This window comes from Haliotis rufescens, unplaced genomic scaffold, assembly GCF_023055435.1.
Source record: "Haliotis rufescens isolate VD_foot unplaced genomic scaffold, xgHalRufe1.0.p SCAF_1, whole genome shotgun sequence".
NCBI classification, from domain to species: Eukaryota; Metazoa; Mollusca; class Gastropoda; order Lepetellida; family Haliotidae; genus Haliotis; species Haliotis rufescens.
The window spans coordinates 75,416,462-75,704,819 of record NW_025963779.1 but is presented as its reverse complement, the minus strand read 5'-3'; the positions used below and the strand labels follow the sequence as shown (position 1 = coordinate 75,704,819).

General features: G+C 40.8%; 5 protein-coding genes across 12 annotated transcripts in view; 1 reads left to right on the top strand and 4 right to left on the bottom strand.

Moving 5' to 3' along the window:
- Positions 1-24,103: 24,103 nt before the first annotated feature.
- On the bottom strand, positions 24,104-66,833 carry LOC124146822 (transducin-like enhancer protein 4). Of its 8 annotated transcripts, none has more exons than XM_046517287.2 (22): positions 66,412-66,833; positions 66,062-66,159; positions 57,929-57,992; positions 53,356-53,400; positions 49,057-49,119; positions 48,769-48,843; positions 46,696-46,864; positions 42,238-42,251; positions 34,915-35,022; positions 33,944-33,994; positions 33,559-33,702; positions 33,193-33,313; positions 31,217-31,365; positions 30,481-30,551; positions 29,014-29,194; positions 28,381-28,449; positions 28,169-28,270; positions 27,638-27,783; positions 26,967-27,078; positions 26,198-26,280; positions 25,725-25,905; positions 24,104-25,378 (listed from the first exon to the last, which is right to left on the bottom strand). In XM_046517287.2, exons 1-22 carry the CDS (start codon positions 66,430-66,432, stop codon positions 25,271-25,273), a joined length of 2,175 nt encoding a protein of 724 aa, XP_046373243.1. In that variant the 5' UTR covers positions 66,433-66,833; the 3' UTR covers positions 24,104-25,270. The 8 variants fall into 8 exon arrangements, with proteins under 8 accessions (XP_046373243.1, XP_046373248.1, XP_046373251.1 ...); XM_046517292.2 differs by having other exon boundaries at positions 31,217-31,338; XM_046517295.2 differs by having other exon boundaries at positions 31,217-31,338; positions 33,214-33,313.
- A 70,998-nt stretch (positions 66,834-137,831) lies between these two features.
- Positions 137,832-217,182, bottom strand: LOC124146821 (nonsense-mediated mRNA decay factor SMG5-like). Its single transcript, XM_046517286.2, has 26 exons — positions 216,983-217,182; positions 214,546-214,644; positions 211,874-211,997; positions 210,740-210,896; positions 208,013-208,132; positions 207,560-207,649; positions 206,698-206,776; positions 206,172-206,303; positions 205,259-205,330; positions 203,678-203,880; positions 201,539-201,682; positions 200,066-200,205; positions 199,630-199,735; positions 198,255-198,656; positions 196,293-196,400; positions 195,838-195,907; positions 194,516-194,645; positions 193,991-194,066; positions 192,263-192,441; positions 190,756-190,908; positions 154,800-154,859; positions 151,699-151,855; positions 149,869-149,959; positions 144,635-144,715; positions 144,180-144,337; positions 137,832-143,305 (listed from the first exon to the last, which is right to left on the bottom strand). The coding sequence occupies exons 1-26, from the start codon at positions 217,048-217,050 to the stop codon at positions 143,238-143,240; spliced, it is 3,267 nt and encodes a 1,088-aa protein (XP_046373242.1). The 5' UTR covers positions 217,051-217,182; the 3' UTR covers positions 137,832-143,237.
- A 16,013-nt stretch (positions 217,183-233,195) lies between these two features.
- LOC124146820 (cholesterol 25-hydroxylase-like protein 1, member 2) lies at positions 233,196-245,905 on the top strand. Its single transcript, XM_046517285.2, has 2 exons — positions 233,196-233,906; positions 243,387-245,905. The coding sequence occupies exons 1-2, from the start codon at positions 233,481-233,483 to the stop codon at positions 243,819-243,821; spliced, it is 861 nt and encodes a 286-aa protein (XP_046373241.1). The 5' UTR covers positions 233,196-233,480; the 3' UTR covers positions 243,822-245,905.
- A 23,460-nt stretch (positions 245,906-269,365) lies between these two features.
- On the bottom strand, positions 269,366-280,285 carry LOC124146817 (protein C1orf43 homolog). The gene is made up of 8 exons (XM_046517284.2): positions 280,230-280,285; positions 278,856-279,004; positions 278,371-278,472; positions 277,082-277,181; positions 276,120-276,173; positions 275,638-275,807; positions 272,234-272,292; positions 269,366-271,036 (listed from the first exon to the last, which is right to left on the bottom strand). Exons 2-8 carry the CDS (start codon positions 278,907-278,909, stop codon positions 270,718-270,720), a joined length of 858 nt encoding a protein of 285 aa, XP_046373240.1. The 5' UTR covers positions 278,910-279,004; positions 280,230-280,285; the 3' UTR covers positions 269,366-270,717.
- Positions 280,286-285,247: 4,962 nt separating this feature from the next.
- LOC124146773 (neuronal acetylcholine receptor subunit alpha-10-like) overlaps positions 285,248-288,358 on the bottom strand; it is an 11,418-nt gene continuing 8,307 nt past the window's right edge. Inside the window, exons 5-7 of the mRNA XM_046517228.2 lie at positions 288,163-288,358; positions 287,395-287,654; positions 285,248-286,277 (exon numbers count right to left, since the gene is read on the bottom strand). The exon at positions 288,163-288,358 is cut by the window's right edge and continues 340 nt beyond it. Coding sequence (XP_046373184.2) covers positions 285,990-286,277; positions 287,395-287,654; positions 288,163-288,358 — 744 coding nt within the window. The 3' untranslated portion in view covers positions 285,248-285,989. The remainder of the gene's footprint in view (positions 286,278-287,394; positions 287,655-288,162) is intronic.

Genomic DNA, 288,358 nt, shown 5'->3' with positions numbered 1-288,358 from the left:
CTCGTACATGTGTCAACTAATCCATGACGTTGTGACGTCAGAAGCACATGAGCGCGTAACAACAGTGCCGTAAGCACATCATGGAACGCTGTCCTTCCTGCTTATTATGTAGACAGTGTTCTTAAAAGGGTTTTAGTTTATATTTCATGTTTTTGTTGTAAGATTATAAATGATTAGTCACTTGATACACAACCGTCTTGAAAATCAACCATAGTTGAACTGTTGTCTTACTATATTACATCTTTATATGAATATTAAAATTATTTGTATGGTTATATTGAAATGCCTTCATCGTTTGAATAATATAAAATACAGAAACAGCTGTATAAGCAAGAATCTGCCTTGATGAGGACGAACACATAGTACCTGATGTACTATACTGTCGGGGGAAGGGGGAGGGGGCGGTCGGGTAGCCTAGTGGTTAAAGCGTTCGCTCGTCACACCGAAGACCCGGGTTCGATTCCCGACATGGGTACAATTACAATGTGTGAAGCCAATTTTGGTGTCCCCCGCCGTGCTGTTGCTGGAATATTGCTAAAGGCGGCGTAAAACCATACTCACTCGCACACTATACTGCAAAAGAAAGAATAAACTTGAAAATGGATTTGACTTATACATTACAAACTTATCAAAGCGTTACTAGGCTGAAACAATCACTGAAACACAACTATGATACCCGTATCAAATACATCTCCATCGGATAACCATTTCTTGTTTGTTTCATTTCTAGTCACCATCAGACAAAGGTGTAAACTTTCTTTTGCCCGGCAGTGTAGATGAATACTGGACATTGGAATCATGCTATTTTCTGTCAGCGGTAAAGGTATTTTGAATGTGTTATCCTTACAGGAAATGTTGTCTCACTCTTATAAAATCAACATGCTAGTCTTTTTATTTTGAATGACTTTTACAAAATAACTGGTCTGGCACATCCCCACCCTTCAAATGTTATATCACCAAATAAAGGTGAGCTTCTGTACCCGCGGTACTCTGGTTGAATATGTCGCATCTGAAAGTACACGCAAAATACTAACAAGGGCCCCGTTCCACAAAGCGATATCATCACTAAGGCGATCGTAACTCCCATACTTTAACACAGACTTACGACAACCGTAGCGCTAAGTTGGCTTTGTGGAACGGGACCCAGAACTCTTATCGGTTGGGTGTCTAAAAGTACTATCCTCAATGAGAATTCGTGAAGAAGTTGTGACTCAAAAGGAACCTTTCGCAAGTCTATCTGTATCTTCCACCAACATTGCACCAACGTAAGTGGATTTCGATACAGCTGACCTTACGAAAAGCTTTTTTTCGATTGTTTTGATCTCTTTTAAACCCGGCGCCCGTGGTTTACTATAATTGCTTGTTGCGGCGACTACGACTGCATCTACCTCGTGGGAATCACGGATAACGACGATGTTGTATGGCTGATCATATCTCCCCGATGACCAAAGGAGGCCTTTATATAAGCGGTAATACCTCCTCGACGGAGGCTAAATTATAGACAATATTGTCCTTGTCATCTCTGGGCTGTTCAATAGGGGTATATTTCACGGCACTTGCTCGCGGTAATGTACCGAGGATATAGATGAAACTGTTATTATCAAAGGGAGATATGTTCTTAACAAGAGCCGTTGTGTGTGTTTTTCATAAGTTGAATAAGATTCATTTACGTCCACTAGATCGGCTTTGATAGTGTCAGTCAGCACCGTGATCACAGCCTCTGCTGAAGCATCTCAACCATACAGCCTGGCACAATTAGACTCTTCACACCAACCCATCTTAGACCCTTCATCCTCAGTGAAAAAAAGGCCTATTGAATCCTACTAACTTAATAAGTAACAATGGCCATAAGGTTAGTAAGCTGCGAATGTACTATCTAGACTAACACTTAGTCAATAAAACCATTTCTTTAAAATAATTATATTATGCTGAAAATGAGTAAATATCACTTATTAAATTAATAAAATTCACTATTACAACCACACTGTAAAACATGTATTAAGAATGTAAACACATACAAGACATGTTTAGGAATGTGTTTCAACGTTATGCACATTTGGTCTGTTCTATCTGAACACGTTTAGGGTCTAAAGACTTGAAATGAGCTCTCGCTTCAGTCTAAGCAGCACCTAAACACCACATCCCCATAATACAAACACGTTTAGAATTTAAACACCTTTAAGCATGTTTAGAAATTAAACGCCGTAAAACGTGTTTTGAATTTGAACTCTCCCGTGCACAGAACAAGTCAGTCTCCTGATGACGTCACGTGGGAAACGTCCCCATTATTTTTCGGGGGCCTGGATCAGTTCTTGATGGTTGACTGGAGGATGTAGTCGCTGTCGAATACGACGACCCATCACATCCCATGGGTGTTGTATGTTGGACATGTCTGGAGAGCGTGCAAGCCCAGGCAAGACGTTGTCGTTGTTGACTGCAAGGAAGTCCTGTACTATTCAGACTGTATGGGGTCTGGCGTTGTCATGCTGATAAACGGCACTGTGTGACAGCTGTTGTAGAAGTGGTAGGACAATCGAACGAAGAATGTCATCCATGTAACGCTGAGCTGTCAAATTTCCGTTGACGTCTCTGTCAGAAATCGATTTCGGAGATGCAAAGTACGCAAGTACCGGTCTTCATTGTGCGTAGTTACCCTGGGTCTGCCTGATATCTGCCCAGTCTGTCTGAAACGTTGCCTCTGGTTAGTTAAAGCAACCAAACCTTCTAGCAATATGGGCATGGGGGGCTTCCATCTGTATCATACCCAGGGCCTGCTCGAATTGTTCGGGTTTCAGTCGTTGCATTTCTGTGGTGTTTATTTTTTTATCAGTGTGATTGTCTGACATGCCTTCCATAATCACGTATATACCCGTATTGCACGTGTCGTTTCGGCGTTCTAAGCGGCTGATCAAGACCCTTAGTCTTGCGGATCTAGGCCTTAATCATGGCTGATCCTGGCTGAGCTTATCTAGGCTCTTACCCCTGGCTATTCTAGACCCTCAATCCTGGCTCATCGCCTTCACTTTTACCCTCCACCCTTGCCTGTCTACGGGGCGGTCGGGTAGCCTAGTGGTTAAAGCGTTCGCTCGTCACGCCGAAGACCCGGGTTCGATTCCCGACATGGGTACAATGTGTGAAGACCATTTCTGGTGTCCCCCGCCGTGATATTGCTGGAATATTGCTTAAAGCGGCGTAAAACAATACTCACTCACTCACTCACTTGCCTGTCTACACTCTCCAGCCACAAGAACAGCTACAGTGTTGTCAAATGAACCTTCGAAAGTAGAACCAAATGTACCTTGCAAGAGAAACTGCATTCATATACACTGCCGTGCAAAATAAAGTATACGCTGCAAACTTATGGTCCAAAACACAACTATGATACACGTATCAAATACATCACCATCGAATAACCAAGTCGCTTTAGCCACCATCAAACTTTGGTGTATACTTTCTTTTGCCCGGCAGTTTAGTCTGATCAAATTTTCAAATCAAGATACAAAGTTGTCTATAAACTCTATCCTCATCTATGAAGACAGGCTATAACTTCCCTAAACCCATCCCCTAAACACTCTCCATGATTACAATGGACAACGGTAATCTATATCATTGATGGTACGATGTAGATTTCTCAGCACAGACAATCAGCGGTCGGTCCATTCCTGCCACCATTAACTCCAGACATCAACCAAATGCTGTTTCAAATCGTTTACTGTCCGGCTCATTGTCCAGAAGTCGATGGCCAGACAACTCGCTACCATGACCAACACAGTGGCCGGTGGCGTCGGTTCACGTCCCTGAAACATTGATGAGTATTTGATTGGCTTGTGACGAGATCATAGACACATGACAAGGCACTGTGATTGCTCAAATGCCATTGACCAATAAATGACAAGATAACACCGCAAACTGACCAATCACTGATAAGGCCGTGTTTATTGACCAATCATTTAGCAGGATATCGATCGCGGGTGACGTAGGGCGTTGATTACAAGGGTGCTGTATTCATTTCGAAATCAAATAAAATTTTAACTAAGTGTGCACCCTCAGGCAATCTTTTTCTGCTTCAAAGAGATGGATCATGGAGTATTTCATTTTCATGTCTGGGCGAGGCAGGTTAATGATACTATTACATGATCAAAGACCGGGGACTAGCACGCGACTTAACGCGCCGAAACCCCATATACTAATGAAAGGGCTTTTAATTATGGGGCTTTGTCTGGGACGACCTCTGCCTTGGCGTGAAAGTCCCTCGTTTCTTCACATCTTCCAAGTTAAGGTGACATCTAAAACAAAGCTTACCAAGAAAGTGGAGCTAAACGCGGGGAGACGGACATCGATTAGTCAGAGTGTTGTATGTTTCTAATTACATATTGAGGAGAAATGCATGTGCGATTAGTCATAAGAGCGATCAGGCTTGATGACATTGTGTACAATGTGCTTTTTGGAAAAAAATAAAACCATTAATTTTCTCTTTTAAAAAAAAAAAGGTGACTGAGCCGTGAAATATTTATTCATGTTTGTCATTACAAGTTGTGTCAAACATTCCTTCAGCCTTTTTTATCAGCTTAGTAATAATGTGATGAATTGTATGCTTCTATTCGCTGAGATATATATATATACAGTTGGTATAAGCCGGTCCAACTAGTCCTGTATTCTTGTAGGGGGCGGTCGGGTAGCCTAGTCGTTAAAGCGTTCGCTCGTCACGCCGAAGACCCGGGTTCGATTCCCGACATGGGTACAATGTGTGAAGCCCATTTCTGGTTTCCCCCGCCGTGATATTGCTGGAATATTGCTAAAAGCGGCGTAAAACCATACTCACTCACTCACTGTATTCTTGTAAGTAAGTAATCAATACACATCTACTATATGATGTCTTCAGGGCATTGTGCGTAGAAGCATGCGTATATGTACTTTGTATAAGATGCAGAGCATTGATACTGTCAGTTTGTGTATACCCCATTGGGAGTCCGGGTTAGAGTTGATCCGCAACATCCTATGCTATACGTAAGAGGCGACCAAATGGGTCAGGTGGCTGTCATGTCGGGTGGTAGTCAGGATCATTGAATTGCTTGGTTCATTGCGCGTCATTGAACCCGACGGCGTAGATCGTTGCCCACAATATCAATCACTGGATTGTCTGGGCCAGACTAGATTATTTACAAGCCGCCGCCGTACTTTTTGTGTACAGACGGGGACAACAGCAAACTTGTAAAACGTTAAAGAAAAATTATCAACTGCGTTATCTTTAAATTTGTCGACCTGTGAAGATCCGGGGTAGAATAGGTCTTCAGCAACCCATGGTTGTCGTAAGAGGCGACTGTGCTTGATGTAAAATGCGACTAACGGGATCGGGTGGTCAGGCTCGCTGGCTTGGTTAATGCATGTCATCGTATCCCAATTACGTGGATCGATGCTCATGATGACAATCGCTGGATTGTCTGGGCCAGACTCGATTATTTAAAGACCGCTGTCATAGAGCTGGAATATTGCTGAGAGTGGCGTTAAGCAACAAACAAACAAAATTAAATCTATCAACGACAGGGTTCACTGAAGTGTAATCATGTTTTCAAGGTGAACCCGTACATTCACTTTCATCACAAACTTTACAATTTGAAATAAACTATGCGTTCATTGTACGAAAGACCAGGGCATGTTGCCTACTGTAGACATTTTAGGATTCTCTGGAGTAAGAAATATACCAATGCTGTCTCCATGATGATACTCAATCGTTAAGACTTCCAATTTTAAACATGGCAGATCTAGACACTTTTAAACATGGCAGATCTAGACCCTCCATGATGGCTGATATTCATCGAGCCTCTATCATGGCTGACCTTCACCTAGCCTCAATCATGGGTGACCTTCACCAAGCCTCAATCATGGCTGATCTCGTCCCTCAATCATGGCTGACCTTCACCTAGCCTCAATCATAGGTGACCTTCACTTAGCCTCAATCATGGGTGACCTTCACCTAGCCTCAATCAGGGCTGACCTTCACCTAGCCTCAATCATGGGTGACCTTCACCTAGCCTCAATCATGGGTGACCTTCACCTAGCCTCAATCAGGGCTGACCTTCACCTAGCCTCAATCATGGGTGACCTTCACCTAGCCTCAATCATGGGTTAACCTTCACCTAGCCTCAATCATGGCTGATCTTCACCTAGCCTCAATCATGGCTGATCTTCACCTAGCCTCAATCATGGCTGATCTTAACCTAGCCACAATCATGGCTGATCTTCACCTAGCCTCAATCATGGCTGATCTTCACCTAGCCTCAATCATGGCTGACTTTCACCTAGCCTCAATCATGGCTGATCTTCACCTAGCCTCAATCATGGCTGACCTTCACCTAGCCTCAATCATGGCTGACCTTCACCTAGCCTCAATCATGGGTGACCTTCAACGAGCCTCAATCATGGCTAATCTCGTCCCTCCATCATGGCTGATCTTCATCGAGCCTAAATAATGGCTGACCTTCACTTAGCCTCAGTCATGGCTGACCTTCACCTAGCCTCAATCATGGCTGATCTAAGATCTCCATCATGGCTGGCTATCACCAGGTCTCAACCATGCTCGATTATCCGTGGAAACAGCTTACGTTTGGCGGAAAAGGCAAAAGAGTGGTGAAAACCACATGAACGGATCACTGAAAATCACTGAAGACACTGCCGAGACACCACACACACGTGCAATGTTGTATACGAGCAGTGAGTGAGTTAAACGGCGCTTTGAACAGTATTTCAGGTTTATTCCGGATGTCAGCTTCATGTGGGAGGAGAGCGCGAACATGCATAGCTCAGGCATTTCCACTTTGGTGAAACCACAAGCACTGGTTTAGTGCTGACCAAACATAGTCAGGGCGAACCGAGACTCGAACCCACGACCACAAGTTTTCAAAACGATATATCACGTTCTCTACAATGATATACTGATTACATTCAACAACACATCATAAAGTACAAAACGTCACTGAAAAGCTAGACGAGAGATCGAACGCGTATTTACATCTGTTATTTAAAGTTTCTAGGCGTCGTTGGATTTCATTGCCGTTATTAAATAGAAACATCATATATAACTATAAGAGCCGTTATAAGCGCCAATATGTCACACGGTAAAACCAAAAAAGTTATTTGTCTCTTGGCAACTGCAAACTTGTGTACATGTAACTGTATGACGAGTACACAGTCTCTACTTGCATCAAAGGTGACAAATGCGTTTTTCTTCACCTTTACCGGAGACCGCTGTGTCCAGTCATGCCGCCAAACTAGAAGCCGAGCCTAACGGTGTCCATACGGCGAACACAGCTAGTGTTTGACAAACATCAAACTAGCTCTATGTCAACTGATGTGATGTTTGAATTGTTCATCCTAAACAGGCGTTAGGTAAACCGAATCTGTTTTTTTCTCAACTTCCTGGTAAATGATAGCTAAGGACAATGATAAATCCGCAAACGTTGTATTCGCGATGGGCGATTCCAAAAGTGCTTCGAGTTCTATGCATAACAGAGGCTTGAAGGGAATCCATCTGTTGGTTTGCCTAATATTTATACTAAGTGTGTGTCTATTAGACTTTCTTGTTAGCCTTGAAGTAGAATCACTCTTGTAGGTTTTGAAATGTTGACTAGGCTACCCAAACCAGGAACGCGTTTTGTTTGTCAGCTTAACTGCAGCGATAGATTGGGCATTCCAAACACTGCTCGTACTTAGCAAGCTCAAACTTTGGCAGCCTTCAAGACAAGTACAAAATGGCGATCAGATTTCAACTGTTTGGCGGGTAAATATAAACACCAAAAGATCTCCTCTGTTTAATCGGCAAATATAAACAGTGAAAGGTTTAAGACCAGACCATCTCTGCGTATAAGGGTTGAGGAGGCTATATGGACATGGCGATTTCTTCCTTTGATAGTTCCCTCGTATTTTTATGCATTGAGTCACGTACGCATTTCTGTCAATTATGAAATAAGAGCTGCTATTTGTACGCTTCTAGTTATCTCCCCTTTGAACCCTTTCTCCGTATTACTTTCGGATTATGGTAATCGGGCCAATAGCCTGTAAAGACATGCACGATGACATACAAAGTGTATTCTCGTTTTCCATTTGCAAACCACCTCTGAAATGTGATGTAGGGACTATATTACATCTCGTCTTTCAGCGAACCTTGCTCGGAAAGTAAATGTTTGCTTTGGATATTTACTTTATGAGTTTAAACATCAAAACATATTGACTGCTTGCCACGACAATGTGATAGAGGTATGATAAAACTACCAGGTAGGTGTCGGGGCTTGGTACGGCGCTGCGCGACCAGCTGGATGTTTATCAATAATTAGACTTTGTTTAATTTGCTACACGGCGTGGGGTTATATTGATCAGCTCAATATTGTGTAAATGTAATAAAAATAATCTATATCTAATCTAAACCTTCGTTTGAGCAATTGTCGATAAAATGTCTGCTTGGACATTCATGCCATGATGGTCAACGTTCATATTTCAGCTTCATTGATAAATCGGTTTGTAAACCTTGATAAAGGTATATAGTCACAGACTTAATTGTACTCTTGTATATATCCATTCTTAACACAAATGACAAATTGATGAGACGGGGATATATACTTGGCGCCATCTATTCAAACACGGTTCTGGTGTGAGCTCCAGACCAAAGTATCTGTATTTGTAATGGTCGTTTACTTTAAACTCATACACCGTGCTTCCTATCAAATACTTTCTATTTAATCGGCGTTCTATAAACACAGGTTGCTCTATAATTGACTTTTTGTTTATTTCACGGTGTAATGTACGACGTTGTGTCAACTGCAGGGTTCGGGGGGCCGCGAACCTTTCCAAGGGAAAAATCGTTAGGAACTTATTGTCCAATAACTCAGCTTCGTCCAAGCGTAAAGAATACCCAAATGCTGTTTTATTTGAGGTTGTTGTCCTTTTGAGTGGATGAGTGGATGAGTGAATGCGGTTTAACAGCCGCCAGTTCATGGTTATTTCGCGGCGACATGCAATGCTAAATACACAAGTGAAGATTGAACCTTGAACCACACTTCTGTGAGCGATGCTACACCAGTGCAGACTTAACCTTGAACCACACTTCTGGGAGCGATGCTACAATAATTCAGATTGAATCTTGAACCACACTGCCGGGTGCGTTGCTACACTAATTCAGATTGAACCTTGAACAACACTGTCGGGTGCAATGCTACACTGGTGCAGAATGAACTTTGAACCACACTGCCGGATACGATGCTACACTAATTCAGATTGAACCTTGAACAACACTGCCGGGTGCAATGCTACGCTGGTGCAGACTGAACCTTGAACCACACTGCCGGGTGCAATGCTACACCAGTGCAGACTGAACCTTGAACCACACTGCCGGTCGTGATGCTACACCAGTGCAGATTGAACTTTGAACCACACTGCCGGTGCGATGGTACACTAATGCAGAGTGAACCTTGACCCACACTACCGAGTGCGTGCGATGCTACACTAATTCAGATTGAACCTTGAACCACACTGCCGGGTGCGATGGTACACTAATGCAGAGTGAACATTGACCCACACTACTGGGTACGATGCTACACAATGTGGATGGAAAGACCGAAGTGATGCAGGTCTCAGACGTTTACCACTTCCGTGAAACCCACGAGTACGGGTATGGTGTTGACAAACCTAGAATTGCGGCGCCCGAGACGACTAGGCCACCCGTGCGGCTTTTGTTCGCCAAGCAATGTTCTACAAAGCATTAAGTCTGCATGGCAGATCTACATGTATAAATCGTAATATCTCCGACATCCCCAGTGCAATATTCACCGTTCGTAAATCTCATCTGTGGCAGAGCATCAAGACCACAAAACACTTTCAGATGCATCGATTCTATTCATCCTCCAATGTCAAAATGTGAGAAATTATTTGACCCGCATGGCCCTCCATATTTTCTGTCAATACCTCCTTGGCTGTCATATCAATCGCTGATTATGGGAGATCACATTGGTCAAAATTCTTCCCGATTTATATCGATTTGCTGCTCCCTTTTTGACGTTTATGCGTGAGAAACGATATGACCCGAACGGTGTGCCATACTTTGTCACACCATTCATGATGTCAACTTCCTCCAGCCCTTGATGAGGCACTTTGAGATTATGAAGTTACCCCCACGTGTTTGTTTGATGTCAAGACTGTTATCTTGATATTTTAGGAGAAGATAAACCCAATGATAGTGAGAATTCAAAATAGCAAAGAGTTTACGGAGAGCCTTGAAATTTGTTTGCCGACACATCAGCTTAAATCAAATAATCTACTTTGCCGATGCTCTGCACGCTTTTTTTGCATAGATACACAACCACGTGGTTTTCCCTTATCTTTTATTTGTGTGTTTTATCAGGGTTAAACCACTTTGTGGTGATTAATAATGTCAATTTAAGAGGACTGTTTTGTCAACAGGGTTAGTAAAAGGTATTTAGAAACACCCTGGAAGGGAGATTTTGTTGGCAATATTAGGAGATTAATTCTGGATCTTGTAGTGGCATTTCTCCATCTGTTGTCACAGGACACAGATTCCAACGAGGAATTCTCTGGATTGGATCTATTTATCATGCTACATTTATTTTCCAGAATAAATTATGTCATGACACGTATCTCCGATAAAGGACGAATGAATAAAATATTTGATCGTCGACATAAAGTATGAATCACGTTCTCACACTGGATAAAGATCAAGGCGGTTGACTCATACTCCATTGTTAAAAGTCGCGTGAATCGTGAACATACCTCATAAAGATTATGAATAGCCATCTCCCACTAACTGTTTTATAGCTTCAAGGAGTAGGTTCGAGAACGTCTATTGTAATTTGCCCTGTTACTCATCACCCTCGAGTTTGATTCTCAACACGTGAAGGACAAGATGCATCTTGGTGGATGCAGTATTGTTTAAAGACTGAAAGCGATGCCGTATTATCGTTTAGTCCTGCGCCATGACTGTATATATTACTTAAAGCCTAGGCAAGTCTAGATCAAACTAAACCAAGTCTAGTGTCCATGGTATGAGTGAGTGAGTGAGTATGGTTTTACGCCGCTTTTAGCAATATTCCAGCAATATCACGGCGGGGGACACCAGAAATGGGCTTCACACATTGTACCCATGTCCGGAATCGAACCCGGGTCTTCGGCGTGACGAGCGAACGCTTTAACCACTAGGCTACCCGACCGCCCCCCATGGTATGAAAACAGCAGAAGAGGAAAGTTCTTTCGAACAAAAAAAATATAATTATTTTAAAGAAATATTTTCATTGACTGTTAGTCTACTTATAGCCGATTCAAATATGAAACTAATCGTAATCTCTGGTAATTTGTGATAAATCTTTCATATAAATTACTTATTCATAACACGTCTTCTTTGAATTTTAATACACTCTTATATAACGAGTCCTTATTCGAAAAAAATGTTCATATCCAGTCGGGAAAACTATTATAATATGTTTTTAACATTCCTTTAATCTGGACTATGTTTAAAAGATGTTGGTCTGGAATATATCAGGTATCTCCGTATGACTGCACATATTTCACAAACCCACGCCCCTCCCCACCCATTCCCCCCGACCCCCATCTGGTCTTCCATGACACAGCACTCGCATCCACCCACTCCCTCCTCCACAAGTGCCCCGTGGTGTGGCGGGTTGTCCCTCTATTGTATCAAGGGTCAGCCACAATCACCAACACTGCAAGTGATAAAGCGAATCGTTAACGACCCTTCAGTAACAATTGACAACGTCGACTTCAAGCTGAGGCCTAGCTGACTTGTCGACTTCAGGCTGTCACGTGGCATAGTTAGACAAATTTAAATTTAAAGGCATCCTCCTGATTTAATTTATTTTAAAGTGAGTGAGTGAGTGAGTGAGTACGGTTTTACGCCGCTTTTAGCAATATTCCAGCAATATCACGGCGGGGGACACCAGAAATGGGCTTCACACATTGTACCCATGTCGGGAATCGAACCCGGGTCTTCGGCGTGACGAGCGAACGCTTTGACCACTAGGCTACCCGACCGCCCCTTATTTTATTTTATAGATACATGTATTAAGACATGGAGATACTATACATACGTGATTGCTTGGGATTTTTGGAATAGAATAACTTGTTTGGTGTTCATTCTATAATTAACCATTATGATGTCATTGATTCTGAGCCAAGAATTCACTGACCATTCGTAGCGTGCAGTTTGTGCAAATCAAATAGGTCATTATGCAAAATTACAGAGAAAATAAATATCAACCATAACGTAGTTAAAGTCGGAGAAATATTGAAGTCAGATTCGAGTGATTTTTCCATGACAACATATACAGGGAAATTATGAATTATCGGTATGTCCGAAGACGTTCCTTACAATGTCCATACGGATAGTTGAGTGTCCGGGCTAGCGAGGTTTCACGTTGACGTATCTTAGCACGGGGGCTTGTAACGCAAAAACAAGCAGCTACAAGACACTTGGTTTTAATCATGTCGACGATGCCATGGCAGTACTAGGTGGGACATAATGTATGGTTAATATTTCTAAGCTGAATAGTTCCATTAAAACGAGAATTTAATTGTTTATGACCCGACTTATTAACTATGCGTACAAACCTTTTGATAAATATATCTCACTTATGTGTTCACACACGTTAACATCGTATGTAGTTTAAATACTTTGAGCTAATGTTTCGATGCATCAGTTTGAAATAATTTCCCAAACATCTCAGTGTTATGTAAATGTTACATGGTATACCTGCTGTTTTTATAAACACGTCATTCAGTATGCACCCATATTCAGTCAGTTTCAATACAGACGCCGGCATTATATGACATATACTAGGGACGGTACCTATGTGCTTGTAAGGCACGGAATTAGCAGCCTACACGATATCAATGCCCGCACTTATCACTTTAGACCCGGGAAGATCCGGGTTATAATTTGTCTTCAGCAACCCATGCTTGCCTACCCTCGTGAAGATCCGGGTTAGAATTTGTCTTCAGCAACCTATGCTTGTCTCCCCTCGTGAAGATCCGGCCAAGAATTGGTCTTCAGCAACCCATGCCCGTCTCCCCTCGTGAAGATCCGGCCAAGAATTGGTCTTCAGCAACCCATGCTTGTCGAAAGAGGCGACAAATGTTAAATGGTTAACGTCAAATGTTGAATGGTTGACGTCAAATGCTGAATGGATAACGTCAAATGTTGAATGGTTAACGTCAAATGTTAAATGCTTGACGTCAAATGTTGAATTTGTTGACGTCAAATGTTGAATGGTTAACGTCAAATGTTGAATTGATGAAATAAAATCGTTGTTTAAAAATATGACGGCATGGACCACCACAGTGACCAAAGAGAAAGGTTTGACCCACTGTTCTGGTTCCACGTAGATACACTTATTAGGCCCTCTGGTGGTGACTTAATGGTGAGATGTCCATGCTAGAACGTGTCCAAATACCACCTTCGCTTACCCGAGCAACTTGAAACCACTGCTGAAAAAGTGCATTAACCTTACTATTAAGAGAGTGTTCTACGCCAGTTTTAAGACTTTCTTTACAAGATCGATACTCGTGGTATCAACATTACTTCAGAGAATTGTGTTATATGGACCTTTGTATGGTTTTAAAAAGATGGTAACCATATATGTTTGTACCAGCAGAAACCAAGTTAAGTCGAAAAAAACAAACATTATTTTACCAACCGGAATCCGCTGCAGGCGACTCTCTTCGACTCTGTGTAAGCCGGATCACACGCTGAAAGTTCGGAAACCTCTTACGCTTCGTTTTTTAATGAAGAGATGAATCGATCAAAGAGTTCTAAAGACCCACTGTATAGTCAATAAAAAAACTAAACCTTGCAAGTGTATTTCATACATGGAAATGATAGCATCAAGCCGAATCCACTTATTGCTTTTAGACACTCGAGATGAAATATTGTTGAAATGCAGTAATGTGGTCACTTTCACCTTGGTCTCTCACGAGATCTGGTTATTGTGAACGGCGTTAGGTTCCAGATGACTCGCCCATACCATACGTTTGACGGAGCGTGCCACGGCAATATATGTTCAATAACTACTATATAATAACTAGTATATAAAACTCACTGGAATATTATTGAATCATTAAAACGTCTTCTCTTTTTTGCAACGGGTGCAAAATAAGGATGTTCCACATTTTAATGACGTGATTTCCTTTGCCGGTTTTCCTAAGCTACGTATAACATTCAGGTCCACTCGGTTCATTCCGTTACCTACATAATCCCGAGATGACATGTGGTATTGGAGAGAGCCGAGTGTTTGACACAAGTGGTTCACTACGAATTATTTGCGAATAGTTTTATAGTGCACCGCAGTGGCGGTGGGGCAGCCTCGTGGTTAAAGCGTTCGCCGAAAGCCCATTGCTGGCGTCCCCCCGCCGTGATATTGTAGAATATTGCTAAAAGCGGCGTAAAACCATACTCACTCACTCATAGCACCACGTGCCGGCGTAATGAAGTAGGTGTCACGCCTTTCGTGGACGTTCATCACTCTGCATGGTGTGACAGACGCCGGTCATGATCAGAGTGAATCTTGGACTTCAGCCAAGTTACAAGCAGTGCGACTTGTTCGACCTACCCAGTAGAGAAATTAAACACAACTGGGACTACTGAACCCTTGCGGAGGCAACCAGAAAAGAGCGAATGCATCTTTTAATGCTAGTCTCTAAAAAATATATAATGTTGATAGAAACACATAAAAATTGAAACTGAAACCCCAGTGGAGAAAGCAGATTCAGAACCTGTGGGATACCTAGACTTGATTCATTAATAACATTACAATAAGACCTGGGCACAACGGAAAATACTATGGTTCAGGGAATATGAGACAGGCTATGTTTTACGCTGCAGTCACAAATATTACAGCTATATTACAGGGTGCATTGCAGATAATCAGTACCATGGAATTTATTGAACACAGCACACGTCTACTTAAAGCAGAAAAAGAAATAAGGTTTTGCCGATCAATTAAGAAGGTACTTGTGGATAATTTGCTCTAGTCTATATCCAAGTAAGTGATAACATATTTGGCAAAAAAAATTGCAACCTGTAAATAATGAAACAAATGTGATTGTCACGGTAATCTTGCGTTTACTAACAAATATTTGTTAGAATAATGTGGCCGTCTCCGTGGTCTAGTGGTAGAGCGTCCGTCCGGAGAGCGGAAGGTCCGGGGTTCGATCCCCGACAGCGTCATACCAAAAGACGTTAAAAGATGGTACTTGTTGTTACCCTGTCTGGCGCTCGGCATTAAGGGGCTAAAACAAGGACTGGTCGGCTCGGAGTCAGTACACTGTGTCTGAATGGGGTATTCATGTTAAACTGCGGCATGGTATCTCAGTGAGCTAGCACTATAAATCGGCATCAGTCCGGACTAGTACAAGCAGCCACACAAACACACACGTACATGCACGTCGCTATATAAGTGCAATAATCTTGGACGCGACGTTAAACCCCATTTCACCTCACCTTAGAATAATGTCTGTGACTGTGACAAAATAAATGTTTGGTGTTGTAGGATGATGCAGAGTCATATTTGACATGAAGCTTCCTGAAGCTTTCAATGGTCATGTCGCTGTTACGAAAATCGTCCCTGGGGATATTTGCCAACGTGAAACATCTGCGCAGTACATGAACTTCATAAAAGACTTGAGACTTAAGTTATCTCAAGTATTGAAGTATGCTTCAATTTGCTACACGACAGTTTGTAATGTTTCCTGAATAAGACTGACTCACATGTTTAAGTGACTTGAATATCCACGTGATCATGACAAATAAAGAAAATAAAGAATTCATGGTTACAGCTCAGAATTTCGTCCTTGTGATTTAATGCCAGAGAATATGCATGGGTGTGTGTGTGTGGCTATTGTTTAAATCCTTACACCTTGAAAACCATCGGGTAAATTGTATTCGACACGCACGATGATTTGTCATTTCGTTACTGTGGAAGCACGCGTCTGAGAACGTGTAGTGTTCTGAATCTAGGTCGAGAACACTTTACAGACGTTCTAAAAGTGTAACATCGTCAGAACACGTTGTAACGTTCTAAATATGTTTGTAGAACACTCGAGAACATCAACGTTCAGAATATTTTCAGAAAACATGGACGCGTTCTAAAAGTGTTACATTCATGTGTTTAGGGTTTAGGGTGTATATCACAGCAGCCTGCAACAAAATCGTGTCTGAATCAGACCCACGATGTCGGGGTACGGTGACACACGTTCCCCATTAGTCTGTCTTACAGACCCTGATACAAATATATATCAAATACAGCCAATGCAAGTCTATAATGTTTGGCAAGTCTAGATTACTGCAGTATCAGTATCTGAAAATGAAGAGAGTCACTGGGCTCCCTTTTACTATATTTTTATTAAGATAACTGAACAACTGTTTTTTCTGTACGATATGTTCATTTCAGAGACTAGATGTAAGTCTAATTCCCCATGTACAGTCACTATAATACACACATATATGGAATTGAGATTATAGACAGATATTAATATATCACACATAGAGTCTGTATCAAATCGTTTCATCTGAAAGCTACAACCAAAGACGTATATTGTATGTACGTCCGTGCTACAACCAACGTCTCTATTTGTCTGTGAGGTTTGTTTTTTTGTTGTTTAACGCAGCAATAAGCAATGTTCCAGCTATATGACAACGGTCTGTAAATAATCGAGTCTGGACCAGACAATCCGGTGATTGACATAGTGAGCATCGATCTACGCAATTGGGTTACGATGACATGCATCAACAAAGTCAGTGAGCCTGACCACCCGATCCCGTTAGTCGTCTCTTACGACAAGCATAGTCGCCTATACGGCAAGAATGTGTTGCTGAAGACCTATTCTTCTCCGGATCTTCACGGGTCTTGTCTGTGAGGTAAGGACACCGTATGCATACGAAGCTTGCTGTTGTTACAACGTTTTCTGTAAGAGGCAGCCATATACAAATAGGGTTAGAAATTAACACTCAGTTCCTCAAATGCCATATCTATGTTTTCCTCCATACAACCAGTGTATAATCTTTTTTCTATAGGGACACGGATAGCCAGTCGTCAAAGGCGCATAGAGGTACGTCCCTAGGGCACGCCAGAAACCTATGGTCGTGGGTTCGAATCCCAAATTATGTCACTAGGTTTGTCAGCACCATACCCGTTCTCCTTGGTTTCACCAAGTGGTAAACGTCAGACACTTGCGTCAATTTGGGCTTTCCTCAAACATCAAGCTAACGCGCCGTAAAATAACTGAAATACTGCTCAAAGCGGCGTTAAACCCAATTCACTCACTCACTCTTTCTTATTGTATGATATTTGACGTAATAGAACGGTAATAATACACTGGATAATCGAGGATTCCTTACACTGCAGGGTACACTGTTCTAATTTACTTGTCTAAGATCAGGAAGCTCACCTTACGAGCTTCCGCCGCGTCATCTACAATGTATGAGGACTCGTGACATGGAGCAGCCTAGTGGTTAAAGCATTGGCTCTTCACGCCGATAACCTGGATTATATTCCCCACATGTAGATTGACATTTAGCGATGAAACTATTTTCAACATCATATCCCAATGGCGTAGATCGATGCTCATGATGTCAATCACTGTTGTCTTGTCCAGATTAATACACGTTCCTAATAACGTTTTTTTAATTTTAACAGTAGCGATAAGGCTACGACATTAGAAAAACATATTGATAATTTATGTAATAATAATTTACTGTGATATTGTATAAAAACTTATTAATATTCGTATATGGCTTATTTGAAACAAGTGTAAACTATAGTGTAACACCTTGGCCTTGGTACAAGTATGTTGGATCACAGTATCACCGATGTGTACTCTAGCCTTAGCCAAGCTTATACTTATAGCCGGTGTACGACCCCGCGATAGTTCGTATCATATAGATTGAATATAAAGTCCTTGAAGTATACTTTGTTCCCGCGACTGACTAGACATTGGCCAAGTCGGACACCAATTCACCGGGATTATATAATGACCTACCACAAACAACTGATTTCGGCAACAGATAGTACCATAATCTGGAGTGAGTCACCGGTTAGAGAGATATGATTGGTATTATTAAGAGAAACCTCGCCCCAAAGGTCGAGGAGGGTTGACGGTACAGGAGGGAGTGAAGATGTTTTCCGGGTCTCCTACCTGAAATGACACCTGTCAACACCTGTGCAAGCGGCTCTTTGATATGATATCATGTTACAGGCCACGTAGGTTATCGGGCGTGTGTCACGTGATATATCGCGGTTCACCTGGGAGAGAGGACCCGAAGCGGTCCTTGATACCCATCAATTACTCTGATAACCCAGGTCACTTAAAACACGGTACTTGAGATTCTTAGCCCATGATGTTTATAGGCAATGGTGTTTGGAATGGCACTCAAATCACACTCCTTGACTTACATATCAATACAAACCTACTTTTATGATCAAATATTGATATGTGTTTATGGTTTTGTAACGGCCATTGGGGGATATTTACACAGCCGTGTCAATATTTGGAAGTAATTGTGGTTCTCCTTGTCTGTGGGAATGGCCGTATGTGTCAGATGGTTTATTTAATTAGGATTTAATTTAGTGAGAATCACGTAAAGAAGAGTTTAATATTGACCGATACCAATGATGGGTGTCTTGGATAAACGACTACAAACATAAATTTAAAGATCTGGCCATAACACGTTGATTGTATGCTTTGGGAGTAAAGGTCATGTGTGAAGTAGTATTATATTTATCGGGGTTGAAATTGTCTTTGTTTCTCGTTACAGGTCTCGTGCACAATTAAGATCTATTTATTGTCTTTGGTGGTAATTTATACAGAAATAAAGATTTTTTTCGAAATAAAAAGGGGGGGGGGGGGGGGGGGGGGGGGCTTCCAGTACATCACGACCAACCAATCCACAGGATGGAACATAAGCCAGAACGTGCTTTGGACATGTGAGTGGGGTTTTACGCCGCTTTGACCAATATTCCAGCAATATCACGGTGGGGAACACCAGAAGTGGGCTTCACACATTGTACCCATGTAGGGAATCGAACCCGGGTCTTCGGCGAGACGAGCGAACGCTTTGACCACTAGGCTACTGTTTTGTACAAGCTGCAGTATAAAAGCATGCCAATCATATCTGGCATGAGAGAGCGCGATGTAACGTGAATCAGGTCGTTGTTTAAAATTGTCTAGAGGTTACGCAGAGAACAAGCATAATCTACCCATTAGAGTTTGAAGAGTTACTGAAAAGGGTTTTACGCGGTTCTGTCGATATAATAACGAGGCACACCAAGAAAGACTCCATGGGGAAGGGAACTCGGCCCTTCGTCGTTCCGTGCACAAAACAATGTCAGTGCAAATTTAACACATTGAGAACGGGTGTCTATTTTTTGCAATTAACAACGATTCCTCGGAGTGAATGTCTGTACAAATGTTTTTTTCTTGACTGGTAGGTTCTCTAACTAGCCGATGTGAGACACAATGATCCAGGTCAGAGTACGCAGGAGCCCTTACACGTCAAGGTGTACACATCTTCAGCGGACAAAGAGTTAAATATCACGACTTCTTGTCAATTCGCGTCAGGTTCCATTTTTCCCTTCATAAGACCCATGGGCCCGCCACCACTTGAGGAGCAGCTTTCCACGCGGAAATATCCCCATGTTTGACGTATGCAAGACTTGGCGCTCCTTTGTTCAACAATGAAGAGCTAGAGCGCCAAAATGTCAGCGAGCAGTTGTCGTCTGCTCCACAACCTATCTCTACAACAGCCCTAATGACGTGCTAACAAAGATGGGATTAAGAAAAAGTACGAGGAAAGAAAATACCGGCTTTTCTTTCTTCATCCTTAAAAGTAAATTTGTTTTTTCTTGTTTTCATGATCTTCTATGTGAACTCAGGATTACCGGGAAGCAGCCATGGCGCGGGCCAGGCTATATTGGACACCATCTTGGATTGGCTGCCAAGGGCCACATATAAAAGATGGAACTTGATTGAGACATGTTGAGAATTAGAAAAGAGATTGTAATCCGTTTTTTATCTAGCTCCAGGGGCATTTGAATGATTGCGTCTTCTATGACAGTGCTAGATGAAAGCGGTCGTAATAGGGACACATGATATTACAACATGTCTTTGTAGTGCCATTTCAGCATTTGACTGGGAATTGAATTTTTTCAAAAGTGTGCTCTTCGCTTACACTGTCCTGACTACACAAATATTGAAAGTAGTACTTTTGCTTTATGTCTTACCGTCTTGTTTGATTTTTTTTGTCCAGTGTACTCTAAAATGTGATTGATGCTTGTGATACCCCAGCCAACATCACCCAAGAAGCTGCTCAACACCAAAGATAGAAATCTGATTACCTGACGTCAGAGGTTCTGTGAAACTAAGAACTCTGTACTTTAAGCCGACTTAAGAAGTAGGTTGGTAATATCTAGGTATGTTATCATCTAGGAAAGGACAACAGAATCACTACTAGTTCCTATTTCCTGGAACGCCTGGCTTTGCACAAGAACCAAACGTCACATGAAGCAGATCTATAGAGTGAGTGGGTGGGGTTGGGGGTAACCTGTGCTTACGCAGGCACACACGCACAGACGCACGCACACACACGCACACACACGTGAAGATTCACTAGGTCCTCGGTAGCCATGCTTGTCGTAAAATGCGACTGTGCTTGTGCGTAAGAGGCGACTTACGGGGTCGGATGGTCGGGCTCGCTGACTTGGTCGATTCATGTCATCGTATCCCAATTGCGTGGGTCGATGCTCATCATGTCAATCACTGGATTGTCTGGTCAAGAAGATTATTTACAGACCGCTGTCATATAGCTGCAATATTGCGTTAAACAACAAACAAGCAAACATACATACATATAAGTATTTGCAATGACAATATTCTTATGCCAAACATCAGTGGCACAGATATTGACGACGTGCAAAGACTGGTGACTGTTCGGCCCAGATTTCCTTTAATGTCTAATGTGGGTTTGGAACGGCTGCTTTGGACAGCCATTGGTCGTTGGCGCTAGTACCGAACTCACGGTGGTCGAGGCTTCATTCAAAAGCACGTACTTCGATTTTAGTAAAGCTGTTCCCTGTTTCACATATTTCACATAGAAACATTATTGTTCTAATGGTTTACTGGCTCGCGGCAATTGCTTAAAGGCGCCAGAACTTTACACTGAACTAATCATTGTCATGTTATCTGAGGATGTGATCTGAGAGACCTACATAACTACACTGCATACCCTCAAGTCTCTAAGGGGCGGTGGACAACACACAGACACCTTAGACACACACACAGACACACACACACACACACATACAGATGCAGACGCACGGACACACACCTACATAACTACACTGCATATCCTCAAGTCTCTTAGGGGCGGTGGACAACACACACACACACACACACAGACACACACGCACACACACACAGACACACACCTACATGACTACACTGCATACCCTCAAGTCTCTTAGGGGCGGTGGATAACACACACACACACACACACACACCTACATGACTACACTGCATACCCTCAAGTCTCTTAGGGGCGGTGGATAACACACACACACACACAGACACACACACACACACACACACACACAGAACCACACCTACATGACTACACTGCATACCCTCAAGTCTCTTAGGGGCGGTGGATAACACACACACATAGACATACAGATGCAGACGCACGGACACACACCTACATAACTATACTGATTATCCTCAAGTCTCTAAGGGGCGGTGGATAACACACAGACACACACACACACACAGACACACACACACACACACAGACACACACCTACATGACTACACTGCATACCCTCAAGTCTCTAAGGGGAGGTGGATTACACACACACACCACACCACACGCACGCTCATACCCTCAAGTCTCAAAATGCTTGTTTTAACCCCTTTTATGCCGAGCGCCAGGCAGGGTAACAACAAGTACCATTGTTTAACGTCTTTTGGTATGACGCAGCCGGGGATCGAACCCCGGACCTTCCGCTCTCCGGGAGGACGCTCTACCACTAGACCACGGAGGCGGTTCGTTCGTGTTGACAGAGACATTGGTTCGGTCATTCAAGAGACACATCATTGTCAAAACAAAATTTATTGTTGCGGGTTTATGTCGCTCCAATGATAATTGTGTTGGAATTGATGCAACCATGGCCAAACATGGATCTTAACAAATAAAATGTATCTATAACACAACATAACTGTTCACTCAGACAGTTTGTTTCAATAAGAGTAAGTTTTTTAAATTGATTGTATCGCGCAAGATATAACAGCGTCTAAATCAACTAAGTAACGGACGTAAATCCATATACCGCTTTAGTATCGACCACAGGAGACAATACCACGTCCTGTGTCAAGAAAACATGCCTCATTTCACAACTTGGTGACACGTCCTGCTTCCCCACATAATGTCACATGTCGATTCAGAGTGATCATTTGTCTTCTGTATTCGACATAAAATTAAAAAAACAAAAACATACTGCACTTTGTGACAGCAGCCATATAGGATTCATGTTCAACTTCAAATATCAATATTCCCTGGTGAAAACAATAAGCTTAATTAAAAGAGGGCTTTTACGGATCTTTGTCGGCCTTCAGAAATATCCATTGGCCATTGTCTCCATTGGTGTAGATAGATCTCACGATGGACTCTTGCCTTTCAGAAGGACTCGCTTCAAGTGGGCGGTAACATGAGTTCGGGAAAGTGCACTTAAAACACTAGGAAGTACAACTAGCTAACAGAAAGTCAACACCACTCGCACACTACACCCTCACACAAGCATGTGTACTCGAGTGTTTCAGGTCTCCTAATGTCTACAAATATAGATATTATGGCAAAGGGTTTATCGTTTTGTTGGAAGATTTCCTACAATTGTGCTGTGCAAGGAGGAAAGGCGTTGTCACTCGAGTTACTGAGTGCTCAAACAAGGCGATGCAATTAGCAGGAAAAAGCATACTACTCGACGTTGATAGGGACACTGAGCTAGTTCATACCGTTACGTAATACAGAGGAAACATTTGAATTTATTAACAATTGTCTTTTTAATCTGCGATAAAGTTTGATATGGCCTTAATCCATGACAATATGAACAACTCCCTTAACAAGAAGACACGTTAACACGGGGAATACCCCTATTAAAAGTTGAGCAGTGAACTTGACACACAAACCTCCCCTTTCGCTACACCCAGAGGATAGGTTTTCTGTGGTTATGGTGTGTATAGGTATAGGCCGAATTTATTTAGCATGACATAACTGATAGTTTTTACAATTGTGAATGTGTGAACTTATAGCCTGGATATAGACTAGTAATCCTGTTTTGAAACAATAAAGTGCAACACCCCAACATCTGTTTTGTTTGTGGTAAGGGAGTTTTAGGTAGCACTGTAGTCCCTGGACCGTTTATTTTCCCTTTCGCCAATCCTGTTATGCTATAACCATAAATGAAGCAGGTCTAGATTGTCCACAGAAACGCCCATCTCTCTGGGGTCCCTTTTCAATTTTATAATTGCTTGTTTCCGTCCAAATTAAATATTTTCAGAGACTAAAGTCAGTCTAGGTAGCTCTTCATCCTACCAGCTGGGGTTTGATTCCAGTGTGATACTAGCTCCAGATGTCACCTGTGGTGATATTGCTGCAACAAGCCATATTCAATAGTCAGTATTCGCCTCAACATCTGGTATGTTGGAAATACTTGTGTGTAGGAATACATAAATATACTACTCAACATTTGCTAAGGATTAAAATAGCCATCTTTAGTAAAAATGGTTGAGTTCCAAGCAAAGTAATCACTAATTCCATGTGTATTTGATTATTGTCAGTAAAGTTGTCAGTATTGAATGGAGGTCTATAATATCTGGATCTTGAGTATGGTCACAGCAGAGGTCATATCGTAATTGTCTTGTTTCCTAACAACCATTGACATCTGGTTATCGTTTTATTGGTAATGATTTCAGACTTAAGTCCCATGTCCGCTATTATGGAATCTTGAACAGTAAGCAATTCCAAATAAAACAGAAGTGTTTGTAAGATGTGCTGGAAACATTTATTCATGATGTCTATAATCTTCACAAACAGTTTCCTCATTCAAACGACAGTAAATAGCAACATTCAACACTCTCCCATCCATTTTAGCGATCAAATATGGCTACCATCCACACAGTGTCACCATGGTAACAGACATCACAAGATAGAGCTCAAGTGCCACTTTATTCAAAATGGCTGCCAGTGAGTCTGTCACCAGTGACAGTGAAGGCGACCAGCTCATAAATGACCAAGTTCAGCACTTGACCAACTATTGTACACTCAAACCTAGTCTTTACAGGTAATTCACATCTTTACTGAAAACAATATTTTTTCTTTAATTTTACTGCAAATTTACAATGACCAGTATAAAAGAAATATGAATATACAATGCACTTTGGAAAACGTATCTGATCCTCTGGAAATTTCGTGTAAGATTTACTCATTTTTGAGATGCAGTTTCATGATCAGGAAATGAAGTGATTGGGTATTTCTTTGTTCCCAGTTCACCGCGGTGCCAACAGACATGTCCATAAAGTATCCACAAAAGTTTATCCATAAGAACATAGCACGGACACAGGAAAAGGACAGTCCCCTCGTCTGAGGTAAACACAGCAAGTAGTCCTTGCTGCAAACATGGCAGAAAGTGATTCAACATCAACGACCGACATATCTTCAGTCTTTGAGAGCTCAAAATCCAAAAGTCCTTGAGATACCAAACATCAATTCAAAGATTTGCTATCTCCTTGAGATACGAAACACAAAAATAATGCTAGCTCTCCTTGATCGTGAGATCACATGATCAGTCACATGATCTCAAATCACATGATCAGTCACATGACACACAAGTCCAGGAATGATTCACTGAGGTACACAAAATAAAATGCATGTATTATGCTGCTTTGAGATTAGGGAGGGGGAAGGGGGGAGGGATGAGGGAAAATACACATTATCTCCGAGGACTGCTCTCTGTACGTTCCCAGCAGACAACTGGGGTTCGAGGGTGAGTCGAGGAGGCCATTCAGTGGAAATAACCGAAGACGAGCCAGCATGCGCCTGGAAAAATCAGGCATGATCTCTGGTCCAGTAACTCCGATATATCCGCAAGACTATGTTAATACTGAGGCTGAAAATCCAAATATATCTCTCCAAGTTGTGTCCCTGGTACCCTCAGAATATGACTTCATATAGCGTGGCTTTCTTGTCACCGGAGCCAGTAACGATGTACTTGTCATCAGCTGATATGTCACAACTCAACACAGAGGAAGACTCCTTGGACTGAAACAAAAAAAATTACCTTTATTATTTCCATCCATAAATGCCACTAAATCAACAAATGTATCTTTGATTTTTTTCAAAATAATAAACTAAACAAAAATACTGAACAAAAAAAAGTTGACATGATATCGTAAAATATATGCCCTGAAAATATTCATGATCCCTAACTTTTTTTGTTCAGTATAGATCTCAAAATGCAGTTCATTAGCAACAGCAGAAATCATGAAAAAAACGGTTCTTAAAATGTATGAAATTAACAGCAGCTTTACTTGTCACCATAGTAAATTCTCAAATGTCATGTTAACTTCAACTGTGTTTCAATTTGTGATTTGAATGTCTCGCATACCTGGAAAATACTTGCTCCATATGGCGTTCTCCATGCGTTGAGGAGATTGTCTTTACCCGTGCTAACGAACCACTTGCCACAGTAAGCAAACTTGAGAGAGAGGACACAGCTCTCGTGGAGATGAAGCTGGTACTTGTCTGGCTTGCTATGATGCAACACCTCCACGTTGCTGCTCTCCATGCTGGGAGGAAGAAACGTTCCAGAGTGAGACATACTGAGACATACTTGGAGAGACTGGGAGATGCTGAGAGATAATTGGACATACTGGGATTTAACCATCCAGTCACTCTTTTACAGGAGTTAGCTCTGTATTTTCAGTCAGGTTAAAGAGGCTTCCGTAAAGCTTCAGTAATTGGTAGCGTTGCAATAAGGATAATACATGTATTACTCTATTGTTGGAACTAGCATCTTGACACAGTCATGCAAACAAGCAGACATCGATCAAGATTCAGTAAATACCAACTGTTACCTACCCGACAGCGAGCCACTCCCCTGTAGGGCAGTACCCCAGGGAGAAGATCTGTGATGTGAAGTCGTGCTGCTGTAACTGACGGCCCTGGGGACAAAAACAATGTGAATTTTCAAACTCTCATATATCATGATGTATTCCAGTTAACATTTTACAATTAAGAAAACACACATTAACTTTCAACCACTGAGTCATGTTAGCCTTGTCAAGTCTTTCAGTTGTAATTAATACATTAAACTTATTGGTCTTGAGTTGCTGCGTGCTCGTCAGCCACATGCCAGCAGACCGGTGGTTGATAGTATAAGCAACGATCAGGATACGATGACACATTCTCAGGCAGGGTCCAAACCCACAAAGCGTTTGTAGGGTTACATTTTTGTGTGTTTGTTGTCTAACGCTGCACTCAGCAATATTCCATCTGTGTGATGGCAGTCTATAAATAATCGAGTCTGGACAGACAATCCAGTGATTCTAGCAATTGAGATACGATAACATGCATCAACCAAGTCAGCGAGCCTGACCACATGATCCCGTTAGTGACCTCTTACGATAAGCACGAGTTGCTGAAGACCAATTCTAACCCGGATCGTCATGGGTCCTTGTTGTGTTACAAGCTATCATAACTCTATAGTTTATTGTAGGCCTACGAAAGTTGTAGTGCTACGAAAGGTTTGTGGATCGGGCACAGGTCACACATTGTGACCAACCAATCCTCATGTTGGTTGACTCCTCTGCCCATGAATCCCCAATGGCTGACTTGTTGTGGTAGTTACCTCTCTGAGATCCCAGGATCGAACCGTGTTGTCTAGACCTCCTGTCCACAGTTTGGTACCATCAGGAGAAATATCGATACAGCTAGCGCCATCTGTGTGACCTTGGAATTGCCTGAAGCCATATGAAAGATATAAATGAAGCAGATGAAATATAAATTTTAAAATTTACAACGTACCAAATATTTTTTTACAATCTGAACAGCATTGTAATTGATATGTTTGTTGTTGAATAAATAAACACTAGTTTGGTTGTGTGTGTGTGTGTGTGTGTGTGTGTGTGTGTGTGTGTGTGTGTGTGTGTGTGTGTGTGTGTGTGTGTGTGTGTGTGTGTGTGTGTGTGTGTGTGTGTGTGTGTGTGTGTGTGTGTGTGTGTGTGTGAGACTGCTAACACGCGTTATCTCACGAACATCTAGATGGGGTGTGGTAGTTAATGACTAGTGTCTGGTTAAGGGTGTATTTGTTTCTGACTCTTCTAACTAGTGCCTCCAAATTGGCTGTGTGTTTGTTTGTGGCTCCAAAAAACAGTGTCTGGCTATGGCTGTGTTTGTTTGTGACCTACCAAACCACTGTCTGTGTGACCTACCTAACCAGTGTCTGGTTATGGCTGTGTGTGTTTGTGACCTAGCTACCTAACCAGTGTGTGGTTATGGCTGTGTTTGTTTGTGACTCACCTAACCAGTGTCTGGTTATGGAGATCCCAGACCGCGATGTTGCCATCACTACAACAGCTGAAGCAGACTTTGCCATCGGGACTGATGGCAAGGGCATAACATGCGGGGGCACTTGATGTCAATTCCGCCTTGATTCTCGGGGTGGGCTGAAAAACAGGAAATAACTTCATGAACCCATTCTACAAGAGAAAGTCTACACTGTACCAAACATTTGTTTGATCTTTTACGCGCAGTCAATATATATTCCTGCTATGTCATGGCAGCCTGTAAATGATCAGTCTAGGTCCGACAAATCAGCAGACTATTAGGAGCAATGTCCCATGCCTCAATGATGACAAACAATCAACGAAATCACTGAGCCTGACCAATCCAGTTTAGCAATAGCTAGGGAATCTGTTCTAACCCACGTCCCAACAAGATTGCACTGAAGTGAATGAAATGGTCATAAAATAGTTCTTCACATCAACTTCAACAACATAATCTCATTCAAAATCTAATTAATATTGTAATAATGGTGTGCAATATACTCACTGCTGCCAGATCCCATATTGATAACGTGCTGGCCTCGCCTCCCACTATCAGTGTGCGGCCATCTTGCAATAACTTGATAGATCTAATGTAGTTATCTCTTTGCTGGAAAAAAAGGCATAATATGGATAAAATATGAAAGTTCCAAAACATTTTATATTGCTCAATCTTTGACATGTATCGTTATTTATCAAAGAATATTTTGTAGAACTCACCAAACAGTCAAGCTGGGAGACGGGAGACTTGTTCCCTGGTTGACTGATATCCCAGACCTTCACACAGCCCTGAAACAAGCAATATATTTCAGATCAGAAAGTAGCCTTACAATTTGTTCCAACATGCCTGCAGTTGGCACAAAAATTCATATCTAGCTGTTAGCAAACAGGTCATATCCAGCAGATAGCAAACAGGTCACATTGAGCAGTTAGCAAACAGGTCATATCTAGCAGATAGCAAACAGGTCATATGTAGCAGTTAGCAATAAGTCACATTGAGCAGTTAGCAAACAGGTCATATCTAGCAGTTAGCAAATAGGTCACATTGAGCAGTTAGCAAATAGTTCATAACTAGCAGTTAGCAAACAGGTCATATCTAGCAGTTAGTAAACAGGTCCCATCAAGCAGTTAGCAAATTGGTCATATCTAGCAGTTAGCAAATAGGTCATATCTAGCAGTTAGCAAATAGGTCATATCTAGCAAATAGGTCACATTGAACAGTTAGCAAATAGGTCATATCTAGCAGTTAGCAAATCGGTCACACCTATTGCTACATCATAATGTGCACCTTCATGCCTTTTTTCTGAAAGTCACTTCTATTCAAATTTTCTACAACCAGTTACCATTCCTTACCTTGCCCCCTGTATACACGTGTCTGGTCGGGTTGCTAACGGTAACTGCACACACAACCTCCCCATGATTCAATGTGTTGATCTGCCGAGCATGACGCGGAATGCCTGGACCAATCAGAGCGTCTGGAGGAAAGGGCACCGGCTGCATCTGACCGTCTGCGCTCACGTGGAACGAATATGCTCTGGAATCAAGAAAATATTATTGTAATAATTGATGCTATGAATAAGAGCCTCTGTATGCAAAAACAATATGTGAATTGAAACAATAGTTACGAAATTTCTTGTTGAGAACTACCACTGACAGCACAGTAACTGTACAACTAACCACCACTGACAGCACAGTAACTATACAACTAACAGCCATTGATGGCACAGTAACTATACAACTAACAGCCACTGACAGCACAGTAACTATACAACTAACAGCCACTGACGGCACAGTAACTATACAACTAACAGCCACTGACGGCACAGTAACTATACAACTAACAGCCACTGACGGCACAGTAACTATACAACTAACAGCCACTGACAGCACAGTAACTATACAACTAACAGCCACTGACAGCACAGTAACTATACAACTAACAGCCACTGACAGCACAGTAACTATACAACTAACAGCCACAGACAGCACAGTAACTATACAACTAACAGCCACTGACAGCACAGTAACTATACAACTAACAGCCACTGATAGCACAGTAACTATACAACTAACCACGACTGATAAAAGGAACTACTGAAACAATTTATCAAAACCAAATAATATTTCAAGAAGGCTGCAAAGAAAAATCACCAATAGGAAAAAAAGCATATTTGTCATTTAATGTTGACTAAGGGAAATATGAACTTGGTGTTTAATTCAGAATGTATGAGTACCAACAAGCAAAATATAAGACACAAACCGTAATCACTATACAACACAAGACTACACAACACCACATGATGTACACCTTGAACAAATGAGACTGCAAGTCTGTTTAAAAAGTTGAGCATTTGGTCAAAAAACAAGTTACACCATGTTCACTCTTGCTTGTTATTCAAATCAAGACGCCATTGTTGTAGAGCAGTGGGAAACCTTAACAAGAGTTACCTCCCTTGCAATGCCCTTGGTATCTGCCCACACACGACATTTACAAAGATACACATCCCAACTACACACAGTTCAACTTAATATTTAAAATTAATCCATCGTTTCTTGAAATACCATGTACAAATTACCATAGAAACTGTAAATCTTATAAGACCTTATTCAATATTTTTTTACCCAAACAGAAACAACCAATTCATGAGTACACAGGGAAAAAGTGAGATTGTAAATGCATAGTGTTTCATTAAAATTAGAAACGGGATGTCAGATTTGAGCTTCATGCGTTGTACCATGGGTCCTGAGTGACAAGACATCTACTTTAGACACTGAGCTCTCCACACCCAACACAGACAGATAGAGTAAGGCGGTACTTACGGTTTACCCCCTGGAATGCTGCCGAGCGCCGGCCTCATGGGACCCACACTGTGAGAAGTGGGTTCAAACCCCTGCAACATCACGAGCAACACTGTCAGATATCGTTTAAACACAAGCACAAACACAACTGTAACTCTGTTCATGGTATAATTTCTAGTACTGGGATCATAGATAAATATACAAGTTACTCGTATTTATGAATAGACAATGCCTCTTAGAAAGAAATGTGCTGGAGATTAGGTGCCTCACTATGAGAATTTGGGTTCGAATCACTCTGCCCCAAAATGCAGTAGAATTAATATTTTACTAAGAAAGTGTAATCCCAAATATAACATGTTACTTCTGTGTAATTGGAAACAAGATTTTGTAATCTTCATCTTGTAAAAAACAGTTCTTCACACAAATTAGAATGAAATGTCCAGTTATTTCCATTCTTTCCAGATCATAAAATTATCATCCTAATCAACACATGTCAAATAAATGAAGATGTAATAGTGAGTGAGTGAGTATGGTTTTACGCTTTTAGCAATATTCCAGCAATATCAAGGCGGAGGACACCAGAAATGGGCTTCACACATTGTACCCATGTGGGGAATCAATCCCATCTCTTTGGCTTGACGAGCAAACACTTAGACCACTGGACTACCCCACCACCCGCTGAAGATGTAATAAATTATCATAATCTGCAAGCCACTGACACATCTGTAACAAAGCAGCAACATGTACTGTGTCTTACCATTGGAGCTCTGGAGTAGTTGTTGAGGGGGCTCCCCCCGATGCCGTTAGGCATGACAGCGCCGTTGTTGAAGGCCCCGGGGCTCAGGTCTCCGGGCAGCCCTCCATGAGCTGCAGCAGCGGCTGAATGCGGCATTAAAGGAAAACCACCTATACAATTAAAAGACATACACAATGTACCATGTGAACAAGAAGTTTGGCAACCCTGGGCTTACTCTCCAGGACACAATTTTTATAATTTTCAATATTTGTGGAAATAACTGGCAGTTGCTTAATAGTTTGTTGTTTAACACTGCACTCAGCAATATTCAAGCTATATGACAGCGGTCTGTAAATAATCAAGTCTGGACTATACAATCCAGTGATTGACATGAGCATCTACACAGTTGGGATACGGTGACATCATCAACCAAGTTAGCAAGTCTGACCACCTGAGTCCCGTTAGTTGTCTCTTACGACAAGCATGGGTTGCTGAAGACCAATTCTATCACGGACTTAATACACACAATTGATGTACCGGTAAAAGTATTGAATGGGTCTGTTTTCTGTGGAGATTCATATTATTTATATGTTTGAAAGAATTACAATGTAGTGTAACTGTGTTGGGTTTGCTTAGGTTTGAGTAAGTAAGGTTAAGACATATGGATGAACAACTTCTTTATTACAATTAGGAGCAAGGTTTTGCTGTAGGTTCTAACAAGCAAGTAATGAGTGTAAGAACCTCAACCGAAACGTCCCTCCTAAGTTGCTCATCCATATATCTTGTCCTTACTTTCCATATATCCATATCCATATATCTAATGCCTCTCAAAGAAGTCATTCGGTTTCAGTGTTTAATGCAATGAACTTTGAATAGCTAACCAATGTAATCTACAAGTATTTAGTTCCGAGACATTCCAGCCAACTGAGGACTACATGCTACCACTTTCCGGTACTCTAACTCTACCCTGTCTTGTTCTGAGCGACATGACTAGCCCTACATTACTAGCCACCAGACTTTACGTCTACCCATCTATTTCTGAGCGACACGACTAGCCCTACATTACTAGCCACTAGACTCTACATCTATCCTATCTAGTTCTGAACGACACGACTAGCCCTACATTACTAGCCACCAGACTTTACGTCTACCCATCTATTTCTGAGTGACACGACTAGCCCTACATTACTAGCCACCAGACTTTACGTCTACCCATCTATTTCTGAGTGACACGACTAGCCCTACATTACTAGCCACCAGACTTTACGTCTACCCATCTATTTCTGAGTGACACGACTAGCCCTACATTACTAGCCACCAGACTTTACGTCTACCCATCTATTTCTGAGTGACATGACTAGCCCTACATTACTAGCCACCAGACTTTACGTCTACCCATCTATTTCTGAGTGACACGACTAGCCCTACATTACTAGCCACCAGACTTTATGTTTACCCTTTCTAGTTCTGAGCGACACGACTAGCCCTACATTACTAGCCACCAGACTTTACGTCTACCCTTTCTAGTTCTGAACGACACGACTAGCCCTACATTACTAGCCACCAGACTTTATGTCTACCCTTTCTAGTTCTGAACGACACGACTAGCCCTACATTACTAGCCACCAGACTTTATGTCTACCCTTTCTAGTTCTGAACGACACGACTAGCCCTACATTACTAGCCACCAGACTTTACATCTACCCTTTCTAGTTCTGAACGACACGACTAGCCCTACATTACTAGCCACCAGACTTTACATCTACCCTTTCTAGTTCTGAACGACAGGACTAGCCCTACATTACTAGCCACTAGACTTTACATCTTCCCTATCTGGTTCTGAGCGACATGACTAGCCCTACATTACTAGCCACCAGACTTTACGTCTACCCTATCTTGTTTTGAGCAACAGGAATAGCCCTACATTACTAGCCACTAGACTTTACGTCTACCCTATCTAGTTCTGAGGTGCTAGCTAGCCTCACAACTCCCCATACCAAGAGGATGGACTTTGGCACCTGGTTTCCCGGCAACAGAAGGGCCTGATGGTCCGGGGGTAGCACTTCCTGAACTTGTAGGGGTGGCAGATTTTGAGACGGGCGTAGCAGCCTTGTCATTCTGGAATGAAACATGATTCATAAACAAATACAAACATTTTCAAACATCTTTCAATATGTATGTATGTATGTATGTATGTATGTATGTATGTATGTATGTATGTATGTATGTATGTATGTATGTATGTATGTATGTATGAATGAAAGTGAGAATATATTTCTCAGTTTAACAACATTAGCAACGTTTCCATAACTTAGCTGAGTCAGCATTTCATAGGCAGGTCATTGCAGGTGTAGTATACGTACCTCTTTGTTTTTCAAAGATGAAGAGCTTGCATGTGAAGAAGTGTCACTCCGAGGGCTGCTACGGTCGTCTACCTTCTTGTTGTTAAGAAGGTCCTTATTCTTTTCCCGAGGTGACATTTCTCCGTTTAAAGGAGATGCCGTATCCTGGGGACAGGGGGGATAACTCACATGAGTTCAATGTTACATGGAATCATTGCCCAAGGTGATAGTAGTTGACACAGTGTTCACAACATACATTTTGATGTAGCATTTACAGTGACACCAAAGTCAAAATCAGTTCATCAACTTGAATTATTGTAATAATTAATCATTTTACTTGACTGATTCTCATTTCCTTTTAAAGTTTATTTATTCTTTTAGACATAAACAACATGTTACAACTTACGTCTCCAACATCAACAACTAAATCTTGATCACTCTTCTCCCCATCACTGTCCTAGAAAACAACAAACAGCAGGTTATAACGGCTATAGTTACCGGGTTTTATCACTCGGACATTACCTTCCATATGACTACTCCCATTCAACACCCTATCACGTACTCAAGATGGCGTCTAGGCATCCCTGTTCTACATCACCAGGTCACATTGACTAACTAGGGTGTATAGCATAGCATTGTGAACATGGCATCAAGGCTGCATTGTGAAACAAGCCCTTTGTACTCGAACATTGTCTCTTAAGCCTGTAAGACATTAGTCAGTGTAAGGTTAAAAATAAGAAGATATCAAAGGATCATTTTAAAGGTGCAAGACCATGTTTGATTGTGTTGGATATTTCCTACGTGTTTTTACCATTTTCTAAGAAATATTTTATCTAAAAACTCAGTTTCAAAGATTTTTTTTTACAACCACAAAGAATGATTGATTTAATTTTAAACACATCTGCTCTCGTTCATTGGTACAAGTAACAGAATGTGACACCATGGTATACAGAGTCTTCCTCAAACTCCATACAGCAATATCTGACTCTATACTGAGGGTTAAATATATGTGCCAAGCAGTGCAGTGGAGCTCTTGCAGACTGGTTCATTGCAGAATGGGCACTGGATCACAATTATAAGGTAAAGAGATTTATTCTGATGATTGTTTTTTTAGCTAACAGACATGTTGTGATTTCTCTTTTATGTCTCAGGCAGTCCTTTTTTATTTAACCTTTAATACATGAAGCAAGACCAATCCCTATTTACTTTCTCTGCTTAACAGCACCAAATATCAAAGACAATGCATATTTTTAACTGATGCTGAAAGAATATAAAGGATAGTGCCATCGAAGGAACGCAGATTATAACTCATTTGAGGAATAATCCATAGTGACTATGAACAAACAAAATTCGGCGGACAAAATAAAATATGCTTACTACTACTCTCTCTTCAGGTCTTCTCTTCTTCGCCGAATCATTCATATCAGGCGATCGACTCCGATGCCGATATTTGTTTTCATGTACTGGGGGCGAGGCAGACCTTCTCTGTTAAAACAAATTCCAACCATTGATAAAACATTGTAAAAATTATAATCAACATTGAAACAAAAAAGAAACTCCAAATGCACATTCTCAAAATATTATCTTTAAATCCTGTAAACTGTAAGCAACAAATGTATTCACCATACCCATTTTAAAGAAGAAAAAATAAATCGGCACCTATAATAATTTCTGTAATGTAACAAAATCTGGAATTCCATCGGTGCCAATGACCATATAAACAAAGAGCAAATTGCGCTACATTCCGACATGGGATGGGGGTGACTTCGTGGTCCCGGGTTACTGATATCAAAGGCAGGAGAAAATGAACTTAAAAAGCAAAACCTTGACCAAGTTTACACTCAAAGCTATGGGCGTGGTATTAATAACACAAGCATTCACAATGACTCTACTGAAATCTTTTTCAAAAAGTGAACACACATCATTCAAAAATGTATCTAGAGATTTAATTTCAATACGCCTTCATATGTATTTACAAATTCAAGAACACTTTACATTTTGTAATTCTCAGGGGTGTCCTTAGTAGCCCTGGGTATGTATACACTGAACCAGATGCATCTCATAGTCTCAGTTGATTTCAGGAGCCGTAATATTATATTTGACATGTTGTTTGACAAAGCACAAGGTTGTATTTACCCTGTGGGTAATATCATTACGCAAACAGCAAGGCTCTTATCTGAATTCATAACATAAAGTGCTCCTTGAAACTTGGTGTTTTTGTCAGTCAATCAATGAAGAATTTTTCATTTGCTTATGCCATTGCTTCAAGTGGTTTATTAGATTTAACTTGGATCCAAATGTGTAAGCCCTGTTTATTTCCAGTGTACGGTGTATTAACCATATTCAGTATGCATTGCTCTTAATAAAGAGGAACATTAGCTTCACAAGCCTGGCAGGTTCAAGTAGCGTTGTAAGCTCACAACACACTTAACACGGCACTCTAACGCGTCTGTTCACCTTTAATATCTTAATATATCACATTCCGTAGTTAGTTTTCTTTAATACGCTCAACAATGAACCTTGCTGTCAAAGGGCATTTGATATATGACATTATAATTCTTTTTGAAAACTAAAGCCGTAATAACAGTTGTTTATCATACAAGTCCCCTTAGGAGACTAGGAGGGCTCCGTGGGAGAGCTCCTTAGTACTGGAGGTGCAAAAAAAGATTATCTCTAAGGAAGCAAAGGATTTTCTACAATCTGATTGGTGCATACAAGTATTTGACTTCTATGATTGGTCAATATTAATTCCTCCACACTGAGTTTGTTAGAATAAAGTGAGTCATTTTTGAAGTCCAAAGCGACTAGAGATGAAGTCTCCATGAGGTAAACAAAGGGAATACTTGAGTTGTATTTGACTTGGCTGGGCCTAGGCTCTTGCTAAGCGATGGTATTTGCACATTACTGGTTCTCTAGCCTCTTGGCAATGTACAGTGCTCGTTAAGAAGCAACGAGTGCAAGTCAAGCACTTCGTCAGATGGCGAGGATAAGGGATTATAGCAAATGAAATATTACAGTGTTTGGATAAATTTTCAATAGAGGTGCCAGGCTTGCTAATATTTGATGTACTATGTTGAGATATGGTTCTCCCGAGCCTGGGAAATCCATTACACGTTGTGTGAATACTATCAGATGATCAATGCAATTTAAACTGGCGAGAGTTATGGCAATACTGATAAGTTCTGCAAATGTTTTACCTCCGTCTCGAACCCGGTAAATAATACCAGTTTGGTTATTGTGGGTTTAAAAGTGGCCACCAGTGTTGACATAGTACCTAATGCCATTGCTGAAGGAGGTGACCTCGGATATGAGATAATGTCTGCTCACACACATGTGACCTCACAAGGATCTAGCAGTAATGGCATCTGACCTCATGTTTGTAGGAGGCGGCAGACATTAAGTATGTTCACTCTAAACACTACCAAAGGTTTGAAGACTTAACACAATCCTGTAGATTATCCAATACTTGTGCTTATATAGTTAGAAGTAGTTTCGGCAGGAATAGCAATTGAGATTTATATCTGGTTCATCATATTTCAAGGCTTTTTAAAATGGTTACAATTTCAGGATAATATTACAATACGAAACAGTCATTAATCAAGTGCTATGTCTTAAGTCTGGCTAGCATACACAGCCACCAAATGGTGATTTGTCGACATAATGCTGTAGAGAACTTCAAGTGCTGGCTGAGTACTTCCAGTGTTAAAATATCTTCTTCAGGAAACGTTTTGCATGGTGATGGCTGATTGTAAGTCACGTTTTAACATGATTTGAACAGCATTTCAGTTACGTCATGGTGTGTCAGCTTAATGTGGGAGGAAAACCCCAAATGACTCAGTTTGTAGACATGTACCACTTTGGTGAAAACCCACATACATTGTACGGTGCCAGCAGACCAAGAATCATTATCTCATCAAATGTGGGATTCAAACCTATAACTAACAGATCCCATACTGTCAAGGGGACTCAACACTGCATTGTGAGTTGCAGCACCTGAGGTCACTAGGTAATCCATCCTCGCTAATGTCAGGCATACAGTGCCAGATTACTTTCACTGCGTAGTGATTACGCAGGATGATATTCATTTACAAAAGCAAGAGCTTATTTCAGGCTTGATGCTTCTCATCCCCAACACGATGCGACATCCACGAAGCACATGCTGTTATCACTTCCTCTCAGTACTGATGATGAAAGCAGAGCGTTTCCACGAGATACGATTGTGACACTTGAAAATCTACCAAATTATACACGGATTTCCTGTGGGCGGGGCTGGCAAGTCTGCACTGTCACCATGGTGAAGCCACTCTGCAGCAACTTCCATAAGATGGGGTCATTGTAAACACCATATGGAAACTCATTAGACAAACTTTGGAAATAAAATCAAATACGACGTGAATAAACCCAAAATGTAACTCATCACCATGATGTCTTCCAATTCTTAAAATAACCAGCCACATGTCAGCAGTCTTTATTAAATATGTCTAAGCAAGGTCGACATAAATGTGTCACTTCACCAAATGCCCTCTTAACTGAACTCTGTACTATTCACCAAGCAGGGAAGTCAATTACAATATTTAAATATGAGCTATACCATAGAGAGTTCTGGATAGATGATCTCTTTATTTAATAAGATGTGTAGGTTCCAATTCATATTTTCAAAACAATCTTGTGACATCACGTAATGTAGGGTGAATAATCACAAATAGGGAGGGATAGTTACAGTAGGAACAACATAATTTTACGTGTCCAAAAGTGTGCTACCCATTGCTCAGAACCCTTATTTTATTTCCAGAAAAAAACCCACCTTCCATGAAGAGATGTTTTGCTTGATACCCCATGTTCAATCAGCTAATGTTCACACATGAAATTGCAATCTGGTAAATATCAACCTAATCAAAATATCAGAATCACAAATTTAATTCCAATTGTTCCTGCTTTCCTGGCGCCATGTCATGTAGGCCTCTTCCAACTAACCTGCTCTATCCATTATCTAATGTCATGCTATTGTATAACTCTCCACTTCTGCCCAATGGCAAGATATTTACACAAACTGTAATATTCTTCTGTAAGTATTGATCACAACCGCTTAATTATTCCATGGGTCAAAAAATATTTACAGTCCGAATCATTACCACCCATTAAAAAGGACTCGCACAATCAATATGTTCAAACAGAACGACACTCACCCCACACTGCTTCAACAACTTCCTCGGAAAACATTACATGAATAACTCCCCGATATGAAATAAATACCTAACACAATAATCAAAACTGCCAAGCATTAAACCGAAATCTTCTTATTTTTAATCGCAGGGTCGCCAATCATGAGCAAACAACAAGTCTACCACCACTGATCCATCTAATTGATGGGTTAAGAAAAATATCTAATTTGTACAGCGAGGAAAAGCACTCCCTGAGGGAAAACAAATAAACGGCTGCTAGGTAAATACCACCATAGGCTAGAGTCAACACTCACAGGCAGGATTATTGTAATTCCACCATTTTCATCGTCACAAAGTAAACTCAGACATTCTTGAATATTTGCCCTTGGATCCAGTTGAACCAACATCCCTTACAAACTGTCTCAAAAGGATGAATTTATTTTCTGTCAAATCCTGAAATTTTATTCATGAGGGCTCCCACACACAATACTGTGTGTTTGGCTGACAAGTATTTGAGAATTTGAATTGGCTCTCAGCTGGTGATTTTAGTTTAATCTTTTCAAAGATAAAAGCGCCAACCAACCACTGTCACATTATCGCCACCAACACCTTGAGACGGAATTTCTAATCTTGAGCGCTAGGAGTGAAGTGTGTTCAGGGATTAGGGACAAAAAGCACCCAATTAACAAATAGCAATGAAAGTACTCGGTGGCCTGTCAAAATGGGCAGCTTCTATGGCACAAATTCCTATTCAAAACAGTGTGAGCATGTCTTATATCTGCTGAAGTAAATATTTACTGCCAATCTTTCGGACTTAAGCGGTTAAGAATCAGGAAACTGGGACACACAATGAGATGGAATTGATGAGATGACATGGTATTGATCGTTTCTCATGGCAAGTCCAAGAAGCAAAGGATCACTCTTTAGATTTGCCATTACAAGTTGGAAAATAAAACAAAGTTTATTTATTGGAGAAATTCTTTCTCTTAATAACAGTTTTGGAGCAAAACAATTCTTCAACCATATCAGCATTTAAAACTAATATAAATACTTCTTTGTAAAATATTGAAATCATGGGTCCTTAAAGTTTTGATATTGCAAATCCAATTAAGCAAATCCCCAAAATATCAGGGGAGGCAATACTGACTAAACATGCAATACATCTGAGATACATGTATTACATATTAAAAGTTCAACACTTATCAATTAAGACTCGACTAATTCAACATCCAAAAAGGCAATTATATCCAAATCAGAAACAAATATTTTCTAATCGGCAAATGGCTACTATTGCAAACCTTCTCATAACATCTCTTGACAATTCATATCTTATGCATTTTTCCAATGTGATTTGTTTATCTTTGTTGCACATAATGATATACGAGAAGACGAAACCTGATCCATACGGAAATATGTTGTTGAAATCAAACTGACATTTCCGATACCAGAGAGGAGGGATAATATACACTTCAACCATTTCAGAATGTATTTGAGCAAATATTCAAAGCTGTTGTAATCTCATTTTACATAAAAATTATCTATTGATTTCATGAAAATAAGGAATTTATTACATTTAATATTGACGAAATGTCAAGGAATACATGAAAATGTTCCTAATCTAATACACGATAATAATATAATAGTAATTCTGGCATCATTCCCTGGTGAAAATAGCTCATCACAGATCAGTGATAAAAAAAAATACAGTTTATATAATCCACATAATAGGATCGTGGATACCACATGTTTTAAACACTATCATCAGGAGTAGCGATGTTAAGCTCCACAGTCAAGGGGCCTTGAAAGGTTGTCTATTTTTCTCTGAAATGGGGCCCTATTTGGGGAGTTAAACTCAAAAATCAGTCGAGGCCCTATTAGGGTAGTGCAAGTGCAGTAAACATTGAGGAATCAATAGAACCAAACTCATTTCAGCTGGGCTGAAGATAATCCTTTGTCACTTGTGTGAACAAATACCCCCTGTATGCAGAGGAAGACCTGGTGTTTAAACAGCGCCCTCTATATTCGGGTTCAGATGAAAGATGTCGCGGGATGAGAATCGTAACCCACAGACTGCAAATATTGTCAGAGTCGCGGAAGAGCAAACAGTTAATATCTTATGACAACACTTGCTGCTGGCCGTTGTTTGAATTTCACACTCCAAGCATGCACTACACATCAAACCAACAAAGGCTTTCCTGACAAATTGGACAAGTTTTATTTAAAACTTTTTCTGACATTTGTTTTGTTTCGTAGTTAATATTTTCAAAGCGACAAATATTCTCGGCTGTTTTCGTTTGATCTACGTCCGAGAGACTAATGAATCTTCTATTGATATAGCAAAGATTTGTGAACATATTTAGAAATGTGTTAAGAGTACTACGCTAAACTTAGATAGGCGAGTTTTCTGTAACAAAGGTAAATATTACTGTGAAAACGGCTTTGTGAAAGCCCCGAGGCTACAGCAAATAATATAGCGGCATGTAATTTACTTTGAGGGATGTACAGCAAGTTTCAAGGAGGGATGGGGCAAGCAAATGTTGTGGTAAGAGTAAGGGAACAGGATGAATATTCAAAAGCATTTCACCTTCGTTGTAAAAGGATTAAAGCGAACAGGTCAACAACTTATCAAATATTGAAATAAAATCTACTTAGGGTTATTTACACAGACCGACAGTACATTGGTGCCAGAACATGGCAAATATTAGAACTTTGTAATTTCATTATATATAGTTCTCAAAATGGAATTGGGTTGTGATTGTGAAGTAGCTAAAATATTACATCCAGCATCCTGCTAACTTCTGTCAAATGCATCTTTTAGGAATCAATCTCTAACAAATTTCAATCATATGTAGTCAAATAGTTACATTTTTTCTTACATGTTTTGAAAATCGCTGCTTTACAAAAATTTGACAAACACTCTTCATCTTTGCTTAACAGAAACATATTTTTGAAGTTTCTGAAAACAAAGAGATTTTTAAAATAAAAGGTATTAGCTTTCAACAGAGACATTTTCCTTTGTAAGATGCGTTTGTTTAGATAAAGAAAATCCAAGCTTCAGTTGATAATACTGGTGTCACAATCACAAGAATGGGGTTGAAATTTGCCGACCCAATCCAACAAACACTGTATAGCGTTGACGCCAAACGACCAAGTAAGAACAAACATTGCAGGGACACTGGACACAGTGATTCTGTCAACATTGTCAGACTGATTCCTTTAACAAAATAGAGGATTCATTTCAGACTGTTTGAAAGTGTGTATTTAGAACTCAAACTTTACTCTTGCCACCTCTGTCTGATTTGTCATTCAAAAATAAACGAACATTTCCTCACTTGTCGTCATTAGCTGCATGACAGCCTCGCTTGTTGGGATAGAACACCGACAAATAAAACAGTTAATGACGTTTCCCTAAAACCTTCAGGCTTCTCATGGTGTGTCATGTAAGAATTACTTCTGTTCATGTTGACCACAGTTAACCAAATGCTGTGTTTTGTTGAAATGTCATTTTGATTTGCGGAGAAAACAAAAATATACTTACATGCTTATCTTCTGCTGAAAGAAATGAAAAATGTGTAATTAAAAATGAAGTGACTTGGAATCATGTATGCGACTTATCCAAAACAATAAGTATCAATTGATACTTCTCAAGATATGTTACAAAACATACAATGTCATTTTTTTCATATACCTGTAGTTTATGGTCATGGCCATGACAGGATTACTATAATTACATGAAAAAATCAGGTGTTCTTTAACTTCTTTTGAGTAGTATACATTTACTATTTAAGCTATTTAAATTAAATTTATTCACCCACATACATTCACCCTCACTACCAAACATCCCACCTCACTACCAAACACCCCACCTCACTACCAAACATCCTGCCTCACTACCAAACACCCCACATCACTACCAAACACCCCGCCTCACAGGTCTTTATCACGAAGTACCTTCTCATTGAAATCACCTGCGTTGTTCAGTTATTTCACTTGACGAAATACACCATGTAGTCCTACCCAACTTTCAGATGGATCACATCCACTGACAATTAATGTACACTAACACCTTGCATATTGTTTTAGAAAATATAATGTCTCGACTTACATGTTTGAAAATTTTTGATGAAAATCTAATAAATAATTTATTGTGGCCTTATGAATGTTGGACTTGTGTGTCAACACCAGCGTTATCCTGTGGGTGGACGAGGGGGGTGACAAGCATCATGAGTCCAGGACTATGGTGTATCAACTTACTATAATACATAAAGCTTAAAGCTCTTCACATTGAGACCCGATCACACATGGTACAAAGTGTGAAGCCTACTCATTAGGGTAAAACCAAACACAGTTCCTCACTGTATAAAGAATAGAGTCAATATTAAGTAGGAGGCCCCCCCTAATACACCCCTCCCTGGTCTTGACACTCCCTATCCTGGATACACCCCCATCCCTCCCTGGTCTTGACACTCCCTATCCTGGATACACCCCTCCCTGGTCTTGACGCTCCCTATCCTGGATACACCCCTCCCTGGTCTTGACACTCCCTATCCTGGATACCCCCCCATCCCTCCCTGGTCTTGACACTCCATATCCCGGATACACCCCTCCTTGGTCTTGACACTCCATATCCCGGATACACCCCTCCTTGGTCTTGACGCTCCCTATCCTGGATACCCCCCCATCCCTCCCTGGTCTTGACACTCCCTATCCTGGATACACCCCTCCCTGGTCTTGACACTCCCTATCCTGGATACACCCCTCCCTGGTCTTGACGCTCCCTATCCTGGATACCCCCAACCCCTCCCTGGTCTTGACACTCCCTATCCTGGATACCCCCCACCCCTCCCTGGTCTTGACGCTCCCTATCCTGGATACCCCCCCATCCCTCCCTGGTCTTGACACTCCCTATCCTGGATACACCCCTCCTTGGTCTTGACACTCCCTATCCTGGATACCCCCCCATCCCTCCCTGGTCTTGACACTCCCTATCCTGGATACACCCCTCCCTGGTCTTGACACTCCCTATCCTGGATACACCCCTCCCTGGTCTTGACGCTCCCTATCCTGGATACCCCCAACCCCTCCCTGGTCTTGACACTCCCTATCCTGGATACACCCCTCCTTGGTCTTGACACTCCCTATCCTGGATACACCCCTCCCTGGTCTTGACACTCCGTATCCCGGATACACCCCTCCCTGGTCTTGACACTCCCTATCCTGGATACACCCCTCCCTGTTCTTGACACTCCATATCCCGGATACACCCCTCCTTGGTCTTGACACTCCCTATCCTGGATACCCCCCCATCCCTCCCTGGTCTTGACACTCCCTATCCTGGATACACCCCTCCCTGGTCTTGACACACCCTATCCTGGATACACCCCTCCCTGGTCTTGACGCTCCCTATCCAGGATACCCCCCACCCCTCCCTGGTCTTGACACTCCCTATCCTGGATACACCCCTCCCTGGTCTTGACACTCCCTATCCCGGATACACCCCTCTATGGTCTTGACACTCCCTATCCTGGATACACCCCTCCCTGGTCTTGACACTCCCTATCCTGGATACACCCCTCCCTGGTCTTGACACTCCATATCCTGGATACACCCCTCCCTGGTCTTGACACTCTCTATCCTGGATACACCCCTCCCTGGTCTTGACACTCCCTATCCTGGATACACCCCTCCCTGGTCTTGACACTCTATTCCGGATACACCCCTCCCTGGTCTTGACACTTTATTCCGGATACACCCCTTCCTGGTCTTGACACTCCCTATCCTGGATACAACCCTCCCTGGTCTTGACACTCTCTATCCTGGATACAACCCTCCTTGGTCTTGACACTCCCTATCCTGGATACACCCCTCCCTGGTCTTGACACTCTATTCCGGATACACCCCTTCCTGGTCTTGACACTCTCTATCCTGGATACAACCCTCCCTGGTCTTGACACTCCCTATCCTGGATACACCCCTCCCTGGTCTTGACACTCCCTATCCTGGATACACCCCTCCCTGGTCTTGACACTCCCTATCCTGGATACACCCCTCCCTGGTCTTGACACTCTCTATCCTGGATACACCCCTCCCTGGTCTTGACACTCCCTATCCTGGATACACCCCTCCCTGGTCTTGACACTCCCTATCCTGGATACACCCCTCCCTGGTCTTGACACTCTCTATCCTGGATACAACCCTCCCTGGTCTTGACACTCCCTATCCTGGATACACCCCTCCCTGGTCTTGACACTCCCTATCCTGAATACAACCCTCCCTGGTTTTGACACTCCCTATCCTGGTCTTGACGCTCCCTATCCTGGATACACCCCTCCCTGGTCTTGACACTCCCTATCCTGGATACGGTACGGAGGCAGGTGCAGCCGCTAGGTGTGACAGACTTCACAGCTTGTCAGGCAATCACTACCTATTTGTGTCATCTCTGAATGTTAATCAAATGTTAACAATGCAAACTGACAAAAAACACTCTGACAACAGGCCAAATTGACAATCATCACCCTTCCTCACTGCTCCTACAACCTATTGTCTCTATTTAGATCTATGTAAGAAAAGAGATCTTTCTGGGCAAGTGCATAAATTGGGTTGAAGTTTAAAACACACAGACACAGTTTATCCGAAGAGGCCACTTACACAACACATATAGTTAGTCGAGTCCAAATAACAGCCCTAAAATGGCCAATTACTTAACAATATTTCAAAATCAATATATATTTCAAATGCAAACCTAAAGGTATTGAACCCTTAGGGAACTGATGCTCTGTAGAGATAATTTTGAATAAAAGCAATATAACAGCTGAGTAAGTGGCACTTACTTCTGTGCCATTAGTTCAACATGCAGCAAGCATCAACATTTCCAGAGACGGGTTCCCCTAAAAACCGTGGAGTTCTAGTTATCAGTTAATGTGGTGTTATTGATGCACCAGACCAATAGAAACATGGTATCCCGACCCGATAATTATGCAAATAAGATCACCTAGCAAGACGTACGTTCAATAAGTTCCATACTTCGATGCAATGACTGTTTGCTCAATAAACTGTTGCCAAACATTTCTGATACATTTAGATTGGGTTTTCCCGATGTGTGGGTGTTCCGGTAATCAAGCATGGCTACAAATCATTGGCACTGTTTGATAAACAACGAGGTTCACTGTAGTGAGATGGGGAAAGGTAACCTTGACCTCAACCAAACCTAACATTGTATTGATACAGTTTCTAAAGTTCTGCATGAAATTAATGACTAACTTTTATGACGTTAAGAAAGACATTTTATGATAGGGACTATTAACCTTGTGTGTTTCTGTATTCAGAACATCATATACCATATTTCCTCTTTTAGACCCTGAGGCATTTTTAAGTTTGTCCAAACTGTTCACCCGTGTCGATAACAGGCGTATATTGTGTTTAATGCTGGCACAGTGGCAATTCACAACCTTACCTAATCCAAAATTCTGCTGTCACACAATGGGTACATTTGCAGGAAACGGTCATTATTAATCACCACCATACTACAGTATAACAGACCCAGGCTCCTATTTTTTGGACAGAGCATTTTATCTGGTGTCAATTAGAGGCTGGCCTGTATGGATATCTGGTTGGTTAGTTGGTTGGTTTGTTGTTTAATGCCACACTCAGTAATATTCCAGCTATATGACAGCGGTCTGTAAATAATCAAGTCTGGACCATACAATCCAGTGATTAGTATCATGAGCATCGATCCTCGCAATGTAGGATCCATGACATGCATCAACCAAGTCAGCGAGCCTGACCACCCAATCCCGTTAGTCACCTTTTACGACAAGCATAGTCGCGTTTTATGGCAAGCATGGGTTGCTGAAGATGTAATCTACCCAGGATCTTCACAGGTCTGGTGTCTAATAGAGCAAATACAGTATTAGGAATACAAAATATGCATTACATTCATCAACGGCTTGTACAGTTCATTCCCTCCCCTCCCAACACAAGTAAAAGTTGTACTTACCCTTGTCTTCCTTGAGGAGGTGATGGTGGGGGAAAGCACTCTGTGGGAGCCCGAGGAGACTGGAGCCGCTCGACACTGGGGGGATTGGGGGCTGGAGCCCGGACGGGTGGGGCGTCATCGGGATGGGCGGGGCATGGGCGTGGGGGAGGTGCTGGGCCTGCATTTGCTGCTGAACAACAGAGGCATGACGATTACTTGAACTAACAACTGGCATGGCAAGGATATCATGAGGCAAATAATAACAGAAAGGTCAAATCATCTTTTCATAGTTATGTGTGTGATATAATCCACTCCTCGCAATAAGTCCCCCTTGCACAAACCAACCCTAGCCTAAGATGATCATGCTAATTTTACACTGGTCCTTACAGGATTATTGTCTTAAAGACTCAGTCATTTACAAAATTCACCATCATCATGTTTATTACCGCTAAGTTAAGGCAAGAAAATCTCAAAACTTGTGATATTAGTTCGAAAAACAATTTGGGAAATCCAACTCAAGAGGGTACCAGTGGATTTGGAGGCAGAATACTGAACAAAAAGTGGGAGCATGATTGTTTTGGGGCATGATTGTTTTGGGGCATGTTTTTTGTAGTGATGACTGAGCACACAATTTCATGAAAATATCCCCAAAAGAAGTCATGATCCCTCATTTCTTTTGTTCAGTATATATATGAATGCACTTAATATTGTCCAATGAACATTGTATTGATTTGTTTCGATCAAGGCGGGTGCTTATACATACCTGTTGAATTAGAAAGAATGGTGAATGTGTTATCAAAATGAATACCAGTAAAAGCGTCGTAAAAGAATTGTGTCTGAGGAAAATTACAAACTCTGTAAACTATAAGTAGAAGGATGGGCAAGTTTTTAGTTAATGTACGTTTTTTAAAAGGTGTGTACAAACAGGTGCAACTTTTGACCAAGGTAACCTTAATTCTAACCTTAGTCGTTGAGCACGTTACCACGACCTTAGTTAAGGTTGCTTTGTGCAAGGGGGCTTTGTGTCCCGTTTCACAAAGTGATCTTAGCGCTAAGACTGTCGTAAGTGTATGATAAAATATGGGTGTTACGATCGTCTTAGCGCTAAGATCGCTTTGTGGAAGGGGCACCAGGTCTTTGCCCCCCAAGTTGAGCATGTGGCAAGGGTGGGTAACTCTAAGTTGTATCATCACATCAAAGTTGCTAAAAACCAAAGAGAGAAACAATATTTTACTTTTTTTTCGCAGTTGCCGAATCTTTATATTTATGATAACAATGATAGTTACAAGATGACTTCAAAGATGACTTTATGTATAAAATTAATCTTTCAATAATTATCAAAAACATTTTTCATGATAACGTAAGTGATAGAAACCTTACACTGAAGAGCATAAATGTTAGTCATGAAAAATAATTACTCAAATATTTCAGTCCTTGATATCAACTTCTACAAACGTGATAATAACATATATTTAAACCAAATGCAAGCTCATGTCGAGAAACTGCTCCCAAAACAACAATGCTTATTTTTAGAAAATAATTACATTACATTACAATACCGATAGTTACACTAATACAATTTTTCGTTTGTTTGGAAATATCTCAGATTTCCTATTCCAATAACCTGTCATAATACAGTTTATTCTGATACACGAACTTGTTGAACAATTAACTATTTATTACATAGCTGGGCAATGTTCACAAATAGCACCAATAACTATGTTAGCGACTGCAGCTGTCAACTACAATTTAATAAACCTCACCACTCAAAGGAAGGGGATATTCTAGTTATAAAAAGATAACAAGTGCTCGATATCAACTGACTGAAAAAACATATTTGAACACTTCCATAACTAAATTGTCAAAGGATGCATATTAAGCTGATTCAAGCCAGGGGTTGCTAGCTTTGGTAATAGACTAACAGTGGTATATGCCTGCAAAATTATTGAAGTCCCAGATTTTATAACGTTTTAAATATATATTTCTAATTTATTGATCAGTAGCTGTGCAGAAAATTTATAGCACAATTGTATGATTTTAGATAGATATTTCTTTGTGATTATTTGAAAGCTTAAAAAAAACTCTAGTACCCACCCCAATAATTGCGTTAAGTTCCTGCATTGTCACCTGTTTGGCTCTCTCAACTGCTGCTGCCACCTGCTGCTGATGCTGAAAACAAACATCCACCAATCAGAGACCAGCTTACAACATCACTTACCAATAAGAAACAATCTTACAACATAAGGGATCAGATATCAACACGACTCTTAATATGAAATAATTAATTATCAGTGTTTCTAAAAAGGTGATAAATATAAGAAAAACAAATGATAAACATGAACTTCAAAATAATTAAATCCAGGAATTTTCCTCCATACTCACCTCTTGTGACAAAAATGGAATAACTTGAGCGCAGATTGCATTCAATCTCTTTGCTATTTCAGTCTGAAAAAAAAAATAGTTACCATTAGGTAGTTTATTTATTTTCTAAATACACACAAATATACACTTGTACAATCTAGAAGATCCCCTAAAGACAGTTCAGTACAAAGCGCACGCTTATTATGACAAACCAACAGGCATTGGGTTAGTGACTAAAGGGAGGTAACTCCATTCTCAGTTACTGAGATAGTGAAAATTACAGTATTGAACCTATGACCAAGATGTCAACAAATCACCAAGTGACTGTTAGTAAATGTGAATGCATACATTATTCATCGTCTTGCTTCTTTAATTCAAATCATGTCGCAACAATTTGAAGTATATTCCACGGATATGTCTCCACAGAACATGCCCTTTGAAATATGCATGTACCTACATCATCTCAAGAATATATGAAATTCAATTATTTGGCTCCATTTTCCAAGCAATTTCTTCACTTCCTAGTGTACCCAATTGCTGTTCTCACTTTTCTGACATTAGCCTACAGTTAAGCCTGATGCAGGCCATTGTGCCTCGGCTTTGTTGGCTGACAGTACACTCCAACATATGCTTACAACAGCAGCTAGGCAAAATGTCACAATCCCTCAAGGGAAATAAGACTGTTTGTGGATTTGCAGTGAGTTAATGCCACAACCATGTTTCTCGTTAGAAGCTCAAACATGTTCCATGTTTTAAGCAGTGAGTGATGGATGATTATATTCTTGTCTCCTGAGCAATGAATACCTCAGGGTAATCCAAACTCTGTTATTGCGGTAATCACCAAGTAATCAGATAACACATTTAACACGGACTCTTTGAAGTAGGAATATTTTGCAAAATGTATAATATGGCTAAAGCTTCTGTTTGACATGTTGGAAGAATACAAAAAAATATTTGCAACATCAGTATTTTTTTTTTAAAAGCGCAAAACCAAAATAAATATCCTTTTCAAGCTTTCTTCAAAAATATATCAATACATGAGAATGTGATTTTGTAGAAATAAAACCTCTACTGAATTATTTTCTATAATCATGTGTAAAACTTTCTACATGCCCAAATAATTTATGTATCAATGACGTCAGTCAAATCAAAAAGATATGTTCTTTCTCAAGTAACTTTTATCGCCAACAAAAAGTAAACATGCATCATGCGTTAGTGTTCATTGCAAGACATTGTTTTGAATGGTTACACTTCCATTAAAATGTCGATGGGTAAGAAAAGATTACTTAAACAGTTGACATAGTCTCTTCTTCAGTATTATGAAAACAATAATAACAAAGCTACGAAAAAAATCACAATCTCAACCAGAAAGGTTGGTTTTAGTCAGGTGCCATGTTCAAAAGCGTAGCCTGCGGGATAGGTTGAAAACATGTTTTTGCCCCAGCAGGCAAAACATTGGGAAATCTTCTACAGCCTGCTTCTCTATGCAATTCTTTTATTAAATGCCAGTCTAAATCAATACCACTCTCATTGCTACAGCTTATAAAAATTTGAAGTGGTCTTCTGATGCACTTGAAGACATCCATGATGCTTTCAGCTCATTTAAAGTCTGTTTTTTACCAAAGCTATCCAAAACGGTTGCTTAAAATGCATTAACGAGCCTCAAAATGTTGAATGATGACTAACTTTTCTTTTCCAATGCACAAAGTTCTTTTTTAATTTGGAAAATGTGTTCCTAACAACAAAGCGGATATCTAATTAAGGTGTTCTATTGGAAACCTAAAACCTATTGTTAATAGTGCGATGATCATTTATACGGAATATCTCTGCGAGATGAAAGCCTTGATGATGGGTATGAACAAAAGATTTTTACTTAAGGAATTTGAAAAAAATCAATTTATATTCTGTTCAAACAAATTCTCATCCAAAAGAGACCGTCAAACTAGGAAAGTGGCATTTTTACAGATTTTAATAAAAGATATTCCATCATAAATGCCAATTTCTATTTTATACATTAACTACATAACATTAAATGGTCTGACATTTGGTAGAGAAATAGGAGGTTGAAGTGTTGTCCAACATTTACAAAAAAATAAATAATTATCTTCAAATGAGCCTATTAGCATTGTTAGAAGTGCCATTTGCAATTGTAGTTGTATAGAGCTGTTCAGTGCAACCGTTAATGCCTCAGTGGAACATCATCAATTTTATATTTACACTATACCAGTTCTATCACCAAGACATGTGTTTAAGCTGCATCTGGGGAATTTCTCTTGTAATGTTTATCCCATTATAACACCTTTTCATTTAGCATTTTCACGTATATGGAGCTCCATAATTCTTGTCTAAATATTTGCATCCATCGTCTCTATTACACCATGCATCTAGACAATAAATACTGTCAACGTTAGGACATATATTATCCCAACATAGATGCATTTACGAGGTGTTAACAATCATATTAGTTCAAGCAAGTAAGGTCAAATAGCTGAATGGCTTTTAGACAAACAAAGCCAAATATTAGCAGAAGACATCATTAGGTAGAGTAACTTTCCCTCGGACACCGTGTTTCCCAATCATTTGTCTCTTATTGTTTTATGGCCATTTCCCCATCAGAGCTAGAATCAACACAACCTCGATCATCATAACCTGTATCAACAACAGTGTCACTGCCCGGTGATCAAACCTTTCAATCCTGCGTAACATGTTATGCTTAATTACAAACTTTGACAAATATTTTAATTGACGAAAAACTAATATTCCTCCATAGAAATGCATCATGGGAAGTGATGTTTAAGCGGCAATTACTGCTGTTGATGTGTTTACATGGCAAACACTGCAGCAGCTACTGAATACTGAATATTGATTACGTAGCACCATAATACAATCCTGTTGTCTACTCCATGCCAGCTGGAGCGTTATGGCAATGATATGAATTACAAAGTGTATGTGGGCTCCATACCCATAGACACCCAACATGTGCAGAGGCCAGGAACACTGACAGGCATTGTTCTGTGTATTTGTATGTTTCAAGAATCAATCTCGGACCGTTAGATTTTCAAGAGTGCTTCAACACTGGAGTCTATTATACAAGGAAGTCTGTACCTGTATGACAACATTCACAGTATCTACTGATGTTTTATATAGCTATGCGACATAATTTCTCAGGGCCACTTGTACTCTAGGGGTTGCCTTTGGATGGAGGGGGACTGTCAGTGAGTGAGGGGGAAGGTCACGCCATGAAGAAATATCAATGTTGCATCACTCTGGCCTGCTATGCAGGCTGTCCCCGAGCAAGCAAACTGGTGGGTGAAAGAGTGAGCATCAACCCCTGGCCTTGGTATGATGAAATCGTAACTTTGTCAGGAACAGATGACAGCTGTTTTAAGCATGGCCACATATCCAAGAATTATTCAAATATTACCACTGTGGCACCCAATAACATTCAAATGTCCGTGACAGAAGACCACTTTTAAAGCATGGATATGTCTCCATGAACAAATCATCTAAATATTATCTGAAAAATAATTAAAACCACCGCAACATTTCTTTTCAAGTGCAAATATCTAGTTTGCTTTTGCAATTAAGTTACTATTTTACTTCCTTACATGATTTTTTAAAGGAATAAGTTCTGATTTTATGATAAAAATAAAGAAGAAGCTTTCTTGATTCAAAATGGGAAAATCAGTCATAAATTCCATGGATCTTTGTTGGGCTGAAGCAAAGAGAAGGATCTTACAGTGGAGCTCTTGGGTTGTCAGAAGAACATTTCCAAACCCAATGTCCTTGTCAGCTGTCACAGAATCTGAACAAACCAAACTTCAGGACACCAAGAAAATCTCGACCAGCGTCACATAGTTAGTAACCATTGTCTTTGTCCAATTTAGCCATCATAAATGACAGGCCTCCCTAGTGATTATCTCACCGAGCACATGTGCAGTCATCCTCAATCAGAAGAGTTATCTCCCCTAGCCTAATGACCCAGAAACTGCTTTGCATGCTCAAAAGAAAATCTGTCATTATTTAACCAAGAACAATGAACACAACTAGCTTCCTGCGCCGTCATGCAGGAAAATGGCCACACAAAAATTATCACTTTGAAGCAGGACATGTAATATCAATGAAAATCATTCGATTCCTTTGGTTTCTGCCCAGACTCATAAACAACATTAGCAAGTCATGATTTGGTTAACTTCAATCATCAATGTTGGATTTTTTTGTCGCTAAGTGCTTTCAAAACATGCAAGTAATAATAGCTTTCAGATTACATGGTCACAAACAGTACCAGATATTTGACAAAAAAGGTTCAGATTTTTTTACCTGTTTATGCATTTCAACGTTCAGCCCATATGACATCTCATAGTACTGAAAAGAGAAAGGTACATTAAAAACATGGCAACTTGTTTTGTTGTCTCAGGCTCTGTAATTCAACTCGAAACAATCAATACAAAACAAATCTGGCTGCTTCAATATTTCTTGCACTCGCCTGTAGTTTTTTCTCTTCAATGCAGACTCATTTTATTGTAATTAAATCCCAAAAATAGAAAATGCACAAAGTAAACTCCCTGCAAAAGTCCAATGAAATGATTCTCATAGGAAAGTCATTAATCATTAGTTAATTATAATGATTATCAAGTTGGATAAAGTCAACCAAATGAGGGAGACGTTGGGGCTGTAGGATACCTGCGCTAATTGGGCATTTGGAAAATTAACTGTTATTACCATGGATACGAAACCATTCTGGCATTCGTTTCAAGATTATACAAAATCAATGAACATTTCAGTGACAGCGATAAGCAGTTATTCAGAAGCTTCGGCAATGCGACTCCATTTCAATACTTACACAAGCAGTATGTGCATTGCAATATTACCCCTGTGTACCGATATCGTCGGACCAGCATAGTAATCAAATGTTGGCTTGAAGGCTCAGAATAATATTTACATAACCTTGCTGATCATTTTTTACTGTTCTTCTTCCTATGATTGAATGTGTAACAAAAAGAAGCGTGAGGACGACTCTAAAGCTATGCTGCAAAACAAATACTATCCAACAACGTTCTGAATGTTTTATTCAAAATGCATCCTCAACTTTATTCCTATGTGGGTCTAGTTTTGCCCCATAAATGATTATACACTATTTCAAAATAATTTCAGGCCTGCGCTGTTAAATATCAAGATGGTAATAGGGTTATTATATGTTAATATTAAAAAAATATTTATTCATGAAGCAACAGCAACCTTTTTAGTTTAAAAAAGCCAAGGTTGCATTCATGAAATAATTAAAGAGGCCTTTGTACATTCCATAATTGTATTTTTACAAGCTATACGGTAAGTTTAAAACAGGTCCGAAAAAAGACATTGGTAAAAACATTTAATTCTTCATCTGAATTAACAGGTTGTTTTTATTCTTTATATATGCCCGGAACATATTGCATGAACTGCATATACCCCAAAGCTTCACTTTGCAAATTCTTGTCAGAATAATATTTGTTAAGATCCAGAAGTCTCACATGGAAGCTCTACAGCATCTCAGTAATTAGACATTCTTCGACGCATCAGTTTCAAAAGAAGTAATTGATTTCAAATTGAACTTCATTTGAAATATTTTGCCTCAAGATTTTACAGCATCAATTTGAGGAGAAAATATTAAAATGAAACCCGTTATGAATGGGAGTGATTTTCATGCTCTCTTAACATTAGTTTGGGACCGATATGAGAGTTATGGACGAATATTTCAAATCAATCCAAGACATAATAGTAATAAAAAATATAATTTTCCGCCTGGTGGGTGATTGGCAGGGAAAAAGACAAGACTGGAGTGGAGGCCTGCAGGAAAATGGCGACATGAAAGAAAATGACCCAAACCTATTCATTATTCAAAGCACTTGGCGGCTAAAACTATTTTCGGAAGCCAATTTCTCTAGTTTACCATCGTCATTCGGCTTGCATAATCCTGGGCATAGGATGAAATTCTGACAAGTGCAGAGAAAATCAATGAACATCGGGCCATTTTAACACGAGACAAGTGAGGAAAGAGAACGCCAAATGCTAAAAAAGCGATATTAGCTTTCGGGCTACGAGTTGTCGTCTATTGACGATTAGGTAGGCTGCAGTGCGAGGATTTTCAGACCCAGTCAAGATCTGCGATAAGAGACTCTCTCTAAGGAAATTATCCCATCTCAACGTGGGTCTGTACCTAAATTATTCATTCCTCCCAAGGCAAGTTCCAGCAATCCTCGACAGCGGATATTGGGGCCGGAGTGTTTAGCACATGGGCAATAATATACTGAACATTGCAAACGTACTCCACGACATGGCGTTGTCACTTTGTAATGAAATGAGAGGGTCTACATGTAGATACAGACAACCCAGCAAAGCAGTCATCCAATTCTGCCCTGTCTGTTGATAACAAATATGGAGATCTGATTTATCAAGCTATCATTAGATGGAACGATTGAAGCTGCGTCAACACGGCTGTCTTGATATCGGAGATTGGGCTCCATTGTAGAGAAATCACTAGGGCCACGTTGCCAATATCAATATTAGTTTGGGCAATATTTTCATACTTTCGGTCTGATTACAACATTCGTCCCCCTAGTGGTTCTAAAGCAAATTAGGAAACCTTACACATTTAATTTCATCGGAAGGGTTACAAGGAAAACAAGGTGAATGTTTGACCCACAATCTTTATTAGAATCTGGATCCTCTTATTTTTCATAGTTTGATATTTAACAATCTTTACTTTACATAAACATGTTGAGTTCAATCCTATTCCCCATTGGGTTAGAACTAGGCATTGTATATTATCTTGATAATGGAGATGTCTGCAATTTCCCCTTGAAGGGGGACTAGGCTCTGACAATACTCCAGTAAACATGATTCAAGCCATTCCAACAGAACTGTCAACTCTAACTATTTCTGTCCCATGACAACATGTCGCAGAATTTGATTGTTTGTTGTTTAATGCCACACTTTGCAGTTTTCCTGCTATATGAGAGTGGTCTGTAAATAATCATGTCGGGACCAGACAATCCAGTGATTCATATCATGAGCATCGATCAACACAAATGGGCTACGATGACATGCATCAACCAAGTCAGCGAGCCTGACCACCTGATCCTGTAAGTCACCTCGTGAGTGAGTGAGACTTAACGTCACATCAGCAATATTTCAGCCATACCATGACGAGATATCACCTCTTACGACATGCATGGGTTGCTGAAGACCTATTCTAACCCTCATCTTCACAGGTCTGTGAACACAGGCTGTAGGCAGTTACCACTGTGGCCACATTCAAACTTGAAAAGTCTTCATGATTCTGTTTGCATTCATTTTCCAACCCTGACTCGTGTATCTTTCACCTTGACTTTAAATTAGCAGAGACAGATACAACTACATGGTATGCCAAAATTTAATTTAGAACAGATGTAATTTCAGTTTGCTTTGTGTGTACCATTTCAAGCCAAAAGAAAGAAAATTTAAATAGAAGAAAAAAAACATGGCATTGATTTTGTTCAATCTTTGCCTGAACGTACATATAACTCGCTCCCAAATCTAATTGGACCACAGATCTCTCCAATGAAATCGGATCAATGAAAATGATATATATACATCACAAACTGTTCATATGATACAAAATGTTTGATGAAAGAACACAAGTGTTATCGACACATTGTCTCCCAGTTAAGCATAGGACCATATGTTGTATGCTACTGGCGCACAACAGCAACCGTCATTATTTGTTTGCCGACGGCTTACATTGATTACGACTTGACCCTCCAGTAATCATGTTAGATGCATTACAATGAACATCAGTGTGCTGGTGAATAGTATCTTGCGATGGGATTAGTTTCAGTTCAAAATACTGCCTAAAAATTTCCAATTATTTATTCTCTGCCCGATTGAAATTATCATCATCCGTGTTGACTTCAGGAACAACATGATTAATTTATGACTAATACTGACCCATATTGACAGAAGGCAAGACCTTTTCTTAAGCCTCAAAGATACATCAAATCAAAACACCACTCTAATCAGTAGCATATCTTGAAAAACATCCATTAGCGGCTAATTATTTAACAAGATGTTTGTAGTACATAAATCATTGTCATCATTAAATTCAGATCATATACTATAACACAACATAATAGCTTGTACTTGGCAGTTAAAAAAACAGCAACATTTAGCAAAAATAGATCATTGATTGAACTTGACAACTCAGGGTTAGGAATTCAGTGAAACTATCAACTGCTGGAACCATAAAAAATTCATAGTTATCCATTTTTGGAGTCTCACAGTGTGACCAGAGTGCTGATAATGATTCCACCCTCATCAATTCATTGTTTTAAACAATATATCAAGTGAACTACATCAGTAGTGTTTACTGCATATCAATTAACAGTATCAAATTACCAATATACAATACATGCCATACCTCAGTATAAGATCAATATGTTTAAACCAATACATATCCCATTTGCACCAGCTTAACTCAAGCACAGATGTTATTGAAGACCTTGCACATTTAACATATTTTTAGTTCATTGTTGATATATAAAAAGATTTAAGGACTCAAGGATAGAAAATCCATTGCGTCTGAATCATACCGTCTGAATCATACCATATCTGACGTATCCTACATGACAAGTCATGTGACCCGTAATTTAATTGATTTACATTTTTTTTAATAAGGTGGAAATTAAAACCTGGTATTTATGCATACTCAAGGGCAAATAACTATTACTGCTCCCAGTGAGTGGATCGAAGCGTGTGACACTTGTATTGTTACAATATCTGTGGCATACATTTCACTAACAACTATTTCCTGGTAGCCATGGTAACGAGAGCAATTTCAAGTTGAAATATTCACCGAGAATATGATTCACATACTTACCATTACATAGTGTCGCTGCATTTCAGTCTTCTCTTGGGCGAGTTTTTCACATTCCATCTTCAAACTGAAACACACACAATTAGTGGATGAGTAATATTTACCAACCACGTGAGTGGTTATGGTTTAACACTGCTTTTAGCAATATTCCAGCAATATTACGGCGGGGGAACAAGACATGGGCTTCTCACATTTTACCCATGTTGGGAATCGAACATGGGTCTTTGGCATGATGAGTAAACGCTTTAACCACTGGGCTACCCCCATCATGATCATGAAGTGTGTGTTTGTTGTTTAACGCCGCACTCGATCAGCAATATTCCAGCTACACAATGGCGGTCTGTAAATAATCCAGTGATTGACATCATGAGTATCGATCAATGCAATTGGGATATGATGATGCGAGTCTGATCACCCGATCCCTTCAGTCGCCTTTTTTTTAAGTATGGGTAGCTAAAGACCTATTCCACCCCGGATCTTCACGAGTCTTATCATGAAGTATTATCAACTTGAACATAATCTACTGGGATTCACAGGTCTTGAGAATTAACCTGAAAAAAATATCTAAAAAGATACTAAGATTGGGGCTTCTGTCCGAAAAAAACCAAACTATATCAATTCAGGGAAATCAATTTTCAATTTTATGATTGACTGAGAGTGAATCGGTTTGAGAGTGTCATGAACATAAAGACAAAGTCAATATTCACCTGTGCAACCAAGGGCATGCATGTGTGAAATATAACTGCTAGAAGCAAATTAAAAGCCAATCCCAAATATCCATTTAAATAATTATAGGTCACAGTGACCCATTTCTAAGTAACCATCTTCTTGGGTATAAATCCTCAGGATTAATCAAATCTGTTTGCAGGATCTATTTGAGGGTGAGCAACCAACGTTTTTAAATTATCATTGATCAAATTGTGGTACATAAGTGGGTACCACGATACAGTGGCAGGACCAGTCAGGAGCAATGTTCTTCTGAGATTCTTTCAATAAAAGCACAGTTTCTTCCAACCCTGAGATTAAAGGGACATACGAAGGTACATTAATTCCCATCCTGTCAATTGGGTATGTTAAACTTATCTGAATCTAAATCCAAGCTTAACCACTGTTAACAGTGGTGTTATTTCCTTTTGGGTGACACAGTTAACCACCACAAGGCAGAGGGATTAACCAATACATCCATCAACATGATTTGTTTGTTGTTTAACACCGCACTCAGCAATATTTCATCTCTAACGGCAACCTATAAAAAAAATAGAGTCTGGACCAGACAGTCCAGTGACTGACAGCATGAACATAAATCTATGCAACTGTGATACACTTGGCTTCAACCAAGTCAGCAAATGTGACATCCAATTTAATTAGTTGCCTCTAATGACAAACACGGGTTGGTGAAGGCCAATTCTAACCCCAGACCTTCACAGGGGAGCACTGACTTGTAAAACACTAATTTTACAACATCTAACACTCACATTTTCAGGCAGCAGTCTATGCATCTTCCTTAGGCAAGGGAGTAAACTGACTATAAAAGTCCAGTTTCCACCCTTTCCGAGCTAGGCTGGAATTTCTAGGCTCGCTCATACCGCCACCAGTGGCTATTACGAGTTATGTCCCTTCCACGTCCCTCCTATTGACCAATCAGAATCCACCTCTCATATCACTTGCATTTGCTTCAGTGAGTGAGTGAGTTAAAATTTAACGTCACATTGGCATTAGCATTTACTTCAAACAAAATGGTCCAGCCAAAGTTTAACTCCAGAATTCCGACCTAGTTCGGCAAGGGTGGAAACTGGACTAGTTAGTTAAAGCCCTTGCGTCAGGAAGATGCAGTCTATGCAATTTGTTAACCTGTTTGGTCATCACATTTAGTTCCATGTCCTTGTAGATAGCACATTGTGGATCAGAGATGATATGTGTATCATTCAGTGAGGCTGCCATGTCAGTTATGACAATGACCTAATTTCTTGGAGCTGCGTTTTTCCCTTTACTAAATGAGCAAATCTTCTTCATGCAATTCATATCTTATGACCTAATGAACAGCTTAATAAAGGCATAATTAACTAATTTGATTTATAACTTCATCAACAAATCAAAATACTCCGAACATTGTCTGCACACCAATGTGAACTTTCCACACAACATCTCCAGACTGGCAACACATGCAGCGTCACAAGCCTTGGTATAATGCCTAGCAATAGAATTCTTCCAAATTAGACTTTCTCATAATGTTATTCTATGCACGAACGATAATTTATCATATGTAATAACTCCCTACATATCTACTCACAAAGCATATGCACTTCAGTCATATTTATTATTAATATGAGGACTCTTTGTATTCAAATGTGTGCATCATACCATGACAATTTTATTATTTTTCTTGCATTTGTTTATTTTACCTTTCCTTCTGATGAGTGGTTGAATGGAGTGAGACACTAATCAAAGACTGCATACTATCAAAATAATCTGAAGATCGCTGTCTTAGGGTTGTTCTCATATTTATTCCCTTAATCAATAAGCCTTATTCCTTGGTCTAATGCAAACTTAATAACTTTGCCATATGTCCATAAATTATTAGATTACCTGTCACTTTCTGATCAACAATACAAATGTTATATTAGTAAGAATTAATGCAAAATATCACAAAGCAACCTTTCCGTTGCCATGACAACTGATTGGTAACCCTAGCTGGCTGTGACATGCCTAATGGATTGCAAATTTCAACATTAACAAAGCGCTGAGAATGGCAACAGTGTGGAGTGGTATCATGTTGCAATATGCTTCATTATGTAGCCTGAACTACAAAGGCAGCAGTGTCCTCTGTACATCACTGCTATGCTCATCCTAGTCTGTCCATACACAGCATGGAGAGGAGCAGCTAGTAGTATTCTAGGCAATGTCCGGTGTAGTATCACAGACGGAATGGTGAAACAGACACAGGGTGTGGCTGCCTTTTGGTCGGGAAGGATACTAGGTGGTTAGTATCAGCGACATCCAGGTTTGGACAAGGCCACTAGTTTCTTAATCGGACCAGTCTCCCATATTTTACATAAACCACAAGACCAAATGAGCTGCTGACAGTTGATAAGACCAATGGTGTCTATCCCTGACATCAATTAAATGTCTTGGGAGTTCATGAGGTGTAGGGAGGGCTGCCATTTTATATCCTGCAATGTTTTTTGAAAATATAATTTGTTCAGAAAAAAAATAGAAAAATATAATTTGACCTCATGTTTTACATCCCCCCCCCAAAAAAAATCTGGACATGGTGGATGTCCTAAAAAATAGGTTCGCTCCTCCTTTCAAAGAAAATAATTTGGCTGTTTTGACGCAGTGACCCAAAATATGTGTTTCGGATACAAAGCCAGCCCCACAACCCTAGAATATTAATGTAGTCAGTCCCAACAAATAAGCAGTGGTGTTCACACAAGGGAGACAACTTTGTTCACATTTGACTGACAGTTTGGAGCAGACACTTGCTGGTTGTTTTTTTTATCAAAGCAATTTGTGCCGGAAAAATAATGTGTCTACTATAAATCCAGACTTGGCCATAGCAAGGTTTAACATAGATTTTAGTGTTATTAGATTCACTATTAGATGCTAAGCTTACAGGAAAAAAACATTTACTAGATTCGGGCTTAAGGACTAGTGGCTAAAGTTGCAGACTGATAACTCCGGATAATTTGGTGCTGTCTGCATCGAAAATGTTGCTTATGGGTAAGTGAAGTTGCTATTCATATCAGTGCTTCTTTTTTCTATCACTTGTGAGCGAGTGATTTTATGCAACTTTTAGCAATATTCCAGCTTAAAACAGCTGGGGACATCACATGTTATACCCATGGTGGGATTCGAACCAGGTCCATGTGTGTGGTGAGCAACCACCTGGCTACTTACAGAGTCTGGACCAGACAATCCAGTGAATGACATCATGAGCTTCGATCAACGCAATTGGGATACAATAGTGCATGATCCAAGTCAGTGAGCCCGACCACCCGATCCCGTTCGTTGCCCCTTATGACAAGCATGGGTTCCTGAAGAGCTATTCTACCCCAGATCTTCATGAGTTTAGAACATATTACAAACTTTAACAATTATCTTTGGACGCCTAAGCTTCTGAATAACTCTGTTTGGAACTAGTGTCAGTTCCTCCCCAGAAGGGGGCACGGGTGGCCCAGTCGTTGCGATACGCTGTGCAGACTTGCGTCCCTTGGGCACGCCAGAAACCTATGATTGTGGGTTCGAATCCCGGTTCGCCCCGATTATGTTTCTAGGTTTGTCAGCAAACGTGGGTTTCACCGAAGTGGTAAATGTCTGAGACCTGCATCACTTCGGGCTTTCCTCCCACATTAAGCTGACACACCACGATATAACTCGAATACTGTTAAAAGCGGCGTAAAACCCAACTCACTCACTCACTCCTACCCAGAAACATGTCATCACATACACACACAAATCAGTGACCACATGTGGGTTTACCATGTGTGGAATATATATTTTTTCAAATGAAAAAAAAAGACCTCTGTGGTAATTAAAGCCAACATGTTGAGTACTAACCAGTACATGTTTTTAAGTCTCACTGATGCACAAATGTATTGATCGTAGTCTCAGTTCATCAATTACTTCATCATTAATGCATCACATTGCTAATGGTTGCAGCAGCTCCAGAAATAAAGGATATCAATCTCATAGCACATTGTTGGCAGTAAATACAGACTCCCAGATGTGCCTCGGGGCCATATGCTGAGTCCTCTAACATCCAAGCCCTCTCACAAAGTCTCAAATTAAAGGCGGACTTGCATCAGAACGTGTTAACACTTCACTGAGCTTATGACAGTAAATGTCAGCCTGTCAGACAGCGAAGAGTGGGGGTGTATGGTTTTACACAGCTGTTAATCAAACTCCAGCCATAGCACATGAATGGGTTAATGTATTGTAAGCATACGGGAATCGAACCAGGCCCTCAGAGTGATGGGCTAACACTTAATCAACCGTCTGCCCCTTCACTCAACCAAATATGAAAGTGGACTGATATAGTCTTCAAGCTATCTTGAAATATTAGACTACTATTGGATGTTGAAGCCCTTAAACACACCTCAGTTAAACACACATTAACATTTCTGGTGATATATACACAGAAATAGTCTTGTGGTGAAGGTGTTTGACGATCACACTGTAGTCCGGGGTTCAAGTCCAAACACAGGTACAATGGTTTGTTGTTTACCACTGCACTCAGTAATATTCCAGTGGCCTGTAAATAATTGATTCCTGGCCAGACAGTGATTGACATTGTGAGCAACGATTCACACCATCAGGGTACAAGGACCTGACCTTCAATCCATGTGGTCGCCTTTATGACCAACAGAGTTTGCTGGAGATCTATTCTAACCCAGAATCCCAAGGGGGTCAAACATAGTATTCACTACCTTGATATGGCTGTCATGTTGCTAAAAGCAGTGTAAAACCAACCCACACACATTGTATTTAATTATTGATCACAACAACTTAAATATCAGCACACCTTGTCATCTAGTGGGAGAAAAGGATTATGAGAACTTACCATGGTTACACATGATTCAAGAAGTGTTGCACTGATATTAAACCAAAATGCACTTGGGAGTTAAATCTACATAGGTTTTGAGTCTAAATTTAACATAATACAATTACCAACTAATTCCCATAACCAACCTCGTTTCATATGCCATGCACGCTGACACTAATACTCTCAATGACATTTTCATGAAATATGCTCTCAGCATAACTTTATCTAGTACTTCAGCAATATGGGGCATAAAAAATTAAATAAACCACGCTGACAATAGGAAGTATGAGCAATCAGAACCTCCATATAAAAATTTCAAAAGTAAATTAGAATAAAAATAGTTTCACAAAACTGAGGCAGTGCACCTTTAACAAGCCAAAGGTCTCACTGCACTGGTTCGTCCTCTTCAAGTGACTTTTGTGTGATTATCTTGGCCTAAACAGTGCCATGTGATCTCACAATGCAAACCTTCTGATAAACATAAAATACCTTCAATGTGAGTCATTTGTGTACCTGCATTGTGCTCTGCTATCAGATCTATCACAGTAACAGTCCTCACTCCAGCGTGTTGACTGTGACTGACTGATATATCACCACCACTATGCATACTAAGCACCTGTGTTCCAACTACTTAAGGCTCTCCACGGCTTCAAGTACTAGTGCACATGACCAGCACTGTTATCCAGACATATTTGAATAATGATTACATGACTTCAGTCATCGGTCAGATATGTGGTGATTCGGAACAATAGCAAGATAATACTTATATTAATCGGAGTAATTCCCTAAAGATATGATAATGATGTAATTTACAATACTGACAAAATCATCTTTAAAATTGACACATGTTCATATCAAATTGCATAAATACCTTTACCCTTCACTTAAATATACTACTCAAAACAAGTTAAAGAACACCCAAAATTGGAAGGCTGTGTTGCAATACCCACAGCCATGACAGATAAACTTGTCATATGAAAAAATTGGGTGTTCTTCAACTTCATTTGAATAGTAAACCTTGAGGTTTGAAAACAATCACCTAAAAAAAACAATCCTAGAGTTATGTTTTCTACCTGAGCTAAAGTATTCACTATCTCTAAAATATATGGCATTTAAGAAGGCAGAATGTCTAAAACCCCTTGATGAGGCATAGTGTTGAATTATGACAGCAGCCAGTCAAACAGCTTTGTAATGATATCTGACAGCCCAACCCTTTGATCTTGGGAAACAACCTTTCCATTTGGCAATGTGACCTATATTTGGATCCTGAACAAGGCACAGCCGTCAATGGCAATAATTACCTTGTTTCATTACAGCCATTGTTTATTCAACCTTTGCTAACAATTTAACTTATAAAACTATTGAGCGAATGTATTTCCCTATATGAATACAGCTAATTACATGGCAGTGTTTAATCACAGCATACACTGAATATGCATAAGTGTTTAAAGTGGTTAGCCCAATTGGAAAAAGATTTTTACGATTATCACTGATGCGACTGATGATTTCATGGATGGACCACCCAAGTTAAAAAAACCCAGACCTATCACCAATTTCGAGTATGTTCAGAAATAAGTTCTGTTTTTAGGGATATACTCCTAACATGTGGTTTAAGTCAATTAACTTGTAAAATAATTTGTTTACTTGTGATGGTAATGAAAATGAAACAAGTCCACATATAATATCAAGTGTATGACAAAATTGTAAACAATGTGTAATTAACCCAAAGCCATCCTGATGACTACTCCGTTCTACCATGCTAAACAAACAGTGATGTATATTTGAAATACAGGGCATGTTGCACCCAAAAGTTCTCCTCAAATGCTATCAAGATATAAATACACCCATTCCTATACGCCATATGGTGGAGGCAAATTACACAGATAGCTTTCAGCCCTTGCTAACACGGCTTTCATTGACTTTTGTATGAGAATTGATTTCTTCAATATGTTGTATCACGTCTAGACCAACCAAATAGAAGCTTCTCTGATTAAATTAAAAATAATTCAACTCGAATGTCGAGTGTACTTCATTATGTTGAAAAAAACACCATGTCGTGCATTTCATTAATAATTAATTTACCTTTTTGTTCTTTAAATTTATATCACATAGGCTTTATGATAGTATTGTCCAATATTACAATGGGCGTGCCTTGTCTGTCTGTGGTTTATAGCCTTGGAATTCACAATGTTGAACAAAACACTACTTATGTACATTGTTCTAGTTTATAGTGTATATAGCTTTCATAAAACACACATCCCGCTCATATAGCTTGATTTATAAAGCTTCAAGCTGTCTGTAAAACACATATTCGGCTGTCAAACAAGCAAAGCATTTGACTTGACAAGTGGATGTTTATTTTGCCTACATCGATCACATTAGAAGTGACGATATTGACAAGAAGGCACGCCAGTACCTTGAAATGTCAGCAGCGGTTGTGACCCGGACTCGAGGGGCTTGAACAGTCGAGTGAACATGGCGCTTACACGAGCCCATGTAAACAGTGGAAGCGGGAGGGAAATAAAAACAGCGATGAGCTGGGAGTGGGTGCTCGCGTTCTGCTTGGCTGGGTTGAAATTTGGGCTGTTTCTTACCTGTGATACTGGGCTTGCAGGAAACTGAATTCTTCTTTCACACGATCACACGATTCTGATACCGTGAACTTGAAAGGTTGTCCTGGTTGGGGCGGACCCTGAAATCAAACGCACAAAAATACGATAACCTCACTCCTTTCACAAACTACATCCCGAATCCAGAAATCCCCAAAATCGGAACCATTTAGTATGATTCCAGGTTCAATTCACTTTTGTGATTCTGCATTAACTCATCACTAGGCAAGATAGTAGGCCACGTGACGTGATGGAGGGCCCAACGGCCACGACTGGGAACAAAGAGAGTAGACCGACGCTCCTCGAATCTCGTCTCCACGGCGCTCTAGACTTACCGGGTGTCGATTTGGATACATTTTGTTGACTTGTCCGTCCTTCCACGATGTGTACGTTCGTTATGTAGGTAATGTTGGTTCCTGGGATGAAGAAATAGCCTCCGAAACGAGGCGAAGTCCGCGAGGGCTGCGGGTCGCACTCGCCAGCCACACAATGAGGGCCAGATAGCGGAGTTGCCGGGCTAACCGCCGCGAACAAGCACTTCAACGGGGAACATATCACAATGTCCGTAGTCTACACCTCCATCCGCATGTAAATTGATTATGAACACATCGCAATCCACTCGCACAGAATCTAGGTTAAATATATCCGCAGTTTATGGTACGAACTGCAAGCGCTGAAGGGACGTCTTCTAGTGCCTCGCCGATACCACACACACATACAGATAATTGAGCTGAGCGCTAACTCTCTGGTAACAATGGCAGTGGGAAAATACGCCAGTCATGTCAGCTTCTCACTGATTGGCCCTATCCTCAACTAATCCAGAGGATTCATAATCCACGTGAGCTAATTTCGTATTCACAACTTCACGACCCTCTCAACCAATCGCAGCGCAGGGACTGCAAGTCACCTGAGCTCTTTAACATAAATTGGCATAATGTGTGAATAATCTAGCGAATCACGTGGAGTAAAGAAGCCGCCTTCTTTATTTAGCAGGATTTTCACTGAAAACACAAGGTTTTTAGGAACTGTTTTCTGTCGCCGAGTACATATGCATGATTGTTGGCGTCTTGGCGATATTTGGGAGAAGCCAACAAGCTGCCTTCACCTGAAAGTAATCAACGGCTATATAATGTGATGCTAGACGTTTTATTAATTAAGCATTCAAACTAATATATTATATGCATCGTCTAAGCAAACGTCCAGCATTGATAAGACATGTTCAGAAGCTTGTATTACGTAATCCATGCATAATTTTGGTCTAAATGGAAGATCAACATGGTGGACAACCTCTGATTGGTCTGTCAAGGCGAGAAGAGTCTTGTACTCCACGTGATTTTGATAAGTGGGAGGAGCCATTGTCAGATTTTGACAGGTGAGTACTAAAAGTCTTCTCGGAACTACGTGTGGATCAAGGATTCATTATTACAATTCAGACTTATTTTATGCGGACATAAATATAAATTTAACTATTAAAACATAAGCATACATAATTATACAAAATGTTGGGGTTTATTTAATTTTTTAAACCCTGAGAAATAACAGATGCATTTTCTTAGAGTACTTCCAACGCTAATTATCCCCCTTCCCCTAATCCAACTGTCAACAGATAAAGACACGTTTGGCGTCATCTTAATCTATTGTTTACATAATCCATTGACAATTTTGGAAGACACACAATATTAGCAAAACGTGACATCTGTTTAATTTACAATAACCCCATTACTTCCCTGTGCGCGTTTCTTACCATGATAACAACACTTAACACGGTTTAAAGTGGATTATGGAATATAAGTAAATTCAGTCATGACGCCCAACACACATGTGCTCAAACTGTTCAAATCGTCATAATACGGATAATATTAGGTAAGCGTATGTTTATCCTCTTGATTTTTTTAACAACTGTATTTTAAACTTGTCAGGAAATCAGAGATATATTTTGCTTATAGTCTAATCATTTTTTTTAATTGTCTGTCGCACATGTTTTCAAATGGGACAATTTGTTCAACATTCATCTCGAATACCTTACGACAAAAACAATGAAGTAATACATTTAATAAGTACAATATATTTATGTTTGTGCGCTTAATTAAATGTATGTGACATTCTAGTCTGTTTTACAGACCCTGATACAAAAATATATCAAATACATCCCATGCAAGTCTATAATGTTTGGCAAGTCTAGATTACTGCAACGAAGAGAGTCTCTGGGTTCCCTTTTATTATATTTTTATTATGATCATTGAACAACTGTTTTTATCTGTACGATATGTTCATTTCAGGGACTAGATGTGAGTCTAGTGCCATTCGTCATTTGTGTCATGTTAACTTAAACTATTATATATTACCGGGCAAGAGAAAGTACTCTCTTGGAAATTAGATTTGAAAATAAAATACCAACGTTATGTAAACGTTACTAGGTTGAAAACAGTCAACTAAATACAGCAAATGTAAGGCCAAAAAAACCAAGATACCCTTATCAAATACCTGACCGTCGAATAACATTACCTTTCTTGTTTGTTTTATTTTTAGACACCATCAAACATGGGTGTAAACGGTTTTTTCCTGGAAGTTTATCATCCTTTCATTTTTTTTAAAAATGTTCTTTCACTCTGCCATATTGATTGATGTGTGTTAAAAACACGGTGGCAATAGTTATATATGAACGGTTATATATAGGTGTATTTCAATATAAAAATGTAAAAAATAGTCCCTTTTTTTCGCTTTGGGTAATACATAGTCAACGAGGATAATATATAAAGGTAAAAAGAAAGGTAAAATATGGAATGAAAATTGTCATAAGCATGAAACCTATTATCGTGGGTTCGAATCTCCAATGAACCCCTGCTCGTGGGTTTACTAATGTGGTAAGTGTCTAAGCCCTGCATAACTTCGAGCTTTTCTCTCACACGACTGAAATACTGTTTCTTCACTCATTAAATTCATAATGTATAGCTAATAGTGTATTCATAAGTGTTGTCCACGCGTTAAGTCATAAGCAAGTAGAAAGTTATCAGTGTAAACGGACCAGTGAAGATCCGGGGTAGAATAGGTCTTCAGCAACCCATGCTTGTCATAAGAGGCAAATAACGGGATCGGGTGGTCAGGCTCGCTGACTTGGTTCGTGCTTGTCAATGTATCCCAATTGCGTGGATCGATGCTCATGATGCCAATCACTGGATTGTCTTGTCCAGACTCGATTATTTGCAGACCGCCGTCATATAGCTGGAATATTGCTTATAGCGGCGTTAAACAACAAACAAACAAATATCAGTGTAAATCCATGAAAGTCGTAAGTCGTTGTCTATACTCATAGCCGATTGCCATAAGTGTAAAGTTATAAGCCTAGTCATATCCCATGCACGTATTATATAAGTGTAGCCTGGAGAATTCCTTCATACTGTACAGTGGTAAGCATATACACGTACATGTGTACAGTCATATAGACAAACAGCCGTGAGTGTAATCATTAGCGTACAGAACTTTGGCAGACCAAGACAAGGGGCATCGCATCACAATCAATACATTGACGTATATACCCTGCCCCTCGCGGCCAATTATGTACTAAAACTTACCTGACGCAACAATCACGCGTTTTTTTCGAGAAACGTGGACGTTCCTTATTTTTTCGTATTTGTGGTCAGTTTGTCATTACAGAAGTTTTACGTTTTCTTTCATCCACATCAATCTGTTTGAGTCTTCCTGATTTGTGGTCTGCACGCTTGCAGTTTGACGCCTTTTTTGTGTGTGTTCACACCATGTATCTGGTTGCATTTTGAAAATATTTTGCAAAGAAGAAAGTTTAACAAATGGAGATTGAGATCTTTGGTGGAAATTTTATAACTGCCTTCTAGACGATCTGTGTTTTTTACAATTGTTAATCCCAGCATTAAGTTATACCATTGTTGACATTGTTAACGACCAGTATGGAAAGTTATAATTTCTGTACATCCACGTCACAACGCTACATGCAGGCATTAAACGTGTAAATCAAGTGCAGCTGAACGGTAAGATGTTAAGGACCGCTTCTACACTATACCCGTGAGCTAATCCTTTATATAGAATATTCCCCGTAATGCATTACCAGTTAGCTAAACCTTTATACAGAGTATACCCCGTAATGCACAACTCGTCAGCTGAACCTTTGTACAGGATATTCCCCATAATGCCCTTCCAGTTAGCTAAGCCTTTATACAGAGTATACCCCGTAATGCACAACTCGTCAGCTAAACCTTTGTACAGGATATTCCCCGTAATGCATTACCAGGTAGCTAAACCTTTATACAGAGTATACCCCGTAATGCACAACTCGTCAGCTAAACCTTTGTACAGGATTCCCCATAATGCCCTTCCAGTTAGCTAAGCCTTTATACAGAGTATACCCCGTAATGCAAAACTCGTCAGCTAAACCTTTGGACAGGATATTCCCCATAATGCCCTTCCAGTTAGCTAAACCTTTATACAGAGTATACCCCGTAATGCACAACTCGTCAGCTAAACCTTTGTACAGGATATTCCCCGTAATGCATTACCAGGTAGCTAAACCTTTATACAGAGTATACCCCGTAATCCACAACTCGTCAGCTAACCTTTGTACAGGATATTCCCTATAATGACCTTCCAGTTAGTTAAACCTTTATACAGAGTATACCACGTAATGCACAACTCGTCAGCTAAACCTTTGAACAGGATATTCCCCATAATGCCTTTCCAGTTAGCTAATACTTTATACAGAGTATACCACGTAATGCACAACTCGTGAGCTAAACCTTTGTACAGGATAATCCCCATAATGTCCCACCAGTTATATAGCTAAACATATATACAGGACATTCCCCGCAATGCAAAACCCGTGAGCTAAATCTTTGTCAGGATATTCCCGTTAACCAGTTGGCCAAACATTTATACAAGAATTCCCCGTAATGCACAACCCGTGAGCTAAAACTTTATACAGGATATTCCCCGTAATGCACAACCCTCGAGCTAAACCTTTATTCAGGACATTCCCCGTAATGCACAACCCGTGAGCTAATCCTTTATATAGGATATTCCCCGTAATGCATTACCAGGTAGCTAAACCTTTATACAGAGTATACCCAATAATGCACAACTCGTCAGCTAAATCTTTGTACAGGATATTCCCCGTAATGCATTACCAGGTAGCTAAACCTTTATACAGAGTATACCCAGTAATGCACAACTCGTGAGCTAAACCTTTGTACAGGATAATCCCCATAATGTCCCACCAGTTATATAGCTAAACATATATACAGGACATTCCCCGCAATGCAAAACCCGTGAGCTAAAACTTTATACAGGATATTCCCCGTAATGCACAACTCGTAAGCTAAATCTTTGTCAGGATATTCCCGATAACCAGTTGGCTAAACATTTATACAGGAATTCCCCGTAATGCACAACCCGTGAGCTAAAACTTTATACAGGATATTCCCCGTAATGCACAACCCGTGAGCTAATCCTTTATATAGGATATTACCCGTAATGCATTACCAGGTAGCTAAACCTTTATACAGAGTATACCAAATAATGCACAACTCGTCAGCTAAACCTTTGTACAGGATATTCCCCATAATGCCCTTCCAGTTAGCTAAGCCTTTATACAGAGTATACCCCGTAATGCACAACTCGTCAGCTAAACCTTTGTACAGGATATTCCCCGTAATGCATTACCAGGTAGCTAAACCCTTATACAGAGTATACCCCGTAATGCACAACTCGTCAGCTAACCTTTGTACAGGATATTCCCCATAATGACCTTCCAGTTAGTTAAACCTTTATAAAGTGTATACCCCGTAATGCACAACTCGTCAGCTAAACCTTTGTACAGGATATTCCCCATAATGCCTTTCCAGTTAGCTAAACCTTTATACGAGTAAAACCACGTAATGCACAACTCGTCAGCTAAACCTTTGTACAGGATAATCCCCATAATGTCCCACCAGTTATATAGCTAAACATATATACAGGACATTCCCCGCAATGCAAAACCCGTGAGCTAAAACTTTATACAGGATATTCCCCGTAATGCACAACTCGTAAGCTAAATCTTTGTCAGGATATTCCCGATAACAAGTTGGCTAAACATTTATACAGGAAATTCCCAGTAATGGCCAACCCGTCAGCTAAACCTTTGTTCAGGGTATTCCCCATAATGCACAGCCCGTGAGCTAAACCTTTATACAGTATATTCCCTGTAATGCACAACCCGTGAGCTAAAACTTTATACAGGAATTCCCCGTAATGCACAACCCGTGAGCTAAAACTTTATACAGGAATTCCCCGTAATGCACAACCCGTCAGCTAAACCATTTTGTTACTCACGTAGTGAAGGGACAGGTGGTGAGGTACTAAATCCGTACGTCACACGTGTGTCATACAAGGTTGACCTCGTTTTATTCGTTTTAATTGGATAACCGTGACCTGTCACACCGGAACTACTTTTTTCATTCATATAAAATCGCGAGACGTCATTGGGATTCCGTGGCGACCTTATATATACATTATATACCCGTTAACTAAAGCTTATATACTTAGTACTCTAGTCTGTCTTACAGACCCTGATACAAATATATATCAAATACAGCCCATGCAAGTCTATAATGTTTGGCAAGTCTAGATCACTTCAGTATCAGGAATGAAGAGAGTCACTGGGCTCCTTTTTATTATATTTTTATTAAGATAACTGAACAACTGTTTTTTTTATGTACGATATGTTCATTTCAGAGACAAGATTTTAGTCTATTAGTACTCCCGTACATTGGGATCCCGGGGCAGCACACGCCGCTGGTATACCGCACGATGGTTGTAAATGCACTGGCTAAAATTACAATAATATCGTTATTCAGTGTGTGTATGGCCTTGCCTGGCAGATTGTGTGTGTTCGTACCCCGACGGCTGGGATTCCTTCCCATGTTACATGTGTTTGCTTGGTCGGGGCCTGGTTACTTACAGGTCGCCGTGAAATAGCGGAAATGTTGCCGATAACGACCGAAGATGAAACACACACCCACTCATTCACTACAAAGGATGCTCCTGGGAATTGTTTAAATACCACGTCTGAGATATTCTCCTTGTTATTTCAGTTCAGTGAGTCAGCTGAATCAGGGTTTTAGAAAAGCCATACATGTTAATTGTGTCTCTCAAATGTCACGCCTACATGCTGTAAGCTTCAACCATTTGTCCATATATGGTGAGTGGCGGCAGAACAGAATTTATACTTACCTCGGTGAAATACAAATGCCGTATGTGTAGCAATACTTCTTCGCAACTTTTAGATATCCACTGCCTACACAATCCCTTTGCGGATTCGACCCGTGAAGATTCCGGGGTAGAATAGGTCTTCAGCAACCCATACTTGCCGTTAAAGGCGACTATGCTTGTCGTAAAAGGCGACTATATAACGGGATCGGGTGGTCAGGCTCGCTGACTTGGTTGATACACGTCATCGATCCCAATTGCGTGGATCGATGCTCATGATGTCAATCACTGGATTGTCTGGTCCAGACTCGATTATTTTACAGACCGCCGTCATATAGCTGGAATATTGCTGAGTGCGGCGTTAAACAACAAACAAACAAACAAACAAACATTTGCGGATTCCGAGGCAGTCTTCAGGAAAGACTAACGCTTAGTCTCTGAAAATGTATAATTTTGATAGAAACAAAATTAATAACTCCATTTATATGGAGCCCCAGTGAGATGGCAGATCTAGACTTGCTTCCTTTAGAGCTGTTGCATTACAGGAAGGGAAAATGATATGGTTCAGGGAGTGGGAGACTCTCCCCAGGACACAACCAGTGGCCGCTGAGGTTTGCTGGCATACTGGCATATGCATGATCGAGCATGGGTAACCTTATGTAGCACCCCGCAAGACACACACACACAAACACACACACACACACACTCTCTCTCTCTCTCACACACACACACACACACACACACACACACACTCTCTCTCTCTCTCTCTCTCACACACACACACTCTCTCTCTCTCACACACACACACTCTCTCTCTCACACACACACACACACACACACACACTCTCTCTCTCTCTCTCTCACACACACACACACACACACACACACACACACACACACACACGATCTCTATATAACGCACCAGGAACGATGCGCCATCTCAAGCTCCTCTCCATAAAGACAGGGGTGTTTGATAGTTAAAAACATATAATTTGGTTATTTTAATCTAAACGCTACGTTCCTGGGCGAACACTTATGCATTGGAACCACATCATTCCCTTTTGACCTTGATCATCCCAAAGACCAGTGATCCAGTCGCAATTATCTAAGGTTTGCATGGCATAAACTCTAAGCATGAAATATCGTAAAAATCAAGGACTGGCCCATGGTAATTAGCGACTGATAAGCAAGGTAAAAACCGTTTTCTTTCAGGTTTTACGAACATTAACTGACCAAGGACTTTTGCCTATTTCGTGTTTTGCATTGATAAGCAGCATGTAGTCTGCTTTTACCTTAATGTTTATCCAGCAGTGAATGGGTATCCGGTAGGATGAGATGGTAATGTGACTGTTAATCTTCTAGCGTCTCACAGGCAACATGGGTTGTATACTCTCTAGGGAGCTGGGAATGACAATGGAGTCACGCTATTCCATTGTGGTTTTGGCACGTCATAAATATGCATAATTGACTCGCTAGTGCAGAGGGCACAGGTGGCCCAGTCGTCTAAGGCGCTACAATTCGCTGTGCAAAGCTGCGCCCTCTAGGCATGCCAGAAACCTTTGATTGTGGGTTCGAATCCCGTCTCACCCTGATTTTGATTATCACGCCGTGATAGAACTTGACTAAAAAAACCTCACTCACTGACGTTATTCTACACATGCTCTCGTCACTGATATGCTAAAAATGCCGATGCGACGTCAACTTTACCTCACTCGCTCTACACATGTGAACCCGTATAAAGCATTTTACTAGGTTCACCGACCCGTGAAGATCCGGGGGTAGAATAGGCCTTCAGCAACCCATGCTTGTCGTAAAAGGCGACTATGCTTGTCGTAAGAGGCGAAGAACGGGATCGGGTGGTCAGGCTCGCTGACTTGGTTTGAGGCATGTCATCGTATCCCAATTGCGTGGATTGATGCTCATGATGTCAATCACTGGATTGTTTTGCCCAGACTCGATTATTTACAGGCCGCCGTCATATAGCTGGAATATTGCCGAGTGCGGCGTTAAACAACAAACAAACAAACTCTACACATGTGCTGACTGTCGGCCATACGGTTCGGACCTGAATCTGTAACATGCAATGCATCACTTTCACAACACTAACTACTCTTAGGTCTACTGGACTAGAACTAGACAAACGCTAAGCCTTTGAAAATATATAAGTAGAGAAGTGATAGCAACAAGCAACTACATTAAAATTGAAAAGACGCCCCAGTAGGATTGGGGATTCAGAACCTGAACTTGTGGAAAATCTAGACTTGCTTCATTTGGAGATATAACATACAGTAAGGGCTGGACGGAAGGGGAAAGACAGGCTGAAAGCGGCCCAGCGCATTCTTTGCACTACAACTAAATTTGTTTTCAGGATCAGAACAGCGCTAAGACAGGGTCCTTCATGGGGATCGCTCTTCAAAGAACGTCAATGCAAGTATGACGTCCGTTACTCTTAAATTAGACTATTTTTTGCACGGAATAGACATGTCATTTGTGAAAACATATCCCAGTTGTGTAGAGAGTGTGAATTTGTCCACCAGACGTATTGACCAGTTGCACAACGAAACGGTTGTAGCCTCCGATCAGGCAGATCCCATTCTGTTACCGGCAATGACAGCGCGGAGAAGAGTCGGTAGGCTTTATGACCTCGTAATTTCTATAGAAAAAAAAGTTCTAATAAAGGAAAGTATCCATTAAACTCCCTGTAAGTACACACAGATGTAATAAAAAAACAAAGGCATTTCAGGTCGCAGGTGACAAGATCGAACCGCGAGATACGTTTAAGTGGCCTCGTTGTGCTCACGTGGAATCGTGGATCTTGTTCAAGTGGGAATTGTTGTGGACGCAACGTCTTGTAATCTACATTTGTCGATGTCGTTTGTCGAAGCAATGGAGTTCATAGGGGGTAGGGGGAGGGGTGGGGGTGGGTGGGGCTGTTTAGGCCCGGGCCCCCTGCACACCCATCCCCCCTCTGGACAAAAATAATAATAATAATTCAGATTCATAGTGGTTTTTTATCGTATAGGAGTAAAGTCTGATTGTAATTATACTACTCAACATTTGATAAGGGTGTTCTGACAATGCTTGTCGTAACAGGCGACTAACGGGATCGGGTGGTCAGGCTCGCTGACCTGGTTGATGCATGTCATCGTATCCTAATTGCGTAGGGGGCGGTCGGGTAGCCTAGTGGTTAAAGCGTTAAAATTCGCTCGTCACGCCGAAGACCCGGGTTCGATTCCCGACATGGGTACAATGTGTGAAGCCCATTTCTGGTGTCCCCCGCCGCGATATTGCTGGAATAGTGCTAAAAGCGGCGTAAAACCATACTCATTCACTCACCCAATTGCGTGGATCGATGCTTATGATGTCAATCACTGGATTGTCTGGTCCGAGTCGATTATGTACAGACTGCCGTCATATAGCTGGAATGTTGCTGAGTGCGGCGTTATACAACAAACAAACAAACACCATAAGGCCAGAGATCCTTAGCAAAAACTATTGGCTCTGTGCGTGTCATTGTTTGCTGTCTGAATGTAAGCCAATAAAACAGAAATAAGAAAAGTGGATTCTTTTTTACTTCGACAGTCCGTGTTGGACTACAACTTTCCAGATCAATGAAGTGTTAAACTAACGAACCGCGTTACTTTACGTGCATGAGGGATATTTCCGAAGAACAATTCACCAATAATTAATAATGAGATTATGATATATAACATAGTTTTCTTGTCAATATTAATGCAGTGTTAGTGTTAAAATGTGTACAAATTTCAGTGTGATTGATTAAAATGTACTTCAGCTAATGCCAGCTTTTGGTTTTATCTATATTTACAATCGCCCCTTATAATATGGCTGTTTTCTATCATAGCTTGTTCGCTGAAGCAATCAATGACGAGAAAACATATTCACCGTAAGTATCTAAAATCGAGAACGTTTTTCTGCGGTAGTCTGTATTATTATTTCATTACGACATGCACGTTCATCACAAAAAATGTTCGATATATTGAATAAATGCATCGAGAGAGAATCTGTGGTGGACGAAATATCACAGCTCAGAACGACGTCATTTAGAAAATGACATTTCATCAATAACCACGTAATGAGATATTTTCTAACATTCTCGACAAATATTCACGTCGCCTGAAATTAAAACTTTTTCTCACATTGATGAAGTATTGGAAACTCGTTTGCGTCAAACTCGGAACACAATAGTTAAGGAAGCATATTTGACGTCATCAGCACGTGCAACACACAATCACACGTGTATCTCGTGCAACGTGCCATGTTTGTTTTGACTGCTTTTGGTGAGGCAGCCAAAACAAAACCTGTGACGAAGGGGGCATATACCAAATAAATTGCCTTTGTCACGCTACTCCATTCACAGTTCATATAATAATAAAAATAATAATGATTATGAAAAAATGAATTCACACAACGCGAGAGTAAGAAAAGTGATCAATGTCTTATTGTCTATGGCTTTTTGACGCGAGAAAGTTGAGACATCCGTGGGTAACCGAAATAGAATAGCGAACAAATTATGCAACATCATTACTTGATAAGCGCATCGAACAAAAACGACCGTGTGGTGCGTACTTAATGAAAATATGACTCTTAATCTGCGCTCTGAATGAGTGCAGAATATTTTAACAACTCGTAATTTGTAGGACAACGGGATGTGCGAATTCTTCCGACATACGTTTCATGATATAATTCGTATGAATCTTCCAAAAGTGAGTGTATCGTGGTAACAATCCTGAAAAGATGCTGCCTTCTTTCAGCGAGGACAAGCCGAATTACAAAGTACATGAAAACATGCAACACGTGGCGCAGCCTAGTAGATAATGTTCTTAACATCAGCAGATCGAAAATCCTGCCATTCCCGGTTCGAATCCCCACATGTATGACGCACCCTTCACCTGATCCTGGTCATGATTCATGATCACGATATTGCATCCATGAACGACGATTGTAAATAATGTCTCACCTTACCTTGAACAAACCAGCTATCCAATGATACAAAAATTTGAAATATTCTTCAACAAAGGTTTCAATATTTGTGTTTGTTTATCTATTTGTAGTTTTACACTGCACTCAGCAATATTCCAGCCATAAGACGGCTGCCTGTAAATAGTCGAGTCTGGAACACGCAATCCAGTGATCGATATTGTGAGCAACGATCCGCGCCGTCGGGGTACGATGACATGCAATCAACCAGGTCACCGAGTCTGACCACTCGATCCATTTGGTCGTCTTCTTACGACCAGCAAGATGGAAATATATCTCGGAATTTTAAATTAATTATAAGTGAACGTTCAGTAACATTTCTAACTATGGGTACAGCAGTGAAGGACTTGGGATATTCTACGTTCTGAATGAGTGAATGCTATATCAAGTTACACAAAGCGATCTCAGGGCTAAGACGATCCTGCGTACTTCAACATTGACTTGCGACAGTCGTAGCGCTATATAATCGCTTCTTTATAATCGGGTCTTTAAGCAAACCATGCAGTGATTGAACGCATGAGCAATGATCCATACCATTGGTGTACAAGGACACGCAATCAGCCAAGTCAACGACTTAAGTCGACTCTCCTGAGTAGTCGCGACAGTGATTTAGTGCAATAGGGCGTAGACAGCTCAGCTGCGGCCTCTATAATTAAGCCTCAGTTTCTACGCGTAATCATTTTACCCATCGATGCACACAAGGCACGTGGGTAAGTGAATGTTTTTTTCACGCACCATTCTGTATTAAATACAGCATTAAACATATGAACATTATCCAGCACCAAATACTTCATTAAGTATATGAATATTAATCAGTACTCTACGAACAAAGACAAAAGCTCATGTATTTTCATGAGGCCAGAGGACCCGTGAAGATCCGGGGTAGAATAGGTCTTCAGTAACCCATGCTTGCCCTAAAAGGCGACTATGCTTGTCGTAAGAGGCGACTAACGGGATCGGGTGGTCAGACTCGCGGACTTGATTGATACAAGTCATCGTATCCCAATTGCATAGAATCACTGTTCATGATGTCAATTACTGGATTATCTGGTCAAGACTCGATTTCTTACAGACGGATGTCTCATCTCTCATCTCTCTCTCTCTCTCTCTAGTACTCGATACTACATTAAGCATTCAGTATTTATTTCTAGTGTATGTCTGTTAGGAGTCCTAACATCGGAGTTCTGATGCACATACGGTAATAATGTTATGCAGTTGATCAATATACTATGTATTTATAGACTCTTGCTATGTTTGCAAGAGACACTATAAATCGTTTCATTTGACTCCAGGGCCCACTTGCACAAAACGATTAGAGCGCTAAGATGATCGTAACTCCCATACTATAACATAGGCTTACGATAGTCGTAGCGCGAAGATCGCTTTGTGCAAGTGGGCCCAGGTGGACTTGGTGCGACTGTAGCAGCAATCGGAACATGATGACCTTGTCGGGCTGCCATAGAGTTCGCTCGTACCAGCAAATAAAACCTCTGTAATTACAATGTAAAAAACAGCCCTGAAACCAGTTGGAAACGTAATTCGGAAACAGTGGGCTTAACAGGAGTAATCGAAGTCGGGAAATCAGCCGGTTAATTATTGATAAATAATTTCACCTCTCGCCCTTGCTGCATATCCAGTTGTTGCGGAGACGCCAAATCCCTTGGTATTTGCAATACAATTTGCCTCAATCACATTTGGACCAGGCCTTTGAATTACAGCGGATATACATCTAAGAGGATCTGGGAAATGTAGGCAGAACCGTCATGTCTCACGGTTTAGTCCGGTTCTCGGCCAACGTGCTTCTAAACCATAACTAAATTGATTTCCCTCAGACACGCTAGAGAAGTAATGCATTTACAGATTCCAGAGGGAGCCCAGTCTGTCGCTATAACACAATGAAAGCCTGATCTGATATTTTATAAACTAGACTAGCCTCACACCCAGTGGGAGTAAGTTGAGGGGTGATTGGCACTCGGTTCTGAGTGGCGGGTCACTGTCGTGTAGTGCCTGACCACCGCTCTGATTAGAGTTAGGGCACAGTTCAATCCGAACTTGGGTCAATGATGGGTATGACGTCGGGGAGGCTTGGCGGGAAGTTTCAAATGTGTTCTTTTAACGTTTACGTGGCGTTCATGGTTAGGTTTGTTGTTTAACGCCGCACTCAGCAATATTCCAGCTATATGACGGCTGTCTGTGAATAATCGAGTCTGGACCAGACAATCCAGTGATTAATATCATGCGCATCGATCCACGCAATTGGGATCGATGACATGCATCAACCAAGTCAGCAGCCTGACCACCCGATCCCGTTAGTCGCCTCTTACGACAAGCATAGTCGCCTTTTACGGCAAGTATGGGTTGCTGAAGACCTATTCTACCCCGGGTCTTCACGGGAACTAGGCTTTCCTGATTCATGTTATTGTCTGTGTGTGTTTAACATGGATACCCTGACTCCGATCCGACCAGTCCTTGTTATTATCCCCTTTGTGCCGAGTGCCAGGCAGGGTAACAACAAGTACCATGCTTTAACATGTTTTTGGTATAACTCGGCCTAGGATCCGACCATCGACCTTCTGCTCCCCGGGGAGTGGGGTATCCGTGTTAATGGTCTTAAAATGTGGCACTGTTCCTCGATGAGCTAGCACTATAAAACCGTCATAAGTCCAGACTTGTACAAGCAGCCACACGCACGTGTGTATGCACGTCGCTATATAAGTGCAATAATCCTGAACGCGACGGTAATCCCATTTCACCCCACCTCACATATCTGGATCCGAACTCCGGATACGGGAAGATCATTACAGTTTACCTTGCCGGAATGTAACATTTCCAGATTCCGTGATTTGGGTCAATGACAGACTTCTGTAGCGTTACGATTGTGATGTGGGTCAACGACAGACTTATGTAGCGTTACGATTGTGATGTGGGTCAACGACAGACGTATGTAGAGCTACGATCGTGATGTGGGTCAACGACAGACCTACGTACTGCTACGATCGTGATGTGGGTCAACGACAGACCTACGTACTGCTACGATCGTGGTGTGGGTCAACGACAGACCTAGGTACTGCTACGATCGTGATGTGGGTCAACGACAGACTTATGTAGCGCTACGATCGTGGTGTTGGTCAACGACAGACCTAGGTACTGCTACGATCGTGGTGTGGGTCAACGACAGACTTATGTAGCGCTACGATCGTGATGTGGGTCAACGACAGACTTATGTAGCGTTACGATCGTGGTGTGGGTCAACGACAGACTTATGTAGCGCTACGATCGTGGTGTGGGTCAACGACAGACTTATGTAGCGTTACGATTGTGATGTGGGTCAACGACAGACTTATATAGCGCTACGATCGTGTTGTGGGTCAACGACAGTCTTATGTAGCGCTACGATCGTGATGTTGGTCAACGACAGACTTGGGTAGCGCTACGATCGTGTTGTGGGTCAACGACAGACTTATGTAGCGCTACGATCGTGATGTGGGTCAACGACAGGCCTATGTTGGGCTACAATCGTGATGTGGGTCAACGACAGACTTATATAGCGCTACGATCGTGGTGTGGGTCTATGACAGACTTATGTAGCGCTACGATCGTGATGTGGGTCAACGACAGACCTATGTAGGGCTACAATCGTGGTGTGGGTCTATGACAGACCTATGAAGCGCTACGATCGTGTGACTTGGCTACTATAACGACGTTTCTTACGACATAAACGAATAATATGTACGATCCAGAACGCAGGGGTATATCTGTTTATTCGTGATTGCGGCGTAAAACACCATTCATTTGTATCGCAAAGAACAAAGTCCCGGGTCGTGAATCAATACATACAATAACCCAAACTCATTGTGTGAAGACCATATACCTTCTGGTTTAATTAAGTTCAAGAGTATTCAGAACATCGTCTGAAAGATATCGATCACCAACGTAAGCTATCACTGACCTGTTTGTATAAAGGGTATGTTTACAGGCCCCCTTGTAGGATTGTCATTCCAGAAAATCATTGACAGTTAACTGACAATATAGCTGAATGGTTGTGTGTATTTACAACGCCTAGCAATATACAACCCGGTTCCTCGTGAAGAGTCCTGAACGATCTATAACACGAGCTGTCAAGATATCTTCTCATTAGTCACCTCAACGTATGGGTCGTCGATATTCTTATTGAATTCACCCGCGTGTTCGGGAGACGCTGTATTGGGCCGAGTAGGATGTGGGAGGTCACTCAAAGATTGAAAGTAGCAAACGAAATAAACGGGTAATAAGTTGAGGCCGTATTTATTATTCTGAGAGGATACCCTGTAAATTCATGAAACTAAGTTAATGTGAAGAAACCATTTGGGATCTCCTTCAGTTCTGTATGACATGACCATTCATCAAAAGGCCGAAGTGATGCTCACGGGTTTTTCACTGCTATTACCTTTCTTTAATCAATGGGATAAGATTAACCAATGTTTGTCAAACTGCGCGTGCTATCTGCCTCATAATAGAAGCATTTACTGGAGATATTGATCATATTTCTAGTCCTGTTTGTCAGGATCGACCAATCTTTGATACGTTTGTATTTGCCCAATCCACTCAACAGCCTTCCAAATATTGACACTGCAAGGCAAAGCACACACTATTGCGCATGGTGTTTATACTTTGCCGCTAGAATTACACTCGAGGGGCCACGAATTAATGTAAATCTGTCTGTTGTCAATTTTTAACCTTTTCAACTAACTTGCCACGAGAGAGCCAGCGTATTTGCTTATCGGGATCGATTTGAATGCAAATACAGTCGGCTGAAACGACATAAGTTGTTTATAGTTGTCATACAAACACTATTGGCAGGGAGATAAGACCATCACTGTGTACACATTGACAAAGCTGTACCTGTGACGTCACTTCCGACATATCGGATGTAAAACCTAATTGCGTGTTTGCATATATCAGGTAACTTTTACAAACATAACACAATTTTCGTGTGCATACACGAGCGGGGAGATAATATTTGAGTTGATAGATTGGCCAGCATAAAAGTAGCGGTCAATGCTATTTATCATCTCATTCAGTTAAAATAATTAGCGTTGAATATTTCATAGGTATATATCATTATGATTGATTTTACTTTCTCCAACATGGCGTACAGATTGATGTTAAAAGGAAAAAAATCATGTAGTCTTTTGTAGATTCGATGGTACGCGTAAGTATTATGAAAATATCAACGAATATCGGTAGCTAACAGGTTTTCGCTTTGCCGGGAACGGAAAAATGAATCTGTACACATATTGTTGGCGCGTGACTCCTTGCTTTCACCTTACTTGGTCGACACTTATTTTCTATGGGTATTTTTAAATTACCATGTAAATTAAATCAAAACAGTTTTGTATGCAAATGTGAAGATCTAAGGGCAGAGGAAACTTTCAAATTAGTAAGTCAATAAGTTTCTGTTCAATAATGATTGTCTCGACAGTGTGCATATCGCTTTCATACGATTGGTTATCACCATAAATGTCATTGAACTGGGTCATCGCTTCTGCGCCCCTATTGCGTTTTATTGCGTCATGGAATTGGCCTACGCATTGCGTGTTTAGTAAGCACATTTCCAGTGTGGCAATCATCAGAAATTCAAATGAGTTTCAATGGTAGTGATAATCCTGTGCAAAACGCTACCAGCCGATTTCGGCCCTTTTCCCAATATAATTGTAATTAGCCCCCAAGGGTTAATGACATTCGGTTATTGTTGGGCAGACGGAGAGTTAGCCGTTGTGTGATCCTCTCGCGAGATTGTCACTGGACGGGAACATCTGGGGGCAACTCGTAACGGCATTCACTGTCGGCCAGGGATACATTAAAGCACATTCTTTTTTTAGAGCTTGCCCATAAAATAGCACTTGGTAATGAGACAAGCCGAGAGAATCATCATTCTCTAATTATTGTTCTCATCGGTTTGAGATCCCAGCTTTAATTTGATTGGTTCTTGGGGCAAAAGAGATCAGCCACAGCGTTTTCAATACAAAGGTGGGTAACTCTTCTTTACCATGTTATCATTGGACGTAATGTAATCAAATCTGTGCCGTGTTTTTTTTCTAATTCATTGCGCTGTTTTGGCAGATTTTTTTTTGCAGCATTTAACGATTGTACATTTTTAATGGTTTAATTTCATCTATAACATGTTGCGAATTTAAATATGTAGACATGAAATGGCATAATGAAAAATATAGTGGCAGATGTCAGGTTAATGTTGTTTGATGTAGGACAAACTGCTTTAATGTGATTGAATGCTGTTAGTAGAAACGTGCGCCAAGGATTGGAATTGTGTTTTTATTAATAGTCATTCACGTATTTTGCAAATTATAAATATACATAACCTATAAGCAGGTTATTTTTTCACTATGGGTGATGTGTTCACCTGATATTTTATTTCATAGACAAATAGATTTCATTTACATAATCGTTTATTCCTTGGTTGTTGCTGCAAACAAAATATCGCACCCACCAAAGCGAGTAGCTCTCAATTTCATTAAGATGTTCACCGATTCAGCTACCAGATATTAATATTAATCAAGTATTGTTCGAGGCGATGTGCATGGGATGCACGGGTGGACAATCTCCGAATGAAAACAGAACAATTCCATGCGAATAAAGGAATCAGCCAGCTGTAAAGTATTCCTGTTTTTGTGCGGGATGAATAATTCAGCACGTGTCACGCCATCTTGTCACGTGACATGCACACCGCCAGACGGCGCTATGGAAGGAGAGAATGCAGTGCCCGGATGCCTGCATTTACGGAAATTTGATGGCAAATTATTCTGGATAGTTTTAAGATAATGTAATGAACCGATGCAACTAGTGACGAATGTGAACAACAGCACAACAGGGCTTCTTAGCCGACGTCCGGACACGTGACTAACGCGTGACATGCGCAGTAACAGCATGCACCGTCCAAGTCACGTGTACCAACGTCTGCACCTCCGAGATGACACTTTCCGTCGGGATTTGCTCATTGTTAGAGCTTCCGGGTTTGGAGAAGTTGGCTCGGAGGAAAATGTAAACACAAAGATACCTACATGGCCGCAGTCCATTTATTCTCCTTGTCGATAGGCGATAGAGCAAAGCGCCTGGCGTCCTTTGTGTTGACTCTTCGACTAATTACAATGACGCCAATGTGTTGTCGTTCGGCTCTCGTCAACCAGGTCCTTAACTAATGGTGCTAATTCATTAGGAAGCTATACTATCGAAATTCGGCTGTCATTTTAAGGGTCATAATTGACCAAAATGTCCCTGTGTTCATTCGAGCATTGAATTTCATTAAAATCACAAGTAACTGAGTTCGGGTGTACTTATTTCCCGCTGTAGTTATGATGGACTTTGTAAATAATTGCCATAACAACTTCAGCACAAGAAATATGATCATCGAAAATATGACAGGACCATAAAGCGATGTTAGTGCTACGTCTGACGGGAGTCCATTTTATATTAAACGTAGAGGACTTACAATAATCGTATAGAGCTAAGACCGGTCTGTGGAACCGGGCCCAGATTCGTATTAAATGATGACCATATGTTTTGTGTTTAACATGACAGTGCCCAGTTTCCTTGAAATGAGACATCAACCGTGTTCACGTTGCGCATTAAATTTGATTAAGCTTGTGTGAAGATTAGTCTAGTTCTATATAATGTATATCAGGACCTGACTAATACCAGGACCAGGCTCCGTGATGGCATTTCGTAATTGACCAGATTGTATAAAGTACTTAGGAAATAATTAGGATTCAAATGTCGTTCGTATTTTTTAGACTGATGATCATTTGGATGTCAGAAGGCATCAAAATAACCCTGAGAGCTTATTAATCCTGAAACCTTAGACATTATGCTTTGAATAAATTAAATAAATGTAGTTGATTATATTGAATAGGCATATCCACTTCCATTTTCATGTTATTACCTTGTCGTTGTCGTATTATCTTTCGAAATAATAGATATGTTAAGGTTTCGAGTAATAATAACTCCAATAGTTGAACCAGTGAAATACGTCATCTATGATTAATACGCTTCGAACTTCGCATAACGTCTGTCAATTAACTTTCTTGACGGAAATGGGAGTTATTTATATCACAAATTAGTTTTAAAGTTTGAAATTGACACATGTTAACAGATGCATGCTGAAGAAAGGACTGTCAAGCGAAATCTCTCAAGCGCGTAATTATGATTGAGAGCGATATGTGAACATTGCTTAGATTATACACAAGGACTTTCGTATTGATTTTTCTGCCATTCAGTAGCTCTTTACTTCCGCTTTCGTTTTTGTCTTCGGTCTAGCAGACGACAGGTCGTTACAAAGAAAATGGATAATAATTCAATATTTATTTTGTCCAAACTGACGTGTATTCGTTTTTAGTCCAAACAAGCTGTTCTTTGAGATCATTCTTAGGGTGAAGAAATATTAATCGAGTTTATTGAATCCGTCGGCGGAATTCTTTGAGGGTCGTTTATTGTTTTGGATCGATACTTCAGATTCATTTCATACAATATTCATGCATTCGTCCTTTCACGTGCGCGTTAGATCCGACAACTCAGTCCAAACGTTTCTGATTTCTTGTTAATAGAGCTTTGGATCATATCGCGATTTCAGAATTTAGACAATGGCAATTCAACGTATATAATGCATGTTATCAGAAACATAAAATACCATTCCATACCAGTGAATATGTCCGATATGACATGAGGAAGCAATATTTGCTTTAGTAAGGATTTGGAGTTGTTGAATTGATTAAATCGGTCCAATAGATCGTGTATATTTTCCAGCAATGGCGCAGTTGTTCGTTGGAACCGGATGAAGTAATACTTGGGAAACCCATTGAGGGGTTCTTATACAGGAACAGAAGGTCCATCAGCTGATATTCATATCAGTGTTATGCTATAATGTCTTATATACCCGTACTTCCAGATACCGGAGACTGCCTCCTTGGTCTAGTGGTAGAGCGTCCGCCCGGAGAGCTGAAGGTCCGGGGTTTGACCCCGGCCGCGTCATATCAAAAGACGTTAAAAGATGGTTCTTGTTGTTACCCTGTCTGGCGCTCGGTAGTAGGGGCTAAAACAAGGACTGATCGGCGTGGAGTCAGTATAACTGTGTCTGAGAGGGGTATTCATGTTAAACTGTGGCATGGTATCTCAGCGGGCTAAGCACTATAAACTGGCATCAGTCCGAACTAGTAGACCTGTGAAGATTCAGGGGTAGAATAGGTCTTCAGCAACCCATGCTTGCCGTAAAAGGTGACTATGCTTGTCGTAAGAGGCGACTAACGGGATCGGGTGGTCAGGCTGCTGACTTGGTTGATGCATGTCATCGATCCCAATTGCGTGGATCGATGCGCATGATATTAATCACTGGATTGTCTGGTCCAGACTCGATTATTCACAGACAGCCGTCATATAGCTGGAATATTGCTGAGTGCGGCGTTAAACAACAAACCAAACCAAAAAAAACCGAACTAGTACAAGCAGCAACACACACACACACACGTGCATGCACGTCGTTATATAAGTGCAATAACCTTGGACGCGACGTTAAACCCCATTTCACCTTCACCCTCCAGGTTCCGGAACCATAAACCAAGCGCTACCTACAGATGGGATTTTGGCTGACGTTTGATGTGAATGGGATCGCGTCCTTATGGACGAGCTATCAATAAATCCTATAAATCAGAGATCAAAACAGTGATTCTATTATTTATCACGGCAGGTAATGTTGCCTCACAAGGTTGTAGTGTATAAGCAGTATTTCAAAAACTCTGACGTAATGCATTTGGGAGTCACGTTTTGTTCCTCCTAAATCCCGTCACAGTAATTCAGTAAATGGTCAATGGTCGACTGACAAGCCTACTTACGGTAATGGAGGCACAGTAATCTCCAAGCCATCACGCTCCCTCGGTGACCAGCGTACATATCCTGAATTGCCCATTGTTGGGGCTTAACGCCACCGTGGCCATTAGAATGACAGATGGACTTGCAGTAAAGATCCTGTATTTATTTGTCGTAAATAACCCCAACAATCAGGTAGATATTGTAATTAATAAGTGGTCACTAGAAACACGATACTGACTGTCCAACGTACTTCTTTGCCGCCAAAACTATCAATAGCAGACGACACCCAATCCGTCCGAAAGGGCGGATCTAATGACATCCCGAAATTCGCTACGGCCATATCTTTCCTTCATCTGTTCTCAAATACCCCCTGATTTGACGATATTGTAGATTGGATATAAAGGCTCGTAAAATTCACTCCAGTTTGTTTGTGCCCGCATGCTGGGCCAGTCGGTTCTGTGTGTCGCGAGCGTGTGAAGGGAGACAACTCTCGCCTCAATGGTTTACGAAGGCCGCCTGTTATCAAGACTTGACCATGACAGGCCAGGCCTTTGTCTGGACATCATAAACAACGGCATCTAAGAAGAGCGATAAATTAATTATGGATTAGTGTCATGACCTTTGGATTAGAATAGTCCACTACGAATCACCATCCCAATTACTTCGTTTGATTTCGCTTGTAGTTAATTTCGCCAGATGATGCAGATTAGTTTGATTGAGGGTTGACTAAATTATTAAAACTTGTAATGAATCTTTCACTTACGAATGAAGAAAATATAAGTTATCAAGTGAACATATTAATTTTATACTGCGTGACTTACATGATAACACTATTGGCATCGTTAGAACCTTTTCCCTTCTAAATTATTCAGAAATGGGACGAAAAGGCAAACTGGCTCGTTGAAATGCAATCATTTGTTGCCAGCTCATCCGTGACGCTATAATTAAAATCACAGACGCAGTTTTAAGTCATTATCGATATGTCCTGTCAAAGAGGTTGTATGTATTGACTGATGGCATGATGGTAAATACAATGTTGATTCGATAGTTAAATAAGTTGTGGGTCTGTGAAGAATAGTGTTATTGCATTAACTTCTTTGGCGTTGTCAGTTTATTGATATCTCACACAACATACGGGCGTTAAAAGACTTCAATCCGAGATTAAACGTGCCGTTCTTGCAACGTAAAGAACACACCGAGGTAACGTCAAACACCAAGGTGAAGTCTCACAAACCAAGGTTACGCGAAACACACCAAGGTAACGTCAAACACCAATGTGACGTCGAACACAACAATGTGATATCGCACACACGAATCTGACGTCACACACACCAACATTACCTCACATACACGAATCTGACGTAAACATGACGTAGCGCACGCGAAGGCGATGTCAAACACAAAGATGACGTCGAACACATAAAGGTGACGTCGCATACAGCACAGCATCTTACGTACCAATCCAACTCAGCAAGAGCCTATCAAAGACCTAACGTCAACCAGCCATACCATACTTGACGTCAAAAACGCCATAAGACGTTGACCTTGCTTACCTGATAACATATTCATTTTCCTTTGTCCAAATATCCCGGTGAGATACTGGAATTCTCTGTTATTAAAGCCGAAAGTAATCTTAGTATAATGACTCTCTATAAAGTCTAATCGGGGATAGAGTACACCGTATGGGTAACTCCCATAATAATGGCCATCATTTCGAGTTCGCGTCGTCCCGCGCCGTGTAGTGTTGCCGTGACCACAACACGTCAAATCTCTTCACGTTCAGTAAATCGCAAGACCTTTTATGCAGCAACGGAAATAAATAAGAAAAGACGTTGTCTGCCTGATTATGTTAATAGTTTCTAGTGTCTGTTCAACCAAGGCGACGACAATCGCCGAGCCAACGTTCATTATTCACTTGCACTAACATATGTACCTTCGACAGCTCGGTATGAAAGACCTCAGCCGAACACCCATGACCAATCTGTAAATTGCTTTTCAAGTCAGATAAGGGTTAAGAATGACTTATTTACCTTCTTCCTTTGGCCCTTCGTGTATGAAAACATGGGGATTTTTCATTTTCTCTTTTTATTTGGAATACTTCGTAAATTAGAATCGAGTATTATTTGTACTTGATTTAACTGGGTTTCTTAAAAAAGATGCCGACAAATTGGTTTCAAATTACCCCATGGCCCTGGTGATATTTGATGCCGGGAAAACGTGTTTCGAATCATAAGCCACAGCGTTAAGAAGAAGCTTAGATGATTTCAACACTCGGATAGCTCCCTCATGTAAAATGCATAAGACCTTTCCCAACACGCAGACTCTAAACAAATGTTTTAGCCAGATTGGCAAACATAATAAGCTATAGAAAGTTCCCGTGGCCAAATACCCCAGTGTAAATCACCACACAAAAGGGATTAGCCCCAACAAAGAAGACACCAAAGCCACTCTGGATCACAACACCACTCGAGCTTGAAATTGTTTCCTTCAGAAAAATCTCATTAATATGACGAGTCGAGCTACAATTATCATACACTCTTATTGTGTTCATCCTTAGCCAATCCGTCCTTAGCTTGCGTCCGCGGCTGCGATTGGTCAGTGTGAAGACAATGGCTGTCTGTGACCAACCTATCAGTGGATTGGTCAGTGGAACTGTCGAGGGGGTGTCTGTTTGACTTATCGTGTATCCTTTCCTCATAGTATTTGCGTTGTAAACTGGTCGAAACCCAAGACGTAACCATATATGCTAATTATCATCATACGGGCGTTTACTATAGAAGTGAATACATCCATGGACAAGTTTGGATGCGGCATACAGTTGTACATCTATATAATTTGGACCCTGAGATAATGATGGGTAGAATGACATGTCCTCCTTACCAGGACATTAAGACGACATCTGTTCTGGGATCGATTTAAATACCTAATCAGAAAGACGTGCATGCTGTCGTACATCACCTGCATCCCCGATTCTCACACTCTGTATCTGGGAGGGGCAGGGATACAGAGGCTAGGGAGACGGGTAGGAGTGACCTCATACCGACTAGGATGGACGTACATTTCTCTCAACTTGATTTTGTGTAGCTATCTGCAGATTGTCCGGTATATCACGGCTTGTCAAGCGTGGTAGAAACCAACTGTGACACGTTACGTAGAAATTCGAATTTTGTTAAATCCACATTCAAGGATGTGATGCCGATGAAACAAAGATGCTTCTCCCCCCCCCCCCCCCCCCCCCCCATCACAGACAGGCACCACTGAGATGCTCCATTTTTGGAATCGGTGATTCTGAGATATAACGATTTATTTCTTTAAAAAAATGCAATTTGAACAAATGTTGTTAATTGACATGTACAGTGATCATATATAATAACGACAGGCCGACCATCTTAATTCATTCAGTAGAAGAGAAGAATTTTAATTGAAGTCTGTGCGTAATAAAACACCCTTTCACGCATCAAATCTCAAAATGCTTTTAATGTCAAACTCCACAACAGATGGTTTGTCGGAGGATTTGATTGAAGCATCTTTAACATCCGGGTCATTTTGCCTCGACCTCGGCTGTCTCCGCGATTTCACGGACAAGCGACCACCATTGACAGTAACAAGCGGAGCAAGTAAATTAGGCTCATTTTCGATTTTATGGCATTTCTTTCTCACTTACTATTGAGAAATGATATTTCAATACACGCAGCCAAATGACTATTAAATGAATCGGCTATTCGTTTGAAGTTCAAATGACAGAGCTGTAAAAAATGAACTAACCATGTCAAGCATTTGTAAATGTATTCAGTCAAGCCCAATCAAATACTTTTTAGACAGATTCGATAATTAGGGATGCTAACATCACATGCTGATGAAAATTCATTCAATTCATTACAGCTTCTGTAATTCTTTTTGTCCTCTTCATCAGCGGCAATCATCTAGAAACGTTAGAAAATAGGTATTTACGCCTGGTTTTGTTCGGTATAATGGAACGTCATAAAAAGGAACGGAAAACTTGGGAGCCATTTCCCATCACGGAACCGTGCATATTTCCATGCGATACTCCAATATTGAATCGGTGGTCGCGAAATATGACATGTACATCGACGCATACACTTGGCTCTCATTCACTTAGACGATCTTGGTGATGTTAGCTTTGATCCCGGGCCTCGCTCTCAATCAAACATTCTTCGTTTGTATTCGCGCACTTTACGTTGACTTTTAGTCTGGGGTGTACTTCCACCGTACAGCATTATGACCCGTCGTTAAATGAAACTAAATAAACGATTTTAAGAGCAAACAATGTATCATTTGAATAGCCCATTATCAGACAGTGGTAACTTTCCTCAAAACATTCAAGACGATCAATTTTGCGCGTGCATCACGTGCTATCGGCCGCTGATATCATTAGGGATAGAGACGCTAAAAGCCTTCATTATATTTAATTAGGAGTTGATAATTGCCGAACGTCGTTGAAAACACAGGAAAGGGCTCAGCGCTACCGTGTGACGTGTAGGGATGCTCGGAAAGGGAGTTTTGTCATTTGTCTGTTTTAAAACGCGGAGTTATTTTGCTGGTAATGGCACCGTAACGAGGTCGTGTTACGTCAGGACACGTGAGGCGCGTGCAATGATTTTCAGTCAGGCGATTTCGGTTTTTGCCGTCCTGTGTATTGATGTAATCACGAATAGACTGTAAGACTGGCAGAATTGGGTTCACATAAGACAATTAGGAGTCAGTAGATACATTGGCTTATGACCGTCAAGAAGGGCACGGTGAGGTGTAAACTGATAAAGGTTAAACTGATGTATCTATTCCAACACTATTCAAGATGAATGTGTCATGAATAAACTGTCAGTGAATATGGTTTTACGCCGCTTTTAGCAAAAAATTCAGCAATATCACGACAGGGAACACAAGAAATGAACACACGTAGTGTCCATGCGGGTAATAGAACGCGGGCTTTCGAGGTGACGAGCAAGCGCTTTAACCACTAAGCTACCCCACCGCCCCTCACGTGTATGACAACATACTGCCGGTACTGTTGTCTATTTGATTCATTTCGCTTAGCAGTAAATCAACATATAATGTATTAAGTGTCTCACAAGTCTGTACGGATGGGCACATGCTTGATTTATTGGTTTGCGCACTACTAGCTTGTTGTTGTTGTTGTTCTTCTTCTTCTTCTTCTTCTCGGGGCATTACCCCAGGATTGTTTAAAGTGAATGAGTAAGTTTGAATTTAAAGATGCCATTACTATGACTGAGGGATAAGGTTTGAGAATAGTGGTGCAAATTGCCTTGGGAGTTCTGCGTTATGGAGGGGGCACGTGTGGCCCAGTCGTCTAAGGCGCCGCGATTCGCTGTGCAGAGTTGCGTCCCTTGGGCACGCCAGAAACCTATGATCGTGGGTTCGAATCCCGGTTCGCCCCGATTATGTTTCTAGGTTTGTCAGCACCATACCCGTGCTCGTGGGTTTCACCAAAGTGGTAAACGTCTGAGACCTGCATCACTTCGGGCTTTCCTCCCACATTAAGCTGACACGCCGCGATATAACTGGAATACTGTTAAAAAGCGGCGTTAAACCCAACTCACTCACTCACTCACTCTGCGTTATGGGGGCCGGGATACCGTGATAATAGCGTCGTACTCAGCACCACAAGGTTGTAGAAGGTGCATATATTCATTTATATACGTCATGACTAACCTGTAAATATGATTTACGCAAAACGTTAACGCCCGCCCTGTTTTTCACAGGTCACTGAATATGTTCAAAAAGCAAATGATATAAGTGTAAAATATCTCAGATCGCCGGTGTATGACGCGCTTTGCATCAAGCGGGCAACTCAGAATGTTCACCATTTCTTTTCGGGGTCTACAGATGTTCCCTTTCCAAATGAAATTCACCATTGCATGAAATTGTCTTTATCTTTAAAATCGCACGTTGTCTGTAAAGAGGAGTCGGGTTCCGGGGAGTTGAAGCGGAGACGACCTATTTGAATATATGTCAGATTTGACATATGTCCTCGTGATGTCATATGTATCCATTAGCAACGTACTGTGTCAACTGTGTCAAGGAAACCTGAAATTTTGTTCAATTGAAACGTATTTTCAAAAGGTTCATTCGCCAAGCGAAGTGGCACAGTTATTATTGACAACCACTTCATTTTAGAGACATAAACAGTGATACAATAGCAAATCAGACCTACAATGAAACCTTTGAAACTATCTGACCCGGAACTACACGGGTACAATGTGTGAAGCCTGCAGTGATATTGCTGGAATATTGCTGTGGTTTTACGCCGCTGTTAGCAATATTGTAGGAACATCACGGCGGGGGACTCCAGAAATCGGCCTTAAACATTGTCTCCATGTGGGAACCCAACCCGGGCCGACGACCGAACGCTTTAACCACTTGCCTACCCAACCGCCCCATAAGGGCGGCAACGGAAGAAGCAGTCAATGGAAAGCCAGTCAGCAACATTCCAACAGAAAACGGCGGCCCTTCAATACTGATTGACAACATAAGGAGGGTCATTCAGTCAACCAAGCCCCCATGGTTAGAATTGGTCTTCAGCAAGCCATGCTGGTCGTAAGAGGTGACTGACGGGACCAGGTGGTCAGGGTCGCTGACTTGGTTGGTGCATGTCGTGTAAGTGTAGATCGAAGCTCAAAATGTCTATCACCGGATTTCCTGGGCCAGAGCCGAATATTTACAGACTGCCGTCCAATAGCTGGAATATTGCTGAGTCACCCAGTCCTCACGAGTCGAGACTGCTTGGGATCTATTCTGAACCGAAAACCATAAGGGGTATCGAGCAACCCTGTCCATTGGCTTAACATCAGTCTTAAAGAAGGTCAATGACGCGTGAATGTTATTCCTGTACTTCAGTTACATCACGGGCGGGGAGGGGGATCGCCTGGTATTTAAAGAGTTCGCTCCTCAAATCGAAAACCCGGTTCGATTCTCCACATGGGAAAATGTGTGATGCCAATATCTGGGGTAGGCCTACTACCCGGGAACAGAAGAAGAAGAAGACGGTGTACATTGTAGTGTGAAGACAATAAAACAAGCATGTGCCCATCCGTGCAGACTTAAGATACACGTCATACATTATATGTTGATTTACTGCTAAATGGAGTGAATCAAATAGACAACAGTACCGCGCAGTATGTTTTCATGCACGTGAGGGGGCGGTGGGGTAGCCTAGTGGTTAAAGCGCTCGCTCATCAAGTCGGAGTAACGGGTTCTATTCCCAGCATGAACACAATGTATGAAGTTCATTTCTTGTGTTCCGCGCCTCGATATCGCTGGAATATGTGCTACAGACGGCATAAAATTATACTCACTCGCCCAGTTACATCACAGTGGTCTGTAGGACATGACTGGACCAGACAAACTGGTTGAATCAGATGTAACGGTCGACGTCAGCAGTGGTAAAAGACGCAGGCAGCCGGATCACCAGTACAGTATCGTAACCACCCACGCGTTAACGCCTGTTGAGACATCTGGGAAACTAGGGACCTTTACCCCACGGATAGATTCCCTAAATAGATATACTGTATACAACTTTTTAAATGCAAACGGTAACTTACCATACAAAGGTTGATCGTTTTTTACACTTGCCAAATGGCACAACAACAACTTACGTGCCACTTATAGTCCGTATGAGAACTCAGAATACAATACACTTCTTCTGACATTAATCGTATAGCGAAGTAAATATAGATTACGCATAGCACATGGGGGGGGGGGGGGGAGGCAAATGCACTTGAACGAAATTAAATAGACATTTCGTACGTAGGCAGTTACAGATTGTATTTACTGAATTGCACATTATTGAAAGAAATGGTTGACAATGGTATAAGAACCTATACCGAAACGTCGCTCTTCACCGTATTAAAGAAGTTGTTATCCATAAAATTGTATCTACCTTGTCAATAAATACATATATACATAAAACATAAGAAGGATACTGTTCGTATTCTGTACAAACCAGTATTATACATGGTAATGTACACAGTTAATGTTCACGTATTAGATAATACATTTATTTAATAAATTGATTTCGTTTATACATTTTATAAAGTTTGCTTGCTAATGAGACTTGTATATTTTCTTACTTTAAAATAAATATGTTTGTTTAAATCAGTCCGATTAAATTTTGTAAAGGTGGTGGGATTTAATAACATACAAGATCTAAAAATATTAATCTTGTACTTTGTCGACACATGCCACAACAGCATTCCTCGTGACTGTTGTTTAAAGAGGACATGTGTCGCCATTACAAGATTGTCTGGTTTGACAAGATCCGCGTTTGTTTAGAAGCGGTGTGTATTATGTATGGGAAATCTCCCAGGCGTGACGGGTCACTGGGGCGTGTAACAGCAAGACTCCTCAAGTGCACGGTCACTGACCCATGAAAACCGCCGAGTCGATAGCATACTATTTTTGTTGACTATTAACCAACAGTTTGGAGATGCTTAGAGCCGAAGCTCAAATCAGCATTACCTCGGGGCTTCGCACCTGCATAGCGTGAAAAAGGTACCACTGGGCTTGTCAATTGTCGCTCGTTTCTGATTGGTTGGTTGATAATATAGTGGGCGTGGTCCTGGGTAGATGATTGACACTTAAATGTAAACATACCTGGCATTTCGTGTCTGAAGGTTTTAGGTTTTGGGGCAATGAATTTGTCAAGATTCAGTTTGTGCTAAAGAGATAACAATGCTCATAGAATAGAAAATACACACTTCATAATCCAAATACATAATTCATTTTTTTTTATCAGAATTTAAAAATGTTCACTTAGCGTTTCCATATCTTATTAATAACAAAGATGAAAAAAAGAAAAATTATTATCAAAAGATTTCTGATTAAATGATACGCATATTTCTATATTAGGATAAAAAATACTTTCAAGAAAAGACATGTCGTGTCATTAGGAAATTTATCGTTTAAATAATTGGAATAGGTATATAGGAGCAGGTGCAAATTGACACGAAACTACCTGGGCATAAATATGAACATGTATATACTTACTCTTGATATGATTGATGCACGCAGAACAATCGTCTGTCCTGTATGCATTGAAAAGACCATATGATGTAACGCAAATAAACTGATGAGTATATACACAAATCACATAAGCAAGTTAACTTATATTGCGTTGTTAGCTTAAATATACACTTAACCGTGTCTGATCTTCGTTGATTCTGCTTTTTCTTTTTGACCATCGCGATAAGCTCACTATTTCTTGAAATGCTATACATGTATATATCGCCTCGAATCAGAACAAATGAGTATATCGTACCAATCTGGGTATGCGAGATGATCCCGAGCAAATGTATTCTCCGGGTAGATTTCCCATGTAGCCAGAAGGGTTATCGATATGGCAGGATTCCAGTGTATGTTATCAGGGTCGCTGCTGTGAATGCAGCAACCGACAAGAGCGAGTAATTCAAGCTTTACGTCAGGTTCATGTGATCTCGGGCACCCGATGAACTCGGGTGGAATGTTCCACCAGACAATGGTGTGACAAGGCGACATGCAATTGAACAGTTGACATTTGTTTAGATATCGGCCGCGTGTTATCTCCGATTTATCGCAGTACATTATTTATGTAGTATGGGGGCAAGTTGGGTATTTGCATTGTTGGATTGGGGGCATTTTCTTACCGTTGGTATAGCTCTTTAGTAGACGTGCTCGTGCCTAGTGTGTCTCCTTGTGTACAGGGTAGGAAAGATAAACCTGCTGCTGCTGATGTTACAACGGTACTCTAGCGTGTCTTGTCTTGTTTCGATATTCTTCTTCTGCTGTTGCTGGGCATCGTCTTTATGCGGCTGTTGCTTTTGATGCTGTTGTTGCTGTTGCTGGGATGCCGTTGTTGCTGACGACATTCTTCTTCTGCTACGACTGTTGCTGAAGATATACGGAGTACTTCTGTTGCGGTTGCCGAGGAGTGTCCTGCTGCTGTTGCTGGTAATGCTGTTGTTGCTGCTACTGCTGTTGACGATAATATCCTGCTGCTGCCGAGGAGTGTCTTTCTGTTGCTGATGATGCTGTTATTGCTGCTACTGTTGCTGACGATAAATCAGCTGCTGAGGAGTACCAGTATTGCCAATGAGTTGTTGCCAGTGTTGTTGCTGTTGCTGTGGAGTGTTCATCTGCTTCTGTTGCCGAGAAGCGCCCTTCTGTTTTTGTTGCCGGTTGTGCTTCGACTACTGCTGACCATATTCTTGATGCTCCCGATGCAGATTAGTTTCCTTTTGTTGCCCCTGCGGTTGCTGCTGGTACTCATGTTTGCTGCTGTTGATAGTCGTGTTGCTGCTGTTGATAGTCGTGTTGCTGCTGTTGATAGTCTTGTTGATGCTGCTGTTGATAGTCGTGTTGCTGCTGTTGATACTCATGTTTGCTGCTGTTGATAGTCTTGTTGCTGCTGCTGTTGATAGTCGTACTCCCAGCTAGCACACCTACATCGGGCCGACGTTGGCTTTGCATCGGCAACCGCCGGCAATATCGGCATCGGCAAACTGCAGCGGTCCGCTGTCAGGCCAATGCTGGTGATTGGCACTGACACTATTGAACCTGATATATGATTTGATCTTGTTATGATAACATAAAAGAAAAAAAACATTTGTCGATTACAATGGGACAAATAATAGATCAAGTATATTTACGAATAATACAATAATTCTTTTCGAACTCAAAATATAAACTTTATTTTTAATTTTTAAATTGAATAGATCAAGCACATTCACTGACCATTTTGGCTGCACATATACAACAGACAGAGAAGATACAGACGGGATTCGTCACATCTTACAATTCATTCAGCAAATTACATGATGTTGGCAAAAGTTTGGAATATCGCGAGCGGTTATGTTACGTTGGTCCAACGTTTTCACAACATGTTTCAAGGGAAGCTACTCTTGTAATAGAGGGCGCTGTTACTCACGCGCGTCTTTTCAAGCAGACGACGAAAGGATGATGCGTGGAGGGCTGAGGGAAAACCTATTTTGCGGTAAGTGTTTACTTCATTACTGTATTTACGAGGTGTTTATTTCATTTTCAAACCTTAAAATTGAAACGAGAAACAGTGTTTATTCATAAGTGTCAACGTGAGTAAAGAAATCTAGGCCTATGTGTTTTGAAAGTTCGAGAAACACACTCCTGTCAATTCTACGCCAGTGACAAAATCCGTGGAATATGTCGTGAGACTGCATCCCGACTAGATTCTCTATTTATATTTTTTAAACACCATATACATATTTCTAGCTAAACGCGGGGACAAGGGCAAATACAAAACATGACAAGATATGTTTTATTTCCATGTAGATTCAGCGATGTTCAACCAACGAGTCGCAATCTCGGAGTGAGAGTATTACACTGGCAAGCAAATGAATAGCCAAAGTAAGTGCTCACTGCTGCTACACAAACTTGATATATAATATTCTTATATTTCTATTTAAGAAAACCAGATGTTCAGCCATTGCCTATTGGCAAACATGGATGAGCAGAATGAACTCTTAGCAGCTTTTCCAAAATCGAGCAACTGAGAGAGCACTGGTGAGTGGATTAAATTTCTTTAGATGTATCAAGTATGGGATATTTACTCCAATTTTGATTCATATAGAAGATCCAGGGCAGAAGATATCTTCAGCAACCCATGCTTGCCGTAAGAGGCAACTATATGCTTGTCGTATGAGGCGACTAATGGGATCGGGAGGTGAGGCTCTCTGACTTGGTTGATGCATGTCATCGATCCCAATTGCATGGATTGATGATCATGATGTTAATCACTGGATTGTCTTGTCCAGACTCGATTATTTACAGACCGCCGTCATATAGCTGGAATGTTGCTGAGTGAGGGGTTAAACAACAAACCAAAACAACTGATACCTGTTTCTGCTTGAAATATTTATAAGCATATATTTAATATCATGTTTGCCCTATTAAGGGCCCCTGACACTATACTATGGTAATCTTCCAAATGAAATTTCATGCTGACTTACTTTTGATGGACATACAAGAGAGATTGCACACCTAAAACGGTTCTCCAGCAAGATTGGAGGAGGGGGGTTATGTGGTTATTGGGGATGTTTATTGGGCTAAATTAATAGGGTGATATGTCAGTTCTAAAATCCTTTTTTAATTGACATAAGAAACAGATTAGGGACCTACCATACAATATTGGGAGTTGTTATGCTATTTGCGTATATAATTACACATAATTCAATTTACTTATTTACACATATTATTAACTCATCAATTTACTTACAGGGATTCCGATAATTCTAGGGTGGGGCCTTCTGCTTTTAGCCCCTAAATTTCGAAAAAGGCCCACATTTTCAAATACAATGGGGCATTTTAACATTGTACTGTATGGGTAAGTGCGGGTGTACCTAGGGAATATATGAAATTGTCACATAAAGGGCCCATGGCAGAATATTCCTTGAGTGAACCCTAGGGCTGCAACGAATACACTAAGAGGCGAATACGATTCATATCACGAATATAGGGTAACGAATACGAATATTAATGAACAATTACAAAAACAAGTCAGCAGTTTATATATTATTTATTATATTCAGTGAAACAATAATAACATAATTTATTTGACATGGTTTGTTAATTATTAATAAATTATACATTTATATACTGCACCTATCCAGGTACTAGTATCTGCTCAAATGCGACAATGACCAGTGAAAACAATACTATCAAATTAAATATTATTAGAGTGTTGTCATTGAAAGAATCTGTGCATATAATATGTTGTTATAGATATTTTTAGGTACAGGGTATGTAAATATATATGATAGCATATTCATAAATATTCGATTCTAGTGGCCATGAATAACGAATTCAATTCATGAATGGTTACGGATCGATTCACCGAATACGCGAGTGAATCGTAACAGCCCTAGTGATAGTCTTGTTGATGCTGCTGTTGATAGTCGTGTTGCTGCTGTTGATACTCATGTTTGCTGCTGTTGATAGTCTTGTTGATGCTGCTGTTGATAGTCGTGTTGCTGCTGTTGATAGTCTTGTTGATGCTGTTGATAGTCTTGTTGATGCTGTTGATAGTCGTGTTGCTGCTGTTGATAGTCTTGTTGATGCTGTTGATAGTCTTGTTGATGCTGTTGATAGTCGTGTTGATGCTGTTGATAGTCTTGTTGCTGCTGTTGATAGTCTTGTTGATGCTGCTGTTGATAGTCTTGTTGATGCTGTTGATACTCATGTTTGCTGCTGTTGATAGTCGTGTTGATGCTGTTGATAGTCGTGTTGATGCTGTTGATAGTCTTGTTGCTGCTGTTGATAGTCTTGTTGCTGCTACTGTTGTTTATATGCTCTTATTCTTGGGGTGCATCAACTCAAGCAGCTTTTGCAGCTTTTGTAATCACAATTATACATGGACATTATATACTGAACCGCAAAAGAAACTTCACCATGGATAGATATATGGGAAACCTTATATGTCCAAACACTGTAATACTTTGAGACATATTAAAAAGATGAAACATGGCAAAACTGATCATCAAGGTTGCAATTAAAGTGTCAAATGTTCTTAAAGTGAAACACAACACTAGTCTCTGAGAAAATGGCATCACAAGTCAATGACTGCCGTGCAACGTCGATGCATGGAATGGATGAGGCGGTTGAAGAAGGCCATAGGCACTTGAGCAAACACTCTGAGGAACGCCTGACGCAGTTCAGCTGCAGTTGTCGGCCTTGGTCGGACGTCATTCAGCCGGCTTTGAATCTCGTCCCACAGGTGCTCAGTGGGATTTAAATCGGGACTGAGGGCAGGCCACTGCATGGTTCTGATGTCATTCTGCTGGAGAAAGTCTCTTGTTGCTCTCGCAATGTGAGCACGGGCGTTATCATGCTAAAACTCGTTGTTGCGGCGACGTGCCAAATGAGGTATGGCGTGTGGTCTCAAGACTTGATCAATGTACCGAGCTGCTGTGACACCATTGCCTCCCCCTGGACTGATGTTCTGGAAGACCACAGGGCCGACCCTCTGTGCAAGACCAATTCCACCCCACACCATGACTCTCGGACCACCCCACGAGTCTCTCTCAACAACACAAGCATCCGAAAAAAACTCTCTCTCTCTGCCATCTGCTGTTGAGATACAGTAACGGCTCTCGTCTGAGAAGAGGACTGACTCTTCTCCACTGCTGGTGGTGCCAATGCTGGTGCTGTGTTGCCCATTGAAGACGGTCCCGGCGATGACGTGGTGTCAGAATGGGTCCTCGGTGTGGCCCGTGACAGTGGAAGTGTCTTCTCGTCAATCGTCGACACACGGTGTCCGCATTAATGTGTCTCTGGTGTGTCCCCATGATCTGTCGAGCAGTGTCCGCAGCAGTAACAAAGCGATCTTGAAGATGCTGTCGCACAATCTGACGATCCTGACGTCGGGTGGTGACCCTTGGTCTTTCACTACGTGATCGATCATCTGTAGTGTTGGTGGTCTGGTACCGTTGCTGAAACCTGGACTTGAAATGCATTAGCTACTTGCAGGGCGGTTTGACCAGCTTGCAATCGTCCAAGGGCTTGGTGTCGTTGATTTCATGTAAATCTTGGCATGTGGTAGTAATTTAATAACGAATGAATGTTATCCGATCTGGGTGGATTTTTATAAGGCAAGAAATGGGGGAACGCATGTGCATTTCAATTGCACGGAAGGCACGTGCATGGCCGTTTGAGCGATCGGTTTTATTGTCATCTGCTTTGTTTTTTATCATCAAATTGTATATTTCCGGACAAGGTAATGTTAAATTTTAGAAACTTTGCCAAAAGTTACCCAGATATTTAAATGATTACGTTTCATTCAATATTACTTGGGCTGACGTTTCTTTTGCGGTTCAGTATAATTATGAAACATAATAAAAAGGAGCCGAGAGACTTTCTTCATTTTCAGATACTTCAGTAATCTAGACTTGCGAAAAAGTATAGACTTGCATGAGCTGTAGTGGATATATTTGTTTCAGGTTCTGTATGACAGACTGCTGCCACAACCACTACTAGTACTACTTGTACTACTACTACTGCTACCTCTGCTAATACTGTTACCACTGCTGCTACTACTACTACTACTACTACTACTACTTCTGCTGCTGCTATTACTGCTCCTATTCCTGCTGCTGCTGCTACTACTACTGCTGCTGCTATTACTGCTACTACTACAAGCACTACTGTTGCTGCTACTCCTAGTACTCTACTGCTGTTATTACTGCTACCACTGCTGCTTCTACTACAACAACAACAACTACTACTACTACTACAACCACTTCTGCAGCCGTACTACTACAACTACAACTGCTACTACTAGAGTTATCAGTTCAGCCGCTTCTACTACAACTACTGGTGCTGCTGCTAAAACTTCTACAATATTGCGGCGTAAAACAATATTCTCTTATTTAAAACTAATTTCTTCCGCTGTTGCATCGCGTAAGTTAATTTCTACCCCATACCAATTTAATTACTTTCGCAATTTTCATTTGCCAGTCCATACGTGTTCCCAGTCCCTTAGTATATGGAATAATGAATACTGCGATGCGCTCATACATACACACCCTTAATCGCTACAGCACGGACCTAACGCGTTGTTAATCCAGTCAGAGGCCCGCCAGTGCTGGTTCGTCCCTCTGGGGCGCTGTACAATTGTGCTGAATACAGTGAGGCTGTTGTTGCCGTATTCGATCCTCACCACACGAACCGACAGTAATGTGCCCCCAAATTATCCTCGAAACAGACCAGTTGCTTTTTATGACATCTCGTGCTGGTGTTTTGAGTTAAATGGACGTTTTCACGTTTTAGATTCGCTCCTCAGTTAATTTGACGCCCCTGGTTCGATGGGTCTGGTTCAATTATATTGAGAATGGAAAAAACATGGAATGTGGCAATTACGTGGAAAAATTGTGATTTTTTTAAAACTATAACGCTAGTGGCTTTATTAAAGCACGGATGGTACAAAACGAGGATTCTGAAATCTAAATGCCGTTTCAAAATCGGAATGGGACAGAAGAAAATACGCTTTTGATGTCATTCGACGTGCAGAGTTGCGCCCCTTAGCCATGGCTCCATTGGTCGCGGACTCGAATACTAGCATCATTGTCTTCACAGCTGAAGGATTCGGCTTGACGTTTATCAGTTTCCGTCAAAAGAAGAACGTCTCAATGCCAGCATTCCGCAGCCTCCAGTTGATATTTTTCATGATACTAAATCAGAATTCGTAATCATACAGATGAATGATGAAGTTAATCAAGTGTAAAATTCTCCAGTTGTTAACCGAGTCATAAAGTATGATGGAAGACTGTTATGCCTGGGTGCGCTGTCTACGATAGAGCACTTCATGACCTACCTCCTGACCTGCCAAACATAGATGGTCAAACAGCTCGCAAATTGAAATGATGAACTAAAAGAAATGTAAGAAATCCCGGCTCTTTCGCACCCCCGTCGTAAACGTCCTGTTGAATAACAACCAGTCCGTTGATTCCATGGAGACTGGGCGTAGGTCCTATTCCAGTTTTAATGTCGTCGCACGAAGTTTAATGTGTTCCTACGCAACGGTAGGTAAATCAAAGCCGGAAATTTGGACTTAATGTTTTCTTATCCAGTAATAGACCCATGTTTGTATTAAAAGTAAAACTGGTTACATCGCCATAAAGTCAATGTCTACATCAATGGAGTGACACAATGCAGGCCTCGTCTCATGATGGTGTTAATGCTTGCAGGAACGAGTAGCGTAATGCATGCATTACACTGCTTTATGAAGCCAAAAAAATAGAACCATGAAACCAGTCACGAAGAATAAATGTCTATGAAAGTGAAAGAAGTTTTTTTAAAGTAGAGACTCCCGGCAGAAGCAGTTCTGCCCTCTCTTTAATTACTATTTCATTCACAGGGCCCACGCAAGCGTGTGTCGTTGAACAAAACGAAGCGTCCAGTCACTTCATACATAAACATCGCACCTAATGAGCTTGGGGAACAGGCAGATTCTGTGATTCCACGCACGACATATTTGATAAGCAATTTATTTCGGGGCGTAGCTAATTTATTGAATCATAGGTTTGAAAGCATACCTACTTCGGTGATGTACTTAACCCAAATGGCTTTCTGACACTAGACTGGGGATGCACTTTCATCCATGCTATCCTTCGCGTGCGCATTACGCATTACCATGGCAACTGTGTAATAATCGTTGCTGCAGTTAATGGTAACGTTTTATTGCTATTGATAATGACGTCATCGTCGTTGAAATTAATATAATCCATTCCATTTATGTAAAGTGGGTTAGTTGTGACATAACTCCGCGTTGAACAGTATTTCAGTTATTTCACGGCGTATCTTCTGCATGGGGTGGTAAAGTCCGAAGTGATGCAAGGCGTAGACGTTAAACGTTTTTGAAACCCACGAGAACGGGCATGAGTAAGTGAGATTGGTTTAACGCCGCTTTGAACAGTATTCCAGTTACATCACGATGTGTCAGATTGATGTGGAGGGAAGCCGGAAGTAATACAGGTCTCAGACGTTTACCACTTTGTTGAAATCCACGAACACGGGAATGGTGCTGACAAACCTTGAAACATGATCGGGACGAACCGGGATTCGAACCCATAATCATAGTTCTCAGAACGGGTATGATGTTTACAGAGGAAGAATCATAGTCCGAGCGAATCTGGGATTCCTAACCAGCGGATCCGGGAGCGGAAAATCGGTATAACTCTCGACAGCGAGTTGCAGACAACTCAGCAGTCCCTGGTATCATATTTTTTACAGAAAACATGAAACTATCACCGAGATTATGAGACACTCATGATGCTATCATTGATATGGAGGACGCCACGTATATAATGGACATCATTTTGTCGAGTGAGTGAGTGAGTAGTTTACTAGCAATAGCAGTAGTCTAGCAATATCCTGTGAGTATGGTCACCACGAATTGGTGTCACACATTTTACCATGTGAGAATTCGAACCAGGGTCTTTGGCGTAATCAGCGAACGCTTAACCACTAGACTACCCTACCTCCCCGGCCCGTATTCCGTGGACCGGTAAGGACGGCATGCATAATGATATCACTGAATGGCAGTATATCACAAATGTGTAATGCAGAATTGGGATCGATGACCGATCGGTACTGCTTGTCACTGGAACAAACTGATTGAATTTGATAACGCTGGTGTTGATATCTCATTACCCACGACCAGGCCACGCCTGAGTAACCAGGGCCATTATTAAATCATGAACACCCTTGTAATCTGACCACTCCCGGGGTATACTGGCCATCCATAGCTGGGTTAATGTACCATCGATGACACTAGACGCGATTACATGAGTCTCCCCGGCTGTTTCTGGTATTTAATGTTGTTATTCTACAGAAAATTGCCTTCACTCTATGAGCAAGATATTCTGTAGTCACATGAAACACGTATATTAACTACCATCGAACAATCCTCAGTCAAAACACCCACACACACACCCCACACACACCCCACACCCCACACCCACTCCCTGAATACGAAAGGATCAGTCCAAAGCCTTATTTCAAGAAAACAGATGCACTGTGGGTTTATAGACTTCAGGAAAGCATTAGACACAGCTTGGAGAGTAGGATAGTGGTAAAATTGCAAATAAATGTTATTGGCGATAGTAGGATAGTGGTAAGATTGCAAAGAAATGTTATTGGCGATAGAGTTGTAAAATTTGTTAAGCATATGCACCAGGACATATTAATGGTACAAATTAATCATGCGCTGTCACATTATTTTTCATGTAAACCGGAGTGAGACAGGACAATATTTTTTTCCAGTCTCTCTTTTAATAAAAGACATCGAAGCTCCTCCCTTAAAGTGAATTGGAAGGATCAGTACCAAACGTGGGAAGGATAATGTTATTAAAGTAATGGCTACAGTTCATCTTTCTATATGCAGATGGCATTGTCTGTTTGCTGAAACTCCAAGCGATCTACAAAAAGAACAATGGTTTTTTAAAAGTTCTTGCTCCACATGGAAATTAACTATCTCAAAAACAAAAATTGCAATACTTCATGATGACCCTGTGAAAAACTTGAAATTGTCATTTAACTTTGACGGTAAACAATTAGGAGATAACACACTCGCTGTTTTCAAGGTAGAGCTATGTTGCCTCGTAGATTGCCTGTAGATTCCATTCAATGTGGAACCGAACGCCTAGCATGATGTTTTAAATGATAAACGTGGTTAATAAGAATAGTGTTATTGCATAACTTCTTTGAGAGGCATTTAGAAGTTGTAGTACTAAGTAAGGATACGGTATAAAATAAAATGCCGGGTAAAAGTAAGTATAGACCCATGTTTGATGGTGGCTGAAAATGAAACAAACGAGAAATATTTATTCGATGGAAATATATATGATACGGCTGTCAAAGGTATGTTTCAGACCTTAAATTTGAGACTTCGGCGACTGTTTTCACCCTAGTAACGTTTTGATCAAATCCAAATTCCAAGTCATACTTTCTTTTGCCCGGCAATATAATGGGCTATGAGCTCTGTCGTCCCTAGAGGTGCCAAATGAGTTTCGGAATTAACACATTTAAAAGTTTGTGTCCAGTGGCCTGATTTTGGGTAAAACATATGTTCAAATCTGCTGTCGTGTCTGCATGTTTGCTCTTTCGACAAATTCATGTTTTGTGCTTGAATGTTGTTTTTTGCATCATTAAAATATATTACAGCTGTACGTGATGGCATCTGGACTAGATGAACCAATGGTTGATGGAATGAGCAACGATTACCACCGTCGGGGTACAGTGACACAAAATCAGCCAGGTTACTCAGTGAAACCACCCGTTTGAGGCGACTGTGCTTGTCGTAAGGGACGACCGACGGGATCGGGTGGTCAGACTCGCTGACTTGGTTGATGAATGTCTTCGTATCCCAATTGCGTTGATCGATGCTCATGATGTCAATCACTGGATTTTCTGGTCCAGACTTGATTATTTACAGACCGCCGTCATATAGCTGGAATTTTGCTTATTGCAGCGTTAACCAACCAACCAACAAACAAACAAAATGATACATGAGACGTATTTTGTACTTGAATCCGTAGGGTGTATTTTTTGTGGAACATATGTATTTTATGAAAGTCAATCTAGATTATAAAAAAAGCATTTCAGCCACCCCTGTTCCACATAATGAAATCAGCATCATAAAAAAATAGATGAGAGAAATGTATTGTGCGATGGAAGATTTCATTGACTTTACGTCAGTCCAGGGTTCAATGAACACAATACATTTCAGTAACGTCCGTATGAGTGTTACATCATGGTGAGTCTGTTTACACTATAACATCCTAATCTGGACTAATCTGGACTAATCTCAGGCTTAGTTGATCGAACAAAGAAAAACTCCTGTCAATGGGAATCTAATCTCCGTCACGTGACTACAGATGTCCCCTACCCTTGGTCTCCACCCGATGAGTGTCAGAACACATTGTGGAAGAAATTCAAATTGGTTCTGCTTAACTAAACAGATTAAAAGAAAGTTGCTAGATTCCATTATTCCGTGAGAGGATAGAGAGGCATACAGCGTAATTATACCCCGTGGCGAAATAACAACATCTCGTCATGTCTCGTATGTGTCCCCCGAGATATCCCGTGATGTTATCTGTTAGCGGAGCGAGTTTGAGTGAGAATGGGTTATTGGGAGGGTAATGAGGAGATGGGAGGGTGAGGCCATCAGTGGAAGGACAGGTGGGCTGGAGGCAGGGGACACACCCATTGATTTGTTTTGGGGAAGGGCGGCACTCTGGCTAGAGGGCGGACCATACATTTGACACATTAAACCTGAAGGTCACCAAGGGACAGTATATGGGGAGTTGTGGGTGGGGTTGGTTGTTGGGGTTGTGTTTTTTTCACTTGTTTTGTAACCAATTTTTATTCCCTCAACGTTTTGTTCCCATATGTCATAAGGAAAAGTGGGTGTGTGAATTTGTTGAAAATAAACAGTTATCGGACTTATTACTGTCATCTGACAGTCTGGATCACAAACAAACAAACAAACCAAAAAAACAACAACAAAAAATAAAATAAATAAATAATAAATAAATAAATAGAACTAAAGAACAAGAGAGATATTAAATTGACCACTGACCAACAATGACTAACGTCCATACATCCACCCACAGCAGCCCCAGGGATGCAGGTAACATGTATCACGCTCAATCTCACCCCAACCCTACTACATCGTAACGAAATGCATTCTGGTCATTCAACCCTTTGTCCTCTGAGGTCTTCCATCCGAGCCTGCCGGACAATGGTGTGTCCGTCCAGCTCCCAGCATGGTCCTTGATATGCTGACGAGGCGGACTTGGACATTACGTCACAGAGACAGGTGCTCGTTGATCAGAGGGAAGTGTCAATGGGCCGCCATGGCTGCAGTTTCAGGAGAGGCGCAGCACGGTACATCAAGAGTGGCACCATGCTGACGGAGACAAGGACATTGTCACTGGGCAGATGGTTCGCAAGATCGCCAGCATCTGTGACAATATAATGTTGGACAATTGATCGGTTTGGGGAACACTGATTGACGTGTAGTACACACGAGGATCACGGGAGATCTCCTCAACGACGATGACGATGTACGCAGTATGGTTGGACTGATGTGCCAAGGGTCTAGTGCATAAGAGGGATGTTTGATGCTGGGTGGCAAAGGCTTTGATGACAATCATCAAAGAACATCGTATTTTTTGTATTATTAATATCAGGGAGATTACAAATACTGTATATTATGTATTTTGTATTGTCGCTTTTGCTGTAGCGTAGTAGAAATGCACTCCATCCGAAACAGGTCATGTTCCTCTGGCTGTTTATATACTCTTCAAGGTGCATGTGGATACAGAATGATTTGATGGAGTAAGGGTACCATACCCCCCCCCCCCCCCCCCCCCCCCCACCACCACCACCACCACCACACACACACACACAACACCCCCACTCCCACCATTATCTAAAGGGATACAACTCTGTGCCACTGTTAGTCGACGCCATCTAATCCATATCAAGAGGAACACCAACCGTCCATCCCAACCCTCATATCCTCTACCATATCTCTAACCATCTTGCGTATACACCTACCAGTGAATTTTGTATTTTACACCCACTGTAATTATAAAAGAACTATAATTACTGCTAACACAATACAGATTCAGTTCACGTGCCTTAATGGGCTGTTTCGTCCCTGCTATTCCCTTCGTCCGTAATATGAGTGAAGGATTCTTCTCACTTAATTTTAATGTCAACAGTTGTACGAGCTGGATCCCATCTAACGGCACCTCACAAGGCCTTGCCAGCCATTATGACGTCTCTACACGGGCGTTATTGCCCGTGACGACATATGTACAGGGTCGATGATTATGACGGTGACAAACAGGTCTTGTTACCAGCTACTGGCGACTTCACAGCGTGTAGATCCGCAAATGGTGTAGGGAATGTGCCCACCCCGTTTTAATGTCCACAGATCAGCCAACTGTGGACGGTAATGACCGCAAAGTAGCGGTTTGTCTGTATGGCGCAGCGTGGGACTTGACAACGAGGCCTGCGTGCTTGATCTTCCTACAGCCGTCGTCCCGTGTACGGCGTATTAAACGCGGCTTTGCTTTGTACTGATGTATGAAACATACACATACACTCTGATTTCTGTGGCTGTGTGGAGATAATGGTGTTGTTGTACGTGTACGGACATTTACTTGTCTTCATTGCTGACGTAGGTCTGTATCCTGTCGCTCTGAGACGCACTTAAGGAGCAGTCAGTGTTCTTACTCTGCGTATTGACCTTGCTAATCTATGATTGTTAACCATTGACTCATATGACAGTCCTGCCGTTCTGTTCTGCCAGTGCAGCCATGGTGACTGTTTTGATTAAACTCGCGAGTGTCTTCCAATCTCTGAGGGCGAGGGGCAGCCAAGGGGTTAAAGCAGGGTTAACTAAGAGCACCAGACAAGCTGACAAGTTATCTTCACAGATCCATTATAAACCAGTCCAAATAATTCATTCTGTTGATGTGCACTGTATTTGGGATAGCCCAGTAGGTAAAGCATTCGCTTGTCACGCCGAAGGCCCGGGTTCGATTCCCCACATATGTGTAATGTGCCTGAAGACATGTAGGTACTAAACCGGATCCTGACATTTCAGGGATGTAACTCTGCATCGCGAATTGCCCTACTCACAATACATTCAGTCAACTACATCATTATCCCTTCGTTTGTCCTTGAACCAGATAAACAGATATCTTGTAGTGGCATATCAAAGTACATCATTACGCACGACATCCCAGGTAAGTATTCGTGTCACCCGTACCTCCAACCTCACCACATATGGCCAATCCACTTACTCACCACGCACACAATTACCGATCCCAAAGTGGTCCCAAACAAGCCGACCACAGTACTGGTGGTTCACTGACAACCAGATGAGCTGCCCTTTGAAGCCAGTAAACGGGACAATAGATTTGTTTAGACGTTGCAAGTGTCGTCTGGATATAACTGCCTCAGGTGATGTCGCCTGCTTACGTGCCCTTGTCCCTAAATGCAGGGCCGCGTCCCCACCATACACCGGCCGTACCCAAACAATGTTCCACTTCACCTTCCTCATTAAGCATTATATATGCCAATTGCGACTCTCGAGTATTAAATACAGACTCTGAGGGCTCTCGAGCGTGCTATGCTCTTGAAGGCTTCTTGAGCTCGCTCCCGAGACATTCTGAAGGCACATTGGAACCTCTTCTGTTTCAAGACACGAATAGCAAGCGCCTTGGGCGTCCTCGACACGACGCTACCCAGTCCGTGCTGCTCGTCAGAGCGACATGGAGTGGCGATGCTACACGCGTCGCTGAAAAGGTCAAGACTTAGTCGAGCGCTCTGCCTCTACAGATCTCCAATGGTTGTAGACGTGCTTGAAACACATGATGGCGGATATTTGATCTTCAAGTTCGAGTTGTCGGTCTTTGGAGAACTCTTCAATGTAAAGCATAAAATAATGATTGCGTTTGAAGGGATCATTTTACTTGAGCCCAGATGTGACGTGGGATGTGGCTTTCACTGACATTCGTTTATGATGGCAATTGTTTGTGCGTGCTGTTTGACTGGATTGAAGACGTCCATGGCAAAAAAGAAGAAGTAAAAAGACGCCAGTGCGTTGAAAGTCAAAAACGTATAAGCAAGCTATGGGGATTAAACAAGATAATCGTTTGAAGTCTTTTTGTGTTCTTTTTCGTACATTCAACGACCCCTGCTTTCTCGACGCAAAATGTAAGCGATCTGTAAACTAACCTTGTTACTACTGTTACATATTCACGGAAGCTAATCGGGTGGGATCTTACGTCAGAGATTTTACTCAACAATAAAATGTCCCCAGCACATGTCATAGATTCTGCTTTTTCATGAAGGTCACTTGTCATTCTTATGATTAAATATTTGGTTCTTTCGTCGTTTTAATAATCGGAAGAGAATTTATGGATGTCAACTTCTTTATTATGAATTTGACCCGTGAAGATCCGGGTAGGGAATGGGTCTTCAGCAACCCATGCTTGCCGCTGGAGGCGACTTTGCTTGTCCTAAGAGGCGACTAACGGGATCGGGAGGTCAGACTCGCTGACTTCGTTGATTTGCGTGGATCGATGCTCATGATGTCAATCACTGGAATGTCTGGTCCAGACTCGATTATTTACAGACCGCCGCAATATATCTGGAATATTGCAGAGTGCGGCGTTGAACAACAAACAAACAAAAATTTTATTTATGTTGTTGTTATTATTATTATTGTTATTTCACCATTTCACCTGATGAAGGCGTAAGTATTTTCTCCGAAACGTTGTTTTCCTCATAATAAAGAAGTTGACATCCATAAATTCTCTTCCTTATGTGTATCACTTCTAAATGCCTCTCAAAGACTTGGTTTTGTATTGATTTATCTTTTTTGCTGGCAAATGTCTGATAGTTCACGGTACACATTAGCAATGACAGCAACAAAAAAGATTGGTAACTGTCGATTGGTATCCCCGATTACCCAGCTGCATCGTATTTATAATTCAATTCTATGAGGAGAAATGCCATGGATCCATACACCACCACAACCTTGTATATGGAGCCGGACTACAATGACACGATGCTATACAGTAAACATCGGTTATAACGAACATGCTTATAACGAACTGACGGATATAACGAACCTACTTTTTTGGTCCCGACTATTTGCTGTTGTTATACTGTATATATGCTTATAACGAACTACGGTTATAACGAACTAAAATAAGTAGTCCCTTTGAGTTCGTTATAACCGTACTTTACTGTAAATAGACGTCCAGTGAAATTACACTCATGAGCGAAGACATTTCGATGATTTGATAGATGGAGAAGGTGACGTTACTTCCGAAACGAGGCTATGGTGGCCTATCACCCTACCCAGACCTATCTTACCCAATCACGCCACACCCCTCCCCTCCCCACCAACCCCATTCCACATTCCCGACGTGATATTAAGTCTTTTAAAGGGGGACTGAGATCATGTAAACAGCTAGCCCCGGCTGGTTTGATTGAAGTCTTTCCAACACTGTCTTGTCTGACTAAATCAAATTTGTATGCACCCGTGAAGATTCGAGTTAGAATTGGTCTTCAGCAACCCTTGATTGTCGCACAAGGCGACTAACGGAATTGGGTGGTCAGGCTGGCTGACCCGGATGAGGCATGTCATCGTGTCCCAATTGCGTGGATCGATGCTCAGTCACTCACTCTGCGCATGTGAACCCGTGAAGATCCGGGGTAGAGTAGGTCTACAGCAAACCATGTTTGCCGTAATAGGCGACTATGATTGACGGGTTGATCGGGTGGTCAGGCTCGCTGACATGGTTGATGCATGTCACCGATTCCAATTGCGTGGATCGATGTTCATGATGTCAATAACGGGATTGTCTGGTCCAGACTCGGTTATTTACAGACCGCCATCATATAGCTTGAATACAGCTGACTGCGGCGTTAAACAACAAACGAACATACAAACTAAATCAAATTGCATGAAAAATATCAATCTCCAGACACTAATTAAAGGTCTAGACTTTGGCTGGAAAATGGCACTTGATCTTGGCAGAGAGTCTAATTTGACCACAAAGTCAAAGGTTCATGTACTAAATGATTAGGTTTATCAGTATAAAAGCAATATCACACCCCCTGTGTGACGATTCCCGGGTAAAACCAACGAGAGATCTGTAATGAGTATGTTATTCGGTTTAGTAATCATATACCTGGCGAAAGCCTGGTAGATAAAGCCAATCATTTTGACGCCCCCATTCAGATGATGCACTGCATCGCGTTTTGCCATCAATAATGTATGTCGATATTGTCATGGTTAAAACATATCTAATCTGTTAATACAATCTCATTTCAGCTTCGTAAAGATGTACCGTGTGGATGGACAATTACCTCCCTTTGTTAAAGGCCAGCTCTTTATGGAACAAATGAGCGGCCAGGTGGTCGTACACGATGACGATGAAGAGTACAAACAACATTGTGTCCTATAATTCCATTGATCCATGGCTTATTTCTGAACAAATGGGTTGGATCAGCATCAAGCTGGCGACCTGGGCAAATGACGTTGATTAACACGTGGTCACAATTAGAGGAGGTGATCGATTTCCGGACGGAATGACCACAATAGAATACGTACATGAGCCAACCCGTGCAATAGGTACTCAACGATAGCTTTGCAAGTGAAATCGTGTTTCATAAATCGACAGTGCAACTGAATTCACCTTGCAGGTGTCAAGTGTATAATTGCAGCCGGATCATTTTGTGAAGTACGGAGGAAAACTTCACGTGGCTAATTGATGTTGGATTATTTGGTGACAGTATTTGGTAGATAATGGCGTTTGTAAGTGACAGTGTTGGCGCTATTTATGTGGGTTTGCGTGTCTGCTTTCTGATAAATAGCTAATACTGAGATGGTCTTGGCTGTCTGACATTTCAAATGTACTCTCAACGTTGCTAAGTAGCGTCATACGTGTCAGTCCTACAATTCTTCAGATGGGGATCTGATGCAGATGCTGGGGAGTATTATCGCACCGAGGATGTTGAAAGGGCAGGTTTGAGGATGACGTCTGTAGTAGAGACAGTGAGTTAGTGAGTGTTACATCGATTTTAGCAATATTCCAGCAATATCATGTGGGAACACACAGAACAGGATTCACACACTGTACTCATGGAATCGAACCCGACTTTACGATGTGAGGAGAGAACGCATTGAACCACATGGCTACCCTGCCATCTCTTGAAAAGTTGAACCTTATTTAGTCAATCAATATGTTCTATCATAACTTTCGGGGGCGGTGGGGTAGCCTAGTGGATGATGCGTTCGCTGGCCACGCCAAAGGCCCGGGTTCGATTCCCCACATGGGTACAATCAATGTGTGAAGCCCATTTCTGGTGTCCCCCGCCGTGATATCGCTAGAAAATTGCTAAAAGCGGCGTAAAACCATTCACTCATTCACGAGCGAAATAAAATGGTCTGTACAACATTAGAACAAAGGGTTTGTAAGATGCATACTATCTGTGTCCTTGTCTTTTTCGTCAATCAGTAACATGTAAATATTCTTGTCATGGTTAAAACATATCTAATCTGTTAATACATTCTCATTTCAGCTTCGTAAAGATGTACCGCGTGGATGGACAATTACCTCCCTTTGTTAAAGGCCAGCTCTTTATGGAACAAATGAGCGGCCAGGTGGTCGTACACGATGATGTCTTTTTCGTCAATCAGTAACATGTAAATATTCTTCATAAGAAGCAAACGCGTGTTACACTTTTCTCACTAGTCTTGTGTGCTCATCGTGCCATGGGGTTTGGTGCCAGAGTTCCGATCCAGCTTCTTGGGGAAATTATTCCCCCTTTCCTTCTTATCCGCCCTCCAGTTTCCGATCGCATCCCATTCCGCTAATGGAGGTAGACTATGTGCCTATAGATCATACCTTAAGATGTATTGTTAATTTTGCAAAACAGCAGAGCTTTTCTTAACGAGAACATGGCGTGACGGATATAATGAATCATTTGATACCAAATGAATTTCAGAAAAAGAGACAAAGAAAAGAATACTTTAATCAATATAGTAAAAAGCTTCCCTTTGATCGCGAAATAATGTTGAAATAGAAAGCCTTATTATTGCACAAGGAATAGCTGCACATTGATTCACAATAGACAGTGATTGATGCACAGTCGTATACATTTCACTGAATCATATGCTTATATACAACCCTAATACTAATCAGTACCGGTTCATGTCAAGGATGTAATCCTAGCATGACAGGGTGAGTATGGATCGATAAGAGTTATCTCCCTTCGTGTGAAACGTTATATATCGTATTCATCAGTTATCTGGGTTTTATGCGAGTCGAAGCGACGGCTTAAATCGTAATCACAGCCCGTGAGAGCATGAGATGGAATAGCTATGTATCTACGCCATATATGTGTCATTTTAACGTTAACGGTTTTCATAAAAATATACAGCTACTGTTTTCTTATGCCGATGATTTTTAACACAGATTTAATGTTTAAAAAGGTAGGTTTAATAGCTTTAGAAACATGCCTCAACTCCATTAAACTTTTACAATTGATAATGATATGGCGAAATGTCGTGCTAGGGTATGGATTACGGGAAACAATAATCTTTCCTTTAACCATAAAAGACATAATGTAGCGTATTCAATTATCAAGGCGCCGCGTGTCACGTGAGACGCAAACAACGGTACTGCGCATGCTCACGCCGCCATGTTTGCTGGCAAACTTTAGATCTCTACTTAGCGTTATACGTGTTTAATGAAACAGAAAATGATGGCATTACAATCATTGCTGGGTATTATTTCACACGCTTGCAGAGAAGATTATAGTAGAAAAAGACGAAAGAGTCAGGAGAGCAGAAATTCATCCGTCTGCAAACAGGCTGTGTCTATAAACACCTGGTAGGGCGCCTGTTGCTCAAGTGGCCTGCTGAGGCGCGAAGTCTGAAGTCTGAAATTTAGTCAGACGTCGAAAATATGGTTTGTCAGTCGTTTGACGATGGCGCGTTCAGCACGAGGCGTTTTGTCGACTTCAGCCCCAAGCGGCTCCTTATCCAGCCACCAGGAGGGGGTGGTGGAGGGGATGAGGGGGTGGGGGAGAGCACAGTTGGGTCACCAAGGTTGTCTTTTTTAGGTGACACATTTAAAAAACGTGTGAAGAATTCCTTGAATTTCACATTTTTAGGATCGTGTTTAAGATATATTTATACTTACTCCTGCAGTTACTGTGCGCGTTGTATAACGGTGGTTTTAACGAGACGTGTGGATCCACTTGCAGATTTAGATTGTCATAGGAAGTGTAGCGGGACACTTACACAGTCAATTCAGGCGACGGCAAGAGCAAGCTCAGAAAGTTTACATTTTGCTCATTGGCAAGTAATTCGGACCCTCATCAGTAGTTTGCCTATCCGACTTATGTTACTGATATGGCATACCGAGGATATGAGGACAGAAGGGAGGCCTGTCATATGATCGCAGGAGAAGCATGTAAGAAAACTCACCATGGGAAAAATGGGGTATTTTGTATTGTCTTGGTGACCATAAATTATTAACATTCCTCTAAAACATCAATATAAAATAATGTTACCTTTCCAGAAAATGGGATGCCTGTTCCTAGCCTTGCTAGAGCTGTTCTTGGGTCAGGGAAACCTAAAAGTTTAAAACTAGCGGGTTCATCAATCGTTGGATGACTAAGCGACTGAATACGGGCTAGCACCCTTCTGCCACAGACTCGTCACCAGATGATTGTGTAATTCATACTGAAGGATCATCTGTCCAGGTCTGTTTCTGTTGACCCGACTGCTTGTGCGTGAATTCCAAGGTTGTACTGGCACTATGGTTGGGGTGTGTGGTGTGGGATTGGTCCAGTTTAGCAGGAGGACCTGGTTTGCTCCTGAAGTGTGGTGCCCGTGAAGATCCGGGTTAGAGTAGGTCTTCAGCCACCCATGCCTGCCGTAAAAGGCGACCATGCTTGTCGTAAGAGGCGACTAACGGGATCGGGGTTGTCAGGCTCGCTGACTTGGTTGATGCATGTCATCGATCCCAATTGCGTGGATCGATGCTCATGATGCCAATCACTAGATTGTCTGGTCAAGACAATATTATTTACAGACCGCCGTCATATAGCTGGAATATTGCTGAGAGCGGCGTTAAACAACAAACAAAACAAAACAAACCTAAAGTGTGGACGAAATGGATGCTGATCCATGCATATTCATGTCACATATTTGTTTCCAAATTGTATCGTGTTTTTCTCTGTGTGTTCAGTTTCAGATCAACGCCATATTAGCGTGTCGTGGCTGTGCACAGATTGTACGAACACGATGACACACATTCGGTCAATCGCATGCAGCTCGGTGGTCAAAGGGTCAGCTTGACCAGCAGACTGTCGAGGTACACCCCCAAACAGGGAAATGTTTTGATGACGTGTTTGGTGTTCTCTTCATCGCTTTACCTCTTACTGTGTCCCCCAAGAGAGTGTAGGTGAGGTGAGTTGAAATGGGCTTTCAAGACTATTGCGCTTATATAGCGACGTGCATGGCGTGTGTGTGCGCGCTTGCACTAGTCAGAACTAATTCCGATTTTATAGTGCGAGCCCACTGAGATACCATGCCGAGGTTTAACATGAATACCCCACTCAGACAGAGTATACGGACTCCGAGTCGACCAGTCCTTGTTCTATCCCCGAGCGCCAGCAGTGTAACAACAAGTGCGATCTTTTTTTTTACGTCTTTTAGTAAGACGCGGCCGGGGATCGAACCCCGGACCTTCCACTCTCCGGGCAGACGCTCTATCCACTAGACCACTGAGGCGGTCCCAAGGTTAGCAGGCTTGAGTGGTTGCAGTGTTCACTCCTCGCACCGAGAACTCACACGAGCACAATGCTCATAGCCCATTCCTAGTGTTCCATGAATTAAGTGATATGGCTGGAATATTCATTCTCCTGTTGTGTGTTATTATTGTAATGTTTGAACTCTGTCCCAAGTGGGCGTTTCATGCAATCCATTTTCTTCTTCTACTTCTGTTTTTCAAATTCTAAATGCCGACTTTGTCCTCAAAGCACGCATCGCTGAAATGTATATCTTCATAATTATCGTCAATTGTTTCAGGTTTTGTGTCCGACCAACATCAGTTTATACCTTCGGCATTTATCTATGATGAGGACCCTGCACTTTTCCAGTGCCCTCAGTGCCCTCGGTGCCAATGTAAAGAGACAGACACTTACTGTATATCACGCTGTAACATTATTTGCAGAGAAAATAAGACGAAAATGAAAAATATGATTATTAACCACGTTCGACAAGTGTATAATAAACAACAAGCAAGCAGACATGTATATATAACACACAAACAGCGGCATCGGTACATAAAATAAGTATTTGCTTGTTGTGTAATTAAATTGTCCTGATTCGATATCCCTTAGAGGGGTCTCTCGTAATTGGAAAATAAATGGCCATCACTGGCAAATGCCTGTCTCGATTCCACAATCTGGATATTACACCATTGTAAATACCGGCTCTCATTGTAATGTTTACTTTTGTGATTTCCAAACAAGCGTTTGTTTGGCTTTTGTGGCAATTCGAAATATTCATATCAGCCTCTCGGCAACAATGCCCCCTGGCCACTTGGGTTGTATTGTGTGGCGACTGGCCCCATGAGATACAACACCCTATCTCTCCCCGGACAAAACGCGCCCGAAACAATCTTCTCCTCAAATCCTCTCGAAAATGTTTACACGGACTTTAAGACCACGTTGTACCAACGCACCCATTTACCCGATTCGGGTAAATCTACCCTATTCAATTGGCCAGCTGATTACAGCCAGTAATCGGACCCCAAGTAATTTATAGTAGAGAGCTAACAGCCGCACTGCTTCAAGCGGATCGTGCAGTCTCAGGCCCCCAGCCGCGGGGGCTCTAATCCCCTTAGAAAACTCAGTCGACCGTGACATCCAGCCAGCTCCTGATCACCGATCTGGAACCAAGCTAACATATGAGTGTTTTAAATTTCTCACCTGTCGAAGTGTTTAGTGTTGAACAAGCACTTCGTTGTTACCTGTCAAACATCCCTTTCTCGAATCTGATTGGTCGGAGGAGGTGATAAGGGGCGGGGCTTGTGGATAAGTTGGTTTCGTGACAGCCGAACGCAAACAGGTTTTGCTCTGTGTGACTAGCAATGCATTAGACGGTGGATGATTTGTCCCGTCTCAGTGGTTCGGACAGACTGGGAGAAGGTTGCTGCAGCAATTATCATGTATCTTGCTTTCCCACACGGCGACCGTGCATTGGGGTCTTTGTCTGCGTGGTACTTGCTCTAAATCACCTCGAACCCGACAGTGTTTGAAATCAAAAGGCAATTTGGGATTATCGCTGTCAGTGTTGACCACTGAATTCATTGTCCAGGGGTGACACCCTCGGGGCTGGGTATGAGACAATAAAGTGACAAGTTGATGGGTATCTTAGACGACCGCGCCGAGGCCAGTGTTAGGGAGATACTGACCTTCTTACCACTGGGAGATGTTAGTTAATGTAAATCACACGGAAGTTCAGGCCAATAGCGATTATTACTAAAATCAATACCTGTAGAATCGTTGTTGGTCGTTGTCAAACGAGACAAATATTTCATTTATATAAATTAGGAGAATGACTTTACCAACGAGAATCAAATGATAATGTATAACTTATTTGATCATTGTTGGGTTCATTGTCACAACCAGAAGTCTCAGCAATACCAATTCCATCATCAGCAATTACACAACCACCATCACACACCGCCACTATCGTAAGCCATAACACAGCCATCATCGTATACCAACACCGACGTTAACAATAACACAACCACCATCACACACCGCCACTATCGTAAGCCATAACACAGCCATCATCGTATACCAACACCGTCGTTAACAATAACACGGCCATCATCGTATACCAACACCGTCGTTAAAAATAACACGGCCATCATCGTATACCAACACCGTCGTTAACAATAACACGGCCATCATCGTATACCAACACCGTCGTTAACAATAACACGGCCATCATCGTATACCAACACCATCGTTAACAATAACACGGCCATCATCGTATACCAACACCACCGTTAACAATAACACGGCCATCATCGTATACCAACACCGTCGTTTACAATAACAAGGCCATCATCGTATCCCAACACCGTCGTTAAAAATAATACAGCCATCATCGTATACCAACACCATCGTTAACAATAACACAACCACCATCACAAACCGCCACTATCGTAAGCAATAACACAGCCATCACAGTATACCAACACCGTCGTTAACAATAACACGGCCATCACAGTATACCAACACCGTCGTTAACAATAACACAGCCATCATCGTATACCAACACCGTCGTTAACAATAACACAGCCATCATCGTATACCAACACCATCGTTAACAATAACACGGCCATCACAGTATACCAACACCGTCGTTAACAATAACACAGCCATCATCGTATACCAACACCGTCGTTAACAATAACACAGCCATCATCGTATACCAACACCGTCGTTAAAAATAACACAGCCATCATCGTATACCAACACCGTCGTTAACAATAACACAGCCATCATCGTATACCAACACCGTCGTTAACAATAACACAACCATCATCGTATACCAACACCGTCGTTAACAATAACACAGCCATCATCGTATACCAACACCGTCGTTAAAAATAACTCAGCCATCGTCGTATACCAACACCGTCGTTAACAATAACACAACCACCATCACACACCGCCACTATCGCAAGCAATAACACAACCATCATCGTATACCAACACCGTCGTTAACAGTAACACGGCCATCATCGTATACCAACACCGTCGTTCACAATAACACAGCCATCATCGTATACCAACACCGTCGTTAACAATAACACAGCCATCATCGTATACCAACACCGTCGTTAACAATAACACAGCCATCATCGTATACCAACACCGTCGTTAACAATAACACAGCCATCATCGTATACCAACACCATCGTTAACAATAACACAACCATCATCGTATACCAACACCGTCGTTAACAATAACACGGCCATCATCGTATACCAACACCGTCGTTTACAATAACACAGCCATCATCGTATACCAACACCGTCGTTAACAATAACACAGCCATCATCGTATACCAACACCGTCGTTAACAATAACACGGCCATCATCGTATACCAACACAGTCGTTAAAAATAACACAGCCATCATCGTATACCAACACCGTCGTTAACAATAACACGGCCATCATCGTATCCCAACACCGTCGTTAAAAATAATACAGCCATCATCGTATACCAACACCATCGTTAACAATAACACAACCACCATCACAAACCGCCACTATCGTAAGCAATAACACAGCCATCACAGTATACCAACACCGTCGTTAACAATAACACGGCCATCACAGTATACCAACACCGTCGTTAACAATAACACAGCCATCATCGTATACCAACACCGTCGTTAACAATAACACAGCCATCATCGTATACCAACACCATCGTTAACAATAACACGGCCATCACAGTATACCAACACCGTCGTTAACAATAACACAGCCATCATCGTATACCAACACCGTCGTTAACAATAACACAGCCATCATCGTATACCAACACCGTCGTTAACAATAACACAGCCATCATCGTATACCAACACCGTCGTTAACAATAACACAGCCATCATCGTATACCAACACCGTCGTTAACAATAACACAACCATCATCGTATACCAACACCGTCGTTAACAATAACACAGCCATCATCGTATACCAACACCGTCGTTAAAAATAACTCAGCCATCGTCGTATACCAACACCGTCGTTAACAATAACACAACCACCATCACACACCGCCACTATCGCAAGCAATAACACAACCATCATCGTATACCAACACCGTCGTTAACAGTAACACGGCCATCATCGTATACCAACACCGTCGTTAACAATAACACAGCCATCATCGTATACCAACACCGTCGTTAACAATAACACAGCCATCATCGTATACCAACACCGTCGTTAACAATAACACAGCCATCATCGTATACCAACACCGTCGTTAACAATAACACGGCCATCATCGTATACCAACACCATCGTTAACAATAACACAACCATCATCGTATACCAACACCGTCGTTAACAATAACACGGCCATCATCGTATACCAACACCGTCGTTTACAATAACACAGCCATCATCGTATACCAACACCGTCGTTAACAATAACACAGCCATCATCGTATACCAACACCGTCGTTAACAATAACACGGCCATCATCGTATACCAACACAGTCGTTAAAAATAACACAGCCATCATCGTATACCAACACCGTCGTTAAAAATAACACGGCCATCATCGTATACCAACACCGTCGTTAACAATAACACGGCCATCATCGTATACCAACCGTCGTTAACAATAACACGGCCATCATCGTATACCAACACCGTCGTTAACAATAACACAGCCATCATCGTATACCAACACCGTCGTTAACAATAACACGGCCATCATCGTATACCAACACCGTCGTTAACAATAACACAGACATCATCGTATACCAACCGTCGTTAACAATAACACAACCACAATCACATACCAACACCACCGTCAGCTATAACACAACCACCATCACATACCAACACCACCGTCAGCTATAACACAACCACCGTCACATACCAACACCACCGTTAGCTATAACACAACCACCATCGTCAACAATAACACAACCACCATCACATACCAACACCACCGTCAGCTATAACACAACCACCATCGTCAGCAATAAGACATCCACCGCCACAGACCAACACCGTCGTGAGGTTAGCAATAACACAACCACCATCCCCCGGAGCTACATAATACTTGTCATTACCACCACCACCATCATCATCATCAGCAGCAGCAGCAACATTATAATAATTAGTTCCACCATCAACAACACTATAACCAGCAGCAACATCAACATTAATCCTAAATTTAAAAACAGCAGAATCAACAACCCAAAATGATCACCATCACCACCACGCCATAATCACCACTCCCACACCACCATCACTACAACCACAACACCACCATCATCACCACCACCACATCATCATCATCACAACAACACCATCATCATCATCACAACAACACCATCATCGTCACCACCACCACCACCACATCATCATCATCATCATCACCACCACGCCATCAGCAGCAGCTGAAGCAAGCAGTGCTATTTATCAAAACACCATCATCATTAGCAGCATCAACAACCACCACACTTATGATCTCCATCCTCCTCATCATACATGTGAACAATTTGGTACACAAGCACAACGTTCACTTATCACCGCCATCATGTATTTGATACGTCATACAAGTCTGTTCACAGCACAGCGTTCATTCATTCATGTTGAACCAGGGACAAGTACCCTATGACAATGAACACAAATCCGCCTTGCGAAGCAAAGTGGGATTACATGTAAGTAAGGCGATACACGAAGCACAACATAACCACATTCCGCTGTATTATGTGTTTGGGCAATTAAACACGACTGCAGCGCCCGGAGACAGTCTTACACCAAGTAGCTGCGCTACATGGACAAATACGCTTCGTTTCAATACCAGCTGTATCAGATCGCGGAGCTGGGAATAAATGGGATTGTTAACAAGCGATTAAACCAATGCTTGGATCCGCATAACTCTACCGAAAATAAACCACTTAAAGGGATTTGTGATGATTTTGTAACGTTCTTTTGCAGGTTATGTATATGGTATTGTTTTACTAGAATTAGTATAGTTTAATGCAATGGTGATTGTCCGCAAACAGTACCGATCAAAACACATGTCCCCTCGAATGCAACCACAATGTCCCGTGGCCAGCTGGGATCAAGGGTAGCGTACATATAGTATATGTGAGGTGGTTGGTTTTCAACACAAGATGACATAGAGTAGGTAGACAAGGAGTTTTACGTTTTCAACAATAGTGTATATATAGTAGATGAGTAGTAGTAGTAGTAGTAGTAGTAGTAGTAGTTATTGTAGGCGAGGGGGGGGGGGGGGGGTTGTTTTCAACAGTAGTGTACTTATTGTAGGGGGGGGGGGGGGGGGGGGGTCAAAAGTAGTGTACTTATTGTAGGCGAGGGGTGGTTTGTTTTCAACGGTAGTGTACTTATTATAGGCGAGGGGTGGTTTGTTTTCAACGATAGTGTACTTATTGTAGGCGGGGGGTGGTTTGTTTTCAACGATAGTGTACTTATTGTAGGCGAGGGGTGGTTTGTTTACAACAGAAGTGTACTTATTGTGGGCGGGGGGGTGGTTTGTTTTCAACAGTAGTGTACTTATTGTAGGCGAGGGTGGTTTGTTTTCAACATCAGTGTATATGTAGTAGATGAGGAGTATTATGTTTTCAATAGTAGTGTACGCATAGTTTGTGCCCCGGGCTAGAACTGGCTCCAGTAGCATATACCGAGTGAATGAGAGGTCCAGGCTGTGCGACATAGTTGATAGCCTGCCATTGTACCACAAAGGCTTGGGACTTGTAGCTCATAATATGTCAGGTTTGTTTGGTCCAGACATTTACAAGCTGAGTGCGGCGTTAAACAAACACAGAGTTAGAGTTTGGGGGACTTTTCTGGAACCGATACAGTAAGTACTGTTTTCCGCATTTACTTTGCTGCGTGATGCCACTGCCCTGTCCCCCATGTTTGTTTGTTTTTTAACGCTGCACTCAGCAATATTCCAGCTATATGACGGCGGTCTGTAAATAATCGAGTCTTGACCAGCCAATCTAGCGATTGACATCATGAGCATCGATCCATGTAATTTGGATACGATAACATGTATGAACCAAGTCAGCGAGACTGACCACCAGATCCCGTTATTCTCCTCTTACGACAAGCATAGTGGCCTTTTACGGCAAGCATGGGTTGCTGAAGACTGTTAAACACTGTTATGAGGCTGTGATGTAGCTGATGTATTAAACGCTTATTTTTAAGGTACAGTTATGAATCACACAACGACAGAATGTGTCTTCCTGCTGTCAACAGAGTGAGTGAGTTGGGTTTAACGCCGCTTTTAACAGTATTCCAGTTATATTGCAGCGTGTCAGCTTAATGTGGGAGGAAAGTCCGAAGTGATGCAGGTCTCAGACATTTACCACTTCGGTGAAACCTACGAGCACGGGTATGGTGCTGACAAACCTAGAAATATGTGGGATTCGAACCCACAATCATAGGTTTCTGACGTGTCCAAGGGACGCAACTCTGCACAGCGAATCGCGGCGCCTTAGACGACTTGGAGTCCAATCAAAATCGCGTAATGAAATCGACATTCGGTTCGTAAACTGCTGTGCAGACATAGGTCTGTTGCAGGATTTGCAAAACATGTGTACCGCCAACGCGGCGTTAACATATTTTCTAAATCTTTTCATGTTTTCAATCAAGGTACTCACCTGATTTGACGCATTTCGCGATGTAGGACTTCTTTTATTACGATATAGACTTTTATTATCGATCAGATCGTCTTTACAGGGCGCCGCCATTTTGTTTGAAGCAAATGCAAGCGATATGAGAGGTGGGATCTGATTGGTCAATAGGAGAGACATAGAAGGGACATAACTCGGAATAGCCACAGGTGGGGCTACGATCGAGCCCAGAAATTCCAGCACGGGGATATGTGCGGTCTCAGCGGTGGCATTAATGACACGTGTACCGTCGTACCCAGACAGTGTGAATGCGCTCTCTCTATCGACCACTGGTCTGCTAGACTCAGGCTCAATTATACTGACCATAAGATAGCTGTTAAGCCGACGACCACGGAATAAGCCCAATTAATTCTCCGCCTCGTGTATCGTTGACCAGTCCTAGATAGTCCTGTGAGAATTGCATTCCTTTGTTTTGCCTGACTGAGTTAGTAGTTTAACGCCGCTGTGAACAGCTAGACTAACATTTAGTCCATGAAATCTTATATTACACAATATCATTCTTGACTCTAAAAATATTTTTAAAATTCCCTATGCTAGCTTGAGCTGGCTAGACTTGCTTTTGTATGCATTTCTAGATTATTTTTTTTAATAAAATAAATATATTCCACGGTCATGGTGCAGGACTAGTGAACAGCATGTGAGTTATGTTACGCCATCAGCTTGATGTGGGAGGAAGCGTTAAGTGATGAAGGTATCTCACATTTACCATTATGGTAAAACCCACGACAAACTTACAAACCAAGAAATATTATCAGTCCGAATCTGGGATTCGAACCCACGATCATAGGTTCCTGGCACACCCAGGATCGCAGCCCTGCACTGCGAATTGCGGCGCCTTAGATGATTAGTGTAAATATGTTGTACGTTGTCCACGGTATTGATCTTCAGCTTCCACCATGTGCACATCCGCGTTAACTTGACTGACAGCAATGTACAGCTTTACATATCCAATGTATATTTACAAGGTTAGAGGTACACATGAGACCACACGGCGCCTTGCTAGGTTCCAGGCAATTGCCATGCAGTACAGCCTGCAGATGTGCATTGGCGCATTTACATGTATTGGCAGGATTAGACGGTGGGCAGATTATCACATTACCACAAGCCTTGCTTCTCGTTACATTAAATACACAAGGTTACTGGCGGCTATATTTATAAATGCATAGTTTTATTTCAGCTGCAGCCCCACAAACGATAACTCGGATTCATTCGGTTTCGTCTGGGAGTGTGAGCAGAAAAGGTTTCGAAGTATACATGCGCGTTTTCGTTCCGGAATCCGTGTGTGCGAGTGTGAGTGTGAGTGTGTGTGTGTGTGTGTGTGTGTGAGAGAGAGAGAGAGAGAGACATTTAATATTTCAGCCTATCTAATAAGTCGGTCACAGTTGGTCCAAATGGGCATGTGTGGATAGTTAATTTTAAATAAGCGAAGTAGATTTCATTAATAATATGTGATAACAACAGCCGATTGACGAGAAGCGCGTTTAAACCTTTCATAACAGTGAAACTTTATACATTGGAGAACATCATTTCATGTCGTCTTATTTCAATTTGTTATTGAAATATATATATGCGCGCGCGTGCGTGTGTATGAATGTTTGCTATCCTACAACTGTATTGCCATCGGCCTGTAGTCACTTACTCACGTCTGAAGGCCTTGAAAGTAGAATGGACTTGGAACTTGATTCCTGCTTTTAAATCGTCCTACAGCGGCATATGGTGACGCGTTAGTAACATCATATCTCATGAAACTCGTGCTTTGAAAATAAGGAAGCAAGCGCCACATCCCAACATGAGTGAATAGAGCCCGCGTTGAACAGACCTTCAGCGCCGAGGCAGCAGTAGTTTCTGTAGCACTGCTTGTCTGGAAAAGTTGAAGTTATTTCATAGTGTTTAGACTAGTTTAACAACGAGTTTAAAAATATATCGCTTCCTATTTGTATTCAGCGGCGTGGTGACATTATAACCTTGTCAATAGTTTGTAGTTTAGAAAGCACATGTTTATGGAATCTAGCTGTTTTGCGCCATAACATTTCGCGTATCTGTCCTCCATTATAGGCTGGGTTTGGTTGAGCGATGGGACACATTCTGGTAGATGTGGACGCTGGCGGAACAGGCGCCTAGCAAAAACAGGAATGTTAGAATCCTAAACAGAATTTGATAAATTCACGTTCTTCGATTTGCAAAGTGGCAGATGATTTCGCATGTTTTGGTGTTACATTAGAACATGTCATTTAGTACAGGAAAGGTCGATTCAAACTCACTGATGGAATTATTTAATTATTAGTTAAATTATTCTTGCATTGGTAACCCCTATACAATAAGTCAATAAGCGCCCACGTGTCGTTCGTGCTCGTTGTGTTGTATCGCTCTGTTGATGTGCAACCTGTTGTAAAATCAAATAAATAATCGCGATCAAGGTGCACTATATCGTACGGATGACTGCTTTCTCAAGTTTCACCTAAATATTAACCGCATTTAATTACTGTAGGAAAGGTATCAACAGAAATATTTAATAACAGGCTGTCACAGCTGGTCCAAATGGGTCTGTGTGGAAATGTAAATTTATATACAAAGTAGATTTCGTTGATAATATATGATAACGGTTGATGATTCACGCATGCTTCCATGCTTGTGTATTAACAGTAGACACTTTATACATTCAAATATGAAAAAAATAATTGGACTATTTGGAATGATTATTCTTGATATATTTAGTTTGGGTTATTTCTAATGAACATTTTGTTGTAGATATACATGTATATTCCAGTCAGAACAAGTTGCCATGGTAACAAGGTGATCAAAAAATTATAGCAAATAGGGAATCGAACTCGCACAACAGGCACGTGTCCTAATTTCCCATTGGGCACAGGTAGACCAGGCGTCCGAGGCGCCACAATTCGCTTTGCAGAGTTGCGTCCCTTGGTCATATGCCACCAATGTGGTAAACGTCTGAGATCTGCATTATTTCGGGCTTTCCTCCCACATCAAGCTGACACGCGGTGATATAACTGGAATACTGTTCAAAGGGGCGTTAAACTCAACACACTCAACAAACTTCCCATCTCGCTCCACTGATAAAGATACGATTATGATCATGATGATAGTGTTTTAAACTCAACGACCGACCATAAATCTATGACAGAATTAATGCATACATCTTTCTGATGGAATAAATAAATATGATCATCATAATAAACTTATTTATTAATTAATCCGACCTACACATTTCGTACCCTCGCCGGTGTAACAAAACAAAGGCTAAATCGATACAGCTGTGCGCATAACTAAAAATAACGAATAAATAATGACTAATTCTAAAAAAACACACGGGAAAATACAGAACCATTAGTTGGTGTGCAGTGCATACTGCACTTGCAAACAACGCAGTGTCTATCTAGATGTTTCATCACATCGACCATAATCATGGCAGCTGCTGAATTTCATTTGTTTTTGTATGCACTGCACATCATGTCTTGTTGTACTACGTGTAGAGTGTAGGATATCTGGCTTCTCAGTAAGGTAGCGTCTATTTGAGTGAGTGAGTGAGTGAGTTGGGTTTAACGCCGCTTTTAACAGTATTCCAGTTATATCGCGGCGTGTCAGCTTAATGTGGGAGGAAAGCCCCAAGTGATGCAGGCCTCAGACGTTTACCACTTCGGTGAAACCCACGAGCACGGGTATGGTGCTGACAAACCTAGAAACATAATCTGGGCGTACCGGGATTCGAACCCACAATCATAGGTTTCTGGCGTGCCCAAGGGACGCATCTCTGCACAGCGAATCGCGGCGCCACCCGTACCCCCGCATCTATTTGATATGCAGGGAATGGGATCAAACAATCGATTCATTTTCTCTATTTACACAAACATTTTGACGTTTGTGTATTTTCGAAAACACAAACTATTTAAACTTTTTTCACCATTGCCAACAAACTATTCATTCTGGGCATATTTCTGAACAAACCATTCATTTTAAAAATCCCCACAGATCCCACCTAACCTCAAGCATCAAATGGATGCCCCCAAAGTCATTTCTGTGTGGGTGAGGTGTTGTGTTGCCGTTGGTGCTGTTACTGGTTACGTTAGCGTGTGATTGGGTTAAATCGGGGAGGTAACTCGAGCCGTAACCAGTTACTTGAGCACCAACGTGATGCGTGGAGACTGAATGTACTTTCAGATCGTATTTGCAAAGTTGCGAAATCAACGACTTATCGTTGAACAAGGTGGGTTGAGGTTTAAATGGAGCTAATGTCGCTTTTAAGATTATGACACTTACATAGCGCCCTGTGTGCGTGCGTGTATGTGTGTGTCGTGTGTGAGTGTGAGGTGTGTTTGAGTGTGTGTGGGTGAGTGTGGTGTTGGTGAGTGAGTGAGTGTGAGTGTATATATGTGTGTGTGAGAGAGGTGTGAGTGTGTGTGAGTTTGAGTGTGGTGTGGGTGAGTGAGTGTGTATGTGTGAGAGGTGTGATGTGGGTGAGTGTGTGGGTAAGTTTGAGTGTGATGTGGGTGAGTGTGTGTGTATGTGTGTGTGAGAGGTGTGGGTGAGTGTGTGTGGGGGTAAGTTTGAGTGTGGTGTGGGTGAGTGAGTGTGAGTGTATATGTGTGTGTGGGTGGGTGAGTGTGGTGTGGGTGAGTATTTGTGTGGGTGAGTGTGGTGTGGGTGAGTGAGTGTATATATGTGTGTGTGAGAGAGGTGTGAGTGTGAGGTGTGTTTGCATGTGTGGTGAGTGTGAGTGTGGTGTGGGTGAGTGAGTTTGAGTGTGTATGTGTGAGAGGTGTGAGTGTGAGGTGTGTTTGCGTGTGTGGTGTGGGTGAGTGTGAGTGTGTGGGTAAGTTTGAGTGTGATGTGGGTGAGTGTGTGTGTGGGGGTAAGTTTGAGTGGTGTTGGTGAGTGTGTGTGGGGGGGTAAGTTTGAGTGTGGTGTGGGTGAGTGTGTGTGTATGTGTGTGTGAGAGAGGTGTGAGTGTGTGTGGGGGTAAGTTTGAGTGCGGTGTGGGTGAGTGTGTGTGTGGGGGGGGTAAGTTTGAGTGTGATGTTGGTGAGTGAGTGTGTGGGGGTAAGTTTGAGTGTGGTGTGGGTGAGTGTGTGGGTGTGGGGTAAGTTTGAGTGTGGTGTGGGTGAGTGAGTGTGTATGTGTGTGTGAGAGAGGTGTGAGTGTGGGTGAGTGTGTGTGGGGGTAAGTTTGAGTGCGGTGTGGGTGAGTGTGGGTGAGAGGTGTGAGTGTGAGGTGTGTTTGCGTGTGTGGTGTGGGTGAGTGTGTGGGTGAGTGTGATGTGGGTGAGTGAGTGTGTATGTGTGTGTGTGAGTGTGTGTGTGAGTGTGTGGGGGGGTAAGTTTGAGTGTGGTGTGGCTGAGTGAGTGTGTGTGTGACGTGTGAGTGTAAGGTGTGTTTGCGTGTCTGGTGAGTGTGAGTGTGGTGTGTGCGAGTGTGTGTGTGAGAGAGGTGTGGGTGTGAGGTGTGGGTGAGAGAGTGTGTGTGTGTGTGTGTGCGTGCGTGCGTGTGTGTGTGTTTACCGCACTTAGTCAACCACTGGGACACGTTAATCTGCATTTGGCCCAGTTAGCAATGCTGTTGTTAAACATAGGTGTTGCAATCCGGCAATCTATCATAAAGGCATTTCTAGGTCATCAGGAGACTGGATTTTGAAACCCTCTGTGTTTAGCGCCACTTGGGTTTTACGTCGGTTTCAGGATCATTCTAGCCATGCAAGGTGACGCAGACATCACGCATTGTGCCAAATACTTGAGCTTCGGAGGCTGTGAATGGTGCTAAACACCCAGTCAGCAGTTATACAGCTACATCACCACGGCCAGTGAATGATCGAATCTTCACCTCCAGATCCCAATTTAACGTACTATGTATACTGGTGACCTGTTGTACTAATACATTTGTATCTGAGCGATTGAGAAGAGATTTGTGCCGCTTTTAGAAATAAGACCATGGTCTAGTGGAAGAGCGCCCGTCCCAAGAGCGGAAGGTCGGAGTTCGATCCCCGGACGCGTCATACCAAAAGAAGTTAAAAGACGATACTTGTTGTTACCCTGTCTGGCGCTCGGAACACACACACACACACACACACACACACACACACACACACACACACACCTCATTTCACATTTTAGAAATATTCCAGCCACAAAGCCATTATCGTGATCCACGTGTGGAATCGAACCCGGGTCTTCGGCGTGACGAGGAAATGCCTCAACCACTATGCTACCCTCGACCGTCTTAGTGGTGTTTTTCGTAACTTGCGACTCCCTAAAGAAACCTACACCCACGACACCCATAAAAGATCAAATCAGATTGCCGTGGTTGATTATCTGACGCAACAAGTACACGTCAATATAAATCAGTCGACTTAGAATGAAATGCTAGGTCTACGAGCGCCATCGTTTTGTGAAACCTAATTATACGTTGATGCAGGTGACATGTACTATCTGAAGAACAAACGTGTCACGAGAGGAGACGCGCTAACGTTGTTGAGGGGAAGGGGGTGGGGGGATACGTAGACGGCCGATTGTTATGCAGAATGCGAGAGGCGACCAGTCAGTCCCGACAGACAAGATAGCAAGAAGACACGAACTACCGTGTCTATACTATCATAACACAATGATCAATAAATCATCGCAGTCATTGTTGAATGGTTAAATTAGCAGGGAGGATACAGTGGGGATCTGTATATGAAGCCGAGCGGGTCGGAGAAGTCAAGAGGTACGTGAGAAGATGTCTCCTGAAAATGGGAAGAGATTAGGGGGAGACTGGGCGAGACGAGGGCGACAAAACAGTGATCTTGGGAGGGGCATTGGGACCGATGGGAGAAGTGTGGGGACGCGGGTAGGGGGTAGAAGGAAGGGTGCTGATTCACAGGTGAACAGGCCACGTGGTCACCAAAAAACGATTGACACAAGAGGTGTCCGAGTAGGGGTAGGTTGGAGAGGGAGATGTATAATGGGACAAGACGACACAGGAAAGGGGGGCGAAGGGGCTTGCGGCTGGGGTGGGGTGACAGAGCTAGGGTACATCCTCATGGTAAACATTGTCGGCGTGTTAACCAAGTGAGTGAGTTTGGTTTTACGCCGCTTTTAGCAATATTCCAGCAATATCACGGCGGGGGACACCAGAAATGGGCTTCACACATTGTACCCATGTCGGGATTCGAACCCGGGTCTTCGGCGTGACGAGCGAACGCTTTAACCACCAGGCTACCCGACCGCCCCGCGTGTTAACCAAGGAGGCATGAGTATGTTGACATGGTATCAAATATAGATAAGATACTTTTTATTGTACTTGCACCCACTTTGGGCCGGGTACAGATTAAATGGGGTTCAACGAATAGATGATTGACGGTCTGCAACCATGAGAAACGGTTTTAATTGGAAATAAAGAAGGGATATCCATATTCAACGAGGTTGTGCCACATTAAGATTCGTTCTATCCTTTGAAGATTAACTGGTTGGAGTAACAGAAAATAATAGAAGCTAAATAAAAAAATCGAAGTCTTACGACATGAGAAACGACATAACAAAGGGACAAGGGTCCCTCTGATTGAGTCTCAATGGAGGATTTTGGGGCTATGACTGTCCAATTCAATGTTAAAATATGAGGTACGATCGTCCTTTTGGGCTAGTATCGCTTTGGGGAACGGGGGTCTTAGGCTGGGAATTCGAAGGTACATGAGAAATTGATGTATTGTAATGTAGGGAGATGTGACGTCGAAAGGATGTAATGGCGGGCTTGCGACGTGGGTTGGCGTCGTGGCCATATTTCTCAGAGGTTTCGAGTCGTCAAGGTTTCACAAGTGACTGAGCACACTGGCAGTTGTCGGGCGGGAGGAATCTGTAATTGACCATGTTTTCCCCGTGATCAAAGAGACAGGTCCGATAATTTACACACTGGGCTAAAGAGGTGGGCCACTCAGCGCGGTAGACAACCAATACAGGAGGGAGTAGGCATTAGGAACCGTGAAATTGGAGACACTTATCTCCCTCCACGCTTCACGGGCTCCAGTGAAAAGTATACTTACACAAATAGCTAGGCTATTCTTTCTATGTATCGCGATTTTATCAAGTTTTTCACCTGCAGACGTTCGTGTTGCCTTCACGCCTCAGCGAAGTATCTATCACGACACCTAAACACAGTATTCTTTTCTCAGGCGGGTCTTGAGGTCTTGCTCGTCAACCGCCAGTCACCAGTTTGGAGGCCCGTCCCTGATTGGGCCAGACAAGGAGACCTTAGATAACCAAACAGCTGTCGGGACGAGTTAACTGGGTGACTGAACGCCAAACGTCAACAAGATATTCCGTTTTCAAACCAAGTTGGGCAGAATAACAGCGTCCCATTAGAAGGGCACCCATTCGCCTAGCACTGCATTAATGAGTGATTTGAGGCATAGGGATTACCCGGAGTGTAGATGGCGCTCCGACTCCGGCACTCGTCCATTGACAATCGAACACCGGAACAAGAAGGTTGTCCACGCATCGTGGGCACAAATAACGCCGTCTACCTGGATTGCTCCCTGTATGCTCACTAATCTTCCCGGAATGCAACCCTTTTCGGATCACTGGTGTATTTTCCTCTAAGTTGCCTATAGACCGATATGACGTTACAGAACAATCAGTATAATTGGATCGGCGAATTATGCGCCATGTCTTTATGGTGTCCTTGGAAGATCTTCTCAAATGGTTCGCAGATTATTCAGATAGGTTGACTCAATGGGGAACAAATGAAAATGAACAGGCTCCAATGGTCGACCAAATCTCTCTCCCCTTTCCCGTACGCCTATCTTCCCACATTGACAGGAAGATTGGATATCGGGAGCTCGCAAAAGTCAGGGCATGCGGTGACACGTCATACTTCTCTCAGCAAGTGACTGGAATCAGACAGCGGTTGAGATGACTGCTGGGTTCCCTATCTGGTCTCCATGATATTCCGCCCTTGAACCAGAAGGCCACCGCTTGCTGTAATCATCGTGCCTAGAAGGTTCGGCATATCACCATACTGAATGAATGGATTACAGAAACTGAATATTAATTTCATGCTTACTGCTATCCTCGTCTTGTTTATTGGTTAATTTGGAAAGGCCGACTTGGATGACTGTTCCTCAGACAGCCAAGGCTCTGGGTCTGCGTCTCCGCACATTGTAACACTGATGATACATTCTGATGACTGTGCAGAAATGAAACACGAAAGTGGCCTACAGTTTGACAAATATATGGATTTCTTTTTATTTCACGAGTGTTGTTTTACGCCTCTGTGTGCAAAAAATCAGGCGGCCTGTACATAATGGAGCGTTAATTGGCCAGTGGTGTGCACGATGCCACACGGTTAGCCGGGTCACAGACTGGGCCCATCCAATCCTCATTAGCAGACTCGTTATGGGGTGCAGGTGTCCTCCGATTCCAACGGTGTATGCGTTAGAGGGATCATTATGCAATTTTAATAACTTGGGGGAAAGGTAGGGAGGTTATTAAATTGAATCATAATTTGTTTGCGAGATAAAACGGACAGGAATAGGATAACAATTTAACGAAAATTGTAAAATGATGCTCCGAAACATTCCAATGTTTAAGTGTAGGATATTATATAAAGACCAAATTGTCTGGATAAATTTGATCCCCTTGTCTATGTAAGATCACAAGTTCCTAATGCTAATACTTCCACAAATATCCCTAGGAATCGCGAATGAAGAATCGTGTGGTAGAATACATACGTAATTGGCACCGAGAGAGAAATTCCCAAGCTAGGCTATCCAAGGATGGCGCTCAATGGGAATCGTGAACTGGGGTCCTTTCTTCTTGAAATATAAACCGTTCGCTCGTCACGTCGAATACCCGGGTTCGATTACCCACAGGGGTACAATGTGTGAAGCCTATTTCTGGTGTCCCCCGCCGTGATATTGCTGGAATATTGCTAAAAGCGGCGTAAAACTTGACTCACCCTTCTTGAAATCAACATTCCTATGTTAAAATCTGGACGTTAGACCTTTGTCGTTAACATGATATGAAAATAATGAGTTAACGAGGAATATCAGATGTGTGAGAAGGCAACTATCGAAACATCACTGAAAGATGCAAGAATGATAACACAATAAAATCAGATTGTGTTGACCTGTGATGTCAACGCGTGCATGCATGAGAAATCGCAGAAAAATGATTCACTTCAGACATTTAGCACTTGATCGATTTCACCTGCATGAAGGGCGTGAATAACTTCCGCGCGTGACGTCGGCACGATTTGCACGTGCAAGGAAACTGACAAATCGTTGTTCGTGTCATCGCTTCATTAACCCGGCTGTGATATACGTTTTACGTCAAATACAACACACGCGAGAAATGCAGTCGGTGATCACTAACAACATTTTTAGAAACTGGCGTATGAGCTAATTGAAAAGATATTTTTTCTCTCGCCTCAAGGGACATTCAGTTAAATTTCTCCAAACTGTGATCAGCACAATCGCACCCATAAACATATTTTGTTTCTGCAACATTTACTTTGATTTTAAGAGTGGAATCACTGATAGGATCGCCTACAAGCCTGGGTCACAGATGTATTATTAATACCTGCACACAAATATTGCATTTATTTATCAATTTTAATGTGAAAATAATTGCCATTATCCTGACGACATGTAATACATTTCTACGAGGAATAATTATAAGATATGACTCTATCCTTCCTTAAAAAAAAATCAGAATCGTGAAAAATCCACTAAAATAATTCCTCACTGAATCGACCAAAGTGTTATAGTACTGATCAAGTGTGAAAGGAGGGTATCCAGGACAAAAACAGTCTAGGGGAGACTACTCCTGTTATAAAAAAGGTTCTATTAGTAGGTAATCTCCATTTCTTGGTTCAAGTCCAGGAAAAACACCCAACTTTTTTCTTATTAAACACACCTTTTTTTCCGGCAGAATAAAAACTTATGACAATTCATAATGTATAATTGTTCAAAAGTGAGATGCTATATCTTTAAAGTAAATTTCTTAGCGAATGTCATTCAGAGAAAAAAAACATGAATTTTTTTTCACATTAATAGTCCTACTTACAAAATACAATATCATTTCTTTATCTCATTGATAAGATAACAAGACACCCAAACTTCAAAGTCAGACTTTATCACAGAGCTTGTACAGGTACAATAACATTTCTGCAAATGAAATATATTTTACATTTTCCATTTGTTAAAATACCATGACCGAAGTTTGCACGAACAATCAGCAAATCTTTCACTGCAGAATGGACACAATAATATGGGTCAACATTTGCAAATCTGTGTGTACAAAATGTCCAATCAAATATACTCTCAATAGCCTCAGTGACAAAAACATCCTCATATAACAATACTATATTCACATGCACCGTACAGTTCTCATCAGAGAACACTCTCCCACTTTACCAAAGTGTCTTGATGGCAAACAGGCTGGTATAGAAACTGTCCAATTTGTTAATTGCCTTGAAAATGTATTCTGCAGTGCTCCAATATATTCATCATATTTAGAAAACCATGATACCGAGGTCACATGCAATAGTATGACTTGTTCCTGTCTGTTCAGCTGGGATATTGTGTTAACTTCAAGTTGTAATTTTCTATTTCACAAATATAACACTGAAATAATCATAGTAGGTAAAAGCACCCTTACCTCTTTTCCCCTAAATTCACACCCCCTTTAAAAATAATTAAATGGTTCCTTCTAAAGGAGTCCAGCTGATATGTTCAGTTTCATTGAAAGAAATCCCCTCTAGCCTAAACTGACACAGAATTCTACCATTGTGCAAAGCTGTATATACTCTGCAATGACATTGTTTAAATGTTGTATATTTGCAGGATACATATGTTGTCATTCCAGAAAAGTGACACAATTCAAACAAACCCAACTTGCCCACGAGTTCCTACCTTTGTACAAACAAATTGAACCCATAAGGAATAAATAAGTTGAGGCCTTTGTTGTCATAAACATGTAGTTACACCTGAAAAGGTCTTTGATAAAGATTCATTCCATTGAACTGTGATGACGTGGAGATCAAAGGCTGTGCATATCGTACCAATATCGAACCTGAGACTTCAGAGGAAAACATTTCAGATTAATAAAACGACTTCCAATTGAAAAAGGACCATATGTATAATTCACAATTGTAGAATAGGTGCAAAGAATCATACAAACGACCATACATACAGTTTCAAAGGGCCAGCTTGCCCAAGAAAGCATGTTTTAGTAAGGAAAACACTTCAGGTCAAATATTACTTCCGTCCATGTTATGTCCATAATGTTTTAGCCCTTAATGAATCCTACAGATGTTGAGTAAAGAATGTCTGAATGAAAGCCATGTTGATAACATAACTGTGTCAAATAGAGTCCTAAGTTGTGCAAGCTGGCATTTTCCCTTTTACCATAATATTGCTTTAAAACAAACATTTTCAAACGCACACCGATTTCATAACAATTACCATGGTAACCTGGCATATTCACTAATGGTGAGACTCCAAGTCAGGTATGTACAAGTAAGTAATAAATTCACAACAGCCTTCAATAACACTACAGCTCTTTGAAAATCAGCTTGTACTGTGATAGATGCCCCAAGACTCAGGAGCAAATATATATTCAGCTGCATGAAATCATGTATAACAACTATGGGTATTTTATCCTGAATGTTTCAGTGAGAAAAGTGACCTGGAATAGCAAGAGAGAGGATTTACCTGTATGAAATGTGCAAAATACATTGATTGCATTTGGAAGTGTAAATGTTAATCCCGTTTTTTTTTAAATCAGATAAGGCCAGAGTAAATCAATTTTGAGACTTCAGGTTTTTTTCATACATGAACTTCTGACAAGACACAATACTTTAACATTGTAACATAAACTATTAAAGCTACATACCATATGCAGTATACATACAGTTCTATAATGACACCAGAGAACTTGCCAGTCTAAGTAAAGAGCAGTGCCAACTGTAGCTCACCTGGGTAGTCAGTTTATAATATAAAAAAAGAACCACTCGGCAAAAGAATTTTGAATTTGATAGCAAGGTCCAAGGTCCAAGTGCCAATCAAATCAAGGTCCAAATTTAAAATATAATCAAAACTGGAACATATATGTTAAGCCCCACAGTGTTGAGACGCACATACCAACTGCAATTAATTCTGAACAAAAATGGCTGAGTAAGGGCTATAAGTTTCTGCTTTCAGTATGGACAAAGTGCAAACGTCAAAACCTAAAATAACCTAAAATAACTTAAAAAGAACAGGGAAGTTGAGCCCCACTACAAACTACATATGTACCAAATTTCCTGCTATTTTGGATCAAAATGATTCTGTTATTGGCAAAAATATGTCGAAAATTGGATTGGAACCTCTTGAACAAATTCAGGTGTCATCATTGGTTGGGACAACATGTGAAATTTCACCGACAGTGCTTCCTGGGGAGATGAAGTTCACAGTGCCCGGAAATGCATTTTGAAAGAAATTAGGAGTATGGTCAAAGAGCAAAGGTCAAATAAATGTCAAAACGTAATGGTGGTCATATTGAAAAATAGGATTCAAAACAATTGAAAAAATTCAAGTGTCATTATTGTTTGGAGGAAGCATATAAAAATCCAGCTTCATTAGACGAGTGGTTGCTAAGGAGAAGATGTCTGCGAACGCCGCCGAAGGGAACTGACGCCTGACACCAGATGCTGGATAAGCAGGCAATGACGTAAGCTCACTTAAGTCAGATAAACTAACTAGTTGAGGCCCCGGACAGCCTACCAATTTGGACTTAAACCTTCTTTTAACCATTTCCCAAATAAAATAACCTGGTAGGTGAGTTTATTTAAGCTTATCAAAACTATGGAGATGAGTTTCTACATTTAAAGTGATGTTACGGCACTTATAACTGTTGCCAAACATTTTATGAAACAAGTTCATACACCTGACTCATCTAGAAAATAATGGATATTATGGTAACACACAAAGCATACAGTTCTTCCTATTTCAGCATATGTTGAAATGAGAGAAAGTGCATTAACTACAAGCACACACACCAGAGAATAATACATTGTCCTGAACCAACAAATGTTTGCTTAGAAAATAACAAAATATACTTATGTTCCTCCAAATGTTTGTGAGCAATTTCATTGTCGACACAGACATAATGTCTTCATATATATTCTCTTGTATGCTGGTCTTTACACATGTGTATAGCTGGATCAGTATCCTCTCAAGGGAGATGGTCACAATACAGAAGTCAGCCGTGGGAAGGGATAGAGATGCCACAGTCAGGCATGGGTGAGGATAGAGATGCCACAGTTAGGTATGGGTGGGGATAGAGATGCCACAGTTAGGCATGGGTGAGGATAGAGATGCCACAGTTAGGTATGGGTGGGGATAGAGATGCCACAGTTAGGTATGGGTGGGGATAGAGATGCCACAGTTAGGCATGGGTGAGGATAGAGATGCCACAGTTAGGTATGGGTGGGGATAGAGATGCCACAGGTAGGCATGGGTGGGGATAGAGATGCCACAGTTAGGCATTGTTGGGGATACAGATGCCACAGTTAGGCATGGGTGGGGATAGAGATGCCACAGTTAGGTATTGGTGGGAATAGAAATGCCAGTTAGGCATTGTTTTGGGATAGAGATGCCACAGTTAGGCATGGGTGGGGATAGAGATGACACAGGTAGGCATAGGTGGGGATAGAGATGACACAGTTAGGCATGGGTGGGGATAGGGATGCCACAGATGGGCATGGGTGGGGATAGAGATGCCACAGTTAGGCATTGTTGGGGACAGGGATGCCACAGTGAGGCATGGATGGTGATAGAGATGACACAGTCAGGCATGGGTGGGGATAGAGATACCACAGTTAGGCATGGGTGGGGATAGAGATGCCACAGATAGGCATGGGTGGAGATAGAGATGACACAGTTAGGCATGGATGGGGATAGAGATGCCACAGTTCGGCATTGTTGGGGATAGAGATGCCTTAGTTAGGCATCGGGGGATAGGGATACCCCAGTTAGTCATTGCTGGGGATAGGGATGCCACAGTTAGGCATGGGTGGGGATAGAGATGCCACAGTTAGGTATTGGTGGGGATAGAGATGCCACAGTTAGGCATGGGTGGGGATAGAAATGCCACAGTTAGGCATGTGTGGGGATAGAGATGTCACAGATAGGCATGTGTGGGGATAGAGATTTCGCAGTTAGGCATAGGTGGGGATAGGGATGCCACAGTTAGGCATGGGTGGGGAAAGAGATGCCACAGGTAGACATTGGTGGGGATAGAAATGCCACAGTTAGGAATGGGTGGGGATAGGGTTGCAACAGGGGTGGTTTGGTTGGGGGAGGATGGGGATAGGGACATATGTTTAACCTAGGGTGAGGGCCATCAGGGGAGTGTAGTCATGCAAACTGTGTTCAGTGAGGCAATTGTCACTTTGGAGGATGAAGAAGGATAGCAGTGTGAATCTGTAGTCTTGGGTGAGGGTTGCAGAGAAGGAGATAGCAGGCAAGGAGATTGTAGAGATAGGGAAGCATTATCCCACTGTGAGAGATGGAGAAGATGAGGATGGGCACTTAGGTGACATTCAGATGGGGGAAGGAGCTATGCCAAACTTCACAATCAGGAACTTGATTGGGGGCACAGTGTGATGGTCAGGGTTGTAGGGCTGACACAGATGTCTCCATCTACATGGGTAGGGGTGCTGGATCGCCAAACTATAATGGTGGGAATTGGACAGGACAAAGGGTGGGGCAGGGTTCTGGGAGTGGCTTCCTGAACATGGATTGGAGAACATATATTACCATGTAAAATAATTCACAGATGTATTGTGTCCCTTGCTTCTACACATCACAAACATCAGAAGGTTCTTATGATGAATTAAACAAGGGAGACAACATCAATAGCTCATAAAATAAGGTAAAAGCAAGAAATTGATACCATGTCAACTTGTCACGAACACTTCTGATTATATTACAAAATGTCATGCAGCACTAATCAAGTCACATGTGCAAGTTAGCAAAGTGGTGACTTTCCATTATGAACTTGGCCTCCAAGTTACAGTCTCAAATTATTCAAAGGTTTCTTTGTGTGGATTCCATAGGCAAGCATCTTGACTTCAGGTACACCATCGCCTCTGTTACTGAGAAACAATTTCCTCATCTAACTTCCTTGATCGTTGAATGTGGCTGCACCTGATACTGCCTTGGAATACTATATTTTATGGTCTCTGTTGAGAAATAGAAAAGATTTCCGCAAAAATCACTTCAATATTTCTCAAATATTAGAATCCTGTGTTGAATGAGAATCCTATTCTCCATGTTGTACGCAGATTGCCACTGGTACAAGTGAGGCTGATGACTCCGGAGAGTCTTCCATACCGTCAGTAGCCCTGACTGACTGTCTGGCTTCAGACTGCTTGGGTTACCCAACTCTGAGATAGGCTGTCCCAGATACTATCTGGATAGTGTATCTCTGGATTCCTTGCGCTTGTTTTGAGGATCAGTCCCTGATCTTGTGTGGTAGTCTCAGCCTTTGCTCTTACAGACCTCCTTCCAGCGAGAGGCAAAGTCAGCAATGTTCTCAATGCTTACACCTACAAATAGGAAAATAGGATGGGAAATTTTATACGCGATGTTTCAAAGATCAACATAACTCCATAATTATACCTTATTGAGCGAGGGAGGGAGTGAATGTTGCTTTATGCCATGCCACATTTTGCAATTTTCCAGCTATATAATCGCAATCTGTAAGATGTCATAGTTAAGGTCAGGCAAACCAGTAATTGACAGAATTGCCACGGTACAATGACACACAATCAGTCATATAATACTTTGTAGTCATTTTAGTGGGCATTGATAATCAATTGCTCTGGAACCCCACTGGGTTCATATATAGAGGGCATAAGAGACTGTTCAAATATGACGTGTGAACACTGTTGCTTCCCAAGTGAACACAAGCCCCAAACATTCGACCATTCTATAAGGGCTGGTACGGGTAACTTCACATTTCTTTCTCACTGAGCAACAATTCGTCTATCAACTGCAGTGTATACATGATCAGATCGTTTTATACATTAGCTAAATAGTTTAGCAAAACAATTCCCATTCGGACATTTTGTACCCAACTCTTGAGACCTATAGCGGGTATCCGGGTAGGGCCGGGTAATAGTGTGTCGAGTACCCGGGTAGTAAATTTGGACTTGTCCCAGCCCTACATTCTATCCACCATTTTCCAGTAAATGTCAAAAGTGCCATATGAAATTTTGGAATTGTTTGTGTAGCAGGGCGGGGAGTCATCCCACAGATGACATCCTTAGCATGTCAGTTTGCTGATGGATTAACCTCTTCGGTCATATGGACAATTCATCTGACCTCGGATCAGTAGGTCTGCGGTTCGAATCCCATTATGACCACTACATTTGCAATAACTTCTTAAAACTAAATTATCCGAGGTAAAGGGTGACATACCTTCTTGCCGGCTTGCTGTTATGGTGTGTCTGATGGCTGGGAGAGTCTGCTCCGTGTCCAACTTGTGGTCAGTCAAGATGGCCACAACACTCCCAGAGCTGAAGTTCCCGCTCTGCTGTGCCAGGTACCGGGAACAACTCAGTATCTCACTCAAACACCTGCAACAAATTGAATCCACTGAGTAACAGGAGCTTATGACAAAACCAGACATATCTCAGGGCTTTACATCACAGTGGCCTATGCCCTGTGCCACAAGCCTAAGACGATCCTAACGCCTATACTTTACTTATGACAGTTGCAGCACAAGGACTGCTTTGTGGAACTGGAGCCAGGTAGTAGACCAGGCACACCAGTACATTCACCTAGTAATGATGTGATGATCTGTACACTTGGAACACATTACTACAAACATTGACTACAAGGAGATTTAGCATTGGAGACCCTAGTCTTCCTACCACTGATCTCGGTTCCTCTTCTTCAGCATCCTCTGGTTGTTGCCTGGCAATGTCTCATTGCTCTTCTGAGCACGGATGTACCTAGAAACCATAGGCAATTTCTATTAAACGAGAAAGTACGAGGGAACACTTTGCTTCACAACATGTGAGTTGGTTGGTTTCCATGCAGTTGTGAACAGTATATCACAGCATCAGATTAAAGTGTGTGGAAAGCCCCAACTGTCTCAGCAGTCAGAGTGAGTGAGTGAGTTGGGTTTAACGCCGCTTTTAACAGTATTCCAGTTATATCGCGGCGTGTCAGCTTAATGTGGGAGGAAAACCCGAAGTGGTGCAGGTCTCAGACGTTTATCACTTCGGTGAAACCCACGAGCACGGGTATGGTGCTGACAAACATTGAAACATAATCGGGGCGAACCGGGATTCGAACCCACAATCATAAGTTTCTGGGGTGCCCAAGGGACGCAACTCTGCACAGCGAATCGCGGCGCCTTAGACGACTGGGCCACCCGTGCCCCCCTCAGCAGTCAGACCAACAATCATAATCTTGTCTGGATTCGAACCATGATCAGAAGATACTGACATGACTAAGGACTGAGTGAGAGAATTCCCTTTAACGCTCCAGCAATATCACAGTGGCAAGTAAATAATCCAGTCTGGATGAGACAGACCAGTGGCTGACCACATGAGGATCTTATCCCATGTCACCAAGCCTGACCACTGGTTATCTTTAGTCACATCTAACGACAAGCATGAGATACTGAGTGACGAAGGGATGCTATTTTTTTCACAATGACTTTGTGATGTCTAATGTTAAAAAAAAAGAGTGCCTTCTTTGCTTGGTGTTAAGCACTGCATTCTACAATATAGAGGCGTTTCAGTTCCCATGATGCAATGCGCGGTTGCCATGTTGGTTGTCAAACTAAACAAGCGCAAAACGTAAACACGCCCAAGATAATTTTTCAACCTGCCGATATGCCTGTTTCATGTGCGGTGATAAATTGCAGCAATCGTGCAAACAGAGACAAGAAGAGTTTTTTTCAGATTCCCAGCTGTAATCAATAACAGTGATGAGAAAACAAGGGATCTCAGTCAGAAGAGGCGCCATTTGTGGTTTGCAGGTGTCAACAGGGAAGATCTGGCATTCAAGCATACCCAATACATGCGCGTATGCAGCGATCATTTTGTCAGCGGTAAGTTTGAAATTGGTATGACAGGTAGGTTTTTTGTAGTGCGAAATTATGTTCTGCTGTTCTTCGAAACAGAGTATGCTTTCAATATTTGAAATGGATAGAAGGTAGAAAGTACAACTAGGCCTATCCTTGTCTTCTTAAAATCATGTCTAGCGTTGCTGTAGCGAATGTTTTTTTTTGTGGCACAACATTAATAAGGTTTTTTTAATTGCCTTTGCATTATCATTATGTTAAGGTGACAATATAACTATCCTCGGTGATCAGTGGTCATTATTTCAACCAGGCCATCAGGGCTAAATGTTGTCACTGATAACTGTAAACAATGTGAATCATGTCTGAACTGCATATGGCTCCATACAATAAATTGTGTTATTGTGATGCTAAATAAGTAATGGTTAATGTTAATAAATAAATAATCGTCTCCAGGTCTTCACCCATCCTGGTTGGATGCCCAGTTTGAAACTTGGCTATGACAAGGGCGACAAAGGCGACAAGGGTTCTCATTTCTTCCGTTTACAGGTAAACTAAAAATGTTATTTTATCAGTCTAGTGATTGAAATATGGGACACACATGGGAAGAAAATTAAGGGTTGTAAGGTTAATTTATTTTTGCAATAAAGCATAGGTATGAAAGGTAACCCCTCTGTCTTCATGTGGTTACATTACGTTTATTGCCAGGACTTCTGGATTTTCATGTTTAATTTTGAACACTGTTTGGGATAAAAATATGAAAACATCAGTGTCATGCTATAAGTGTATATGTTATCTCAGTGTAATTAAAATACATGTTCCATTCGAGTGAAGGTTTATTACTCAGACTTGTAAAAGATTAAATACATAAACAAAATGTCAAATGTGTTTAATGATTTTATAATTATGATTCAGGAATAAAACCACATAGACATGTTAAGTGTTACCTAAAATCCCACTGCCTTGTATTGCATATGCAATGCATCTGATTTAGATTAGCCCATGTTCATTCTGTGCCAAGCACCACTGTGCTTCACTTGAAACAATTTTTTAACAATATGAATTGATAATTTCATCATGGATGTATTATCATTCAAACAGATCATGCAGTTATGTCAGCTAAAACTAATTGTCAATGAAATTACATCACATTGAAATGGGATTAGTGATATTTCGTTTCACTCAGTGATTTCGCTGCAAAATTATCTCGAACAAGTGTTTTCTGTGTCTTTAACCAGCTTGGCAGATCAACAGAAAATATTTCATACATATGACTTTGAATTACTGACCCAATGTACAATCTGTCAAAAGTAGAAATAAATCTAATTCTGAACATGCTGAGATATAGTCAGTAATTTTTTAGTTTTAATTTGTACATTTTGCCCAACATTATATCACATGAATATCTTTTTGAGAACAAGTTTCATTAAGACATGGTTTTCCAGCTCAGATACAGAACAAGTTGCTTGATGATCAGCAAGGACTGAGTCCCACTGAAAAGTTAAATCGATCAGGTAAAGTTACTGAAATTAACACATCATTCTTTACTATTGTGTTTGCGCTTCGTTCCTTTGTTACTTGTACAACAATCTTTAAAAAAACATTTTCCTTTCGGTTTTTGCTCAAGACCAACAAACTTGAAGTGAAACCATCTCACTGTACATTCTTTCCCATCGCAGCCAACATACTTGCTGCCATCTTCTGGTGTCCTGCATGTACAGAACAGTTCTTCACCAACACTTTCTGGAGCAACACTTTCACATGTGGTGTTCAAGAAGTGTCGTGCAACAATCTCTGGTAGAATAACAGATGTGAAGAACTGCATCGCCTGATCAGCTACTGGTTGACAACGGGTGTAATTCTCTCCATAAAAATATCATCATTTGTCCAAACAACAAATTCACAATAATCATGATGAGTTACAAATAGCTGTGTTTGCACCTGGTAATAATACTGACTGTCCCTTTTCAGTTGCAGTGACCCATTATCTTCCTCTAAGTATACTATCATACATTATTATCAATGAAGTCATCCTTTGAACAGTAAGGACACTTAATCTCAAGGCAGCCCCTTCCACAACAGCTACAGTCAACAATGCCATCAGGAGTTGCATCAAGATGTGGATACTCACAGCTAAGGAATAAACCACATTCCTCAACACTGAAGTTATGGTGATGCTCACAAGATAATTTCTCATAGGCATCCCTTGCTGTTACCTCATGGCTGCATCCCCATCTTGTAACTGGATTAGAAAACTTGACCTCAGTCGGGTAACAGATATGGTGAAGTAAACTTCGAGAAGGGTCCAACAATGAGGTACGACTTGCGCTCTTCATCTTTGCTGCCGTTATACGTCCAGCCCTGAACTGAAACCAAAGTAGGGGACCTGCCTGGTTCCTTGTTGCTGCTTCAACTGCTGTAACCTCCTCTTCTGTGATGCTAAAACATTCTGACAGCGTTCTAAAACTTCATCATATGGGATGCCACCCATACTTTCATCAAACAGCTCAGGAATCACTTGTGGAAATTGTGGTTGTAGTGGTACAGGTACATATTGATCACTATAATCACTATGAACTGCTAGACAAGATGGTCTGTCTGCATTAATAGTATGAAGAAAGGTGTCAAAATTCTGTGTAGATGCAGATTCTAACTTATGGGTACGTTTAGCCCTTGATGAACTTGAACATGTAGCAGATAAATCATCAATTAACAAGTCAAGTTTCTTCTTCAATGTCTTTGAAGAGGTCAAATCAATGTCGGCATAGTCAACCTTTTTCATCGAAGCTGGAAGTTTCCAGTAGGCTGGTTCCTGTGTTTCGGTGGTACTTTCCCTTAGTCTAACAATAGCTTCAACAGCAAACATCACACTTGCTACATGTGTGTACGGTTCTCCCAAACCTGCCATACAGTTGCAGTGGGCTGACAAAACTTTGCCAGTGTTCATCAGTGATGAACAAGGAGTGCAATGGAGCTTCATTCAAGCGCTGGGAATGCTCTACCTGTAAACATACAGCGGAGGAGTTAATTTTATTTCAGATATAAAATTTAGATTCTATATTTCATTCAAAAAGTGAATGAAAATGATAGTATTCTCAATTCCAATACTTCATCATAATGATATGGACTGAGCATTAAGACGTTTCATTATAGGATTGTGAAAGTAATTTGAATGAGTATAATTTTACAATGACTTGCTGAATAGATTTTGGATTCTCTCTCAAATTTTATCTCGAGCTGTTAATTATTTTGTCTAACTGCCTTTATAATATCCCCGTAACCCATCCGAATGTTATCACTACGTAAACACACATTATGTATTGTCTGGGCCCTTGTACAGTATCAGTTGCAAAGGATGTAGGTAAGCTGTTGTTTACTTACTTTTGACATCACGACGTGAATGGCCCTTCCATCTTCGACGGACAAGTGCACATACGAGACAATGTCTCGTACCAAAACACTTACAAATCTATCATATGCTTCCAAGCTTCTGATATCTGGTAAACTACAAAAAGGACTCGGGCTGAATACCAGATAGTTGACGATGTCGATGTAGTTAGTTGCCGGCAAATGATTGTGGTTGTCACTCCATTTCGATTTTGGAATCCTGTACGGATCGTCTTTGTCGATCACGTCAGTCTTCTCGAGATATCTTATACGAGATACTTTGTTCAATAAATTAGCGTAATTATCCATGACAGATGATTGCAAGATGACAGACAGGAGCAGACAGACGTTGACGATTGTAGAGCGAGTGTGTTGCTAATGACGCTATTGTTACTAGGGACGTGAATACAAGCAACATGGCGGGCGCACGGCATGACGGGATAACTCTGAAACCCCTCTATTCTACCTATATGGCGGCTATGTGTGTAATATTGAGTCTGGACCAGATAATCAAGTGATTTACATCACGCATATCAATCCATGCAAATTGCGATATGATGACACTCAATCAACCAAGTCACCGAGCCTGACCACTCAATCCATTTAGTTGCCTCTAATGATAAGCAACCAAGCATACATTCACTGGAAAACATGATTGTCCTCCATGATATACAGCTCCTGACATACCTGTTCCCCTTCCTGAACTCATTCTCCAGCCATCGAATAGCCTCCCGGGCTCCAGAGCTCTCTTTCTTCATAAAGTCCAAACTGTCAATCACTGAAACACCAGTACTTAACATAGTAATACCTAGCAAGATAATTGATGCAATATGAAACAGCCTGTCACCATATATCAATATATGGGACACACCATACCTGTCCTAAGTGCAAGAGTGCCAGTATGTTTTGGTTGGTTTGGTATGTTGTTTAACGCCACACACAGCAATATTCCAGCTATATGATGGCGGCCTGTAAATAATATAGTCTGGACCAGACAATCTAGTGATTAATATCATGAGCATAGATCCACGCAATTGGGATCGATGACATGCATCAACCAAGTCAGCGAACCTGACCATCCGATCCCTTTATTTGCCTGTAAACGACAAGCATAGTCGCCTTTTACAGCAAGCATGGGTTGCTAAAGACCTTTTCTACCCCGGATCTTCACGAGTCTGCCAGTATGTATACACATGTGGCTGAAGCTTGTAGCCAGCTACTCCTGCATGTATCTATACATAATTTGCTGCTTGGAACACAGTGATGCCATACCATTGTAAATACTACAACCACACAACAGCTCATACAAAGTACTGAGTCCCACACACGGCAGCAGGCTGGCTAACAGGTCGTCATATACAAAGTACTGAGTCCGTAACACGGCAGCAGGCTGACTAACAGGTCGTCATATACAAAGTACTGAGTCCGTAACACGGCAGCAGGCTGGCTAACAGGTCGTCATATACAAAGTACTGAGTCCGTAACATGGCAGCAGGCTGGCTAACAGGTCGTCATATACAAAGTACTGAGTCCGTAACATGGCAGCAGGCTGGCTAACAGGTCGTCATATACAAAGTACTGAGCCCCACACACTGCAGCAGGCTGACTAACAGGTCGTCATATACAAAGTACTGAGCCCTGCACACGGCAGCAGGCTGGCTAACAGGTCGTCATATACAAAGTACTGAGCCCTGCACATGGCAGCAGGCTGACTAACAGGTCGTCATATACAAAGTACTGAGCCCCGCACATGGCAGCAGGCTGGCTAACAGGTCGTCATATACAAAGTACTGAGCCCTGCACACGGCAGCAGGCTGGCTAACAGGTCGTCATATACAAAGTACTGAGCCCCACACATGGCAGCAGGCTGGTTGATAGGTCGTCATATACAAAGTACTGAGCCCCACACAAGGCAGCAGGCTGGCTAACAGGTCGTCATATACAAAGTACTGAGTCCGTAACACGGCAGCAGGCTGGCTAACAGGTCGTCATATACAAAGTACTGAGTCCGTAACATGGCAGCAGGCTGGCTAACAGGTCGTCATATACAAAGTACTGAGTCCGTAACACGGCAGCAGGCTGGCTAACAGGTCGTCATATACAAAGTACTGAGTCCGTAACATGGCAGCAGGCTGGCTAACAGGTCGTCATATACAAAGTACTGAGCCCTGCACACGGCAGCAGGCTGGCTAACAGGTCGTCATATACAAAGTACTGAGCCCCGCACATGGCAGCAGGCTGGCTAACAGGTCGTCATATACAAAGTACTGAGCCCTGCACACTGCAGCAGGCTGGCTAACAGGTCGTCATATACAAAGTACTGAGCCCCACACATGGCAGCAGGCTGGTTGATAGGTCGTCATATACAAAGTACTGAGCCCCAAACAAGGCAGCAGGCTGGCTAACAGGTCGTCATATACGAAGTACTGAGCCCCACACACGGCAGCAGGCTGGTTGATAGGTCGTCATATACAAAGCTCCCACGGCAGCAGACTGGCTTAAAGGTTGTGGACCTACCTGAGAGAGGGATGACCATGATGCCCCTGGCACTGAGGATGAGCTGTTTGACGAGTGGGAGAGAGGAGCACAGGGCGGAAGTGTCGGTGATCAGGTACGGAGGGAACATGGGCTGCTCTGACTCCTGTAGGGACCCTTCCAGCTGGCTCACCTCAGCCTGACAACAACCATCAGCATATCATCCATCACAGTACCCAATACAATAACAATCAGCTAACCAAAACATCCATCAGCATATCCAATACAACCATCAGCATATCCAATACAACAACCATCAGCATATCCAATACAACAACCATCAGCATACCCCATACAACAACAACAGTCAGCATATCCAAAACAATCATCAGCATACCCCATACAACAACCATCAGCATATCCAAAACAACCATCAGCATACCCAATACAACACCAGTCAGCATATCATCCATCACACTACCCAATACAACATCCTTCCGTATATTCAACACAACATCCTTCAGTATATTCAACACAACATCCTTCAGTATATTCAACACAACAACCATCAGTATATTCAACACAACATCCTTCAGTATATTCAACACAACATCCTTCAGTATATTCAACACAACCATCAGTTTATTCAACACAACATCCTTCAGTATATTCAACACATCAGTTTATTCAACACAACAACCATCAGTATATTCAAAACAAAATCCTTTAGTATATTCAACAATACATCATCAGTATATTCAAAACAACATCCTTCTTCATATTCCAAACACTTAATTTTTGTATACTGTCTAATTTCTTTTTAAAAATTTGAAATGCATCAACCCACATTACATCATGGTTGGATCTTTGAAGACATTTGCCTTTACAAACCTGTACACAACAACAAATCATTTAATGTTAAGCCTTGCATATTTCGATGAACTACATATTCCTATTACCTGGTCATAAGACCCGCAAATGCAATAAATATCAGTCCAGAAGTTGAAACACTTGTCATTCCTGACTGATGACATGTACAGCAACCCTCATCAACACCTACTTTGTCACTTAAAAACAATGTAACACACAACCTTTCTCTGAACCCGTTGACTGACAGGTGTCCCGTATCAGGCGGTACAACACTGTGTTGAAAGCCGGCTCTCAAACTACTGTGACAATTGACACCTTGTCACATGATCAAGTAAAGTAAACAAACAAACATTATCATCAAATATATCAACATATATATCAACTACTATCTACCACAGTAACATAGGTTAGTTCCAATACTTCAACAAGCACCTCCAGAATAATGATTATTTGCATGAATTTAACATATTCTACAGCAGAATATGCTCAAGTAAATAAGGTCATGTTTCATTGGAAACGTTTATAGGTCAAAGATTACACTGTTTTAAGGGCCACAACATAATCATTGGAGTATGCAACTCACTGAACACAGAGGTGTTTAAGCTTATTGTTTCAAGCTATGACTTGACCATAGATATCAGACACAATTTGAGCAAGATTCCTCAAGACCAAATCAATTTTGGCTTTACAGATATATCAGAAATAATTGTTCAGAAGATGAAAGCGTTGTTTGTCATATGGCAGACAAATAAATATTTTTCAAAATCTGTACTTAAGTACTTGCAAAAAACAGAAGTACCCCATTTCCAGAAGGCCCCAGGCGTCACCACATACCTAGTATTTCCGGTGTGACATCATTACCTTCAGTGGGGGAAATACATACCAACTACAATCTCCAACCCGATTAAAGTCCCTCTAGCTAACATAGAGGAAACTACATGTATTACCTGACATTACTTATGGTGATAAAAGCACTTGACCTACAACCTGAAGGTCCCACTCCTCTCTCTAACCAAACAGAGAAACTGATATGCAGTTTTGGTCTGATCACATCACTTCCTGCCTTATGACATAATGTCTGGTTTGCACTTCTGGCTTAAGGATATCAGTTCTGGTTGGGAAAAACACATACATACTGTACTCTTAAACAGTAAGTCCTATTCTTCTAGCTGACTTAATATGAAAGTTAGATGCACTTTGGTTTAAATCTATTTATACCATGATTACCGGTTTGAGAAAACCATAAAGCAAGATGATCTTAAACAGTCAGTCCATTGCTTCTAGCTAGCACTTCCTGTTTTATAACATCACTTCCACTTTGTGAAAATACCTCCCAATGCATTACATCTTTAAAACAGAAACCCCATGAAGACACAGCTGACTTAAGGATTTCACCTTCTTTACTCTTTCAATACAGCATTTCAGTATAGGTGCCAGTAACATTTATATCAAGCAAGCTTTATCCTTCAACTCTATGAACTCGGTGACTGCCTTCATTAATTCACCGCCTTCTTAACTGTCACTGAATCATATAGAAAATCCCATGCCTCCATCTTCCTTCATAAGACATTAATGACCTTGACCTTCAAAATAAAGTAATAATATGCTTGGTCATTACTTGTTGAAAACATAGGTGATACCTCTGGCTTGGTTCAGAACAGAAAGGAGTCAAAAATCGAAAAAACCTCTGCACTGATCTAACCTCAGATGAAGGTACAGGAAAACTTTACCACTTCAATACCACCCCTTTTGGACTAGATGTCCCAAATTTCATCTGACTACAGGAAACACTTCGTAAGTTATCTTGAACATCATACAGTTTTTAGTGTATGACCCTGGGAGTGAATGTGACTATTACAATGAAACACAAGTTTCTCAAGGACATTCCTAACGGCTCTACAGCAGCAGGATACTCAAGGTGGAATTCAATGTGCTACTCACAGGAAGAATGTCACTGTGACATACTACCGTTATCATAAGGCTGTCATCAAAATATAACAACAACTTGAAAAAATTCCAAAAATATGTGCAGGAAAAGGCATGTTCCTGAACGTGGTGAACATATTTTAAGCATAACCTTCACTGTGACCTTGAACTTACATGAAGGTCACTCAAGCCACTTTCAAATCACTACCGCTATAAGGATATCCATATCATCTCCTCTCAAGTGGTGGCTAGACATTAGCTACAGATGGACAAGAGCTGCACTTGAACTAGTGTTGAGCTAGAGGTGGTACTTATTGTATTCATCCCCATCAACTCTGCAGACATACCTGAAGCCTCAGCTGAGCCATGTCTCTCATCAGTTGGTTGCGTCGGCTTTCTGCATCTCTCTGGAACAGATACAGACACATGTACTTTACAGTTGTAACAAATATCAGGTCTCTACCACCTTCAACTTTGTAATTCAGAAAGTCCATAATGCATATTCGTGAGGGAGGGAATTTTGTTTGAAACTTGGTCAATATCCCAATATATCACAATGCCTTGTAAATAATCAAGTCTGGACACGGCAAACCAGTCACTAGCAGCATGAGCACAATTATGACACACAAATGACAGCATTAGCAACAACCAATACTGACACAACATAGGTTGTACACCACACACCAGTGAAGACCCCTGCTTGTCCTAAGGGATGACTATTAAATGGGATCAGGTTGTCAGACTCACTGACATTGTTTGTTTAATGCCGCACTCAGTAATATTCCAGCTATATGATGGCGGTCTGTAAATAATCGAGTCTACTCACTGATGTGGATGATGCATGTTAGAGCATTGCATTGATCTATGATCATGTCAATCACCAAATTGTCTGGTCAAGATTTGATTATTTACAAACCGCCGTCATATAGCTTGAATAGCGACCAGAGCAGAGCAAAAAAACTAACAAGCAAAACAAATCGTACAATATGTCAATGACATTTTCACACATATTGGTATTGGTACCGATAAACATAAATAGGTCTGACCACCAGCATGAGATATTGCAGACCAAATCTGCCTTAGAATACAGACATGTGTACATCCAGAGTGAGCCAAAAAACCATGCCCCTAATACTTTCATACCATGTATGATTGTTTAAACACTTTTGACAATGAATTTTGGCAATCTCCTCATGGCATGCTTAAGTGATGCACTATACTTTGTCCATCTGTCTCGAGGGGGCCATTGGTTGACGTATCCTCTATGTTAGTTTATGTTCCCCGAGCCCAAGGGCATTTATCCACTGTATTCATTTTGCGCATTTATCGAAAAATAGCAGACAACAGAAAAACCAAAGAGTTATTCACCCTAGATCTAGTTCATTCGGAAAATATTATAAATATCTGGAGAATGGCATCTTACATAATTAATTCAAGATACAAAACTGTGGTTGGTATGTTGCAAATGTGATGCCAAGAGTTTGGCAATTCAAGCAGGGAACATAAGAAATGTACCTTACATGTTAGGGGGTACATTGAAAATAACAGAATGGGTCTCAGCCAATCAGAACCTGACATACATAATGTAAAATAAATGCATATGTATCTATAATTCTGTTTTCTATATTTAAAATATTTCTTTAAACTTCCATACAAAATCAATTATGTTTTTATATTCAGAGAAACTTCCATAAACACCATCAACTGATGTTCCGTGTGATGCTGTTCAAATATAAGAGTTTTCGTTGTATTTAATACATATTTATCTTGGATTTCAAACTAAAAGCATTTGGCAGGCAAATTGGGTACAAAACCATGATATTGGTCAAAATTGGATTATTTTAATGTTCTAATTTTTTTTAATTATGAAGAATTGGGAAACTTTCAATTAACATTGGGAAATTTTACTGTCATTTGTGGCAGGCTTAGGGCCGAATATCAGCCTCTGAGCAGGTCCCGATATATATCTCTGTAGTATCTCTAATCTGAAGGTGAAGGCTTTGTTACAAGCGATATGACTAGATGACCAAAGCCTTTAACAAACCCAAACACATGAAGACCACAGTACAAGGCTGTCAGTGCATCCCCTCCTAGGTCCACTCAGTAATAAACAGACATAAACCACACTACAAACTGAACATAACAACAATACACTCGAAGACAAACACCACTTTATTCTTGTACATCACAAAAATCAAGGACTGCCAACCCATTTATCTCTTGGTGCATGTTTCAGCAATTTGTCAACAATACTTTCTCAAGCCTGATCACCAAATGGAAAAAGAGTATTTTTTGTCACAATCAGCCCCTCTATCAGAGCTATCATGTAATCTGTGATAGCCCGTCATCTGTCAACACTGACAAGTCGCTTCCCCTACACGACCCTCATCTAGATGTGCAGATAAGCCAATATGCATGGTGTTTGTCAACACTCGCATTGTCTGATATGCAACTCAGGTGCAGTAAGTATGTGTGATGGCTATACAAGGGGGGCAATTTCTTTAATATCCATAATCAGCTTGACAGATCAAAATTTGGTGGAATTGTGTGTATTTTTAATAATGGGAAGAATGTATGGCACAGTTCTGCTGCATCAGCAGTTTTAATTTTTGCAATAACTTCACCTCAGTGCTCCCGCATCATCCAGCAATAAACACATCTCACACAAAGGCTGTAAGATGAGAATGATTGGGTCTGAATAAAACGCTTCTGACACACCATCAAAATGGGATGTACTAAATGAGTAATTGGCTAAATGTTGCCTGGATTTCCCACAAAAATAACCCCTATCATAGCATGTATCGTAACATATTACCTTCAACCAAACAAATCCACTATCAACAAAAACTCATCACCGTAACACTGTCAGTCACTCATGTCCTCATTATCATCATAAACATACATCAGCTACCTTCCCTGACTCATGACCAACTGGAGGAGCCACGTCAGTAATGCAGACACCCAGGCTTGGACACTTGAGTATATCAGCAACATCACCATCAACATTACATCTTGGCTGTTGGTAGGATAGGAGAACACTTTCAGCCCAGAACACATTATTTTCCTCCTGCTCGCTCCCCAGTCTGACTGACAGGTACAGTTGCTGAGATAGCTTATCTCCTCAGGGGAAGATAGCTCCCTACTCCACAAGCAGCAAAATACCAACTCAGGACCTTTGTAAATTTGCCAGATAAACTGCTGTGCCTAGCTATGGCAAGAGAAGAGGCTGGGGAGACAGATACACTTGGAACATGTCGGATGCAACCGCAGTGAACTTCAGGGCAGCCCACACACTCACTGGAGCGCCAACGATTCCTGCTTTCAACAAGGCCATATTTTTTTACCAGATATGATCCTAAGTGTGGATTATTCACGATCAAGACATTGGTCTGTTGCTGACATGATATGATATAATTAACACTGGCATGCTAGTTTGTCTGTCTCATGGACATGAAGGCAAACATCATTCTCTCACCATCTTGTCAGTGTCTTTAGACAGAAGTTAACATGAACTTGAACAGGGACTTAAACCTTTTCAACTGAGTACACTCAGAAGCACTATTATGTAAAGAGATTGGAATTTTTAAAGCCCTTATCTTCTTCAATCCAGTATGATCTACACATTGCATTTATTTCTACAAAAATAAGTATCAAAACCTTTTGCTCGGTGTTATCAGTGAGTTACAAGTCATCTTTGCACAGATAAAAAATTGGCAATAATGACAAGATGAATTGGGGAAATTTTCATTTCCACTATTTTTGGAATTTTTACAAACATTTGCGGTCGTGCAGGGACTGAAGACTGACCTCTGCGAACATCTAGATGACACCCTGATAAAGCACTTTCCTTCCAGAATATCCAAACTAACAGACAAGCTAGTTCAATGGGCTCAACTGTTCTTAGAAGGCTGAAGAATATCACCTGTGTATGACGGAACCAATGAAAACAAAATATTGTTCAAAAGAGTATTTCTGATACTTTTTCGGCAAACGATGAGGTGACTCTTAAAAGATATGAACAAGACTTAGTAACATGACATTTATCAACTGAAATACATATCTGAAGTCATATTCCATACTTATCTGCTTAAAGGAATTGATACCGACAACAGAGATGTTTTAATTTTACTTTCAGGATAAAACAGAGCTCATACTTCAAAAATAGAAAATAGGAATAATCCCTATAACAGTGGTGAGTGAGTCAGTATGGTTTTTACGTCACTTTTAGCAATATTCCCGCAATATCCTGGCGGGGGACACCAGAAATGGGCTTCACACATTGTACCCATGTCGGGAATCGAACCTGGGTCTTCGGCATGACGACCAAACACTTTAACCACTAGGCTACCCGACCGCCCCTTTTAACTGTAAATGTATCCTATCATGCTTGGATATATGAACCACATTTTGGGGCGTTTCTTTTGTTAAAAAAATTTTCTCAATGCTTCAAGGCATGCAATATACATAAACTGTAAATGCCTGAGAATAATCAGTCTCAATCATCTGCTAAAACAGATTCCTTTGGGCGTAACAGTCAAAATAGTGGTGAAAATAATATGGATGGATCACTGAAAATCAGTGTGACACCAGGTGTTCACACAAAGGGTAAGCACTACCAGTAGCACCCATTAGAATTTCATTCTATGAAAGAAGGAGCTATACATTGAACAATTGCAATTCTAATTTTTTTTGGGGGGTGAGGGGGTTGCAAACCCTGAGTAGACATTATTTTCAGAAACAATTGTTTTTGTTTTTTTAAAACATTCCAGCCCCAACACAGAATATCAAATGGTTGGTCCAATGTCAAAGCTATTTCATATGAAGGTGAAAAGACATGGTGACAGCAAGTGTTGCCTGCAATCATTATCATCATGTTTCAGAGTTTAACCTTGACTTAGAAAAGTGGAGGTCCAGGGGACCCCAAACAATTAATTTTAAGGGTCCTAGCAGGCAAAATGAGGGTCCTGTAAAGTAATGATTGTGTAGTGTAATGTATAATTACTGGAATGAATCATTGACACCCATAACTGTACCTTATGCGCTGTAGGTAAAATGAATATTATTGTGCGTCCCTTGGGATGCAGAATGTTTCTTATTCTGCGTCCAGTGTGAGTACTGGAAGCACTATAGTGAGTGAATGAGTATGGTCTTACACCGCTTTTAGCAATAGGGGGACACCAGAAATGGGCTTCACACATTGTACCCTGGCGGGAATTGAACCAGGGTCTTTGGCGTGACGAGTGAACACTTTAAACACTAGGCTACCCGACCGCCCCTAGGGTGAGTGAGTATGGTTTTACGCTGCTTTTAGCAATATTCCAGCAATATTACAACGGGGGACACCAGAAATGGGCTTCACACATTGTACACATGTCGGGAATTGAACCCGGGTCTTTGGCGTGACGAGCGAACGCTTTAACCACTAGGCTACCCGACCTCCCCTTGAAGCACTAAAGTGTGTCACGTAAAACAAAGATGTTTGTGTGTAATGCACAGGTCTTTGGCTGCAGGCTAATCCAATACCATCACATTCGTCAATAAAATATGTTCCAACCAATCAAATTCCACAAAACAAATTGAAAAATAAATCATTAAGTCATTATTGATTAAATTGTCATTACCTAATTTGAAGTGAACTGGTCTTAACCAATCCAATAATCACTGAATGAAATTACGCACAAAATCATTAAGTGCAGCAGTAATCTGAAGTAAGATTTTATCAGTAACACTCCCCCATACCGCCATATGGAAGCACCAAATATTGGCAAGAGTTATGGAAACACAGACATATTATATTCAGTAAATATAACCTAGTGCTTGCAAGTGCAATCTCAGAATTATTTGTTTTGCTTTGGCTTGTGGAGACCTGACACACAGGAATGTTTTTCCATGTATTTTTCCCCCTCGCCTAATCTCGTTCAGATATGCAATATTTCACTCTCTCAACCCCAAATGTACATGGAGGGCTTTTTGTTTGATTGTTATTTCTGGAAATCTAGACCGGCAAAGATCAGTGGGGAAGTGATAAAAAGAAGTTATCAAAGATGGCTTAGGCTTTATTAAACTGAGAGGAGACATTGGGAGGGATCTGGATTATAATCAATTCTCAGGGCACCAGAACTGCCGACAACCTGGGTATTAAACTCTGTGATCTTCTGACAACCAAAATGTAATAGAGCAAAAATCTGCAGCAAGAAGAACAAACAAAGAGATGTGCTTACACAAGATTATAAGATAATCAGAAAGGCGGGAGATTGGGGAGTCTTAGTGGTTTCAGGAGAATAGCATTACACTGTGGTGACCTTGAACTTACAGACAAGACTAATGGCACAGGGTTAAAAACAGCCTTCATGAATTTTAAAGAGACAAGATTGTCATCATTTTTATGGACGAGCCAAACTTGAAAGAAACAGGCTTGGGGAAATATTGCAGATAATAGACGACTTATATTTGCCTTTCATGTCATGTGCAATCCGGAATGACAATTCTTCCTGTTTTGATTGCAGTCATGATTAAAATTGTGCAGCCTTACGTCAAGGAAGTGACTGGAGACGTATCAGGATGTATCAGAAATAATTCAACTACTGACTATCTAAAATTACCAAAAGATGACTGCTTTTAAGAAAGGATGAACAAATCTAGGTGCGAGTCACTGTTGATGGATTAAGAGCATCTGTAACATATATCATTAGATTCTGGACTACATACAGCTGTTTTTTTTAAAGTTCTAAGACATCAATAGAAGAACAAAGGAGACAAAATGTGATGGATTTGTTTTGGGAAAAAATGAGACTGCTTATGTACTGATTGTTAAGTTTAGCAGTGATGGTAAATCATTCATTGTCAGCATATCTGAATATGATAGCAAATCATTTCATTCCTTATAATCGAGTCTGGACCAGACAACCTAGTGATTGATACTTTCAACAACGATCCACGGTATCAGGTAAGATGACATGCCATTAACGAATTTACCAAGTCTGACCACCTGATGCATTAAGTCACCTCTTACGACCAGCATAGGTTGTTGGGGACCTATTCTAACCTGGAACACCCACAGGTATTTTATAAAAGAAATGAGAGATATATACAACTCATAAACAGTCACATGTTTTTCATCCAACTGAACAAACACATCAGTCTTTTGAAGATCCATCCAATTTGTGATCCTTTGTCCAGGGTACAGTGAAAATATCCTTTCTTCATATTCCATGTATACATTTCCCTGCAGAAGCAATGGGAAACTGCATGCAAGCCAATATGTAACCAAATATCCTTAACTTTTATCAGGAATCAGGACCTATCACAGGTGTAGCCAATAATCTGCATGGCAAACTTTCAGAAGGCAAATATTTTCCACCACACCATGATTAACAATGTGTTCATACAGGTGAGCAGGCAAGCTGATCCCGTTGTGCTAGATATCCAGAGATCTGCTCTGGCATCTAGTCAGTCCCGTCTCACTGCTATATACCATGATTAAAGTTGATCACGGTACCCCGTCATCCTGGCAAGCACACTCTGACAACTTCAAACAGTAACCTTAGCTGCCTTCCATCTGCATAATTAACAAACAGTTTGGAAGTCTTAATTCAAGAGAGTTTGTATCTAGAGGAGTCTGTCAGCATGGACTATTCACTTTGATGAGGGAAGGGATTGGTCTGGAATATTCCAGGTATCTTAATGATGATGGCAATGACGTCTCTCCATCACTCTAATTGTGTACAGCTCCAGCAGTGAGTGTGAGTGTGCACATCTGCAGGTGCTGTAGCCAGATATACCTAGCTTCCATCCACATGGGTTTCATTACTGCTTCAGTCATGCTCCCTTAACTTCAATCTCAAACAATAATTATCTAACAATCTTTGGAATCTTGGATCCATTAGCAGAGTTGTTATCAGCAATAGTTTGCATAGGTTTGCGTACACAGAATAGATAGTTACAATTTAGTTGCAGGAAATGATTACTCCAGAGTAGGTCAGGCAGGCTTTAAATGCTGGGAGACAAACTCAAACATTTTAAAAACTTTTTAGGATGTTGATTTAATTATGATCCAGTCTTTAATCAAAACATTTCAACTTTCTAGACAATCAAATAAACAAAAATTAGCTAGTGCTTAGTTTTGAAGTTTTTAACTTGACAAGTCGTCTACCACTAAACTTTACTGTATTTGCTTCTCAGGGCTTGAGGATTTGTGACACTGTCAATGGCACAAACTATTGTGTGCTATAACTCTACTGAACTTGAATACCTCAAATATTGGGATTCTACATTAAGTCTATTAATAAAATCCGACTCAGTAATTGTGGTAATAAGGAACAGACATTTTCAGTGTTCAAACAGTGGAGCTATTATCTCATTTCCTTAGTTTCTATTTCAACCTTAGGGCAAGACACTAATCTCTTCTTAGCTAATTCTAGCACTTTATCTTCAGTGCTTCATGTACAGATTAAGTCTTCATCAACAGATTACACCTGTTAGGTCTTAGTCACGTTAGTACACATTAACAAGACGACCTCTGAGGTACAAAAAGCTTTGACTAAGAATGACAAAAATCAAATCCTGCTATGCATATAAAACATGGCGACCACCCTGCTTGCTGATCAATGAACACTATAGGTACTAGGTAGGACCATATACTCCCAGCAATACGTGACACTGACACACTACAGGATCTGCAAAGTACAGTAAACTTCGTTTACAACGAACACGCTTAAAACAAACTGACAGATATAACAAACTTGTTTTTTTTGTCCCAGCTATTTGCTGTATATAGGCTGTATATATGCTAATAACGAACTACAGTTGTAACAATCTAAAATGAGTGGTCCCTTTGCGTTCGTTATAACCGTAGTTTACTGTATTCGAAGCTGCTTCCATCATCTGTCAGAGGGCAGTGCACCTGATGTAGGTATCCCTGACTCCTCAGTGGGCCAGATCCATCTGCTGCTTCTGCTGCTGACTCCTCCTCCTCCACAATCAATGTGAATTATGACTGGAATCCAGCGAGTGGAATGCCACCAGGGCAGAGAACATGTTTAATTAGTCCCCCATCTCCTGTCACTGGAGAAAGGGGATCTGCTTACAAGTGATAAAATCATCTAGGTTAATACAGCCAGCACAATGAGGGAGTGAAGGAAGGCAGGACTCTGGCAGTATCACTCACTGTCACTGATACCTCTTGTCACCATTACCACAGCTAATTGGGAGCATATTGCTCTCTCCACACAGAGACATGGAGACATTGCAGAAGAAGATGTTGAGATTATTCCAGGATATGTGTTCGACTCAACACAGATCTGGACAGGGGTGAGGGACCAGAGCAATGATAGTAGACAGAGCTGGAGGGAGGGCTGAAGAGTATCTAGATGTCATGGAAATGACAGGTGGTAACGTTTATAAATCTGCTGATTGTCTATTATGCTGGTGTTCTGTTTCTTGCAATAATCTGTGTTTATGATAAGAAGGTTATCAGTGGGGACCGTCCTGTGTAAAACAAACCCTTCCTGTCACAGCAGGAACATTCATGATATTGCTCTTATTAATTATGTATTCCAGTACAAAACACTGCACTACACCCACCCACACATCTACTGCACTGAATTGGAAAATTGTCCTATTACCATTCTAAGTGAGAGCTTTTTTCAATCATCAATCATCCGAGTATCAGTTGTGACCATCAGCATGTGAATACGTGCATTATTAAAATTCCACATTCCACTGGCTGATATATGGTCATAAGCAATAGGTTAAACCATGGAACAATCACAAAAATGGCTGGCAATACTTTTCTCTCCAGCTACCTAATCCAATCTACATTTGTCACTCTAATACAAACACCACAACAATAACAGTGTCAAAACCAATCCGTGAAAATATAACAATGGAATGACACCAAACACTAATCCCTGAAGCAAATGTTAAAAGGTGAAGTAGCACTGCCTGATATGTTCAAACAACACCTCCCCTTCCGGTGCCACACCACCCCGACCCCACCCCTCCCCATTCTCTTGACAGACCACCCCGACCCCACCCCTCCCCATTCTCTTGACAGACCACCCCTCCCCATTCTCTTGACAGACCACCCCGACCCCACCCCTCCCCATTCTCTTGCCAGACCATCCCCACCCCACCCCTCCCCATTCTCTTGCCAGACCAACCCCACCCCTCTCCTCACCAGGCCCCCATCAGGTGTGTCCCCCCTCCCAACCCCCCTCCCCAGCCCCACCACTGCAGCCCACCACTACCAGTCGATGAGTGAAAGTGTTTGGAGTCTGTGTTTACATACTTGTGTATGGAATGTGATTATCTCCCCTGGTTTCATATTTCCGCCGACCATTGTTACAAGTGCCCTATGTCAAGAAGACATTACTAAGCTGCCCTTGTCCAATTGTTCTTTTCATGTGAAAATAGCCACCTTTCTACTTAATTGTTGATGTTTTGCTTTATGAACAATGCTACAAAAGGTTTCAGTTTCAGTTCAAGTCGTGCCATCAGGGTGGGCGAGATTAGGATGGAATTTGGCTTGAGTGAAGAGGGAGATATGCCCTGACAATGTTCCTGATGTTTGGCTCAATTAACACTATCAACTGTTACTGTCAGAAACTTCTCACAGAAAGGAGAGTTGAACAGTAAAAACCATACACAAAATTGCCACATAAATATTTCCTGGCATAAGCAGAAATATGGAGATCCTTTAGGAAAAACTGAGCACTACACTTGCCTTATGGGAAAAAAAGCATTTGTTTATTTCTCGGATGACAGGAACATACTCCCAGAAAAAGACCTGATATGAAAGTGAAGAATGATAGAGGAATTGGAATCGAAACCCAACAAAGCATTAGAGGATCTCAGTCACATCCCAAGGTTTTCTTCTTTCAATACTTCCATGAGAGTATGTTTTGTGTGCCACTGGCTCCTAGGTCTTCTGGAATCCATCTCCCTTCATCAGCAGAGCGAGGCTTTGTCACGTTGTGTTTCATAAACCTGCCAGCCAATTCCCTGCCGGCACAGCTTGCCCTAATGCACAGCTTATTACAGCAAATGAGCAACAGACCCAGCCAATTCCAGGAATATGTCTTCTCAAAGTAACCATGTACTCCATGGTTAAAAAGCATACGGAATCCTGGACAGTTGTACAAAGCTCATTAGTTAGTGCATTAACCAATCAACTTAAAGAATCATTACCCGTGTTTTATTGGAGGGCAGACGAGGCACCAATTTGCATAAGTTGTTGCCCTCATGAATATTCATGACAATATTGAGGTGCAAGATAAACAGCTGGGGTTGTCCATCAAGCCAACAAGGGTGGAGAATGTTTCAGAGTTAGAAACACTTTGGGAAAACTGATTCAGTCAAGGCAATTTTCTTTGAGAACTGCCTGAACATCTGCATCTGTCAATAATCAAGGTGGAGGCGGAGTCAGGACTTGGGGTTCCACCAATGAGAAGGCTCGACACACAAGGGCCAAGAATGTAATTCCATCTGCAAGAAGTCTCCACAGCTGGCATGAGTTGAGGTGTGTGAATCAGGCGAGAAATGAAGAGAGTGTTGACTGTATACTAACACAAGCCATGTTGTGATTGTAAGAGGACACCAACTGAGAGAGGGGAGAGGGGGAAGCCACAAGTGGTCTTGACTGCCCCAGTGGAACTGCAACCCCCAGCAACATGGAGTGGAGCTGGAGTGCTGCTTTAGGACCTGACACACAGAACCTTTTTAACACACCTTTAAATGGTTCACCTCATTTCTTGCTCATCAGTGTTTCCTGGGGTAAATGATCTGGAGTGGGTGTAATACAAAATGACAATAACGTTGAATCATTTCGCAGCAAAGAACAATTTTTGTACATTCTTTCTAAAACCAACATCAAATCAATGAGCACAGTCTGTAGACACATACATAATAATTAATAATAGCCTATAGTGTATATTTCTTATTGGATGTATGTATGTATGTATGTATGTATGTATGTATGTATGTATGACTTTTTGTATGTATGTATGTATGTATGTATGTATGTATGTATGTATGTATGTATGTATGTATGTATGCTTCTAGACTAACATTTAGTCTATGAAATCTTATATTACACAATACTCTTCTCGCCTCCAAAATTAAACAAATAATTTTCCTGATACTGATGTCGGTGGAAAAGAGCTAACTAGAGCTGGCTAGACTAGCTTTTGTATACATTGTTTCTTCATGAAATAAAAATATCCACAGTCATGGTGCAGGTCCTTGCTACAAACAGTACTAAATTAGTTACCACTAATGGGTAAGACATGGCTTTCTATTTCTTCAACTTCACAAAGGTAAACAAAATAATGTAAACAATTTAGCAAAAGCAATCAAAACACATCGGGGCACTATTAACATTGCAGTCTTGTAATACCATGTTGACAGGCAACTAGTTTTCTTGCAGAGTTGCATCCCTTGGGCACGCCAAAAACCTATGATTGTGGGTTCGAATTCCGGTTCGCTCCGATTATGTTTCAAGGTTTGTCAGAACCATACCTGTGCTCGTGAGACCTGCAACACTTCGGGCATTCCTCCTACATTAAGCTGACATGCCACGATATAACTGGAATACTGTTAAAACCCAACTCACTCACCCCAATACAAGGTGTGAGAGGGGTACCCGGCAGATGTAGGAAAGAAACCATATGTTTTGAGTCAAGACATGCACATTCTGTACACGTATCCATCTGTCTAGATCTTTATATTTAGTTTATAACTATGCAAACATAACATTGCTGCAAATTTAAACATTTTTCATATACTAATAAAAGAAGATAAAGAAAATCCAATTCTTTTATCCTACATTAGTTAATCTGTCATGCAAAGAAGGAAGGACTATAATAATACACAAGAAGCACCATGGCGTGACAGATGATTATATGTCAACATTATTTGTTTGTTTGTTGTTTAACGCCACACTCAGCAATATTCCAGCTATATGACGGCGAACTGTAAATAATCAAGTCTGGACCAGACAATCCAGTGATTGATATGAGCATCAATCCACGCAATTGGGATCGATGACATGCATCAACCAAGTCAGTGAGCCTGACCGCACGATCCCATTAGTCGCCTCTCACGACAAGCATAGTCTCCTTTTACAGCAAGCATGGGTTGCTGAAGTCGTATCCTACCCTGGATCTTCACAGTACAAGAGACCCGTGAAGATTCCGGGGTAGAACATATTCCCGAGGCAAGAGAGTTAACTGACTATATAAGTCAATTTCCACCCTTGCCGAACTAGGCTGGTATTATGGAGTTAGATTTTGACTGGACTAACGAGTCTATGCATAGTCCAATCAAAATCGTGCAACGAAATCGAAATCCGGTTCGTAAACTGTTGTGCAGAATTCGGTCGATTGAAGGATTTGCAAAGCATGTGCACTGCCAACTCGTTTTCAACAGATATTTTCCAAACATTTTTATGTTTTTAATCAAGGTGCTTGAGTGATTTGATGCACTTCCTGATCTAAGACCCGTTTTATCACAATATAGATCTTGATTATGGATCAGATTGTCTTGACTGGGCGCCACCGTTTTGTTTGAAACAAATGCAAGTGATGGAATCTGATTGGTCCACAGGAGAGGCTTAGAAGGGACATAACTCGTAATAACCACTGGTGGCGCTACGATCGAGTCCAGGAATTCCAGCCAAGTTTGGCAAGGGTGGAAACTGGACTTTTAATGTCAGTTAACTCTCTTGCCAAGGGAAATGGGGGTAGAATAGCTCTTCATTAACCCATACTTGTCGTAAAAGGCCACTATGCTTGTCGTAAAAGGCGACTAACTTGGTTGATACATGTCATCGATCCCAATTGCGTGGATCGATGTTCATGCTGTCAATCACTGGAATGTCTGGTCCAGACTCGATTATTTAGACCACCGTCATAGAGCTGGAATATTGCTGAGTGCAAAACAAAACAAACACAGTACAAGAATTACTTTACTTCTCTTAAGTTGTATATAACACATTAACCACAGAAAGAACCATGGCTATGGATCCTGTGGCTCCAATGCATTCTTAACCCACCAATGGAAAATCCTTTACTCTCTTCTATTTCTAATAATAACAATTTATAATTATTTATGTCAAAACATTCAGATGGATAATTTAATCTTTCACGTAAATTATACAACATGTTTCACTCATTCAAAAAATTAAAAGGCATTTTTGATGTCAAGAAAGATGCAATAATGGACAATTGTAAGAGACATATAACACTCTGAAACGTTTGGCGTAGACCTCCAGGAAACCCTTCACGGGTAAGAGAGTTTAACTTGAATTCTTAACTTAAAATTCCATCCATTACGCCATTTCAAAAGTCCTGAAAACAGCAACTATCCACAAGGACCCTCGAGGATTGTTGGAGGCCTTTCCTTTCTGGGCAATGTGCTTAATCTGGGCAATGTGTGTCAAATTATAGCACAACATGCACATATTATGTTAACATAAATTGGCCAGTAGAAACAGCTGGCTCTAGTTAACAGTTTGAACACTAGGGGGCAGCATGTTACTGATTACACCCTCTACTTAATTACCGAGTTTATGTTGTCTGCCTGACAGGAAGTTAACCTGAGCAATCTGGGAACAAGGGAGAGAACCCTGCAGGGGAGAATTAGACACTGGTGCAATTGATGATAACTTGGTTAAATTGATAATTAGTCTTCAGCATATAAATGACCCTGCAAGAAATGCTTAATTTCCCAACAATCTGTGATAAAGATAACAGCTAACAACCTCTTACCCCTTAGTATTACCTACAGACCCCGGATTTTAAAACCTTGAGAAAATATAAATATCACTTCTCAGACTTGTTTATTCACATAAAATGCAAATATTTACAAGATAAGAATGATGCATGTAAACATTAGCCGTACATTAATTACACACAAATCCCCAAACAGGCTTTGAGGCAAATCAACCCAAAATGGTGGGAAGTCATTCAAATTACTGTGCAGAAGGAAAAGGGACTTATCAAGTAAAGTGTTTCCAATTACAGATTATAAGATAAGGTTAAGGTGGATGGGTATTTACTGGAAGCGGTAACGATGCATGTAATGTAGGTGGCAGACTCCGCATCCCTTGCTCATCACACAGGGGTATCAGTGCTCTATCACGCCTATGGACAACACAGCAGGCTCATCCCTCAAACTCAGGGAGAAAACGCCTTTCATCTGTAACAAGGCACTCCACAAGGAATATCACTTATCAATCATATTTACTCCCTCTGTCCTATGAGGGTGTTCTGTACAATAAAATTCGTAATTCTTGATTCTTTGGGTCTATTTGAATGAAATGGTAGCAATATTCCAGCAATATGACAGCAGTCTGTAAATAGTATGGACTAGACAAACCAGTGATTGACATCATGAGCTTCTGGGATAGAATGACATGTATCAACCAAGTCTTGTAAGTCACCTCTTATGACAAGTACGGATTGCTGAAGACCAATTCTAATCTGGATCATCGAAGGGCACTTCTCACATATGAGAAATGTGCAACTCACACTCTTTGAAGTAACATCGAGCTTGAGAGGTACTATTGTAACCATTACTTCATACATTATTCTACAGCCCACTGGACACTTTTAACCATATCTTTCCCTCTGAATTCATAAATGAGTTTCAGTCAGAATTTGAACATGAAAACATAGCCTATCACTCAGGTAGTTCTATATCAAACCATGATAGAAACAGGACCAAGCAATCGATAACAAGTCTCCTTATTCTAAGTACTCATTATACAGTTCTATGTTAAAATTGCACTTCATAATATCAAGGATATTTTCTGGCTTTTTATGTAATTACAGATAATCCTGGCCTAGAACTGATCCCATTTGTGCTGACAGACTACGTGACTATGGTACTATTGTATCAAGGGTGTGATATTTGGTCTTCCGTCTGCCCTGATGGCCACCGTGAGTGCAGGCCGATGCCAGACTGTTACTATCGCCAAGTCTGCACAAGCCAGGCATGTACCTAGTGTCTACCTGATTGGACCCCACAATGCTGCATGTTCGGGGAGGAAAAATCCTACAATTGATGGCAAACTTCCTGTCATTAAAGACGTCCATTTCTGTGATTATCACCAAGATTACTTTTTTGGCCTCGTCTGGGAGAAGTAATCATTTCTATGAGAAGCGTGTTCCTTGATTACCGCCAGATCAGACAATGAAGATCAAAAGGCCCCTGCACACAGTTGGGCAAAAATACAAGGAATCTTTATCTCGTAAATGTCTCCCAGGAGACCTGGCTGACAGATATGTTTGAAAATTACAATTTATTGAGTGTTGGGCTGGCACTGGTAGATATAGCGCTATCTGGCCGGGATCTTATGACACCAGGGGGAGCTCTCAGCAGTGAAGGCGGGTAACTCTATCCAAGCTATATAACAACAAGGCAGATGAAGCCTTTCTCTCCTGTAGCTATATAAACACTACAGAGGTATCCGGCTCCCATCTCTCATCACAGATAAGTCCGAGCCTGTCTGTCTTCAAGACTTGATGAATGGCTGCACTGGCGTTCCTCTCTCCCCACTGCCCTTAGATCTGGCCAAGGTGTAGCACCATCGGCTGGGATTGGAAACACATTCATTCCGTGTTCCGGAATCCCCTCAGCCTCTATTTTGTGGCAACACATCTATCCAAGGTGTTTAATCTCTGTAAAGGTCAGCACTCACATTCCAAGGTTACTCAGTCCTACTGGTGGCATTCTTTATTTATTACCATGTTACACAGTCCTGGAATACACAATTCTAACCACTACCTACATCCACTAGACACTTGCCGCCACAGCAGGTAGAGCCCTTCCCGATGAACCCAGACCTGCTTCAACTGTGGTGTGTTTCTCATTAACGGATCATTAACAAGCGGCACATAATCAGCGCTGATATGAAACCAAATTAACTACGGTATATTTTTGATAACACTAATAGGCTGTGTTTATTTGATAATGGTGCTATTAAAACAAACATGATCCTGAGGGAATTAGACTGATGTGCTTAAGAGCTACTGCCAACAAGTCAATTATGTTATCACTTAGACATGATGCACTGGACAAAAAAATACCACATTTACATTAAAGATAAAGAATTTATGGAAAAATAATCCCACCAACAGCACAAGCAAAACACAATGACAACAGACTGGCTTGACAAAACGATTTTTGAACACTGACAATGATGTCAACACAGCATTGTTTCAATAGTGACTGCATCTCTCCATTAACACATTATTGTTCCATTGGATCAGTGCAAACAATTGAACAGAACTTGAGGCGGACAATGGCGTGTATTTACCAGCCACCCATTAGGCCCATATTGCAGCTATTTCCAGATCTCCGAGGTTTGGATCCGCCCAGATTCGGTAATAGTGGCCACTTCAACAGCAGTAAACACTCAAGGTCTGTAGGAAAATCTAACCCTCCAATGAACCAATCAGCAACTGGCAATTACACCAGTGATTACAGGCACAATAACACACTTGTTATTTATTGTTCAACCAAACTAGGTAGAATTTACAACATCATAAATGTTCTCTCTTTAGAAACAAGTATGACTTTTTAAAGAATATTGTCTGATAGCTGCTGGCCTCAAAGTTTTCAACACTTATCACGTGTATGTTCAACTTCTCACAAAAAAGAAATGTGTGACATACACTGCACAAAAAACGGCACTATCAAAATCTAAAATGTCTGACATAACATTAGCTGAGGTTGAAGTTAATGATGATAATTAGCAGTACATGTAAGCTCGAGCCAAAATGTCTGTTATGATCTTGTGTCTGGAGGAGAAGCTGCTGACTTCATTGCATCATATGCCAAAAGAAGATAGATTCAGTTTGTCTTAGACTAACATCTAGTCTCTGAAATGAACACATCTTATTGAAAAAAAAAGTTGTTAAATTAGCCCAGAGACTCTTTTCATTTTCGCAGTAATCTAGACTTGCCCACTGTCATAGACTTGCATGGGCTGTGTAAGATATATTTCTTTCAGAGTCTGTATTACGGACATATTAGTCCAATCTTAAAAAAGTTTCGAATAAATTAAAAACATTTTATTGTCCTGACATGCTGTTGCTTGAGCTCTAATTATCAAAATTGTCGCTCTATCATCATCATCCAAAATAAAAATTTTTTATCATCATCAATAACATCCATTAACAAAAAGTAGAAACCTTCCAAACTTTGCCAACCGAGAACAGTGTCCCATTATCAATAAGCAAAGTCTCCCCCTTCATTTTGATCCTCTATTGGCAATATATACACAAAGAAAAAGGTTAAGCACACCCTAATATATTTCATTATTGTTTGGTCCCAATATTTGTAACAGTCATGAAAGATATAATTGCGGGAAGAGTTATGTTTTCTCTAGATGATGTAATCAGTCATGTGTGACGAAAGCTCACGTGCCATGCATGGTATGCCCGTGCAGCATGCTACCCTCGCGTATCTCAAAAAGCAGTATATCCAAACGTTAAAATTGCTTTCTTAAGCTCGGTTTTAAACAGTTATTCCATGACATTGTGTGACCATGGCACAAAGGCGATTATCAAACGCCACAAGAAGGAAAATAATCGGCATGCATAATGCAGGAATGTCTTATAACGCCATTGGTTGGAATTTGGAGTATCATCACACTGTTGTAAGCCATTTACGAAACATGCTCAGACCGGTGATGTACAGGACCATCCCAGATCCGGAAGACTTCCTGTGACGACACATCGCGAAGACAGGGACCTTCTTCGTCTCATACGCAGAAAACCCTTTTTAACAAGTACTCGATTGTCTGAAACAGCTGTGGTTGCCCAATCATCGTTTCAGTACCAGAACCGTCAGGAACCGGCTGAAAGTAGCAGGACTGAGGGCTAGACGAGTCATAAAGCGTCCTTCAGACGAAAGTCGCCTTCTGCTCCACGTTAGTCTGTCATACAGACCCTGATACAAATATATATCAAATACAGTCCATGCAAGTCTATAATGTTTGGCAAGTCTAGATTACTGCAGTATCAGGAAATGAAGAGAGTCACTGGGCTCCCTTTTATTATATTCTTACTAAGATAACTGAACAACTGGGTTTTTCTGTACGATATGTTCATTTCAGAGACTAGATGTTAGTCTAGCTCCACATCACTGATAGAAGAACGAGAGTTTGGAGGCACCGGAACATGGCCTATGCCCCAAGGAACATTAAACCGACTGTATAAGGCGGGGGCTCGGTAATGGTTTGGGCGTGTATCTCTCATGATTCCAGGTTGGATTTGGTCACCATAAGGGGCAACTTAACAGGGGCTCAGTACATCCAGGACGTTTGAGGCCAGTCGTCGTTCCTCATTTTGACAACCACCTACTGCTAATCGACCTCAGGACATGGATGACAATGCCAGGCCTCATTGTTCGCATGCAGTCGTGGACTACATGAGGGCCAGTGCAATAATGACTCTGCCCTGGCCAGCAATGAGCCCAGATTTGAACCCCCTTGAACATGTTTGGGATATTCTGGGGCAGCGCATACAGGCAGGAGATTCTCCTGTACAAGATTTACGCCAATTGGAAGCAGCATTGCATCAGGAGTTGTTGTTGTTGACCCATCAACAGATCCAAAGTCTGACTTGAGGCATGAAACGTAGGGTGGAATGTGTCAGCTGGGCACATGGAGGTTATACCCGCTACTGATCTGTTTCACGTGTCATGTCAAGTAGAGACTTTAAGGAACATTTTCACATGAAACATCAAACGTAACTCATTCACTTAATCCTGCAGCTCCATACTTTTTTTAGGTATTGTCTAAGGTAAAAAACAGTATCTGTGTTACCATGATGTTTTTGTCAGTAAATTTCAATCACAACTCACAAATATCTTCTTTATTTGTTGTCAAATGTTTGTTCTATTCTGTGGTCAGTCATCCAATGCCATGATTTTTGCCATTTGTCACGGTTCAGAAATAGGGGTGTGCTTGACTTTTTTCTTTGTGTATATGTACCATACATGTCCTCCATGCATGGGAAGCCATCAGTAGGCCATACTTCACAGTTGGTGTTGCAATAAATCCATATCACCAAATCACCTTGTACAAGAAATATTTCAATACTCTTTCAGCAATGATTTTACATTATATTTAGAACGAACCGACACAACATAGGAATTTCAGTTTTTTCTCTCTACCGATTAGTCAGAAGAGTTTTGTTGACAGCATTTGGGTGTGTGATAGATAAGTTGTGATGAAGACCTCCACTTTGTTGATCAGTCTTTATCTTGGGATAATCTGCACTGCTAAGACTGGAGCAGCTGGCGTGAACAATGACAGTGCCTGTATAATGTTCCTGATGAGATAGTGTGGCTGTTCCTCGATTGGCTACATTGCATGGAATTCCATACACAACAAACTAATTGACCACAGCAGGAGTTTCTTTCACTAAATTGTATCCAGACAACATAGCTGTAGTATTGTAAACACCTTAACTCTTGCAGGTATTTGCTCAAAAAACATAATGTCAACATTGCTGTGAACATCTCACTGTCAGTTTATATACAAATCCTATATAAAGCATGTAACAAGTGTATGTATTAAAGTTGCTTTCAGCACTATTTCAGTAAACTCAGTACATGACAGCTAATGGGGAATGAAAGCCTACAGTGGTGTAGTTTGTACGTTTTCACTACTTTGTTAATCCAAGGAGCGCAGGTATCCTGTTGACATACAATGGCTGGTCAAAAAGTTCTAAGCCTGACTAACTTTCAACTATGGCTATAACAAAGGGAACTGTTCAATTTTGTATATTGTTTGTGGAGTTCATAGCAAATGTATTTGGTCTGTTAAGGATATTTATATAATTAGTGATAGCCAGTTGAACGTGATGGGGGTCTAAATGGAAACAGAAAGTTTTTGACTTTAGAGGAAAGTACTCCCCAAGAAATTCATGACCGCATGTCACAAGTGTATGGGGATAAGTGCCCTACCTTTTCCACTGTTAAAGTTTGGGCTGCCATGTTTAAGGCTGGAATCCATTGAAACTATTATTCATGAACATTTACAGATGAATAAGATATTTGCTTGTTGGGTGTCAAAGTTATAAATTCTGATCTTAAGGAAGAAAGACATAGCCAGAGAAAATTTAGAGCTAATTGAGGAGGATTTTGTTAAATTCAAATAGAGATTAGCAACGGGTGCTGAAACATTGGTCTACCACTATGATCTCGAGTCAAAACGTCAGTCCATGGAATGACAACCATTCTACTTCTCCGGCACCAAAGAAATTCAAGTCTTCAAGATCAATGAAGAAAGTTATGGCCACTGTATTCTGGGATGCAAAGGGTGTGACCCCTGTTGATTACTTAGAAAGTCAAAAGACAATTACCTATGCATACTATGCTGATTTGCTTCATCACCTGAGAGATTCTATGAAAGAAAAGCAGCGAGGAATGCTGACTGCAGGAGTTCTTCTACTTTATGACAATGCCTCTTCTCACACCTCTTGATTTGCAAAGGCTGCAGTGCGACAATGTGGATTCGAAGAGCTTCCTCACCCTCCATACTCGCCAGACCTGGCACCAAGTGATTTCCACAAGTTTCCTACACTGAAAGAACACCTTCGTGGAAAGCTTTATGACAACAACGATGATCTCAAAGCTGCTGTGAATGGGTTTTTCAGGGTGGCTTCAGAAAACTTCTTCCTGACTGGACTTGGAAAGCTTCACTATGTAGGATATTATGTTGAAAAATACATATTTCGGCAAGAAAGCGTCATTAGAAACAAATTTTAATCCAATGAAATCGCTTGTTATAACTACGGAAAAAAAACAGGCGATGTTACGAAAGCGCGATTACGAAATTTCTCTCAGCTAATTTACTGTACCATTTTACCAGTAGTTAGACATGTAGACAGTGATAGTAATTAATTGGTTTGATACGGTTACTTGATCCGAATCAAAAGGAATGACCGCCGTGTTGTGACAGCAACTACATGTGAGTTGACAGTGTCGCCTCAAATTGGATTGCCCACTAATTAAGAATATAAACTTCGCTTGTGGTTCTCTTTTATTGCATGCATGCACTTCTAAGATCAAAGGATGTATAGTGTGAAAAGTTAACTAGTTGAACAATCGTATTTCCGGGACTTGCCGCGGATGTTTTCAAACAGAACTCCATTCAGCGATAAACGATTGATTATGCAATGAGAAGCATTATGTGCAAATGAACAACGAACAACAATACAAATATGTCTGTGTAAAACTCTCAGTATTAAAAGTGTACATAAATTTTGGGAGCCATGCGATACCGCGCGTAGTAACCGAGGTAGCGCTTTTTCGAAGAGCACAATAGCGAGGGATCACTGTACAATTAAAAACACTATCACAAATGTTGGTTTTGTTTGTTAGGCTTAGAACTTTTTGACCAGCACTCATACTTGGACCTACCTATGAAACAATCAAGCAGCTAGTAACCATGTTACTACATTTGTAATTGGTCACACAAAACCATGTCAAATCAACATGTTCTTGTGTTCAACAAACTGCTGTCCCATGCAGGGATCTGGCAACTAGAGGCTCTCAACATGGAGCTTATATTTCTGAGTAAGAAGCAATGGTGTGGTGGAATTCCAAGAAGTATGACTGGATTTCTTGGTGGCCTCCATTAAAGCTGTTGATCTACTTAGCAGTAATTGACAAGCTAGTATCTGTCTGATCCTGTTGCTTGCTGCTATGGATCAGCCATCACCTGAGCATGTGCAATGTTCCACTACCCATGGTCAAGCAAAGGGACATCTCAAAACCATTTTTCTATTTCTGTCTCAAAGATGTTAACATGTTGCCTGCCTTATTCTAGTATCCCTTAACGCTATCAAAAAGATGTCTGGCATCAAAAACCTACTGTTGCATCATATCATAGGGAAATCATGTAGCTATGGACTCAATGGAGTGTTTGTTTGAAGAAACTTCAAAACATTTTGAGATGACCCCCGCACAGGGCATATAATGAGTGAGATAGCTGGAAAATTCATTATCATGTTTTTAACAAGTCTCCCATTTTTTCCCACATTTTATTACAGGAACAGAGAAATTTTCCATTTCATTAAAATTTTCAGCCTGCCCTTTCACTACGAGCAGGGGGAGGTTAAAATATCCTTCATCTGCCTCCACAGTGGAATGGAAATCGCTTTCCATGGAAAAAGCATCAGGGTGAAATGGAACCCCTCATAAATAACACGTTTCTAAATAACAGATATTTTGGTGCGAATCTTTACCTTAATCAGATATTTGATCTTGCTCCTCTTAAAAAAGCAGACAGTTGTTTTTACAGTTGTAATAGAATGATAAAATCTTGAAGTGTAAAGTGACCAGAGCAGCATGATTTCCCTTGAGATTCGTCTTTCTCTTTGAAAGGAAAAATTATGTCGCATATATATATATCACATGAGAGAAGAAGATGAGAAATCTGATCCCAATTTAAACAGCATGATCGTTGAGATAACACCAAATAAAATAACTGTTTGCCCAGTGACATTTTCTCTTTTTCCCCTGACAAATATTCCCATCAGGATTACATAACACGGTTGTGAGCTCTGAGGGCAAGATAATGGGTGGGATCATGGCGTACAGTGTGTGCTACGGAGTATAAATTGACTGCATTGTGATGCCTTTGTGTCAAGTGAGTGAGTTAGAGGGAACTTAGCTTATTTGCCGTAATAACGACCTGGACATTTCGAAAATTGACAAAAGGGGTGCTTACTAAAACCATACACTAAAATTTGTTTTCAGGGACCTAATGGTAGTGAACATAGTTCAAATGTTGATGAAACTATAACGTTATCCATAATAGTTACTGTATAGTTGTTTTGTTATAGAACATCGGAAAAATATGCCAGAAAACGTGGGGTGTTATGTAAATTTTTAGTCTTAGTAGGGATGCTAATAAAGTTTACTTACAGATTACGCTGGAATATTACTTAGTGCAGAGTTAAACAACAAACTATACAGATTGACCTAGAATTGGTCTTGACAGGACATAAATGGAGAACGTTATCTTGCCAGAGTGACTTTGTCAATAAAAGTCTTTTGAACTACACAAAAAATCATTAATATTTCACCAATATTACAAAAATTGGCACAAACTGTGGACATTACTTTTCACTGTTGGAGTAGGAAGTTACACAAATGCAGCCAGGTCAATCCCTAGAGTTGAAAGATCCCATGAGGACACTGATTGGAACAGCTGAGTTGGACAGAATGGTCAGGATCGCCTCCGTGGTCTAGTGGTAGAGCGTCCGCCCGGAGAGCGGAAGGTCCGGGGTTCGATCCCCGACAGCGTCATACCGAAAGACATTAAAAGATGGTACTTGTTGTTGCCCTGTCTGGCGCTCGGCATTAAGGGGCTAAAATAAGGACTGGTCGGCTCGGAGTCAGTATACTGTGTCTGAGTGGGGTATTCATGTTAAACTGCGGCATGGTATCTCAGTGAGCTAGCACTATAAATCGGCATCAGTCCGGACTAGTACAAGCAGCCACACAAACACACACACGTACATGCACGTCGCTATATAAGTGCAATAATCTTGGACACGACGCTAAACCCCATTTCACCTCACCTCACAGAATGGTCAGCATCCCTGGCATGGCGGATTCAGTCAGTCAGTGGCTTGCAAGGTCCATCCTCGATTATTTAAAGCCTGTCATGAAAAACCTATCTCCAGTTTTGATTATGGCATTTAACAACATTCACTCACTCACTGATAGGTGATTGCCCCAGCTAGATCACCCATATAAATATTTCAGCTTCCAGCCTATTGACCAAATGATCTCATGTTAAATCACAGCTTTTGAGGGGTGGTGGGGTAGCCTAGTGGTTAAAGCGTTTGCTCATCACACCAAAGATCCAGGGCATTTAACAACATTCACTCACTCACTGATAGGTGATTGCCCCAGCTAGATCACCCATATAAATATTTCAGCTTCCAGCCTATTGACCAAATGATCTCATGTTAAATCACAGCTTTTGAGGGGTGGTGGGGTAGCCTAGTGGTTAAAACGTTTGCTCATCACACCAAAGATCCAGGTTTGGATTCTCCACATGGGTACAATGCGTGAAGCCCATTTGTGGTATCCGCCGATGTGATATTGCTGGAATATGGCTAAAAGTGGTGTTAAACCTTCCTCACTCACTCACACACCTTTGACGACGAGTTGCTGCATGATATCAATTCTGTTCTTATGCAAAACAATGTTAGCTGGTGGTGGCCCAACAGCAATCTTCCAACTCTGTTGCACACATGTATATATATACCTGCACTCAGGGCATAGACTGGATGGATTACAGCAGTACTTAATGTTTCATTGAGTGCATAACTTCCCACTGCAACCTCGGGATTAGGAGCACGTTTAAATTGTCATGTAAATTGGATAGTTGAATCTACAGATCTCTGCAAGTAAGGAAGGTTTCAATCATGAAACCCATTATGTAAACAGAATTCTGAAACCAATTAAAATAAAACAAAAACACCATGATCTTATGATTGTGTAAAGAAACTTGGAATAACTCAAAACGAATTACTGACTACTTTTATAATGCTTATTTGGTGGTTGTTTATTCTGTTAATTATAATCAAGAGACACAGTAACATAACTAGCATGATACTAACAGTAAATGCAGTCTCAATTTTCTCGATCAATGATTTTTGCACAAATAGTTCACTGTAAAAAGTTAGGGCGAAAAAAAATCTTTAAAAAATCAGTGTTTGGGTATCATGCCATGACAGGCAATTGTATCTAATACACATTGTAAGAGGATGATGCTACACTCCCTGATAATTCAGATCAACATACATCAAACAATTATTAAAACATAATTATAATAGTCGATTTCCATGACTCTTTACATGCTTGATATACAGCTCATGGCGCTACATTATTATTACCCCAGTCAATAGATCAGTGAGCACTCAAGTTTCATTCTCAGCTCCCTTGGGAGTATACAACCCAAGTTGTCTGTGAGGTGCTAGTAGGTTAACAGTCACATTACCATCTCCTCCTACCGGGTACCCATTCACTGCTGGGTGAACAGTTATCATATCTGTGCAATCACTACTGCATGTAATTAGTAGCAATGTGACTCAGAATCAGTTCTACTGCATCCATTTAGCCCCCATTCACCACCAGCTTCCATCAATAGACTGTGGTCCTCCTTCTATCATGGAAATTAGCATGTTCACTTTCAGTGCCCTCAAAGGAGGTATACAGGTTCAAATTTATCACTGTGGGGTCCTCATAAGGAAATCATTGATGGCAAACCATAAAATATTGTTGATTTCAGAAGGAAGAGAAGTGATAAGGTGGCAAAGGAGATTAATAGTGAAAACGTGGATATAGTGACAATACAAGCATCACGGCACAATCATGGACAATAAGCTTACGTGGACTGCTGACACAGATCATATTCTTAAAAAAAATGTCAACAAAAGATTACATGTTATGAGTAAATAAAGATCTTTTAATGTAAATCAAGATATTTTGTCATATGTTACCATTGTTTTGCTGAAAGTATCTTAACCTTTTCAATTCAATATTGGTATGGTGCTCTGAATGTCAAAAACAAATCTTAACTCAACGAAATTGTTTTTATGCCGAGAAAAATTTCCGGATTTCCATTTATCTGTCCTTTTTGACACTCACATTCTTTATCTTTCTAATAAGATTTTATCTGACCCCACCCACCTTCTAATTTGAGAGTACGCTCTTTTACCTTCTGGATGGTGATATCTAATTCCACATCTCAGAACAAATAGATCCCAAAAATAGTTTATCTCTACAAGAATCCAGCTTTCATAGGGTTGTTCGTGCAGCACGATTTTTCCATTTAATATTTCATGTTATTGGTTGTTATCAGTGTTTCCGTGTGTATTGTATATACCTCCATGTGTATTTTTATGTTTGTATATCTTAACTTATATTATCTATTTTATTTTTTCTTCTAAAAAAGAATCCCCTAGCATGATAAAGTAATGAAGTATTGTGAATATCATTGTCATTATCATTTTCGTGTCCTTGTGATACCAAAATAAAAACATTCTGCCCTGAGAAAGATAGTTTAGTATACAAAAAAACATCATGATTAGAAAATGAACATATAGCAATAGTCAAGACTGAAACAGAGTGCACATGAGTGTCAAACTAAGTTTCCTATATTCGCGCATATGAATGTTAGTGATTGGTCAGTTTCAATCCTACTGCTGATCTGTAAGAACATGACAATATAACATCAACTGATTTGGATATCACGATAATGTTAAACAGGTTGGCTTCAGTGAAGTTTCCTAGTTCAGCTTGACTTTTCCCAAATTTTACATCTCAGTTTTGCTTCAAATGACAATACACAAGGTTCATGAGGGTAGTTAATTTATCCACTTGTAACCTGGAATTACAAGTGAATAACCAACTAGCTATGAGGGAGTGTGGATTATCTCACCCTTCTGAATTAATACTGGAAACATTGGAACTCCATCATTCAGATCTCATGTGTATTCTCAGAAGAAGAAGAAGAAGAAGAAGATCTGACACTTGGGGCTTATACTCCACAATCCAGGGTTTGAAATTAAGTCGGCTAGTCACTAGTCTGAGAACAGCAACTTCACATGAAGGATTTGAGACATTCCCTTGTTGACTACAAGTTTTACCAATTTGTAGATGCAAACTCAAAAGCAGACCAGTTTTATGACCAGTGAAAACAAATTAATTTTTAACCCTAGAATCCCTCACAGCTTGCTGTTATCCTTCAGTTGCATACAAAGCCATGGAAGTGTCCAAGAAGATTGTATAGATCATGTATCTGTGTACTTTCCTCTAAGTGTCCACTAGACAAGGCCATAAATCCATCCAGTGAATCACAGGTGGACTCACATGTAGTCCCAGAAACACAGTTTTGTACGATGTTTCATAAAAATAATTCTTCAAAGGAACCCTCCAATCTTGTTAAGTGAAAAGGGGATGAGTTAGGGCCCCTAAAGCTGAGAATGGAATGGGGGTGATTATTTTATGAAACATATGCTGTGGGGTCTGTTACAGAGGCCACTTTTCATGTCGCCTGACCAAGAGACTTTCATCAAACCTTTCTACATTGATCTACACATATACACCGTCTGTTTGACACAAGAAATTATCACAAATTAAAGTTAAGAATAGTTCATAAACAGACGCTCTTCTACATTCTATACCCAACGCTATCCAGAGCCAAGGATGCAGTTATCACCAAATACCACATCTTTCCTGGAAACAAGTACAAAATATATCCATCCCATGCGAGGAATATAAGTTCATCCACAAAGACAACCCTACCTTAATACACAGAGAAAGGTATGAAACAGTCAATTTGGACATCAAGGTTCAGGGGAAATCTGCTCTGACAACAAATGATTTTGATCAGGGTACAAGTATGAATGACAAGTTGCTTGGGAAGATGGGACAGACAGCAGAAGGCACACATCAGTAACATTTCTAGGCACTGCTGCAAACTGTTCCATCTGCTTTGTTGTTGACTGCAGAGCGCTCACCACAAGCAAGCATCTCCCAGATAAGCACTGCAAGACAGACCGTGCATTGTACCACATGCCAGGGCAGTATCGCTGAATGCTGTAAACATTCCACACAAATCTTCATGCAATAAATCCACAGATTAGTTTGTCAAAGGACACTTTATAACCATTACAGTCTGCAGTGAAACACCAGCTGGGACAGACCTGCGTCCCTATGGATACAATGAACATTATCCCAACAGGAAAAAAAGCCAGTCTTGATGATGTGCCTGATCTTGTTCTGGAACACGACTAAATTATCACTAACCACTGGCAAAAACAATAAAGGGTGCAATGAAATAACTACATATCATGAGACTTTTGATGAAATGATGACAGAAGCAGCTGACATGAAAGCAATCAATGTAAAAAACAAGTTATTATTTTATATCATCATGATCATGTTTATGAGACCATAACCATGATAAGAGGAGACGGCAAACAGTATCTGACAAAGAAATTTGTGTTAAAAAACACTGAGTTTGTTTTATGTAAAATGTTTATGAGAATATGCTGGGGATCTGATTCACAAGAAGATCTTAATGCTACATAAGTTAGTTAATATTTACAGCACATCAGAAATCTTTCAGCTGCAGTGACAAGTCTGACTGCTAGATCTACCCTCAGTGCTTGATATAGTTTAGAGGTTAACCTGGGGTTAAAAGGGATCCTTTATCTCTGGTGAAACAATTTCTGTGTAACTTCATTCATGTGGTCTGTCAGAAGTTTTTGCCCTTAGCAAACAGCTTATCAGCCAAAGACATAGCTGAGACATTAGTTTTTATGATACTGGGCAGCTTCAGCTTGATGTTACCAATCCATAGGTCCAGTAAGCTGTACCTCAGGATGAATGGACACGGCTTCAGAAATACATGGGAACCCCAATGTTCAAAATCTGAGGGCCGTCTGTCCATGACCCAGATTAATAACCCGGATCTTGTGGTAATGTAAGACACTGATGTATGTGAGTGAGTGAGTGAGTGAGTGAGTGAGTGAGTGAGTGAGTGAGTGAGTGAGTGAGTGAGTTACAGATAGTCTCAGTACCTCTGCAATTATATCTAGTGGAGTGAGTGAGTGAGTATGGTGTAACGCCGCTTTTAGCAATATTCCAGCAATATCACAGCGGGGGACACCAGAAATGGGCTTCACCAATGTACCCATGTTGGGAATCGAACCCGGGTCTTCGGCGTGACGAGCGAACGCTTTAACCACTAGGCTACCCGCCCGCCCCTTATCTAGTGGAACTTATGCTCAAACTTGTGAGTAACCAGCTTGAAGGTCTGAGTGATCAAGCCTGGTCCAGACAAAGGTGCAGTCAATGATCATTGCATGGCCATATGTAAAGCGGTAGTCATACTCAGCAGCCATTGTGAAGTCTTCAATTGTTTATTTTTTGGTTGACAAAACTTTGGGGCTAAAATTCAGATGAAAAGATACATTACAAAATTCACAATTTCCATATTAGTACTGCTACTAAAGAATGAAAAACAAACAGTTTCAAAATGGCAAGATTCTTGAAAGATACTTGATTGGGTGTTTTCTTAGAATAAAGATTTTTATATGTTAGTCACCATTTCTTACAAACAGCATTGGTAAAATCTTGTGGTTTTTTTCATTTCCTTTTATCATTATACAGAGTTGGGAAAAACTTGTAATGTTTTCTTCTTTCTAATTTCAGTGTCTTGGTCAGTCTTTCAAAGACATAAGTTAGAAAACAAAAACGTGTATTCGAATGATCTACATATCTAATAATTCTTGGAGCAAATTCTTGCAATGCACTGCATCTTCAATTCATGACTAGAACCCCAGCAGCTAGTGCTTTGATCCCTGTTTGGAAAGAACATTCTCAGCTACAGCTTGTGGCTGGCAAGAGCTCAGGGAGCATCCCTCCATTCCCTGGCCTCTAATTACAGCTGCCAATGAAACATAAACAGCCAGGGTAAACACAGGTCCACCAAATGGTCAAGGTGATGACCATCAACTGGCCCTGAGGAGCCTCAACAATGACAGCCGTGCACATGAATCATGCCAGTCTCTCCTGACATTCCTGCCATGTTCTTACCACAGCCTCCTCTGCGTAAATAAACAGTCTATGTTAAATGACAGAGTGGGAAGGTGCAGACATCCGCAGCAGCAATTACACGGACCAGGGAAACAGCATACAAACACAAACACTGGCCACGTCTGTAGCTCCACTGATAAGATGAGTATCAGCGGAACCATGGGATCATGTGTCTCTCTTAACCAGTTCAGTATCACACCTCATTTGCAGCGGATCACCCCTTGGTGCAATCTCCCATCTTTAATGATATTTTCCCATTGCAGATGAAATTGAAACGTAAACAAATATTATTGAAAATGCTGTCATTTTTGTTTGTTTATAATTGTATCAATTTAAAGTCAATAAACAGTTCAAGATTTAAAGAGGGTTAACTTTTCCTATCTCAATTGAATCTAATTTTACTGTTTACATGTGATATTAATTTCAGTGGAACAGTGGGCATCATAGAGGAATTATACAGATATTTGTACATGAGGACTGAGCTGATCCCCAATAACTGTGAAGATTGAATAACATACCCTCAAATAATGCATTACATTGTAATAATACAAGTTTGACACCAAATTTAACCTTGTTTCCACTTGAACACCTCCAGTCTCTGCTAGCCTCCATACAACTAGGCAAACATGTCTCATTAACAGAACAAGCATTCATGGGACCACTTTTGAAAATGAAAATGAAAACATTCAAAAGTTTTTATCTGCCAAAATTCCATGTAATGAGGGGACGATGAAAGCTTTGATAACAGGCACTTTTTCTTCAAAAACAAGTTCAGAAGTTAAATAAGGAATGATGTAACAACACATGGTACATTTTCAAAATTGGTGACATGAAAACTGACTCACAGTGGACTGTCCTTCGGGCCTCAAAGTTTCAATAATATTAACATGAAGGTGAAATGGGGTTTAACATCATGTTCAAGATTATTGCACTTACATAACGCCATCAGAGCCAACCAGTTTCGTTTTATCCCCTTAAAGCTGAGTACCAGGCAGGGTAAAAACAAGTACCATATTTTAATGTCATTTGGTATGATGTGGCCAGGGAATCAAACCACTGACCTTCAGCTCTCCAGGCAGACGATCTATCCACTAGACCACAGCAGTGGTTGAATAATACTTAAGAGGTCAATGACCCTTAATTAACATAAAGTACCATTCAAATTGGTGAGAAACCAATGTTGATAAAATTCAAACACCAAGTTCCTTTATTTGTCGTATAATGAGAAAGTGATAAATGTTTAAACCACTTCAAGTATTATTACTTTGAACAATTTAATTGAATTGTATTTACTTGACCAATTTCAACAGAAAGTCTGTATATGTACGACAGATATATTTTTCCAGAATTAAATTGCCCATAATTAAGGGTGCATTATACGCGAATAAATAAGTCTTGTGTACATTGATCAGTTGGAAGGAGTTCTAATTGGGATTGTTCACTTGCCAATATATTAGCAAATATCGCCGTGGGCGCTTATTGGAGCAGGGCGCTTATTACGTCGAATACGGTAATTTATTTGCAAAACTGGGATTTTCTTAAAAGTCCTTATCTTTATAATTTCTGGGGTATCTTGATATTTCATTCAATTCATTTTTTATCCTGTTAACAGTGAAATGCATGTCCCCTCTACATAGCTATAACACTAGTTACAAATAGAATAGAACTAGGGACTTTTTACAGACACTAGCTTCAGTCTTGGGGCCGAATATCAGCTTCTGAGCAGGTCTAGATAAATACGCATATTGATTAACTTTTCAGGACAGGATTCTCACTAACAGGGGCTGGTTTCAAAAGTGATTGTATCACACTGGTTGTCATCCAATACCTTAACACAGAGTTACTATGGTCGCAGTGTTGTAATCACTTTGTGAAATGGTCAGTAAGTCACTTTCACATTTAATATTTTCATGGTATTACCATTAATCCTTGTAAACATGTGCACTGTATAACAAGCTCTACACTGACATTGAAACTGCTATTGGCTCTTAGTTTGAATAAATTTGTTTAATTTGACAATTCTGTCATGCTTTATGTCTTGTTCCTGCAATTATGTGGAGGTTATCTTGAATACAATCTCTGGCTTAACTCATAACAGTAGTTAGAAAAATACAGCACAGATGAATAGATCAAAATCTTCTCTGTAATTATCATTACTCAGTATGTTAATGATACTTTAACATAATTTAACTGCAGTTGTCAGTTATTACACATCTCCAAATAGACTTTTCTATCAGCAAGATCAGAGATTACATCTATTCCTTAATCACTTGATGATGTGTGGGATGGCATTCACTGACAGCTTGGAAAGTGAAAGTCAAGTTGTTGTGTTAGTATTTTACATATGACCCTCATACACTACTCAACGATCGCTAATAAAGGGCCAAAACAGTCATGTTAAGTCATAGGTGTGATCCTTAGCAAATGTTGAAAAGTATACATTACCGTATTCGACGTAATAAGCGCTCCGCTCTAATAAGCGCCCATGGCGATATTTGCTAACATATTGACTAGTGAACAATCCCAATTAGCACCCCTTCCGATTGATCAATGTACACAAGACTTATTTATTCGCGTATAATACGCACTCGTGTGTTATATGCACCCTTAATTATGGGCAATTAAATTTTGGAAAAATATATTTGTCACACATAAACATTTCAGGCTGTCAGCATACACCACAAAATTTATCTTTCAACTCTGTTTTTTTCACCAAAATGATATCTTAATAAGAGCCCCCCTATTGCTAATTTATTACGTCGAATACAGTTAATATTATTTTACATGTCACCCTTATATACAGTCAAGTCTCATTAATCTGACACTCGTTAATCCAACAATCGACTTTATCCAACGCTTATGATGGGGACCGATTAAATCAGTGCTATTTAGACCCATTAATCTGACAGTCTCGCAATCGGACTCCGACATGCCTAATTTGCAACGAATTACCGAAATCACACATTAATCAGTCTCGTTAATCTGACACAGTGATCAGCATACTCTGTGGTCATCTGCCCGCGAGTACACAGCCTGTGTTTTAATGCGAGATGAGTCGGTTGGTAGCCGCATATTACAACAGCTGCAGAGTGTCTTGCTTAACAATAAACAATTAATGCTTTAAATAAAGAAAACAGGATTAATCACATGCTTAGTGAACCTCAATCTCATTAAAATCAGATACAAGTTCTCGCTATCGCAGAGGACATCCCAATACAGGTCACACTAACATAACTTTTTGCTAACTATGACCGACCATTGAAATGACTAACACACAGGAAGTCAATGTTAGCCACTAAAAAAGCAGCTTTCTTAAGCTTTGCGGTATCAGTTTCAAACTGGCAACTTCCATTCCAGACTTTGCTTTTTAAAGTATTTTGAATCAGTCATACAGTCCGTAACAGTTGTATTGTGTTAAACTTTAGAGGTTGCATGATTAGAAAACATATTCCGCTGACAATGTAACATAACAATTTAAATATTTGATTTTTTTAATTTCGTGTTTGTATCGTTATCTATCGTGTAGTTGTCCGATTTTCGATCATGAACATTGATACTACTAAATTTTGTTCATTCGACATACTCGTTAATCCGACATAATCATACCAACCATGTCGAGTTAACGGGACTTGACTCTACACAGGTATTTGTATTGATATACCAACTCAAAATATGATGCTTGTGTCAGGTGATGCACAAAACACCAGGGGAATTATTACCATCCTAATATTCCAGCCATGTCACAGCAGACTGTCAATACATGAATGGGCCGTGGCAAACCAGTGGTTGACAGCATGACATTTCAAGGCAGAGTCTAATGACACACCTTCAACCACGTCACACACTGGACTCACCCAATTAGTGCCGGTATGACAAGCATCTGCCTCTAAAACCCAGTGCTTTATTATTTCCATTCTATTTTGCAAATATGTTGACCTGCACTACAGACTTGTTTGAGTCCCCGTTTCGAAATATGTGATGATAAAAGTAGCTGTCCAATATAATTACATGAGCGAGAGAACATCTGTGCGACGTTGCTGGTAATGCAGATGGATAGGGTGATGTCACTTCCTTGAACCTATGGAAGTGAATGGGTGCAGGGTACTTTTCAAAATCAAATGAAAATAAAATACACTGGACAAGCATGGGGTACTCCGGGTCACAGAGTTTGAAAAACAAAGCTATTTTGGACATCAGTTGCAAGGCAATGTCCTTGGAAGGAAGATACCTCACACAGATATCCTAAAGATAGACTACTGGAATGTTATCATTAGTGTGTATTCTCTGCACTCAAATTAAAGAAAACAAAATCCACTGAAACATTTGCAAGGATCTGTAGCCAAAATAATCCAGCAAAACGTGTAATACAAGCAGTCACAGATAAGTTAAGACTGACAAAACATATCTGTGCAAGTCCAAAGCTCTTACAAGATGAAACCAGATTCAAAACATTCATTATAACTCAAACCCAGATCCGTCACCATCCCTATTTGAAATCAAAACCTTGTCAACGTAGATCAGCATTTCGTAGGGCTATCTCAACAGTGCGCATTTAACAAGTACGACTTTTTCCTACTTTGCAAACAATTCAAGTTTCCTGTACAGACACCTCAACGTGTGTGGGCTGGCTCCTTGTTCCCATTAAAACATTCTCGTCTTAATGACAGAAGGAACTGTTTAAATAAGGAGACTTGTTACACTGTACAGAAATTGATAAGTTCTAATAGCTTTTTCTCTCTGTTTAGACCAAATGGGAGGCAGTCATTTTTGCACAACTGCTAAACTAATAAACAAGCGAATATGTATGCGTAACACTATAGTACGCAGGTATTTGCCTCGAACCCAGATGATGTAACTATTCACGCTAAATAGCCATGACTAAATGGAAACTGACAGCCTGTTTTTCTCGCTTCACTTTACTGAGAGAGATGATCTCATCTGTGGAAACGAGGAAACATAGGAATGAATTGCACATATTTTGTTTTTAGAATAAATTTTTTTCTCGCAACTCTCACTTGATGATTAACCTTGTAAGATATGTATTTCTTGCACCAGTTTGCACATTGCATAAATATCGACTGTAATGCATGTCAGGGCATCCTGTATAGCTGGGGCTGGAAACAGCCTGTGAAACTCATTATGTGAAATGCAATACGTTTTCCTGAGTTTATACCAGCCCCACAGCTGTTGGCACAAGTGTGGTATAAGGGAGATAACTCTATTTGTCTTTCACTGCTTGTGCATTGCGGCTATTCATATTACAGCAGTAAAGAAAAAACAGGTTCAATTCCACTAAATTATTGGGAAAGAATTGTACAAGAAGTACCAGAATTGACAAGTTTTAATTTTTTTTAACCTTACTGTGTCCATTATTGTCAGTTCAATGATAAATATTTGACATCAGATCAATGACAGTGACTATGGTGTTTGGCCAAATATTGTAAAACCCTATCGATATCACAGTGGCCCTACCCTACTACTCTGAGATCAATGTGACTGAGATTAATCAAGACAAGGCTCTCTACCAACACAACTGATCACATACGGCCATAGACCATCAAATGAGTACATGCTGTCAAATTTGCTCGTCATTTCAGAATCAAAATGTTTCCTCCAAATGGCCAATGGAGGTGCAAATGGGACAACTGTCAATATTGCACTTACCATCTTCTCCTGTGCTGCCTTCTCACTGACCTCGGGGTCAGTGTGTGAGGGCCCAAAGAACATCGCCTGTTCCAGGTTGTAGGTGAACTCCACACAGTCAGACTGGGACAAGAAGTGGCCGAAGTGACGCAGACAGGTGATCCGGAGAAATGTCTGTCAACAAACACACAACTTAGCATAACGCCACACCAACATAACTTTGACTAGCAATGGTTGTGTATTTCCCAAAGAGTTGTATTGCAATATATTGACAGTGACTGACAGTGATTGTACATACTAGGGCTGCAACGAATACACTATGAGGCGAATACGATTCATATCACGAATATAGGGTAACGAATACGAATATTAATTCACAATTACAATAACATAACAAGTGAGCAGTTTATGTATTATTTATTATATTCAGTGAAACAATAACAACATAATTTATTTGACATGGTTTGTTAATTATTAATAAATTATACTTTTATTTACTGCACTTATCCAGGTACTAGTATCTGCTCAAATGCGACAATGACCAGTGAAAACAATACTATCAAATTAAATATTATTAGAGTGTTGTCACTGAAAGAAATCTATGCATATAATATGTTGTTGTGGATATTTTCAGGTACAGGGTATGTAAATATACATGATAGCATATTCATAAATATTCGATTCTAGTGGCCATGAATAACGAATTCAATTCATGAATGGTTACGGTTCGATTCACCGAATACGCGTGTGAATCTTAACAGCCCTAGTACATACTGATAATATTTTCAACATCTAAAGTAAATATTACGATGTCAAACTCAGCATGGTCAGTTGCCGCCATTTTGTAGTCATGGTTAGAGGGGAAATAACAATGTAAGAGCAAAATCACTTCTGCGTTTCTGCCATTTGGTCAATCAAATTGTAAGGGAAACCTCATTTGTGAATGAATTTCTGTGTAGATTTTAGGTTACATGATACTAATAATAATGAAAGTTGATATATATATTTTAACCCACTATACCAGAACACAGAAAAAATATTGCAATACATATTGTTTGAAAAGTGTATTGCAGTTTGCCATGCATCCTACACTACAAGGACCTGTTCCACAAAGCTGTCTTAGCCCTATGTTGCTTGTATGTCTGTGTTGCTGTATGGAGCTACGATCATTGATAGTGAAAAGATACTGAACTCTGTGATCCCAGGGACAATATACTTCAACAATCACTGATAGTGAAAAGATAGAGAACTCTGTGATCCCAGGAACAATATACTTCTAAGAATCATTGAGAGTGAAAAGATACTGAACTCTGTGATCCCAGGAACTAATATACTTCCATAATCATTGATAGTGAAAAGATACAGACCATGATAGCAAAATTGAAATGTGGCCCTCCTGACCAAGACCTCTCAACATCAGACATACAACTTTTTAAACATTCAAGATTGGGGTGATGGGAAGTGCTGGAATATGGGCCTATGCCAGTGACTCATTGAAATACTTGACAGTGTCCAGGAATGATCTTACCTCCTGAATCTCACTGAGCTGTCCCCTATGTTTGGAGGTGAAGTCGATAGTGGCCTGGATGTCGGCCAGGGCGGAGAAGCCGGACAGGTTGATGTCTTCTCGGAGAGGGAACAACTGAAACCAGCTTGGTGTGCTACTGTCCGTCAGCCGCATCCTCAGTTCATCAGACCATATCTGATCTGTGGAACACAAACTTACACCTACAACCATTGCATACACAACAAACACCCTGCTTCTGTCCCCTGTTCATTCTAGTTGGAGAAAAGGGGGTCTTTGGGCTCACCAGTGAAAACATAGTGCCAACGCAATGTTCCTCACTATTCACATTAGTGAGCGAGTGAGTGAGTTGGGTTTAACGCCGCTTTTAACAGTATTCCAGTTATATCGCGGCTTGTCAGCTTAATGTGGGAGGAAAGCCCCAAGTGATGCAGGTCTCAGACTTCAGTGAAACCCACAAGCACAGGTATGGTGCTGACAAACCTAGAAACATTATTGGGGCGAACCGGGATTCAAAACCACAATCATAGGTTTCTATTCACATTAGAAATGAGTCGAATGCTTTATGTTGTGAGATTTTAGGAAAGTGTGGCAGTGTAATGTGGTCTGGTTTATTTGAGAGGGCAGAATCTCAATATAATATTCTTATTCATATTAAACATGTCATAAAGTAAAAACATTTTTCCTGGGGTGGTTGAAAAGTTCTGAGCCTAACTATGGTGGACAGAGGTGAGGAAGTGAGTATGATTTTACACACTTTTAGCAACATTCCAGCAATATGAGGGCAGGGGACACGAGTAATGGGCTTCACACATTGTACCCATGTGGGGATTCAAACCCAGGCCTTCGGCATGGCAAGCAAATACTTAAACCACTAGGCTACCCCACCGCCCTGATGGACAGAGGTGATGAAGTTGGTTGCTGACTATTTTCAGCATACTCCTCTCCACGGTCCACACAGAGGATCCAAAGGACATAGAAGGCTTCCTCCTGGTGGTTCAAAAAGTCCTCCACAGCAGAAATGACGGCATCATCATTTTTATAATGCTTGCCAGACAGTTCTTTTAAGTTTGGGAAGAGGTGGAAATCTGACAGTGCCAAATCTGGTCAACTTGGAGGTGATTCAAAGAGTTCAAAGTCACAGTCATGGCAACAACAGACTTCTGCACAGGTGCATTGTCCTGATGCATCAACACACCTTCAGTGAGTTTTGCATGGCACCCAGCCCTGTTTGGTCAAGCAGTTGCTTAAGAAGATGAGCATAATATTGGCCATTAATGATCTGACTTTTCGGGAGGTAGTTCACCTGTAGGATGGGAAATACACTTAATACATGCAAACTGTTAAGTGTGTACTGAACATCCTTTGTAGTTAGGATCAGAACTTTTCAGCCACACTCTTATTTTCAATACATTCTCTGCTTTCCTAACATTGTCAACAATGGCCTAACAAAGTGCTGAAAGCATAGTGAGTGAGTGTGTATGGTTTTACGCCGCTTTTAGCAATATTCCAGCCATATCACGGCGGGGGACACCAGAAATGGGCTTCAAACATTGTACCAAAGTCGGGAATCGAACCCGGGTCTTCAGCGTGACAAGCGAACGCTGCTGATAGCATAACTGTAATGCTATTTGTCAGGGCATTTTCATTTATGAGCCTGAGGTCTGCAATTAACAGCCTGACGAAAATTGTTTCATAAACAGAAATGATATTAACTGATAGTACACTCACCATGGCTGATCAATTCCTTTTCCTGAGGCAAAAAGTTGAGCAGAACTGACAGTCTACACCATAACGACTGGGAGCTCTGAAAAAATATCAGTCTCATAATACATTATCTATTGCATGTTTATTTGTTATTTATCACCCCACTTATTTATCACCCAAGCTATATCATGTTGACCTGTAAATAATTATGTCTGGGACAAGTAAACCAGTGATTGATATTATGAGCAATGTCCCATACTGTAAGGGCAGCGTTCAGAATTAAGGTACCTCAGGTTTGACTTTGAGGTTTGCTCCCAGTTTATTTAAACTGAGGGACAACGAAAGGACCATGCTTCACCTTGTTCCACAAAGCAGTCTTTGTGCTGAGTCTTGGCGCTATTATAAATCTATGTTGTGTGTTATAAAAGTTGTAGTACTAAGATAACATTGAGGAATGAGGACCTGGTGATCTAATTACACATTTAGAACATTATTTTGCTAATCTAGTTTGCAAAAGCCCAGAGAGACGTAGAATCCAGAGCACTGTACCTGAGCACATGTGTTGATGATGGTTGAATGGCACTGCATCCAGTCACACATCACCTTGACAGTGGAAAGCAGACCCTCCGTCTGGATAACCTCGATCACCCGCTGCAGTCTCAGCCGTTCAGCCTCCGCCCTGACGCACACAATGTACAACTCACAGCATCCACAGACTGGTCTAGCCGCTTATCACAGATCATTCATTAAAGAGGTAAGGAGCTATGGGCTTTAATGTTGCGTTCAAGATTACAGCATTTACATAGCATTGTGCATGCACGTGTGTACGGCTGCTTGTACTAGTCTGTATTAGTGTTATGTTTATTGTGCTCAAGCCCACGAAGATACCATGCCACAGTTTTAACATGGATACCCAACTCAGACACAGTATAGTGACTCCAACTATTTGAGTCCTTGTTTTATCCCCTTAATGCTGAGCGCCAGGTGGGGTAACAAGAACCCGGGTCAGATGGGTACTGAGTAGGACCCGGGTACCCACAGGACTACCCGGACCTGTGGTTAGTCACGTGATATATTGTTTAATGACAAAAAATCACTATATAACTACATGGTTACATGACAATTTTAAGTCTCTAATGTTCGCATTTCTTCATGACTATGAACACGTTCCTTCTAACTTAATTATGTTTGAACAAAGCTAAAACTTCAGTCAACTGCAGTGTATGCATGACCACAGTGTTTTATACGTGTATCTAAAAACATTCTGCCAGGGCTACTGTCAAACTATTCCCAATCGGACATTTTGCACCTATCTCTTGACACCAACAGCGGATACCTGGGTAGGGTCGGGTAATAGGGGTGTTGGTACCCGGGCAGTAAATTTGGACTTGTCCCAGCCCTACCGGACACTATCCACTCGACTATGGAATCAGTTATTCAGAATAGATAAGCTTGAAGCATTGAAATGTAGTCATTAATTGTGCAATGAGCATAACTTGGAGCCAAGCACCACTTTCATTGCTTCAATACAAAATATTGAAGATACATATTGAAAGAGCGGAAATTACTAAATACTATAATTTCAATATTTCTCAAGCTTGATGTATAATTGGTATGGGGACAAAGCTAGACATATATCTAGCAAAATTTGGTGAGTGAATATCATTTTATGCTACAGGCTGTAAATAATCCCATCTGTGGCAAATAAACCAGTGGTTGATAGCATGAGCAACAATACATACTCTCAGGGTATGATGAAACACAAACAGCCAGGTCGTACATTGCAATCACAAAATCCTAACCAAAGTTGTCTCTTATGACAAGCTGGGGTTACTGGGGAGCTATTTGGGGGCACAATTAGAAAATCTTACTTGTCGTTGTAACTATCACAGGAATTGTCGTCATCTGCCTCCATCTCAGTCTCAGTGAGTCCAGATGGATCTGAAACACAATCAAGTTGATGACATCAACTCCAATGAATCAAGCTTCAATAGAATGACTACTTCTTGTGTTACTAAATAATCATTATTGCAGTCCTGACATTACAACTGACAACATGCCTACCCAATGTTACCATGGTGACTGGTGTCAAGTATAGGCTGCCGGTACACATTTTCATATTTTTTGGCTAATGGACATTTTTAGTTTATCTCATGTAGATTGTATTACTGTCCTTTTCTTGTTTTTATGTCTCACGACATAAACTCACTTGAGTTCCAGACAGGTGAGATACAAACACCAAGTGAAATGTCTTTTATTGTTTATATGTACCGAGCTTAAGGTTTCATAAAATATGATGTCCGACTATTCAGCAAGAATGCTGTACCTGTGTCTGTAGGACATGCACTGACTTCTGTGTCAGTCTCGATCTGGAAGTTGACCAGCTTGTTGGTGATGTCTGCCACATGGTGCGCCTCCATGGATGACAGGAAACCTGCAGACAGTCAACAGACATCAGTCAAATAGTCAACAGACATCAGTCAAGTAGTAAACAGACATTAGTCAGGTAGTCAATAGACATCAATCAAGCAGTCAACAGACATCAGTCAAGCAGTCAACAGACATCAGTCAAGAAGTCAACAGACAACAGTCAGGCAGTCAACAGACAACAGTCAAGCAGTCAACAGACAATTGTCAAGCAGTCAACAGACAACAGTCAAGAAGTCAACAAACAACAGTCAAGCAGTCAACAGAAAACAGTCAAGCAGTCAAGCAGTCAACAGACAACAGTCAAGAAGTCAACAGACAACAGTCAGGCAGTCAACAGATTGCAGTCAAGTAGTGATACTACTGGATAACACAGATGTCTGGATGATGCATTTACAACAAGCATGAAATACTCACATCCCCCGCCAATATGACATGTCGGGTGTGTGCAATGCATTAGCTCCTGTGAACTATGGGCCTTTTTGTAAAGAAATATAGTACGTTTTTCAAGATCTGCTCCGGAAACGAGGACTACCTCCATTTTCAGTCTAAATCAAAGTCGTTGCCATGGAAACTCGAAAAATTACTTTTAAAAAAAATCCAAAACTATCCAAAGGCACCAGTTCACCACTAGACCTATCAATGTGCAAAATATGGTGAAGAAAAATGGTACAGTTTTCAAGATCTGCTCCGGAAACGAGGACTACCTCCATTTTCAGTCTAAATCAAAGTCGTTGCCATGGAAACTCGAAAAATAACTTTTAAAAAAAATCCAAAACTATCCAAAGGCACCAGTTCACCACTAGATCTATCTATGTGCCAAGTTTGGTGAAGAAATATGGTACGGTTTTCAAGATCTGCTCCGGAAAAGAAATGTGACGGAAGGACGGCCGGATGCCCCACCGATGTCCTTCTCACCCTAATTCGGGACTCATTATTTGTACATTCCTTCTCCTTTGTCAAATAATAAAAACACAACACGTGTTTATTTTACCTTTTATTCAACTGTTTCATTTTCCCTATCACCAGTATGACACTTACAACATACTATGTCGAACAACTCATATTCATTATGTTTACCAAGGATACAATTTCACATCCTTGCCTAAAAATAGCTTTGCTAAAAATAACTGTGTCGCTTAGAACAAATCAGTGTTCTACTAACTACCCTCACAACCAAATAGGCGTCTGATAAAAAACCGGCGAGCCACCGGTCACTTTTTCACAAACCGGCGACCACTTACTACCGCCACCGGCGACCTACCCAGGCCACCTTAATTTACCCGGCAATAACACCGGCGACCTAAACAACAATTTGGTACGACAAGCATACTTAAACCGGCGACCCACCGGTCTATAAACACATTATACAGTTACAAAGCCACATACAACCACCGGCGACCACTATTCGCGGGAGCACTAGTAAATCGCCAATACCGGCGACTACATTTTACGCCACACCACCGGCGACCCACTAACGGCGTGTCACTATAACACACCGCTTATCCGTCATAACAACCAATAACAGGCTTACACATCATGGAATTAACGACCCCGCCGGTATATTCAGGTATTTAAGGACACGCCCCTAAGCAATCAGTCTGATGAGCGCAAGCCGCGAGAAACTAGTAACAATTACTATTGCTTCCAATAGCTACATATTTACTGGTGAAGCCCCCAACAAGTTTTGTATCGAATCACTAACTTTCCACTCTCTGAGCAGATGCTCTAACCACTAGACCATGAAAGCGACTGACTTTACTATCAAAATATGAATTGTATCTTTGATAAGTGTATCAAGAAAACTCTGATATATTCGAAGTAGCAGAGACAGAAATGTCAACCACAATGCTCAACCTACCTGGTGGAACTGGAACATCCTTCTTGCCTTGTATGACATCCTTACAGTTCTCGTAGGCTGCAATGTCTGCCTGGTACTGTTTGGTGTTGAGTAGGTCCAGATTGAGGTCCTGCCCCAGGAAGGTCATGGACGAGGAGAACAACTCAGACGACAATGTCACCAGATTCTGATTTCCCATCAGATCCGACCAATTGCCATTCTCTTGAGCCATTTTCACAGACGACCCTGAACTCAATCGTAACTTGGATTGATTGTTGCCATGTGATGATGCAAAGCCGGTTTTGAGCTCCTGACTTTCCATCAAGGAATCAGAGAGATCTGAGTCGGAATCATTGTCAAAGTATGTGACTAGATCATCATCAGAATCTTCAGAGACAATATCCTCTTCTATGTGCTCACCACCTGTCGACGACAGAGAGATTGATATCGATGGATGCTAAATCTAACGTGTCACTGAGGTTTTTTTAAGCAGAACACTTATCAAATTCTATTTGACTATTTTGTGGGCATTATAATTCTTTTTATTACTCCCATCTATACCACTGGAAAAACAACAAGCTCATTTATACAAAGAGTTTAATACCAATGTGCTGGCTGATGCACTGCAAGAACTAGTGTCACTAACAGATATTGAAAACCCGCTGATGTATCTTGCAACAAAATTTAAAATATTATGTCATAGGGTATTGTGATGTGTTTGTAAACTTTGTGGTGCAGGGCCCCATTCCATAAAGTAATAGTACGACAGATACCAAAACTATTCACTCATTCCATACAATTGCTATTACGCAGGAACACGCTTAGTATTCTATATATCTAAATGCACAGTGGCTTAGATGCATGAGTGAGTGGTGTTTTACGCCGCTTTCAGCAGTATTCCCGCAATATCACAGCAGGGAACACCAGAAATCAAACATTATTGAGTTGCTTCCTGCCTTGAGCATGCCCAGTTTGATTTTCTTGCCAAGAAAAGGGTTATCCTCACAACTATTAGATATGTTAGCAGTGAAGATGAAGTCTGTTGAAAATCTAAAGACTTGATAGTGTGATTTGCAGCCCAAAAAAGAAATGGCTATGATGTAACAGAGGTAGGGTATTTGACGGAATCATGGCCTTCACATATTGTACCCATGTGGGGAATAGAACAGTCTTCGGCGTGATGAGTGAACTTGAACCACTGGCTGCCCCACAGCTTTGGTGAGTGCATGAATGTTGGTTTTGGATGCATTTGTATCTTTTCCAAATATTTCCAATCATTCAGTGCTTACATTACAAATCAAATCAGTGTTTCTCCTAAAGAAATTGTGCACAAAACAACACAAAAGAAGTAAAATTGTCAACACTCAGAAACTTCATGATTGACACTAATGCTCACCTTCACTGAGATCAGAATCTTCAGACAAGTCTGACATGTCACTACTATCGCTATGGTGACGTCGTCTACGTCGCCGCAAGTTGCGGAGTCGTGATTGCTTCTGTTTCTGAAATCAGAAGATTTTCCTTCTTTTATAAATATGAGACAATAATGTTTGCAAAAAAGCATTGTCTAACAGTTTTTGGTTTATGTTAGTAACGGCATGACACAGGAACCATTCTGTACTGTTGGCACTTGTCAGAGTGTTCTTTGCGTACCTAATAATGTACACATTAATTCTATGAAATATTCTAAACTGTGCATATGGACAGCGTGTGTGGTTGCACTTAGATTTTCACAGTACTTGCCTGCTCATGATGCATATACATGTAAGATTCATAGGACCATATAAATATACCGGCAGTCCTCCATAACACTGATCTGTAAGAACTCATACCTTTGGTTTATTGCCTTCGTCCTGAGTCAGCATATTGCTTTTGTCGACACTGTTGTTCCTGTGGTCAGCATCATGACTGGACATTTCATCCCGCTCCGTGTCCGAGGTGGACGAGTAGTTGTGGTCATCATGGGGGAGAGCTGTAGGGACAGTAGTGATCACACAGTTACATTGGGTGTCTAACATTACATCACGATTATTGTACTTATGCATGTTCGTGTGCAACTGCTTGTTCTAGTCCAGACTTAAGCCTGTTTTCTAGTGCTCGCCACTGATATACCATTACAAAGATACATGTTATTGTGTTCTTGTAATTGGTACAGTAAGAAAGTAAGGGGGAAGTTGGTCTGCATTCTCAAACCAATCTGACCATACTATCAAAACATAAAATCATATGGGAAACAGGAAGTTCGTCAAATTTCTAGACTCTTGTAACATGTGAAATGGCCATGTCCACACTGATGGCAGGGTTGGTTGGTTGGTTTGTTGTTTAACGCCGCACTCAGCAATATTCCAGCTCTATGATGGCGGTCTGTAAATAATCGAGTCTGGACCAGACAATCCAGTGATAAATTTCATGAGCATCGATCCACGCAATTGAGATACAATGACATGCATGAACGAAGTCAGTAAGCCTGACCACCCGATCTCATTAGTCGCCTCTTAACGACAAGCAAAGTCACCTTTTACGGCAAGCATGGGTTGCTGAAGACCTATTCTACCCCGAATCTTCACGGGCCCTGATGGCAGGGATGTTACCAGGGATAAAATCAAGGTGTCACGTGCTGAGAAGGAGCTTGAGCATTCCTACACAAAGTGAAATTACTCTGTTCCTGCAAATCCTTTGTTTTGAAATTTAGAACAGTACAATCCAAATTAACAGGGATTCATGTGCAATCATCTGTTTACACCAAGAGCCATGTTAGAATTGGTCCTAAACAATGTATTGTTTGTTAAAAGATGAAATTGAAATACAATCCAGATTAACAGGGATTCGTTTGTAATCATCTAGGGTTGAAAAGGGGATGAGCAATGGCTGCTGGAGCTTAGCAGGGGAGGAGAGTGGAATGGGGGATGAATGTTTTATCTATACATGCTCTGGGGCTAAAACAAGGACTGGTCGACTCGGAGTCAATATACTGTGTCTGAGTGGGGTATTTATGTTAAATTGCAGCATGGTATCTCAGTGAGCTAGCACTATAAATCGGCATCAGTCCGGACTAGTACAAGCAGCCACACACACACATACACGTGAATGCACATCGCTATAAAAGTGCAATAATCTTGGACGCGACGTTAAACCCAATTTCACCTCACCTCATTATTTACAGGCCACAGGGTTATCCCTGACAGTGGAGTGAAACAACATTGCCTTTATCGTCATCTGTTCACAGTACCTGTTTGGACTGATCTACAATCATCATTTCAACTCCCACACACAAAACACAGCGCTGAATAGAGACAACTACCTACCTGCTATAGACTTGTGTGACTCTAACAGCTTATTTGGGTGTTCTTTCTCATACAGCGCCCCCTGTAGTCTGTTGGTCACATGGTTCAGTATGTGCGAGAACAGCGCAAGAAGAAAGGCAATGGCGGCTGTCAATTGAGGTGAGCCTATATGAGGAGATGACACAATGTACTCAGTCTGAATCAAATAACATACTTGTCAGTTTCATAGCCACACACTTCGGCCAGCCTAAAAGTATGTGCACAGACTTTCTTTGTCTGTATTGAGATTACTTCTCATGGACTGCTCTTTCCGCAGATACTGTACTGTTTGGGGTTTTCAACATTGGTCTTCAAGTACAAGGCAAGGGAGGATCCAGCATTCGTACAGGAAGCGATCCAAATATTACTATAATTCACTCAGATACTTTAATTGCCCACAACATACTACATTTGAAAAGGTGGGGGGAGGGCAGCCCCCCTGGACCCCCCTTTGCATCCGCCTATGTAAGGGGTAACTGATAGTTAAAAACGCAGGAAAGTTTGACTTTTCTACAAATGTCTATACAGTCAGCATTTTAGTGGTTCTTATTTTGGGGTGGTGGGGCTGTGGTGGTTTGATTTATGCACATTTCCAAGAGCTTTCCATATATCTATAACACATGGTATGGTTTCCAAAAGAGGTTATGTGACCAGACCCAAAAGCATAATGGTCAGAAATATGTTTAACTCAGTTTGAACGTTCAGAACATACATATACATATTCCATATACACAAACTGAATATTGAAACTATTATTTCTACTTCGTGATTAATAACAAGAACACAGAACTGACCAATCAACTGTGAAAGAAATCATGACACTATTATCCTAGTATAATAACAAAATAACATATTGTATATACAAAGCACTTGACTTCAAACTTGGACTGCAGCTCAGCAGCACAACACATTATTATTACACCCGTCAATGCACTCAAATTTTATTCTCAACTCCCTTGGGGAGTATACAACCCATACTGCCTTTGAGTTCAACAGTGACATTACCATCTCTTTCTACCGGCTACCCATTGACTGCTTGGTGAACAGAGGCATATTTTGAACAGTCACGAAGGAGACACCAAACCAAGCTGCTTCAGTAAGGGGCAGGACCTAAGCCCTAGAAACTCTCAGGAATCAAGTTTACCGTTCAGGGTCACCCATTGACTTATTCTCAATGACCAAACCTGAATCACTGTGACGTGTGGGTTGCACACAAGACCACTTCCTAACACTATTTGTTAATATTAATGCAACTACCATCTGGACTGAGAAGACTCCAATACTTGACACAGGAAGACAGTTAAACTTCTGTTGATGCAGGCATGGAGCAGACAGGCTGGCGACCATGGTAACCATTCAATGTGGCTGACCATTGACAATCATCATCAGTGACCGTCAACACGACCACAATAGTACAGGGTGTACTGGGTGCCTTTTTCGTCATAAGCATGATAGGAGGACCTTTAGAGAGTACCAGTCAACTTCTTGGGAGGGCAATCTCTGCTGTAGGTCTCATGTCACTAAAAAAAGGTACCAGGTTTTGTGAAAATCCACTCAGACTCGAACTCGCAAAATTCGGAGTGTTAGCCCGACAAGCTAACTGACTGAGCTACGACCACACACTTTAACGTAGTGCAAATTTACCCAACAAACAAACCAACTGAACTACGCACTGTCTAGTGCAAATTTACCCAAGAAACTAACCAACTGAGCTACGACCACACTGATAATATGAGTGCAAATATTCCTGACTTGAGCTACGACCAGACAGTTTAGCTTAGTGCCACATTTACCTTACAAACTAATTGACTGAGCTTTGACCACAATGCTAAGCTTAGTGCAAATTTACCAGACAATCCAACTGACAGAGCTACGTCCAAACTGTTTAACTAAGTACAAATTTACCTGACAAACTAACGAACTGAACTACGACTACACTGTTAGACTGAAGGCAAATGTACCTGACAAGCAAACCGACTGAGATACGTCCACACTGTTAACCTAAGAGGAAATTACCTAGTCATGCCTATGCAATATCAAAGAAATCAACTCAAAGCTGTTCACCATGTTTACCTGATTCAAAAACATTCCTCAGCAGAGTTACTATGTTGACACACTTACATTTCCTCTGCAGGAGATGGATGGTGCTGAGACACATGATGACGATCTTGAAGACAATGTCATCATCCAGGTAATGGGGGTCGTCTATGGCAGGGTCAGCTTTCGCGTAGTTCTCTGCCATTGAGCTGGGTTCATAGAACATGCATAGGTTGAAGTCGTGAAGCGTGGCCTGACATGCAGACTGCATCAAAGTTGTGTCGTTGCTGGAACATAGACAGGGATGAGGTATATTCAATGTTCAACTGCTGTTTCTGACAACAGTTCTACTCCTAAGCCCAAATATTGTTTGTTTGTTTGCTGTTATATGACGGCGGTCTGTAAATAATCGAGTCTGGACCAGACAATCCAGTGATTGATATTATGAGCATCGATCCATGCAATTGATATACAATGAAATACATCAACCAAGTCAGCGAGCCTGACCACCCAATCCTGTTAGTCCCTTCCTACGACAAGCAACATTCGCCTTTTAAGGCAAGGATGGGTTGTTGAAGACCTATTCTACCCTGGATCTTCATGGGTCCCTAAGCCATAGAAAAAAGAAAAACAAATTCACATCAGACAGGTCATTCGTCATATTCTTTCAGGCAGTAAATTCTAAAGTTACTTTAAGTAGCATTGGTGGCATAATTCAGCCACGGAAATAATGGCAGAGTGTGATACTATATAAACAAGATAAATACTGGAGGGGTCTATCATCACGCTTTGTTCAGACCAAGCAAATCATACAGGTCTGAACCATCAACAATATTCCAGCTTTATCATGGCTGCTGTGAGTATAGGCACACCAGTGGTTGACGGCATGAAAAACCATCCATGCTGTCAAGTACATTGACAGAATACACCAGGATCCCAAGCTGTGTGTGAGTGAGTGAGTGAGTGAGTGAGGCCACTATGAACAGTATTTGGTTCTATCACAAATTTTTTATGTAAAGGATAAAAAAGAGGTCTTGACTGAGAATGTCAAGGAGGAGGTCTTATCCAACTTATAAACTGTCTAAATTCTAGAAATTCCTGAAGGAATAAGAAGACATTGTGATACCTTATTGTGAAACAATAGTGTATTGCGGTGTAAAAGGAAATTGAAGAAAGCGTGTGAGAGAAAGACCATGTGCAGTGGGAAAACAAAGGGTTACAAAACAAACCACAATATGTGCAGTTGCAGGTTTGATTCACATCATGGAATGTTCATGCGAGAATTGTGACTTTTAACCAATCAAAAATCAACATTATATTCATATTAAGGGGACAGTTTATAAAATTCAACTGTAAACCCTTGGTCCTACAATTCAGTTAAAGCTAGGGCATTTTCTTTCCGAATGCCTGGGGCATTCTCGTGGAATCCCCAGGGTTTGCTGGTCAATGAATACATTCTCAGTTTATCAACATGTTAAAGAACCTACTCACACAGTGAGACGAAAGCCTGACATGATGCAGGTTAAAGATATTAACAACTTTGGTGAAACCCATGACTACAGGTACTGACAAACTTAGAAGCCTAATCAGTACGAAACGGTGATGAAGGAACGGAACACATCCAGGCATGTAATTGCTACTGGCTAGCAAGCTGGGTGCACTCACCTCTTCTCTGTATCATACAAGACATCCAGCAGGTACAGGAAGCGGACAAAGAACTGCCGGATGTTTTGTGGTCTGGAAGTAGTAATAAATTTCTCTTTAAAAACTATTACTTGAATGTGACAATTTGATAACTTCTTATAAAGACGAATGAACATAGAGGACATACAAATAACCATGACACTAACAAGACATTGAAAAGTAAATAATGTTATGAAGTTGTTTTCTGTCTGCAATATTCCAGCTGTGTCACTGTCATGGCAGTCTGTAATCAAATCAGTGGTTGATAGCATGAGCAATGTATAATGACATGTGTCACAATCAGCCAGGTCACATACCGGTACATTTTCCTGAGGCAAGGGCATTAACTGACTAATAAAAGTCTAGTTTCCACCCTTGACCAACTTGGCTCGAATTATGGAGTTACAATTTGGCTGGACTAATGAGTGTATGCATAGTCCAATCAAAATCGAGTAATGAACTAGACATCCAGTTCTTAAACAACATGGACTTCAACGCGCAGGTTTTGGTCGACTGAAGGATTTGCAAAGCACGTGTACCGCCAACTAGGCGTTGACAGATGTTGTGCACATCTTTTCATGTTTTTTAAACAAGGTGCTCAAGTGATTTGATACAATTCGCCACTAGATTGATCTGTATAGCAAGTTTCAACAAGAAATATTCAACGGTTTAGGAGTTCTGCCCCAGAAACGGAAAATGGACATCAGACGGGACACGTTGATCGCTGTATATCCCCATTTTTCAAACTGAGAGGACACCAACAAGTTCTATCTTTTATGGTCTTTTGGTATTAAATGGCTGGGGATCGAACCATCAACCTTCGACTCTCCACACAAGACCACGGAGGCGGTCATTTGTCTGGCAACAGGCCTAAATGGTAGGCTGCATAACTCACTGTTGTTTGTCTGGTGTGAGGTCACGGTGCTGCTGCTGAATCTGCCCCAGTTCCAGGTACCTCTTGTGGTTCTTCTCAAACAGTCGCTGCAAGTTACCATGGGCTCCTTCAAACGACTTCTCTGTCGACATACTGTCACAGATATTGAAAGCACTGCATATATCTGATTTCATTTACATTTAACAAAATTGGTAGTAACAGCAACATGTACACATTATCTAATTAACATATCCTTCAAAATAGAGAGTATCCTTTAAGACACTGGCTAACCTTTTGGAAATAGTGTTTAAATCAAAAACTGGTTTTGCATTTTGTTAATAGTTTAACATGTCTGAACAAGTTCCAATAATGTATTATATTAAATAGAACTGAACAATATTACAAGTTTACTGCAATATACTTATCAAACAATACATTGCAATATTTTCACGAAAGACTTTTCCCTTTAAAATTGAATGACCAAGCAAGGGAAACACAATACAAATTTTGACCTATTCTGTCCATAGGTTCACTACAGAGTACCTACCATCTAATATAATGATAGGCAGCCTCACAGCTGTAGTAGCGGGAAGCAGACAAAGTCCCCAGCTGGTTGTGGGGCATACCTGCAAATAACACAACCTTTCATCACTGGACTGTTATGTTATGGATAAGGTATGACAGTCTTGATTCATAAACATCCTGCGATTCCTAGTCATATCACGTTCATCCACTGAAACATGGAGTGAGTGAGTGAGTGAGTATGGTTTTACGCCGTTTTTAGCAATATTCCAGCAATATCACGGCGGGGGACACCAGAAATGGGCTTCACACATTGTACCCATGTCAGGAATCGAATACGGGTCTTCGGGTGTGACGAGCGAAGGCTTTAACCACTAGGCTACCCGATCGCCCCTGAAACATGGAGAATCTCACCCGAGCATCTTTTGATGTTAATAATATCAACAGTTAATTCCTGGCTTCCAGTTGCCAATTCTGTCACCTATCAGCGCTAATTAACTTTTAAGTGTTGGCTTCCGTTTGTCCATTGCTTATGACCTATTACATATTTGATATCAAAAGACACTTAATTGAGTCGCTCCAATATCATTCTTCCAATTTTTTCAGTTTGTAAACAATTAAACAGTCTTGGGTGTTTAAAGTACAGCTAACCAGCTTCAAGTGACAGAGAGACTAGTGATGTCATTTGATTGTGATGTCATGGTAACTGATGTCACAATGACCTGAAATGCAATGTTGCTTGAGATATGCTTAATCTCATCCAAGACTGACCACCCGATCAAACTTGGTCGCCTCTGTGACAAGCATGTGTTGTGGGAACCTATTCTGAGCTGGTCCATGTGGGGGGGGATATGGGAGTGAATAATGCTGGGGGTACATGTACTTGCCAATATCAGGAAACAACATGATCGCTTGGTAGTAGTATCTCTCCGCTGTGGCGCCACTCACGCCATGATCAAAGTCCTGTTGATATCGGGCTGAAAGTACAACATTTAGAGATTTAGAACATTTTTTTTTTGATTGGCAGGTAATCCCAAATGTCCTCTGGCCACAAAAACTATCAAATTATATTGTTTGTGTTTCTAAGCAGAAATAGGCAGGGATTACTTTGACAGGAAGTGTTTTCATAGACAGTGAGTTAGTTGTTTTTAATACTCCTTTGGACAGTTTTTCAGTGAATATGTGCAATGTCAGCTGAATGTAGGGTCAAAAGGTTTCTTTGCCTCCAATATTGACATACTGTGTCGAAGTCTTTTAGCCATGACTTGTTAATATCCATATATTGTTGATCTGGATGATTTCAGTAGGAGCGCTGTTCATTATCACAGATTATAACTTACCAATGTCTCCAAGACAAATGAGACATCTGTGGCAGGCTCTCTGCGCCCACTCAATCACGGACTGTGGTGTCTTCTTGCTGCTACTGCTGCTGCTGCTGCTACTACTGCTGTGCTTCTTTACTGGAATACAGAGTGATGTTAGTTGACAGATGGTTTACCTCACATGCTTGTTTGCTAGCCTCTAGTTTTACTCTGCAGTCAACCATATCTCAGCCGTAACAAAATGGCCTGTAAATAATCAAGTCTGGATCAGACATACCAATGATTGATGTTATCAGAAATGATCCACCCCTTTGTGGTACGATAACAACCAAGTCCCTTCCATTTAAAGGCCTTGACTCTCAATTTCAGCCAATCGCATGCTTGATTATTTGAGGTGGTGGGTGAGGTGAAATGGGGTTAAACGTCACGTCCAAGATATATTGCACTTATATAGCTACGTGCATGCATGTGTATGTGTGTGTGTGTGGCTGCTTGTACTAGTCCGGACTGATGCAGATTGATAGTGCTAGCACACTGAGATACCATGCCGCAGTTTAACATGATTACCCCACTCAGACACAGTATACTGACTCCCAGCCGACCAGTCCTTGTTTTAGCCCCTTAATGCTGAGCGCCAGACAGGGCAACAACAAGTACCATCTTTCAACGTCTTTTGGTATGACGCGGCTGGGGATCGAACCCCGGAGATTCCGCTCTCCGAGCAGACGCTCTACCACTAGACCACGGAGGCAGTCTTGATTATTTGAGTCAGTTTCATGAGGAATGTGATTTTCTCAGCCATAACAAATGATCAAGTTTAGATCAGACACACCAATGATTGATATTATCAGCAATGATCCACCCTCTTCTTGTACGATAACAACCAAGTCACTTCCAGTTTAAGGCCTTGACCCTCAATTTCAGCCAATCTCATGCTTGATTATTTGAGTCAGTTTCATGAGGAAGAAACAAGAAAAACAAGAAAACGGCATTACCACTATCACTCGCCTTGGGGCACATTAGAATTTTGTTTGTTCATATAGTAGTGAATAAAAACTATAAAAAAGAGTCCTATAAAGCCTTTTAAGAAGAGAAAGGTACTTGGACCGCTTCACTTCAAAAAGAAAATTGATTAAATGTGAAATTAGTACACAAAAGGCCCCTTCTCTTGAAAATATAACTCAGTCTTGATAATTATCTCTTAGATAAGCTAATTAACAGAAGTTTCTGAGAAAACTTGTCCCCATTGCTTACTATGCACTAACTAAAATAACATCGATCAAGGGCCACAACTCTGTAAAAACATCATTTACAGGAACAATTTTCGAACTCAGTCTTGACAAGTATTACACTTAGATAAGCATGCAAACTATCATTCATGTAACATGTGTAACTTCAGCAGAGAAAACTTGTCCGTATTTCACACACTATGCACTAAGTTGAAAAGCATAGAGCAAAGGCCATAAATCTGTGGAAATGAATTTATGACCCCAATTTTTGAACTCATTTGAGATCAAGTCCAGGGAGATCAGTTTGCAAAATTTAATTTCTCTGACTTAAATAGTTTTTGAGAAAATCTGTCCCCTTTGAGAAACAGATGATTAGATGGATGAACTCTGTTCCTATATTCCAGTCCCTCATTTCTGTTGTCTCCCCAGCTTACCACGATCTTGATGATTGGCAATATCAGACAATAAGTTAACATTTCGTTTTCATACAAGGTTTCATAAAAACGCTTACTGACATATTTGCAATAAATAAAATAAATAAACCCAGTATAATGTCAACATCCTGCTAACCTGGGACAGTTTCAAGGCCACCTGCTGATGAGACTGTTGAGTTAGAAAACTTGGCCAACCTGTCAATGTACTCCCAGTCCCCATTCATGTCAAACATTGCAGGCCCAACAAGTGGCATAATGTCACGGGGAATATTCAACTACTGTAATTTGTCAATATTGTCGTAAGTATACATAACAATCAACAGCCTCAATAGTTGTAAATAGTCATAAATAAAACATAAATAATTGCCACATGTTGGCAATGAGGAAGAGAATAATGTGGCAGGGGTAGTCAGGTGATCAACCTGGGTAAGGTTACAGCCCATGGTATTACAGAGCATGACCCATTGTTTGGGTGGTGACAATGGTGATGCTGAGAATGTTTGTAGAAGCTGGAAACTATAGGATGTTTCCACACAAGGATCAAAAGGAGAAAGAAAAAATGCATAGTGTGCGATAGGGTAAGTTTAAAAATTATATTTCAAACCTGCCATGTGCTGATTAGCAAGGATTATGACAGATTCAGATTAGAGTTACTTCCCTTTGAGTTGTGACTGGGAGGAAAATGTCCGTCTTTGAGATTGTCAGTTATATTTTATTCATTTCTATTACATTGGTTTATATAAATATCAAGCCTTAAAGCTGATCTACTACTGTCACAATACAATTGCAATAGTTGACAACTATTACAATACTATTGTAGAAGTATGGGCTACTAATGCCATAGAATCGCAAAGGTGAATATAGCCCCAGCAGCAAGAGTGGATTCAGCATTTTTAAATGGGAGGGGTCCAAAATATCAAAATCTTCCCTCAGATAATTTTACTGTCTACAACATACTACACCTTATTTTTTAAAATGGGGGGTTGGTAGTGGGTGGGGAGAGACCGGATCCCCTGGATCCCCCTCTGGATCCGCCTATGAATAGCCATCCCTACTGTGGTTGTAGCAGATAACCATATTACCTGGTTTGGGATCTGCAACAAGATGAAAGTCGAGAATGCCGGACAACTTGAGGCCAAACTCCTGCTGCAGCCTGAACAGCAGATGCTGGTAGTATCCAGTGGCGGAGGCCAGGTGTGTCCGGTAGGCTGTCTCCAGGGACCCGTGGGGACGCACATGCTGTGTACATACAAACACAGATAACAAGCCTGAAAACAATGTATAGTGAAGGCAGAGTCATGCTGTTATACACTTAATGATACTTGTATCAAAACCATTTGCATAAATATAATGAAGGTATATTTAAGAGAAAAACAATGTTTTAAATATAGAGCAAGGCTAACTGTAGATTAACTGCACTAAACTGAATTTGGAATGGAACTTAGAAAAGACATCACAGTCCCCTATAGAAAAGAGCCGAAGTTCAAGATCTCTGGTCCCTAAAACTTGACATACACTTCCTTAGGTGATGACTATCATGTTTTCTGCCAAAAATGAATTGCCAAACATACATTGAATAGTATATGCATGTCTGCATTTCATAACCTGCAATTTTACACACAATTATTAAAAAATGAATAATGACAATGACAGACAAAGAAGTACTGTTCCAATAATATTACCGGTAGCTTCCTCAAAATGTGTCAGTCTACTCATTGTTATTGTCATTTGTACATCTAAATTTCCAAATTCAAGGTAGAATGATTCTTATTCAATACTTTCATATTTTTTTCATAAAGATAAGTCTTTACCTTTTTTTAACCAAACATTCATTTAGTCATAAACAGTCAATGGCATAGCAGGGTAAACATGGTAATACACATGACATAGAAAGTATTCACTTTAAAAAAGTCAATGAATGTCTTAAAACTGACATGAATTTTTATGTTTTCTTGATGTATGTGTCACACATGTACGGTATCAGTATTTTAGAATTTCCAGTACCAAAACAGTACTGCCTGAATCACAAATTGTATGACGAGCTGGCCAAGCGTGATGGTCACACTTATAAATTGTTCCATGTAAATTTGAAGTGAATTCTTGTTTCAGGAGCAAAGCTGAAAGAGAGAGAGAGTGTGACTGAGTAAAGATTTAACGTCGCATCAGCAACATCTCAGCCACATAGCGACCAAAGTTGAAAATAAATTGTCACTAACCTTCCTGTTGTGTTTGACAACCTGGATGATGTCATAGAACACCTTCCTCCATAGAACCTCCTCTGCTTTGCGGCCATAGTCACTGGGGTTGTAGAACATCAACCTCTCACAATACTCCTTGAGTCTGTAACAGAGTATTAGTGGTTTAACAAACAACATCAGGGGTTAATACCGTATTCGATGTGATAAGCGCCCAGGGTGCTCTCAAAATTTGAAATATGGGGGCTCTTATTAGAATAATATTTTGGTGGAAAAAAACAGAGTTGAAAGATAAATTTCATTGTTTATGCTGACAGCCTGAAATGTTTATATACGACAGATATATTTGTCCAGAATTTAATTGCCCATATTTAAGGTGCATATAACACACGAGTGCGTATTATACGCGAATAAATAAGTCTTGTGATTGTTCACTAGCCAATATATTAGCAAATATCGCTGTGGGTGCTTATTAGAGCAGGGCGCTTATTACGTCGAATACGTTACACAGAATCGGAGGATTAAGACACAGGTCATCAGGGTCATCACACATAGTATCATGGGTTTAACACATACAGATGTTAGAAAGCTGGAATATTACTGACAAACAAACAATAAAAAAACATACAGGTTTATTGGTTTGACACATACAATATGAGAAGGTATTTTACACACACAGGATTAAGGGTTTAATAGAGAGTAAGTGGATTAAAATTTATAGGATGAGAGTATTTTATGACTGGATTATGGGGAGAGTCAATGAATAGTAGTGAGAGAGCTTGGTTGTATTGCCACTTGGAACAGTATTTCAGTTATATGTTTAAGGCTCGTATCAGCTTATGTATGGATGAAAATATGCACGATACGGTGGGGGATAACTTAAAACGCATCAGAAATGCATCACAGCATTCATGTATGGTCTAACATTCATTAACAGACGTAAATGAGTGAGTGAGTGAGTGAGTGAGTTGGGTTTAACACCGCTTTTAACAGTATTCCAGTTATATCACAGCGTGTCAGCTTAATGTGTGAGGAAAGCCCGAAGTGATGCAGGTTTCAGATGTTTACCACTTTGGTGAAACCCACAAGCACGGGTATGGTGCTGACAAACCTAGAAACATAATCGGGTCGAACTGGGATTCGAACCAACAATCATAGGTTTCTGGCGTGTCCAAGGGACGCAACTCTGCACAGCGAATCGCGGCGCCTTAGACAACTGGGCATCCCGTGTCCCCAGACGTAAATGAACCATGGTATCGATACATTTACTTGGATATGGTACATGTCTTGATACTTTGTAACCTTTACTTGTCCACACACAAAATCAGTTTTTTAACACACTCAATGCCTCCAAAATGTATTTACCATACTACATCAGTAATTCCTGTGTTACCGTATTCAACATAATAAGCGCCCAGGGCGTTCTTAAAATTAGGAATAGGGGGTTCTCATTAGAATATAATTTTGGTGAAAAAAACAGGGTTAAAAGATCACAAATTTCGTTGATTATGTGGACAGCCTGAATGATATAAAAGAAAAGTCTATGCGTTTTATACACGACAAACATATTTTTCCAGAATTTAATTGCCCGTAATTAAGGGTGCATATAACACACGAGTGTGTATTATACATGAATAAATCAGTCTTGTGCACATTGATCAATCGGAAGGGGTACAAATTGGGATTGTTCACCAGCCAATATATTAGCAAATATCACCATGGGCGCTTATTAGAGCCGGGCGCTTATTACGTCGAATACGTCATGTGCAATTTGTCATACTTTCATGGGCTTGATGTCATCAAACTGTGAGTACTTCACGATTATGTGCACATTGCTATTACTTTCTACAGCAATGTGTCATCAATTTATGTGATGCTGGCAACAGACCATACTATGTTTCAACTTTCATAAATTGATGGGACCAGGGTGCAACCTGGTTTTGTTCGGTGCAACTTGGTTTTCATGCCAACATGCACGTTGTGCAAGTTAAATCAAGTTCCTTAAATCGAGCCCTGATTATAGGATTATGAATTGGCAACATTTGGCCTGTGGAGGAAACACTTCCATCATCAAAAGAAATAATGGAAACCCAAATAAAACATACTTGAGTTCACACATTAGCATGATTAGTGGCTTGCAGCCTCATGTACACGCAAATAGAAAATAGTGTTTAAAAATGCATGTTTATAACATTTAACACTACAGCCATATACTTAGAAACAGTATGCTGACCGACCTGCCCAGTTCTTGTTTTATCACCTTTTGCCCAACTCCAGGCAGGGAAACAACAAATATCAACTTATAACGTCTTTTTGAATGACGTGGCCAGGGATCGAAACCACAATGTTTTGCTCTCTGGGCAGATGCACTATCCATTAGACCATGGAGGTGGTAAATATCACACGAAAGGATTATCAATGTTTCATCAGTGCTCAATATTTCTTTGTTTTGCCTCTTTGCGTTTGTTTGTTTACACACTAATCAACATGCTCAACAATATTCCAGGGATATTATGTCAGCCTGTAAATAATCGAGACTGGACCAGAAAACACAGTAATTTATATCATGAGTCAGACCACCCAATCCATTAAGTCACCTCGTACGACAAACATCGGTTTCTGACCAGAAATCCTAACCAGGAATCTCCACTGGGTAATATTGCCTTATATCAACATAATGATCAAGTACTGACTTATTTCTGAGTCCAACAGCATCTTGCAAGAATACATCTCTGTATGCTTTCTTCTGTTTGCTTATCTCATCCAGACGACGAATCGCATCCAGAGCAGCTCTACAAACAAAACAATAGTATGTTATTATCACATTGTTCATCAAATGTACAACAAAGAGAAGATTATTTAGACCAACACACTGGTATGGTCATAACTTATGACTACTTATGGGATTCAACAGCAATTGTAATGTAAGTAAAATATGTGATATTTTACAGTTGAAAATAAATAATAATGTGAGTGATGTGAAATAATGAAAGACAGGAAGTGTGAACTCAATTATAATGGGCCTGTTAACATTAAGTGAGGTGAACGTTGCGTCCAAGGTTATTGCACTTATATAGCGTAATGCATGCATGTGTCTGTGTGGCTACTTGTACTAGTCCGGACTGATTGCCGATTTATAGTGCTAGCCCACTGAGATACCATGCCACAGGTTAACATGAATACACCACTATATTGTTGATATAAATGCGATGTTTAATAAATATAATGTAAGCCAAGACCACTCGCATTTTTCTTATTTAAATCATGCTCGCATTAATTTCAAGATTTACAGTATTGAGGAAGCATTCCAGTTCAAAATGATGAAATAAAGTGTCTTGGGATGCAGGTCTTAGATTATGTAGATGTTTTTACCAGTTTGGTAAAACTCATGAATATGGGTATTGTGGTGAAAAACCTAGAAACTATCACCTAGCTTATCTGGGGTGATGGTAGTGAGAATTGACAAACAAATATTTTACATGCTAGTCAAATGAATTACTCCTAATGAGACTTTATTGTGGTATTGTCTTCTTCTACCAAAATTATTTTTTTATAGCAACTGTGAAAGTAGTAACTCTAGTCATTTGCATTTTGTAATGAAAACTTTTGAAGAAAACAGTCTTCGCAAATCTTTACTTGAGTACCCTATGCAATATATTCTTAAACATGTTAAATGTAGATGAATCAAATTTAAATTCAGCCATATCTTAGGACTGATTACCCAGTGGGAATGGAGATGGACGTATTTCTTTATGGTCAATTATTGTTGTAACATTTGCTACTATTTGAAGGATTGTTAACATGGTCAAAGAAACTACAGCTCATATGATAACAGCTTGATAACAGTGTTAGAACCTACGCCCAAACATCGCTCTTAATTGTAATAAAGTAGTTGTTCATCCACAAATTCTTATCCTTACTTAGCTCATATGAGTATTAATTAAGCTGTAAGTATGACACAACACATAAATGATGCAATAGTGCACAAAAGGCTTCAGGGTCTTGTCCTATAATAAAAGTTATAATATAAATAAGATATTTCAATGTAGGTGATGGCAGTATTTTGTCATTCCTCAATTTTGCTAATATTGTCAACTGCCTACCTGACAGTGGTGTCACGACAGGTTTACCTCACATATCCATTCATATTTTGTGATCCTGAGAAACGATATGCTACATATAGTGACACTCATATTGTGTCATTTTGGCCTGGCTGACATGAGGTTGTGGCTATGAACAAGTTTATGTTGAAATTCCATGACTGCTTAGGGCTGACCTGATAGTTCATGCATTCTGATTCAGCATTATGTTTTGTGACAAGTAGTTTAGGTAATGCTAGCCAGAATAGTTATCAGACTTGGTTACTGCAATAATAGTAACTTATATTACTTTTGAAAATCAATACAGGGTAGGTAGGTACAGTATGTATATTATCATCAGTGAGTGATTGAGTGAGTATGGTTTTACGCCGCTTTTAGCAATATTCCAGCAATATTACGGCGGGGGACACCAGAAATGGGCTTCACACATTGTAGCCATGTCAGGAATCGAACCCGGGTCTTTGGCGTGACGGGCGAACGTATTATCATCAGATGTAAAATTGTGATGCGTTAACACATCATTGAATCATGACATCCCTACTCCTTGACATGCAGACATGCAGACATACAGATTTCTCAGTGTGTGACAAAACTACTGTCACCTGCAAGAGCTTGAGATCTTACCTGTTGTCTGTACCACATTACCTCTTTGGGGAACATCATTAGAGATCCCTTGTTAGTCATGTTATTGTCTAATGACAAGTATGGCACATGCAAAAATTAGTTTGTGGGTTCAAACCATTTGCTCATGTTCTACTCCAAAATACAAGACAGTAAGAATAGCATGATCATCCACCATAATAGGCCTAATTCAAAATAGTATTGAAACAGCAGCATGCTTTTTCAAATATTTGACATTAACATGTTGATCTATCTAGTTCCCTTCAAATCTGACTATATTTCGTATAGAGCAAAACCTTTGTTCTCAAGCGTTAGTCAATTAAATTTCAGCTTAATTAGTAACTGATTAGGTCCATGGAACAAAAAATCAAAGTAAACAGTGACTCGTCATCAGTGCCACTGGCCGCACCTGTAGATTTTCTTAGCTTTGTCAACGTCAGGTTTCGCTTCATTACTCGTACTTGAAGCTTTCTTCATAGCTTTACTTTATTTCTATTGTGGCACACCATTTCACACGCTTCTCATGTGAAATGGCACAACCTTAAACACGTTGCTGAAAGTTTCAGTTTCTTCCTCGTTACATTTTCATAGATAGACGCCATATTGGTCTCTAACACTGATCATGTGACTTCGGCGAGAATTTGCGAGAGTATAGAAAAAAGTCACCAGCTGGAGCTGGAAAATGGATTTACACTCCAAATCATTTTAAATAATTAAATCTGGTCCTTATTGAAAGAATAAGTATAAATAAACGATACTCTCGCGTTGTGAATGTTACTTTTGTGCCATAGCAGATAGATTGCAGACGGGAATGGGTGATAAAAAAATCGGAATTAGATTGTTCTCCACAGTCTGAAAACCTGAATTAATGACATTAATTACTTGATCGGCTGCAAATGTCGAAAACCTAATCTATTGGTTAAGAGAACAGTTTTTTTAATCTCATCAAAGGCAAGAGCAAAAATTATCGTGTATCTACATGGACTATACATTGCTGCGATTGTTTAGAAGCATATGAACAAAACTAAAAACCAATTCTATTTTTCTTTGAAAGTCCCCTACTTTTGTTGTTGGCTAACGACGAGAACACCATTATGGGATATCATAATAATTTTAATTAAATCTCAGCAGACACACATAATTTTATTTTATGGTCTCTGATCTCAGTTTTCAATAACTATAATCACAGATACTTTTCCATTCATTAAATATAAACGATTTAAATATATATGTGATTCATAATTAATATAGATTGATAAACAAGCCGAGTCGGCTTATGTGAATCTTCTCCATTATCAAATGTTATCAAAAATATTTCTTTATAAATAGAAACAAAATGGGAAAACACAATTATATAGCTATAGGGAAAGAGTTGAAAAAGTACAGAGTGTTTTTTTCAAAAGATTCATTGAACTTAGTAAACGCACATCAACCAATGTTGTGCTTGGGGAAGTGGGGCGATATTCGTTGTGAGTTAAGTATTTCTGTCGCTGCATAAAGTATTGGTGTAGGTAGGTGCGTATGAACCCACAGGTTAACTTCGGGCTTGCTGAGACATGCTAAATGTATATGTGGACAATGGAGGAGTATACTGGGCGTCACATGGTGACATGTTATTATTCCAAGAAGGATTCTCATACGTCTGGATATCCCAGGAATTATATGAGTATGTTCCGTACCAGATGCATAGATATTCAAATTTGGTGTCAAAAGATAAATACTTCCGTACTTGTTAGACATTATGGATCGTACGAAACATAACTCGAACCTGAATTATATAATATCAAATTTTGAAAAAAGATCTTATAAGAATACTTGGTAAATTTCGGTGTTTATCACATGGTTTCAAAATACAACTGCAACGTTATAGTAAAACAGTGTATGATTCAAGATGCCTAATTTGTGATAAATGTAACTTGATGGAAGATCGAAGAATAATACCTTTTTTGCTGGTGTGTCCCCACTACAGATCAAACAGAAATATGTTGTTATCGATATACTATCATCGTTATTCATCAAGACAGAAGCTTAGATTTAATGTCAACAAGAAATAGAAAAGCTTTGAAAGGTTTAGCCATTTTCATTTAGAGAAATGTACATTCATGATATAGATAGAGTATCGTAGATTTTCATCAGGGTGGAATCATGTGGATTCGTAGCTTGATGTCCATTTATTATATACTCCTGGCGATATCCGGTACTGCCAGGAGAGTTTTTAAAGGCGAGTCAATTGAAAATGTCATGATGAATGTAAAGTGACTTTAAAGAATTCCTGAATAATGTACATTTCAAATTTCTATACCACACACCACTAGCAATGTGTGTAAGATTGTACTCAGGGCCACGGGGCCCCCAACACTTAAATAAAACTGTCTGTCTGTCTGTTATAAATAACGAAGCCACTATAAAAAGTGGGCACTCAGTTTTAAAGTCACATGAGAGATACATTGGAATAACTGCATCAATTTCAATTAAGTTGGAAATGGCGTTAACCTTCATGTTTGATTTCAAACAAAGTGTGGATTGATTGAAAAGTTATATATTTTTTGTAGCAAATTTCGTTTCATTTAAACATAGTAATGTATATTAACATCGAGTCCATTAACATAACAGAACATTACACTTCTTAAAACGTTATATACGGAACATAGGAAGTATATGTACTTGAATATACGTTACATGACGCTTTCCGATGAAGAATAGTGTTAAGTGGTGAATAATATTGATTTGTATTCCATGCGCACAGAAGGTATACTGTCCGTGCGAAGATCCACTACCGACTTACCTATATTGTCAGAGATCTCAAATCATTAAATTTGTTAACTTAATATTAATTTGAAATATACACTTTTGTGACAGGGCCTATTTCAAACCATAGACTAAAGTGTCTTGTTCGTCGTATAGTACTTGACAGCCGATCTAAGCCTTAGTCTGATATAGAAAGTCAGGTCAGTCAGGTCGGGGCCCTGCAATAGGGTGATCAATATGGTCCGACACTCGCTGTCGATGTCTCGTGATTCAAAAATGTATTTCAGTAAGTAAGCCGGCTTTCCATTTTCGATCATATTTCCACCAAAGTTATTTCCTTCAGGATTTTCGGTTCTGGTGAATGTTAGATTTGTGTTTTGACAGGAAAGGATACACAATGTATATAGTACTGTTATCAAGGTAAGTTTCAAAATGGATTGTTGAAATGTATGAAAATAATAGTTAACGTACATTTCAACCTTGCCAACGTGTGGACACTTTATTGATTTCGAAGCAATGAGTCATTAGGAAAGAGAGGCGTTGTTTATGTAAATCCTAATTTATAGAAGTTCTCAAATAAGACATCCTCTAAATAATAGGTTGAAACTGTTATAATTAAGTGATGTTTGTATTTTCGGATGTGAAAACATGTAGTTTTTATTATAGGGTACTGTCGTGTGTTTTATTTTTTTTAACTACAGTTTATTTCTGTAATTCTAAAAACAATATTTCAAATTAATATTTTCCTCAATAAAAAGGGAATATAAAAAATGTAATATACTTGTACACACCTACTCCCATTGGCGGGCCCGTGAATATCCGGGTAGAGATGAGGTATTCAGCAAAAGGCGACTAACGGGATCGGGTGGTCAGGCTCGCTGATTTGGCTGATGCATGTCATCGTATCCAAGTTGCTCATGACGTCAATCACTGGATTGTCTGGTCCAGACTCGATTATTTACCACCCGTTTCATATACGTAGCTGGAATAATGCTGAGTGCGGCGTTAAACAAAAAAGTTCAATTGACATTCTTACAGCAAGCGATCGAAGTGGACCGCCGAGCAAAAGAAAACATGCATGCACTTGAAAATTGGATTTGATCAATCATTACAAACGTTATCAAAACGCAAACATTTTAAAACTTAAGGTCCAAAAGCAACTATAATACCCTTATCAAATCTATCACCATCGAATAACCATAAATAAAATAGCAATGAAACGCCGTTAAAACAGTAAAGAAGTTGTTATCCATAAAAAAAATATCTTATCTCCGAATGAAGTGTGTTACTGTTATATCAAACCCTGTCGTAGATAAACTGTTCCATTGATAGTTAGATACATTACTTCAGATTTGAACCCGGGAGTATCAAGTACAAGAATTATTCAATAATGTGTCGCGCTATTCATTTGCTGACGTACCCATGGCATATACTTGTGGTGGGTTTATATTGAGTATCACATCTCTATCCTTTCAAAATAATCTTTGTGTATCATACTTATATACCATGACTTGTCAACAGATAACATACGATGTTTCGTGAACTAGGTGGAAAGTTGCTGACTGCGGCGTCAAACAGGCAAATGTAAATTACGTGTCACGTGACCCACCCCTGTCACGTGGAAGGGCCGCCCTTATCCACATGATCATCAAACAAGTTATCTGTAAATAACTGGCGATAATTGAACTGGATTACAGGAATGGTACACACGTGTTTTCGCCAGGGTCAAGAATGTAATTTCGCTGATAGCTGCCTCACGATCTGACGTTATTTGTAATCAGTACCTTTTTTGAGGCACTCACATGTGTTAAATCTGCAGTGGAGAAATTATGTATTTACATATACATATGACTGATGACTTGTTTGAGAGGGGACATCTGTAAAGAAACGATTCAGGCTATTTAAAAAATGAAATAGCTATGCAGCTCAACACAAAGCGATCTTAGCGCTAAGACTATTGTAAGCCTATGTTAAAGTATGGGAGTTATGGGATCATCTTAGCGCCAAGATCGCTTTGTGCAAGTGGGCCCAGGATTTGTTTTCAGAAATTAAGCCTTGATTATCTTGACTTAATCATTGAACCAGGTTTAAGTGAGTGAATTCAGTTTTACGTCGCCATTTGCAGTATTCCAGCCATGCTACCACAGGGAACACCAGACATGGGCTTCATACATTGTACCCATGTGTGGAATCGTATCCAGGGCTCCGATGTCACGAGTTGCCAGCTGTGTATAACCTTTTAACTTTCGACATAATTTCCCTCAAAATATACTTGGGTAATATATCCGACTGACTGCTGAAAACGTCGTAAAATAATACCCACTAACTGATTCTGCTGGGAGCGGTGGAGCCTAGCGGTCCTTCATTCGTCAAGCCGAAGACCAGAGGTCGATTCTTCACACGTGTATACTAGGGCTGGGAGGGGTAACTCGGATACCCGGGTCGGGTGGGTACTGAGTAGGACCCGGGTACCCACAGGACTACACGGATTCGTGGTTAGTCACTTGATATATTGTTTAATGACAATAATTATCTAGAACTCTATGGTTACACTACATGTCACTAATGTTCGCATTTATTTCTGTCTATGCAGCCATTCTTCTGACTTTTCATAAGGTTGAATAAAGATATAACTTAAGTCAACTTCAGTGTATGCATGACCAGATCGTTTAATACATGTATCTAAATACGTTTTGCAAGTGCTGTGGTAAAAAAAATTATTTCTAATCGGAGAATTTGCATCTCGTGAGACCTACAGTGGCTACCCGGGTAGGGTCGGGTAATAGAGGGGTAGGTACCCGGGTAGTAAATTTGGACTCGTCCCAGCCCGAGTGTAGACTGTGTGAAGCCCGTTCTCCGTTCTCCCAGCTGTGATCGAATTGAGGTATTGTCATGGTGCTTCAGTCAACAAGTACTCAGTACTCCGTGTGTACACTAGCGGGGAAAAATATTCATGCGCGACGTAAAAATCACATGAAAATAAAATTGCCTTGGCGGTTTCAGAATCATGCATGATTGTCTCATGTACACACACCTTTGTCATGATTACCCATGATGCCACTGTCATAGGATGCGTTCGATCACATGAGTAAGAACTTGGGCATAAAATATGGGGCCAGATCAATTCAAACACAGAGTTTTTGGGCCGTGAAAGTGTTTTTTCTGTGAAAAGCAACTTTGTTGACGGGCAAACATCATTAACGATATGCCACGCCTGTCTCCAAATGAACGTTTTCGTGCAAAATAGGAATGCTTGAAACCTAGTCGTTTCGGTGTTCATCGTAACAGTATACAGTCTGTCTGGAGCCGGTAGCAACAGACTGCCATGCAACGACAGGGACCGACCACGTTGTGGACGTCGACGAGTAACGTCAAGTCGGGATGACAATCATATCCGCATGGTTCACGTACGATATCGATTTCAGACCACAGTATCCCCAGGTGGCTTACGTTCGATCAGTGCAAGGACTGTGGTTAGGAGAGTATAGCATTCGAGCACGACGTGCTGTACGTCCAAATTTGCTGCCACGTCAGCGAACTAAACGCCTGGCATGGTCAAGACATCATATGAGGTTCAGGCTAAAGAACATTGTGGGGTTAAACCTCTCTACAGAAGAGTCTAGGTTTCATCCTGACATTAGTGATGGTCGTCAGCGTATTTATCAACGTCTGATGGAACGTTACGTTGACGCGTGTGTTGTTCAACGTATTGCATTAAATTGGGAGATAGGAGCGTAATTGTGTGAGGAGGCATCACTGCACATGACAGGACCCCTCTGGTGGTCATCGATGGCAATGTAGGTGTACGATAGCCTGACTCAGTTATCCTTCCTCACATGTTCCCATTCCTTCAGACAACAAGACAATGCACGCCTCACGTTGCATGTGTGCTCACAGACTTCAGTGGACAATAGAACATCCCCATATTCCCTTGGCCTGCTGGTCGCCAGATCTGTCATCCACCGAACATGTGTGGAATGAACCAACCGTTGACGTTGGTCCAGCAGCGACAGGCCTTGGTCCAGATCTGGAATGACATCCTTCAAGCCTTCTTCAAACATCTTGTGTCGTCAATGAGGCACCGTTGTCCAGCTTGGCTCACTGCTAATGGTGGTCTTACCCGAAAACTGATTGTGAACGGACATTTGACCCCACGCCCCTTTCAGCCTGAGATGACGTTGACAGACGACATGTGTTCACACTGTCATGGTGAATTCATGTTTCATGGACATCAATATATTATTCTCTTTCAAATTGTTCTTTGTTAGCGTTTATTATATTTTATTTGATAGTTTTTATTTCCCATAATTGTCAGTGATACGCATGAACTTGTTTTCGCTGGTATAAATATGTCCGGGAGCGCAAGATCATGGAAACAGGGTAAGTGAGCATTTGTAAATTGACTGAAGCGCCACGATAATATCCTGTCTGTTTTCGTATCTTTAATGTGTTTCAATCTTGTCCGAATTCTCTTTTCTGTACGAAGAGGTACAACACGTAGCGCGCATTTGTGTGTCGGTGGCTGTTTTAGACTGATATTTAGTCCCAGAAATAAAGTTATCTTAGTTAAAATATATATCTACAAAATAATTAATAAAATTCAAAAGGAGCCCAATTCTTAATTTCAGACTTGCCTAATAATTCTAGACTTGATCGGATTCCTTTTTTAATTTATTGTCTTTGGTCTGGGAGACAGACTAGTGGCTGCGTGATTTGCTGCTTGTACCACTCGTCCGGACTAGTACACGTAGCGACACACACACGCGCGCGCACGCACACACTGGACGATGCGGGTTAAAATAGGTCTTCAGCAACCCATGCTTGCCGTAAAATGCGACCATGCTTGCGTAAGAGGCGAGTAACGGGATTGGGTGGTAATGCTCGCTGACGTGGTTGATGCATGTCATCATTTCCCAACTGCGTATGCTCATGATGTCAATCACTGGATTGTGGTCCAGTCTCGATTATTTACAAACCACCGTCATATAGCAGGAGTATTACCCCCCGCCACCCACCCACCCCTCCCTCACCTCACCTGAAGATCCGGGTTAAAATTGGTCATCAGCAACTTGTGATAAGAGGCGACTAACGGGGTCGGGTGGTCAGGCTTGCTGACTTGGTTAATGCAAGTCATCGTATCGCAATTGCATGGATCGATGCTCATGCTCGATGCACCGGATTGTCTAGTCCAGACTCAATTATTGACAGGCCGCCGTCATATAGATAGAATATTGCTGAGTGCGGCGTCAAACAACAAACAAAAAAACCTCACCTGTTGTGAGAGTGGCGTGATGTACATGCGTGTTATCAGCGAGTTCGTTGTTGTATGGTGACAGTCACGAGTAATTCATGGCATCATCGCCACGAGATCGGTAATCACCTCACTCACTCACTCAGTGAGATACTTGCCACCCACACATGCCATTTGTTGAATATATCATTGTATATTTCATGATCGGTAAAAGTTACATTCTGACAACGACTAAAATACGGCCTCCCTTCAATTTTACAGTGATCAATCAAATGTTTCAAATCAATTCACGGATGATCATGATTATTATATCAGCTGAAATGTTTGCAAATGTTTATGTGAAAACAGGGACACGTTCAATCCTTGAACTATTATAGCTTATTTAATATCATAAGAATTTGTCATACTGATTTGTATGTATTTTTCATTCATATATTGACAAATCTGGTGCTTGGTTTGCACGTATTTGTATGTTATGAACAATCAGTATGCCAACAAATTAATACACCTATTTTTGGTGCAAAACATATTGCATTAGCATATTCCATTTAAAGTTAAATTTTATCTGTTTTTGTGGCTTAACTGAAAATCTGAAAAGAGTTTGTTTTATATAGTTTTATATTTGCTTAGGTTCCGACATTTCATTTTGATTTCATGTTTTTATAGAGTGGTATTCACCCTTTGTTTGTTGGTGGAAGAAAATGAAACAACAAGAAATGGTATTCGATGGTAATGGCGATGGCATCGAAGTTGTTTTGGACCTTACGTTTCGGCGACTGTTTTTAGCCTAGTTACATTTACATAATGTTTGTAATTATTTGGTCAAATCCGATTCTCTACTTCCCTTTGCGCTGGAGTTCATGTCTCGAACACAAACAGGTCTAAACAAAGTATTATCTTGTATTATAAAAGACAGGAATTCAAGCGATACGCATGGTTATACTTATATAGGGGACGTAGCGGTACAAACCGACAGACGTCTATCATAAGTGGAAAAGTACACTCCCTATCATCACCAGTTCAAGGTCGAGGGTCAAGGATCTTTCCCGTATCATCCGTAGGAGAGGCCAAGTCCGTGCGTACCTGTTAACTCTGTCTTATAATCGGACTCAGATAACTTACACAGGCTGATATGTTATTGCATGTAGCTTTATCTGAGTTAAATTGTTTCGTCCATTTTCGTAACTTATCCACATGCGAGTTATTCTGATACACGAGTTGTTTGTTATTTAACGCCGTAATGAGCAACATTCCAGCTATTTGACGGCGGTCTGTAAATATGGACCAGAAAAAACAAGTAATTGATGTCATGAGCAATTAGGATACGATGACAAGCTAATGCCGGTTTTATAGTGCTAGCGCACGAAGATGCCATGCCGCAGTTTTACATAGCTACACCACTCGGACACTGTATACTGACTCCGAGCCGACCGACCCGTGAAGATCCGGGGTAGAATAGGTCTTCAGCAACCCATGCTTGCCATAAAAGAGGACTATACTTGTCGTAAGAGGCGACTAAGGGGATCGGGTGGTCTGGCTCGCTGACTTGGTTGATGCGTGTCATTGTATCCCAATTGCGTGGATCGATACTCATGATGTCAGTCACTAGATTGTCTGGTCCAGACTTGATTATTTACAGACCGCCGTCGTGTAGCTGGAATATTGCTGAGTGCGGCGTTGAACAACAAACCGAGCCGACCAGTCCTTGTTTAACCCGTTATTGTAGATCACCAGGCAGGGTAATGTATATAGAAATATACCATCTTTTAACGTCTTTTTTGTATGACTCAATCGGGGATCGAACCACCGACCTTCCGCTCTCCGGTCAGACGGTTTATCCACCAGAACACTAACGGTCTTGTGCATGAAGAACATTTGCATATTGATAACTGATTGGGTTTCATGTGAATCCAAATCGTCAAAACGTCATGTGACGTGTCAAAACGTCTATGGTTCAGATGAAGATACGGGTGAGGGCAGTGATTGTCTGGTTGATGGGAACAAGGTGGCCGCTGAGTATACAATGAACTCCCCTGTCAGTCATATCATACAGCGACGACAGCAGCGACCTGATGTCTATGACGATAAACGCCTGCCCTAAATTCTGATAACCTTGTACAAAGATTACTGTTACGAAACCAGTATCTCTGTCCCGAGACAGTCAGTATCAGCTTGACATACACTGTCGAGAGCAGGACACCATGATGTACGTGCGTGATGTGCGCAGGTGTTTGTGTGTATGCGTGCGCGAGTGCGTGCGTATATGTATGTATGTATGTACAGTACGCACGCACGCATGAATGTATGTATGTATGTACCGGTTTGTTTGTTTTTATGTACGTAGGCCGTATGTGTGTGTGTTTGTACGTCAGTGCGTGCATGTATGTATGTAATGGATATTTATAGCACACATGGACGTCAATACACACGCTTTTCCTGACTTATCCAAACGAACTGTTATTACCGAAAGGTGTTTTGGACTGCAGTACTGATGATATCCACACGTACACAGACATGTTGGACTTTGATGCAGCATCATGGTGACCTAATTGGGGGCGTTGTTAACCTAGTTTTTAATGGTTTCACGGATTGGGTTTATAATCAGATCGATTAACTTTGGGCCTCATCGAACTTTGTCACGATCGTACGACTCGAATTCGGCGCATGCCTGGCCCACAGGACCACGAGCTAATCAATGTCGGTACTTGAATGTACATCAAAGCACTTTGTCATCATATGGTTTGAGTGAGTGAGTGAATGAGTGAGATGCTACACTGTTCTTTGTAATACGGTATTTCAGTGATATCGCGACGCGCCATTGCGATGTGAGAGGGGCCCCGGCGTGTTTTTATAGACGTTATGGTGCAGGCCGAATCTGAGATTAGAACCCACGAGCAAAGGTTGCTGATGCACCTAAGGGACGCAACTCCCTTTCTTGCCTTCCACTGCCGTGGCAAAACTAGCATACAACGGTGGCCTGAAAACAACCGATTCTGGACCAGACGATCCAGTGACACGATAGTGCTTTTAGTTATTTTGACGAAACTAAAAACGACATATTAACTCTGAAATTCTTCTGCTGCCTACAAATGCAGAGATTACAAGTAAAGAGAAACACCTAAGACATATGTTCGTTTTGCAACACAAGGAAAGCACTTTCAAGGTTTTTTAAAAACTTTTATTAACATTGTCCTATACATGATACAAGAAATAATTACAATCATATTTGGCAGAATTCATACTTTAATATGTAATATACGCATGGAAAGAAAAATGGGAACAGCTTTGAAAGGAAATCGTGTTTGACCCGGAATATTTGACTCTGCATGGTACTGATTACTAGAGTCTAGTGTATATTTTTCACATCATGTTTTTGCTTTGAATGCTGTAAGTGGTGTTCTGCGTCTATTTGCTAGGGTACCCAGCGGGACAAAGAATATTTCTGCAAAATAGTTGCGTATGTCCTTAAGACGGGTGGGAATTCCGGGTAAGAATATAGGTCCCAGAAGCCTACGCGTGTCGTGAGAGGTGACTAAAATGGATCGGGTGGTCAGGCTCCAACTTGGTTGGTTACATGTCATCGTATATATCCGATTTCGATGCTCATGATGCTGCGAACACAGTACAAAGTATAGCACATCCCCCTAGAAATGAATCCAGTTTTTAACTTCAGAGAATCTCTTTCACCGGGAAGGGGCGTTGTTTACCAAATGTCATCACGAACAATCGGCCCGAATAGTTGCAACATTTAACTGGTGAAATGTCGTAGTCTGTTGTGGCTAAAACGCGCTAATGGCCGGGGTTCGATTTCCCCCATGGGTACAATGTATGAAGCCAGTATTCTGTGTGTCCTTCATTGGCGTGGCCGGAATATTGCAAAAAATAGCGTAAAACCCCATCCACTATATCAATTAACACTTGGTCTGTTACGTGTGTATGCAAGTATGGTAGAATTAAACCAAACCTCCGAACTTTAAACTTTCATCGGCTCGTGTTGATATTTGATATGAAATGTCACACCGAAACGATTGCAAAAGGGATACTATAGCTGTTATTTCTATTGTGAAGGGAGGGTCGTTTCTTTGTTTCCGGATACAGAACAAGTGGTGCCTGATATTGTCTTGGTTACGAGTGAGTGAGTGAGTGAGTTGGGTTTAACGCCGCTTTTAACAGTATTACAGTAATATCGCGTCATGTCAGCTTAATGTGGGAGGAAAGCCCGAAGTGATTCAGGTCTCAGAAACATAATCGGGGCGAACCGGTATTCGACGGACGCAACGGACGCAGCTCTGCACAGCGAATCGCGGCGCCTTAGACGACTGGGCCACCCGTGCCCCCATGGTTACGAAAATCTAGAGAATCAATTCACGTCCTTTGTGTATTTTTCGATGTACGATTTACCTTCTGATAATCAATTAACACATTTTCAGAGTAGCAGATGGATTCTCGGTAACATACACTACTGCAAAGGTGGTAATCATGACAGGTCAAGCGGACTAGCGGACGGACCCCACATGAAACCATCCTGGAACAAAATTGGGAAAACTAATTTCTTTAGCAGGATGCTTGTGGTAAGTAGAATTTAGCATGTGAGCGAGTGAGTGAGTAGGGTTTTACACCGATTTCAGCAACATTCCAGTGACATGTCGACTAGGGGACACCATGACCTTCATACATTGTACCATGTTGGGACTTGCTCGATGTGACGAGCGAACGTTTTAAACGACAGGCTACCCCATTGCACTAAAGTTTCTTTGAGAACGATTAGCGTTGACCATTTTGATAAACGGGGATTCACTTTATAACTTAGACATTGCAAGTACATATAACTGAAACACCGTTTTGTATCGCTTCTGGTCTCATGTAAAACAATAAACCACAAAAAAACTATAAATTCACATGTGTTTTGAGGCTCCTTATTACGTGGAGTCCCTTAGTTATGCCAGGATCCGCTGATATCGGTTCGAATACCAGATTCACTCCGATTATGATCCATGGATTGTCCGTTGGCTTTACCAAAGTGGTTTATGTCTATATACGACGTATCCTGTTTGTCTTTGTTTTGTTAAACAAATCAGCGGAAACCCTTAACAGTTGTCACACTATAGTTGCAGCCTGGCCTTGGACTAAAGTGATGACTGACGGCGACATTGAGGACGAACAGTACGATACGTCTGGATAAATGTCACCTGAACAGAGGCGTCCTGACTCTAGTGGCCATTGCAGAATATGGCTTTCAAATTCCAGGTAATTTGTTATTCACCATTATTTCTCCTGTCTTCTGTGGGGATTCTCGGATAGACAAATGACCCGGAAACCTATGCTTGTCGTAAGAGTCGACTAAATACATCGGGTGGTCAGGCTCGGTTACTTGGTTGATTGCGTATCGTCGTATCCAAATTGCGTGGATTGAAAAGAGATGAGGGAAGAACACTTTTTAATAATGTTCACATGAGGCGAGAAAATATCCGTCACACTAAGCGCCATTGACACAACATTTAGCAGTGAGGAGGTGAGGTGAGGTGAGGTGAGGTGAAATTGGGTTTAACGTCGCGTCCAAGATTATTGCACTTATATAGCGACGTGCATGCACGTGTGTGTGTGTGTTTGTGTGTGTGTGTGTGTGGCTGCTTGTACCAGTCCGGACTGATGCCGATTTATAGTGCTAGCCCACTGAGATACCATGCCGCAATTTAACATGAATACCCCACTCAGACACAGTATACTGACTCCGAGCCGACCAGTCCTTGTTTTAGCCCCTTAATGTCGAGCTCCAGACAGGGTAACAACAAGTACCATCTTTTAACGTCTTTTGGTATGACGCGGCCGGGGATCGAACCCCGTACCTTCCGCTTAGCAGTGAGGAAAGCACATGCATCGGCTCAACGTTATCTGTGGGGGGGGGGGGGGGGGGACCAGCTGTACACAAATAAGCTTTAACTTATACCCTACAAAATTACTTATTGTAACATATGCTACAATTGGGATCACACATTCTTAGTGAAGTACTTTTTGGTGTGTGGAGTCCGATCTAGGATTCGAACCCATACTCTCAAAGTAGGGCACGTAAGTGTAATCCCAAATACATATAACATAATGTTACCTCTAACCGCTTTCAACTGATATTTTTTCAAAACAATTACACGATTACTAAACGCGAACTGCAAAACAAAATGCAAAACTGCAAAAATAAGTGCTGCACCCGTGAAGATCCGGGGAAGAATAGATCTTCTGCAACCCATGCTTGCTGTAAATGGCAACTATGCTTGTCGAAAGGGACGACTAACGATGTCAGTCACTGGATTGTCTGGTCCAGACTCGATTATTTACAGACAGCCGTCATATAGCTGTAAAATTGCAGAGTGCGGCGTTAAACAACAAACAAACAAACAAACATACGTGCTGCATCCGTGCTTGTATATGTTACTCCAGAAGTCAAGACATTGGGATAACATTGAAATATGTATGTCATTATTACTTCATATTGCTAAAGATTGTTTTCAGCAAATGTGGATAGAAGAACTAAGAAATAACAAATCTACATATACCTATTCTCTCTGCAAACAACATATTTTATTGTCTGTTACAATAAAGAGGTTCGAGTCTCGCTTGCTCAATTAAGAGTAAGTTATTTGGATTTAAAGAACTTTAAAGGCATATTTAAAATTATATAATATAATACCTGTACATCTTGTAACCTCAGCGTTGTAGAAAATGAGTAATCATTTTATGCTTGTGGGTAAACGCTATCTTTAACAAATATATCCCAACGAATACATGTTATCCAAATATTAATTTGTTTTCCATACTCATTTCAACCTAACATGTTGAACGGTACATACATCATGCAGTTAGTTGGAAGAAACACGCATACCTTGCAATTATGTTAAACAATGGACCTATGGCTTATGAATCAACAATTTAAGATCACAATGCATTCAGTACAGCGAACAGGTACACATGTTATTATCGCAAGTTGATATATATATGAGAATGGCATGTTCATTAAGTGATTTAAACGTTTTGAGGAGTGTATTATCACCAATGCTACGTGGACAGGTGTATATCGCAATGAGTATAAATTATTGACTGGAATATCACAACTTATCAGCTTTATCGTGTATGTTACATGTCCTCCGTGAAGACCCGTGTTAAGATTGGTCTTCGTCAACCTGGACAACCTAGGTGACTATATAAGAGGATCGGGTGCGGAGGATCAAGCTTGACTTGCTTGATGCATGTCATCGTACCCAGTTGCGTAGATCAATCCTTGTGACGTCTATTTTACTGGATTACCTGGTGCAGATTGCAGATTCGATAACTGAAATTCCGCAGCCATACAGTCAGGGTATGAAACTCCCAAAAGTTTCAGCCAGACCACAGGACTGGCTAGCTGAAATACTTGCCAGCCCTGACCAAAACCTGCCTGCCCACTATAATCATATGTTTCTCAGGATAAGCTAACGGGATTTCTTTTTGGTTACATTTTATCATTCATCTTTACATGTGAATTAATGATTATCATCGGGAAATATTTAGAATATTGTCACATATGAAATATAACCCGACCATCGGGCAGGGGGATTTGAAAATCTGGCAGCCCGAGTTGAAATCAACCCGTCTCGGACGGTCGGGCAGGCAGGTATTTCGAACACTGCATACAGTTGGAATACATCTGAGTGCGGCACATATGCACGGTGAAGATGATCTAGAGTTACCTCCCTTCCCCTACACCTCCACCGCTGTGTGTAGCATATCTATATACGACAATGTCAGTAGGTCAGTATACAAGTGGACCACTGTGCGAGCTACAACATCAGCACAGATAACAGACATTCCGGTACCTGTACTTTGTATGTCCATATAGGTTATTACTTACATAGAGCAGTACGTGCTCTTCGTCAGGGAAGAGTGATTGGTGCACTCATGCGCCACGTCAATTGGAATATTTTACTTGTACTTATTGCACTTATTGAGAGTTGCACATATGAATAAATACACTTTATTTAATGTAAACAATAAGTGGCAACATAACCTGTCTTTAAGTTTTGTTAATTGGTGATAAAGTATGACCTCCTGGTACACTTTGGGTTTGTTGGGTTTAAAATAATTACGTTCTAAGATGTGTCACATGGAATATCGTTAACATAAATTCTAAAGTCGTCTCCCAATGTGTTATTCGTCATTTTAAGTGTTTTATAGCTATTTTTTATCATTTTTACAAGAGATACGGCCTAACCGTTCATCATTTGACGTTTTAAGGCTCCATTAAACCACATATGCATGTAGTTCAATTATCAGATAACAATGTTTCTAGGTTTTACATGTAACTTCTCAAGGTTTACAGAGGGCAAGCTGTTTATCCCGTATACTCTCGTAGGCTTAGACCGGTATTTCTTTTATTAACCGTGGCTTGTGGTATATGCGTTTATTCGGTTAAAGTCGGTATAGTATTTAACATCCTTCTTTTAAACGTATTTACGTATATACAGCTATGGATTTAACAATAAGGTGAATTTAAAACCATACCGATTTTCTCCACCAGACCAAGGCTTTATTTCAAAGCCTCAATGTTTCCGCCAACGTTGGCAGGTGCACGAATCGATCAGCCGCGTGACGTCATAGCCCGGGACAGCTTCCCAACCTTCAAGCGAGAAAACGCGAGAGGCTGCACAAAGGCGAGCGTTTAGGAGGAGCAAACGACTGATAAACAGTGCGAGGTCGGGCAGAGTCTAACCAAGTCCAAACGTCTTTAGCTACTGGGACATATTATTGTTTCAATGACCACAAGTGATCAGTGTTCATTGAACGGGCGGCGAGTTCAGATATAGCTTGGGAGGCTGGGAGCAGACGACATTTTCTAGATCCGGTCTCTCTACCGTTTACCACAACTGACACTGCAAACAACATGGAAAACTCTTCACTTATCAACAGCGATCGGATCCTTCAACCGATCTGGGACATGCGGCATGGGTATGAAGAATACCTTCGCTCCCCCCTGTTCCCGGTGTTTCTCTCCATCTCCTTCTACCTCTCTCTCTGCATCCCCTTCATGTTGATCGACATCTTTTGCTCGGAGACGAGTTGGTACAAGAAATACAAAATCCAGCCGTCGAGGAAGGTGACAGGAGCCGAGATAATGGATACCCTGAGTCTGACATTTTGGAACCATGTTCTGTTCATTCTGCCTGCCGCCATGGCCCAGTGGATCTGGACCCCGCCCACTGTCATGCCCGACCTCGCGCCGACTCTTTTCGAATTCGTTTGGCACCAAGCCGCCAGTGTCTTGATCTTCGACTTCCAGTACTACGTGTGGCACTATACTCACCACAAGGTAATATTTGCATTTATTAACATGCTCAGTCTGGGCCCATGTCAATTCTGGAGAGGCCCCTGTGATGGATAATTTAAAATCTTGGCTGAAATCTTTGAAGTTGTAGCTCACTCACTAACTCGGAGCAGTGAAGAGTCGCGTACGTTAGGCAGATCAGGGTTAACCTCACTCACTAAATAATCACAAAGGACTCCGATCAGGAATAGGTGACTTTCCTCGAGAGCCTATATCAAATTGACGTGTAACGGTAATAACACGTATAATATTATATACCCTTACATTCGTTGTAAACAATGACAACGTCACGGTTGCGTACACGCACATTACCATTAATAATTATATTTCAGTCAGTTGCGAGTTCTGCTTTGCACGTGCCACATCAAGCAGAATGCCTACACATTTCTATTCAGTTTATTGTTATTATTATTATTATTATTATTATTAAAGACATTTCCATGTGTAATCCATGTGTCCCAGGAAAGACCCTGAAACGAAGATTATTAGAAACACACACAACCTATAAATCTTTAGCAAGTCTAGATTTCTTCAGTATTTGGTAATGAGTATATTCTCTGGGCTCCTTTCTATTAAAAGATATCTGGACGTGAGGATGTGCTACCCTTAAAGACACCTGTAAATGAATCGATTATGTACTGAACGACGTCATATAAATGCAATGTTGCAAACAAACAGATAAACAAACAAAATAATCCAGAGGCATCATAGGATAACTAGTATCTCGATATGATGCACGGTAGCTTTTCAATCTGACTAATTGAATGCATCTATTGTCGGAGCAACACTCACAGGTCCAACAATGAGGTTCTGCTTCGGAAAGGGACTCTTCTCAAGTCTAGTGTTTTTGGCTCACACCCCGTTCCATGTAGTTCATCTGGCTCTTGCGGGACCGAGCCTGCTCCCTGCCCCCTTTAAGATAAAGACGGTAGTCGTACCTTGGTTGATTAACTGATTTTGCTGGACAGGTAATTGTTCGTGTAGGAAGTGTTATGTGTAACATGTAACTGGTGTCCTCAAGATATCATAAATTTAACTTAATCTAAACATAATATTTCATGATTAAATTGCATATGAACAATTAGAACAAATGCATGTTTGTATCAGTAATATTCCCATCTCAGACTGGTGTCAGCTCAGTATAAGTTGCAATGTAATGTGATACAAGTATTATACTTTAGTGTAGGTTTACCGAAATGCGAGCCCTGGAGATAGAGGATGGATACAAGGAAACATGGATATATTTATGACTTGTAATTGTTGGAAATTAGCCATGTTAGTAGATGAGTGAATGTTCCTTTACACAATAACCTGCAGTATTCTTGCTATGTCACGGCGACTTGGAAATAAGCAGGTACACGATAGTGTCAAGACCAGTCATAAATGTGACACATGTGGAGTGCCGGAAACAATACAACATTATTTGTTTTACTGTCCAACTGTCCTTCCATTTGGGGTCAGTATTTTTAAATGGATCAATGTGCATATAGATGATATGATATTTGAAAGTTACAGTACTATTTGGCGTAAAAAAGAGTGTTCCCACCGACGAAACGATACTCAATTATCTTCTAAAGCAAAATATGTGTAATGTATAAATGTAAAATTCTTGAAAAGATAACTCTGTAAAGACGCTCGAGTTTTATGTACAAAGTATTAACAAACATCAGAAAATGGACCATGTAATGAGAAGATCTGCCCAAGTAATGTCAACTAATCCTGCACATACTACGACCCGTTAGACCAGTAGGGTCTGGTGTAAAATCGTGGCGCCTTATGTGAAATACATGACATCGATGTGATAAAAAAGCAGGTACACGAATGAAACATCACCAGCCAGCCATGATATCGGGTCATACTGACACTCTCAGTCAGTATTAAAAATATTCTTTCCCCGTGAAACCTCCATGATGCAAGTTAATATCCTATTATGTTTCTTTAAAGGCACAGGGTATTGTAAACACGATAATGGTGCGAAACGCCTGTGCTGATTCTATTTCTGCACGCCATGTCCTGTTTTCAGTTTATTTTAACATCTTAGCATAAGTTAAATGAGTCCACCCAAGGCGACTTGCGGCGCCCTGCCATAATAACCAGTGTCACATAGACCAGAGCGAATCATATCTAAACTCCATGACACGGACTGGAATGTGTGCTGATTATGAGACATGAATTCCTGTTCAGGTTAGAGATACGTTACAATGGATCTGCTTGACCTGTTGTACTGTTGAAAGGACAAACTGACACTGGCAGTTGTGTGAACACCTTATCAATAACAGGAATGTTATTTATCACTGTTTAAGTGCTTCGATAATCCGTGTAATATCTCATTGCGGTACATGGCCTATCTTTTTAAGGAGGTGTACAGGGGTGGGGTAGTCGTCCTTGAGATAGCTATATGGATGGCACAGAGGACTATGTCCTCATATATAAGAGCTGGTCGAGTCTGTCATACAGACCCTGAAAAATGTATTCAAATACAGCGCATGCAAGTCTATAATATTGGGCAAGTCTAGATTACTGCTGTAACAGGAAGAAAGTATCTTGGCTCCTTTTTATTATATTTTATAACTATAATTTAACAACTGTTTTTTTCTGTAAAATATGTTAATGTCAGAGACTAGATGTTAGTCTGGAGGTGGTCCTGATGTACATAGCTGAACAAAGACCCTCACCCCAAACCTCACCAAACCCCAACCCACCCCAACCCCTTCCCGACCATTAAATGAATCTCTTGAAGGAAGACCTCAAGTAATTATCTTAAACGAGGACACATGGATACTAGGTGGTACTGGAAGCCCCTGATTGAGATCAAACACATTTATGATGTACTTGAGTGTCTAGTAAGTTGTAAAAGAGATTCGGCTAGTGAACGTCGTGAACCGCCAGTGTTTTTGCACGTGTGTTAACGCGGCAATATTCAAGCTTCGTCACGGGGGTCTGTCAAGAATCGAATCTGGACCAGTCAGTCCAGTGATTAACATCATGAGCATTGAGGTACGCATTTGGGATACAATGACATCCATCAACCAAGTCGTAGAGTCTGACCACCGGTCCCGTTAGTCGCCTAATTAGAGGTACCCGGGAAAATCCGGGTTAGAATAAGTCTTCAGCAACCCATGCTTGCCACACAAAAGGCGACTATGCTTGTAAGAGGCGACTAAAGGGATCGGGTGGTCAAGGCTCGCTGACGTGGTTGATACATGTCATCGTATCCTAATTGCGTGGATCGATGCTCATGATGTCAATCACTGGATTGTCTGGTCCTGACTCGATTATTTACAGACCGCTGTCATACAAACAAACCTAATTAGAGGGGTTGCTGGATACATTCAGTGGGGACAAACAGGTTGATACCCTAAGTGAATTGGAGGTAAAGTTTTAACCTCAAGGGGTGATGCCATGTTTCTCTAATAGAGGAGGCAGTAGAGTTGCAGAGATTGTGGAGTATAATTGGTGGGGAACCAGTTTACGTTCAAGTGCGAGTTCTGGAAGATCGTGACGATGTTTGTCGGTTTCCCGTTCACATACAAATATTCAAAGCTGTTTAAATATGTACACTAGTGTGTATCCCATTCTGGAGACACGGCCACTAGTATGTTAGTCTAAGACCAGAGAAAATCAAAAGGGACTATAGTGATTTCCTTCCAAAATCCAGCTATTTACATACACCACCAGGACGAAATATAATGAGCTGCTAACTAGTTTGACCAACGGTGTCTAGTTCTGTCTACCATGTAACAATCTGCATTCTGTGAGCATACCCTGGTGGAGAGTTCGGGTGTTCATGATCGCTGTAGGCATATGGGCTGATATTTACAGATCGCTATAGGTTACGATAGCCTAACATAGTCTATGAAATCTTGTATTACACAACACATTTCTCTCCTCTAAATTTCTTTTTCCTGATGCTGATTTCATAGAGTTTGCAAGGCTTACTTTTTTATGATCTAGAATTCTAGAATTTTGGTTTCATGAAATACATATATTCCAGTCATGGTGCAGGGCTATTGTTAGCAGCGTTAGAAACTAACAGTTTTAGACCACTAGTCCTTATAATGATAACACATAGCAAAACCCTTAAAAAGGGCAAATTTCTACTCGTCCTTATGATACCTTAACTATTGGGCAGTTTGGCAAGGACTATAGGACTAGTGCCAATTTCTAACACTGGTGTTAGGATTCACCCTCGAACTAGAAGGAAACTGGGATATGGTGATAACTATTATCCGGAAGAGTAATCTTTTGTCCACGTTACAGTGTTACCGTGCAGTCGACATGGCTCCCTCGTGCCGCTGCCGATACCCAGTGACCTTTCCCTTGTGAACACTCGTGACACCGTTTGGGTACGCCTGCACTACTAGGGGAGAGCGAAAGTTACCACTCAGCCGCAAGAGTAAATTGATTTTGGCGAACGCGAAATATAAATAGTCAAGCCTTCTTAACAATGTTTTATCTGTTGTTAATGCCAGTCCCATGCAAGCCAACAAGCTGATTGCCAGAAAGAAGCATCCCGCTTGGGCGACTTGTATATCTATTATTGGGCAGAGGTCATGGCAATATAGCGTCCTTATGTCAATAGTATTGATTTCTGCTGAACCCTGTTGTGATGGAATGTTGACAGTTGACTATTTTAGTAAGGAATGACATTATAAATGGATTGAAACATCAGCATGTATTCTAAACGAACTGTGTCGATGTACACGGATTGGTCGGTTAAGAAACATTCGTAGTTTTCTCTCTACTCAAATGAATAACTGTAATGCAACACCCCTTTTAGCACGTGTAATCGCGATAAACATGGCCGTCCGAAAACGTATGACGTCCGAAAACCTATGATCCGACGGTATATAGTTGTAACATACCGCAACCACTTTCTCATGCTCGATGCTGTTAATGTGTGATGTGTCTGTCTGCAGCAATAGAAACTAACAGTTTTAGCCCACTTGTCCTTATAATGATAACATGTAGCAAAACCCTTAAAAATGGCAAATTTCTACTAGTCCTTATGGTACCTTTACTATTGGGCAGTTTGACAAGGACTATAGGACTAGTGCCAATTTCTAACGCTGTGTCTGATCTATTCAAACCTTCCTCTTATGTATATGCTTGTCCTAGCCATAGGTGTAGATCCCTGTTTGTTCAGTACATTAACGTGTCGCCAGACAATTAAGTGTTACGTTTCTTGTGTTAATGTCCTGCCATCATTGTAGCACATAGGGTGTCTCCTAAGACAATTTTCTTTGCGCCACTGTTCACCCAGCAGTGAATGGGTACCTGGTAGGATGACTGTAAACATTCTAGCGCCTCAGTCAGCTTCAGGGGGGCGGTCGGATAGCCTAGTGGTTAAAGCTTTCGCTCGTCACGCCGAAGACCCGGTTCGATTCCCGACATGGATACAATGTGTGAAGCCCATTTCTGGTGTCCCCCGCCGTAATATTGCTGGAATATTGCTAAAAGCGGCGTAAAACCATACTCACTCACTCACTCAGTCAGTCAGCTTCGGTTGTATACTCCCCACCCCAAGGAGCTGAGATTGAAAATCGAGTGCACTCTAATTCATTGACCAGGGTAATAATGTAGTTTGAGCTTGCTTTAGGGTGTGTATTTGGCGCATCACAAATATGCACACTATGAATGTGTAACAAAGCATGATGATAACATGACATTCAATTATGTATTGATCAATAGAATGAATGTTACAGTTACAGTATTTTCCGATTACCCTGGGGGCGGTCGGGTAGCCCTGTGGTTAAAGCGTTCGCTCGTCTCGCCGAAGACCCAGGTTCGAATCCCGACATTTGTACAATGTGTGAAGCCTATTTCTGGTGTCCCCCGCCGTGATATTGCTGGAATATTGCTAAAAGCGGCGTAAACAACTCACTTACTCAGTCAATCAGATTGTCCTGAACACCTGAAGCCTTTTAGAATGGCGGACAAATATCGCTCGATAGTTTATGCTGCAAAGTGAAAGGGCTATGCCAGATGTGAATGTGTTACACGTCAGAAAGTACAGAACGATTATGTTAATATTGCAATACTCCCACGTGAGATCCATTGATTCCCTTATCACCGAGAGAGGTCTGCTTCTGTGTTTCAAGTACATCAGATGCAGCAACTGAAGAACTGAATTATTAAAAGAACAACATGCTGATTAGTCAGGAATGATTCTGCGATGACGTGCAAGCCGACTCTTCAGTGCGCCGAACAACCATGCACGCCCGTCGTTAAGGAATGGAGTTCTAGGAGGCAGACGACATGCCTGGCGGGAACCAGTTTCAGAAGTAGACAGACATGCTCAGTTATTTATGCACCTTGTTCCCAATTTAAAACTAGTCGTTTTTCGTGTTTTTCCCCCTCAAAAACGTCGTTTTGCTGGGATATAGATTTTTGTATTTGCCCTGATAGCGTGGTGCGCTGCTCGCATTGCAGTGTAAATTAACAAGAAGCAAACAAATCTTTGTTAAAGGGCGGGGGATATCGATGACTTCCTTGTTTCTATGAAACTTGGAGTGAGTGGGCGACCGTTAGCTGTCCTATTGACCTAATTAGTATATCGTATGATTAAGTTTGATGTCATCGAGTGCCCCATGGCAATTTGACGTCTGTGGTTTAAGGGTCACTTTGTATACAATCAGCCTAACGGAGAAAACTAGATGCCATTTGATGGACGCGTAAGTTACCGCGGTAAAGTAAAGAATACTATATTTGGTTGACACATTTCTGTATATGGAACGCAATGGAAAGTCGTGTTCAGTACTTAATGCATGCTAATGCACGACGGCGTGAGTCTTTGCTCATGCTATCAACCATTGGTTTGTCTATCCGAGACAACATGCTGTCGTGATGTGAATTTGTATTTGGCTTACAAGAAAAACAACACAATCTTCTCAGTGACATAGTCCCTAATCAATCATCTACATGTATCTCTATTGTGAATGCCCCGCACCCAACACACACACACACACACACACACACGCACACACACACACACACATATTTTTTTTTATAAATAATTACTTTTTAATAAATAAATAAATAAATAAATAAATAAAACGTAAAAAAATATAATACTTCCGGAACGCGGTGGAATGAAAAGGTTGCAGCATTTAGCGAAAGGGTCAATTTACCATGAACATTAGTATATTCTCGGTCATCTAGTGTATTATATCTCTCTCTGTATATGAAATTATCGTTATAGAATAGAGCTGTAAAGCGCTGGGAAAATGAGGATGTACTTCTATAGGCCAGGATGTTATTAGTCATCCACTGTTGCGCTTAGAAGGACGTGAAACTCAACCTGTGCCCGGGGACAGATTTCGAAGATTCTCCGAGAGCACGCCACTTGACCGGGACGCCTGAACACGCCCCTAATACAGGTTGTGACGTAATAATCTCTGTTGAGAGCAGTTTTATCTGTCATTCCCAGCTGACCCCGCAGCTCCGTGTACACATAACTCTACTTGGTGGTAGATGTTAGTAACCGTCACATGCAGGGCTACTTTTATAAGTAGCAGGTGGCTGGTGGCTCGGGGAGTTACCTGAGTACGTAGTGGAACGAATCTCACGTATCTATTTATGGTATATTAAACTTACCCCGTGTTATATATATTCAAACCCCTGCGCATGTGAAAGGTGTACCCCGTGGACCACCCAGACCAATGTTTGATACATTCAACACATTCATGTTTTTTCACAATAGGGTTAAGTGACATGTGCCGATATTATTCACGAGCCACTCCAGACAGGAACTATTTCCTCATTTTCATTATGTCAATGACAACTGTATGAGGAAATCAGTCTTATTCTCAATATCTGTTCATTTGTTGAAGTAATAAAGCAAATGTCATCTTGGGTGAATTATTAATGGCAATCTGACGTTCATAGCGTCCGGCAACGTTGGTCCTCTCCCCTCCTTCACACACACCGTGTACCGCGAGATGCAGCACCGACAACCATGGACCTCTCAACCCTACCATCCACTCCCACGCACACGGGGTACCGTGACAGGTAGCACTGACTAGCCCGGTATCCTCCCCTCCCACTCCCACTTAGTATGTGTCCAAGGAATTAAATTGAAAAAGGACCTACCCAGGTCCTCTCCGCTCCCTCACACACACCCTGAACCTCAAGATGCAAGACTGACAACCAGCCCACACACACACAATGTTAGAATCACAAGAGTTAATTCTTCTTAACCACAACAAAAACGTCTGCATGTTAGGTCATCTGCTTTCACTGTACTGACGGGCGCTGCTGCATTCGATCAGGCGGTTGGAGAAACGCTGGTACATGCGTCATGCCTGCCGTGTATGGACTCCCTGGCTTAACCACGTATTCATGATAAGATTCTCATTGTGATGTATACTAATGTTTAGATCTTGAAAAGATGTGGTGTTAAAATTGCAAGTACACGTGTATTGATGGTCATTAGTTAGCGAACATGAATATTGTACGCACCGAGGGCCAAGCTTCACGAAACAGACACATATAAGGTAGTCTGATGTTCGCAACTGACAACCATATACAGTAAAACTCTGTGTAATCCGACATTCGGTCTGTCCAGGTATATTGATTGGATAAACATTAGGTATGTTTGGTTAATATAAATATACTTTATTTTCGGATGTAGGTTTGTATGTGAACATCAATATGTTTGATTACACCATGTGCTAACATGAGGTGTCTTGGGATCAGTTCCAACCTAATTATTTTGCATCTTCCCGTTTACCTGCCCCGTATCCTCTGTATGATATTACCGTTAGTTTCTGCATATTCCATCATTATTTGTGCACACGCGTTAGTCGGTGACGTCAATCATGTAGATGTTTTAATGCTTTGAGTTATATAATTCAATACACATGCACCTGAAAACGAGTATACCGAGTTGCGTCGCCTGTCGGGATCATGGAATCCTTTCACTTTGTTCTCCTTTGGCGTTCCTTTCTGTCGTTGTCCATCAATATCTTCGTGCTGAACTAACGCGCAGGGCAACATCCTTTCCTGTTTATATTGTTTGCCGTTGAATTCCAAGAGAACCTTAAGTACTTTTCTTCCCTGTCACAAATAATATTAATATTGCTCACAATAATCAACCTGTCTCTGCACATTGAACAGTTGCAAGGGCTGAAACAGATAAACACATATGACGGTTTTGAGAAGATGACAGACACATTTAATTATTCAGATTCGTTGTTGAATTGAATAGGAGCTAGTGAATACGCAATCAGGTAAATTTATCAAACAAGGAGGCCGATACGATATCCCTTATTTAGAAAAGCAATTGTAGAGCTACGACTGATGTAAGTCTATGTTCCAGCGCTACGAGTTTAAATTTGGACGCAGGTCTTCAGACAATAATGAAAACAACGTCTCAAATCACTTGAAAAGACCATTCTTTAAATTTCAGGACTTGCACAAATCACACAGATGACGTAACTTTAAGCTATGCCATTCTCGTTCCAGTTCCGTTTCCTGTACAAGCAGGTGCACGCCCTGCACCACCGCTACAGCAGTCCGTTCACGTGGGTGACCCAGTACCTCCACCCGTGGGAGCTTGTGACCGTCGGCTTCCTCACTACCACCAACACCTGGTTCTTCAACTCGCACTGCCTCACCACCTGGAGCTACATGATCTTCAGCGTCTTCATCAGCGTCGAGGGGCACACCGGCTTCGACTTCCCCTTCACCGTCAACAACTTCTTCCCCTTCGACCTGTTCGGCGGTGCTCCGAAACATGACATGCACCATCAGAAGCCGCTGACCAACTACCAGCCCTTCTTCAACCACTTTGACCGCCTGTTCGGGTCGTACTGCCCACCAATGAGGGCTGGTGGGGTCAAGACGAAGGCACTACTGGAATACGAGAGGAGGAACCGCGAGACTAAGAAGCAGGGTTAGGTGACGTGATTGAGAGGGGTAGATAGTGCTGCTGAAATCTATCAAATATGAAAAATGGTTCAATGAATTTTTAAAACCTCATCAAAGTAAAAGCATGCACACACGCATGAGGATTTGTCTTTGGTAAGATGTATTGACTATTTTAAATACACATATATGATTTCAGCAGCCTATCGGTTTGTGCTAAGGAAGTGTTATAAGGGAGTTCATGGAATCAAACTTACGTATCCAGTGTTTATTATTGAATATGGGGGTTCATGCTATTCTACATGTCAACGTACTTTTCGTACCTAAAAGTGATTAATGTGTGTTTAGAACATGGTTAAATCATTATGAAACTAACGTCATAGAATAGTATTAACCCTGCATGACGATGTTGTGAAGCTCCCTTATACACACCGGATCCGGTTATTCTTGAGACTTTCCTGGTTATTTTGTGTTTTTTTTTTATTTGTTGCTTTGTGAAACGTGATATTTTTGGCGTGTCATTTGAGATCCTCTTGTGAAAGTTGAGCTAATGAACATTTTTTTTCTTTCAATTGTATGGGAACATTTCGCCATAAACTTAACATATGATTTCACAGGTTAAAGGGATACGCTTTCTCAGAAATATCAGTTTTCTAATTTATTCAGTCTTTGATATCCAAATATATACAACCCTGTTTTCATTTGATTTTACCGGTGTAAGTCTCAACGCATTTGTTGGTGTACAAGTGTGAAGGACGTGGTCCTACCCATCAATGGGGCGATTCCATTGGCTGGCACGCCCATCCCTCATAATGACGTGGCCTTTTGTGGCCATCGAGGTGAGGTATAGCTGTCAATGTATCGCCTAATTATGTATGTTATACTTATACAGTCAACTCCTGATATAGCGAAGTATTGGCTCTAAAAACATCCTCTTACTCGAGGAGTCATGATTAACGTCATTACCCTCTGGAATACCGAGTTTCAGGTATATAAATCTGAATTTAATGGCTTTAATAGTTCGTTATACCTTGAGTTCATTGTACTTGTTTCTTATTTTATCGATATCTTTAGATATCCATACTGTGAACTATTTTAGTAAATTGTGATGTTACGTTTTTTGAAATTCTAACACTAAAAAAACATTTCAGCTGAAAGTGTTTTGGCCACTAATGGCTCGTTCGTTTATAGATTGAATCAATCATACATATTCCGGAAAGTTGCTGGTGGTCACGAAATGCAGATCGGTATGACATTCATACACATTTGCCCCGTTTAGTAGCTACAGGAAATGCTAATGTGATACGCGGTAACTGTCACGCATTATCATACCATTTGTCAGGCTCGAAGCGAAATAGCTAAACTTGAAATGATTGTGCCACAGCAGGACAGAGTATCGGATCCAACTGCAGAGTATGCTCAGAATGTCATAATTTTGTCACCGCCAAACTCTAGACTTTCTGATTAAGTATTGTTTGGTCGCCTAATACAGATAAGCCAAATATGACAGCATTTGTTATGATTATGCTTGACAGTTTGTCGTGATCAGTACCAGAGATACATTTATCTGCTTCCATTAGACCATTATAATTATTTATCAGATATTCATCCCCGCCCACTTCAGCTCGTTGTATTGTCACCAATTACCTAAACAAATTACCTACAAGATAATACAATACATAGTCCTACCGAACATTACCGCTTCATGTGAATCACATCCGTCGCCGCTTCGTTGCACCGATGCCTTGAATAATTAGTTGTGGCCTTGTTGTCTGCATCCGAAAGTGCCCCGAACAGTAGTCCCTTCGAGGTGCATGTTTATCGTAAAGGCGTTTTTTCAGTAAATAGCAAACGCTTAGTAACAGTAATAATAAAAAGAAAGATTTGAAATATACTTTCTCCTCCAGTAGAGCCTTCGATCAAAATTGTATTCATGAACTCAGCTTAATTTGTTTGTAATAATGTTGTCAATAAAGATGATACTTAAAATTAAGATTAAGCGAAGATTCCCGAAACGAAGGGACCTGCCATCGCTTTCGATATGTTGTAGTTGAAACGCAACTTTAACAGGACAAATTCAGCGGTCGACATAGTGCAGAATAAAGTATCTCGCTTAACAAGGCGTTGGCTTATCATTTTTGTCATGACCCTGGTGGAGTTGTGGTATCAGCGCAGAGTGCATGATAATGCGCTGGTTTTAAGTTTTGCTTTGTTTGTTTTACGCCGCTCTCAGCAATATCCAAATATATGACGGCGTTCTATAATCAGTAGTGTGATTGAGATCTCGATAATCGATCTACGCTATTGGGATACGATGACATGAATCAACCAAGTCAGCGACCACCCGATCCCGTCAGTCGCCTCTTACGACAAGCATAGGTTGCTGGAGGCCGATGCTGGTTATACAGCTGAATATCAGTTGTTGAACGTAAATGCCATGAGGTGACTTCATCATGGGCTGTGGGAGAGTGCGGACGGTTAGTGTTGCAGCTAGCTTATGTTGGCAAGTTGTAATTAGCAGACTCAGCAGGGAGGGTGGAGCCTATGTATTGATAGACTTGGTACAAAAATAACAGGCGTCAACAGTTACATAACGGACGTTGTGCTTTTAGCTTCACCAGGCTAATGACTCCTCTCTTAGAATGTCAGTCCTGTTTAGAGGAAAGCAAAGGTGTTGAACATCTGCGGATATATTGTACATGTCGCTTTCTAGAAAAAATATTAACTGGTGCATATTTTACTTTGGTTTGATGTACCCAGCATACTTAGACCTCGGGAATAATTATATTCCCAAATATTATTTTAACATCCATCCACAGGGGCTTATAGTGCAAAAACTAGCAGCTACAAGACATATGGTGACATGATTGGTCAATACTTTATATAGTATACTGACACTGGGTGTGACCATGTCTTGTAGCTGCTATGTTTTTGCGTTATAAGCGCCTTTGCATCCATCTGTGTATATATTTATTGAAGTATTGGTTTGCAAGAAAAAGAATACTATGAAGTTGCTAGGAGAATTTGTGTATGAAGCTTTTCGTGCTGAGCATATGTTATAAACATTTCAGTCAACGTAAACCCTCGTCATCCTGATCCTGATATATCAAACTATATGTACTGGCCAGGGACTATTCGTGGCTTGTGCTATTAAATAAAGGAATCCGTCTATCTGTCTGTCTGTCTGTCATATTCACTGAGGTCATGCGGCCCCGTGGGTACTCCGGGTGATACTTGGTCCCCAGTAATCTATGCATATCGTATGAGACAACTCAAAAGGAATCGAATGATCAGTCTCGGTGACCTGGTTGAAGTCGTAGTACCCCGTTGCGTGGGAGGCTGCTTATAATATCAATGATTTAACATAATGTACAGACAGCCGTGATATCACTGGCTACGGCGTTAAACACCGCCCACTCAGAGACAGGGGGACAGGATGTAGAAGTGATTGTTTGTGAACGGTAGGTGCATTAAATCACGCTGACAGCTGTCTGATAAACAGGGCCTTTAATAAAGAATTAACGTATGGCTTACTTCGTTGAGGTCTACAATGTTTAATATAATCAAAGGGCAATTCAATAAATCAGTTTTTGATATACCACAGATACCAGCTATAAGTAGAGAGAAAAAAAAGGCGACCTTGGTTGACGGTTGATAACATCCAAGCACATATTGAGTTAAAGGATTTATTATACTGATCATGGTGGGGCTGGACTACAGGGACTCAGCAGCCCGTCATGGTGTCGCACATCTTCCCAAGGCAAGAGAGTAAACTGAATTAAAAGTCCAGTTTCCACCCTTGCCGACCTAGGCTGGAATTCCTGGGCTCGATCGTAGCACCACCAGTGGTTATTACGAGTTATGTCCCTTCTAAGCCTCTCCTATGGACCAATCAGATTCCACCTCTCGTATCTCTTGCATTTTCAAACAAAATAGCGGCGCCGAGTCAGGACGATCTGATCGATAATCAAGATCTATATTGTTATAAAACGGGTCTCACATCGCGAAGTGCATCAACTAACGTGAGCACTTTGATTAAAAACATGAAAAGATTTGGAAAATATCTGTTGACAGCGAGTTGGCGGTGCACATGCTTTCCAAATCTGGCAATCGACCGAAATCTGCACGAAAGTTTACGAACCGGATTTCGATTTCGTTGCGCGATTTTGATTGGACTATGAATAGACTCGTTAGTCCTGCCAAAATGTATACTCCATAATACCAGCCTAGTTCGGCAAGGGTAGAAACTGGACTTTTATAGTCAGTTAACTCTCTTGCCTCTGGAAGATGGATGTCGCATATCGGCGATAGGCACAGGAACTCGATGATAGCGTGTATAACATAATATAATCGTATAGAGAAAACAGTTGTTTTAAAATAAATACGAGGTAAGGTGACCACAGATGAACACGATTGTGTAGCCTATGGTTTGTTTAGCAAGTTCCAATAGGTTGAAATAAGTGACATTCATATTTCATGCGATATCGAGCTGTGATTCGAACCGAGTGCGAAATCTTGAATAAGAACCAAGATGGCGGGTGTCACTCCTTGTCTCTATGTATATAGAGGGGTGTGATTTTTTTTTTCTTTACGAATTTATTGTGTTATACACGCTATCATCGAGTTCCTGTGGCGATAGGTTACGATGTATTATCGATTTAGTAAAACCCAACAGGTGTGCTTTTCACGTCAAAAGGTAATCCATACATGTCAAAGCACCTCGATACCCATGAGTTATTTACAGTGAATTTGAACCTTGGTTTGACTGCGACAGGGGTTTCACTTAAGCCGTAAACTTCTCTGATCTGCGTCACTCCTGTTAGTGGAGTGCACAAGGTCGACCTCAGAATAACAACTTTCACAATTAAAGGCTGCATTTTCTTTCAGAAACATGGTTTGGGATTTGCAAAAGAAGATTATTATCTACACCAAGTGAATATTTTGTTTTATTCCATAATGATTTCATTGCATTGGTGTGATCGCGTTATGATGTTTGTTTGTTTGTTTGTTGTTTAACGCCGCACTCGGAAATATTCCAGCTATATGACGGCGGTCTGTAAATAATCGAGTCTGGAAGGCAATCCAGTAAAGGTTACAAATATGGATAACACCCCAGGACACAGGTACAGCGCCATGACGTCATCACAGCAACTGAATCTGAATAAGATTTGTATGTTGAAGGAGAAATAGGCATAGCAAGTTGGTCCTGTGACATCGAAAGGCCATAATCGGACATAAATAATTGATATCATAATCTCCACAATCAAAGAGGAGTTGAGCGAAGAATACATGAGTAAAACAACGAAACATTGCTTTCATCGGAATTTATATTTACTTGGAAACATTAAGGGTCATCATGATATGTCTCTTTCGTACTAACGAAATGTGCAGACAAATTGCAAGTGGCCAATATAAGCACGTACAGTCGCCTGTAGCTGTAGCGATATAGCGATGATACCAGTGTTCCCGAAACGAGTGTGTCCTTACGTGAGTGTGTCATTTTAAATGTCAGTAATGACAGTCAAGTAAGTACTTTTGATTGTTTTAGCCTCGGATAAATTTGTCTCCAACAGGTTCCTTGCCATTTGAATGACTATTTTAGAAACATAATCGTGATTCCCCGAAAACATATAAGCTCCTCTACGGCCACTTTCTATTCATTATTTGAAATAACACGTGGTTTCTACAGACAGTGACTCAGAAGCATGTTACAGGATAAATAATAGTGTTAACTGTTGCTTAGCAAACATTGATTAATCACATGGCCTGATGTAGTCACACAAGCCGGATCAAGCACATGATTGTGTTATGTTTAATTCAATAATACATTATTACATTACTTCAATAAAACATCTGCATTAGTGAGTGAGTATGGTTTTACGCCGCTTTTAGCAATATTCAGCAATATCACGGCGGGGGACACCAGAAATGGGCTCCACACATTGTACCCATGTCGGGAATCGAACCCGGGTCTTCGGCGTGACGAGCGAACGCCTTAACCACTAGGCTACCCGAGCCCCCTCACATCTGCATGAACATTTCGAAATATGCAGGGGCAGTCTCGACACATAACGTTCTATATAATTGTGTTGTTTTATTAGCAATCCAATTGTGTGCATTAACTAAATATACCAAATGCCCTTTGGTACTCTGGTAGTACACGTTTCTTCCTATGATCTATTTTCAAGTAAATGATTCATTGTAATCTTAACACAAATATTTGTTACCATAGCAACACGGCGCCTCCTCTAGTCGGTTTCAGTTCACACCAGTGGCTATATTCTGCTTCTGCACGCGACATATTGACTGATGTAACATCCTCTTGAAGACGTAATGTGTATACATAATACATGTCTTTACGGGTAGGACAGGGCCATGTTAAATCGTGGACAATTAACATGAATAAATGATGTAAAAAAAACACCCCTAAAACAACAACAACAAAAACAAAAACGGGTAGGACTGTGCGTGTTGTCATAAGGAACACATCTTTGTTCATGAAACACAACAAACATCACAAAACATATAAAACAATCATTAACACCAATCGAAAATACATAATAAAAATACACACTACAGCATGCAAAATACACGATACATTTCACATACAGTATACAAACAATATACAATATAGAGCATACAGCATTTGCAACATAGCGTATACACGATACTATAAACATACAGTATACCACCAATATACAAGGTAGGGCATACGTCATACTCAATTACAGTATACACGATACAACTAACAAACAGTATACACCCAATATACAACAGAGGGCATATATCCTACAGCATGTGTTTTTATTTCTTTTCACAAGTGTTCCCATTTGCCTACATTGTTTCGTATTACTCAAGAAGATCCGGGGTAGAATAGGTCTTCAGCAACCCATGCTTCCCGTAGAAGACGACTATGCTTGTCGTAAGAGGCGACTAACGGGATCGGGTGGTCAGGCTCGCTGACTTAGTTGATGCATGTCATCGTATCCCATTTGCGTGGATCGATGCTCATGATGTCAAATGCTGGATTGTCTGGTGCAGACTCGATTATTTACAGACCGCCGTCATATAGCTGGAATATTGCTAACTGCGGCGTTAAACAAACAAACAAACACTGTTTCGTTGTCTCAGTATAAGTTTATCTCATATCACAGGTGGTAAAGGTAACAGTCATGGTCACTCGTGCATCACTTTCTGAGCATCAGACCCTATCATTTCACGATTTTACTGTTGGCACAATGGAACTGTAGGCATATTGGGAAGACACTAACAGCATACACACAATATACAACATATATCAGACAGCATACACAATTACAGTATATACGCTACGTGTATCACACAGTATAAACAATTACAGTATGTACGGTACGTGTATCACACAGTATACAACCAATGTAGTATACACCCAATAAACAACAGAGAGCATATATCCTACACCATCCATCATGCAACATATGCTAAATGCAACCAACGTACATCGTGTCATATACGTTGCACAAATCCAAAATATAACACAGAACAAATAAACACACACACACACACACACAGATCATACAAGTCTATTTTCTCTATCTCAAACATACAGAATACTTACACCACACAAAGATGATACAACATTTACTCTATCTCAAACACACAGAATACTTACAACAGAGAGATCATACAACATTTCCGATATCTCAAACATACAGAATACTTACAAAACACAGATCATACAACATTTGCTTATCTCATACATACAGAATACTTACACCACACACAGATCATACAACATTTAGGGTATCTCAAACATACAGAATACTTACACCACACAAAGATGATACAACATTTACTTTATCTCAAACATACACAGTACTTACAACACAAAGAGTTCATACAACATTTCCGATATGTCAAACATACAGAATACTTACAATACACAGATCATACAACATTTACGGTATCTCAAACATAGAGAATACTTACAACACACACAGATCATGCAACATTTACGGTATCTCAAGCATACAGAATACTTACAACACAGAGAGATCATACAACATTTACTTTATCTCAAACATACAGAATACTTACACCACACACCGATCATACAACATTTACTTTATCTCAAACATAAAGGAATACTTACAAAACACAGATCATACAACATTTACGGTATCTCAAACATACAGAATACTTACAATACACAGATCATACAACATTTACGGTATCTCAAACATAGAGAATACTTACAACACACACCGATCATACAACATTAACTTTATCTCAAACATACACAATACTTACAACACACCAAGCATACAACATTTACTTTATCTCAAACGTACAGAATACTTACAACAGAGAGATCATACAACATTTACTTTATCTCAAACATACAGAATACTTACAACACAAAGAGTTCATACAACATTTCCGATATCTCAAACATACAGAATACTTACAATACACAGATCATACAACATTTACGGTATCTCAAGCATACAGAATACTTACAACACAGAGAGATCATACAACATTTACTTTATCTCAAACATACAGAATACTTACACCACACACCGATCATGCAACATTTACTTTATCTCAAACATACAGAATACTTACAACACACCAAGCATACAACATTTACTTTATCTCAAACATACAGAATACTTACACCACACACCGATCATGCAACATTTACTTTATCTCAAACATAAAGGAATACTTACAAAACACAGATCATACAACATTTAGGGTATCTCAAACATACAGAATACTTACAATACACAGATCATACAACATTTACGGTATCTCAAACATACACAATACTCACAACACACACCGATCATACAACATTTACTTTATCTCAAACATACACAATACTTACAACACACCAAGCATACAACATTTACTTTATCTCAAACATACAGAATACTTACACCACGCACAGATCATACAACATTTACGGTATCTCAAACATACAGAATACTTACAACACACCAAGCATACAACATTTACTTTATCTCAAACATACATAATACTTACACCACGCACAGATCATACAACATTTACTTTATCTCAAACATACACAATACTTACAACACACCAAGCATACAACATTTACTTTATCTCAAACATACATAATACTTACACCACGAACAGATCATACAACATTTACGGTATCTCAAACATACACAGTACGTGCAACACACCGATCATATACACAGATAAGTGGGGTGCGTACCTTTTTATCAGACACTTGATATGTTCACTATGTATTATGTGCACTCTGAAACACGACAGGTGACGTCATTAATATCGGTTGAAAGGGTAAGATTCGTTATTTCTAGACAACGGACTTCCTGGTGTTAAGATTTGTTTATGTCCAGTGTTGGATCAGGATAATCGCATCTCCACCGCCTCCATCACGGATCATTGCACCGTGCTCGGAACTGGCACCCAGAGTTGTTCAGCAGTTGGTTGACGACAATATTGGCCTACTTTAACATCACGAATGTGTCACACATGCATGCACAATATCGCGCACAATTGATTACCAATAGGTACTAGAAAGTTTATGAATACTGTACAAGACAATATGTATCGACTGTCAAAGAAAATGACAACTTTATGTATTGATTATACGAAGCTAAGTCCCTAAGTTGTACAGAAAAACTGAGACGAGGCTTGACTGAGTGGCTGTGTCCAACCCCGTGTTCTACCTTAATGTCTGAATTAGGAGCTACATCAGACACTACCACCCACCACCCCCTCCGCACGCACACTCGCACACGCACAGAGGGAGAGATACTGATTTTTGTCTGATCCTATGTGGGAACATGTTTCACGCTTCGTGTGAATGAAATCGATAATCATCTGCCGACAGGTGCTCGTGTAGTCTATCGTGTCAGGTCATATAGGATTGTTATGCCTAACCGGAAGCTTTGATGAAACATGTCAGTGTGCTTACGCCTGGCAGCTCCCTGTGGTCGTCTGGGACAGATACTAACAGTGTGTAAGGTGCTTGGAAGGTCTAAGGCGCCTATTGCACGAAGCTCTATTTAACATTATTCTAGATGACCAGACATGTCACCGAGCAACAGTGAGTGAGTTGGGTTTAACGCCGCTTTTAACAGTATTCCAATTATATCACGGTGTGTCAAATTATAAGATTTAGCAATACATTCATTAAAAAGAGTTGCCCTGACATCATCATATAATACGCAGTGAAACAAAACATGGACCTCGTCATCTACGCTGTCATTACAGTGAAAACATTTTCTATTATTGACAGGTACACCTTCGTATCGACCGGTTTCCACTCGAATAGGAGCCACTCCACATCTAAACTTGGCTAGTGCCGATCTATAGTTTCTAGGCATCTTATTTGAAACATAGTATTCTGTCCCATATACTTGTTTGTAACATCGATACATTCTCAATTTATTAAGCTCATTTCGCCCCTCTTCCTTTCTTAACATATCACTCCAACGGGTAACATTTTCATTTTTACACCATTGTTCCACCTGTGTACAAACAGAAAAATTATCAATAAAACCTGTAGCGTTTAATAGATGTCCTAAATCTATATTAGTAAACTTCTTTCTTACCCTACCATTCCAATTTTTACAACCTTTTACAGCGTATCTATCAGCCCAGTTAAACACGTATTTGTTTAACCTACTAGACATATTCTTAAGGCGACTCCATTGTCTTGCTACACTTTTCCAACTCTGCACAGCGAATCGCGGCGCCTAAGACGACTGGGCCACCCGTGCCCCCCACCGAGCAACAGGGCAAGGAAGACAACTTTCATATAGAACACGTGCGTGACTGGGCACATGTCTACCAATGACACGTACGTGGAGGTGGTGAATAAATACCTAAATAACCCTGGGTGTACACAGACGACGTTTCAAATTAGAGTTATTATGCAAGCATTTTTTAATTAATCCAAATTCTACCAAGCACAGCACTTTTCCTTTGACTGCCGTAATAGGGTATCCAGAGTTATCTCCCTTGGTGTGGCCACCTTCCAAAGCCATGTGGAGCAGCCGAGAGCCGTGATTCAGTCAAGACAAGTTCCTCACGTGAGGCAGAAGATTTTCTTAACTGGACCCCCTCGAGGCTCCAGGCTACATCTGAAAGTGAATCAGGTCTGAGACGATGGGCGTCTGTTTGTTCTGTCCATTATATAAGGCGAAAGAACTTAATCTTGGATTTTCATTTTAAGAGTAAAAGACGCTTTGCTAATATGTTACCATGGAGATAAGCCGCAATACTACGTAAGCATCGCATGTCACCCTGCAACTGTACCGGTAATCAGTTCAATTTGCAGTGTCAGTATATTTTATCATTGTCTCCTTGAAGAATACGTGAGTTCATTTTAATCAATAATTAAACATGGCAGACAATCACCATGACATTATCCCACAAGTTAGTCCGAGCGTTTCAAGCCGCAAATATATTTACACGCACGCACGCACGCACGCACGCACACACATACACACTTAACGTACTAGAATTGTTTGAGAGAGCCCATGGATATCATGCTGCAAATGTACGCTGTAGTTTATTAATATGGCAGTAGGGAACACGGAGAACGCGTTTTACAAACCATACCTCGGCAAACTCGGAATTGGACCAACAAAAACAACAACAACAATATTAATAATCAACCACCGATGTTCACAACCAAAAGTGGAATATTAAACCTAAAAGCATGGATATTTTGGATAATTTCTTGCAGCAAAACGTGTTCTTTTGCTCTAATCAGCTATGTTCCGGCAATACTGTAGCTATACTGTAGCCTGTGAATAACCAAGTCAGGACCAGGCACCCAAGTGCATGGTAACATGAAGAACGATCCACGACATGAGGACACACAATCAGCGGTGACCCCTACAGTCTGCAAGAACCTGTTCCTATGAATGTGCTGTTATAACACGCATGGGGTTGTTTGTTTGTTGTTTACACTGCACTCAGCAATATTCCAGCTACATGCCGGTCTGTAAATAATCAAGTTTGGACCAGACGATCCAATGACTGATAAAATGAGTAACGATCCACGCCTCGGAGTGCAATGATACCGAGGCTGCCCCTCCGATCCATTAAGTCGCCTCTCACGACAGGTTGTCGGGGAGCAACTGTACCCCGTCATCCACACTGGTGCCCAAGCATCTAATACATTTGTTGACCCATACTGTTATGATCAGGGACGACCGTAGCAAAGACAAAACTGACCGAGGGTCTATCACATGGAGATGCCAGCAAAGATTTGAAGGGACAATCCCCAAGCTTTAATCTGCAGATTAGCCGACAGTTGTCATGCTCCCCATTAGATACTTACCAGACCAGCTTCTTGACATGGATCATATCACAAGATCTTTGATATTATTTAACAATTCAGTTGCAATCCAGTCAGTTGAAATAACGTCTGGACTCATCGCAGCCTGTGAGAGTGCCTTTCGTGTTCTGCATGTTTTCTTTCTCAGCTGTGAGATATGGCAATAAGGTATGAATTGTGAAATAAATTACAATTTCAAAGATTTTCACCTTTTGTCCTCGCATCAATCACAGTGCTTCGTCAAATTCAAGCAAAACCGATTTACACAGGGCTGCATAACAAACCCGAAGAGATGGTTTGGTGAAACTAATGAGAACAAGAAGGATGTTGACAAACCAAGAACCCTAGTCAGGAGGAATCTTGGACTTGAACCTTGAGTATAGGCCCCTGGCACGCCAATAGGTCTGTGCCCAAGAGAGTCTGAAGGGACACAGGTCGTGTCGACATTTAGCACCTTCGTGAAAGCCACAAACATGCGTTTGGAGCAGACAAAGGAACACAATTAAGGCCAGCTGGAGTGAGTGAGTGAGTGAGTTGGGTTTAACGCCGCTTTTAACACTATTCCAGTTATATCACGGCGTGCCAGCTTAATGTCGGAAGAAAGCCCCAAGTGATGCAGGTCTAAGACGTTTACCACTTCGGTGAAACCCACGAGCACGGGTATGGTGCTGATAAACCTAGAAACATAATCGGGGCGAACCGGGATTCGAACCCACAATGATAGGTTTCTGGCGTGCCCAAGGGACGCAACTCTGCACAGCGAATCGCGGCGCCTCAGACGACTGGGCCACCCGTGCCCCCAAGGCCAGCTGGAGTTAGCACCTATCATCCAGTTGTGCCTTAAGACTACCTGGCCATTCTTCCTCAAAACATTTATTGTTTATTGCTGTACCTAACCATTGGGAGCTAAGTCTCGGTACATCTCAAGCAGATGAGTGAGTGAGTGAGTGAGTATGGTTTTACGCCGCTTTTAACAATATTCCAGCGTGACAAGCGAACGCCTTAACAACTAGGCTACCCGACCGCCCCCTCAAGCAGATGATTGAAAGATCATTATCCGTCGTTATCACTCTGCATGATGCATCATGGTTACTGTGTCTGAAAACACAGATGAATTTTACTCGGTACTTGTCTGTGAGGAGGAACATGCTGGGACTGCTGATTTTTTAATCATGGCTTCATTACGTATTCATTTAGACATGAACAGATCGTGCACATACATTTTCTTGAACCCCCATGAGGTTACAATTGGTCCCGAGCTCCCATTGCTGGTCAAAAGAGGCGACAAATTTAGATGGGTTTTGTCAGGCTCTTTCACATGGATGAAAATTCCCATCGTGCTTGCCTGGCTTAAATCATTGTTCATGTGTTCATTCACTGGTTTGCCTTGTCCAGACTCGATTACTTTCAGGCGCTGTCATACAGCTTCCAGCTGACTTCAGCATTATAATGCATTTATTCACTCACTTATTCCTCAAAATACTTTTCATGACAACTTGAAATGACATAACTGACAAATGGTTTTGTTACACATTTATTTCAGATTTTATTCACCTCATCCAATTCATGAAAACGAAAAAGGACAGCAACCTTTCATCTAACGAAAAGAAACAATAGGGCAAATTAGCAGCAGCGGCATAAATTTAAACACTTTGCATTGAACTAACAGTGAACTGTGATTTGCTACATGTATGGACTACTAGTAACATAGCCAACTTCGGTAATAAAACAATGTACAGTGTAAAACCACACGTGCACGACTATTAGCATATTTGTATTATCGTTGACCTGGCGACTATTGTGATACTGCTGTACCAATAATATTAGAGATATAATACTCTGGATAGGTGAGGATGGGTGAGGTCACAAGAAATTAATTCTTTGTTCTTTGAAACATATTCTCATACATCCCCTTATTACAGAGATTCTCTGATTTATAGGAACAGGTCACTATACTTAATATATTTAGTTATTATACCTTAAAAAAACAGGACAAAATGTGAAACTGCTGTAGAGAGTAAAGAATATTGAAGAACAATCAAATCAACTTGTTCTGCTGGGTGGAATGTTCTCATTAAAACATTAACTGTCCAGTTTTGTTCCATACTGCATCCTGATGTTATATCATGGCTGCCAACTTTGAATGGCTGTCTTCATCAATGTTGGCCACAATACTTTGAACTGATGAAGCAGATTAGTATTATTTAGTAGTCAGTGGGGTTGGTTAGTTTGTTGTTTTACGCCGCACTCAGCAATATTCCAGCTATATGACAGCGGTCTGTAAATAATCGAGTCTGGACCAGACAATCCAGTGATTAATATCATGAGCATCAATCCACTCAATTGGGATCGATGACATGCTCCAACCAGGTCCGCGAACCTGACTACTCGATCCCGTTAGTTGCCTCTTATGACAAGCATAGTCGCCTTTTATGACAAGCATGGGTTGCTGAAGACCTATTCTACCCCGGATCTTCACGGGTCTAGTCAGTCTGGAACCCATAGGAGTTACTTCCCTTTACCAATACAGACTCAAATATAAGGAGCCCTTCCACATTACTCACTTGTTTATTGGGAACATATTTTCCTTTTTTTATTTCTAAATTCCCGAAACGATTATACGTAAACAAACGATCCATCTGTGAAGAAATTATTGAAAATCCCAACCTCCAAAAGTCATAAGAACAACTTCTATTACTAACTGCAGAGATATATTCACCAAAATATTACACAAATAAATATCTACAGAAAGTAGATCTAGCTGAGAAACTTACTGAACAATAACTCTTCAATTTCATAAATTAAAAAATGTTGATCTGAGTTGCAAACAAAATTTGCCATCACATTGAAATATCACTCTCACTAGATAACTATACAATTCTTGTGCCAAATAACATGACAACCTTTATACATATGTACAAGGGGTTTGCATACAGTTTGTACAAATAACCTGCATGTATACATGGTATACATGGCTGTTGTTGGATCTATATCAGACAAAACATCCATGAAAATAAAATCAACATTGACTGAGGAAACCTCACATCCACTTTCTGACCAAAGTGACTGCAGGAATTAATACTAGGAACATGTTGATGGATTGTGTCAGGCAACCATATCAAAACATGTGTTCCTCCTCTCCTGGTGTGTCCTTAGTCTGTAGGCAACACATTAGCAAGAAGACAAGTTAATCAGCACCCATGCATTAAAGGTTCAAGTACCATTCTGTTTGTAGATTAACACCGCACTCAGCAATATTCCAGCTTTATGATGGCGGCCTGTAAATTACAGAATCTGTAACATAATGCAGTGAATGACATCGATCCAAGCAATTGGGATACAATTATATGCTTCAACCAATTCAGCGAGCCTGACCACCTGATCCCGTCTGGACCAGACAATCCACTGATCCATATTGTAACAACAATCAATGATGTTGGGTTATGATGGAACAATAATTTAACAAGTCAAGGAACCTGACAGGCATCTCCACATGGGAAGAACAATCCTGAATGTACCGTAAGTCTATAATATCTGTAGAAACCTTGTACACAACAACAAATCAACAAAGCATTGAGTGAGTGAGTTGAGTTTAAGAAACCTTGAGTATTTCAACATCAGAGGTGATATGTGATAAGTGCCCAATGTAATTCAGGTCAGAGACGTTTACCACTGTGGTGAAACCCTTGAGTTTGTGCTAACTTGCATTAATCTGGGATTCAAACCCAGAATCAGCAATCCTTCTCTGACTTTAAGGGATACAACTCTGATTAGCCTTCAACCACTGGGCCACCAGTAAACACACAAGGCAGTGGGCCAGGTGTGAGAAATAAAAAATGGATAAATGAGTGAGTATGGTTTGACACCGCTTTCAGCAATATTCCAGCAATATCACGGCAGGGGAAACCAGAAATGGACTTCACACATTTTACCCATGTGTGGAATCAAATCTTGACCACTAGGCTACTCCACCACCCCTGGATAAATGAGAAAAACAGAAATAAAGAGGGCAGGCCAAGACACATTAACATGTGACTTTAGAAAACATTTGACAGAGAACTGAATTTTCTCCTGACAAACACTTATGCAGTTAGAAACTTGAACATAGGCCCAAGAGAAATCCAACAACGATTTTCTCAAGTTGTCATTAAAATTGCTATTGTAACTTCAGGATAATGATGATCATTCTTACTAATTCATCACAAGTTTGTACATGTTTTACAATATATCATCATACAAATCAACATAGTAATAGGTGTACATACATCGAGTTCCTACCCGTAATACATGTTTTACAGGGTTATCAAGCACATGTTTCATAAAGTATGGCATTTTCTAATATATGAGGCCACAAGATAAAATGTTTCTCATCCAATATTATAAAACCACCGGTTAGTACTTCCACTATACTTCTAAGCAACATGGCGACATAGTCTGGGCAAAGTATAAAAACTCTTACATAATACATCTTGACATTCCAAGAAAGAAATATACCAAGTTTTCCAAACCCAAAAACATTCACAAGCTCATGCTTCTATCTCGTTAAAATTAAATTTGATTCTGGTAGTATCCTCTCCTTATGCAGACAGGTTTGTGGGAATAAAAGTGGTTTTAAAGAGTAAATGAGAATTGTTTTACGCTGCTTTGAGCAATATTCCAGCAATATCATGCCAGGGGACACCAAAAATGGGCTTCACACATTGTACCTATGTGGGGAATCAAACCCGGGCATTCGGCATGACGAGTGAACGCTTTAACCACTAGGCTACCCCACAGCCCCTGGTTTTAATAAGATTGAATGACCACCCAAATAGCCATTTCTTGAATGACACTGAGGTTGATGTGAAACACAATCAACTTTCCATGGCTTCTACAGAGGCGATATCTGTATTTGGATCACATCTCTACTGATGAAATCAGACTAACACTGGTGAGTGAGGGCTTCACAGACTGTAGCTATGTGGGGTGCTGCCCTTAGTGATTTCAGTGAGTCTGTTGAGAATATATAACGCCCTATAAAGAAGTGCAAGTGATTCCATATCATCCGATTGGCTTACCAAAGCAATTTCTTTTGACATTGTTTTGGGGCCATGCCCAATGCTGTTTCCTGATTGGCTGATAATAGAATGGGCGCTTATGCGACACAAAGTGTCCACACAGCTTTTCACGTTTAAACCTACATAAACACAAACATATGTTGACCAACTGGGAAAATCGGAGTGAAATCTTTTGTTCATGTTAATGTTCAAACTCTTTGGTTCCGTGTCTCACTAGAGCTTAGTCATGACGTTTTTGTGTTAAAAATTCATACATTAGCCATATGTATTCAAATTTCCCTGTAATTACTGATCAGGGCCCACTTGCACAAAACAATCTTAGCGCTAAGATGATCGTCACTCCCATACTTCAACATAGGCTTACGATAGCCGTAGCGCTAAGATCACTTTGTGCAAGTGGGACCAGCATGTAATGTGTTGTACCGATGCCATGCAGCTTTGATCCGGAATCCTACCCTCAGATATAAGCATGATGAAGATGTGTCCAGCTACAATCTCATTAAAATCAGACCTTAGTTCTCGCTTACGCTAAACAAAGATCTGAAGACATCCCATTAGGGGTCACGTCAGAACGACCTTTCATCCGACCAATCAGTGCGTCGCTTACCAGATAATGAAAGTGACAGTCGGAATGTGATTTCTAGTCATGCAATCTTGAAAACTTTAACATTGTGTATTACGAACGATAGTTACGGGTTTAATGACTGAATCCTTACTATCTAGACCATCTATTAGCCATTCCAAAATGTTTTTTTTGTTCAGGTTTCAAATTTGTAATTGAGAATTTGTCAAAATATGTTTCGAAGAGTAGTCGCAAATTTGAAATTAGTGCCGTAAAGCCTGAAAAAGCTGTCTTCTGATTGGTCATATCATTGGTCGGTCAAAGTTCGCGCAAGGCCGGCCTGACGTGACCCTTAATGGGATGTCCTCAGATCTTTGTTTAGCTGAAGCGAGAACAAAAATCTGATTTTAATGAGATTATGTCCAGCTACTGCTTGCACTTAAGACAGTATTGCAATATTGGGAGTCAAGTGTCTGTTACCATGGTCACCATCAAGGTGAACTTATGGCCATGGAACGTCCCCTCCAAAACACATTCAGTTACAGGTTAAATAACCAAGCATTAAAGCAACTACAAGAGGGTCCAACATAGGCTACATTGTCACAAAACTTACAGCAAAATAATTAAGCATGTCAAATACATGGGTAAAAGACCCATCCACAAACATATTCAGTTCTTACTGTCTGTTGTATGACTTAATGGGACCAAATTCACATCAATCACTGGAGATTCAAGCAATTTGATAACAAAGATGGTTGCATATAAAATCTAAAAAAGAAATGAAATAACAATATTCTATATCTACAAAAAATACTACAGTATTAAAGCTTTCATTTCCTAATAACTATTTCCAGGGGTTTGTCTAAGGACGCTCAATCATTCCTTGATTTAATCCTCACTGACAATGTGAATAAGTGTTCTATTAAGACATCATAATAAATTACAAATTCAAAAACATTACAAATACAAAAAAAATATACTATTAATATTCAAACCTCTGTGACTTTTTCAATTCAAATGTCACAGAGAAAAACAAATTTCAAAACATATTAATAAATGTAGTTCTCATGGAAATGTCATTTTGAAAAAAATATTAAAAACATGAATTTATTAATTGACAATGTACATACATAACCAATAATCACATTATTCAAAACACAAACTGTTCCTTTATAATACATGATGACAAATTTAATCTGATACATTACCCGACACAATGATTGATGCTATGTACATTTCAGCTGCAGCGTAATACTCTATGTTTATTGCATTAGTTGTGTGACAATGTCACAAAATGGCCTCCACTATGATGGAGCTCAATTCAATTTACTCTACCCACCCATTTAATTCCTAGAATGTACACTACAAACATGTACACCATGTCATACGACGTTGCATATAACAATCCACTTCGTGCTAAAAGATCAAGTTGAGATATTGGGAAATCTGTTAGAAAAATTGATGTTGAGTTTCAATGTTCCTTGAAATTGCTTAAGTGATTTTATCAAATGAAAACTACACAGATGCATTAAAAGTGCTTCTTGTGTGCAAATGTTACCGTAGTATCTCTACTGTCTGTGTTATCACTAGTGTACATTAGGCATCAAATAAATAAATTAATAGATTTTCATCCAAGTTTGCATTAGACTTTAAAAAATGAATTAATAGATTTTCATCCAAGTTTGCATTAGACTTTAAAAAATGAATCAATAGGTTTTCATTCAAGTCTTCAATAGATAAATTAATACATTTTCCTATAAGTTTACATTAGACTTCAATGAATTAGTTATTACATTTTCATCCAAGTTTACATTACCATATTCGGCGTAAGAAGCGCCCCGCGGCGATGTTTGCTTATATACTGGCTAGTGAACAATCCCAATTAGCACCCCTTCCGATTGATAAATGTAAACAAGACTATTCAATTGTGCCTGATACGTTTGTTATATGCACCCTTAATTATGGGCAATTAAATTCTGGAAAAATATATCTGTCGTATATAAACATTTCAGCATAAACCATGAAATTTACGCTCTTTGAACTCTGTTGTTTTTAAACAAAATAATATTCTAATAAGAGCCCCCTATTTCTAATTTTGAGAGCGCCCAGGGCGCTTATTATGTCAAATACGGTAGGTCTCAATTTGAGTTTTTTAAAAATGCAAGGCAGGAGGAATTGTATTTGTTTTTGAGGAGAACAGATGAGGGTATCTCAGTACATCAACTTTGAGCCAAGCATTCATTTTTGATACGACTATGAAAATGGTGTAAAACTGTAATTCATCAGGAAAAGAAAGAAGTGACACAGAGCAATTTTCTTTGTGCGTACTGGGTGACAATAAAAAGAGTGAGGACGACTGGGAAAATCTAACAATTGATTTATTATTGCCTCACAAGTTAAATGTAGGATGGACATTTTGACATTTACCTCAGGCAGAGCATGCAACGGTAAAACATGGATGCCTGACAAAGCTCTCTTCTCCTGGAAGACCTAACAAAATTGTAATAATATCAGTCTTCTTCGTCATCAAACGAGTTGTACAATGGGCAGTGGCTAGAGTCTTTAAACCCAGGGATGGTCACAGCATCTAATCCATTGGTCAGCGACTAGTAAAAAAATTAAGAGGGACAAGTACCAAAATCTAGCTATTTTACATAAACCAATAGTTCAAAATGAGCTAGTTTGATTTGGACAAATGGTGTTAACTGCCATTTCCTAAGGGTTATTCATGAAGAAGAATAAAAGAAATAATATTACAAAATTGATATTATATTGTACAGTGTGCAGTTACAAAAACTGACTCTTTACACGTTTGTAAATATGAGGTAGTACCACTAAAACAGGTCAATACAGTGTGTATATGAACCACACACACATTCTATGTGCGATAAAATAGTCAGGATTGGCCTGACACACATTCATATGTACAGGGCACACAGTGGGGTGAGGGTACTCTTAGGTAAATAACCTACACAGAAATATTTTACTTATATTACGCTATTTTTATGTTGCCAGGGAACTATAAATCAAATTTCATTTTAGGATTTTAGGACAAATTTGAGACGATAAATTCATGATAAACATGATAAATGATACCCAATGTGGAAAGGGAGTGGCTCCCATGTTGTTTCTTGCATCAATGAGTTTTGTACTACACACTTGAGTTTGTTTGTTGTTTAATGCTGCACTCAGTAATATTCGAGCTGTATGACCACGGTCTGTAAATAATCAAGTCTGGACCAGACAATCCAGTGATTGACATCATGAGCATCCATCTACACAGTTGGATACGAGGTGAGGTGAAATTGAGTTTAACGTCGTGACCAAGATTATTGCACTTATACAGCGATGTGCATGCATGTGTGTGTGTGTGTGTGTGTGTGTGTGTGTGTGTGGCTGCTTGTTCTTGTCTGGACTGATGTTGATTTATAGTGCTAGCTCACTGAGATACCATGCCGCAATTTAACATGAATACCCCACTCAGACACAGTATACTGACTCCGAGCTGACCAGTCCTTGTTTTAGCCCCTTAATGCCGAGCGCCAGACAGGGTAACAACAAGTACCATCTTTATACATCTTTTGGTATGATGCGGCCGGGGATCGAACCCTGGACCTTCCGCTCTCTGGGTGGACGCACTACCACAAGACCACAGAGGCGGTCCAGTTGGATACGATGACGCAAGAGAAGTTTCTTGATGAAGTACTGGTATTACCTCATAGTACATCTTACTATCTATCACTACATTGAATCAAGGTTACACAATATGCAGTAAAGTGTTGATATGTGAGCTGTGGTTTTCAGCCTCTGCTTATCTGATATCACAGATACACAAGCACAGCACTGTATGTGTGGCACATGATTCTGTATGTGTGGCACGTGATTCTGTATGTGTGGCACGTGATTCTGTATGCTTGAAGATTGATTCTGTATGTGTGGCACATGATTCTGTATGTGGCATGTAATTCTGTATGCGTGGAACTTGATTCTGTATGCGTGGACGTGATTATGTATGCGTGGAACGTGAGCCATACCGCTGGTGACAAGATTGGTTGCAGACTGTTGACACTCCAATATGAATCCACCACAAATCCAGGGACTGACCGTTTATCATTATTGGTACTGATTTAGAAATTATTACATTGTTACAAGGTACAATAAGCACCCATTGACAAATCATAGAGTAGACAATGATGACCAAAGTAATGGATAAAATTCCTGAAAAAAAATTCAATAAATCTGAACAATTCTTAATTAATTTTTTTGAATTTGAAATGTTCTGTCCCTTGACAAAAATTACCCCATATCAAATTGTCATACCTTGTCATTTATAGACTAGACATCATATACGGAACAAAAAAGTTAGGCATCATGAATATTTTGGGGGAATTTTTATCTAATTGTATTCTCAGTCCTCACTACAAAAAAGTGAGAACTGGGATTCGAACCCAGAATCATAGGTTTCTGGCGTGCCCACGGGACGCAACTCTGCACAGCGAATCGCGGGGCCTTAGACGACTGGGCCACCCACCGGGCTCCCCCACTTCAAAAAATATTCCACAAAATATTCATGATCCCGGACTATTATGTTCCGTACATGTACTTGCAAGTTACATACTAGGATTATAATTATCAAAGCATCCAATTGTTCCCATGATTACACACTGCACACAGCTACAGGACACTGTTGTATGGGATCCGTTCTTTAAATTAATCTTAGCGCTAAGGCTATCATAAGTATTTGTTACAGCACTCGATCAACAACAGTCATAGCACTGAGATTGCTTTGTGGAACGCGATCCCCATTGGTCTCTCACTATCTACATATATACACACAGCTGAACATGAAATTACAAGTATCACATTGTCGTTGTTGACATTTCTTCTAAAATAAATATTTGTAAAAATACATTAACCATATTAATAATGGAAGTGAAAATTGTGGGTATGATCAAATAAAATAGTAAAATATGCAATTAAAGTTTGCATGGGAATGGTGAACAATGGTGAATGTTGATGACATATACATAACGATTATAATGAAACCAAACGCAAATGTGAGCAATGAGGTATATGTCCCACTAAGCCCTGTTCAATTAGATCGATAACACTTCATGCAATCAGACTATGAAATTAAAACAAAATATGTTCATTTTTTGTTCACATGAAAAATAAATTAATCACCATAATCTAGGACTTTGTTACATGATCATTAACTTGCTTCCTGGACTATGATTATATTCATACTGAGCTAGACCTTGTTCTTGGTAGGATTTGGACGACAAACACAGAACATAGCTGTGCACGAAATTCACTCTACAAACACTAATACTATAATACAATGACATTCATCCTGTTTAGACGACGGTGACACCAAGATTTCAAGACGGTAATGATACCAGATAAATTAACAAATATTCAGATTAAAACATCAGTCATACGCGATAATATCCCAGTAAATAAAAACATACCCAGCAATCATCATTCAGAAAGCATAATGTCTTACATAACACACCACAGTGTGTAAAGATGTTCCTCAAAGTAATAGTTTGGTTGGCTGGCTTCCTGGTTTTATTGCAGAGCTCCAGATAAGCTTTTGGTGTTGTGGGTATTTTACGCATGCATTTTAAAATCATTGGGTATCAGTAATTCTATCTGGGTATGCAAATTTCTGTTACCCACTAGTTTTTACACATGTGGGTATTTAAGTTAAAAATTTAAAATCACTATTCATCTAGTCCCTGCAAACTGGTGTCGTGTAGGTTCGAGAGCTTTATAGGACTAAAAAATACCACGATAATTCCACAAGAAAGTGTGATGGCAAATGATCATGATGTAACTGTCATCGTGGAGTTTGGCAATGTTGACGTGATGCCTGTTTATAATTTCAAAATAAGTTCCTGATTTGCTAATCCAATGCGCAGGTTTACTTCACAATATTTTGATGATACGCACAAAATTTATTTTGTAGCGTATCTGTAATGTTTGTTGCGTATTTGATACACTTGGATTTTATTTTACCGCGTATTTCTGCATTTCTGATGCATATTTTACGCAGATACGCAGCTTATCTGGAGCTCTGTATTGTATTTCAAATTCATGTTTTACTTAACCACTGAAATACCTCTGTGATGTCATTAATTATGGACAACACAACAGTCTGGCGGAAGAAGACGTACAATTATCTGCATAAGGTAATGAAAGGAAGTCCTGCTCGCACAATGGGCCATCGTGAGGTCTGTTAGGGTTAATATACTTCAGTACATAATAAATCTCTCTCCTCTAAACAACAAGAAGCTATATGTTTGGGTGCTTCTTCCTTAATCAGTGAAGCATGAGTAGATTTACTAATAGGAGATGATAATATGATAATATCGTGATGTATGAGAGTGTTCTAAAGACAACTTACAAATTCTTCAATGGGACATTAGGCATTAAGCCATTGTGTTATGGACAGAAGGCATCAAGCCATCTGTGTTTACTGACATTAGGCATCTGTTTTATTAATGTGTTTCTCGTCTCCATCATGTTCTAAATTATTGTCCAGGTAAAAAATGTTTTTTTTATTTATGTCCTCCACTTCACCTGTCTCAATATTTGTTATTCCCATCTGGAAAAAAATATTTTAAAAATTCCAGGGCCACTTGCACAAAGCGATCTTAGCGCTAAGATGATCGTAACTCCCATACTTTAGCATAGGCTTACAATAATCTTAGCGCTAAAATCGCTTGCTGCAAGTGGGCCCAGGTCATTAAAAATCCTTGCTGAAGTCTATCAGGAGGTTATACGAAGAAAAGAATTCTACCTATGGCTTTGTTTTCCCCATCTTATATGATTTCAACACTAAAATACAAAAGTATTCACTTTGAATATGACCCAATAACGATGAATTGAGCTTATGAACACCTGCGCTTTGGGAAAATATACCAAATTTATAACCAGTTTCGAACACTTGAGCAGAAGACTTATGCTTATACAACAGTGTTTTCTTTTTCTTCTGACGGACTTCTGAGCTGAGCATACTTAAGAGAAAAATAATAATATGGATGAGTGAACTGGAGTTATCTCCCTTTTAAGATAATAATGGCTACTATTGAACTATTGTAATTAACACAATAGGGAATGTGTATGGTTACCATGGTTACAAGTTTGGCAGCTATTCAACAGTTAACAAACAAGGTAACTACCAGACGCTGTGAATCAATATCCACTGTGGTTGTGTGGACTGATGAGTATATTGTGTGATATACAAACTGCAGCCTACCATGACCTGCATGAGATTAGAAATGAAAGCTGTGGTGACCTTACCATGGTTATTGGGAGTATTTTTGTTATTGGCCAAATGTTAAATTAGTCAGGGTCCAGGGTCAACCATTAACAATCTTGAGCAACCTAAAACACTTATAGTTCTTTATTTCTTCAACACATTGACCATTTGGGGGACTCTGATAATATCAAAAGAGTGAGTGAGTGAGTTGGGTTTAACGCCGCTTTTAACTGTATTACAGTTATATCACGGCGTGTCAGCTTAATGTGTGAGGAAAGCCCGAAGTGATGCAGGTCTCAGACGTTTACCTCTACGGTGAAACCCACGAGCACGGGTATAGTGCTGACAAACATTGAAACACAATCGGGGCGAACCAGGATTCGAAACCCACAATCATAGGTTTCTGGCGTGCCTAAGGGACGCAACTCTGCACAGCGAATCGCGGGGCCTTAGGCTGGGCCACCCGTGCCCCCTAATATCAAAAGAACTTTTGACTGAGGAAATATACTTCTATATGTTCTCCATAAAATCAATTACGACAAAAAGATAACTTGTGCAGTTGTGCCGGCTATCATACAATAACAGTCGCTTAACTACTGCGAGATTGGTCGATATATATGCTGACAACCCCAAACCCTAAAACACTCTCCTTGGAATAAAAGGATGTGACAACATTCACTAGTTGTTTGTTTATCTTTGATAGTAGTCACATCCTTTTATTCCAAAATTATAAAAAAAAACCAAATAACTAGAGAATGTTGTTCTACCTACACAAAATCAAGATAAGAATAGTATTTAAATCTCCAGCTCCAGCAGAAGTGGAAAGGAACAGTGCTCATGTTAATCTTATTCAAAACAATTGTTAAACGGTGACACTGACATTGACATGTTTATAAATGATCTTCCTGTGTAACAGTAATCATAATATGTTCTTGAATAATGTGCCAAATTCCAGTCAGTGAATGCTCATCTTGAACAGAGTCACTTACCTGAAGAGACACCACATGCCACAAATGCTTCAGTGTGGGGCAGGACCCAACAATTGAAAACTGCCAAACTCGGTCACCATGGTCACCCATCCACCCACTCTCCATGACCAATATTGCTTACCACCACCTGATGTGGGAGTGAGTGAGTGAGTATGGTTTTACGCTGCTTTTAGCAATATTCCAGCAATATCACAGCGGGGGACACCAGAAATGGGCTTCACACACCTGATTTGTGACCTGGGCGCTGTGCACAGGACCACTTGCCACCACACAAACAAGAGAAGACCAGAATATCTTTTTTTCACGTTAATACGGTTTGTCAAGAAGAAAGTCACCATGTCTCATTTTCCCTCTACGCCTGCTGTACACTCTAAAGGAGATGTGAAAGTTAGAAAGAGGACCTTTCACATAACACGGTGACAAAAACTGCCAGTCGTGCTAGGCTGGTTTTAAATGAGTAAATTTTGACTTACAATTCTCAAAGAATGTGTCATATTGCATCTGTCATGTGTTCAAACAAGTACACCACATTTCTACAAAGCCAAACAAGAGTTTGGAGTTTCTCAATATGATCATAATCATGTACATGATATTGCCAACTAAACTGACCTCTAAAACACTTGATAATAAATAACTAAACACATCATACATCTTCAACAAACATATAACCAACCCTCCTATAATCCTACCTCCCTGAAAAAACCCCAGTTACACCAGCTGTCTTTAAACAGGATCCTCCTTTTCCGCTTCTCGGACAGGGATCAGTTTCTCCACACTACCCCTACTGCTGCTTGACCTGTCCGTGCTGCTGTAGCCACTGGACTTGCCACTGTCCACGAGGTTGATATGCTCCAGACTGTCTGGGCGCCGGTTCCGGGTCTCTGTCTTTGGTTCTGTGTCTTTGTGAGACTTGGAGGCTTGGACGGTAACTCTGCCATCTTCAAACCCCTTTTTCCCTGGTTGGAAGATCACTTCTGTGTCCTTGAGATTCTTGCCAAACCATACCGCCGTGCTGCTGCGGTTGTTAGCATCCTGTTTGATGCTGATGAAAGAGACCAAAATGAGCATAATTATACATAAGGATTATAAATAGTACTGTTTTAGTTGTTAATCTCTCATTAGATCAGACTCCGGATAAAAAATATTAGTCTTGATTCTCAGGCACCGCCAGCATTATCATAAAGTTTGCCACACGTTTTGTTTTTATTTCTATTTTGAAAAAAACCAACCCAAAAATCCTTAAATATTCCAAGTCCAATGGTAGTCAAATACTGTATTACAGCAGAGCTCCAGATAAGCTGCGTATCTGCGTAAAATACGCATCAGAAATGCAGAAATACGCAGTAAAATAAAATCCAAGCGTACCAAATACGCAACGAACATTACAGATACGCTACAAAAATAAAACTTGTGCGTATCATCAAAATATTGTGAAGTAACCCTGCGTATTCGATTAGCAAATCAGCAACTTATTTTGAAACTATTAACGGACATTTCGTCAACCTTGCCAAACTCCACGATGACAGTTACATCATGGTCATTTGCCATCACACTTTCTTGTGTAAGTATCGTGGTAGTTTTGAGTCCTATAAAGCTCTCGAACCCACACGACACCAGTTTGCATGGACTAGATGAATAGTGTTTTTAAATTTTAACTTTAATACCCACATGTGTAAAAACTAGTGGGTAACAGAAATTTGAATACCCAGATAGAATTACTGATACCCAATGATTTTAAAATGCATGCGTAAAATACCCACAACACCAAAAGCTTATCTGGAGCTCTGATTACAGTATTTTTCTCATCAAGGAATACATTTATTTGGGGAGGCCCTTTCCCATGTTGATTGTACACAACTGTTTATTTGGTTACACAACTGTTTATCTGGTTACATACTAGTGTGAAATCTATTTTTAAAAAGAAATCACTGCCTGCCTGCACTATATTTTCAAAAGACTTTGCCTGGGAACCAATTCTTGTATTTTTTGAAGCATTACTAGAACATATTAACTTAGTTAGGATTGGACTAACTTTTGAAAAAGTGCAAAACATTTATCAATAATGCCTTGTTTGGAAAATTGGTTTGATTAATGACAGGTCCATGAAGGTAATAAACTTCCAGAATTATTAAATTTAGTATTAACTGATAAACCGACATATTATTTACATGATATATTGATACTAAAATTTCCAGTCAATGTCATCCCTATGTGCCTACTGTTTTCAACAGCTACTTACAGGCGAATCACCTGGTCCAGCAGCTCCATGTAGTTGACGAACTGCTCTCCTTCAAACACCTGTAACATACAACACAGCCCCCTTCGTCAAACACCTGTAACACACATCACAGCCCCCTTCGTCAAACACCTGTAATATACAACACAGCCCCCTTCGCCAAACACCTGTAACATACAACACTGTAACATACAACACAGCCCCCTTCGTCAAACACCTGTAACATACAACACCGTGACGTACAACATCGCCCCCTTCATCAGGCACCTGTAAAGTACAACACTGTGACATACAACACTGCCCCCTTCATCAAACACCTGTAACATACAACACTGTAACATACAACACAGCCCCCTTCGTCAAACACCTGTAACATACAACACCTTGACGTACAACATCGCCCCCTTCATCAGGCACCTGTAAAGTACAACACTGTGACATACAACACTGCCCCCTTCATGAAACACCTGTAACATACAACACCGTGACGTACAAAACTGTCCCCTTCAAACACTTGTAACATATAACACTGTGACGTACAACGTTCAACTGTGATGTACAACACTGCCCCCTTCATCAAACATCTGTTACATACAACACCACCCCCTTCAAACACCTGTAACATACAACACTGTGATGTACAACACTGCCCCCTTCATCAAACACCTGTAACATACAACACTGCCCCCTTCAAACACCTGTAGCATACAACACTGTGATGTACAACACTGTCCCCTTCATCAAACACCTGTAACATACAACACCACCCCCTTCAAACACCTGTAACATACAACACTGTGATGTACAACACCACCCCCTTCATCAAACACCTGTAACATACAACACTGCCCCCTTCAAACACCTGTAACATACAACACTGTGATGTACAACACCACCCCCTTCAAACACCTGTAACATACAACACTGTGATGTACAACACTGCCCCCTTCATCAAACACCTGTAACATACAACACTGCCCCCTTCAAACACCTGTAGCATACAACACTGTGATGTACAACACTGTCCCCTTCATCAAACACCTGTAACATACAACACCACCCCCTTCAAACACCTGTAACATACAACACTGTGATGTACAACACTGCCCCCTTCAAACACCTGTAACATACAACACTGTCCCCTTCAAACACCTGTAACATACAACACTGCCCCCTTCAAACACCTGTAACATACAACACTGTCCCCTTCAAACACCTGTAACATACAACACTGTCCCCTTCAAACACCTGTAACATACAACACTGTCCCCTTCAAACACCTGTAACATACAACACTGTCCCCTTCAAACACCTGTAACATACAACACTGTCCCCTTCAAACACCTGCAACACAACACTGTCCCCTTCAAACACCTGTAACATACAACACTGCCCCTTCAAACACCTGTAACACAACACTGTCCCCTTTAAACACCTGTAACATACAACACTGCCCCCTTCAAACACCTGTAACATACAACACTGTCCCCTTCAAACACCTGTAGCATACAACACTGTCCCCTTCAAACACCTGTAACATACAACACTGTCCCCTTCAAACACCTGTAACATACAACACTGTCCCCTTCAAACACCTGTAACACAACACTGTCCCCTTCAAACACCTGTAACATACAACACTGTCCCCTTCAAACACCTGTAACATACAACACTGTCCCCTTCAAACACCTGTAACATACAACACTGTCCCCTTCAAACACCTGTAACATACAACACTGCCCCTTCAAACACCTGTAACACAACACTGTCCCATTTAAACACCTGTAACATACAACACTGCCCCCTTCAAACACCTGTAACATACAACACTGTCCCCTTCAAACACCTGTAACACAACACTGTCCCCTTCAAACACCTGTAACACAACACTGTCCCATTTAAACACCTGTAACATACAACACTGCCCCCTTCAAACACCTGTAACATACAACACTGTCCCCTTCAAACACCTGTAACACAACACTGTCCCCTTCAAACACCTGTAACACAACACTGTCCCGTTCAAACACCTGTAACATACAACACTGCCCCCTTCAAACACCTGTAACATACAACACTGTCCCCTTCAAACACCTGTAACACAACACTGTCCCCTTCAAACACCTGTAACACAACACTGTCCCATTTAAACACCTGTAACATACAACACTGCCCCCTTCAAACACCTGTAACATACAACACTGTCCCCTTCAAACACCTGTAACATACAACACTGCCCCCTTCAAACACCTGTAACATACAACACTGTGATGTACAACACCACCCCCTTCAAACACCTGTAACATACAACACTGTGATGTACAACACTGCCCCCTTCATCAAACACCTGTAACATACAACACTGCCCCCTTCAAACACCTGTAGCATACAACACTGTGATGTACAACACTGTCCCCTTCATCAAACACCTGTAACATACAACACCACCCCCTTCAAACACCTGTAACATACAACACTGTGATGTACAACACTGCCCCCTTCAAACACCTGTAACATACAACACTGTCCCCTTCAAACACCTGTAACATACAACACTGCCCCCTTCAAACACCTGTAACATACAACACTGTCCCCTTCAAACACCTGTAACATACAACACTGTCCCCTTCAAACACCTGTAACATACAACACTGTCCCCTTCAAACACCTGTAACATACAACACTGTCCCCTTCAAACACCTGTAACATACAACACTGTCCCCTTCAAACACCTGCAACACAACACTGTCCCCTTCAAACACCTGTAACATACAACACTGCCCCTTCAAACACCTGTAACACAACACTGTCCCCTTTAAACACCTGTAACATACAACACTGCCCCTTCAAACACCTGTAACATACAACACTGTCCCCTTCAAACACCTGTAGCATACAACACTGTCCCCTTCAAACACCTGTAACATACAACACTGTCCCCTTCAAACACCTGTAACATACAACACTGTCCCCTTCAAACACCTGTAACACAACACTGTCCCCTTCAAACACCTGTAACATACAACACTGTCCCCTTCAAACACCTGTAACATACAACACTGTCCCCTTCAAACACCTGTAACATACAACACTGTCCCCTTCAAACACCTGTAACATACAACACTGCCCCTTCAAACACCTGTAACACAACACTGTCCCATTTAAACACCTGTAACATACAACACTGCCCCCTTCAAACACCTGTAACATACAACACTGTCCCCTTCAAACACCTGTAACACAACACTGTCCCCTTCAAACACCTGTAACACAACACTGTCCCGTTCAAACACCTGTAACATACAACACTGTCCCGTTCAAACACCTGTAACATATAACACCGCTCTCCTTGTAACACCAGTAAGCTGTTATGTGTCAGGAACAGAAGGTCCTAGTTTGCTACTTACAGCTGGGTCATGCCTGGCCTGTACATAGCCGTCGGAGAAGCGGTGGATGATGTCCGACTTATGGGCGGGTCCTGTGATGGCTGAAGGACACAGGGAGAACAGGTACTGTCGGATAGTCTGTGTCGGGTGTCGCACCTCCATCGTTGGCTCGTTCTCTCGCAGACTCTCGACTGTGGAGGGAGGGAATACAAGTGTCAGAGAGGGTGTGGGTCCCGTGGTCTCACCTCTATCATCATGGAGGCGTAAAACAATCACTGTAGGATCAAAACTTTAAGAGGGACGGGTACCATTTCAAGAAAACAAAATAGGCAGGTGTTATGAAAACAGGTATTTTTCTGCAAGAAACAGAGTGTTATATGCTACTTTCAGCAATATTCCAGCAAAATCATTGTAGGGGACACCAGAAATGGGCTTCAAACATTGCCCCACAGGGGAATCGAATCCTGGCCTTCAGTGTAATGAGCCATTGCTCTTCTACTTACTTGCATTTGTGTAAGCATCAAGAGCCTTCATTCTGTAGTAGTAATGATTGGGAACTGAAAAGAAAAAAAATATTTGTGAAAAAACGTGACAAGCTAGTTATTATCAATATTCTAACACAACATATAATGGAATACAGTCACAATAATTTACATGACCAATATGTGGCAGGTTGAAAGTAATTGAATCAATGAATGTTAATATTTAAGTTAAACATGTCAAAGTAAAAATATAAATGTGACAATACTGGTCTTCCACAGCTGTTTCCATATTTTGTATAATGAGACAGCTACTTATCGAAACAGACATTTTGGTATGAACAATAGGGTGTGTGTTGTAAAGACTCAAATATGTCGGTGCATCTTCCTTGTTGAACTAAGCTGGAATTTCTGGGTCTGATCGTAGCCCCACCAGTGGCTATTACGAGTTATGTCCCTTCTATGTCCCTCCTATTGACCAATCAGATTCAACCTCTCATATCACTTTCACTTGCTTCAAACAAAATGGCGGTGCCCAGTCAAGACGAGCTGATCGATAATCATAATCAATATTGTGGTAAAATTGATCTGTATGGGAGTTATAAATGGGATGTCGATTTCGTTACGCAATTTTGATGTAAAATAAAATGGGTCTTACTTTCCGAAGTACATGAAATCATGTGAGAACCTTGATTAAAAACATGAAAAGATTATGAAAATATCTGTTGACCCTAAGTTGACGGTACACAGTCAAGACGATCTGATCACTAATCATAATCCATATTGTGGTAAAATGGATCTGTCTGGGAGTTATGAATGGGAGGTCAATTTTGTTACACGATTTTGATTGAACTATGCATAGACTCATTAGTCCAGCCACAATACATGTATAACTCCATACAAACTGGACTTTTATAGTCAGTTAACTCCCTTGCCTCAGGAAGATGGTGGTGCTCTTAACAGAGGATACACTGAGAACGACAAACCTGAGGAAGCCACAAGCTGGACTCTCTCGGTCAGCAGCATTGGCTCATACATAAGATGCTCCACCCGATCCAGGCGCCGCTTGATCTCCTGTCGCATAATCTAAACAGAAACAAAACGTCACCAGATGAGTCAAGTACAGACATCCCATGACAGAATGCAGATAGTAAAAAGAAAGAAACAAGTTTTCTTTAACTACTTTTGAGTAGTATACTTTATTGAGCATGTTGAGTTTGACCAATAACAATGTCAACATCACAACAGGACTTCTAATACAACATTATTCCCATCATTGTTAATTATTTATATCTATTTGCTACTGAAAAGAAACCTACCTAATGGAGGAGGTATGAAAATCCTTTAATGTCCATTAAATTAGACAAATTTGAAAGTTTTGAAATACCTATTATGAAAGTTTGTGAACATGTTCACATGACTGTCAACTGACCCTACTTTTTTCTTTGTATCAATTGCAAATCTTGACCTTTTGACAATTGCAAAACCACAGACGGAAGTACAAAAACGGATGATGATACAACCTTCGGAGAAATTCTAACTTGGGCAAGTTTGTGTCCTAAACTGAATGTTTCAGCATATGTATTCATGTACTGTTCATATAAAATAAAAAATGCAGGTGAAAAAGAATACATATAACCAGAGAAAAAGTATTTTCTCTTCCCCTATAGATGTGCTTGATAATGTTTACTTTTAGGGTTCGGACAAGTCCAAATTTACTACCCGGGTACCAGACCCCCAATTACCCGACCGTACCCGGGTACCCACTGCAGGTCTCAAGAGTTGGGAACAAAATGTCTGATTGGTAATTGTTTTACCGCAGCCCTGGCTAAAACTTTTCAGATACATGTATCAAACAATCAGATCATGCGTTCACTGAAGTTGACTGAAGCTTTATCTTTACTCAAACATATACAAGTCAAAAGGAATGTGTGCATCGTCAGAAAGAAATGCGAACAATAGCGACTTGGAGTGTAACCACTGAGCTATAGTAAGTTTTTGTCATTAAACAATATATCATGTGGCTAACCACAGGTCCAGGTAGTCCTGTGGTACCCGGGTCCTACTCAGGACCCACCCGACCCGAGTACCCGAGTTACCCGTCCCAGCCCTATGTACCTTCTTTACTTATGGAAATTAGCAAACAGCTTTGACAGGAAGAAAGATTTATATAAAGTTTAGTTTTATTTCCATTTTGTGATTATTTTTTTTAATCCAAGTACTTTGAAAAAAGATTACTGAAATGAGGCATGTGATTAATGACAATGCGATGTACCTTGGGTGCATCTGTTCCAATGTTGACATGGGGTCTTCTTGCAGATTTGAGAGTAAATCTGGTTATCTGACGCTTGGCAAACAGGAACAGTAGGATAAAAACCTTTAAATACAGAAATGATATCATGCAACACCACTGTTCCCCTACCTCATCTTCAATTGGCATAATCATACACAAATGCTAAACATCATCCTGTTCATCATCATGATAATGAAGAAAATCATTAGAATAAATTTAGTTGACATGGTGTCGAAGTTGATTACATTCATTAAAAAAATCAACCCATTTGTCAACAAGTTTAGCATAATCAAACATATGAACGTTGTTTTGAAGGATATTTGCTGGTATCCAGCATTGTCTTCACTGCGCAGCTCGAACTACCATGTTTGAATGCTTTAAAAACATATTCCAAATTTTAACATATTTTTCATTTTGACTTTGACAGCTCAAACACACTGTAGAATTGAAAATGATGAAAAACTTACCAAGCCCCCTGATGATATGAACAGGACTACACTGACAAGTGACAATTCAGCCATGTCCAGAAACTGATAAACATAGTTTGATCATATAAACCATGATCATGATGATGAAGCCAATTATTCAGGGTTGTACTTCATGTCTGCATGCCACACTGAAATGAATATACAAAATAGTAACACCTTTCCATTCAACAAGATTATTAGCCTGTATGATGGCATGGAGACAATTGGAAATAATTATTGTCTAATCTGCTGGTCAAATGTTTACATGGTTGGTACATAAACTGTTTGCATTCTGATCCAAAACCACTGTTAGACATAGTACACCCCAGTGATGATCCGGGTTAGAGTTACGTCTTCAGCAACGCATGCTTGTTGTGAGAGGTGACCAAAGGATCGGGTGGTCATAATATTTTGCTGTGATTTAACTGCTAATTGCACAGTGTTTCACTGTCATATAGGTTCATCACTCATCAATTAGTGTCTAGGTATATGATGACAATTTGTAAATAATTAAGTCTGGACCAGACAATCAAATGACTGACATCATGAGCATCCAAATTTGCAATTGGGATATCAAAACATGCATCAACCAAGTCAGTGAACCTGACAACCTAATCCTGTTAGTCGATTCTTTCAAAAAAGCATACTCGACTCTTATGACAAGTATGGGTTGTTGAAGACAAATTCTAACCCGGATCTTCATGGGTCACCTGGCCAGGTATTTGGCTAGGTTTCACATACTGGCTAACACTATGAGAACAAACCACAATTAACCAATCATGTGAGTTAAACGACATTGTCAGCTGTGTCATGTTTCAGGCAATAATAGTGCAAATTAAATATCATGATAGGTATTGCATCACGACTCAACTTTCGCAATAAAGATCCGCAGTGACAGTGATCAATGCTTACACCTGAATAGTTGCTGTGCTTATAATAAACACAACTTCAACTGATCTATTTTAGGCGAAATCGACTAGTTTCAATACGATGTCTTCACTGTTTCCTCGTTCTGAACGTCCTGTCGTGCCATGTCATATGTGCGAAAAGACATGTATTTGCATACAAAATGTGAATCTGTTGTTTAGTATAACGCCATTTCATACACGGATAATCGGGGCAAAATGACTAAATTTTCGCATCAGCATTTTATGTGATATTTAGTCTGTCAGAGTCGGTGTCAGTTTCCACTGATCATCTGTCGCAGTCAGAGCAATGAAAGCAATGGCAAAGTATCGGTCGGACGTTTAAATTCAATGTTCTAAGCAAATATAAGCAAGAGAAAGATATCCTGTCCTCTTTACAGAATTATGACATATGTCTAATACGTTGTTTCTTCGATTAAGTGGACACTAGCGATAAAAACACATTTACCGGAGAAAAATTAATAACCGGAAATCAATCTCCCGCCATGTTGGTTGTCACTAAAATGAACAATAATGCAAAAGTGGGATCGTAAAGGAAATACAAATAATCCCAATATCGTGTTGGTTCTCATATTCCCCCATCTACCGCTAAACAAAGCTTTATCTATCTGCAGCCTGAGCTAAGATCTGATTTTAATGATATTGCATATTCCCAGAAACGTCAGACATGTGTTGTCTTTCTCTCACGAGTGATCATTTTTATGAAGCCGCCGGGAGATTACACGTATAAGCCATAATTTTTATCTGATTTTAAATTAATTTATATATATGCAGTGTATGAAATAGTTTCCAAAGTTCACTGGCCTAGAGTTGCAAACTCATATTTTGCTAGCCCCAAACACTTCCGATAAACTAAGAAATGAAATCAAAATGACAACATACTTTGACATTAAATGACGCCTGAACTGACTAGAATATTTAACTAGACAGTCGAGACAGCTTTACGAAAATGTTACTAGCCCAATTTAAAAGTCACTGGCATTTGGCTAGCGGGCAAGCATTTATTTGGAACACTGTCTCTATGGATATATCAGATAAATAATAAAACATTTTTAATTTGGAGTGGTGCCAAATTCTTTAATTCAACATATTGTTTTGTGCTGAAAAAGGCATCTAATCTACTTCACTGATACTTGATTTATGGGGTATAATAAGCAACATGTGTCTTGTCGCATATTCTCATCACTAATGTATTAGTACTTAGATATACTGTTTAGTTAAACCACCGTTAGGTATCAACACATCCCGTGCTTGGACTCGAGAAGGAAGCTGGGGCATGGGTGGCCCAGTAGCACAAGGTGCCGACATTTGCTGTACAGAGTTCGGCCCGCTCACGTCCCTCTGTTTGTCAGCGTCCTACGTGCCCATCAATGTTTAAGGGCTCTACAGGCGAACTGCATGAGTTGTTTGTAATTTAAAATGTCACATTCATAGGTATTCAATTATTTCTTGACTTGTAGCTGAAATACAATCGGGAAACACATCGGACAAGAAAGGCATTAATACGTAACTGTCGCCTCTTCCACCCTCACTCAACACCCACATCACCCGATGTCCTGTCTCCATTATGGGAACTCGGACCTCGAAATGACGATATTATTTCAATCTGTTTCATCTCAACACTTATGGTCCTATAAAGCTGATAAATATGTTGTGACGTGATGTAGAAATACATTACAATGTCCTCGACTCATCTCAACAAACTACTATTCATAATACACCCCAAACGTTTGTTTGTTTAACGCCGCACTCAGCAATTTTCCAGCTATATGACGGCGGTCTGTAAGAAATCGAGTCTGGACCAGACAATCCAGCGATTGACATCATGAGCATCGATCCACTCAATTGGGATACGGTGACATGCATCAACCAAGTCAGCGAGCCTGACCACCCGATCCCGTTGTCACCTCTTACAACAAGCATAGTCGTCGTTTACGGCAAGCATGGGTTGCTGAAGATATTCTACCTCGGATCTTCACGGGTCACCTCAAATGTAACCCCGGGGCAGAATATGTTCCAGGTACAACATGCGTGATTCGCGTGGTTGGAAGGTGTGATCTCACTGATTTGTGTGGTACTACAACTACTACCACTACTGCCACTACTCCCTCTACCACCACCATCACTACCAGGATCAGTTCTAAATCAGCGTTTCATATATTTTATTCTTAGTCGGTGTTTTGACAAGTCTCCTATATAGAAGTGAAATGTCATTGGAACTCATAAAGATTTTACAAACGCTTCTATTACTTAAGCTAAATACGTTCTATGTTCCGGACCACGGATTATCGAGTATTGATATGTAGTTATGTCGTTCAGATATTAGGCAGTATTTTGTTCGCTCACAGTTTCCGTAAAGCTTCTTAATAATTTTTTTTGGTCGCACAGTACTTTTATCGGTGTACGATAAAAAGCGGAGAAATTTACTGTTTTTCAACGCAGAATAAATTCTCGGACAACACTTAGGAGTGTCTTTTTTAAAAAACCGGTTTGATATTTACAGTTAAATTTACACTATCAAATAAGAAATTTAATATTCTCCATCTCTGCGTAATTTTATAGCCAGAGGTAGATCCAGTGCAATTCTCGCACAGCCTTCACTTTTCCGATCTTAGGAAAATGTGCGTCAGAAAAAAAACTCGGCATCCAGAGGGTTAACGTCGCGTCCAAGATTATTGCACTTATATAGCGATGTGTGTGTGTGTGTGTGTGTGTGTGTGTGTGTGTGTGTGTGTGTGTGTGTGACTGCTTGTACTAGACCGGACTGGTGCCGATTTTTAGTGCCAGCCAACTGAGATACCATGCCGCAGTTTAACATGAATACCCCACTCATACACAGTACACTGACTCTGAGCCGACCAGTCCTTGTTTTAGCCCCTTAATGCCGAGCGCCAGACAGGGTATCAACAAGTACCATCTTTTAACTTCTTTTGGCATGACGCGGCCAGGGATCGAACCCCGGACCTTCCGCTCTCCGGGCGGACGCTCTACCACTAGACCACGGAGGCGGTCACGTAGAGATGAGGTGAGGTGAGGTGAGGTGAGGTGAGGTGAGGTGAGGTGAGGATTAACGCCGCACCCATGGAGAAACGTGCATGTGTGTGTATATGTATGTGTCGTCTTTTACAAGTTCGAACTGTCAAGCACTGGATTGTCTGGTCCAGACTGGATTATTTACATTATTCCCGAGCGAAAACGTATATAACGAATAACGTCTTCAACGACCACGGAGGGGCTCTTATTTCGTGTCACAATGCTGGAGTAACCAGATGTCATGGGTTGTTGCAAATGTTGGCCACTGCTGATTTGCCGTGATATAGCTGGAATATTGCTGATCCGGGTCCTTAGAAGCCTATACGCTTGTCGATATAAGCGACTTAATGGATCTCGTGGTCAGGCTCGATGACTTAGTTGTCATCCTATCAGCCACTGGTGTACAGACTCGATTATTTACACGGCGCTGTCGTACAGTTAGAACAAGGCAGAATGCAACGTTAAACAAACAGATAATAGGTGGCATTAAAATCCATTCGAATATTTCAAGACCTGTCTCATCTGTCTAACGGCGGAGTGTGGCTTACGGACCAGAGTCTAGTGCCATGGCACATGCAAAACAAACTACAATAAGGTCGGTATATTTCGAGAGAAATATTGACGCTTGTGTGCTTCCGTAGGGTGATGCCTGGACATATTTGTTCATTTCATGTCAGTCTATTTACAGGACCTGCACATGTTTGGTTATAATCAATCCGTATTTAATTAAACTGAGCAGCAGCTATTATTAAAACCGCCGGCTATTGAATCTTTAGACGCGCTGCTTTTCTCTTGGCATATTTAAATACTTTCTATTGTTCTCTGTTCTCCGTGCACGACAATGAGCATTTTGCAGCGTGTTGTCACGAGGTTGACAGAATACCAAAGATCAAACATTTCACCAACGTCTTTGTTTATTGTCTACACATTACAGCCTATATATATATATACATATACAATACATACAACCCACGGGCGCTGATATCGTTATATCTGCCGGCTCCTTAGTCAATATATATGTGCCGTTTTGTATTACTTCCGCTTGTGAAAACTGCAGTGTTATTTGCAATATTTGCCGATTGTCCCCCAAGTCCTTACGGCGATGCCACGATCTCTATCGGGAGAGTAACGGTGATGTATGGCGTGCACATCATCCCATTGTGAAACAGGGTCATAATCGGCCCGAATCTTCGAGATTCGAACCCGTGGTCAGCGGATCCGTACACAGCTAAGGGTCGTTTCTCGGTGCCTAAGGTACAGGTGCACCAGTGACCGATATCGGTTTTGATATACAGGGAAAGTAGATAGTCACCTGCCCTGCCCAGGCGTGTTTACCGCCTTCGTGGTGCAGTGGACAGAGCGTCTGCCCGGAGAGCGGAAGTCGGTGGTTAGATCCCCTGGCCGCGTCATACCAAATGGCATTAAGAGATGGTACTTGTTGTTACACTGCCTTTAGGTGATACACGGACTGTCCGTCTCGGCGTCACTATTAAACTGCAGCTTGCTTTCTCATTGGGCTAGCACTATTAAACCGGACTGGTACAAGCAGCCACACTCACGTATGCACATCGCTATATTGTGTGACGTAAAAGGCGACTAACGGGATCGGGTGGTCAGGCTCGCTGACTTGGTTGATGAATGTCATTGATCCCAATTGCGTGGATCGATGTTCATGATATTAATCACTGGATTGTCTGGTCCAGGCTCGATTATTTACAGACCGATGTCGTATAGCTGGAATATTGCTGAGTGCGGCGTTAAACAACAAACCAACCAACCAACAACTATATATATTGTGTGAGGTTGTTCCCGGTGTTGGACAGCTTCGCCCGAACGCAACTGTCCCCAACAGTAGTGTGTGGCTGCACGTGGAATCATAGACTGTGACGCGTGTTCCGATTTCGATTGTGATCAGTCTCGTTCTTGTCCTTGTCAAGTAAACGTCTTGTGTTCGTACCTCTGTGTTGTATGTTATGTGGGCCCGAAGACCTTACAATGGTTAGATAATAAGAATGCAACATAAACCCTATATTTCACGTCGCCTTGTGTAAACTTGAGAGACAAAATCCCATCACTGTTTGACTAAAGTGTAAACGAGTTGGTTAATAGTTTCTTACTATGTATAAATTACACAAGACGTTTATCAAAACAATCGCTGACAGATATGATATGATTTCAAAAGAGAGTATTCCACGTCATTAAATTAAAAGTAGAGACAAAGAACTGTGGACACAAGTCGTCACCGGTTTATTGTAAAATGTTTAATATTCACATGCTATTGATACAAAAGGGGAACGGGTGGCCCAGTCGTCTAAGGCGCCGCGATTCGCTGTGCAGAGTTACGTCCCTTGGGCACGCCAGAAACCTATGATTGTGGGTTCGAATCCCGGTTCTCCCGGTTTGTCAGCACAATACCTGTGCTCGTGGGTTTCACCGAAGTTGTAAACGTCTGAGACCTGCATCACTTGGGGCTTTCCTCCCACATTAAGCTGACCCGCCGTGATATAACTGGAGTACTGTTAAAAGCGGCGTTGAACCCAACTCACTCACTCACCATTGATACATAAACTCTTTGCCATTGCTTTGACGATATTATTAGGCTTGTAAATGTCAGCTCATATTCGACCGGCTCGTGTCATGGTGACACAGACCTGGTGTAAACTAAAAACATGTTCTAAGTTTATGTTTCCTCGACACATTAGCTGATTCATGTACCGCCCACAAGCAAGGTAGTGTATCAATGGGGACAGACAGACTGCACTCTCTCGCTCACACCATGAATATCACCCCATCCCTGGCTTCAATGATGCCCGATGCAGTTCCCTATTTTGACCATATGTTCCTGTGTTTTTTAAAGTGAACAATTGACTCGCCTTTGCATGTGTGTGTGTGTGACGGGTGCCACCGGTTGGGCAGGATACGTTCACCTTTTCGCAAACACCTGGCCTCAAACACATGTTTATGATATAGTCGGAATCGTAATCGACTCTGCTTTATGCAGAGATGTCTATTAGATATGGGAAGGGTTTTGTCGCTTTATTTACATATATAATATTTGTAATCCCCGACTCTGACACGCCGTATGGGTTAACACAAGGGGATATTATTTGTGGTAATGTATATGTATGGCGTATGGCGTGTCCTTGTCGGGACATGCCATGATGCTTGCCGAAACTCATACGTTGAGGAAACACTGCATCAAAGCCCCCAAAGTAGAAACCACAGTCAAAATGAAGAACATAAGGAGGAACAGTCGGTCCATCACAACTGCCACTTTCTTCCACTCGTCCTCGATATATTCAGCGTCTTCCTTCTCGACGTACCGATTGTTGATCTGCTTAAGGACCGCTAGCTGTTCTTCCATCACTTTGTTCAAGGGAGACGATCGCATGCAGTCGTGTTCTTCAGACTTTAGAGAGTCATTTAGCTCTGATCCATTTTGGTTTTTCTTACTGGAAACGCCCTGAAACAACATCCAATATTAAAGGTTGATAACTGTGGTTGTAAATAACTCTCATTTGTGATAGTATGTAGGTTTTGTTGTGGTTTAGTGCACGCAGCAGTATTTCAGGTATATGACGGCGTCATGTAAATAATCGTGTCTCGAGTAGACAATCCAGTTAATTGATATTGTGAGCAGCCCCACGCCCTTGGGATACGATGACAAGCAATCAAACCAAGCGTCCGAGCCTGACCACCCGGTCCATTTGGTCGCCTCTTACAACAATCCGGGTACCAATTTTAACATTGAATAACCAAGGGGAGGCGATACACAAGCACTTCAGGTAGTACAGGTGGAAGGCCCCGAGGGACGAAGGTAGTGACTGTTTGTAAGAACTAGTTTATTTGTAAAGGAAACTATATTGGCCCAGGAAAATGGCCACGAAGGCACAGCCAAGTTGAATAGAATAAGTTTGTTTGTTTGTTCTTATACGCCGCACTCAGCAATATTCCAGCTATATGACGGCGGTCTGTAAATAATCGAGTATGGATCAGACAATCCAGTGATTGACACCATGAGCATCGATCCACGCAATTGGTGGTGAGGTGAGGTGAAATGGGGTTTAACGTCGCGTCCAAGATTATTGCACTTATATAGCGACGTGTGTGTGCGTGCGTGCGTGCGTGCGTGCGTGCGTGCGTGTGCTTGTACTAGTCCGGACTCATGCCGATTTAAAGTGCTAGCTTACTGAGATACCATGCCACAGTTTAACATGAATACCCCACTCAGACACAGTATACTGACTCCGAGCCGACCAGTCCTTGTTTTATCCCCTTAATGCAGGGTAACAACAAGTACCATCTTTTAACGTCTTTTGGTATGACGCGGCCGGGGATCTTCCGCTCTCCGGGCGGACGCTCTACCACTAGACCACGGCGGCGGTCCACGCAATTGAGATACGATGACATGCATCAACCAAGTCAGCGAGCCTGACACCCAATCCCCGTCAGTCGCCTCTTACGACAAGCATAGTCGCTTTTTACGGCAAGCATGGGTTGCTGAAGACCTTTTCTACCCCGGATCTTCACGGGTCGAATAGAATAAATAAACACATCTCTATACTATCGGAGATTATTACCGTTTGTAGCTTAGACGTAGACTTAGTCAAACCCGCAAACTTGCGATAAAGTTCAGGGTCACACTTGGAGGAGACCTTCGCGGGACGATGTTGTGGTTCATCCTTCGCACACAGGCACTGCGCAAGAGTCCCAAGAAACAGGCTCCTCACCCACCGAGGAACACGGACACTATTCTGACCCTTGTAATGCACGTTCAGCACGATTACTGTGAGGACCGTGGACAGGGTCACCAGCGCCATAGACAGGCAGAAGTAGATTCCTGTGGAGGACAAAAGACATGCTATAGTGATCTGGGGGGGGGGGGGGGGGGGGGGGGGGGGGGTTGGGGATTCGAAACCACACTCCTAGAGTGAGGCACCCAATCGACAACCCTCAAAGTCAGCGATCTCACCCACTCAGCCACCGAGGCTTCCACAAAAATGAAAGTCCGGCAACTGGTAGTCTAGTTCACGTACTCTGTGTACCCTTCTGACAGATTGGCAGAGTTCGACGGGCTAAATTCACACATTCAATTCACAAACTGCTTATACGTCAAGCCAATTATATCGAGAACACGTGCTGTCTCCTTAGGCAAGTAACTTAATTCGAAATGTGCTTCTGTTCAGCCGGTTTGTATACTCCCCATGGAGGTGAGAATGAAAATCAAGTAGATACTGATCCGTTGACCGGGTAAAAATGTAGCACGCTTAAGGGCGTAGATTTGGCGTCTTATTAATATACACATTATAAATATGTATTATCTAGCGAATGGGATTTTGGGAACATACCTAAATAAGGGAAGTTGTCAGACGTTGGCGGCAACGTATCAGATACCACCAGCATGAACACAGACAGCGATAGCAACACTGTGATCTCCAGCGACACCTTCTCCCCGGCGTCTGGGGGTAGTATAAAGCCCAGCAGAGCTACAGCAGAGATCAAAATACACGGAAACAGCAGGTTCAGCAAGTAGAAGAACGGCTT

Bases quoted from the DNA above. Each gene is read 5' to 3' on its own strand.
- LOC124146822 (XM_046517287.2), bottom strand. From the start codon at position 66,432: ATGTATCCAAATCGACACCCG. The intron at 66,160-66,411 runs GTAAGTCTAGAG...GTTTGATTTCAG, and splicing joins TGTATCCAAATCGACACCCG to GGTCCGCCCCAACCAGGACA. The intron at 26,281-26,966 runs GTAACTACCACA...TTTTGTCCCCAG, and splicing joins GATCCTGGGATCTCAGAGAG to GGCCGTCAGTTACAGCAGCA.
- LOC124146821 (XM_046517286.2), bottom strand. From the start codon at position 217,050: ATGAAGAAAGCTTCAAGTACGAGTAATGAAGCGAAACCTGACGTTGAC. The intron at 192,442-193,990 runs GTGAGTGTACTA...TGTGTTCCACAG, and splicing joins AAAGGAATTGATCAGCCATG to ATCAGATATGGTCTGATGAA. The intron at 143,306-144,179 runs GTATGTCACCCT...TCCTATTTGTAG, and splicing joins AACAGCAAGCCGGCAAGAAG to GTGTAAGCATTGAGAACATT.
- LOC124146820 (XM_046517285.2), top strand. From the start codon at position 233,481: ATGGAAAACTCTTCACTTATCAACAGCGATCGGATCCTTCAACCGATC. The intron at 233,907-243,386 runs GTAATATTTGCA...TTCTCGTTCCAG, and splicing joins GGCACTATACTCACCACAAG to TTCCGTTTCCTGTACAAGCA.
- LOC124146817 (XM_046517284.2), bottom strand. From the start codon at position 278,909: ATGGCTGAATTGTCACTTGTCAGTGTAGTCCTGTTCATATCATCAGGG. The intron at 276,174-277,081 runs GTTTGTCGTTCT...TTTTCTTTTCAG, and splicing joins CCAGCTTGTGGCTTCCTCAG to TTCCCAATCATTACTACTAC. The intron at 275,808-276,119 runs GTAAGTAGAAGA...CTCCCTCCACAG, and splicing joins TGATGCTTACACAAATGCAA to TCGAGAGTCTGCGAGAGAAC.